Here is a 288,358-nt window from a genome sequence, read left to right as displayed (position 1 = left end):
AGCGGATAGCAACTGGACTTACACTACTAAAAAAGGGGTAAAATGGCGGAAACTTAATATTATAAAGAGAATATTTGTATTTTTGTTTGTATTGAATAAACTCAAAAACTACTGGACCGATTTTGATGAAATTTGGTCACAGAGACAGACGAAACCTTCAGGCTAAGTAAACAAAGGCTACTATTTTATTATACTTTAGTTAGTACCAAATATTTGTTTAGGAAAGGCTGGACAGAAGAAGAAGATATTAATAATAAACAGTTCAAAGAAAATCAAGCCCGTTACTTCAAATTAAACTCCTACAAAGCACCATATTTTGCCTAAGATCAGCCATCTATCTCTACAATGTAGGTATTAGTGTGATCTATGAAAGGCCATAGGTGCTTTATACCAACATAATAGGGATTTTTGTCCCCAATGATTTAGAGTATGGGCCGATTGGAATATATGGCGACAAGTAACTCGCAGACAGTGTAGGCAGTTACAATTTATTAGGGACTGCCCATTACTATATTGGAAAGATACTCATCCGAAAGTTTTATAGGATTTTTTTATTGCCGGATGCCGGAGGATGGTGGAGTTTAATCGATTTGATGTCTGGACAGATGTTCGTAGGGTTGTGAAAAACATTTTTTTTTGTGTTCATTCATATCGATTGTGTGTGTTATTGCTTCTGGTATCAGATTTTGTTTAAGTCTTTAAGTATCCCAGCGCTGGGTTATCAGCTTATTTTGCGACAAAACTTGCGGCGAACTATGTCCAGGCCTCGACTTATGAATTAAAATAAAAACTCAATTTATGAAAACACTAGATGTTGCCCGGGGCTTTTCTCCCGTAGGATTTTGAGATGAAAGATAGCATATAGCAATCTTGGATAATGTACCTTTCTAATGGTGAAAGAATTTTTGAAATCTGTTCAGTAGTTTCGGAGATTACCCGCCTCAAACATACAAACTCGAAAAGTCACAAACTCACAAACGCTCTTTATAATAATAGTATAGATTATTCAAATTTGAATTAAGAATAACCACATTAAATGTTTCAAACATATTTTGCTCATCAAAATTCTGTACCGTTAGAAAAAAAAAATATTGAAACGGTATATCCGTATGCCAGTCTCAGAGTGTGTCGGTGCATTCAAAAAGAGTAAGCGCGTTCCTTTGGCATCTCTTTGATAGATTTCAAACGGAATGGAAATGGCATTCAGAAAGTTGTACAGATGAAAAAGAAATCAATATATTTCACATTGAAGATCTTTTCTCTTTTAGAAAGTGTCAATTGCTAACACTGGCGTTAGATAATGTTCAAGTCGCTTAATGTAATTTGACATGATTTTTATGACTAACTCTTGCGAAGTGGACCCAAAAAGTAGGAAAGCGGTTCCTGGGCTCTGACGCTCGACGGCTGAATAGGAACCGGGAAAACACCCATATAATAGAGAGAAAGACAGATAAAAATGTCTAGTAGCGTGGAATTTCACAACTTTGATGTTAAACTCTGAAGAACTTTAAAGGCTGTATCAAATCAAATCATTTATTCAGAAATTAGACCTTCACCGGGCACTTTTTCACGTCATATTAAAAATTAAATGATATTTACCAAAGCTACAAACTACTAGCAATTTCGGAATGAACCCTGCTGAGAAGAAATGCCGATAAAAACTCATTCAAACAGTGCTGGTCCCTATCATGTTAGGAAGGGCTGTTAAGAGGACTTCGTCTAAAAAGCGGTTAAAAGTATTTCCAAGACTTAACACATTGAAAATCCCTATATCCGCGTCGCATATTGCGCTTGCGGGAAATGCAAAATGAGTTGCAAGTGACAGCAGCCGAGTGCCTCTAACTCTACGTCCTGGGTGAGCGACTAATGCGGCAAAGCAGTGGGACGCTACACGATGCATCAACATCGAAATATTTTTATTTAGTAATTGTTGCCAGCTCGTGATTCGACCTTAATATAAACAATTCATATCTTCCCGTGGATGTACCTATAATACGAAACTAAGGCATATAATATCATAATCGGATGATAAGCAACAATAGCATTCCTATTGATGATGAGATTTTGTCAGGTTGGCTTGTAAAATCATAGCAGATTTTTTGTAATTTAAGACTTGGTTTTCCCGTTGACCCTCGGCGTTTTACCCGTATGTAACCAGGAACACGCGACGGTATAAAATCAAGAATACCAGCTGTTACTGAAGACAAAAAGTATATATTACTATCCACCCTGTCTACTATCTCTACACAATGAACACTTTAACTAAATTACGTACTGAAGTGAAAGAAGGATAAAAAATCAAACACACTTTACTACTTGTGGGCGTAATCATACGTGCAAGCACAGCGTCGCATTTCGTCGTGTAGCGTATCACTCATCTAGGACACAGAGTAAAGATGGCTTTGCTGCAAGTCCTATGTGTTCTGGATTTTTATGAGAAGTAGTGTATAACACTGTTTGATTCATACTGACTCTAATTGGATCACATTTTCTAGCTTTATTTATTTGGCTTTGCGTTGGTGGAGTAGAATTTGGTTTGCAGATTTTTTTTGATGGGGTTTATAATTAATCGTAGACAGTAAACCATGGATTTAATAAGTACTTCACGGAGTACCTACTAATTCTATGCAGTAGACATCATTGTGTTTCATTTTATGTAAATGAACTATGAAACGGTAAACTACAAAAATTATATATTCAATTAAAATATTAATAAGTGAAAATAAATATTTTTCCACAGCGCAAGATTATGTTTTCAGTTAAGCTACAAAGGGAGACACATCACAAGGAAAGGGTAAACATGTAATAAGAACTATTGATCAAATTATTTTATAAATAGTTTCATCTCCAGATTCTACAGAAAATGCCCTGAAAAGACAGTCTTTCAATAAAATCCCTTTGTCGTCGAGACTGTTTTAAAGAATATAAACGTGTACAAGGATAATGAAACACTGAAGCTTTTTAAAAATCATTTTTATGCTTTATTCTTCTTTATCGTGGACTAATTTATTTTCGTCATTATTACGTGCTGTACGTTAAAATGTTTTATTTTTAGAACTAATTTCCGTAGTGATGGTATATTTGGTATATTTGGACTTTATAAAATTTGCAACGTCTGTATTGGTTTAGTGAATATGCAACCAATGTCTAAATATTCTATTCAATGTTAATAATTAAATTACATTAACTTGATTAAAACTTGATTAAAATTACATAAAAATTTTTTGCATTAAACAAATTATAAATGCTAATTAAAAGAACGAAATAATAAAATAGTATGACGAAATCTAGATGTTGAGAATACGCTTTTTTACACCGCTCAAGAGCAAAAGATACTGTTTGTAAATTTAGTTGCCAAATTTATAAAATTAACCTAGTTCATAATATTTTTACCCACGTGATGTGGTTTAAAACGCATTTCATTCACGCGTCAGAAAAGCCGCTCGTCTAGTATCATTACTAGATAGTAGAAAACAAAGTGATTTCCCATTGTCTCTTTGTTTAGATCTTTAAAACTATGCAACGGTAGACATTGATGTAATTTTGATCTCAAAGACACAGTTTCTTAACATCCTCATAATACAAAAATAACATTTGTTTGATTTTTGAATATTTTTGGTTTTTTTGTTCCGGCTTATTCGACAAGGAGAGCACCAAATCAAAAATGAAATTAAAAGTTTTTTGTTTTAAAAGTAATTGCATGTGAGTGATCCGTATTTGGGCGTTTCTCAGAGCGTTTGGACCGCTGTGGCCGCGCTGTCATTACAATTTGTCAAATTTTAACAAAGACAAGAATTAGTTTTAAATTTGAATTAGTTTATGTCGATTTTGGAAATGATTCCTTCATCAAGAAAATTGAGGGATGGCAATGACAGCGCGACTGCCAGCGGTCAAAATATTCTGAGAAACACCCATTGTCATGAATAACATTTTAAAACTGCTCGTTTAGTTAGACTCATACAGTATCATAAAGTGTAGCGTGAGTCTATGATGCTTACGTGTGTCAGTCTGTCCCCGAGGAGTTTTAGCAGAAACTCATTTTGCGCCTCGCGAGGTCACGTTGCGACCTACAAAAATAATATTCACTCCTCGTGTTCTTATATTAATTCACTTATATTTGCTTGCCTTATTACACTAGAGAATTCGGGCTCCATGCGAAAATGACTTCAGAAATTAAATTACATTTAAGTATTAATTTTATTGACAGTTATTTTGATGGATCTCACTCCAAGTATGAGGAAGTTCCATACTAAATTGCGTCTCATATTTTACGCTTCCATATAAGTGGACTAAGTGCCATGGCAGGGAACAACAGCATTCTCAAGAATTGACGTGAGGAAGTTGAGAATCGAGAACAGAATCATCAAAAAATTGACGGATTATTTTCAAGCATATCTCCGGCTTTAAAAATCACCGCTATGCAGTTGAAAAATACATCAAAGTATGAAAAAGTATCTAAATTAACTTTCATTTACATGTTCTACATACAACTCCATCAATTTCAATTACGACTACAGTGTTTCGCATTTCATTACAATGAGGCCCTACAAAAATGGGTCCCTTTCATCTGCGCATCCTTAGGGACACACTTCGTCAGCCTCCACTGAAGGTTACTTTACGTAAAGTAGATACGGTAAATAAGTTTTGCGAAACAAATGCAAAAAAATCTTAACATCTTACGTCTAAAATACGGATTTTGTGGTAGAAATGATCACACATCCTTTCGCTGTTTCGCTACTACGACGCCACAAACAGACATACAGATACACAGACACGTTAAACTTATAACTCGCTTCCTTCTGTAGTGTTAAAAAGTTGAGACAGAAAATATTTAAATGCATTTCGATATTATTGAGAAATAAATAAATAATAACAATAATAATAATAAATATATTAGAACAAATCACACAGATTGAGCTAGCCCCAAAGTAAGTTCGAGACTTGTGTTATGGGATACTAACTCAACGATACTATATTTTATAACAAATACTTATATAGATAAATATCCAAGACTCGGGTCAATCACAAAAAGATCATTTTCCATGACCCGACCGGGGATCGAACCCGGGACCTCTCGTTTCAGAGAAAAGCACTTTACCTTTTAAAAGAAATTTACTTATCTATAGATTACAAATAATTAGGTAACATCCACCCCGTTACATCCCTGTGAGATCTATTTTCTTAAACTGTCAATGAAAAGGGTTAAAATTAGCTTATTACAAAATAGCGGAATTAATTGAAATCCTTCAATACCTACTTTAGCTTTGATGCCGTTAATAGACATTTTCAAATTGCGGAATTAAAATTTATCTACTTTCGTTCAAAAGGTTATATTTATACTAACAAGTGAAACTACTTCAATACAGGCAAAGAAATTGAAGATCTGGTATATAACTGACGCAGACCCAAGATGTTACAGCTAAACTACAGGAAATATAGAAATTACGCCCTAATATAAGTCGTTCAGTCTGGTGACCTGTTGATGTATAAAAATCGACTATCTGGCACACCTGAAGAAGAGTCATCATAGTGGCCAGCTAAACTATATATTTCAGACGTACTAAAACTAAAAATCTTCATGAAAACGTTTATAGTCGCTGCATAATGAGAGGATACTTCTATTTTAAGGCGGGACCAAGCATCACTAAAAAAAAAACACACAGAAAATAAATAAATTATTTCACATTACTCAACATTGGCTGGTTACTCAACATGATCATTTTTTGAAAGTAAACAGATTTATCACGTATTTTTCCTATACGGGGAAGTCAGAGCCAAGGTCACGTTTTCCAGTACAATGGTTTTTAAAATTAAAAATTAAAAAAATATAAATTTCCCCTTTTGTGAAAAGTAAAGTACAACAGACAATACTAAGAAAAATGCTCCGCTTTGCTTCATCAAAGATCAAGAGGAAAGCACAAATCGAATTTCCTCTCGCCGCATTCAAGAAAGGTCAGGCAATTTTCATGTAAAATAACACTTTTGTTGGATTCAAGATATCGGGAAATGTTTGCTGTATTTATATTTTTACTAGCTTTTGTAAATCTCCCACGGGAATAGTTATTTTTTCGGGAAAGGTATCCTGTGTCCTTCTCCACAATTCAAACTACATGTGCTTGAGTGAATAGATCGCGAAGGGGTAACAAACAAACTTCCTAACGCATTTATAATATTAGTTAGTATTGTTGTTTACATACTTCATGTTTACATAAAGAACTTATCATCATTTAGAGTTGAAATTACAGTTTTTTTTATTTTATCACTATTCTAAAATTTTAGGTTGGTTTACACCGTTAACGTTGCGCAGAAAGTGCAACTCACGCTAATATTACATACATTTCAGGACAACTATCACTGATAAGAAATATTGAAAGAAACTCCTAATTTAGAAATCAATTTTGATAAATTTGACGATTGAGATTAACTCCTGCCGCCAAACTCCTTTGGTAATGTTATAATAATAAACATATTATGTAAATTGATAATCATTAAAAAAAAACCTGCCATTATGCAAATAGGTTTTTCGTTAGTCCACTTTGAATAATTGCACAATAATCCATTTTAACATCACACGTAATAAGAACTAACACAACATAGCAATATGCTAATTTGACGACAGCAGGGTGGTAAATATTGGCAGTATTACCCACAAAAAGTGCAGAGGTCCCACATTACCATAAATTAGAATGGAACGTCCCACTAGGCTATTTTCGCTTATGCCATGCAAACACAACAGGACTAGTTTTTACACGGGAATTTGCTTAAGCGGGAATACCATTTGGGAAATATTTCTATCATTCATTCATATCGAGTGTGTTATTACTAACACTGTCGATTGAGTTTAGTCAAGTCGTCTAAAAGCATCTGACATGACATATAAGATTTATGATACCTATTCGTTTTCAGAGACCATCGCTTGGTTCCGATGAAGGAAAGCATCGTGAGGAAACCTGCACACTGGTGGACAGTTTAGTTCACTAGTGTGTATGCGACTACTTGCCACTAGATGGCGGTAAGTAGTCGTAAAAGTCATGTTAGATGACTATTTCAATGAAGAATATAAATTAATAGAAGTCCAGGACTCAAAATTCCCAAATCAAAACCACAACAGCACCCAACTGAGCAGTGTTCGTAAATTAAGTTTTAATTTTTATGACTTAGGTTATATATTCGGACATGTAACTCCGGGCTTTATCCAGGTAGAGATTAAATAGGTAATCCACGTGTTTCGAACTTTGAACTCACTATATTGTACTGAAAAGTAAGCCATAGATGCTGGTAGAAAGAAAATCATGTTTTACCTGGATGTCCATTATGAACAATGACTTGAATGCTCAAACCGATGTAAGGATGACCAAAATCAAATTAATGACAGTACTTTTGGACTCCTGGCTTCCACAGTTCAGGATGATAAGATCCCTAAGGAGAAATGGTGGGATAGATGGATTAACTCCGAAGCGGTTAACAAAACTATTATCTCCAACCCCAACCTGCCAGTTCCTGGTTTTAATCTTCCGCGAAAATACTGGACGCAAATAAATAGGTGCCGAACTTCGCAAGGAAGATGCCGAATTGCTGTGCAGATGGAACTTCTCGGACAGTCCTCTGTGGGAGGTCCAAAGTATGCGGCACGTCACTGATACTTTATTTGTGTTGTATGAGAAAAAACAACATTTGCAAATAATAATAAAGTACATTACGAAGAATAACGAGGAGAGCCAACTCTAAAAAAACTAATTTCCTCTGTGCGTAGTGCGATTTTGTTATTTATCTCTCACCATCGAGTCGCTTCGCAGTGAGACGCTGCTAACCAATCACAGTGCACCATAGTGACGCGACGACAACCACACCGCAATGTGATTGATTCGCTGCGTCTAACTTCGAACCGATTCTATAGTGAGAAGTTAAATGCAAAGCCGCACGATCCAGTTACTAATCAGTAAAGGAACTATTCTTATCCTAATACTACTTCTAACTGCGCGCAGCCTTCGTCGTTTCGACAAAATGGCGTACAATGTTTTTTCTATGTAGGTTAAAATTAAAGGCAAAGTTGACTGATGCAACCAACATTTGCATTGCAAAATGTCTAAAACAGAAAATGCATCTAATGGGCAAAAAGAAGGAGCTTGGCTGGAGGATCAGCGGCTCAGACTCCGCACGTAGAAAGGGCCCAGACAAGAGACCTAACCGCGGAATATTGTCGTCGAGGGAAGTAAGTAAGAAGTAGGTCAACAATATTATTAGTCCTAATCAGCTTATTTGATCTCAGCTGTGATACATTTTATCAGCAACTAGAAAAGGTCTATGGTATCCTAATATTATAATAGATATCAAGGATCTGGCTCGAAAGGCCATATCGGCCCTGTTTTATCTTTACATAGTTTACATTAGACCCTTTTATAGCCGCTAGGGTTGTCCCGTGTATTATAAGTAACTTGGCATTTATAAAATTTACTTGAATTTATAAAAGGATCGTTGATAATTTAAATATAAATACTTTCACAGATTTATTTATTTATATCATAAGGTGTGCAAAACAGTTTACAGTCATTACATTAAACAAAACAAAGCATTATAATTAAGAACTTATAAGATTGGAATCAACACGTGAATCACACAATATAATGAAACAATTAATACGAGCTTCTGGCAAGATCCAAGGCAGAAGGAGGCCCGGGCTGAGAAGAATTTCGTGGCTGAGAAACCAACTTCAATAGTAGGTACAACAAAAGTACGCGAACATTGTTCCGAGCAGCCGTTTCAAAGTTATAGATCGCATTAGTGATTGCCGACCTTCAATGAAGATGGCATTGAAAGAAGAACGTGGATCACAAGATGCAACAGGAGTATCACACGCGTATTGCCAACACAAAATTGTTATTTTCACGCCTTTTAAAGGACATGTTGTAGGTGTCTGTGAACTTGGCATACCAAGTTTTAGAATATCAAAGTTTCATTGGAGATCAGTTCCTGACATATTTTAAGAATAGTTCTGGCGCTTTTCATAAAAAAGTAGTCTCTAGGGAAAACCATATCAAATTTAAAACATAATGTGACGCGACACGATTTTCTCGTAATATAATTATACTAGTATAGTATAATTATCGCCAGCCCTCAAATGTCGTTTACACTCACTCGATAAGCACTGCATTATACTCGTATATACGACCACAAAAGGCATCGTGCATATAATTTCTGCTTTTTACGACCTCTTGCAATGTGTCGATGGCATGTCGCCGGCGCCGGCAACAAAATGTGCAACATGAAACTCAAATATTATTAAGTAGTCTAGACTTCAATATAACACGGCGTTTGAATTTAAAATTTCATTTTTGCTATATTATTTTGAATTAGCTGTTTCGTAGAATAGTTAATTCTGACAACATGTGTTTGCCTTATGCTATATAACTAATACTAATTTTTAGGATCAATATTTTTTTGTGATAGCTAATTAAATCATCTTTGGTCTAAACAATGTGATTTTCATACAAACTTTCGCCTACTGGTGGCGCCTGTGCCTGTGCATGAGCAATTTTTGAAAAAAAAAGGAGCATATACCTATTTGAACGAGGTTCTTAAAAAATATGCATACCAAATTTAATCAAAATCAGCCCAGTTGTTTAGCCATGAAATGTGAACAGATCGACAGACTTTCGCAATTATAATATGCTTTAATATGTGTTTATACCCATCTCTATGTTAAAGTTAAAGTCAAAGTTGTCGGTGCCACGCACCCTGAGACTTCTAAAATAAATAGTATAATATCCTAAACACACGTAGAGTGTACGAAAATGTTATTTCCTTTAAATTTAAACGAAGAAATAACAAAGGGGAAGTAATTCTTAAGGTTCACATCCCGACAGAAGGCCGGTAACTTTGTACACTGCAAATACTTTGGAATCGTAATCTTAAAACAAGCAACTTACCCCGAAATAAGCTTGATTCCATAGACATAAAATGACTAGAAGAATATCTTCTTTAATTTTTTATATTGATACCTCTCTCTCATCTTCGGTTACATTTGGAGCTGTGAAGCCCAAAGCCCAGGGTTGGAGTACAAAAATTGCCATGAAATTCGTAAGGTTTGGCTATGATTTTACAACCGGCTGCCCGTATAAAGTCAACCCTCTTTGGGAATGCTACGAGGGCTGCTATTTATGTATCCGGAACTGGCCAATAATTCTAGAATATTTAAAAAGTAATTACAACATTTGAAAATAGAACTCTTCGGCTAGAGAATAAATATTTTTCATGTCCCTGTCATTTGTTTTTTTTCAATTGGCGCCAATTTTGAAAATAGCTTGTCTTCATTGCCATGGATTTAACTCGTGAACATTTTCGCGCGATGATTTATTATGATTTTCGGCGTGGATTAACTCAAAAACAGTGCATCGAACAACTGATTTTAACTTTTGGAGATGAAGCACCATCGAAAACCACTGTGTATTATTGGTTTAAGGAATTTCAACGTGGACGGTCTATGCTCACGGATGAAATTAAGGAGGGTCGTCCTAAATCGGTAGTGGTACAACAAAATATTGATGGTGTGCGACAATTAGTAATGCAAGATCGTCATGTTACATACCGCGAGATAGAGGCGTCTCTGGGCATTAGTATGACGAGTATACACGCGATATTACACGAACATTTAATTGTTAAAAAAATTTGTTCGCGTTGGATTCCGCACAACTTGAGCGTAGATCAAAAACAGGCTCGTGTCGACTGGTGTAAGAAAATGATAAAAAAATACAACCGTGGCACGTCAAAAGCTGTTTATAATATCTACACAGGTGACGAAACCTGGATCTATGCTTATGACCCTGAAACTAAACAGCAGTCAACGGTGTGGGTCTTTCAAGATGAACCGAATCCAACAAAAGTTGTTCGTGCGAGAAGCACTTTAAAGCAAATGGTCGCTTGTTTTTTTGGTATCAACGGACATGTAGCTACAGTGCCACTAGAGAATAGTAGGACGGTTAATTCTGAATGGTACACCACCATTTGTTTGCCAGAAGTCTTTGAAAAAATACGAAAGAACAACCCACAACGCAGAATCATACTTCATCACGACAATGCTAGCTGCCACAAGTCGGCTGAAACAAATAATTTTTTGGAGGGTCAAAAGATTGAATTGACGGGTCATCCGCCGTACAGCCCCGACCTGGCACCCAATGATTTTTATTTATTTCCAAACATTAAAAATAAATTACGTGGTCAACATTTTCGAGCCGCGAAGAGGCCGTTGATGCGTTCAAAACACACGTTTTGGACATACCTCAATCAGAATGGAAAAAGTGCTTTGAAAATTGGTTTCATCGTATGCAGAAGTGCATAGATCATCGCGGAGAATACTTCGAGAAACAATAAAACCATATGTAATAATATATGTTTGTTTAATTTTGTTATTCCGGATACATAAATAGCAGCCCTCGTATAACGATAGCAAAACCAGGCAACGGCTTTGTGTCCTTAATCGTCTCGTACGACATCCACGGGAGGATATTGAGTGGTCCTATTTTAGGATGTAACCACACGTCACACTTTAATATTATAGCTAAATGAAATTATTAGGTTTAATTTTAGCTATAAATAAAATAAATAAATATTTTAAATGAAGAAAATGAAGTTCATAGTTATAGAAGGTATGTTGAATATGTAGTATATAATATTGTGCATATGTACAGACGTGCAATAAATAATTGAGAAATAAATGAAATATTTGAAACAATAGACAATATTAAAATTGAACACAAATCGAAAAAGGTAAGTAGCAATAAATAATGAATTGTCAAAAAACAATATTTAATTAATTCCATTCCTTTCGAAGACACGACATCGATAAAAAAAGATGTTTCGAATCTATGTAACAAGAATACCGTTCGCGGCAATAAATTAAACAAAACGGCTTCTTGACGCAATCCTAATTTAAATTTGGAACAAAAACAAAAATTAAACAAAACGCCATCCAAATTTAAATTTGGAACAAAACAATTTGCAAGAAGTATCCGATAAACGATTGAAAATAAAGCTGTTTTGTACAACTGAAATATTGTATAATTCCGATTACTATTTTTTTAGATAAAAAACTATAGAGGAATACCTAGATTCACACGCCTAAAAACATGAATAACTAATTTTTCACACTGATATTGGCTAGTACAAGGATTATTATAACATATATATATTTAATATGTTTCTACATAACGAAACAAAAAATATCCAATACCAATCTGAGCTAAGCTACTACATACAACAGTACTATTATTCTCATAATATAAGAATATTCTCATATAGTCAATGTCATCAACCTCTCATTATTTAATCTTAATTCCATCACTAAACCCGCAGCTAACCGTGACGTTCGCTTCATAACTTTTGGCTCTGTCTACCCCGTTAGGGATAAAAACCTGATAATGTGAACGAAATCTTTATTATATTTTTCAAGCTTCGATACTTAAATATTGTTAAGAAATCCGTTTATTACAGTCTCAAAAGCGTAAGTAAAAAAGTGGCGCAGTTTTTTATTTGGGCCATCGATAAATTAAGCAACATGAAATTTTCAACCTTTGTTTTTTTCAAACTTTGAAGAGAAAATTATTTTTCTTCTGCCTTTCCATATGGCTAAACGAAACAAAAAAAAATGTTTATGGCGCAACAACCTTCACTGCTTCACTGTCGTCATATCTCCAAAGACAAAACTAGGTATAATAACAGACATATTCTCTTCTACTCCAACTAAAGTAAGTATTCACTCGGCAACACACACACCAAAATTTAAGCAAATGCAAGTTTAAACTACCTCAATCAAGATTCACTGACAATGTGTAGTGAAATACAATATTCAGGAAAAGCTATTGTAGTGGAAAATGTCTCATTGTTCGTTAGTCCATTGTCGTTCAGTACTTACTAATGGAGACTGCATTGTCTTAACACTCAGTCGGTTTGATCTACTTCGGGTTAAACGGTATTGCAGTTAAAAGCTGTTATTATTATTAAGTACGAAATCTTACGTACGATGCTTTAATACGCGGCTTCGCCAGCGTGAACTTCTCGCAGGAAAAGAGCTTTTTCGCTGTATGAAAAATAACCTATATCCTTCTCCGTACATTTGTATGAGAAATTTAAACAATATTGGTTTTACATAAAGTGTAAAGAGTTGAGATTTAATAAAATATTCGACCAGCCAGCTTGGGCGGTATTCTTAAATTTTTTCTAAAGGTCAAAATTAAGCGAACCCATAGATCGAACTTTTTCGTTTGTAAATTTGCTTAAAATCATCCCAATAAAAATTGAAGAAAATGTATGGAAGTGAACTTCAATTGTGTGAGAATCGGGCCCTTCACGTCAATACATAGGTAATAATGTGCGACCTCTTAGTGAATAATGTAGTTGCTTGTCAGCTAACCTAGCATCCGACTATCACAATATCCATAGGAGTGTATAATGTGGTTTTGTAATGAAGCAGAAAAAACACGACGCAGAATTACAATAAAGATATCACAAAGTGCTTAATTGCTTTTCCTCTCGAAATGATTTAGATAATCTAGAAACCTAGATAAACAGGATAGCCAGGCTATTGTTCATCTAAATGCAAATTTGAGGCTTGAAACACTGAATCTCGGTAGGTTTTGCTACAGATATCAATTACTACGCAAAACTGTTACAAACCAACGTTGAATATGGCGCGTTGTCTTTATACTGAGGCTAGAATATGACAAATTGCGTAAAATTAATATTTTGCCGCCAACACGAAACTCAATGATATTGTTTACTTTTCAACGAGATTAATCGAAAAATAGCACTAGTGTTTTATACGTTATCCATCACATTTGTCGACTGAATGATTATGTACATGCATGCATTTGTTAATTATACCTATAGGTACTTTGTTTTATTATCATCATAATTCCGTTACATTACAGTTATTGTATTACAGTACTATGAATAACTGTTGTTATTCATCAATATTTTCAATAAAAACTTTGTTTTCTTTGTCGAAAACGTTCCGTCCGTTCGTAAGCAATTTAGAAAGGCATAAAATTAAACGAAAACTTGTAATTAGAAGAAAGACGTACGTGCCTTGGCATCAAGAGGAATTCTCAGTCTGTAAGCGATCTGGCAAATGGACGTTAGAAGATTGCCGTCAGCCGGAACGGTTATGGTAAATTCCTCTTGTGACTTACAACCTGACCCTAACTATGCAGTTTGAGAAAGACACATTGTTCATGATTATATCTCTTTCTTGTGAGACCTTAAGTGTATACTCGTGATATCATCTTAAAAAAATAAATGTATTTTTTAATATTTGGAATACGATTATTACTATTCAACTGTCAAAGCTATGTGTAATTACGTCATATTATGCGTTGTACGATATCCATGGGAAATACGTACTCCACAGTATTCTATAATCTATGAACTCCACTAATCTAACCACTCTGGTTAAATAATTTTGGTCACGATGGTTCCATTTTAGAATATTCTAGAAAGGGACCATTGTTGCTTACAATGGTTCCATTCTAGAATATCCTAAACGTTTTCAATAAATGTATACAGAGATAGCAAAAAATTAAAAAATCATAGATTTTGTTTTTTGAAATTTATTTGTTGTTTTATATAACCTAAAAATTATGTTTAGGCAATTTCATTAATTAATCTTTCTGATACTTGGTTAAACTTGTAAATAATTTAGATGGGAGCATTTAAACTAATGAATCACTTATTTAAACACTTGTGTACAAGTTACAATTACATTAAAAATACATTGATAATTAATTTAGCATTCGTCTCTTACAAAAAATCATTAATTCAGACGACTTAAAAAGAACACAATTTACAATTAAATAAAAAATTACAAAAATTACTAAATTTGTTAAGAATTAAATTTAGCTTTCGTCTCTTACACGAGTAAATTTGAGCGCAGCATTTCTTTAAATAGAAGGTTTATTTTGAGAGTCGAAAGTGGAACATGTCACGGTTACTATATATATGTGACAGTTGCACGGAACCCTCGAGTGGCTGGAAAGTATTGCTATTGCAGTTGAGATTGGAAGGCTTTTTAGCTTACTATGGATCTAAGAGTGTGTTGTAGAAATCAATCTATTGGCATCGAAATTTAAGCCATAATGTATTATGGCATAGTATAACGTTTTTACGCATAACGGTACGGTATACGCATTAATATTTGATGCATATGTAACCTAATCTAAAAGATAATTATGCCTTAGACCTATTATGCCAAAAAATATATAGAGTATATTCAATACTGTGGACTAATAAGTCCACAGTCAATAATCACAACAAATCTGATGGACCCTGGTGATCTGGTGAACCCTGTCGGGCATTGCAATTTTAAAGAAGAATTATTTAAATCGAAACAATGACGATTTTTGTAAACGATGAATGTCATTCTCTTTAAAAAAATTACTTGACCTAAATAAAAAAGCCATCTTTAATTTCAGTCTGCAACCCGAGGGGAAACTTTATAAGTGTATTAAATTGTATCCGCTTAAGTAAAAAACTTCATTTCTTTATCCAAAAAACATCACGGAAATGGCTTTTTAATTGTACTAAAGTGTTTCAACAAATTAGATCTGGTTTAAATACTGATTCATAATGTAAATGGTTCGTTGAACATAAGATGGTTATAAAGTTAAAATAAAAGAGGTATATTTAATTGAAACACTTTTGGAGTCCATGTAAAGCCATTGCTTCACATTACCAATCACTCACTGTCACACAAATAATTACACATAATTATTTGCGAAATTCGAAAAATAAAATGAATTATTGACAACCCTATGCTCTCCCTACATGGGGCCCGATTCTCACGCAGTCGAATCAGTTTTATCCAATTATTTTCCAAAATCTAATAGTTTTTTGAATTTACAAAAAAACACCGTCAAAAAGTTCGAACGTACGTATCGATCGATTTTGCAAATATATTATTGTTTTATATATCATCCTGAAATTTTAAACTTCAATATTTTAACTATCGAAGTTTAAGATTTCAGAAAATATGTAAAATATTCCACAATGCCGACGGTAGTGTAAAATCGTATACAACCGAAGCTGAAATATTTTCGAGATAAGAATCCTTTGTGTTCGGGCTAATATTTGAAGAATTTCTTTGAGATCTAATTGTCTTGTTGGATTCTCCTCCGACAGCCACCGCAGTTTCTCCCCAGTCATCAGTTTTACATCATAATTCTGTTGATATTGCTGAATAATTTTTACTGATTTCATTAGATATTTGATACGAATACACGTGACATTTCTCTGATTTGATTTACAAAATAGGTTGATTAATTTGATCATATTAGAGCCAAGGCCTATTGCTCAGTAATGCTCCATTGCGACGACGAAGTGGCTCCGTTGTTGTCTATAGATTTTGAAACTGACGTACGTTGACGAATGACAAAATTTCATACAATTCGCGGCATGTCACTTAGTCGTATCGCATCGCGTCGCGAACTTTATCCCAATGAAAACGGGAGGTAAAGTTATCTTTTGGCGATGCTTGAATTAAAAGTTCGTTACAAACTAAAATATATCTGTAAAGCTCTACGTAGTAGCCCTTAAAAGGACTCTGTATAGGTACGCGATAAGGAAATACCTTCTTTGAAATATATGACCTCAGAAATGTCGTTGTGGTCAAAACACAAGTGTTAATGGGTTAATGGCCCCGGTAAACACTCGAGTGCACTCACTAGAAGCAGCTATTTTCTGTTAAAATATTACCCTTTTAGGATTAAACGTAAGACCCAAATGCGGTCGAGTGATGTTTTAGCTAATGCAGTCTTTGCGTTGTGTAAATAACAGATATTGGTGGTTTATGGGTGTTGAGATGCAGAAAAATAAGGGATTTTATGATGAGTCCGGGAATTGAATTACATACATGTTTAAGGTCTTGACAAAAAAAAAAGATTAGCGTCGTTTTGAGAAACCATAAATATGTTATAATTGTCTGTAAATATAATAAGTAAATAAAAAAATCTCACGACGATTCTGCTGCGATTTGTAACAAACAAATTCACACAAGTGGAGATTCGATATTAGTTAAGATTGTTTTAATCAACGATTTAACAGCTATCTATGTTAAAATCATTTTTTTAACTAATTTGACAGCTAAAATACGTTTGAGTGTGAGTTGAGCGACGTCTGAATATATTATGAACAGATTAATCATTTGAGAAGCTTTTGAGTATTCAGCCGTAAGCCTTTTCTGACAGTAGTATTTCCTTTGGACTGTTCATCCAACGGATACATCATTTCGAAGAGTGAGTTGCACCAGTCAACTTTGACGTTAACTTGAAACGCGATATAACGCCATTTTATTTTAAACGTCACCGACGCGCCGGTTAAAATCAACGTCGAAATTGACTGCTGCAACCATGGATTTGGTAAGCACTTCGAATACCTACTAATTCCATGGCTGCAACTCACTATAAGGGTGGGTTGCACCGTCAACGTGTCACCTATAAGTACCCAATCTAGTGAAATCATCTCATTTACAGTGATATTTATATCCCATTATAAGCATTTGCAACTTACTATCTACCTAGATAGGAGTAATACATTTTAAGTTTTGTTTTATATAATTGTATTGCCACCTGCACTTGTGTAGTTCTTTATGTATTTTTTTTTCTTTTTGTTTCTATTATACAGTTTTTATCTACCTTTGGCATTCTCGGAATGACGCGGAATTTTACATCCAACGTTCACGCCGCACATTATGCCAATTTGGTACAATCATTAGCGATTACTTGATGTACGTAATATGTTCTATGTAAAATGGTTATATTAAATAAACAACATATCAATATTTCTTTCTTTCTATCATTAAAGAAATAAAAAACAATCACGCTATTATTCTTACATCAAATCTCAAACCCAGAGTGGGGATGCTACAAAATCCAGATGTTGGAACAATCATTTTCGCAACAACTAAACGAAAAAATTCAATATTATCAAATCGCGTTCACAGCAACCACGCCGCCTGGTGGTCGTTTTCTCCTTTATTGGTCCGTATTGAGCCGCTGTGAAATGTGTAAAATTGCCAACAGTGGGATTTGTGCAAAATATATAAAGCGCAGAATCAACTATGCTTGTTTTATATTAGCATTATTGTTTTAAAAATTCGTATAAATTGTGTGTAAATGATTTCTACAAATTTCCAAAATACAGATTCTAGTTTGGGAATTATGGTTACAAATATTTGTTCATTTGTAACTGTTTCTTTAATTAAGTCATTTAACACTTCCTCACATGATGGTACACGCGAATCGAAATACAGGTTAGCTCCTAGTTCGATCGCGGGTCGCTGATTGTGGACCAATTTTTTTTTTGAAATGTCGCTCCTAGATTCTTCGCTGCGCGTCATGATATGTTATTAAATGTTATCAAATTAGTGATAAATTTTAAATATATATATTATGTTACGCCTTCGAAAGAGGTTATGTCGTTTTGGAGTACTTAAAAAATTGAAGAAATTACATACGAGTACTCATTTCACATTTGATTTGTCAAAATAAGTATTATTTTTTCGGAAAAAATTTAAGGTATTGCACCTTGTATTTGTGTAAAATATAATAATAATAATTTATTACTTGATTGCTAGGATACTGGTCTTGCTATGGAATAATTTGAAATTTATATTATATTCCGTCATTTGCATGATTTTTTTTAAGATAAATATATTTTTTTCTCATCATAGTTGATGACTTTTTACTGTTTTTTAAGGTTCCGTACAAAAAATAAAAAAAACGAAATCTTTTTTTGTGTAAATATTATCGAATTAACAGCAATGCTGTAGTTCAATAAAACCAACTAACATTGTGCACTAGTAAAATACCCTGAACTCCAACGCAGTAAGCCTACGGAAACAATCAGGAAGCTGCGCAGATAGGAGAGTTAGTACTTATTAAATAAATATAAGATAAATCAAAAATAATCACAATCGAATTCTGTATACAGCGTAAAATAATTTTTCTGTATTTTATGTATTTTGATCCTTACAGGAGAACTTTTGAAACGAGTTTTGTTAAGAAACGGGCGTCAAGGAAACTAAATACTACTCCTCGAAATTAAACGAAGTTTAGCGATTCTCTTTTATTTATTGTGATATGTGCAAATAAAATCGTTTTTTCTCAGCCAGTATAAATTAGAGGAGTTACAGAACCTTTAATGAGTACGACGAATCGAATCTCATTGAATTTATATATTTTTCTTTTAAGTTTCAACGATCCAGCGGGGTTGCCCGCGTCACCGTTGCGTTTTGTTTGTGTTCTTGAACTTTAGGTATCTTCAGGCAGATTTATCTAGCACTTACATAGATCAGAGATTAGACGACATTCACTGCTGGCTTATATTATGCAAAAAAAAAAAACAGAGAAATTACGTTGTAATTCAAATAAATGAAAGCTATTATAGTGACAAAGATTTGAGAAATATATTGCTATTTGATTGGGTCACTAGAGAATTAGTGTTCTTCAATAAGTCTTTGTGTTTTCTAGAAATTGCCATCGTTCGCTTAATTACAACTAATATTAGGGCCCTTATACATAACATTACACAATGGATAAGAAGAATACTGAAAAATATAGATAGAATTTTAATCACGCCACCTTACGGACCTTACGTACCTCACGCCACCTTACGTACGGCATGAGAACCTGATTAAAAACCTAACAGAAGGCAAAAAGTGAAGAGAGGAAAAGGAAACCCAAGAAGGGCTTATACGGTCCAAGTAAAGTAGACAGCATAATTGGTGTTGTACAGGCTAAAGATAGAGAGAGATGGAAATAACTCCACTGACGAATGATGTTCTTAAATGATGAAGAATGAAATGCGCATAGCGAGAGGAGTATGTAAATATTCGTTGCTAAGATAAAAATCCAAGTGGATAAATACCTTTATTGAAACTGCAAGGAGCGTCGCTCACTCCGTTGCTTTTGTTTGGGCGTTTTTATTCCCGGACGGTCTTAGAGAAAATTGCTTTTAATGATCACTTGTTTTGTTTGTCTGTTTGCAAACGCTTATCGCGTCATCTCTTTGCCTTTAAAGCCGAGAAAAGTCTTGGATTTCTGTAATTAGATGACTTTTTGTTTGCTGCTTAGCTTTTGTGGATTAAATTTTATATAGCTTCCTCTATTCGGTATAAGATTTTATTGTTTAACTTTTCGAGTTCACAGATCTACACAAGAATGTCTCTCTCTTTCTCATTTGAGTGTTTTCCCGGTTACTTCCTCAGCCGTTGAGCGTAAGAGCTCGGGGTCTTCTTTCCTTCTTTTTCATCTCCAGATCGCATGGTCGTCGGCATCCCTAGTCATGCCTAGTAGTCATCCATTGGAACGCAAGTTTGGAGCCAATCTTGGGTATCTGATACATCAGATCATACTTATCATAATAATGAATTGCCATGTGAAAAATTGAAGCAATGTGAAAAATATCATCTGAGTACTGCAAGTTAGACGAGACACTGCGCGATTTAAAGTAATTTGTTATTTTGACAAACGAATTTCTTTTTCATTATTCGAAACTTAACATCGGTTAGCATAGTACAACGTAATTTTGATCGAGTTCCAGCTTCATATTCTTTAAATTACTCATGCAAGCCCTTCATATAACATAATGGGTAAGTCACATTTGCCCCGAAGATATCACTTACCGGAATATCACTTATCGAATTTTAGAAATATATCAGTGCCATTTGGGAGCTAACGTGACATTTATACGTGTCACTGAGTTCGAAACGAAGCATTTTACGAGTGATGACAGTGACAATTTTGACCGTGAAATTGACAGGTTTAGGTTGTAGATATTTTTTTAATTATAGCTTTTATGTAGCTGGTGGAGCTCCATGGCGCAGCGCAGAAGGTTAAAAGATTCTCAGAATGGTCGGCCGTTGTATTAAAATCAGTTCCCGAGTGCATTTATGCGGGCGAAACCGCGGGTAAATAGCTTAGTATGTGAACTTCTAAAAGTTACAAAAAATGTCCTTATTCACTAAATATCCCGTTACCGTTCGCAAAAAAAAAGTACAACAGTTTTATTCGAAAGTGAAACGGCTTAAGTGAAATATAAACAGACAAAAGCTTGTTATTTATAGCTGGCATTAATTTCTTCGTAGAGTGCAGACAGAGTGTAATTATTTTGTTTGAGCATTCCGGAGTGGGGGCAGCAATGTTTAGCTTAATGTTGCAGAATTAAAAACGTATCTTTTGTTAATAGATTTCAATTGTCAATTAGTTACACCACTTTTTACAAGCGTTTATTTAACTTGCAATTTATGTAGTTGTTTGGGTGGAATCTTGTAACTCTTTTGAAGCAGTTATCTTCAACCGATTGAGCTGAAATTTTGTACACGCGTTTAGTTTGGATGACATTACATTGTTCCGATAACCATATTCTGATGGTGCACTCAGAAACGGATCCCGACTGGGGAATTCCTCAACTGAATGCAATAAGCTCTCATAACTACAAAACGGATATTAATAAAGTAGGATTTTTATTTTACAAATTTTTAGATGCTTTGTACCACTGCGGAGCTAAGGCCTCTTAAACATTTGGATAAACAATTATACATTCAATTGTTTTTGTTTTTATTTAACAAAGATCTATAAAAAATCAAACACAGATTTGTTTGATGTTTTTGTGCACTGATTTTGGTCACATTTATTTAGGGACCAAATTTTGATATTTTGTAAGTTACTCGTATAAAAGAATAAATGTGCATCATCTCTAACATCAAAAGTATATTAATTTAAACAAGTACCTAAATACGTGTCGGTAAAACGCCAACAATTATAAAACTGAAAATAAATAAGTCGTTTGTTTTACGCGTGGGCAAAATAAATGTTCAGCCAGATTAGGGCTCCATGCAGTTTGTGGCAAATATTTTCGCGTTAAAATATTAGAAAAAATATACAAAAATTTCTGGCAATATATTTCTGTTATTTCCGGATACAGGTCAAATTTTAACGAGTGTCGCCAGTTAGTACAGTCAACGGCACATTACCCTTCCCTCTCGCCCTTATTACCGCGACATAAAGATCAATGCAACATAACTTGACTTGCAGTCGACTGTACTAGGATAAGGATAATGAAGTTAAAACGGATATTACTCCAGTTATTATGCTATATTGAAAAAATAAGTTTTAAATATTTGTATTTGTTTTTATGAGGGATATTTATAATCTTTTTAATGACTCCCATATATAATCCATCATCACCAATATTCACATTGTTTAAACCCTTTTCTGTTAATAATGAAAAAAGGGTATAATAGATGCGTCGTTATCCGCAATAAATTGGTCCGGGCTGCCTCAAACTGGATTGAACCGGATCGAACTAAATAAATAAATAAATAAATATATTAGGACAAATCACACAGATTGAGCTAGCCCCAAAGTAAGTTCGAGACTTGTGTTATGGGATACTAACTCAACGATACTATATTTTATAACATATACATATATAGATAAACATCCAAGACCCGGGCCAATCAGAAAAAGATCATTTTCCATCATGACCCGACCGGGGATCGAACCCGGGACCTCTCGGTTCAGTGGCAAGAACTTTACCACTGCGCCACCGAGGTCGTCAACTGGAACGTAATTGGCAGGTGACCGGTTCGATTATTCAATCTGGGCATTGATGAATTCAATCGCACTTGCGTTGTACATTATAGATGTGGTAGGTTAGTGTGCCGCAGCCTTAGTAGCTACATCGGATTAGTAATGCTGTTCGATTATTGACTATCTTTCGCCCGTGGCTTCTACTACGTGAATTTCTCACGAAAACTATATTATGTATTATATTACGTAGTTTTGCGTAATCCTAGCTGAAATTTCAAGAAGATTTATGGTGAAACCGTGAAGATTTAAGAAACAATCTTTCGGAAGTGGTAACTTTGTGTTGATAGTCAGTATTAGGATATAATTTGGCGAGTGATAAGAGGGGTGTTAAATCCCGTGCCAGTCGCATAGAATAATGATGTCCATTATATTTTTAATCAAATTACAGCAAAAGGGACAAAGAAATAGTCTTGCCCGTTATTTATATTATTTTGCCCTATCTGTCATAAATTGACGTCAAAAAAGCCTTAATCTACATGTCCCAATATTATTTATACGTATGCAAAAGTTTAAATGAAAAATTGGAAACTCATACACGCATTAAAATTCTGTAACTCATTTGTCGATTCAGACCTGTCACGGATTATAAAACGAGCGGGACACTCGTTTACATACTCGATGATCGTATAAAACAACATTTAAAGCTGTTCACTATACAATATTTATATCAATGTCAACTTTATTGCGTTCGGTTAAGATTGCGTGTAAAAATTTCGAATGCAAATAATAATTGTCGGTGTAGTCTCTTTGGGCACAGCAATAAAAACTTCTAAAATTGTCCGGATATCGTCAGTGGCGAATACGAATACTCGATACATCGAGACAGGATCGGATTCGATAATCGTCCCCATGGGTAGATCCGTCATCAATATTTCAAAGGGTATCGAATGCGGGTTGCGATTTGTTCGTTTATTCATTTCACAAAATTTGAAATAAGACCGTAGAAGTGTCATAGACGTGTTTTTTGTCAGCGCCTGACACAATCAGGATATTTGGAACGTTAAGAGCTAAAGATTATACCTTTGATGCGTCTACTGTAGTCATACTTTACATCGACAAGAGAAGAGCTGACAGCAAGCATTCGGATATTCAATGATTAAAACTTGATTTTTAGTGTCGTATGACAACCAAAGAGGTTATCTAGGTACTTATACCTAATTAATTCATTAATTTAAGCATTGGTTCGTGAAAAGATAAATATTGGAGTAGGTATTTGTATAAAAGGATAATATTGTGTGTTTAGTGCACAGTTCTTATATCTGTGGTTTAGTGGTATTGTCGCTTTAAAACAGCCTAATATTTAAATTTAAAATATCTTCATATTTTAAAGCGACAATACCACTAAACCACAGATATAAGAACTGTGCAATAAACACACAATAATCAATCCTTTTTTACAAATAACTACTCCAATATTTATCGTTTTCAATATTGTTTTTTTTGGAGAATGTCTTTAGTACAGATCAAAGGAAATTAGACATTCTAAGATATTATCGTTGTTAAGTTTATAACAATAATTTTATTACATTATTGTCTCATATCTAACAAAGAAAATCGGTCGGATTAACTAGTGTTTAAGAAAATAAAAAGTCACTTCTATCAGCTTTATGATTCCGAATTCCATGATTCATTCCTTTTCCCAAAAGTGTCGGCCTGATTGGGATTCGGTGTCGCTCTCATTTGTATGAGAGAAAGTGTCCGGGAAATCTGTTTGGAGTTCCGTTGGCTTATTCCCGGCACAGATGGGAACGACTCTTCACTTCTGTCGTATATCTAATGAGATTGATCAAATCATTGTTCGCACACAATGGGAACGATTTTCGTGAATTTTTTCGTATGTTTTTTATAAGAGATATAAAGTTAACTCGTTTGCTTGGTTGTAAGGGGTATAATTGTTATACATTAATTTAAAATGTAATATTTTGAATAAAGAAAAATATGGTCAGACAAATAGAAATTACCTATATGTAAATAATGAGACATTAGCTAACATAAGTTCACACAAGCTGTAAATTATAAGCAAGGAAATTCCAAAATTCACTTCGTTTAACCAACAATAATATAATTACGCAAGCAAAACTGAATAGAAATTCATAACATCAAAAGTAATTTCGGCCATAAATAACTTACTACATCTGATACGATCTTAATTAAATTACCTCGGAATATATTTCGTGGTAGACTTGTAAGTTATAATGTATGCAAGGCAACGTTAACCAAAATAACAAGTTAACGCGAATTACTACGTCAGTGAAATCTGAAGCAAGGCACAGAATTTGAAATCCCAATCTCAACTAAATTTATTTATTTGTTACCTTACAACCAGTACATTCTTTCGGAAATGGACATAATTATGTAGGCTACCTTTCATCGCTAAAATGGTAAGCTCCCTGGTCTGCTCCTAGTTCGATGGTAGATGGTTGAGCGTGGGACCTGCCTAACTCTGATTGCTTTACTAATTATATTGTAATTATTGTGGCTAAGTGGCTTCGCCCGCGTCAATTTCTCACGGGGACAGTTCAGAGATCTATAATTTCTTGCTAAATTTCACGACGATGACGAACACACAAACTCACTTTAACAATTATCTAAGATATGAAATGAAATCGAAAAAGTGGAATAGGATTGAACAAATGTGAAATTTATTTTAGGACTCTGTTGTATAGAATATTGTTTGTTCTCCCAACACTACAGGCCATGGGAAAAGCATGTTTGTTCCAGATGTACTTCTGCAATCTTCTGTGTTTTTCAGTGGGGAAAATTAGTGGGGATTATTGGGCCGGAAGGATGAGTGGTCAATATAGATATATAATATAACACATGGTGATGATGAACACTAAATTACGTACTAATAAAATTGTATAATTGAATCGGCCTTTAATTCACTTATACTAGCTAGTATCAGAGCGACATGTACCTAAACTAGCGGCCCGTCCCGGATGTGCTCGGGTAAGACCATAAATATGTCGCTTATGTTACTCCTGAACATTTTATTTATCGCTGTGTTAAATTTCATCAAAATTACATTTACCTACATGAATGAATGACTTGCTGTCTTAGCTTATTGCAAAAAAAATACAGTTTTAAAAAATATTATAGCCGGACTTAATGCAAAAAGCATTATCTAATAGTCAACCTTTGAGTCATACAGAATGAGAAATGTCTTTGTGACATTTTCTAATGTGATGCTTCTGCATTACATTAGGAAATGTCACAAAATAATATTTTTTTATACCAGATCTGCTATTTTTATTTTACTTTTACTTAAATGACAAACAAATAGCCGTTCTGTTAGAGTGACTATTTCAAATTCTGTGGAAGTTATGGAAGTTAACTATTTGGCTTGCAGTAAAGGGGTAGAAATTTGTCATAAATAAAGTGAGGGCTTGGATCTAGGACGTGCCAATTAAACGGTCTATTTCGAGATTTCGAGCTGAAGCCACGCAATTTGTAGTTGGAATATTCCAAAACTGGAATATTCCAAATTTGAGAAGTTGTCAAACTTTGTTATCAATAAGAGCCATGCTTCGTTGCTCTGTTACGCTCCATTGTCCTCCGGCACGTTGACATCCGTTGAGGCATCAACGTAGAACAACGTATAGATTATGGACTTTCGACGTACGTTAACGTACGTCAGTGTCAGAACCTATAGAAAATGACGGAGTTGAAATGTGCTGCGTCGTTGCAATGAAAAACGCCTAAGCAATGACTCCAATAAAATCTATTACACGCGCCAGTTCGCGCGTTTGAATTGTTGGTTGTATGTTTTTGAGGCAAGTAAAAAGGTACACAACATATCCTATCATTGTAATTCTATTTTTAAAGTCGATTATAACTTTTTGTCACAATTCTTAGGGCGGGTTGCACTATCAACTTAGACATACGCCAAATGAACTGATGACTGTGAAATGAACGTCAAATTTTACAATGCAACTCTCCCTAAAAGTGGTTTTGTTAGTATCAATATTTAAACTACTTGTCATTATATTTTTATATAGACAATTTCATCATTATAAATACTAAAACCATCATATATTTTTGTTCCGGTAGCATTTGAGACCACGGGTGTTTGAAAAAAATGTATATGGTATTTAGCCATACAGCGTGGCAATGCAGCCAATATAATGGGAACTTTTGGGCCAGGTATGATGCGGGGTGGCCTGTTAGATTAATAAAATATTTGACCAAACATTTGGCGGAATTTCTGTACACTTTTTGACAAAGCATGTTGCGGATATTTCAAATTGTATGAAAAATTAAATTACCTTATTTTGTAATGTTAGCTCGAAATAAACTATAATATTTCATCATTATAATAATATTTCCTAGCATTTGAATTTTGATGATTTGTTCCTTAACTTTTTAACAGTTGAGTTATATTACACAGTATACTATGGTAAATATGAATTCACTTCTTAACCCCGTGTTCAACGAAGAGCATCGTGAAATAATATATATAAAAAAAATATGATATATGATGTAATAAGGCAAGCAGTGATTTCTCAATATGCTTACATATTATAAAACAAAGTCCTCTGCCGCGTCTGTCTGTCGGTCTGTTCGCGATAAACTCAAAAACTACGGCACGAATTTTCATCCGGTTTTCACCAATAGATAGTGTGGTTCCTGATGAAGGTTAAGGTGTGTAATTTATTATATTTTTACCTGAGCGAAGCCGGGACTGGCCGCTAGTAACTACTTACGAATTCATAATATCAACATTATTCATCCCACGACGCATAAATTAGTGGATACCAAAGAAAATCTATTTAAGATAATCCAAGATTATTTTAAATTGAAACATTGAACTCTATTTTAGGTACATAGATATCAGCGAATACAGACTGGGCAATTTATTAAAAACTAGATGTTGCCCGGGGCTTCGCTGCCGTGGAAATTTTGAGATAAAATGTATCCTATAACAATCTTGAACAATGTACCTTTCTAATGGTGAAAGTATTTTTGAAATCGGCTCAGTAGTTCCGGAGATTACCCGCCTCAAACATACAAACTCACATAGTCACAAACTCAGAAACACTTACTTCTTTATAATAATAGTGTTAGATGACGTCAATGTATCATTATAATTATTATGAATTCCTGATTATTTATATGCTAGATATTTATCATCGCAATTTCTGGCTTCTCTGCCCACTGATGAATATTGAGCAAAGGCTATTCGCATATAGAATCCTCCTCTGTCATGTACATCTCATCCTTATACGACTTGCGGCTTTCATTATGTACAGATGTTTGTTCATATAATCATTAGATATTTATCACTTTTTATTTTAATTTATGTACACAAAGATACAATAAAAATACAGACAGTAAAAAGGATAGTAAGTAAAAAATGTACTGCCTTAAAAAAATACAACATCAAAAATAGTATATTACACAAGCGCACAAAATCCGCCATATTGATTTTTATTATTTTTGTAAATTCTAATCCGTGCTTCTTTCCGTGTAATTTTAGTAATCGATGAACTATCTATAAATATAAATTAACAAAAAAAAGTATGATAGTTATAAACCAGCTCATATAAGCACTATATATGAATAGAAAAGTATAACGAGATGTTATATTTTATCACACCCCAAGAGATCCAAGTGACACGAGAAAAAAAAACTAAACGTTATAAAATTATTTTGTAATTCTTCTTCATAGTCGTATTCCTCATGGTTGAGGGTTGTTATTACGTGGAATGAAACACACACATCAACTTTTTTGGCATTAATAATGGAGTGATTTGCCATTGCCTTCTCCATTTCACACACAAGTTAATAAGAATTAACCAGTGTGCAGGATGTTATTCTTCACCGGAATTTTGTAATTATCTTGTCTATAAACTCATAAGTCTGTGGATGGATAAAGTATTATAAAACTATTGATTGCAAATCTTTTGAAGAAAATGGAAGTTTCTTTGCAACTAGATTGAATAATTTCATTTCAGAGTGATCTTTAGAATCGAGATAAGTTATTGAAAATCTATAAGGTGGACGAGTTCGAACGTCATGCCAATGTTGAATTTTAATATGGCTGTTGAATTTAATTAGTAATACTAGCAGAAAACTACATTATAAATTCCAACTTTTGATTAACTTGACAAAAACAATGATAACATTGTTTTTGTCAAGTTAATCAATAGTTGCTCACAATGTTCAATATTATTTGTTATTTTTGGATATAAAAAAAACTATATACTAATATCTAAAATATTTCCACTTCATGCACGCGTATTTCCGGTTACATGCGCGGTTGTGATGCTCAAAGCCCAGGATCTGTGTAAAAAATATGTTGTAACTATATTGTATTTTATTTTACACATATATTACTTACAATAACAAATTTTAGATATTCAGTAACTTGGCGCCCGAAGCAAAGACTGCCAATATAGTTATATAAAGATTTTTTTCTATCCCTCTAATAATTTTGACTCCTTATCAAAAATTGTTCGTCCACGCGAACGAATTCGTAGGCATCAGCTAGTAAATTATATAAAGTTTTCTGATTTGCCTTTGATTTTATGACCTCGACTTCACTCACGCACCGTAATTTGATTATTCCATATATAGTTATAATACAATGTTAACTAGTTGTTCGATACAATTACAGCCTAACATTAGTAACAAAGCGTTACCTGTCTCACCGCGCCGACAAATTCTGTCCGCCAATTGATTGCCGACATCCGTTATATTCATAGAATGGTTTACGCCCAGTTTCTTTCCAAAAAGTCATACAAGCAAGCCCAACTTAAAGATGGGTTTGCGACAGGCTGTTTGAGAAGAAACGAGTTAAATAACCTAACCCCATCTCTGGTTACGTTACGGCCTATACGAGAACGCCGAGTGCTGACAAAAGAATTTAATGGTACTCCACCAATCCATAGTTGAAGACAACTAGCTTTAACGGCGTATTCGCTCGCGTGAATTTCTCTGCAAAAGCGGTGCAGACATGATTTTCAACTTAAACTTCCATCCCCTATTTGTATAAATGACGGCTCGTGGTGCAGTGGACTGTTATTTATTGTAGTTTTTTCGGAGCCGGTTAAATAAATATGCCGAGATTACTTGGGAGCACTTTTTATTGGCACTGAAGACAAAAAGGAAGAGAGCATTTTTTTTAAATGTGAGCGTAAATGTTGCTATAGTAAAAAATAAAAATATAATTTAGTGTTGGGATTTCCAACACTATTTCATTTACATTGTTGATTAATGAAAAAAAATGGAATTGTATCATGTAGGATCTTTCAACAAATTTTTTTTCGCAAGATCTAAGTTCGCTGCGAACAACTAGTTTATCGGGGTTTTATCGTGGGTTGGATATTAAATAGGCACTAGGCAGTAGGTAATAAAGTAAGTTTATTATAAAACTTAAGGTAAGACCCTTATTGGGTCTGTTCTTATTATTTTATTTAATGTTTATAAATTTATCACGGCCACCCTCTTGCCTCGCTAGCTTGATAGTAATGTTTACGCTTCAAAGTGTTCGAGCGAATTTGGAATTTAAAAATGTATGACAGTAGATCCAAATGTGCCCGCGCAGGCGAAATACATCGAAAGAGATTCCAAACAAAGTGTAGCTGCGTTACAAGTTATTGGTTATTCGAAACCCAGCAACAGTCCGCCCTACTATAGTGGAGTCCCAGCTTAACGGTATAAATATAGCTCCATATAAAACAGTCAATTTACATTTCAACAATATAATACATCGGCCAACTGCCGATATTTGAGCGCAGTGGGTGCCCGATTCTATGTTTACATACAAACTTTTTGTTCAATGTAATTTTAACGAAACTCTATTTTGGGTTGAGAAGGTACAGTCAGCAACACAAATCAGAAACATTGTTCCATCAAAATTATTTACACCTAATTAATAGCAAGTTTATTCGTTACACAAATCAGAAGAACCCCGATTATTGTTTAATTTCGCTACAACTTTTGAACGGCTGAACCGATTTTGATCAAATATATCTAAGAACCACAAAATTTGCTATCAAGTAATAAAAACTGCATCCAAATCGGTACAGCCGTCGATGAGCTACAGTGTCAAGTATACAGACAGACACTTAGCAGTCAAACTTATAAACCCTCTTATTGCATCTGGGGTTAAAAATACTATTCAGCTGCATAGTACCGATTCAATTTGACGTCAAAATTTACTGGTGTTAGGTTGACATTTTGGTTGACGTTCCCTCCAAAATGAACAAAAAATGACACAATCATCGATCACAAAACTAAAACAAACTTAAATGAAAAAATAAAAAATGATGTGTCGAATTTATAATTTGGCAAATAGAGTTTCCAAAATGATTCACAACTCTCAATCAATATGACGTCGACTAGAACCTAATTCCTTAGTGGCTGTTAGTCAGCTCCGTGAAACAATTACCGAGGGACATGTCGGAACAAGTTAGAGCTTTGATTAAACTGAGACCGCAGCTTTGGCTTCAACGACAGTGCGAAACAGCGACGCTTTTATATACTTTGCTTGTTTTACCAGCTGCTAGATAGATCTCGGAGAGCGAGATAAAAAAAATGTGTTCAAGATTCTTCTACTGCGTCTCCGCTTCTTTTTTAGTTATACTAGTAAACTTTGCCATTAACCTTAACTAGTTTAAATATTGATGTTATTTTACACTTTCATTCTAGGTACAAAGCTATTGGATATTGATTAATACTGTGCGTTGGTTGCACCAGTGAAATTTGACGTTAACAAATTTAATTGGTGCAAACCAGCCACCATCAATTAAGGTTTGAATTTGTCGTTCGAACCTCAAATGAAAGTAATAAAAAAAAAAATCAACATTTTATGCCAGCAATATTTCGCTCTAAACTTGAGAAATTATTTAAAAAAAAAATACTACAATCGATTTCTTTTTTCAAATCAACCAAAAAGCGATTCTCGATTTATTCCAGCACAGAAGTCAGCAAACAACTCTAGATTGGAAACAAACGACTAAAATCGACTAAAATTCACTGGCGCAACGCAAACTAACCGATGCGGGTGTAAAGGAATGTGGTTTTGTCACTCACCGTATTTCAGGGCGAAATTGAAAACGGGGGCGAATTATAACTGCTTTTGTAAACCATTTACAGTTAACAATTCGTATATGGTTAACTAGTTTTTCCCGCGTGATATTGCCACGGGAATAGGATGTTTCCGGGATGGAAGATACCCATGTCCTCTATAAATATTTTTTAAGAAGTTTTGTTGTGTAAATAAATCCTTAAGAGGTAATAAACATACATACCTGCGACTAAAAGTAGCCTAAAACTAGTCATATACATGTAATTCAGCGTCCAGTCACACATATAACTTCAGCTGCATCGAAATTGAACCTCTTACGATCTGGCATTTTTAAAGGTACCGCACCTCAAAAGGAAAAACGGAACCCTTATAGGGTCACTGTTGTCTGTCTGTCCCAATTTGAAATTTAAGCTGTGTCCCTTGATGCCGTAAAAAAATAAAAATATATGCATAGAAACATCACATTTTATAACGTACAAATATGTACGGAAGCCTCGGTGCGCGAGTCTAACTCACTCTTGACCGTTATTTTTAACCTATTGTTTAAAAGTCTCTCTCTTCGAAACTTGTTGTTTTGATTACGATTTTGTTTACGTTACAGTTGGTCCATGAATCTGAAAATATTTTCGTATAATTATTTTCGGTATCGGAACGACAGAAAAATAGCGGAACGATCGAAATAAAATTGCAGCCTAGCAAAAAATATTATTAGGCTGCCTCTCTGCTATCTCCACACAAAAACCCTCTCGAACCTGTGCTTCGCTTGCTGTGAAAAAAGGAAAAATAAACACACTAACATTTATTATTTATGAAGCGGTTGTGGCCCAGTGGTTATGACTGTCCGCCTGTGATCAATGGTACCAGGTTCGGATCCTACTCGTGATGCATGAGTTTGTATACCAATCTGACTCATGTATAGTTCTACCAAATTATGATATTCTACCATAGATTCATGTTCTACCAAAGCTTTCATAGATCACCACTTGCTTCCGGTGAAGGAAAACATCGTGAAGAAACCTGCATAATTTGTCCTGTCGCAACCTGGATAATTTAGTTCACTAGTGTGTGTTCAAAATCAAATTCAAATCATTTATTCAGAAAATAGACCTTCACAGGCACTTTTTCTCGTCAATTTTTATATTTATAGTTATTTCTCACAAGCTACAAACCGGAATGGCATTTCGGAACGACCACTGCTGAGAAGAAATGCCGAAAGAAACTCATTTGAACAGTGTTGGTCCCTATCATGCCAGATCGGCTTACCATTATTGTTTCTTACAATGTTTTTTTTTCTAATAATATATAAAAGTACATAATGTAGGTACATAGTCAAAAGGTATATCAAAACAGGTTATGATTGTGATCCGAGTGCTGATTATAATATATATATATATATATATATATATATATATATATATATATATATATATATATATATATATATGAAAATGTATGAGAAACGAGATGACCAGTTCCCTCTGGCAGCACCGGTTCACGACTACTACTACCACCTGTAGGTGGTTATATAAAATAATATCAGATGCCTTTAGGTGACTTCAATATAAAATAAAATGTAACACCAGGATTAGCAATAACACGTTCGATATTAATGAATAAGTATTACTGTGGATTTGGTATTCGTTTTATAGTGTTAAGTTTGCCCTATCTCATAGACAAGTACAGAGTCACATCTTCAGTTTAGAAAGCCATAATTATTGCAACCTCAGTCTCCATCTCCTTGAGATGGACGCGGTAAACAAACAGTTTTTTTTCTTTTAGAGCTCAATTTTGAAGTGAAAACATCTTTAGCGGCGTTGTGCACATTTTGTGATTGATAAAAAATGTTTAACTCGCGTCACTAGGACACGTGACCCTGATCGAAAATTCGTAAGACGTCAAAAATGCACAACGTTAAAATTCAAGTTTTCACTTCTGCCGGCGCACTCCCGGAGTGTAACCCTTTTTTTTTAAGTTAGGTACAACAATATTTTTTTTTGTCACGCGAGTTAATGAAACAATTTCCAGTGAAAACAGGCGCGTCAAACTATGCGGCTTTATTAGAGCTGGTATCAAGATTAAAAGCTGTCGGGTATGGAAGGGTCAGGGCCTTAATTAAGAGACCTTGGGCTCAATGGCTGGCCGGATTTATGGTGGCTTGTTGAACCTTTACGTTTAATATGGATGTCATTTTGTAATGCGATACACTCGGGAAATATGGCTGCAAATATTTTAATAAAAAATGTTAACAATCTATTCTTTTTTTGGTCTTTTCTTTCATGTTATCGAAATAAAAATTTAAAAATAGCCCTTCTTTTTGGATTTTTTAATTTTTATTACATATTATATATTCATATAATAGAACTGTAAGTGTTAGTTGGCGCAAAACGTAAAAACTACTGGGCGGCATTTGATGCGGTTTTCTAAGATGTATAGTGGATGGTCTAACTTAAATTCTTGTATAGATTTCATTGCGATATACTTATTGCTTAGAAACAATAGTAACTTATGAGCGAACGTACGTATGAAATCGCGGGACAAAGCTAGTTTCTAATATGTTTACTAACCCCCGACGCAGAAAGAGGGGTGTTATAAGTTTAACGTGTCTGTCTGTGTATCCGTGTCGTCGTAGCTCCCAAAGGGATGGACCGATTTTCGTTTAGTTTTTTTGTGTCAAAGATAATTTTATCCCGAGTTTTCTTAGCCATGTTTTATGAAAATCAGTTCAGCCGTTCATAAGTTGTAGCGAGGTGAATATTGAAAGTCTGGGTTTTTTTTTAAATCTGTCTAAGAAACAAACTTGTGTCATTTCGGTTTCGAAATGTTTACTGGTCATTTCGCATTTTCTACCAAAGCTTAAATTTCACACGTTACTGTACCTAATTATTATTTTTTAATAGCAAATTAAAAATGGTAGCCCCCGCCCCCTCCGAATGTTGCTCGCTGCTTTGCTCTCCGAACGACAATCAATAAATATATTAGGACAAATCACACAGATTGAGCTAGTCCCAAAGTAAGTTTTAGACTTGTGTTATAAGATACTAACTCAACGATACTATATTTTAAAACATTATACATTATACAATATAGATAAAGATCCAAGACCCGGGCCAATCAGAAAAAGATAATTTTCCATCTGACCCGACTGGGGATCCAACCCGGGACCTCTCGGTTCAGGGCAAGCACTTTACCACTGCGCCACCGAGGTCGTCCACATCGACAATAATGGACATCTTCGAACCAGAAACCATCCAGAGCTGAAGCAGAATACATAAAAAATGCTAGTAAGTGATGGTATATTAAAATTGAATAAAAGTTAAGATCGCTTGTGCATCGAAAGGTCCCAGGTTCGAATCCTACTCGTGCCACATGACTTTGTGTGCCAAGCTGACTCATGTATAGTAGTTTTCATCGACCACCACTTGCTTCCGGTGAAGGAAAACATCGTGAGGAAACCTGCATACTGATTGTTTATTATTAACTCGTGTGTGAAATGGAGAAGGCAATGGTAAACAACTCCATTAATAGTGCCAAGAAAGTTGTTGTGTATGTTTCATTCCACGTAATCACCACGACCCCTTAGCCATGAGGAATACGACTATAAAGAGATGGTGACATTGAAGTTAATAAATGATTTCACGATGATAAAATAAACAAAGTCTTATTACAAAAATCATCAGTGTATACTTGAAAGGCGATTTTTTGTTCGTTGCCAATGTGATTTGAATTCAATAAGCGGTGCCCGGCTTCAGATCGCTTTCCATGGAAATGAAGGGAGTTTCTTTTTTATTTTGCCGGAGAAGGAATAATTCTATTGGCGGGTAATCGTCCCAGAGATTGGAGGTAGATATTAAAATCGGAAGGGAAGTTACTCAGTCATTTTGTTACGTTATCGCGGATCCGTGAGTGTTATGGCTAGAAGTGACGTTTTGATTGTTATCGGTGTTATTTATTAGGCCGGGTGTTAATTTCTCACTGTATTTAGGCACTTGAGGCCGAATCGGAAACGGCCGTCGGATGGTTTCTGAAAATCTTGAAATAAACTAAGAAAGAAAATAAATTTGCAATAACATGGGTACATATAAATTGGTCATAAAGACAGTCTCATACCTACTCCACTGGTAGCGATGCTGTAATTAGCGACCATCATCATACCAGATCTGAAAAGACCAAAAAGGAGTGGAGATTTTCTAAAATAAAAATAAAAACATTTGAAGAAGAAAAGAAGTCAGAAATCTCAATTATCTTATAGGTACCTCCCCAGCTTCGCACGGGGAAAATATTATATATATTATATACATATAAATATTCTTCTTAAATCACTGTATCTAAGAAAGTTTTAAATATATAAAATAAACATTAAAGAACTAAGCATACATTATGACAGCCGGAAGCGACTTTGTTTTATACTACGTATTAATGTATCTCATCAAAACATTGTTTTTTCTACACAAAATAGGTAGCTTGAGTTGTCCACTCCATATATACTATATCAATGTCACCAAACTGAAGTTTTATTTGACCATTTATAAGATTCAGTTGTATATTGAAATCATCGTCATCTGCCCGAACATTTTAATAAATTCTTCGGAACTCTTATTAAAAATTGAAAGTACCAATTCTTCTTCACAATGTGTAAAAAAAAATTTGGTTCGTTAACTTTTGTAATATTGGACTGTGAGAGTCAGGTGATCGTGTCAACTTTAAATTGGTTATGTAAACTATGTTCAAGATGAAATGGGAGGGATAATATTTTGTATTACGTATAAAGCTTCAATTAAAATTCAAATTTAATAAATTTTATTCAGAATCAAATCTAGTAGTTGCTAAAGTATTTGGGTTATACTATACTAGTTGCAGGCCGAGGCTTCGCTTCCTTGGGAATTTCAGAATGAAAAGTACCATTATTTGTATTACTTCAGGAGGTACCTTGTGACCTGTGAGATAGGTTCTTCGGACACCTAGTTCAGGCAACAGATCTCCGCAATGTACAAAATCTTCATCATTATATAATGTATATATGTAACATTGAAGTATATAATATTGAAGTGCAAGACGTGCTAGGTATCCTAACACTTACTAATCTTGACTGAACAAGGGAAGTATATAAATAAAAACTTGTATGCAACCAGTGGTGTATTTTTGACTGATTAAAACAATTAAAAAAAATATATTATATGCACAACTGTGCCGACTCCCGCTTGACACTTTTTTTGCCATCAGTGGGGTCGAAGTCAAAGATAGACAATAGACGATGCCTCTACCATATCGTAGCTATGGTAGCACGGCCTGCGGGTCATTGGCCGGCTATCACAGAGAGGGCGGAGCTTGCGTAGCATCGATGTGTGCGCGGAGCTTCTCGTAGATGCGTAGGCGCAGGCGACGGGGGTATCGTATGATCGATGACGTGGCGTGGTGGCGTGATATGATGCCTCGTTGTAGCGATGGAATTTACTTGCATGACAGTGGCCTAATCACCACACTATGTTGGAGAATGATGTATATACACAAAAACCTTCCTAAAGACTGCTTGGGTATATTCAAACGAGCAACTTTTATTCTACGACTTTTCGTGATTCGTTGTTTCTTTTTATATTAAAAAAAAAAAACAATCTAATTTGCGATTCTACACATCATAACTCTATGTAATAGCAAAGCAACACGAGATAGTACAGTAGCGTTATGTAGCGGAATTGAACATAGGGTTAAAGTTCTATAGAAATGACATGAAAACTAAAAATAGGATTTTTTTGGTATTTATTACATTTAGACCAAAGTCGTAGAATAAAAGATAGGTCCTTATGTACCTTATGCGCCGTTGGAAAGTTATGCTTTATACACCAGTAACCCTGTATATTAAATTTGTTAATTTTCTGTTATTATGTGTAATTAATGTGACTTGGTGTGTACTCCTCTATTCAACCCAACCCCTCTGTTGCTGTGCCCGTCAGGGTCCATAAATATATATTACTTTGTATTGACTACTTTATGGAACTCAATAAAATATTATGTATTGATTATTGGAGACAAAGTAAAGATTATTTTATTATGCTGACCATTAATCCTCTCCAAATATAGAAAATTGAATTCATTACAATCAAATAATATATATTTATCATGAAACACACGTAAAAAGAGATATTATTAGCAGAATCTGATTATCAGCATAATACTGCATCAATTAAAGCCATATAATTTAATCAGTGACGACTTCAAAGTGACGTTTTAAAATGATCTATAAATAGTTGGCGTTGTTTCACTGATGCTTCCCTCTCTTTCTCTCTCTGATTTGAGCCGTCAAATCCCAGGGTCCGCTCTCCTGTTTTCTTATGTCGACGGTGGCGCAGTGGTAAATTGCTTGCCTCTGAACCGACAGGTCCCGGGTTCGATCCCAGGTCGGATCATGATTGAAAATAATATTTTTCTGATTGGCTTGGGTCTTGGATGTTTATCTATATATGTACATGTTATTAAATATAGTGTCGTTGAGTTAGTATCCCATAACACAAGTCTAGAACTTAATTTGGGGCTAGCTCAATCTGTGTGGTTTATCCTAATATATTTATTTATTTTGTCCAATAGCACACATATCATCATTAATTTCATCACGCTCATGTCTTGTCACTCTCATTTGAGTGTTTTCTAGTTTCTTTTGGAGCATGGTCCGCGTTTAGTTTCCACTTTGCACAGTAATTCTGTGCGGTATTCACTTAGAAATAGTGTGATTCCCGAGGGAGTTTTACCGAAGAAAAGCCGGGACCGGCCCCTAGTAAGGTAAACAATAAATAAAAATAATTTATTAAAAAGCTAAATAAGTGAAATACATTGAATGCGTCATAATATGCCTGTGAGCAGTCACTCGTATCCGATTTCAATCAGTACAGTTTGGACAATCCATTTGTCCTTATCGTATTGGATTTATGATAATTTGCTCAATTGTTCTCTTTTGTATTTTAACGCGTTCCATTTTCAATTTGGTTTTTAAATAAAATTTAAAATAAGAACTCCTCTTTATCACGATGATACTTCAAAAGTCATTACATAACTCTCGACCTTAATTATATCCCTCAAAGTATTACTTAATATTTGATAATTTATATTTTCCTCGTGTCTGAGGGCATATAATAATGAGGAAAAGTAATAAGGAGTAAGTGGTGTCCACTCTAGAACAGAACTATTTCATATAGTCCCGTGGATGTCGTACACGTTGACTGACTAAATCATTCCCAAACAAAACAAAAAAAGAATTGATATTTAAAGACTTTGTTTTCTTATACAGGCCCTCACAGGCTTCAGGGGTCACAGTCTTGAATGAAACCGAAACGCGCGGAAGTGAGAGGGAGATGTAGAATGAATTAGTTATGTATTTTTGAAATAAGTTATAAAAGCATAGAAAACAACAAAGTTAAAACAAAACACCGAGTGCGACATTGAAGAAAAAAATCTTCCGTCTCGCTTGTGTGACAAAATATTAAATAAATAAATAAATAAATAAATATATTAGGACGAATCACACAGATTGAGCCCCAAAGTAAGTTCGAGACTTGTGTTATGGGATATTAACTCAACGATACTATATTTTATAAGAAATACATAGATCCAAGACCCGGGCCAATGAGAAAAAGATCATTTTCCATCATAACCCGACCGGGAATCGAACCCAGGACCTCTCGGTTCAGTGGCAAGAACTTTACCACTACGCCACCGAGGTCGACAATATTGTGTCGGCATAGGCAGCCCTGAAAAAAAATCACTATATTGAATTGAAATCAATAAAAACGCCAGCTTAAAAGCTGCGAACAAAACATAAAGCTGCAACGTCAAAAAAACTAGTTTTATTAAAAAATGCGAGTAACTTCTGACTGGCGTAACAATAATACATTTTTGTCACAAACAAAAAGCTCGACTAACAAAGGCGCGAATGCGTAGTACGAAACAATATTTTTTCGCACCATATCTCCTTGTATAATGACACTTGTGAACTTATAAACAAATGGAGTTAACCCGAAAACTGTAACTATGATTTCTCCACGTCTCATGTACTCATTTTGTAGCTATAGTTTTGTAGTATAGTTTATATATTTTCTGAAATGCATACGTTTTTAATATGTACATTCAACAGCACATCAAGTTACCCTGCATGAACTCTATGGTGCGGTAATAGTCGTGCTATTGCCGCGGTAGCAGGTTCAGGTGTTAATTTATTGCAACGTTCTAATTAATTATTAGCGTTATTTAATTTCATAAAAAATACAAACAATTTTTATTTCTCGAGTCGATAAGAGACTATATACCTAATTAAGGTTTACAAATAATTCTCAAAGTTTACGATCAAAGGACAATTTTTCTTCAGTACAATCTCGCTGACATTTATTAGAGTACTGTTTTAATTTTAATTTTTATTCCTCTTGCTGTTGTCTTCTGAAAATAAAATTACACTTTCTTGTAAATATTATTTTTGGAACACACACAATACAAGATAATTTAAATAATTCCGCAGCGAAAATTATTACACACCGAAAACTTCATTCAGAGTTATGCTCCTTGTATAATGACACTAATAAATGTAGCGCACTGCTATTGTTCCCGAAACACATTCGCATTGTAAAGATTATTTATGTTTCCATTACGTTAGCTCACACTGATAGTTCCAGCAATAACAACGATCGTTAATTCAAATTGAATTATTAAGTTTGCAGTTAACCGCCCAAATTGCGAAGCCCTCTATTATCACCTGCGTTACTTCCTCATTCATGTGAACTTCCAACTGAAGTGGAGTTAGGATAGGTCAATTTAAATTGGTTAGTAATTCATTATGTGGGTTCTTAGTTCGGCGATTATAGGCTAGCTCATAGCTGGATAGTAAGTCTCTTGGGTACGATTCGATGATTAACAGTTACTCAGAAGATTATGCGTGGTGTTAACTCAAAGTTACCTTAATAGATTCCCCCTAGACCCACTTGTTACAGATCCCTGTTTTCATAATTGGAACATCTGAATAAATTATTATCATTATTAATTTCTTTGATGTAACAAGGAAGGTATAAGTTTCTCGTGTAATATGTTAATAATTAAAGACGATAAATTAAATATTTGAAGCGCTTGCGGTTTAATCACGAGGAATAGATTAGGAAGGTATTGTATTGCTATAAGAGTTCGTATTACTTTAGATAATTCATGTAACTAAATATATTTAACATAAATATTCCACGCTGATTAGGAAATTTGGATAAAGTTTAGTTTTTATCTGTTTTAATGTTGAATATATGTAACATGAATATTCCACACCAGGTTTGGATGGAGCAATAGGATTTAACTGTTTTGAAATATTATTTTCGTGTATTTAATTTTTTTTTTGATAATTAATATCTATCGTCATCTATCTATCGTCATCTATCTATAATATAAGTCATTTAATATATCTCCTATGTGAAGACATAGCCCAGCTACAATTTTATTATATGTATAGATTAGTGTAACATGTATAGATTATTTATTATTCCATATTATAGAAGAAATCTTTAAATAATTCCCACTAATCTATACATATAATAAAACCGTAACTGGGCTATGTCTTTACATAGGAGATATTTAAGAAAAATATTTTTTACAATTATGGGACTAAATTGAAGCCCAAACATTTTTTTTTTTAATTTTCGTCTGTCTGTCTCTTTTGTGTCTGTCGTTGACGATGATGGAAAATGATCTTTTTCTGATTGGCCCGGGTTTTGGATGCTAATCTATACATGTATTTGTTATAAAATATAGTATCGTTGAATTAGTATCTCATAACACAAGTCTCGAATTTACTTTGGGACTGGAATATTATCTGTGTGATTTGTCCTAATGTGTTTATTTGTCAGAATGTTTGTTAGTGCATCACACAAAAACTATTAGATGGATTTGATGTTTTCACAGTTGTACAGCTGACGGTCTAACTTAAAATCTGGTATAGGTTTAATCGCGATACATTGCTTAGAACCTCAGATATTGACAATAATATGGTTAAATTGCATTTTGAGGAAACAATATAACATTTTTGTTATTAAGTGCGTTTTAAAGAATACCATAGTTTTTTAATAATTACTCCGTTTCAAGTTCGAAATGCTTAAATTACGTGTTCTTAACAACGACATATAGCGCTAGCAATGCACTGTAGTGATAATGCAATTCAAAGAAGGATCTGTGCATTCAGCCGCAGTGCGATGCACCGAATATTCTATGCTGTCTTACGTGGTTACGTTGTAGGGTGACCACGATTTCAGAATGTATAGGATATATTGTATTTGTATCTGCATTGTTTCTTCACTGAAGATTGTATGGATGTTTACGTAGAACGTTACGTAACGTGCTATGTCGACGGAACGGAGCAATGGAGCCTGGATTTACGATACCTTTACCCTAGCAATATATAGTAATACTCGTATATTATGTACCTGTTTCATTATATTTTTCTATATATTGGTATTTTTTTTCAAAATATAGACTTGTTAATATTAATAGGTTTTCACAAAAATCACTTTTTTGACGAGAGCTTTTGTTGTCAGAGAGATCTTATGCTTGATTAAAAGTAATGTCTGTCAATAAACCGCTGAGAAGTTCCCTCGTTGGGAGCCATTCCTGGGTTTCAGGTCATTCTCAGAAGAATATATTGTCATCCAAACTGAACGTGTATGAATACAAAATTTCAGCTCAATCGGTTAAACATTACTTGAGTTAAAAGCCAAATTTGAGTTGGAAAATTCCACCCGAACTCACATTGCGAGTTAATAGCTTGTAATACAGGACCGACCAAACACCAAAATATTTTGTAGGTTATGAACTAACACACAAAATCAACGACTTCTGAACTAACCTAAATAATTAAAGCATATATAGTTGTATGAAAAACATGTAAAGTAGATAGATTTTGAAAGATTTTCAGATATGTATAGCATGCAATAAATCACTGACATTTATTGACGTTTACGCTTCCCAGTGGAAAACAAGAGTGCTATAAAATTCACTGCAGTATTTTATAGTTACACGAGATCGAAGTATCTGCTTTTATGCTGAACTAAATTTTTTAGCCACCTACTATAACCTCACTACCAAATTAACTGTAAATTATATTACTGTCTTCGACATAAAGATTTTCTTCAATTCTAAATCGATCTGTAATTTCTATTTTGAAAAATTATTTTCAATGAAAAAAAATATTTTAAGTGGTTTTTCATTGTGGTTATTTACTGACACTAAATTGTATGGTATTCGATAAAGTAATATCAGAAGCCTCTAGGTGACTTGAGTATTTGATATTAGTAACACACTTGATAAGAACGTGAAATTTGTTGCGCCGCTTTTTCTTCACCTGCGCTTTGGGAAGTCGGCGGTAGACATAGTTTTAAACTTTTTGTCTTCAATAATAAAATTAATGTCAGTAAATCTTACATATCATCAAGTTGAGTAAACAATTTTGTATTTTTTAGAAAGTGTTAGTAAATAATGAATTTAAAGACTTCTGCTTGGTTGTGTCCGGAAAATATTTTCATCAGATCTTTATATGCAACAGGCAAACAATTAATTTCATTCAGAAAGTGAAAATGAGAAAGTGTTAAAAACAACGCGTATAGTTGTTATACTCATATATTCTAGATGAATATTTTTTTTGATATAATAATTTCTTTATATTTATAATAAACTATGTAAAAAAGGGATAAGAATTATATAAATATATTTACAAAAGTCCCAATCCCACTCATATTATATCGGTATATAAAATGAATGAATAATATTTCTCTCCTATTTTCATTGTTATAACTAAAAATACTTAAAAATATAGTTTTTTCCTTTGAGAATCGAATCTGCTCTCAGGACGAAGGACTAGGACGGAGGAATGACAAGTTAGGTCACCGCTACGCCACGTAGGTCGTCACAAATCTTTAATTGATGAACTTTGATCCGTGTAAAAAGTACAATTTATGTTTTGTCCAATATTACATAGACAAAGAAAAATAGCCACATCAAATCTTACACAATTTATACTCCTTATTTTCCAATGCGACGATATAAATGAAATTAATTTTATAAAGGTTCAGTTAATTTTACACCTATGTTAATTGACATGTGGTTCCGGTGGCGTGGGCTTCCGCCCTAAAACTGGACCAATCCAAATCTATCAGTGGATGTTTTAAGGGACGCATAGCTTTGGCAGCTGATAGGCAACAATAATATTACCAAGGAAGCAGGCGGTCGGTTCTAAAATCATGGCTAAATCTTAAAATTTTATGGTCTAATATTTGTGCTCACCCCGGAAACCGCGGGCCACAGCCAGGAATGCAAACGGGAACATGCAAACATGTGAGAGAGAGTTGGTCGAGGTTGGAGTAGAAACCAGTTTGAGAGGGAGAAAAGAAATAGAACTAGACAGCTTAGTGCGGGTTTGCATTTCACTATTCACCATCGAATCGATTCGAAGTGAGATGCAGCGAACCAATCACATTGCGACATTCTGACGCAACGACAACCACACCACAATGTGATTGGTTCGCTGCGTCTAACTTCTAATCGATTCGATGGTGCAACGAACGCAAACCCGCACTTCGCCCTCTATCAATGGATCAATTCAGTATTCTGATACAGAACGCGACAGAGAGAAACGTTGCGACGCCACGCTCTAAAATGACAGAGTTGCAAGATTTTGCGTCGACGCAACGTAGCAGCGAGCGCTTCGTTACGTTGCGCTCCGTCAACGCATTAACTGTATTACTGCATTACTTAGTCGATGCTGACAATTGTGTATCAAAATGACAAGGCTTCATGCCCTATTTATTATATTCAGCTATGACGCAACGTAACGCAATGGAGAAGTGAGCCAGCTCACTAAGCTGTAGTTCAAATTACATATCGTAAACTACATTCATGTCATATGAAAGTTATCGTGATGAAGCCCACAGCTATTTGTATTCATAACACACTTAGAGTGAGGATCGCTCTCTGATAGAAGTTTCGCAATTTAAGACAGACTTCGGGGAAACCTAAGCTCGTACGGAAGTAATAACATTTGCTTCAGCAATACTATATGTGCTCGGATTTACTGTAAATCTACATTTCATACTAAATTTGCAAGATGGAAGAGTGCTGTTAAAGATATGGTAAATTCTGTATTTTTCGGTGAGTGGATAAAATGAGCGAATAAATATAAGTTGAAATTTTAAGTTTTTTTTACAGAGGAAATAAATAAATAATTATATTAGGACAAATCACACAGATTGAGCTAGCCCCAAAGTATGTTCGAGACTTGTGTTTTGGGATACTAACATCCAAGACCCGGGCCAATCAGAAAAAGATCATTTTCCACCGTGACCCAACCGGGGATCGAACCCGGAACCTCTCGGTTCAGAGGCAAGCACTGTACCACTGCGCCATCGAGTTTAAATAATTTAATAAATTAAACATTTACATGTTTTAACAACATTTATTCCGTTTGTCTTAAATAGGTACATATTAAATGTATTGAATTGGTGTTACTATTTGTGAAAACCAAATGTAAATTCGAGAAGTCGTTTTTGAGTTTATCGCAAACAGACAGACGCTGCAGAGGACTTTGTTTTACTATATTTAATTTATATTTACTATTTATTTATATACTAGCAGCCCGTCCAGACATCACTCAGGTAAAATCATAATAAAATATACATCTGAATCTTCCTCAGGAAGCACATTATCTATTGGTGAACGCCGCATGAAAATCCGTGAAAAGTATTTAGCTTATATATACTTAGTAAACTGGTGTGGTGTGTCTGCACCGTAAGGGACAATGACGTGATATATAGGTAATTAATTTGGTAGGTACTTATATACGTCATAATATTTATAGAAAAAGTATTAATTTATAATCACCATGACCAAGCCATGTATACAAAAATTCGAAAAAATATTCCTTACCAAACGGAAGTCAATTTAAATATCGAACCGTTGCCGATACAGAAGTAAAAATACGATTTAAAAGTAAAATCCTGGAAGCAAATAGATGTGTGATCAAAGTCCCAACTATTCTCTAAAACATACACGGTTCTTGGCAGACTGGCGGATAAGATATTTCATGAATAATTCAAGTGTTATAACATCGAAAGTGCTGGATGAGATCCATCCGTCTCGTTGTCAACCTTAGAAAAAGTACATGAATACATTTTAGAATGTTACACTAGGTTTGTTTTGGTTCCTCTGTCGGTTTACGGTAGAATATGAAACGGTGATGGTCCAGTCGTCTTGCCGTTCTTCTGAGATCGACGGGTCCCAGGTTCGAATCCTACTCGTACCACATGAGTTTGTATACCAATCTGAATCATGTATTGTAATTTTCATCGACCACCACTTGCTTTCGGTGAAGAAAGAAAACACAATATTCCATGTTCTTCACAATCGCAGACCAAAATTAATAAAAAAAGGCAAAAATCAAAATAAAACAATCATGAATTCATCAGGCGAAACCGCAATTCGTAAGCATTTAAAAATGGCCACGTTTTTATTTGACGCCAAGCGTAAAAACGGAGTTCCCGTCAAATTGAAGGAACAATTTTGATGGAATCCAACGTTTGACAGGCGGGTCACGACTGCGCTGAATTTCCCTAAAGATAATAAACGTTTCGACCAAATTAAACAGTTGTTTCATTCGACTGTTCTCTTTGTATCTCATCCTTTGTTCCACAATTGGCTTCTGTATGATAGTAGATCATACCGGTAAATATAAAATCTTTTTTAGACTGACTTGGGTCTTGTATATTTATCTATTTATTATGCATATGTAGAGTTGAGTTGGTATATGGGATGCCAACTCTCCATATTTTATTACATACACAACACGAGACTCGAACTTATTTCATATTTATTTGGGAGGTAGCAGGTAGAAATAGCAACTTTGAAATAGTTGGTCGCAGTGAGAAGCTTCTCGATCTATTGTTCCGTGTAAAACCATATTTATAAACAAATGGCGAAATTTATGCTGAAAGCATTCTCTCCCAGCTAACCATTAGGACAAATAGATAAAAAAATGCAGTGCACGAAAACAATTTCAGGGAATTCAGGTCTGTGGAGCCCTGAAGTCATGTCGTTTGATGTCAATCTTTCTAGGAAATGCTATTGTTACCTATCAGCTCCCAAGGCCCTCTGTCTCTTGTCCATCATTCTCGAGATATATGCAGTGGTTCTATAAATTGTTATTTTTTAGCTTCCAGTAAAATAATTTTTCGACATCCATATTTCGTTTCAATATAGAATAGTAATTATTACCACATTTTTGGCATTGAAAATTACAGTATTCCTTTTTCAGTTTTTATATTCGATAAGTATATTGGCTCTTGTAGTCGTCGCTAAAACATTATTTAAGATGGTTTTTGATGGGGGTGTAAGTATGGGAGAAATAGAGAACAAAAATGGTATCATTTGGTTACATTTTGTAAAGGTGGATGTACATCCAATCCATCTAATTTTATTACCATTTCTGCCTCTAAGTACTACCGTACTTAGAGGCAGACTGGCATTATATTACAGGTCGATTTAAAAAATCAACGGATATAATTGAAAAACTTGAATTGTACGTTAAAACGTAGGTGCTTGCCAGGGGATTATACATACCCACAGGACATATTATATCCTCAGCAGGATATGGAGTTCAGTCCATACAATACAAAAACATGAAGCAAACCAGATGCCACCAGTTTCTATTCTGTTGTAGTATTTCAATACAAATGTTTCAAGTCCTATCATCAATGTAAAAATCAGTGACAGCTAAAATATCTATTTACAATTATATAATACCAGCTATACCTAGGGGCTTCGCTGCCGTGGAAATTTTTGGATAAAAAGTACCCTATGTGTTATTCCAGATTATATTCTACTCGTATACCAAATTTCATAACAATTGGTCCAGTAGATTTTGCGAGAAAGAGTAACAAAAATACATAAATTGACGACCTTTGATCTTTTTCTGATTAGCCCGGGTCTTGGATGTTTGATGTCTGTGATTTGTCGTAATATATTTATTTATTTATTTTATTTATATACACATCCTCACAAACTTTCACATTTATAATTTTAGTAGGCCTTGCTTCGAGAACCCCCTCTTTCCGAAGTCGGCTAAAAAGGCTGTAAACACCATTTGCAGCGGGCAGAAGCAGCACTCTCCCTTATTTATCGCACGATACTTGAGTTGCAATACCATAACTGGAGCAAGTAAAATACTGCCTCCACTGTACAAACTGTACATATATATACATACGCTATTTGAGGTATATTTATCTAGATGGGGCAAGGAATTAACTTCATATATTTTTATCTTTGCATGTAAGAAATAAAAATACCTAAGACTACCGAGGATGTAAGAAGATTTTGATAGATATGGTACTGTTATGGCTATGTAATTATTTCTCAGTTACACATAGTCTTCTCTACATGACCCAAAGATCAAGTCGACATTTGAGTTAAATACTTTGACCATTAAGTTGCCTTTTAAATTAAAATTTATAGAAAAATACCTGAGCTGTCAACAGTGTCCGTCCAGACACAAGACCCTTACTAGCAACACAGGTTTTTTTCTATAAATTTTGCTGAACAGTGTGATATATTGTCGTTGTTTAGAACTGCCACTTCTGATACAAGCTCTCATTATCGCCTGAGGGTTCTTGTTACAAACATTGCGTGACATAAAAATCATCTCATTATCTATCGGAAGAGCATTCTGGTTCACCATCATGTCATACTTAACACAACAATTCATTGCCATTGGAACTGAAGCCACGTGTAAAGTGTCATGATTGTGCTATTGTCCATTGATGAATTCCTTCGTCGAGAGCTAAACCTTTGAATATTTTCATGTCTTTTAATTTCGCTTGCAAGATTCCATCCGAATATAAACATAAACTTAAGCTTTAAGGTAATACTTATATTGCAAGTTAAAGTTATTATTAAGTATCGACGTGAATGCCAGTGTACATTCAAACCTAATAAGATAAATTTATGTTATGTAAAATGTTTAAGTTTAATGTATAAGTTTAAATTAATCAAATCTTGTAAAATTAATCAGATTCAGTAAACCAACGTCCATGTACCGATGCATTTTGTATACGATCCACGTAGATGCAGCGGCGCGGGCGAGGGCAAATAAATTTCGCGATTTGTGGTTGGACCCAGTCCAGGTCGGTGTCCAAGACTGGTGTTGTCTGACACTGTGGCTAGTTTTAGACATTATACTACTAATTAAGATAAGACTGTCATTTAGATAGACCGCTGGACGGTGGGTGTTGTCTGTTTAGCTAGATATTCATGCTTCGGCGTTCTAGCTAAGCGAAGAATGTCAAAAGTTTGTATAATGTATATCATCGTCCGAGATATCGAGGTATGTCTGGGTAGTCTCGGTAGATTGTGATACGCAACACTTCATATCAATCTATCAACCTTCTATATGGTTTCGTTATGGTAATCGTTTTTAGTTAGGAAAATCCTGGTTTTCTAGACTGAGATCATCAGATAATAGCGCAAATAAATTTTAATATAAAAGTAGAAGTTAAAAGGCTGTAAAAAATATATTACCTGAATATTTTTAAACCCTTTGCTAAAGTCAAAATACGCTTTCAGCATTTTACTATGATTAAAACACAAAAGTTCGTTACAAAAGCGCGCGGCTGTGTGTCCGTCCAAGTTTGTAGAAATAACCCAATTAGGTACATCGTTGAAAAAACATTTTAGTGCGCGAATTTCAAATAACAACAAGTCTATAATAAAAGTAAGTCTGTTTATACAATTAATAATTTGCCTAGATTAATAATAATTATCATAAAAATTATTAATAATCAATAATATTTTTTATGAAAATACAACCTCTAATCATAAGGACTACGATTAAAAAATATATGTATTTAAAAACGTGTCGTGGATATGACTACCGCTCCGGATGGTACTTGGTTCAAAGGCTATCAATTGCTATCCAACGAGGAAACGCAGCTAGCGTTATGGGTACTTTTGAACCGGGTACAATTCGGGGTGGCATTTTTGATTGACTTTGCAATTATTTATGTTTTATTTTGTTTTATTATTTGTATGTTTAATAAATGAATCCTTGCAAAAAAAAACTAAAATTTAAAAAAAACTAAAATTAAAATAAAATAAACTTTAAAAACTAAAATAAATAACTTCTGTTCAATTTAGGGGAATCAACATCCGAAGTTGTGGATTTTCCAAAATCCAAACTCACTAATCTCAATTTCAATTTCACCCGTGGAACAGTTTAGTTATCCGGTTAACTGGTCTGGTTAATTGAACAATGTTAAATAATAAATTTACACTGTACAATTAATCGGACTGTGGAAAAATTATTTTTTTTTCTTAGTCCAGTCGATCGGACTATGGAAGAAATTCAGAGTCACGGATTAACTTGGCCCTGTTTCCACATTTATATTTTGGCGGAAAATTCAACACTTTGTTACAATGTCTCAATATTTTATAACCACCGAGTACAAGGTGATGATATAAAATTTCCAACTTATTTTTGGCAAACACGATTACCACCGGATCTTTCCTTAATGTTTGTTTTTTTTTTTTTTTGCTTTGACTTCACAAAATTGTTAGCATATTTCAAACAAATACGTTTTACGTACATACGTTTATTTTTTTATTTTTAATTAGAAAAAAAGTTAATAATTGTAATATGTAATGACAATTACTCAATTATAGTTTTTACAAATAACATTTGAAACTATGAATCTAACAATTGACCTTCAAAATCATCTCGCCAATTTTATTACGTCACATACAATGGGAGATGTCTGGTTTCTATTAAGTATACTATGATTGCCAACATGGAAGAAGTGTTCTTGAAAATAAAACACGAAACAGCGCCTCGAACAATAACAAAACAAACGGTACAAGAAACGGCTTTGATTGCTCGTGGCAGTAGTTTTCAAACTTACAGCGTTTGGTTCAAGTGATGGCATTACGGCTTTTCACATTTACGATAGCTACTATTTTTAAAAATGTATAGTGTTTATACAACCCTAGAATTTGTACGCTAAATTGAAGAATAAGTAGAATATGGCAACACACTGCTAAAATAATAATTAACTAAATAATACAAATTTAGCAGTTCGTTTATTATTCTGACGGATAGGTTTCGTGGTCTGACAGCCCCAGATATAGAATAACTTTCGAGTATGAGAGAAATAGAAAGAAATTGGCGTAAAATAAGGAATTTTATGGTGTACTAGCTTTTGCCCGCGGCTTCGCCCGCATGAATTTCATAGTAAAATCGCGGTCATTCTTTCAGAAAAATGATGAAGAGTATGTTTACTAATATTCAGTTCTTTATCTTGAAAATTGTATTAAGTCCCATACAATATTTTCCTTGGGTTGGGTTGAACGTTAATTATCAGAAAATCTTGAAACACGCGTTCTTTAATTTGTTGTAAACAACTAAAACCCAAATTTTCAAGTCACTAATTTCAACGGTTTAGAAATTTCATATAAAAGTTTTTCACCTCTTTCACCCCCTTCGGAGTGAAATTTCCAAGAATCCTCTCTTAGTGCTCCACTCACCAGTGAAGCTACATGTCAAATTTCAGCTTCCTACGCCCAGTAGTATGTGTTGTATGTTGTCTGTCTGTTAGTTAGTCAGTCAGACACTCAGAAACGCATATAACATATGTATAAATGCGTATAAGTAAATTTAGTATATTTTTTATATGCGAGTCACATACTCGTATCTATTTAATACAACAGAAACTAGAAACCAGAAACATAAAAATTTTTCTTCTTCAAACAATTTTCTTTAGATATATTTACCAAATACCAAATCGAAATATTTAATTTGAACTATTAAATCTATGTAGTGATTTTCCATGACTGTAACTTGGACCCATACGAGCCTTTTTTATTTAATGTTGTTGACGTTTCGACGAGCTTGTAGTCGCCGGTCTTAAAACTTGGACCATCCAGCAAAGTTTGAGGAGTATCGTCCATCGGCCGCTAAGTTGACAATGCCAGCAAATATGTTACAACTTCGGGCCGCACTGTATCAAGTTTTTAATTGGCTGTAACATACTTGCGAGATAAAATTGGATAAGTTGTGTAATGAGTTTGCTCGTGAAGTCAAAACTTGGAGTGTCTTTGGGACCGCGTCGGATTTTTAGCTAGGACTGAACGTTTCATGGACACTTGGATGTTTAAGTTTGAGAGTTACGAGGATTACCGAGGATTTCCACTAAAATTATTACATACATCAACCCATTCCATGTTTTGAAACAAATTATTTTATCGTCAGTCTTTTTTAAAATCATTACTTAGATATAATAATTCTTTTCGTGATATGAATCAAAATTCTTTGATCAGTTTTTTTCTGTATAACATTCTATTAACGCGCAAGTTTTTCTGCATGTCTGTCTCGCTTTCACGACTATAATACGCTAGGCTATTATCGCTAAGTTTTTAACGAAATTTGGAATTAATAATGTTAATGACTCGTGATCAAATATGGGATATATTAACGCCGGTGGAAGTATGAGCAATAGCCAGTTGGTTAACCACAATTTTTTTTTGCATTGATAACGTATACCAAAACTTTCCCGAATTGAGATTCCTAAATTGTAGTTGATAGTTTAAATATTATGATTATAAGTTTTATTACGAATTCTATCTTACGAATCTTATTTTTTTTAATCTTCAATCAGAAATACTCACGACAATAACCTTCCCACAATCACACATCTAACATCTAAAAGCAACGTGAGTGAAACATCAGCCACAATAAAATTTGCCCTGAAAAACTTATTGAGCATTTTTGGCAGTGTTCCCCGTCGCTAAATAAAAAGTTTCGCAAGGACTTCCGCAGCGAGAAACTTTCCAAATGCTTTTCGGCCATCTTGAAGAACCATCTGCTCAGGAGTTTGTTTCGCGTAGTTATTTTTGTGTTTAGAAATTAGGACGGAATTACATTGGATATAAGAGATTTCATGTTGCCAGATTTTAATTAAGCACAATCTGTTGACTCTCATACAGTTCCATATTTAAAATAGATTAGTTTTTATAACCAATGCATGCATGTAGGTATGCACTTCATTTCTCACTATAGAGTCGCAGTGACTTCGCAGGGAGACGCAGTTGACCAATCACATTGTCGTGTCGTTGTCGTCGCGTCACAATAGCGCGCTGTGATTGGTTAACAGCGTCTCACTGCGAATTCACTCTATAGTGAGAATTGAAATGCAATCACCCTCAGAAGATAAAAAAAATCATCGATGCTCTAAAACTCAACAGCCCAGATGTTAGTCGTTTTTTAAATAATACTTTCAAGTAAATAAACAAAGCGATAGAATATTAAAAAAAAAAAACAACTAGAAAAGTAATCATACCACTGCGATATGAAAACGGAATTCATTTTGTCACTAAAAATAGGTTGTAAAAAAACCATATGAAGTAACGGAACACCAATTTCAACTTTCATCCGCTTTTCGTCATGTAAAAACTCAAATTTTATTCTGTACGTGGTTCTGGTAGTGGGAAATATCCTTTGGTTTGCTTGGTTTTTAGCCATAGATTCACGAAATATAGATGAAACAGTTGTTAATGAACTAACAGATTTTATAGAATGTGAAACTTTATGCTTTCATCAAATTACAAATAATGATACAGATTGCGGTTCTTTGAGAATACGTCTACTGAAGTGGTTATATGTTAGATATAGATTATTGTGCTTTATAGCGTGTGTTTCCGCCCTAGAATAACACCACTCTATATCCTCCCGGGGATATCGTACGAGAATAGCAGACGGGCACATAGCCTAAGCAGCTTCTTCATAGTCGTATTCCTCAATCATGAGGAATATGACTATGACACATAACAACTTTCTTGGCATTATTAATGGAGTGGTTTGCCATTGCCTTATCCATGCCTAGTCAGCTAATATGCAACAATTATATTCCCAGGGAGGGCTGACGTCAAGCAGGCGACTGGTGGTATATATACAATATTTGTCTACAATTCAGCATGGGGCAAAAATATTTTTTTTGTATGTATGTATGTTTGTTTGTAACTCGATAACTTTCGAAACTTTCGTTGGTCTGATTTTGATGAAATAAAAGGTATGTACGAACTGTCAATACAATCTTCAAATTCGTGGGTCATCAAAATCGGTTAAGTAGTTTTTGAAATATTTACAATCATGTAAAAACTCATCAAAAATTTAATGTTTTCGCGAGTTCTAAGTTCGCGGCGAACAACTAGTTATTCGCTGATCCCGAGTTTCGTGACGTCACAGACAGAAACCAGAGGGAGATGTGTGTGAACGGCGCCAAGTATGAATGTCTCCTCGATATCTTATCTGTTGGATCCTAAATTTAGTGCCGGTTCATCTATATCTAATTCCGCGGTCGTAGCTAGCAAGCACCAGACAATGTTGTGCAAATACGCCGGCCGCAGCTCTCGGTTCGTTAGCTGGCGCGCAGAATCACACCGTTGTGGAATAAAGTTGCCAGTATTGCCACACTAAAAATAAACGAGCATATTTTTATGTTTTTTTTTTTTTCGTTTGCTTCCTTGTTCAGCGCTGATTTTTTGTTTTTATCGCACTGGCCGCAATATTTTGTCCTATGATTTGGCGAAACGTGGAGCTATTTCTTTTTCATGTCACGATTTTGATTTTGGAATACTGTTTATATTCTTATTCCTTGTATACTCCTATCAAAACCATAAATATATCATTAAAAAAATGCAAAAAGTTTTTGAGGTACTTTTGAATTTTTCAAATCTGAAAATTCTCACGGGAATAAATTGTGGGGTTCAAATGAAAGTTCCGGTATTGCAAATATGAAAGTTGGGATGCAATTGAGTGAATATGTAATGATGAAATTTACTAAACGGGTAGAATATATCATGGAAAATAATATAGAGCATTATTATTTATCTTAAATTTCTGTAGGAGCGAAATGTAAACACAAAGTATGTATAGATTGTTTGGTTTCTCATAAGTCTGTTTAGCTTCAATGTATCTGCTTTGATAATAAGGGATCACTATAATCCTGCTGTCACTGCTTTGTACGTAAACTGCATTTTAATTAAAACTAAATACGCTTAAAAATTACAAAAATTATCTGTAAAGCTATATTTGTATTTCTACATAAAAATCTGTAACAGTTAAAAAATTAAAATTACGGATTATTTGTGGCCAGCATTTGTGTTACTTATTTTTTATTACCTAAAATTTTAAATGACTTTTTGACGTAGCCAAAAAATCTTTCTTTATACGAAATAATTATTTCTTGAAAATGTTTTCTAGTTGATCTCAAATTAAACATTTTTTTGTCTGTTATATTTTGAGGCAATATTACATTCTTGTCAGTTTGGTATTTAGTAAAAAAATAATAAAAAAATTTTGTTTAAATCCTTAAATGTTATAAAATAAGTCCCTCTGTCGCATCTGTGTGTTCATATGAACGCAATAAACTCAAAAAATTACGGATTATGTACGGTTTTCATCAATAGTTTGATTTCTGTTGAAGCTTTAGTTATATAATTTATTATGGTTTTACTCGAGGAAAGCCAGGACAGAGCGCTAGTTATTAAATAAATACAAAATTTAAAAATGATGACCGGTAGTGTCTCTCAGTACCCATTAGTCTGCCGTCAGCAGCTTGGAGAGCAATTCTCTAAAACGGTACAAAGCTGGGACACAAAATATAGAAACTATAGATATATAAAGATAAAACTGTATTTAAACAAATCGAAAAATGAATTTCTTCCATACAACGTTATATACAACTGCTAAGCTATAACCAAGCCTAATTAGTTAGTCTAGACAGTGTTAACCCCCGACGATAGAAGGAGGAGTTTTAAGTTTAATGTATCTATCTGTATGTGTATAAGTGGCATAGCAGAAGCCAAACGGCTGAAGATTAGAATCGTGTCTTTTATTCCAAAGAGAATTTAATCGAGAGTATTCTTAGCTATATTTGTAAAATATGTGTACAGTTTGGATACCGTTAGCTCTTTTCTAGCAGACGATAGAATGCAAGCAACTTCGAAGTTGGGGGTTTCTTAAAATTGTAATTTATTTTTTATTATATCAGTGACTAAATGTTGCCCGGGGCTTCGCACAAACATACAAACTCACAAACGCTTGCCTCTTTATAATAATAGTATAGATATAGCAGAAGCCCGCCAGCGCTTGTACTGCCAAGTCTTCCATAAAGAAGAAATGTCTGGCCATGCAGTTTCTTCACGGCAAGGTAGACCCAAATATAACGGCTTGATGTCGTCAAGAAGATTATGCATGCCAAGGCTTACAAGTAATTATACTTACTCGTAGTGATTTGTCTATTTAGGGCACTATGTACGCAGTACACAGTAGCAAAGAGAATGGCGCCACCATCACATTTTTATCGATTTCTTTTATAATTCCAAAGTGTGGTATTGGCGCTAGTGTATCAAACGATTTACATATAATTTTTCCCGCGATATCGACTTATTTATCAATTCTAGTGGTGTATATTATTTCTTAAGTTAGGCTTTGTAGGGTATATAGGTATTTTCTGTGACTTTTATATTTTTCACTTGCGTATCGCAAGCTAGGAAACCATTAGCTGGCAAACACCGACGTTCCATATTCTACGTGACGATGATAAGTGTCACGCGGGCGATAGCGCGGGAAAAATTATATCTCAAAAGTTTGCCTTTTAGAGAAGCTGAGGTCGTCGAATTATGTCCATTTTCGTTATAGAATAGAAATTAAAAAATATAAAAATGTTGTTCTTTTATTTGATCTACGCATAACGAAAGGAACGGGCAACGCGCAGCTTCGTTTCTATGCTATCTCATTATGTCATTTCGGTCGGTAGTTCAAGTAATTTAGCATTGCTTGCAAGTCAAGTTATCAGTCTCAAAGTGTATGTGTATATGATATGATTCAATATCTTATATTTACTAGTTTGTAGCTGGCTGTACAGTTTTTGTATATTCAGGCGAGTTGATTGATTATTTTATTTTCATTTAGGTTATAGGTATTTTTTGTGAGTGACCTCTGCAGAGTGACAATCTGCTTCTGAGCCACAGGCGCCAGTAATAAGTGTATATTTCCATTTGAAAATTATTCTTAAACTTCGTAATTTTATCAGCGGTTAGTACAATTGTTTTCAAAACATTCACATCAGTTCCTCTTCTTTCAAGTTTTCAAAACATTCACATCAGTTCCTCAAACGCGGGGAAACTCCAGGTGGATCGCAATTGAACCTCGATATATTATTTTTTACCATTTTGCAAATGAAAAAATGGACAGATATTTGAATCAAAACTGAATCGTAAACCAACGTTACCGTTTTCAAAACAATTCCCATTCACAATTTTTTGTCATGATTAAAGTCAGCGTCTTTAAATGAAATATATGTTGTTTGATAAATTTTCTTTTTCTAGATCTTAATGCTAAAAGAATCATAGACATACGACTTCTGGATTATCCTGTTTGAAGTTTTGTTAAGAACTCGTAACAAAAACTGGCATAAAACCCGAAACAATTGCGGTTCAATTAAGATTCAGCTAATATTATTACAGCGTGATTGAGTGACTGATAATATGAGTCGGTATCAACATAAAATCACTTAAAAGGAAAATCTATAATAAACCAATTAATTTTCTGGTCATACTTTTGACGAAATACTTCGATCAGAAATAATTTAATTAAAGGTAATTAATAAGTATTCAAGTAAAAAGCGGCTAAACAACAATCACAGGTACAAAACAGTCGAACTGTGAATGGGCTCTGTGGAGCGCAAAATTGATTGAATTTTAAACTTTGGAGAACTCTGGGCTATGGAGTTAATTACGTAACTTCCGCGTTAGAATGATGCTCTCCTAGTGATGTTCAGAGCTTTCGGTAATAGGTACATCGATAAGTTCTTGGTATTCGCTTTTATCGATCTTGTGTAGTGCGACTTTGCTATTTATACTGACCCATGAATTTAGTAATATATTACGCATTTATACATTGGATAAATTTATTTTATTTTAATTCGTTATTACCTAGGTATATAACAATGTTATCTTGGCATTTAACGTAATCTATGGCTAATTTGAAATCAATAAATATACGATAGTTTTTTAAATCAAATAAACTATCTTTATTTAAAAACAAAAATTAAAAAACTCATTGGTTGATTGATATCTCACTTCAAGCATAAAAATACCTGTACCAGGAGTACAAAGCTCTTTTATCACATCAAAAAATGTTTAATACTATGTTAGAACAATTAGAAATATAAGAAAGTTTTAACTTATACCTTTGCCTACTGACAGATAGTCGGTTACCGAATAATAATTGCTTATACATTTTGTTTCGATTTATTTCTATTTATTCTATATATTCTACATTTATATTTTATTTATTCTATTTATTATACATTTATTTATTCTACAATTTATACCTTGATAAATTTTAATATTATCGACATTTATAGACCCCATCACTATCTAATGCCGAGAAATGGATGTTCCTTAAATCTTTCATGTTCATGAGTTCATCTTTCTAAGTTGCCAACTTTAGAACTTAGATCGGAGGTAATGTAACTATGCGATAATATGTTAGTGCGATAACGTATGTTTTAAGTTAGAAGCATTGGTTGGTAAGTTGGTAACTTAGCTGTCAGCTCTAATATAGTTGGTGAGTTTACTCAAGTATCATAATCTTTGTATTATTTGGTGTTTAATTCAACCATCTTTATGCACGAAAATCATATCTATAGTAGGTATGATAAGGATGAATGATGGAAGTATTCAGAATTGTATAATAAAAGTAACTAGTTACTACATTGATGCTGCCTTACTGTACTTATATAAAAGCTTAGATTAAAATTGAGGTCGTGACGAGGCATTACAATTTTTAAACTAATTTTAAAATTCACAAATGGTTTTTCATTTATCATATCCGAAACTAAATGCTTAAATAGCATTAGCAGTAATATCAAGTATACCTCTACTCACTCTCTCATCTCCGCATGTAGGTACTCGGATGCTTTTGGGGATGCAAAGCCGCGAAGCCCGAGGTCAATTTAAAAATAACTTTGAAAATTTGGAAATTCGGTGGTGATTTTAAAATCGGTTGCCTGTTTTACGCCATACCACCTTGGGAATACTATTGTTGTTACCTAAACTAAGCGTCTCTTAATCGCCTCATAAGACATTCACGGGAGTATATAGACTGGTTCTATTCTAAGGCGGAACCACACGCCAACCACACACAAATAACTAATAAAATATAAAGCCGATTGGATTTGGTTTTGATAGTCTGGATTTAAATGTCACTCCTATTAAAATGTATCCATCTCTTTGATAAAATGATGCTGGCTTATGCTCCATAACCTACTGGTTCAAAAGTAGCTTGAAATCAAATAGTTTATCTGTAAATACAAGACTAATACTCTAGTGGCAGTACAAAACCACGGAACAGTGTGGAGTAATTAAAAGTTGTTACCATTTGTCTCCCCAGCCGATATCGTGCGTTCGGTTTTTGTCAAAATGTGTGTTCCGTACAAGTTTTAATTGCAAAGTGGCTGGAGCCACCTGGAAGCGTTTACTTTGAGGTTTTGCTCGTGATTAGTTTAGTATTAATTTAATATATGTTGTGTGATACTAGAATTAGATTTTATTTGTTTATTTTCTGGGGCCTTATCACGATATATATAATACAAAATCTGTACAAAAGGAAACGGTAAGCACCAGATAATTTTAACATTATATTTAACCTGCGCAGCGCCGACTTTTAGATAAAATTACGTACATCATAAGTCGAATGGTGTAACCCACTTTTACTTATTTATCAATATATAGAATATTTTTGAACATTATGAAAAATATCAATGCTGTGTATATTTGACCGCGATGAATTAATTCAAAATCAATTTTGTAATATTTTTTTTTGAGGATGAAAGAAACCCGGATATTTTTACTCAATCGAGACCTCTGAGCGTTTTTCACAAAAAGGTAGACAGACTTAACTAACTCGTATGGAAAGATTCCATTTTTAACTTTCACGGTTTGAAACTCTAAAAAACACAAAAATTAAGCTATGAATTATTACTGGTATTACTTGTAAAGATCGTCTCATTTATCGCAATTTATAAATAAATAAATATAAGTGTACGTCACGTCCTCACCCTTTCACAATTCATGTAAGTCAGGAATGTCCCGACGTGAACCCCTCACGGTTCGTTAGGACATCGAACGTGATGTCAAATGTCCGAATGGGAAATAAGAGTTTTATACTCGTGCTTTTGCCCGCGCCTTCGCCCGCGCTTTTTACGTGCTCGATTTTCAGCTTTTATCTTGAAAATTGTGTCCAAATATTTCACCCTCTTTTGAAGGGGTTGAGGGATCATTTTTAGAAAAATCTGAAACAAGTATTCATTAATTTGTTGTAAACAACTGAAATCCAAATTTTCAACTCACTAACTTCAACGGTGTAGAAATTTCATACAAAAGTTTTTCACCCCTTTCACCCCCTTCGGGGTTGAATTTACAAAAATCCTCTCTTAGTGCTTACCTACAGTCCCCATGGAACCTACATGCCAAATTTCAATAGGTATAATAAAAATATAGTATAGTTTGGTAACTCAACACATTACCTAGTGACTCTCATTGGTTGCTCTTGTCCGTTAACCTGTGGTGTTTTCCAACTAATTGTACAAATATACTTGTATATATCACGATTTAGACGCCACATAAATGCTCCGTAGACTACAATAACAAAGGTATATATAAAAAAATACTTAGTTTTTTTATCTCAAAATATCAAAGGCAAAGATACAACTCCCAACGGCCATGAAAGAGCGATTTAACTAAAGAAAGGTCAACAAAGCCCTTCTAATGTAAAAAGTTGACTACTTTGAGCTGTGGAACATGATCCCATGGTATCGATCGGGATAACACTCGCAAATTCAATACAAAAGTAAAGACTTGATATATTTTCAGATGCCATTGAAAATTTATTTTTGTACTTACTTTTGCCAGCGTGAATTTCCAACGGGAACATTTATTTTTCCGGGATGAAAAGTGGTAGTCCTTCTCAATACTCCAAACTACACGTGTGCAAAATTTCAAGATGATTGGTTGAGCAAATGAAGCGTGAAGAGACAAACAAACAACACTCGCTCATTTATAATATTAGATAAAAATTGGGACAATTTTACGTACCTGTAATAATATTGTTAAGTAGAATACGTAAGGTCCTCGTTAGTGATTTTTTCAAATTCGAACTATAGTATATATATATATATACACACATGAGTTTGTATTTGTATTGTTATCTTACTCGAGTATATTAGTTTGACGACCGCCGTGGCCTAATGGTCATCATGCCGGACTGCTAGACTGGAGGTCCCGGGTTCGAAACCAGGTCAGGTCAACATGAAAAATGACCTTTTTCAGACTAACCTGGGTTTTGGATGTTGGATGTGGATGGATGTTTATCTATATATGTATATGTTATTGAATATAGTATCGTTCAGTTAATATCCCATAACACAAGTTTCGAAATTACTTTGGGGCTAACTCAATCTGTGTCATTTGTCCCTATATAGGTATTTATATATATGTATTATATCAATTTTCGTAGAGTCAAGGAAAATATCGTGAGAAAATCTACATACTGACTGAAAATTCTTTATGCTTATACCTAATTGTACTACCTACTAGTTTAGTTGTAAAAATCACGTCGGATATCTATAGACCACAGACCAATGAGTGTGACAACATAGAAAAACACAATAGTCATAACTTGGAACATCAAAATGAATGTAAAAATTAGTAATGTGAGGTAAATCCGCTTTTGTATGCGCCTTTTTTTCCTTACTTTCTCTGTTAATTATTTATTCAACTTATGATGTTAAATATCATTAATTTACTTAATCTACAGTCGATTCCCAAAGCGCGTGTGAAGACCAAGCGGCGCTACCGTACGAGTACGGTAGCGTGTATAAGAAAAAAAAAACAAATTAAAAATCAATGACGATGAATTTAATGCCATATTTCTAGGCGTCTTTACTTTTCCCCGGATCCATTAAAGTGCGGGACACCACGGAACTCCGATCAAACTCCAACATCGTTGGTTGTTAAAGTTGAACCGTTGGTTAAGAATGCTCGAGGAAGGCCATAGTCTTGGACGCTTTGAGTACAAGCTGTAGATTAATCGGTCTTAATTTGTTAATTTTTAATCAACTTGGTTTTGCTTTGGTATTAATTTTGACATAATTATGTTAGAAACTTTTATATTCAATTTCACAAGTCTCGTTCTGTTTATCTGTAAATCAAATCTCGCAAGTATTTCAGCTTATCCTACAAAGTCAAAAATTTTCCAAATCGTATTCCATTATTTCCAGTAATAAAATGTTGGTATATTAGTCTTAATACTGCAGCAGACGAAAGTGTCATGCGAAAATGACACTTTTCGAGAATGAATGAATTTTTGGTTCAAAGCCTGGCCTAGTATAAGCCAACGCGCTACGGTCAAGGAATCTAATTCCATCTGAAATCCTTATTATCGAGAGTTTGCATCGATTCGGCCTTCCTCGGCTATTCACGATGTGTACCCGCCCGAACGAGTTGGAGTTTTATTACAAAGGCGCTATTTAAAGGTGTCCTGAACCTTCGACGTGGAAACTCAATTATCTCTCATCTCGGGTTTGTTTGAAGAGTTTGGTGTATTGTATAGCCCTATTATACATAAAAAGTTGCGACCTATTTTATTGATATCTACAAATCGACTTGGGGCAAAAATCCATTTTTTCAATGTTTGTAATGCGATAACTTTCGAACCGTTGGTTTGATTTTTATGAAATTTAATATGTATGTAGATGTTCTGTCAAGAGATTGTTTTAGAAATATTCGCAATTTTGTAAAAACTTATCAAAATTTTATTGTGTGTGCGAGTGTCTAAGTTCGCGGCGAACAACTAGTATTTTAAAATATTATAATATTGACTTATCAAATATTGTGTTATTAGCTTTTATTACGTGCGCACATAACTTATTTCTGTCATTATCTCGGATTTTAACCAACGTATCGCAATGAACAGCAACAGACAGACGAAAATTAAAAAAAGAATGTTTTGGCTTCTATTAATATAATTATTTTTCTTTAATATCTCCTTTGTACATACATAGCCCGCTTACAGTTTTATTATATATTTATCTATATGTGTGTGAATTATCTACATATATCTATATAGATAATTCATACACAGCCTAAATTACAACGGATGCAAATTTAAAATTAGAATCAGAAATTGATTGGATATTGCACAAAAAAACGCAGTACTCTAACAGAATGTGATAAAGATAAAACGAGTACCTTTCTTAGTAGGATAAAAAAAAAAACTAATATTGCGCCGATTGCAACGCGGTGAAGCATTGAGATGATTCATAGCCCATTTAAAATTCGTTTTTGATAAAATGCCGATTCACGTACCCACTCTGCGAGATCATGCTGTGAAATGTGAATCAAATAGGAAAAATGTTAAGACGGGTTTTATTATATGGCAAGCTTATGGAAAATACATCTCTGAAAAAGTTATTAGAAAGTTATTATTAAGTGTATTTATTTTTATTTTTGTGTTTTTCCCGCTTTCGCATTGTCTGCTCAATGTGAAAGGTACAATTTTATTCTAAAAGTTTAATGGAGAACATTTCGATCAATAGTTATGTTATTATTTTAATTTTTGACTCACTCTATCCACGTCTTCTTTGGTCTCCTTCCGTATGTGTATTGTTAGTTAAAAAATATATAAATAATTGGATAGTTATGCAGCCCGGTCGTATATAATTTAACGCACATGTAAACGCACGTTTACATAACATGCGTTATAATTCCAAATATCTGTGCAAACTAATTATTCTCACTCGATGTATTGGTCATTCTATAAGTCTTAATGTGCAAGACTAATACTTACATAGGACAGTTTTTTCAGTATAACAATGTAAACTCAGTACATAAATAGCGACAAGCGGCCATAGTTGTAAAATCACAACTGAATCTGGCTTTCATGTCATAATCAAGAATACCATCACACACACGGATAACGCAGAGTTAGTTTTATTTAGGTGAACTATTTTTATAGCAAAAAATTAAAGGAAAAGAAGGAAAGGTCACCACTGGCCATTTAAAATACCAAAATAAGGTAAAAAATAAATAAATATATATGGACAAATCACACTGATTGGGTTGGCCCCAAAGTAAGTTCGAGACTTGTGTTATGGGTTATTAACTCATCAACACTATATCTAATAACACATATACATATTTTATATATACACATCCAAGATCCAGGTCATTTACCATCTTGACCTGACTGGGGATCGAACACGGGACCTCCAGTGATGACCGTTAAGCCACAGGGGGTCGTCACTTTACACAATATCGAAAACAACACTAATGTAACAGCTCCTTAACTGTGGTCATCAAGATGCAACCCACGTACTTGTTACAACGTATTGCACTTCGATGCTAGGAAGCAATTTTATTCCCAATAGATTTGAACTATTGAGATATGAGCTGTATTTCCAATTTCATATTTTCAAAGTTTTTCATAAGGCTCTATTACTAGCTTTTATTTAGTTGAAGGCACTAAATATACTTGTATAAACTGCCTTACTGAAATAGGGTAGTAAAACGTCTGATAGTTATAAAAAATATTTATAATTTAATTAAAATATAGATATAGGTATTTAGGATAATTATGATAATTCATATACTGTAACAATGCAGTTTATATAAAGTAACAAACTCGACCATCTTAAAAAACTAAAATTTTGTAACAACTTTTGTTAAGAAGTCATCACTATATTCAAGGGTAAATTATATTATACTCAGCAGTCGGTCAAGAAGGGCAAAAAATGAGGAAGATTACTTGACTACTGCTGCAGTGATTGGTCAATTTGTACGGAAAAGAAAATACCTACCTTATGTGTGTATAGATGCAGTTGAGATTTTTATAGTTGATAAGTGATTTTTTTATTGAATTGGACCACGGAACTCTCCATAGGTGCTATGGTCTAACCATTTTAAAGTTGGACAATATCCCCTAGTAAAAACCCATGGTTCAACTAGTCGGACGGAGCAGTTGGACCATTGCTCCGGACTGAAAAAATATTTTGCTACAGATTTCATTGTAAAGGTATCTATCTGCTCTACTTCCCCATTCCCAAAGGTGTTGTGAAGTTTTCTTTGTATTTGAGAAATGACCTAATATAGATTTAAAAATATATTTTGATGTGTCGACGACCACGGTAGTATAGTTTCCAACACGTCCGCAATCTGGAGGTCCTGGATTCAATTCTAGCAATTGAGAGTGAACATTTTTATTTATCATCACAGATATTTTGTCTGGCTGTGTTGTGCTCGTTACTGTGTTTGTTTGTCCATCGAAATCTTGGCCGTTGAGTGTTGTCCATTTTATTTATTTGTCCATTGAATTCTGAATAAATACTGGCTGTAAATAAATAATTTCAGAAATTCGTTCAACATTGCCCGAGGACACCTCAATTAGTCAATTCCAAACTTTAAGTAAACTTTGCCGATCAATCACTGTTAAGCTCACGTTATTTATTCATTCATTATTAAAGTTTCAGTTGAAAAAAAAACGTGGGATATTTTAATTTCATTGTTACTCCCATAACTTTATTGACGGATAGTGATTAAAATTTTATTCAAAATAAACCGCAACAGTTTTGATACTTTTGAATATATAGTACTATTTTTTATATCACACGTGCACCAAACTAGCACCAAAATATTTGTCTTTTTAATAATTTGTGAGGATGAATATTGTGTTTGTTATTCTTTTACGCAAAATCTACTGGACGGGTTGTTATGAAATTCGGTACACGGGTAGAATACAACATGGAATAACATAGGGTACTTTTTATCCCGAAACTCCCAAGGGAGCGAAGCCCCAGGGTGCAGCTAGTGATTAATAAAAATGCATACATAGAATATGTAGAATATCGCAGAAAACATTCCGTCTCTAATTTATTTATAGAGTTTGAAGTCGTACCAGGAATAAACGTTAGATATAAATATATCGATAAAGTATCACGTCTTTTCTCCTTTCGGGGTAGACAGAGCCAAGAGTTGCAATACAAAATTATATAAAAAGAAACATAATTTTCCATAAAACAACAATGAACAAACAATATATCATTTCCATAAACGTAAATTGGCGTCTCGCTTCTTTTAACCACAATAACATGTGAACTCGTAAACGAGAATCACACACGATTTTACAACCGAGAGTTTCTTCCCAACTCGTTATAAATTCAAATGATCATTCATATCCGTATAATTTGTAAATCGCACACTTCAAACAGCTTAAACCAACCCCGTCACTCAAAAGTACAGTCACCGTTCTTAATCTACACTAGGTACATGAGTCGCTATGACGAAGTAACGTAACAGCGGTGATTCTGATTTATGTTCTTGTTGATTGACTGTACAGGAAATTCTTAGATGCGAGATGTTAAGTTCTTCAAATGTAAAATAAGCACAAAAGTTACTTAGAATCTCCGAAACAAGGACATATAACGCTCTCAGACAGTAAACAGAAGATAAAATGATAAAACACTCGTATACGGGTGGAAGTTGACACAATTCAAGTTTTAGCTCGAGGTACTACGTATCTTTATATTTTATGATCGGTTTTGTAACACAAAGAGTTTTACGAACTGGTTTGCAAGCTTACTGTGTCTTTATTGTTTTTGAATAGCAGTCAGAGAGAAAATTTACATCTGACCGTACATCATACTCACAAATCTACGCGTGTTCCTGGTTCCATTCGGAGCAAAGATACCGCGGAGCTCAGGGTAAAATAAACCTTCAAACTGCCTGACGTTGACTCCTCTTGGAAATACTATTGTTGTCAGTTGCCAAGGCTTTATGTCCCTTAGTCGCCTCGTACGACATTCACGGGTGAATATGGAATGGTCCTATTCTTGGGCGAAACCACACGCCACAAATGGCCATTTGGTTTGTTTTTCTACAAATCGAATTGTGGACTTTTTTTATAAACATCAAAAACAATAGTATTTGTTTTCAGTAATTTCTATGTAGATCGATCCATTGTCTTGATCTGTAATAAGATTTTTTAGCGGATACTCAGGTGTAAATATTGTGGATATAATCTCACTATTCATCATGGATCTGGGGAGAATAATCCATTTATATGAAACTTGTATTGTCGAGTCTCAATTGATCAAATGGAACCACGGGTTCGAAAAGTGGCATAAAATTATTAATTTCAGTTATTTAAATACACAATTACTTTATTTATGGCTTGAAGTACGCTATAATTGAAGCCATGATGAAAAGTATTTTCTGTAGATCTTTCTTGTATTCAAATAGTAACTAATATTATAAATGCAAAAGCAAGTTTGTTTGTTACCTTTACGTTACGTTCTTCTAAACCAATCTTCTTGAAATTTTGCATACATGTAGTTTGAAGTACGGAGAAGGACATAGGGTACCTTTCACCCCGGAAAATTAACGCGGGCAAAGACGCGGGCAAAGCCGCGGGCAAAAGGTAGTAATGTTATATTGTTAAATTTTTACCACCGAAAAGTCATTATTTTATACGCACATAAAAATTGGACACGTTCAATAAATGTTCATTAAATTGACGAAAAAGTTCTGACATCTTGGATATACGACCGTGAAGTTTCATAACCTATAATCCAATTGTGTTCCCCAATATTACTTATGAAAGAATCACTTTATGAGAGGTTGCAAACATTATTGGCAAAGTTTGGAAGTACATCGTGTCTTTATAGAGCATCACAGCCGTAATATGCTGCTCATATGTGTTTTTGTATTAAGAGTTTATTTATTTATTTAAGACCTTTTTTAAACAAAAAAAATATCTACAAATAGTGTACTTAACACTATATGGCGTGGTCTACCAGTCAACCAATAGACCAAACAGAGATTAGATAGTGACATAATATGCAACTAAACAAAGGGAAAAAAAATTAAAAGAAAATTTACTCAATATAAAATAATAAAAAAAATATGTTTTTAATAAATACATATTTAATTCGTGTTAAGTTTAAGTTTTTATTTTGACTATGTACACTATGTACTATGTCTTTATTAGAAAAAAAAAATTGTAAGAAACCCTTCTGGGACCAACACTGTTCAAATGAGTCTCTTTCGGCATTTCTTCTGCGCAGTGGTGTGCAATTATTTGGGCAATGTGCTAATTTTAACAATTATTATGAGCGATGTTTCGATGCCCATACTAAGATACCAACAGGACAACTACTGTCAAGCGTTTTGATACGTCGCATTTAGTGACGATGGTATCTCGTTAGGCGAGTCTAAAGGGTAAGAGCGAATATTTGGTAAAACGATTTACAAGAAACGCATTGGCACAGCTCAACAAATTACAAATTTCATTGAGTCGCGTTATTTCTTAGAATCAAATATAGTTGTTGTTCTGAGAACTGACCTGATCAAAATCAATGAACATAGCATTGGTTTTGATACGGAAGCAGTGCCGCTTCCGTCAGTTAGACTTAATTTTTTGAATGACGGTATTAAAATTAACCCATTTATATGCGAAAAGGACGATGAAAACGACAATTATATTAATAAGATGGCCGACCTAAAATCAGACAAAGAAAATAATGGAAATAATTCACCTACTACAGGGAAATTATATATAGATCAATCATCAGATGAAGACAATATAAATGACCGTTATGATGTTGACCACAAATCTCAATCGACACTAGCATTTTTAGCGACACAAGACAAGTTGGGTAAAATGTAAATAAGTAATTAAAGAAAAATTAAATAATAAATTAGACTTAGTACAAAAACTTCTAAAAACTAAAGGTAGTACTTATATATATAACTCAAAAAAAAATAGGCTATACATTTTTTACGATATGCTTTGCAATCAATTATTAGGCAATTCCATTATTATGGGCCGTCAAGTACTTTGACGTAAAGTAAAAAGGGAATAGAAGTACATACGTAACATTTTTTCTCTGAAAATGTTAAACAACCCACAATTAAAGTAAAAAAAATAAGTCTGTATACCTATATCACTGACAAGCAGTAACAATCATATGAAATAATTAAATAAAAATGATCACCAAAAAAGTATAGCAATGTAATAATATAGCAATGATATAGCATCATATTAAACAAGAATATTTGGTGAAATTCCGAAATAACAACAAGATACCTATTAAAATATTTCTGATCATCAACAACTGTCATTTCAAAAGTACTAAAAGTTGAAAAATACAATCGACATTTTTCCCAGAATTTTTGGAAAAAAATATCAGCATATCACACTTGAATTTTGGAAAGTGACCGAAACAAAAAAGAAATGGAGAGCACATTTATTTAAAATTGAGACATTGTGACTGTTTTTGTATTAAAAATCAACATCATTTAGACCAGTGCGGTCGCTAAATTCTATTTAAAAAATCACGGATCCAGCCGTGAATGCGAAGGCAAAAATTGTGGTACATTGTTAAAGGAGCCACTAAAGGCTATCGATATACATTTTGAGGTGACAGTGGAAGACTTGATGCCTTCCTCAAATTTACTTTCCGGAATTAAAAGACTACAGTTACGAGGTAGCCATCGTCAAGAAGTGGCGGATTTTCTAATCGTACAAATCCACCTAATTTCCCAACAATTATTGTAGTGCGAAAAGCAAAAGAACAGATATACTTTTGGACAGATACGGCCTGGTATTTGACCAGGCCTTTAAATTTGCTGAAAAGCGCTGAATATGAGAAGTTGGTTGTTTATGTAAAATCGGTAGGTTTATACAAATTTCATTGCATGTATTGGCTCACAGAACAGTTCCAAATGTATGATTCTCGTGTAAAAAAAGATCCTAATATAATGCTGGCATTAGATGCTACCGATGGTATCGCAAAGCGTTATAAACCTAATCAACTACATATATGTTTATATCAGTGCGTATTTGTAACGCGCTAAGAGAGCCTTGGTATGCTACCTTCCAAATGGTTTCAGCTGATCAGCGGTCTATCATCGTTTAATATTTTTAAGCCAAATACTTGCTGCAAACGCGCCTATTCCGCCAATTGTTGATTGGCCATTATCGATTGCCGTTGCGCAATTATTTGGGCAATGTGCTAATTTTAATAATTATTATGAGCGATGTTTCGATGCCAATACTAAAAAACCAACAAGACCTTCGACTTACAATGGTATCTCGTTGGGCGAGCCTAAAAGGTAACAATAAATATTTGGTAAAACGATTTACAAGAAACGCATTGGCACAGCTCAACAAATTACAAATTTCATTGAGTCGCGTTATTTCTTAGAATCAAATATAGTTGTTGTTCTGAGAACCGATCTGATCAAAATCAATGAACATAGCATTGGTTTTGATACGGAAGCAGTACCGCGTCCGTCAGTTAGACTTAATTTGTTGAATGAATAAGCGAAAAGGACGATGAAAGCGATAATGATATTAATAAGATGGCAGACCTAAAATCAGACAAAGAAAATAATGGAAATAATTCAGATAGAGACACTATAAATGCCCGTTATGATGTTGACCACAAATCTCAATCGACACTAGCATTTTTAGCGACACAACACAAGTTGGGTAAAATGTAAATAAGTAATTAAAGAAAAAATAATTAAAGGCTGTACACCTTTTGTTTTTAGATAAGTCTAATTTATTATATATATAACTCAAGTCTAATTTATTATACATATAACTCAAAAAAATAGGCTATACATTTTTTACGATATGCTTTGCAATCAATTGTTAGGCAATTTCATTATTATGGGCTGTCAAATACTTTGACGTAAAGTAAAAAGGGAATAGAAGTACATACGTAACATTTATTCTCTGAAAATGTTAAACAACCCACAATTAAAGTAAAAAAAATAAGTCTGTATAACTATATCACTGACTAGCATTAACAATCATATGAAATAATTAAATAAAAATGATCACCAAGAAAGAAGACCCCGTGTAATAATATAGCAATGATATAGCATCATATTAAACAAGAATATTTGGTGAAATTCCGAAATAACAACAAGATACCTATTAAAATATTTCTGATCATCAACAACTGTTATTTCAAAAGTAATAAAATGTTGAAAAACACAATCGACATTTTTCCCAGAATTTTTGGAAAAAATATCAGCATATCACACTTGAATATTGGAAAGTGACCGATACAAAAAGAAATGGAGAGCACATTTATTTAAAATTGAGACATTGTGACTGTTTTTGTATTAAAAATTAACATCATTTAGACCAGTGCGGTCGCTAAATTCTATTAAAAAAATCACGGATCCAGCCGTGAATGCGAAGGCAAAAATTGTGGTATATTGTTAAAGGAGCCACTAAAGGCTATCGATATACATTTTGAGGTGACAGTGGAAGGCTTGATGCCTTCCTCAAATTTACATTCCGGAATTAAAAGACTACAGTTACGAGGTAACCATCGTCAAGAAGTGGCGGATTTTCTAATCGTATAAATCCACCTAATTTCCTAAAAATTATTGTAGTGAGAAAAGCAAAAGAACAGATATACTTTTGGACAGATACGGCTTGGTATTTGACCAGGCCTTTAAATTTTGTAAGTATTGGCTCCCAGAACAGTTCCAAATGTACGATTCTCGTGTAAAAAAAGATCCTGATACAATGCTGGCATTAGATGCTACCGCATTGGTACAACTCAACAAATTAGAAATTTCATTGAGTCGCGTTATTTCTTAGAATCAAATATAGTTGTTGTTCTGAGAACTGACCTGATCAAAATCAATGAACATAGCATTGGTTTTGATACGGAAGCAGTGCCGCTTCCGTCAGTTAGACTTAATTTATGGCCGACCTAAAATCAGACAAAGAAAATAATGGAAATAATTCAGCTACTACAGGGAAATTATATATAGATCAATCATCAGATGAAGACATTATAAATGCCCGTTATGATGTTGACCACAAATCTCAATCGTCACTAGCATTTTTAGCGACACAACACAAGTTGGGTAAAATGTAAATAAGTAATTAAAGAAAAATTAAATAATAAATTAGACTTAGTACAAAAACTTCTAAAAACTAAAGGTAGTACTTATATATATAACTCAAAAAAAATAAGCTATACATTTTTTACTATATGCTTTGCAATCAATTGTTAGGCAATTCCATTCTTATGGGGCGTCAAATACTTTGACGTAAAGTAAAAAGGGAATAGAAGTACATACGTAACATTTTTTCTCTGAAAATGTTAAACAACCCACAATTAAAGTAAAAAAAATAAGTCTGTATACCTATATCACTGACAAGCAGTAACAATCATATGAAATAATTAAATAAAAATGATCACCAAGAAAGAAGACCCCATGTAATAATATAGTAATGATATAGCAGCATATCAAACAAGAATATTTGGTGAAATTACGAAATAACAACAAGATATTAAAATATTTCGGATCATCAATAACTGTCATTTCAAAAGTACTAAAAGTTGAAAAACACAATCAACATTTTTCCCAGAATTTTTGGATAAAAATATCAGCATATCACACTTGAATATTGGATAGTGACCGAAACAAAAAAATTATTTAAAATTGAGACACTGTGACTGTTTTTGTATTAAAAATTAACATCATTTAGACCAGTGCGGTCGCTAAATTCTATTTAAAAAATCACGAATCCCGTCGTGAATGCGAAGGCAAATATTGTGGTACTTTGTTAAAGGAGCCACTAAAGGCTATCGATATACATTTTGAGGTGACAGTGGAAGGCTTGATGCCTTCCTCAAATTTACATTCCGGAATTAAAAGACTACAGTTACGAGGTAGCCATCGTCAAGAAGTGGCGGATTTTCTAATCGTACAAATCCACCTAATTTCCTAACAATTATTGTAGTGAGAAAAGCAAAAGAACAGATATACTTTTGGACAGATACGGCCTGGTATTTGACCAGGCCTTTAAATTTGCTGAAAAGCGCTGAATATGAGAAGTTGGTTGTTCATGTAAAATCGGTAGGTTTATATAAATTTCATTGCGTGTATTGGCTCCCAGAACAGTTCCAAACGATTCTCGTGTAAAAAAAGATCCTAATACAATGCTTAGCAAACCACTTGTTTTTGACAAATAGAAATGATTTTTGATGTGATAGCAAGAACAACTTCCTCTCCTAGCAACTCTGAAACATAGCGATCAAGAACCTGCTCTAATACTTCCCCACATTCAATGCGGTGGGTATAAATTGCTTTAACATGCATATTAACGTATTAGCCTCCATATAGTATAATCTTTCGTTTTGGTGAGAATAGTTTTATGCCATCCATCAAGAAGTGTTAAGTTGAAATATACATCACCTTTATAGGGTTTGTGAATTTCTGTTATGATAAATTCTGAGATTAGATCATACTCCAAAAAAAGATGCGCTATTTGTGCTCCACCAATCATGAAGACTTTAGAATTACTTTGGATTGACAAAAACTCTTGCATAGAAGAAATAATTGTGCATTTTACTCCTCTGTTAAAACAAGAATTTAATTTGTCACGAGAAAAAACAACAGGGATACGATTCCCTAATATGTCTTGAGGCATAGTTTCAAATATCTTTCTCCCCATAAAGTAGTACTTATATATTAACTGCAATCATTGACTGCAGCTTTGGAATCCACCACACGGCAGAATAGGTGAGTTTTGGTATAGATACAATTGGCTTAGAGAAAAAACGCCAAGCAATCAATGGAAAAACATAAATTATTCCACATGTTGTTATATTATATAATCTTGTTTAAAATTCACTATATTCTTTCAATTTGAACAATAAAACAAAACATAAAAGATACATTTATATTGAAATATGCATAGAATAAACGTTAATTTTAATTTCTTAACAACAATGTTTTTTATTATTAAGTATTTGATTGTCAAATAAGCTGATATCATTATTTTGTTAAGAGTTCTAACAAAGTGCCAACTGAATAATATTAATGTTATGTATATAATAGTAATGCCAATTGACCGCAATCATTGGTCAATTGGCAGACCTCCGCCGAACAGAAGATTGTGGCGTACTCTCGTTTCGGAGGCCAAGATCCACTTTGGGGTCACTTAGCCAGCGTAGTAAGTAAGTATATAATAATAATGTTTCAAAATCAGTAGAATTTCAGGTTTTTATCAAGTACATATTTCTATAAATCACGTAAGTAGTAAATTTGCATAATACCTTATATTCAAATGTGATATGCTGATATTTTTTTAAGAATTCTGGGAAAAAATGTTGATTGTGTTTTTCAACATTTTGCTAACTTAAAATAAACTTTTTTTTTACTTTAAAAATCCAGAAATATTTATAATATATATGAGAAACTATTTATATATCCCATTCATGTCTATTATTATTGTTTAATATTAATTAAAAATATATAATTTAAAAAAATATATGAAAAACGACAGAACTTTCCTTGGAATGTTACATAGAAACTACAAAACTCATGTGAATGTATAATAGAACTCCAATTAAACTTTGATATTCTGAAACTTGTTATGCTAAGTTCACAGACACGTTTTGGTTGGCAAAAAATGCCTTTATTAAGTTGAGCAGTAGGTAGGTTATGTTTTAAATAAAATTTTCTGACATTCCAAATTTTAAAACTGAATTGTATTCTGTATTTTCTTTATTTTGTGTTTCGGGACAAAGTAATTTATGCATGTTTTATATTCGAAAGGGAAGGGAAAGTAGCTGTTTAAAAGCAATTTATACTAACGCGTCTTTGTGAAATTATAGAAGTCATCGTAACTGAGTCCTTTTATAGCTAAAGTAAGTCAATTAGAAATTGAATTCATAATTCTAATCTTGGCTAATTAATTGAAGCGAATTTAGTTATTTTTGTTTTTTTTTGTGAATTTCACTTAGCGAGAGCATAGCATACAAAGTCATAATATAATAGACTTATTATATTATAATTTTGTATACAATGTTCAATTTTTATACATCATTTTGCATAAGCCAACTACTAATAATGCCTTTGTTACTTATAGGGAATCACTACTAAGTAGATGGAATTTGCAGTTTTCATAGTTGCACTTATTTTGAATGTTCTAGTTTAAAATCCGGTATAGTGTTAATCGCGATACGTTTCTTAGAACCTAAGACATTGACAATAATAAGAAAACGCAGGTGAAGCCGCGAGCAAAAGCTAGTAATGTGCATACATGGGCAAGCCCATCGTCATCATATCGAGTGTGTTATTGCCAACACTGGTGTCAGATTTTATTCAAGTCGCCTAAAGGCATCTGTCATGACTTTTATCAACCGCGCCAAAAGGTTCGCTATGAAGGAAATTGTACATTGGAAATAATGATGCTCAATAAGAAAAATAAAAAGGGTTATCAAACAAATAGGTACGTACAAAACCACGTTACTATGTAAAGAACGGGCCACATAGTGATCTATCATTTTTATGATCCACCCATAAAACCGCTCCCGCCGAGTGTACGTAACAGCTTATATAAAACTGTTCTAGCACGAAATTCACTAAGTTTACCTTGTAATATCCACTATATGTAGGGTTACCATACGTCTTCAATATCCCAATCCCGCTTACATTTTTTAACACCGCAATAACTCAGTGATAGTTTAAAAAATAAACCTTAAAATTTTGTAGACTTGGTGGAACTGTGGTTTTTCAATCGGCCACCTGTAAAATCTAATAAAAATATGAAGTGGTTTCTGAGATACAGATTTTTGAGACATCGTATGCCCGTATATTATTGAAACCATATTGCGCCTGCTTGGCGGTAAACCTGAATTCTATTGGCACGAGGTAAGCACACGTCCACTGTGTTATTTGTTCATAATTATTCTGTTTCACAATACGATTGCGACCTAAAAAAGGATGTTTCGCAAAAACCTGGTTAACTGTAGTCTTGTACATTTAAAGTTACAATGTGACCTAAAAATGTCGTACGAAAAAGCTCCGTCCATTTTTTATGTTCCGTATCGAAAACTAGAAGTTGTGGCAGCCCTAACTGTAATGTTGAAATGTATGGCTGTTTTCATAGAAATATTGCGCTGTGTTTGACTCTTTGATGAAAAAATGATGGGTTACAGCACTTTAATAAAAAATGGATGCGATTGAATTGTTTATGTCCTATTCAGAGGTTATGTGACCTTACAACTGAAAAGCCATGGGGTTTAAATGTTAAAACTGATAGCATACTGATAACAACAACGTAGATCCTACATACAAGATATTGTATTAAATATAAAGATTTTTATTGATCTCAAGAATCATCTATCGAGTTGGTTGATCACTAGTCGTAGTATACAATAAAACAATAGCAAGAGTTTTATTTATTGTAAAAAAAAATCTTCCAGTAAACTTGTGCATCTTTCACTATTCATAATTAAAATATTCTCGTCTTTTAAAAAGCGTTTGCAAAGTCTGTTTGTTTCCATTTTTCTTACCGGGCTGGTGCCCCAGTGTAACATTTTATTTCTTTTTACCTGTTCCGTCTGCTTCTCGTTCTGTCTCTTTCGTATATCTAAACGTGTTCTCGGTATCTTCCTCACCATTGAACGTCGGAGCCCAGGGTTCGCTTTCCTATTTTTTCGTCTCCACTTCACATGGAGGTCGGCATTTCCAGTTGTCAGATTGACACGCATATAATTCTTGCCGATATCAAGCCAACGTTTCTTCTTGCTCTGCTAACTTCAGCTGGCTAGGGCTAACTAGAGCGGCCTGTCATTATATCTGTCTATTTCTAATCAAATATGACCAGCTGAATTTCATCTACATCCGCTCGTCCTACAAAGTTGACATTTTCTATCCGCTTCAGTTTCCATAACAATGTATTAATATGATAAGCTTGATCTGATGGATCGGCTGCCAATGAATAAAATCCTGGATGACTTACTGCACGGATGTTTTTTTTTTGGTAATTCAATTCAATTTATTCATAAAAACAATTTACATTGCATTCGAATATTGTAACTTAAAACTAGTAATTATAATTTAGTATAATAAAATCAATTTAACACTTAAATGCCAACAAATAGAATTACAAAATACAATTTATAATAACAATTTCTTTTTTTTTTTTTTTTTTTTTAATTTTTAATACATATCAGTTACAGATAGATAGACAATAAATTACCTAAAAGTCATCTACATTATAACAGCACTTGTTTAGCAGCAATGTTCTGAGTTGATTTTTGAATCTAGAAAGCTTTCTCTCTGACTTGAGTTCAATTGGCAACTTATTAAATAAACCTATGGTCTGATGACGCGCACAGTGCTTTACAATTTGCAGAGCAGGTATAACTTTTAGAGTTAAGTCCTTTCGCCTAGTACTTTCGCGTAATAATATTTCTTCTTCCGTCTCAAAAATAGCTCTGTTTTTAATAAAGTCTGTTAAAATCACAAAAATATATAAGGAGGGAACGGTTAATATTTGAAGTCTTTTGAAATGTTCCACGCATGACTCCCATGGTGGTATACGGACCATGGTGCGTATGGCTCTCTTTTGCGCTACAAAAGCTTTATTAATGTTGTAATCGTAGCTTCTACCCCAATATTTTATACTATAGCGCAGCCTAGATTCAACTAGAGCAAAGTATAGCGATTTCAGTTGATCCACCGTGAGTTCATCCCGTAAGGTTCTCAGTGCACAGCAAGCACTGTTGATGCTATTTTCCACGGCCTTTAACTCAGGCTTCCAGTTCAACAAATTGTCAATTTGAATACCGAGGAATTTCACTGCTGTCACTGGTTCAATAACTACATTTTCTAACTTTACAACAAGGGTATCTCTATTGTTAGCCGTCGTTTTAAATAACATTACATTGGTTTTGGATGCATTTAGTTTTAGGTTATTAGCTGTAAACCAATTTTGAAATAATGTTAGAATATTATTTATCTTTCTATTAAGAGCGTCAATATCACTACCCCAAACTACTGCATTAGTGTCATCGGCAAAAATTACTAGTTTAATGTCAGATTGTAAAGTTGTCATGTAATTTATTAAATCATTGATAAAAATTATAAACAATATTGGTCCCAAAATTGAGCCCTGTGGGACTCCCCTAGTCACTTTATGCATTTTTGAATTTTTTATGGAATTCAAAAACTCTCCCTTAGAGTCTCCTACCTCAACATACTGTTGCCGGTTGCTGAGGTAGGACTTAAGAAGGTTTAAAGTTTTGCCCTGAATACCACAAAAATCCAATTTTCTTACAAGGATTTCGTGGTCCACTGAATCGAAAGCAGAACTAAGGTCCAAAAAGATGCCAGCAACTTTCAATTTCTCGTTTAATTTAGAAGTTACGTCATGTACAATGGTGTCCATAGCATTAGCTGTACCAATACCTTCCTGATAGCCGTATTGCCTTTCATTCAAAATATTGTTAGCTTTCAAGTGTCTAAGTAGTCTCGATTTAATGATGTTCTCAAATATTTTAGAAAGTATAGGCAGCAAAGCAATCGCTCTATAGTTTAGTGGGTCTAACTTAGAGCCTTTTTTAAGTATGGGAATTATTTTTGCTATTTTCAATTGCTCGGGGAATATTTCATCTTCAAAACAATTGTTTATAAAATTTGCTATAGGCCACGCTAAGATGTCAATATTGTTTTTGATTATTGATATTGGAATGTCGTCGTACCCCGAAGATTTTTTATTTTCCATTTTCCTAACTACATCGATAATTTCAGCTTCGGTTACGGCTGGAAAATCGCATGTGTGTAAAATTTTATTACCATAATTATTTAGAAGTACATCCGATATGTTTACATCTCCAATAGACTGTTGTTTTCCACTATCAAATATATATGAAAAGGTATCAGCTATACTTTGTGAGTCCATGATTAATTTGTCGTCAATTTTGAGGGTCATTGGGTTCTGGTTTTCAGATTTCTTTCTATTTAAACGCTCATTAACAATTCCCCAAACACGTTTATTCGAGTTAATGTGTTTTGTTACCACCGATTGCACACTAAGTCTTTTTGCAGATCTTATAACCCTTTTGTATATATTAAGATAACGACGTCTATATTCATAAATGCTAGAATGATTACTGTTTTTGTCTAGTATGCATAAGACTCGTTTCATTTTACTAGATATTCGTATACCTCTTGTGATCCAATTTACCTTGCCATGTTTATTCCGATTGATTTTCCTTTTCTTTTTTCTAAAACATTTCTTAAAAGTGTTAACTAGCGTTTGAATGAAAGTGTTAATTCCTAATTTCGTCCAGTCTACACGCAATAGTTCTTGTCTGAAATACGCCTCATTTACCTTATTAAAACACCTTTTTTCAACGAATGCTACGTTTTCGCGCCATTTCTCAGTATTCCCACTATCACTTATATTAGCAACTATACACGCATGTCCATCTGAGAGTCCATTATGGTCAACTTCAGTCGAAATAGGAGTAACTTCAGGCAGATTAGTCAAAATATTGTCTATGCAAGATTCTGATCCATTTCTAGTGAATGTTATTTCGTCAACTAAATACCTAAAATTATAAGAAGTCAGCAAGTTCAAAAATTCTGTCCTGTTAGCACTATCTGCCAGTAAGTCTACATTAAAATCTCCTGTTATTAAACATTTCTTACTGAAGAAGCGCTGTAAAAATAGTTCAAATCTTACAATAAACTCATTGAAATTGGTATTATTATTATAAACACAAAATATATACAAATTAGTATCCTTGTCTCTAATACCACATAGTTCGAAGTGTTCAGTTTTGCTTAGTTGTTTACATATGTTTACCTCCTCTACACTTCTCCCTTTACTAGCTAAAATCAGTGATCCTCCCCTAGTCTTATTCGTTCTTACAAAAAGTGTTACTAAGTCATAATTTGTGAAACTTAGCATTGGAGCAGAGTGAATGTCTAAGAAGTGTTCACAAATACACACAAAACTGGGCTTATCCACTAAGTTTTCTATATAAAGTTCAATTTGATCTTTTTTTGAATTTAAGCCACACACATTCTGATAAAAAACAGTAGTTAACTGGAAGTGCGCCGAGTCTTGTTTTTTATATAATGTATCAAATTTACTGCTCTCGAAAAAACTTTCCTGTGTGAAATGTGTTGTTTTGGGATTGTGTAATTATTGATGACTTGTTGACATTATCATTTACTGTACTAAAATAGTCAAGGATGTTTTTTTGTTTGAATTTTTTCTTTATTGTACAGAGAGCATTTTTTTCTGTAAAATAATCAGTGATTTTTTTTTGGACTTGGAACTTATGATAACCCTTATTTACTGAGTTTGTGATATTTGCACCATGTTTATAATTTTTGTACAACGTTGATATATTTGTGATAAAATTGCAAACATATTGTGGATAGTCAATTTCGACATTAATTTTAGTAGCAATAAATTCTAGGAGGCGAGATGATTTATAGTTGTAGTCAATATGTAAAAATTTACAGTTAGGATAGTTCATTGCAATTAATTCTAATTCATAATTAAGTTTTTTTATATTAAGATATTCATTATATGGTGTACTCATTAAAATAATTTTGTTGTCCTTAAATCTAGACAAGATATTACATAGATCAGATTTCAATATGTATGGATTTTTGTCCATTGTGCCTATAGATAAAACAATAATGTCCGTGTTAGAGATAGAGGATAAATTATTACAGCTGCTTAAAATTTGTTTCGAAGTTGCGTTGGGTTTGATGAATCCGTGTACATCATATATGTCGTTCCACTTTCCGTTCCTGGTCTTCATAATTCTTTTTGTTAAACCACAAGCTTGTTCTCCGCCAAAGATGTATATTTTAGGTCTTTGGTTCGAAAATGGTAATTCAAGATTGGTACTGGTGGCGCCATCTATGATTTCTAGTTGTGATGACTGATCTAGTTTAGATGTAGTTTGCGACTGAAGTAAATTTTGTGGGTCCAAAGTGAAATCTAGTTGGTTTTGTTTTAATCTCTGTCTTTTCCCCCTCAAAGAAGTATTAATTATCCTCTTTGAACACGGCGAGTCACTACATATGTGGGTAAGCTTTTTTATTTTTAGCTCGTAATTTTTTATTATGTTTTTTAGAGAGGCATTTTCCTGTACAATGTTACATATTTCGTTGTCGGCAATATCTAATTTTTCTTGAAGCAATTTATTTTCCTTTTCTAGTAGTTCAAGTCTGTTTACATCTGTCAATAGTTTTTCCGGACAGCTTCTGTTCAGGTTTTGTAAAGATTCTTGGATGTGACTTTCCAGATCTTCCTCGGCCTCATCTGATAACGACTCAAAGGAATTAGTAGTTTCCAGGTTAATCCTGCAATTTTGATTATTTCGTACCGTGACATATTCTTTCATCAGGCTGCGATTTATGGATGTTGTAGGTGTTGAAGATGTTGTTGGAATGGGCGATTTAATTGAAGTCGAGGATTCTCTTTTACGCAACTTGTTAATGCATACAGTACACTTCCAATTAGATTTGTTCTCTTGCGTCATAATGCGGAATCGACCAAAAGAAACATTCGCACAATCTATGTGAAAGATTTTTTTACAACAGGAACACATCAATTTTTGTTTGTTCGTTATTTTGTTTTTGCATTTAGCGCATTCAAACTCCATATTTGGCCTTAAAATTACAAAAGAAAGAAAAAAAACAAAATTAAAGGTATTAATGCAACATTATGTTGAAAATTAGATTTTAAAGCCTAAACAATTTTAGGAAATATTATTTGCAATAAAGTGGTTGCCTGTAAATAAAACTAGAGATCATTTAACGCCTGACAAAAAACCCGTGTCCGTGCTGTAAACCGTTGAGAGGTTCCTTTGTAGGTGAATCATCAAGTCATGCTAATCTTTGATTTATATTCTCATTAAAGTTAAATTAAAACAACTTTGACGCCAACTGACTTGACTTGTGCCCACTCTGTCCCATATATTTTTTTTCTTTTTGACACATGGAAAAAAAATCTGATTTGACTTGATGGCAACTACCATATTCGGTTATAGCTATTTAACGGAATAATATGATTTCTATATTAAGATATAAATAAGCATATTCCATACATATCTAATATTTGTCGAAGAAATAACATTTTTAGTACCAGATGTCTCATATTCCAGTACATCGACTGGAGTCCGTCAGAAATCGGAGAAATCAAATTTCCGCTCCTCATATTGAGTGGTCAGAGAAGCTATTGATCAAACAAATATGTTGAATATAGAAATCTCTCGAGCAGTTATGCGTCGCGGTATACGATATGAAATTCCCCTTTTATATATTTAAAGTAGTTTTTACAAGCTTATTTATTTACTTATTTAACTTGCAATGTATGTTCAGGTGGAATCTTGTAACTCAATTTTGAAGCAACCGATTAAGCTGAAATCGGAACATTGTCATCCAAACTAAACGTGTGTACAAACCCACGTTTAGTTTGGATGACAATGTACTATTAGAATAAGCATGACCTGGTGTTGCATCCAGGAACGGCTCCTGACGGGGGAACATCTCAACGGCTTACTGCACGGACATGTTTGTGCTTGTGTCAAAAATGTATTTTTTGTAGTAAAGACTTATTAGGGTTACCTATAAGGGTTATTTAATCCATTAAGAGTCATTTCATTGTTTGTCTGTCTCTATCAAGACCCTTAACCCTTCGATTCTGGAGATAATAAACATAATTGAACAACAACAGAATAGGGCCGCGGGGAATTCAAGGTTAATTTAAGGAATGTAAGTACTCGGGTCTATTTTTGTAAATCAAAGTGATTAATAGACAATGATATATAATTGAGTAATAGTACGATCATACGTCAAAAGTATTGGTAGTTAATATTGTCACGTTGCTTCACGCTGTCTCGCTGTTTTGTCACTTTCTCAGGACACAGAGTAAGCAATAAATAAAAAATTGGACTGCTGAAGCTGTCAGCAAATGAGAATATAAATTACTAAATCATTCCCTCTTAGCAAATCGCATACAAATAAGTGAGTTTGTACATAAAATGAACGAAATACAATTTTGAAAGTTTTATTTACGTTTAACGTGTGTCCCATTTTACGTGTTCTTTGAACGTCAGTTTTAACACTAAAACATTTTGTAACAGTTGGAATACGAATACGTTTGTGAAAAACAAATACGAAAATTACAATATAAATTTATTTCATTTGAAAATGATTTCATTGAAGTATCGTGTTAAATGGATTTATTGCTGTTTCATGACTTTTTAATAAAGTCAATTTATATTTTGTTTTTGTTTCCAGGTGGAAAGCCATCAATTACCTAAAGACAGAAATCGGCTTGGGCTCTAACTTTTGATGGCAGCAGAAGTAACCGGGAAAAAATACACTAAGATAAAATAAGTATTAACATAAATATGGACCTTATTATCTGAGTAAATTGCGAAGCGGTGGTGGTGTAATGGTTAAGACGCTTAGAAGAAGGTTCGTATTCTACTCGTGCCACATGAGTTTATATACCAATCTGATACATATATAGTAGTTTTCATAGACCATCACTTGCTTCCGGTGAAGGAAAACATCGTGAGGAAACCTGCGCACTGGTGGACAGTTTAGTTCACTAGTGTGTATGCGACTACCTGTCACTAGATGGCTGGGTAGGTAGCTGTAAAAGTCATGTCAGATGCCTTTAAGCGAATAAAATCTGATACTACTGTAGAACTTTCATATTTACAGTTTTTCACCTTGTTCACCTCCTTCGGAGTAGAATTTCCAAAAATCCTCTTTTAGTGTTCAGCTACACTCACCTACATGCCAAATTTCAGCTTCTCGCCCAGCAGTTTCGGGTGTACGTTGTCTGTCAGTCAGTCACTCAGTAACGGAAGAGTTTTATTCTGATATATTGATGATACATACGCATTATATCTATAACAGACTTTAATGATTTCGGACGGACGGACGGACGGACGGACGGATGGACAGACAGACAGACAGACAGACATTCCAAAACTATATTTTAGTCATCAATATCAGTAACTAAGTATATTCCATGAAGAATTAAAAAAAACATCCAAAGTACAAATTTGGCTTGTCTTCAATTTTATTATATGTATTGACGATGTAGTTCTATCCCTGTTCACGCTTCGAAGTCTTGTTTTCGCCTGAAATGAGAGCATGTTACGAGTTGGGTAGATATATTGCCTCATTTGTTTTTACTCTCCTTACTCTATCGTTGTGCAATGTGTTGGATAATCTTGATAAACAAGTCTATCGTGAAATTCGTGTAACAATTGCTATGTTTTCTAAAAGAGACGTGTTGATTCTTACAATTAATGTTGTGACGTTGTGTCCTTATGAATTTGATGTTGTTTATGTAATTTCGACGGGCTGGCCCAATAAACGATTGAAATTGTGTTTATCGTTATCATCCTAAAATTATATTTTTATGTAATAATTCCGTTATTAAGACTGGTATATTAAACAAGTTCAATGTTTGCTCCGAAATTAAATACTTCACTATTTGTTACCGGATTTTTTTTTTTAGTTTTTATAAATATATTATAAATAGAGCTAAATATCTATTTCATTTCATTTATTTCTTGACCAACTTTTAGATCATTTATTGTTAGTAACACAGAAAACTTAAAACCTAATGTTAGTAAAATACAAAACAGGACATTACATTACACTTGTACATTTTTCAGCATGTGAATCATCGAGCAATGATTCACATACTGAAAATCGACACGTGTCGCGAACAAGTTCAGGATACTGTTGGAGCTGGCCCGAAGTCTGTTAGCCAGGGATGTGCACCGTTTGCGCATAGTGGTGTAGAAACAATCCACTCGTGCCTCGGCGAACATCCCCGACGCACTACAACGTCGGGACAACCCCAAAAGCACCCTGAAGAAATATCTATTATGTATGTGTTCACTAAATGTATTTATCCCGATAATTAATGTTATAAAGGGAAAAGTTTGTTGTTATGTTTGTTACTTCTTCATGCTTAAACAGCTCAGTAATTTTTATTAAATTTGGAGTCAAGAAGTCTGATTGTCAATGGCGCTTTAAATTAGATGGCGCTTCTATATTTAAAAACTTAAGTATTTTATTAATTATGCGGAGTGTAGCAAATATATGAATGATTTCAACAATATTATATTACATTGATCTCATTTCCAAATGGATAGCTCACCGCATACAAAAGACGGAACAACTTGAAAACTGGTGCAATTCTCGCCTTATTCGTGTCACACTGATTCTCCTCTCTTATTCAGGGTAATCCGGTTTGAATTGAATTTCTTTTTGGGTACCGTAAACCGGAACCCTGGATGTCTGTATCCTTTCATCCATGCGAGGGATTTAGCTAAGCTACTGAACAGATTCGCAGGATATTCCGTACATGTAGGCATTTATTTGGTAGATTTGTTTTAAGCACCATTCAAGTGCGCGTTTTTCGACGTGCAAAATTTTTTGTTCGCAGTAAGCGGTGAAAACTAAGCAAAAACTCGTGCAACCCACTTAGGTATCCACCTGAGTGGGTTGCACAAGTCAACTTTGACGTTAACTTTAACCTGCGCAGAAAAACCCAAAGTACGCCATTCTGTCTAAACGCCAGTGGCGCTTATATGGAAGATAAGGCTATTTTTATTATTATATATATAATAACTTTTATTAGATTATACATTTACCTACTAAATTTCAGTGAAATCCCTTCGAAACATTTTCTTAATTAAGTAAATAATATCCTCAAATCAAAATGCGTGCTCGTATTACCTCAAGGCTGCGAATTGCCGCAGGACTGGCATTTTTGTAAATGTTAAGCATTTTAATTTGTTAAGCATTTAGTATAAGTTTAGTTTTGTTAGTTTTAATTTCATTTATTTTTATAGTTAAAATATAAATTCAAATAAATAAATTTACGTATATTGGATGTTAGGAATGCAGTCGATTCTTGTATTTCTATATATAGTATTATTATAATGAGGTACCTAAGCGTTTGTGAGTATGTATGTTTATTGTTTTAGACGGCCAATTTCCGAAACTACCGCACCGATTTCAAAAAATCTTTCACCATTAGAAAGTTACATTATCCAAGATTGCTATAGGCTATATCTTATCTCAAAATTCCCACGGGAGCGAAATCTATCTATTCCTTTATAAATTAGTAATAACAAAAAATATTTCAATCTATCACCGGTACATGGGATATATTCCAACGTTGTATATTTCTTATTTATGCACATATTTCCGTACATTAACGTTATTATAAACAAACTGTTTCCATTCAGTTATTACTTTACACCAAATCGATTTTCATGATAATAATGAAATCTTCCAGGAATTGATAGACGAGGGGCACATTGTTTCTTTGATCCTGGATCAAAGGATATGAATGTATTTCTGTTCTAAATACCAACAGTGAAAACTTTGTTTATTTATTTATTTATATTTAGGAAGACTTACAGCTAAAGAACAAATAACTACGTCAGTCTTAAACCAGAAATCGTTTATTTCCTCTATTGGCTTGTCGTCGTACTGCAGACCGCATCTCACGCCGTGCTACATCGAATGACGTCATCCGTCGCGCTCTTACGATGCGACGTGCGTGGATACAATAGCTCCATCCCACGTAGCAGCGACTGCCTGTAAAGCTGGTGCGGCTGCGTTGGCGGCAGAGTCCGGCAAAAGGCGTAAATATGCATCTCTGGGAGAGTCATACATATTTACGCCTTTTGCTGTAGAGACCCTGGGACCTTACGGTGCGGATGCAAAAACCCTTTACAAAGAAATTTCCGCACGCCTGGTCGATATCTCTGGGGACCCAAGGGCTGGTGACTATTTTGGCCAACGTTTGAGTTTGGCCATAGGCAAGAGGAAATGTCGCCAGCCTTCTGGGAACAGGACGCACCACGACGACGGCGATTTAGTGTCAAATTTTTATTCAAATTAATTTAGTAATTTTTATTTTAGTTTTAATTTTTAATTTTAGCTTATTGTAATTATATTGTTAATACTTGTAATATTCCCTCTAAGCTTATTTTAATCATAATAATTACAATTTATTTTCCTTGTGACTTACTTTACAATTATTCTACTTGGGGCAAAAATACATTTCTTTTATGTATGTATGTTTGTAACGCGATAATTTTCTAACCGTTGGCGTACCAACGGTTTTGATGCAATTTAAAAGGTGCGTAGGATCTGCCAATAGAATTTTTAAATCGTCATACAGCAAATAAAACAAAGGAAATCACTATTAACAACGGAATAAAATCCCAAGCAGCAATCTGTAATACCGTATCCTCTATAAAAGTTTAAATAAACGTAATTGCACGCTTTTCTCCCATGGGGACTATAAACGCTCTGTGAGCTGAAAGCGTCATAACGTTACTGCGGACTTTCACAGGCGCAGTATGGTAGTTTATGTTAGCTTACTAGTTTATAAATAAGGTAAAAATAATATCGTCGGGAGGCAATTCGGTTAGATATTCGGACCACGGACCACCCAGTCGCCCAAGCATTACATGAATTAGTCGAGTTGATACCTAAGAGGTTGGGAGTGATATTGTTTTTGGAATTACAAAAATATGTCGGAGGGCGGAGAAAAACAAATGTATTTAATACAAGTTTATTTGTTAGGCAAATTAAAAAAATCCCCGAATTTTAATATTCATTTCGCTACAACTTTTGAACCGATTTTGATCAAATCAAATCAAATCAAATCAAATCATTTATTGCGTCCTTAATGTAATACAGGTGTTTTCATAGAATTAGAACCAATTAAGGGCCCTGACGGGCGCTGCAATGAGAGAAGGGCCATTATGTTATAAAAACTAATCATATATATGCGTGCTTTATTAATTTTATTGATAGATTTCTGTTTTTTTATTATAGGGGTATTAGTTTTATGTCAAATATTTAAATTATAATTATTAAGATATTGAATATATTTTGATATATTAAATTATATTATTAATAATTAACTAATTAATTTATTATGCATAATAGATTTTTTTTAAATGTGTGTGTGTTCAATTAAGTAATAGGTCTTATTTTTTAAAATATTTATCATTATCATCTAAGTATTCCTTTATAGAATAGTAGCACTTGTTGTTCAAAAATTCTTTAACATGTTTTAAAAAAACTGCATAGCTTTCTATGTCTCTTATGGTTTCTGGAAGTTTATTATATAATTTTATAGACATTACTAGAGGGCTCGTCGAATGAAGTCGAAGGCGTGATATGGGAAGTTGTAATCTGTTTTGATGTCGAGATGTGTATTTTGTGGGTATATCTTTTCTTTTTACAAAAAGGTATGGATGTTTTCGGATGAATTTACATATTTCTAAAATGTATATACACGGTAAGGTTAGGATTTTTAGTTTTTGGAAGTGAGGTTTACAACTATCCTTTTGTTTAATATTAGCTATATTTCGAACCAGTCTTTTTTGTAGCGTAAAAGCACTAGCCCAGTCGGTACTGTTTCCCCATAGAATCGTGCCATAGCTAAGCCATGAGTAGGCGTAAGCATAGTAGGTGGTAAGTGCTGTTTCTATGTCTGTAGTTTTTTTTATCTCTCTGAGAGCATATGCAAACTTGGATAATTTCGCACACAGTTTTTGAATGTGTTGTTTCCAGTTTACGTGCCTGTCTATCTCCATTCCCAACAGAGTGAATGTGTTTACTACTTCCAAGTCTATCCCATTGAACTTAAATTCTAAGTTTAATGGTGTTTTTTGGTGTGGGTGGAAGACCATTAATTTGGTTTTGGAGTAGTTAACTTCCAGATTGTGATCACTCAACCAGTCTGTCGTCTTTGTAAGGATTTCTGTTAGGTGTTTATGAAGGTTCCCATTATTTCTAGTTGTTGATGTTAGGATTGAGATGTCGTCGGCGAACAAGACACAATGCTCTTTTATTATTTTTGGGAGGTCGTTGATGTATAAAAGAAATAGAAGACATCCGAGCACGCTTCCTTGGGGGATCGAGGAGTTCATCGGCACACAGTCAGAACGGACGTTTTCGATTATGTTTGTGTTGTAATTATAATGTTCAATTTCAACAAATTGTTTCCTGTTTGTTAGATATGAAGTAAACCACTTGTGCGCCGTTCCTCTAATACCAACTCCGTACAATTTATCCAGTAAAATGTTGTACAGAACCCGGTCATATGCTTTTGTCATATCTAGTAGCATGCCGATACCATACCTGCCGTTATTCAATGTTCGTAATATTTCCTGGATGTATTTGTAGACCGCCAATATGGTTGATCGGTTTTTTCTGAAACCATTTTGACATTCGTCAAGTACTTTATACTTTTCACAAAAGCTGTATACGCGGTTGGCCATAGCTCTTTCAAAAATTTTTGAGGCAGTCGGTAGTAGTGCTATCGGACGGTAATTGTTAAGGTCAGTTTTTTCGTTCTTCTTATATACAGGCTTTATTATAGTAATTTTAAGTAAATCGGGAAATACACCCTCGTTGAACGATTGATTTATTAATAAAGTAAAAGGTATAGTTAGTTCGTCTGCACATTCCCTAAATAAGTTTGGAGGCAATTCGTCTATACCATGACTTTTTTTATTTTTTAGATTTTTAATAATTTTATTTATCTCCTCGGTATCCACAGGACTGAGGAAAATACTATTTTCAGTGGGGCAAACAACTGGTTTTCCTACATTATTTGTTTTTCCTTTTTCAGCTATAGATGCAAAAAAGTTATTAAATTTATCGGCTATTTGTTTTGGGTCAGATACTAAAGATTCGTTAATACGTAATGTTATGTTATTTTTTTCTTTGGTAGATCTTTTATTCGTACATTCGTTTACTATGTTCCACATGGCTTTTATTTTATTATGCGATTTTTTTATGCGATCTTTGTAGTGTAGTTTTTTTGCAGTATCCACTACTTTTTTTAATATTTTTTCATATTTTTCGTAGTAGTTATTGAGTATTTCGTTGTTCGTTCTCAAATTAAGTAGTTTTAATAGCCGTTTATTTTTGCAAGATCTTTTTATTCCTATTGTTAGCCAGTGTTTTTTAAATGTTTTATTTATTTTTATTTTTTGTTTAGGTATAAGTTGATCCAAAATTTCTATTATTTTATTATGGAATAATGCATAGTTTTCTGTAACGTTTTTATTTTCTAAAAGGATTTCATGCCACTGTATTTCTTTAAGTTTTAATTTAAATGAATTTATATTTTTTGTGTTGAATATTCTTTTTTTAGTGTACCAAGTATTTTTGTTTATTTTATGGGTTGGTTTAATGCTTAGTATTGTGGCGGAATGAGCTGAAAATCCTAGTTTGTCGAATCTAGTTCGTATGTTCTCAGTAAAGTTTGTGAAGATTAGATCTATACAAGTAGCTGATGTTTTTGTAAAGTGCGTGGGTTCATTTATGTGTTGAGTGAATCTATGCTCTGACATTTTACCGAGGAACTCTTTAATTTTTGATTCATTTCTTTTTCCTATCATATTTATATTGAAATCTCCGCCAATAATTATTTTATGTGTTGAGAATTTTTTATTTATGTAAACTAATACTTTTTCTAATTGAAAATTAAAAATATCGGCCCCTCTTCCATTCCAGTATAGCGAAATTAATATAATATTTTCTTTCGGTAATTCAACGGCACACAATTCTAAATTGAACTCAAGTGACATGTTTTTAATATGTATTATTTCTACTGCATCTATGTATTCTTTTAATAATATGCAAACTCCGCCTCCATCACGTTCCTTACGGCAATAGGACGCCGCTAGTTTATATCCACTAAAATGTATTATACTGGCTTTCTCTTCAGTGAGCCATGTTTCCGAGATGCAAATGGCTGCGTAATCTGGATTTTGGTCTATGTATGTCTCCAGTAGATGTCTTTTGTTGTATATACTTTGAAAGTTTTGGAATATGACTTTAAATTGCGGTTCTCCGGCGAAAGGAATGATTCTTGTGATTTGTTGTTTGGCTGTTTATGATTGGTTGATTATTTTGCTCACTCTGACTTATTTCTATCTTCTTTCCTTCTATGTATAATTTATTATTTCTGATAACAGCATAAAGACCCTTGTTTCTTGCCTTAAGCATTTCTTCTCTCAAACATTTAATTTCTTTTAGTGTTTTTCCATCCATAAATTGGCATACCGAAAGACCTGTGCCTCGGAAACGATGTATATTGTTAATAACATATTTGGCCATTTTCTTGCTTATAAGCTCTATCATAAGCGGCCTATTTTTATTCTCGTGGAATCTTCCTATTCTGTGTGTCTCTTCTATGTATCCAAGTATATCTATGTTTAGGATGTCGCGAAAAACTGCGGCTGCTCTACCATGTAGGTCGTATTCCGATTCCCTGCTGCATTCTGGGAGGCCATACAGCACAATTTTTTTGCTAGTATTGCTGTCATGTACTGATTGGTGGTTAGAACTCAATACGTTTCTGTCTATTTTTTTAATTTCCTCAATTAATTTTTCATTTTCCTTTTGTAATTTTTCTATTTGGACAGTGAGGTCATCTATTTCTTTTTTTCTTTCGTTATTTTCTTTATATAATGTGGTAGTATCTTGCTTAAGTTCTTCTCTAAGTTTGGAAATAGCTTTGCTTACTTCAGTTGCTATTGTGTTCTTCAAGTCGGCTATTATTCTCTTATTATTATCCTTTAATTGAGAGGTTATGAGATCCCTTAAGCTTTCTAGGGTTAGTTCAGTCCTCATGTTGGGATTTTCTTTGTTTATAGTATCTCCTAGGATGCTTATGTCTTCCGAGCATACTGAGTCATTAATCGCTAAGGTGTTTTTTTTCCGCATCGTCACATTACTGCCACTAGGTGTAGGGAAGGTAGGATTTGTATCATGGTAGTCACGATGTCGTATGGGGGTGTTGGTGTTATCTCCCTTAGGCATTTTACAAATACATGATTGACAGTGCCAGTCTTTTTTGTGCTCTTTTGTCATTACATTGTAAAATCTGGTGGTTGATACATTCGCACAGTCTAAGTCATAGCGTTCTTTACACAAGCTGCAGTCCAGGAACTCACTGCTTAAAACTTCTTGTCGGCATCCCGCACATTTCTTTAGGATTGTTGTCATTTTGATACCAGTCACGCCCTCCAGCGGCGTATATGCCCAACCATTAAATAAATCCAATAAAGTTTTTATATTGATATATTGCAATCGTTGCTGTTATTAGTGTTCGTTATGCTTTTGGTTCTAGAGTTTATGGATAGATGGCGCTAGTTTCTATTGGTTAATTAGTATATGGTTTCTGGTCTCACCCGTAGATGGCGCTGGCTGGTATGGATATCGAATTAGTTAAAGTCTTTGTTTACAAATTTAAAATTGTAACTGACACAAATTTGCTTATTTTGCGTTACACTTATTTTCACTGATTAATTATATTTTTGAATTTTGTCGATTAAAGTACAAAATCAAAATTATATCCGAAAAACACATAACTATATTGTTTCTTAAAGTAATATACGTTTTTGATGTCCACTATTTCATTCAAGTTTAATGTTCACAATTGTTTATATTTTCTCACACTAACACTTGTACTTGAAGTCCAGCGAAAATTACACGAATTTATATAGATCAAACATATCTAAGAACCACCGTATAAAAATTTGTTAACAGACAGACAGGCGAAAACAGTTAGTGGTCAAGCTAACCCCCCACGCAAAAAAAGGGGTGTTATAACACCCCTCTTTTTGCGTCGGGGGTTAAAAACTACATGTCTTCTCGTATGATGTCCCAATTTATTGGCAGATTGAAACTGCGGTCCCAGATTGTTGTGGCCTAATTGCTTAACAACCCAAAAATAAGTCATTTTGTATTGTCGGTTCATTTATTTCTAATTTTAAAAAGTATTACTTAATATTCTCTTTCATTAGAACATTCTTCTCGACTCATTACTTCCTCAGCCACAGTATCAGAGCCCAAGGTCTGCGAAACTTATTAAATATCAATATGAATTGAAAAAAGCCAAGTGCAAGTCGGGATTGCATTCTAGAGTTCCGTAGCATATATTATTTTATAATAATTCGTTAATTTTTGGTTTATTCTTTGAAGCAAAATTGAATAGATTTACGCAAATTAATTTGATATAATTAATAATATATGTAATTTAATATATTTCATAATATATGTCCAGAATAATCAAAGAGCATGCATAGTTGTTTAACATTAAATTAGTAAAGTTGGGTTATTAACCTTATAGCTTTCCTTCTGCGTTATGGCAGTTGTATGGGCAAACTTTCCACATTATGGTTCGCAAGGTATTCCAACACTAAAATGTGTTCAACTTGCAATTTAGGCTATGTAATGCGGCATACCAAACCGTAATATAAACCATTTTTTTTTATTTCTAGTGTTCCGTATGCAAAGGTTAAAAAAAACGGGAACGCAGATTCGACAACATCGTCCCTGTGAAATGCGATTTCATATTGAGGAATGCTGCTGTCAGAGGCAGCATTAGTGTTTTATTTATTCAATAACTTGAATCTATGGCTACAGAAATCAACGTTAAAGATAAGCATTACAGTACAATTTTAATTCATCGACAATAAGCAATTATTAACATGTAAATAATGATATTAAGCTATACAGAACCTTGAAACAGCCCTAGTAACCGAAAGTGATTGTAAAGGAACAGAAATAATAATACATCAATAATATTTTGTCATCAATAATAAATCACAATCACGTTCGTGCTGTTCCAAGGCAACGCCTCAGAATATTTCACTATATAAGATGTCACTTCACAAAATAAAGATTTTAATTGAATTATTCTACAGAGGCGCTCTGGTATTACCAATATCAACCAAGTATTTGCTCACAGTGCGGAAGCGGTGGTGGTGTAATGGTTAAGACGCCCGCCTGTGGATCGAAAGGTTCCAGGTTCGAATCCTACTCGTGCCACATGAGTTTGTATATCTGTCTTATGTATAGTAGTTTTCAACGTCCACCACTTGCTTCCGGCGAGGGAATACATTGTGAGGAAACCTGCACACAGGTTGATACTTATTAACTTGTGTGTGAGAAGGCAATGGCAAACCACTCCATTAATAATGCCAAGAAAGTTGTAGTGTGTGTTTCATTCCACGTAATAACCACGACCCTCAGCCATGGATATATACGGATATATATGTATGAATGAATTCAAAAGGGGCGCCCGCTTTGGTATCATTTACCAATATCACCCAAGTATTTACTCCACAGTGGTGACACCCACATAGGTGCTCCCATTTGACGTCAATAAGCGATGTATAATCATACTAAATTGAATAAAGATTTTTGAAGGTCTATTCTTCTGACAATTTAGTTGAGATTCAATAAAGATATTCCGAATGAGAGTTGACGTCAAGCAGACGGGCGGTTATGAAATCACAAATTTTACCTTCATAAATTTAAAGGTTGACTTTTTACGTTGAACACGGTCTTCGCGGCGTCACATCTCTGAATGAAGCCGGGAGCAATCGAAAACGAAATTTCTGAATGTTACGTTTTGAGTTTTTGATTTAAGCATAATATTGTCAATGTATAAATATAATCATTTATCGTACTAACGCATTCGTAAATACCTATTTGTCGCCAAAGGGTCGGCAAAAGTCCGCATAATATTATGTCATACATACCTACGTCATTCAATACATAATATTCCGCCGTTTTCATATAAAAAAGGACATTCGGCATGCAAAAACAAATTCGTACACAAGACGTGACCCGAATGAAACAAATGAAGCGAAACGACACTTGAGAAAACTTACTAGTTTATTTACAAAAATGTAATGCGTGTCTCGCATATGAAAAGGAATGATAAATAATGATGGATTCAGTCGAAATTACCCTTTTTTAATTTGGCCGCTTATTACAAGCTTTTATTTAACTTGCAGTATATGACTATATGAGGGTTATGTTTGGAAATAGCAACATTTTAGCATTGTCTATGACATTTGTCTATATGTCTATGTCGTTTGGTAATATTTCCCGCCAGCCCTCTCTCTCTCTCTCTCTCTCTCTCTCTCTCTCTCTCTCTCTCTCTCTCTCTCGCTCTCTCTTCCCCTCTTTTTCTGGACGAAAACACGCATTTCATCACCTCCGGACCTTTTTTTTACATCAGCCCTATTAAATTACACTGCTATTAATATTTTTATCCATTAACATTACCAATTTGCTTGAAATCTTGCAACTCAATTTTGAAACCTTTAGCCGATTGAGCTGTCAATTTGTATACACAATTGATTTGGGTGGCATTATGTGTTATTTATTACCTAAAAGTGCACCCAAGATTGGCTTCCGTCGAGGGAATTCCTCAACGGTAAATAAAAGTTTCACCCCTCATTATTGTCATTTGGGGGTTAAATTTTGAAAACAATAATGCCTAGCCTATGTTTGAAAGTCAGACTTTAACTATATGTGTACCAAATTTCATCAAAATCGGTCCAGTGGTTAAGCCGTGATAGCGGAAGAAATATTTTATTTTTATAATATAAGACTTACAATAACTTCTTTTGATAGTCTTATGAAAAAAAAAAACCTCAAGACTAGCGTTAAAATCAGCCAAAAAACAAATCACCCAAAAATTCATATTTGTTTTCGCCTGAACAGCTTTTTCTTGACATTATACCTTTATTAATATCTTCTTTCACAATATAGATAATCTTGTAATACTTTCTCTGTAACATTTGCAATAAACGTCCAAATTCATATCACGCACGGGTCCAGTTCATACACGCAGGGTTGTCAAATTACACCAGTATTAAGAGGGTGACAGCCCTCGTTCCTGACCACAAAATTTATAATAATAAATTAATAGAATTGACAAAGACAATTTATCTCTTATAGAGTTAACATCCTCCACCGTAGTGTCGCCAATCGATTGTAAACTATCTGATAGTTTTACATATCGGATAGTATCGATTGACCTATCGATAGTTTGGCAACTCTAGTCCACAGCCATTGACTGGGTTATTTGTTCGAAGTGAAATATATCTCACTCATCATTCATTCCGCCGGTTGCATTCGAGGCTAAAACACTGTGGAGTCAGTCTAAAAAATCACCTTAGAATTGTAAAGTTACGGCTGTGATTTTACCACCAACCGCCTGCCTGACGTCAACCCTCATTCGAAATACCATTGTTGCCAAGTACTGCATCCGCTATCTGGAGATCCTGGGTTTTATTCCCATCTTTGAGAATATTATTATTGCCTGTCAGCTACCAAATAAAAATACAAAGACAAAAGACGGAGCAAGCACATTGCAATTCTATTAGCTCTAATATTTCAAATTGGGTGGTGACAGCCTTCGTCCTGACTCGATATTAAAAGTCCCCGCTCAAGTGTGGTCTCTTATTGCGTGACTACGTCAGCTGTCCTCTGACCCTCGTTAGAAGCGTACCTTTCATACCCGGGATCCTAGCTAAGCTACAATTGCGGCTACGCTATGCTACGCGGCGCTGCATATGACATCACTCCATATCCTACCGCGTATTTCGACTAGGCGACAAATAGTCTTGACTGTTTAGAGGCAACAATATCAACACGAGTCCGATGATGTCCGAAGTCCTACCACGAAATGTACAAAAATGTAGCACCTTACACACATTTTGTCATTTTTCCCAAATTGAGTACGTATCGTGTAAAAAAAAGGTGACACGTGTGGATTTGCTACGTGTTTTATGTTTACAGATTTACAGGTAAATATTCAAAATTTAAAAGTGGTATATAAAATGATAGAAAAACGATGTATGTAATCAACATAATATGGCCAATGGTTATAGTCGTTAACTTTACACACACGCATAGCGTCGTGCAGCGTTCAATCGCTTAGTGTGGACGCCGGGTTCGATGCGTACCTTTCTTAGGGATCAACAAGTGGTAATTTGATATAGTAATTTCGAGATCGTCGCCTTGGATTTTTACGGCACATTAACGTTTAATTGTGTTATGGCACTTTCCCCTTCATCGGTAAAGAGGTTCTGTTGCAAAAAAAGCATTGTAATATTTCCCTTTTCATTTAGAAGATAACAAAATAAATCATTTTAATTATTACCATGCGTTTAGAAATTTTTGTAGATCATATTGTAATTTTCTAGTAGGTAATAAATTCAAAACTTTCCGTAAAAATATCTTTTTACAGGTCTTTCTTTGTTAAATTATAAAGACATGATACCTTGTGTAGTAGTTAACTAAAATATGTCGTATCTTTAGTTGTACATTTAAATATATTATATTAATACTAAAATATGATATTTTGTATAAAGATACATATTTTCATAATAAGATCTATATTTTCAAAATGATTAGTATGACACATTCTCATTTGCTTGATCAATAGCATATAAACAAAATTAATTGTTTGCTTAAAATTGTGTAATTAATGTATACACGATTTTCTGCTATGCTATTATGTTAATAATATCATGGCAGAAAATCGTGTATACATTAATTACACAATTTTAAGCAAACAATTAATTTTGTTTAAATACTATCGATCAAGCAAATAAGAATGTGGGAAGGGACACCTGATGGAACATGGTTAGCGCAATCCATCATAATAGATTAACTTTAACTTAATTTAATTAGAAATGTATTTGAGATAGAATTATAGTTAAACATCCAAAAATATCACACAAAATACGAAAACTGTGACAAGATTATAGTGTACTAACAATATACTATATTTTTTACATATACGGCCATTCAATTCCAGCACAACTTAAAATAAACATATTACGGAACCTATGATTAGCGAAACCGATTTGCGATTGACTGATTTCCTTCAAACGTTATCACAGATTATGTAAATGGTGCGTGAAACGTATGTATTTGAATAGGTAACAATTCCAATAATTTCTATTGGACTGTCAGAATGACGGACGAACAATTTGACAGATAAATATAGACTATTTGAGAGTATATTTATTGAATTCTGAATAAAATAGGAATATTTGCCATTTCTGGAATCAGTCATTTTCGGAATTAGTACTTTTCGGAAATTAGGTACTTTGTAATAGACGTTTTAGGAAGTTGTCGTTTTAAGTTGTTGCTCTGCAAATTAGGTACTTTGTAATAGACGTTTTAGGAACTTGTCGTTTTAAGTTGTTGCTCTCAGCCTGAGGGGAATATACATTTTGTGATACAAAATACAATATAGTAATTTTACACCATATAAAAAAAAACGGGTTGCACTCCGGGAGTGCCGGCAGAAGTGAAAACTTGAATATTAACGTTGTGCATTTTTGACGTCTTACGAATTTTCGATCAGGGTCACGTGTCCTGACGCGAGTTTAACATCACAATTTTACCCATCACAAAAAGTGCACAACGCCGCTAAAGAAGTTTTCACTTCAAAAATCTGAAATTAACACATCCACTGAATCCAATAATTTGTGATGTTTCACGTGTGTTTTAATTTTTGACCTAAATATTATTTAAATAGTACATTACATAAATTTGTATAACTAAAAACTAAAAGTTCCTATTCGTAGAACGCAACATTAATATTACAAAAATATACCCGAGAAAAGTGTCACAAATAACTGTACATGGAATAAAATATATGGCAAAATGGATGTATATTTCAAGTTCAAACGATCACAATTAGTTTCATAAAATTAAAACGGAACTTTCAAAGATTGCCGCCACACAAAACGGTCTTTTTAACCCGGCGAATGCGATTTAAAACACTAGGCGAAAAAAGTCCCTTCAGTTTTGCTTTGACAACGCTAGGAGCGTTAGTCGCCTCTAGCCTTTGACTCAAACGATATAGACATGTATTTTGCACTGCAATTTATGCAGGGACAGACCTATTTGATAGCACTTTTATAAAACGAAAAGCATTTCGTTTATTACGTCTAGAATTAAATTTTTAGGTAGGTTTTAAGGTTTTTATAAGCACGACGGTGTTTTAATGAACAGAAGTATGAACTCTCTCTAAACGTGAAACGTTTAAATGTGAAAGTTTTCCCCGGTCTCTTTCGCAGCTATTGAATATCGGAGCCAAGGTTGCGTAATTTCCATAATTAGATTTTCACATTTCGAATAATTTATTGCTAACTATCGCCATTATTTGTCGCATGGAACATGTTATGACAAAAACCACCACTTTTTTCACATCATATTCTAAAGTAAATAATATTTACCAATGCTACAAACTACTAGCATTTCGGAAAGACCGCACTACTGAGAAGAAATGCTGAAAGAAATTGTTGTAACAGAAGCTGTCTTTGCACTTGATAGGTACATAGTTATATTCATAAATCATACGCCTATTCAGAAATGATTTTAGTCTAATAAATTAATAGCAAATCTTACTTGCACATAACCTCAGTAGTTATAGTCTAAATCAAATCAAATCATTTATTCAGAAATTAGGCCTTCACAGGCAATTTTGCACGTCCTATTCTAAATTAAAGTATATTTACCAAAGCTACAAACGACTTGCAATTCGGAACGACCATTGCTGAAGAAGAAATGCCGAAAGAAACTCATTCAAACAGTGTCGGTCGCTATCATGCCAACTTACACCAGGGCTTACAATTTTTTAAATATAAATTTATTTAAAATGTTAAATATTCTCGATCAGTTTATTCTGAGCCCAAACTTTGTACTTGCACATAACCTCACTTGTTTTACTTAAATATTTCCGATCAGTTTATTTTGAACCCAAACTTCCTTACCAGAAACTTATTTGAACAGTGTTGACGACATTTTAAAATTTAAAAAACAAAATTCTGGAACGTATAATTTACATAACATTAAAACCCCCAAAAATAGACCCATCAAACAGCTGCTGTTGCGAACAAAAATCATAAAACTAGTGAAAGTCAAATAGACGCGTGTTGGGGCCCGTTTCCAAAAGTTGCCTCCGTAATATTCACTTTCTCATATAAAATGATGAGTTGCCAATTTTTACACAGCGGAAAGTTTCGCGGGTTGTTGTTGCCGCTAAGGCCCGAAACACACTAAAAATCGTTCAAATTTAGACATAATTTTTCAAATCACTCCTAAAAAAGAAATAGAAGATATTATCTTTTCCATAAAAACTGATCTTTCTTATGAATGGCGTGTCACGCGATCTATAATGTGTTAAAACAAAAAACACATACCTAACCTACTACACTACACACAAATAAAAGTATTACCTAGACACTATAGCGAATTGTTAGCTAAATAAACACGTTTCTTGTATTGGTTCTTATAAACGCAAAATTATAATCTATATCCGCATGCAAGCCATCGCCAAGCATCGCTTTCCGCTGTCTGTCTGTCTCCCTATGTAGGTATGCTAATCGATCTTTAAAACTACGTAACGGGTTTTGATGGGTGTTATTTTAGTAGATATCGTCGACGATGTAAAGGAAATTGCTGACAACAACTGGATAGGAATGGCCCAGGACAGAGATGGTTAACGGAAACGGAAGAAGGCCTATGCCCAGCAGTGGGTTACGGAGGGCTGCAGATGATGATGAGTGACTCAAGAGGAAGGTTTAGTTATTTAATTTGCTATGATTTTACAGGAGAAAAAGCAGAGACCAGTCAACTAGTAATATTATAAATGTAAAAGTGTGTTTGTCTTTATCTCAAGTCAAAACGGAGCATCAGATTGAGAATATTTTTGGTGTGGAGTGTACATACGGACAGAGCCGTGAGTATGAGCTAGTTATCGATGAAAATAAAGATTGAGTGATGTACAATATCATATTAAAACACAACGATCTTCATAAAAAAATAATAATTTGTTAAACAAAATTCGAAATTTAAACTTGAAACGTCTGTATAAGATAATATTAATTGAAGTGCACAGTAAAGCGGAAAGCGAGACATAATATAATGATAGCAATAAAATAACAATAAAAACATGATCTAGTGTCAATTCGAAATGCTCTAATAGAGATAATTGCACTGTTTGCAGTTATTGTGCAGCCAGAACTGCATCGCTAATCTGCAAACGAGCCATAACATAAAATGAAACGGTCCAGTCTGAATCTGGACAGATTCAGAATGTTTACTAAAATTATATTTTTAATAGCTTTTGAATTTGAAACAAATATGATTTTCACACAAACTTTCACCTCCCATTATACATTTAGACATTTGGGGGTTGATTTAAAAATAAAGTAGCCGGGTGAATTTCTCGAGGGTTTTGAACTCCGCCGAGGATTGTCATTAGTGTTTATTAAATGGTACCATACACAGTAATCAATTTAATTATCCTATTTTATAAATAAGTAAAGTACTGGTACAATGTTAATTTTATAAATGTTTAATTAAAAAGAAAAAGATTATTTATTAAAAAAAAATGTGTGACTCTAATGAAACGCTACACGCCGCATTCAAACGGGCATAAACTCACCCAGCCTATCTTTGAACAGGTGTCTTTGACTATCCACAGCAAATTTCAACAAAATCGGCCCAGCGGTTTGTATCTCTCATCTTAATGGTTATTTTTTGTTACTCCTCTTAAGACTTGGCTATGCTTTTACAACCGACTGCGTGACGTCAATGCTCTTTGGGAATGCTATTGTTGCCTGTCAGCTGTTAGGGCATGTATCCCTTAGTCGCCTTCTACGACATCCCCAATAGGATTTGAAGTGGTCCTACAGTGGGTACCACACGCCACGAACATATAATATTGGACATTTTGGTCTGAATCCTTTATCGAAACCTTACTGCTCAATGATTTAATTATAATACCATACAAATTGCTTCCGATGGTTTCCAATAGAATGTTTGGATTCATTTTGATTATACAAATAACCAAACTCACTAATAAATGGTAGGTATAGTTAATGGTACCCTAGCACATACTAAGTTTGAGTTAAGGTCAAAGTTTATTAGTGTAAATGAGGTTTATTGCACCAGTCAACTTTGACGATAATTTTAGGCGAACTTGTCGTTTTTGTACGCAGATCAAAGTCAACGTCAAAATTGTACGGTGCAACTTAACCTTAGGATAGGTTTACAAATTCAAAATATGGTAAAAATTACAGTAACTAATCATTAACTAATTTTATTAATAATATTTTTTCTCTTTATTTAACAAACCAACAAACCATTATAAAAAGTAGCCCGTGTTATTTATTCCTGAAGATTTCGTCTTTATCTGTGCCAAATTTCATCAAAATCAGTCCACTAATTTTTATGTTTATACATAACAAAAATAATTTATGAGCGGACGCGTATAATAAATGCGGGTGAAGCCGAGGACAAAAGCTAGTTAAATAATATTTGGACTGATGAGTCTAGTGGAAATTTCAATTATATTTCAACGAAGCATTGGCAGTATTCAGAATCTACTGTTTTTTTTTACTTTAATAAGCAGAATCTACACGCTAAGAAAGCTAATTACAATTTGAAAAGAACATCTAAAACTTACCATTCAAAAAGCACAAAGCAACCAAAAAATTATGAGATTCAAATTGAGATCATTAGATATTATCAAGTGAAAGGGTTCAAGTTTAGTAATTCATCATTCAAAAGTTCGAATTCTTGATGATTGATGATGTCATAATTTTCATCAAGTTTTTTCAAAATTCAAATCATTTATTCAGAAATTAGACCTTCACAGGCACTTTTTCTCGTCAATCTTTAAATTTATAGTTATTTCTCACAAGCTAGAAACTACTGGCATTTCGGAACGACCACTGCTGAGAAGAAATGCCGAAAGAAACTCATTTGAACAGTGTTGGTCCCTATCATGCCAGATCGGCTTACCATTATTGTTTCTTACAATGTTTTTTTTTTTTTTTTTCTTTCTAATAATATATAAAAGTACATAATGTACATAGTCAAAAGGTATATCAAAACAGGTTATGATTGTGATCAGAGTGCTGATTATAATATATATATATATATATATATATATATATCGATGTGAAACACAATTAACTTACATGAAAATATATGAGAAACGAGATGACCAGTTCCCTCTGGCAGCACCCGTTCACGAGTTGACGCATGGGACAGCCATCGCGTAGCTCAACCATAATAGAGGGAACCTCACGACCCGGCCCACGACGCCACCACCAGATTGACCATTTGAGTGAGCATGACACACTCGATTCCCACGACTTCATAATTACAATTCTTATTCTAGTTTAATCTAGTTTCATGTCTAGTCCTAGCGAAAGTAAGTTTTTTTACCTCTTCACACTCTATCTACTCAACCAATCTTCTTGAAATTTTGCAAACATGTGTGAAGTATGAAAACGGACATAAAGTACCTTTCATACTGGAAAAAATACTGTTCCTTTAGGAAATTCACGCAGGCGAACCCGCGAGCAATTTCCTATATTTTTTCAGCATAATATTTGACAAGTTTTATCAAATAATTTTTAAAAGGCAATCCACACACTACAGTCAACAAAAAGTTAGATATTTCTGGTAAAAAATGGTAAAATGGTAGACCTATTGAAAGATTGCATTTGGTTAGCTCAAATAGCTTTTTTCTATTGTCATAAACTAATTGTATGGTATGATTACCATTGTGCTACAGATCATCAATTGACAGTTGTTAAAAAAGTGTTAAATGAGTTTTTTTTTATATTTATTTGTCTCAGCAGTCATATGTAGCTTTGAGAAATCGCTGTGGAAAAATGCTTTTACATCTACTTTCTATAACTTACTTTGACTTTGAGTGTTAGAAGAGATAAATATAATTTTAAAATTTAATATTTTAAACTATCTATTTAAAGTGTATAACCTCTTCAATAGCAAATATATATTAATTAATTAATTGTATACTTGATAGGAAGAGCAAACCGTGATCATACTTAGCAAATATTGATACATTTTAACTCGAAACATAACATAATATTGAAATACAAAATTGTATAACATTTTTGATTAAAGCTGGCTTCAAAAATCCCCGCTCAAGTGTTCAGCCTTCACCATTTATCACACAAATGTTGGAACTCGATGATCGATGGAGCGCCCCCGACTTTTTGACGAATCTTCTCCGAATTAACAATGATGTATGAATCGCGACGTCTATTGATTTTATTTGAATTTATCTGGCTTATTTTAAATGAGCTTCATTCTTAGATTACATTCTTAGATATAAACTCAAAAACTACCGGACAGATTTTTGTAAACAGTTTATATTGACATATATTATGATTCCTGATGAAGGTTTTGGTTTGTAATATATTATACTATGACACGATAGAAGCCGAGACGGAGCGCTAATAAAATATATCAATATGAGCAAAAAGTTCGAGTATATAAGAACCTCACGCTCAACATTTCCTGCTTCCAAACAGTACTTTCGTAGTGCACAACAAAACAAGATAGAAAGCCTATAACGAATATTTACTATAAATAATAATAAAAGTTTATTTTTTCTCTTCACAAAATAATGTAAGTTTATAACTAAAAAGTTACAATGATGTGTATTTACTGAAGCCAGCATTATTGCTTTCTATTTTTATATATAAATGTTTTGAAGATTGTGCCCCTTCGGTGGAGGTGCTAGGAAAACTTAAGTATTAAAACTGTCAGCTCTCTTCGTAGTTCCAAAGGAACTAACAGAATTAAGCATAACGATGATATTTTTTTTGAAAATCTTTCGTCTATCTTAAGGTGCAAAAGCGCCAGTCAAACAATTGTCAATTGTGTCTTGATTCTCCGCGATCGACTAGTTAAGTGATTTGTAGGAACAAAACTGAAGTAAAATTTATCTTACCTTTACCATTAAGATATAAAAATCCGTTAAAATCCGCCCTTGAATTATAAAAACAAGCTGGGTGCCGGCTTTACTATCGCGGAGCGGTGAGGCCCTTGGCAGATAAAAACGAGAATTAGCCGAAACTCAACGTGTATACCGATGACGTGATTAGAAATTTAAGTAGCCTGTTTTGCCTGTAGGGCGACCATTCATTTCTTTTTTTTTTACTTACTACATCCCACTTCTGGACAATTGTAAAAGAAATATATTTTTTAAATATTACATCCCACTTCTGAGCAATGGTTTTCTCTAAATGCTAGGCTGTTCAATTCAGCGTGATATCTACACATTCTTTAAAGTCTTATGAATTGAAAAATTCTGAGTAAAACATTGTAATTTAGTAATTTTTAGAAGCAGGTATAAGTAAAATAGTATAATCTATGTTGTTCCTATACTAGGTGTTTTAAAATCACCTATTCATAGAAAAAAATCGACCAATTCTTGAAAATAAAGAATTTTTTGTATTACAAGTTATTACCTATTTACTTAGTTTTTATTATAAAATCCCGGCACAAACATGAGCTGTACAAAAATTTGAATCAAGTTCCCTTCTTCTACCAATATAATAATCACACTGAACAGCGTGCTATCGTTTTGGTTGTAAACTGTTTACTTTTGTCAGTATGACCCAACAGAGATTGAGTCAATAAAATGTCTTTCATTATGAATGAATCATGATCGTGATGATAAGGAGATAGTTGGCGGAAACGGAAGGAGGCCTATGCCCAGCAGTTGTTCACGGAGGGCTGCAGATGATGATGATGAAAGGGGATAATAAGGGCTGTTATTTATTTCCTAGACAGTCACCATGCATCTTAAAGTTGGTGACCCTACTCAGGGGACTGGGAAGTCACGATTCTTTCCGCACTTTTAAATATTCAACACCTGCGACTTGCCGACTTAATTTAGGAGACAGTATAATCAACCGCTTCGAGTCGGTTTTTAATGATTTTTTAACGCGGTCGTATTTTTTTGGCTTGATTCTTTGCAGAAACGTTTTTCAAGATTTCGGAATCGCGTTGCGAATTTAAAAAAAAAACTTCCAATTCCATTTTCTAATTCAATTGTATATCGTTCACAGATAGCGTTACACGTTGCGCGTCAGGGTTGTCTATCGCAAGGTAATCTTTCTCTTCTTAAGGTGGCACCATTCACCTTTGACGTTGACGTATAGACCAAATGAGGTACTTTATGTTTTTCTGCGCAGATTAAAAATAACTCTTAGTGTGCGTATTAGATTAGTGGAAACCAATAAGATAGATACCGCCAATACAGCACTAACTGTGGCTATATACAAGTGCAGATGGTAGGACACGCAGGGCAAGTGATGATGTGTACCATATATACCTTTGCTGTAGTTGTATTTTAACAAGAAATATAAATATATTAGGACAAATCACACAGATTCAGCTAGCTCCAAAGTAAACAAAGTATGTTCAAGACTTGTGTTATGGAATACTAACTCAACGATACTATATTTTATAACAAATACATATATAGATAAACATCCGAGACCCGGGCCAAACAGAAAAAAATCATTTTCCATCATGACCCGACCGGGAATCGAACCCGGGACCTCTCGGTTCAGTGGAAAGAACCTTACCACTGCGCCACTGAGGTCGTCTGAAGAATCCCCAATTAGCATCATCATAAAAATCTGTGCAGTGGATTTTTTGGAATTGATAAATATGCAAACTTCTAGCAACAAGGCAACATAGTTCATAAAACACCACATTATGTCTAAGTTAATAAATTATGCATACTTACTCAAAAAGCAATTTTAAAATACGATTAATGACCTATTAAAATTCGTTACGTATTAAAATAGACTAGAAATATTTTACAAAGCAACAATACCTATATAGATACAAAATGAATATAATGAAATTTAACCGCAAAATATGCGAATTTTGGTAATATACATTTTAAGCTGCCGAGTGAAATAATGAGAATGTCCGTGAACATTAAATATTAATCAAAAGTGGTCAAGAGCGTGACGTGTTTTTAATTCATGCATCGATTACATGGTTCTGTATAGATTTAGAAGCATTATAGTAAAAAATAATGTCTCGACTGTTTCTGCATTGGTGGCTATGAGGTGTGACCTTTGTCCAGGAGTAGAATACTTTTTTTTCATCCCGGTTCCATTCTGGGCTGCGGCATCGCAATGCTCTGGTTTAGCATAACAATTAAACACAAATTCTTTGAAGATTCTTCTATTCTTTACGACCTATCTGACGTCAATTTTCTTTAATAGTACGTTTAGCAGTCCTTCTTAATATTGTACAAATATTTTAGTAGAAGATGGTGAAGTGAATAAACACCTGTCTTACAAAATTGCTCTTCTTATATTATTAGTCATATTCTTCATGGTTGAGATTGGCCATTGCTGTGGTCGTGCCATCGCGCAACGACTTTGTGGGCAATAGTTTCCCATTTAATTTATCATTTCTCACACTAGTTGATTAATGTGCAATAAAAATTCAGATTTCCTCATAATCTTTCTTTTTATCGGAAGATAGTAATCTATTAAAATTAATATATCTTAAGTCGTATTTGTATATATATGTAGAAATTGATCCTTGGACCTTTGGTTTGCAAGCAAGCATCTTAACTACTGCACCATAATAGCTTCGCATAGAAAAATATTGTGTTTGATATTATTTTTAATGTTAGTTTCGTGAATGAGGATCCCTAAAACTGAACCTAGAAGTTTCCATGCTATTTTAATATACTGACTAAAAGCTGGAGTCCTAGGGGAGGCGAAACTTCGGCTCGAATAGGTAATGACAGCGGAATACAATGCTAGGAATGAAAATACATTTCGCTTGCACTTGAATACATGGAGATCAGAGACGTATTACTTGTGGTTCCGCCCTAGAATACTACCACTCCATCCACTCGTAGATGTCTGAGTCTGTCTGACTAAGCCTACATTCCCATTGGTTAGTCGTGCTCCGTTGCGTCGACGCAGCACGTTTCAACTCCGTCGTGCTATGTTATTTTCTATAAGTTGATGTACGTCGGAACACCATTCAATTTCTGCATTGTCTGTGGTCAAAATGTTGTAGCGCGACTGAACAATGAGCAATGGCTCTAAAAGACATACCTAGCATAGACAGCTGATAGTAGATATTTATTTATTACATTGATATTTTTTTTTATATCTCAAAAGAATCCCACTATTATTGTAAAGGCGAAAGTTTGTGAGTATGTTTGTTACTTTTTCACGCCCAAACGACTGGTACTAACTTTTATGAAATTCAATATTGAGATAGCTTATACCTTGAATTAACACATAGGGTACCTACCTACTTTTTATCCCGAAAGTAAACGATTCAAAAATTCTAACAGCCAATGGCGCTTCATTAGGTGTAGATGACGTGAGTAAAAACGTAAATTTTAATAATTACACAGGAATCACCGTGGGGAGTGGCTTGTTAGCAAATAAGTATACAACGATGCAAAGAAAATATACTATATTTCAGTTCTATTACACCGAGGTGAGATGAAAAATTTCCGAACAAACTACGCGGGTGCAGTTTTAAGTTTTTAACTCACTTATGCATAAAATCTGAGTGAGAATTTTCACAAATCGACTGTTCCGAAACTCCGTCCCGCAGGTTTCACCCGCTCGAGTTTTTGGAATTCAGTTCAAAATTGCAAGCTTTCTCACGGAATTGGCTCAGTGTAAATAAAATACGATTACATTGTACAGAACTCCCTTCTTTTATTTTTCTCTCTCTTTCTCGCGTTTGTGAGTGGTTACATTCATGAACACGATGCCCCAAAGCCAATGGGTTCGTGTAATAGCATTTGTCTTTTAATTTTGAAGATTTGCCTGTGTAATCTGTGATTTAGCATTTTACGACTGCTTGACGTTAATCCTCTTTGTGAAATCTGTTGTTTTTTTTTATACATATAGACATTTTTCTAGGCGGGTTAAAGTTAACGTCAAAGTTAACTGGCGAAGTTGAATGCTGTCGATTTTGACTTTAATCTGCGCCGAAAAACGCAAATAACGGCATTTCGTGCTAACGTGATTTTTTTGATTTTTTATTGTACATAACCTCTGGCGACACATTGTTAGCTTAAATTTTTCATTAGCTTTCTGTTTCTTATTTCTTTATTCTATCAATACTTGTTTAGCCGAAAGTCTTCCTAAGATTAAATAAATAAATATATACATGCGGTGTCTCGATGTCGAAAAAGAAACTTGCGCATTCGCGGCAGTCTTCATGTCTGTGACATAGCACACAAACTCCAGGAGTGCCTGCCGCCTGCGCCTGCGGTATGGCCACGTCTCGCGTAGACCGATAAATTAAATTAAATAATGAAATGAATTAAATTCCCACGGGAAAAAGTCCCTAGGCGCAGCTGCAGCAGTATATGTACCTACGTAAAAATTAAACAACTGAAACACTAAAACAAAACAAGAAAAATCGAGTCCGTGATATGAAGTAGCAAAAACATCCATTTGTGTTAACACTAACGAGCATGCTTTATGATGAATTCAACCCACGGCAAGCACGTTTATTACGCCGCGGCGTGACAAAGCGCGCGTCACGGGACGTGACAAAATTGCCACACCGATATCCGGCCCAAATAAATCGATTCAATTCGAACTGTTCAGATTTCGGATACAATTAGCGAGTGTTGATGTATTATTTCTAGATGGTGTACTATTTTATTTATATTTTCTATATTTTGTACACGTTTAATAAAGTGATACATAGGTAGATTTTTGATCATTTGGTATTACTGTTCTGAAATAAAATTAAAAACTAATTTTTGTGAAAACTTTTTCTAGACAACATTTTTTTATTAATCGAAATGTGTGTGTTAGCTATATGCGTTTTTATTCGTAGTTACAAAACAATTTATATTTAAGTGATTTTTAATAACACGCATATATTAGGTAGGTAAGTACTTAAACTTTTGCATTTATATAAAAGTAACATTAAAATTCTCAATCCTAATCCTAACCAATATTGTAAATGCGTTAGGTTTGTTTGTTTGTTACCTCTTTACGTTCTGTCTCTTCAACCAATCTTCTTGAAATGTTGCATACATGTACCTAGTTTGTAGTATGGAGGAGGATATAGAATATCTTTCATCCCAGATAAATAACTGCTCCTATGAAAGGTTATACGGGCGAAACCGCGATCTAAATCATTCATAAATGCTTGGAATCCCACAAGAGATAAAATCCGAAAATCTTTCCCATAATCACATTTCTTTTTCAAACAAAATAATTTTTTACTTTGTCATTTTGTACTAATACAAATACGTATAAAAAATATAATTGAATCCTAAACTAGCCCTAACAGCAACTTAGACCAGAGTAATCTCGTACATTTCCTTAATGAATTTGCAACATTAATTCTCCGACTACATTTAGTGCTCTTAATAGCACATTTTGCTTATTAAGCCAAAATTGCCTCCCTAATTAAATTACCTGCTCTACAAAATGCGCTTCATTATTAATAATATTTGTCTTAATACGGATTAGTAGTTTGTGGTGTTATTTTCTAATCAAATTCCCCAAGAATGAGGAAGAAGATTCTTTTAAGGGATTAATTCGTCGTTGCATGAATTTTTCCGGGATGAAAGGAAATGTAAGGTCCTTCTCTATACTCTTATTTCGGTATATGCGAAATTTCATGAAGATTGGTTGAGTAGATAACGCGTGAAGAGGTAACAAATAAACAAATTTACATTCGCTTTTATAATATTATTTGGTATTGGGATATCGCATGATTTTCGGTGTCCATAATACATCATGCCGATCATGAGCTTGAAATGACTACGCTAAAGTTAAATAATTGATTGAAAATATATACTTGGTCTGCAATTGAGCACATTTATTGAATCATTTTATTTTCACTCACAATCTTAAGCCAATAAATGCATACGTCAAATGGAAAAGGCGAGATATAAAGCACAGAACTCAATACAGTCGTAGAAGTGTCAAGGACACGATATTTCATCGGCGAATTGACGTTGCTACAGGTACAGTAGATTTCGAAAGGTGCCCCAGGAGCATTTCATAGTCGTATTCCTCATGGCTAAGGGTCGTGGTCATTACATAGAATGAAATACAAGTCACAACTTTTTTGACATTATTAATGGAGCAGTTTGCCATTGCTTTCTCCATTTCACACACAAGTTAATAATCAACAAGTGTGCAGCTTTCCTCACGATGTTTTTTCTTCACCGGAAGCAAGTGGTGGTCGATGAAAACTACTATACATGAGTCAGATTAGTATACAAACTCATGTGGCACGAGTAGGATTCGAACCTGGGACCTTTCGATTCACAGGCGGGGTTCTTAACCATTACACCACCACCGCTTCTTGTTGTTCTTGTCTTTACATTTACAATGTAAATGGAATTTTTGGCAATTAAACTCATCTTTTATTCTGTGCCTATAAGCGTATAATAAAATGCAAAAAAATAATTAATTGACGAAGATTTTACATTGGGCTCTGTTTTACGTGTGACTGAATCAGGCTTTAAATCTGGTATCTTTCTGAACTTTCATACATATTATATAACAAAGACCTCTACCGGGTCTGTCTTCGCGATAAATTCAAAAACTATTACACGGATAGTCATGCGGTTTTCACCAATAGATAGTGTGATTCCTGAGGAAGGTTAAGGTGTAATTTATTATGTTCATACCAGAGCGAAGTCGGGACGGGCCGCTAGTAATATTATATAGTTATTGAGGGGCATGATTATTATGTCCTGTGCCATTATAACCCCTGTCCCAGTCTCTCAGTCAGTACCCGTGACTAAAAATGTGTTATTTAATAAAGAAACGAATATACAACTTAAAACAAGAGCAGGTAACTTTGTTATTCATAAAAAAGTTTGAGTAGTTTCAACTAAACTAAGTTTTATCATTATCGCACTTCCCAAGGTTTGGTATTGACAGAAAGAAACATATTAGGCTAGTCTTCCTCGCCGTAATATAATATGATTCCGATTTCTGGGATCTGTCCAAACAAAATCCGTTCAAATCTGGTAAAGAGACTTCTCGTGTCATCTTTGAGAAGCCAGACATGATCTAAGCCAGCTTCCCATTCAATAATTTGAATTAAGTTTTAAAAGTCAAAGCGAATGGATCCCGCGAAAATGTTTGGAAATATCAACTGCCTATATTATATAAAGTATTATGTTACTTATGTGCGTGTGGTCTGAGGGCCCACTTCTTGAAATTCTATTGACTTTTCAAAAATATGTATTGAATTTTCAAATATATGTACTCGTATAATATTTTTTTTTCTATATCTTTGTTATAGACAAATTATTAGACCTAATACTTAATGTTTTTTTTTGACGTGAAATCATCCAACAAACATCTAAGACGAACAGCCATATTGGCGCTATATGTTGCAAATAAATACTTATACTCGTACTTATCACACTTACAAGCTTAGTTACACTTCGAAGTTCATCTCCTAACTACTCTCTACTTCTAACAATATGTATTTGAAGTGTACTAAAAATTACAACACTTAATTGTTAAATTTTATGTTTGAAGAGATATCCGTGCTAATATTATAAATGCGAAAATCTGTCTATCTTTTTGTTTGTCACGCTTTCATATTCCGTGTAATCGACTCGATAGTGAGATGTGTATAGTGCGAGATTTTTATTCACGTCTCGCTAACGAGTCGATTCGCAGTGAGACGCAGCTAACTAATCACATTGCGTGTGGTTGTTGTTGCGTCACAATGGCGCATTTTGTTTGTTTAGCTGTGTGTCGCTGCGAATCGACTGGATAGTGAGATCTCAATAGCAAAGTCGCACTATACTTATTGGAATAGTTTAGACCCAGGGTCAAATATAGCGGCGCATGAAATAGCTAGTTACAAATAGATGTACAACAATATACATTTAGTTACAAGGAAATTCAGTGAATGGTATATTCGTATTATACAAATGATATTTTCATTTCACATCTGGTACGGTATAATTGAGAAAATTTCAAAAGAATCAAGTGATGGAACATTCAGTAGGCCCATTACGTACATTTTAAAGGAATTGTTGGATTTGTTCTTCAAAATTCTTTCAAAATAATTCTTTTCTACATCGAAGATCGACGTAATAATATGACGTAATAATATTAATCCTTATATAAATAAATAACTTGTGTTATTATTTTAGTTGTTAAAGGTTTTTAAAATTTTACTAACTTAGTATAATAAATGCTACAATCCTTCTATGTATTTTGTTGTCTGATAAGAAAAGGTTTTTATTTTATTTTTTAATATTTTGTTTACGTGTGACAGAATCAGATTAATTAAAGAAGCGTTGCTAATCAACGTATTTGTTTTAATGTTCAAGGAGGATGGCATAACGTAGAAAAATATTATCTAATTTTCTCATAATTATTTCATTAAAAGATCACAAGCTTGGCGACCCAGTTCTTGGAGAGGTTCGTGAGTGGAAGCACTAAAAAATTATGGTTTTAGATAATTAGGATATTATTATTGAAGACATTTATTTGTATGTGTATATTTACTTTGCTAAATTGTTTTAAATTTTAAATAATTATTGTATTCAATTTAGTGGTATTTCCAGTAGATTTTGATAAAACATGTGAGTCGAAACCACGCCATATCGTCCCGCGGATATCTCACTATGCGACAAAGAAAAATATCTATTGTTTTTATTTACACAGACCCCATGCTTTCGGACATCACAGACAAAGATGCAACATAAACGAGCGAGGATGAAAAAGAGAAACGTCTCAAGTTTAATTTTTACTTCCTGACATTCTTAATGAAACTGTGAACAGACTAAGGTAAGTTTTCAAATGCAATATCTACAAATTTTACATTCATACCATTAAAATTGTTGAATTATACAAAAAAAAAAGTACATTTTTTAAAAAATATTTTAAAATTGATCTTTCTGTATCCATAATCTTTGATAAAATGTGTCTCCTACCGCGGCCTGTCAAATAAAGAAATGGAAAACGGCGAAATGGAATGGATATGCTTGGCATGTGTCAGTCCGTCAATTCTCTATGAGTGCTTTTATCTTGGTAGATATTCCTACGCCTTTTATTTTCAGGCTAACTAGATAGGTAGTGCTATAATAGAAAATAACTAACGGAAAAATTAAATGTTTATGACAATGACAATTATTTCTTATGATGAAATTGCGGTCAAATATTTTGAGCCCACTATATGCTGCTGTGTTTTTTATATCCTAGTTTCAATAATAATGATGAAACGATCATAGAATCGCTATTCGTTGTCGTAGTTATAGAAGAATGAAATTAGGTAAGAAGACAGAATGAGAAGCAATACAGATTTAAAATAATGTAATATCGTAAAATCTGTTTGTAGTTACATAACAAAAAGGAATGCTATTTTTATGGAACCTTAGGTGAGTGAGTCCGCGTCGCACTTGACCGATCACCATCGCACACCTGTGTGCGTAGTGCGACTTTGCTATTCACATCTCACTATCGAGTCGATTCGCAGTGACGCAGGTAACCAATCACAGTGCACCGTTGTGACGCAACTACAACCACACCGCGGTATGATTGGTTTGTTGCGTTTCACTTCGAATCGACTCGATAGTGAGAAATGAAATGCAAACCCGTACTTCGCCCTTTGGTATCAATATCGGCTGCGATGATCCGACACCCAGAGACAGATTAGAAAACCGCTTTGAAAAGTCAATAGTAATTTGAATCAAAACTGGATTCAACTATGTAACATGAAGAAACACTGTAAATCTCGATTCTCCAGGCGTTTTAGGCTGCGCAGTAACTTACTTTCCATCAGGTTGTTCGTATGTTTATTTGATTACTAAGTAATATAAAAAAGGAAACACAAGCGCACAGATCGATTGACCATGCATTGCCAACAAGGCAGCAGTAGTAAAAGATAGAAAATGAACTACATCCTGTAGCCTCCATCCAAACTGTTATTTTGGTAAATATTGTAGGTATATTTTACAAGAAAAGTGATAACAATCGACAGTACGTAAATTGCAATAAGGTTTTTGCCTGTTCAACATATTTATACGGCTATTAAGCGAACAACAAATTCGTTGTTATATGCAAATCGCGGAATTGAGATCGCGGCTTCGCAGGCTTACAGTAATATTGCTCAATATTGGTTTATTGGATTGCGTTTGATAAGCTTTGTGTCGTGTAGCAAACTGCCTTGTAAACGGAGCTTATGGATATTAGTCTTATTTACTTTTTTTATAATAAACTCACTTAATTATATAGAACGAGCGGCCCGTACCGGCTATGCTGAGGTAAAATTATAAATAATTATACATTTAAAGCTCCCATCACTAATCACACCTATCTATTGAAGAAAACCGTATAAATCTGTCGGTTCGTTTTTGAGTTAACGCGTACAGACTGACAAATTTATTTTTACAATATGATTAAGTTACAGTCACATGAGTAATTATATACAAAAGAGAATGTACGCTTTCGAAATTAATTTCTAAGTATAACTTTTGACTAAATACAATGCGACAGACTAATGCAGCTTTGCTCGGATACCGTTAGTCCTCAAGAGGTACATCGTCATTATATAGACACTGAATATTGCAGCTTTATATATTCAGATTTTTCGAAACACTTTTTTAGGCGATCCAGGTGAATTTTTAGGCGATTGATTATGTGATCCAAAGTTACTAGTGCAACAAAGATTTTTATGTGTGCTTTTATCTTCAATTGGTTCCGTAATTTTGGAGCAAACTAGTTTTGAGGGTCGGTCAGACGCACGAGTGATTTTACAAGGTTTTTCCTCAATTTCGAGATAAATAATCCAAGAATATGGTGTAATTGAAATATCAAGCTATGGTTGCTACAAGATATTCCCAATATATGGATCTATAGAGTATGGGCGAAATGGTAATGTTGGCTCAATGTCTTTAGCTTAAGCAAACAGCTACTAAATCTGTAAACACTCTTATTCATTTCCGTAACACGTCTAAAAGCCCTTATTCTTGTCTTAAGGAGCATGAAAGCGTAAACAATTTGAGATTGTACCTTCCACCAAAGCGGAACATCTTCCCGAGTGGACTTTTCAATTTTGCCGAGTGGCAAGGAATTTATGCTAGGTAGGTACGCAGTAGTGTTTTCTTTTCATTTCTAAAAGAGCATTCGTTTTGATGCCTGGAAATCGGAATGAAAATCTCTTTTCATTCGTTTTGCAGTACGATAATTGCAAGTTAGCTTATGACCATAGATAAATAACTATTGTCTAATGTGAGTTGTATATTATTTCAATCAATACTAGCAAAACGGGCTTTGAACGGGTGCAATATTATTATTGAATCACTTCATCTTTTCTTAAAAACTCGCATCAAATCCGTTGCGTAATTTTATAGATCTAAGCATACATAGGGAGAAACAGACAGCGGGAAGCGACTTTATTTTATGGTAATGATTGGTCAATCAGTTCATCAAGTTTTTGATTATATTTTTAAATACTGAGACCAGGCTGGAAGCTTAGGTCAGAGTCTTATCATTACTTTATAAATTAGTAATGATGCTGGCCTTTTGGATACATTGCGGCCGAGTGACGCCCTTGATGGCCTGTAGAATTAATTTGTAATGTGTTTTAATTTATTCCCATTTAATACTTCATTTACTGATTATTAGTTAATCAGCTGAGTTTAATTAATGAGCTGAAAAAAGTTCAGTACAGTCAATAGCACATCAAGTTACACTACATGAACCTCTATGGCGCGGTAATAGCGGCGAGTTTGCAATTAATTTGTGTAGATTGATGTGATGTTGACTGTACTAGAAAGATAATCTTACGAAATTGATGTTTGTGCTTCTTATAGCCGCAAAGTGAAAATAATTGGTTCTGTTTCCATAAAGTATTCCCGTTATTCGACAGTGTAAATAAGCCACAATAGCAAAACAGATAAACTACAAAGCTAAAGTTTCATGTAGCGGAAAATTCATTACTTGTCTTATTTATTAAGTACTTAGCTGCATCCTGTGGCTTCGCTCCGACAACTTGTGACGACTGTATTCCTTAGTTGCCTTGTACGTTAACTTCGGGAGGATTTGGAGTGGTCCTATATTAGGGTGAAATTAAATGCTTTAAGCAAATGGCAGAAATTGTTGACATTCACTAAAAAAGTCGTGACTTGATGACGTCTGGAAAGATTGCGTATCTACGATCGTTCTGACAGCTATAATATGTTGGCAACATGGAATTAGTAGGTACTGTTGTATGAAGTACTTATTAAATCCATGGTTGGCTATAACTGAAAATTTTTGGTTGCCAGTATTTCTGTATTAAGATGTAGAAAGTTTCCCTGAGTTGTGGCCTTTTTTCCTTGCTGAAGCGCACCTGAAATTTGTTTAATTTTATGATTTTATTATAATTAAGACTGATATTTCTTTGGTGTCTGTATCTTAATCAGATAAATTATCTATCTATAAATATAAACAGAACCCTGAGCTACTTCTTATTGGCTAAGGATGTTACGTGGAAAGCGCTCAGATAACTCGAAACGATTTATTTCTGCGCTATCGTTTTGTTGTAAGATCACAGTATATTTTTGTCGTCTCCATTTCACGGAGCCGGCTCGGGGATTGACGTCAAATCGCTCAAACCTCAACTCTTTTATATGTTCGCTCTACGGATCAGTTCTTGTTTTAGTATTATATGTCTGTATATAAAGCATTGTTAGAAAAATCTTTGTTTTTTTACTTAAAAATCGATAAAAATGTATCATGTGTCAATGTTTCATATTTATTATAGTTTATTATTGTTAAAAATTTCAGCCATTTCATTTCAGAGAAATGTATAATACGCTACAAATTTCATCCAGTAGTCTTTGCGTGATGCGCGAACAAAAATACAAACAGACAAAATTCTAAAAAAAAATTTTTTTGGCATCTGTTAATCCCATAAAGATCACCCGTGACTTTTTCTTTAATAAATAGCCCACTTCAGTTTTATATACTCATCAAACTTCAAGGAATCCAGTAGTCTGTTTAAATGCATAGTTTTATGCAATTCAGGCCGATACATTCTCGTGTTATGGCTTCGCTATTCCAGACGTGCTGTTATTACTTGCCAAGTATGTTGATTGGCAGCGTATTAAGGAAGCTACTATATAATATTTATACAGAGAAAATATCACATCCTTGTCTCTTAGAGAGTAGACGGCAGGAAGATTTTGAAATAGCGGCAAGTTGCTGGCCCATTGCATAAAGGAAGAAATGAAAGGAAAATTTGACGGTGCAATTCACCCTTAGATAACAATCAATAACCTTAACTCATTATGAGATGTGTTTTAAATATTGACGCTAGTGGAATTGAAAGCAATTATGTTATTAAAAATATGGGTAAACGCGAAGGACTGCCGCTTTGTTTTGTCACGAAAACCCCGTAATAGTAATAAAACGCCATTTTATCGAAACGACGGCAGATTGATGTTGAAAGTTGACTGGTGTTACACAAAACAACGTGATAAAATATCGTGTGACGAAAATAAATCGTACTCAGTAGAGAGTCTAGTTTTTTTTTTTATCTAGTCTGTAGGTGTTGTGTCCCACTGCTGGGCCAAGGGCCCCCCCTTATTTTTCCACTCATCTCTCTCCATAGAAAGTTCTGGCCATCCAGGTAAATTTGTCGATGTCGTCCCGCCTTCTCGTTCTGGGTCTGCCTCTTTCTCTGCGGCCATCTTGTGTCCAGAAGGTGGTCAGTTTAGCCCACCTCTCTGGCCGCATACGACAAACGTGTCCCGCTTCAGTCTAGCAGTTTTTGCACCTACATCCGCTTTAATTAGGGAGCGCAGTTTGGTGTTCCTTTCTTTGTCTATTAGACGTAAGGCCAATATACTGTGCTCCATGGCTCTTTGATAGACCTTGAGTCTGGACTTTTGAGCCTGTGTGAAAGACCAAGTCTGCGCGCCATGTAGGGACGTCTAGTTACGAAAATATTTTTTTTATTTAAAGTGTCTTTTTTTCGATAGAATGCTTCAGCATTTTACATTGTAATCCACCATCACCTTAAGCCCAAATAGAACCTTAAAAGAATGTTCAATATCTCACAAATCTCACACAATGGTGTCAGAAACATCATTTGTTACGCATTCAAAGGCTGGCTAGCTATTTATCTCACCGTTGACTGGTCGATCATTGCCGGCATCGTGTCCGCTATATATCAATGTAGTGGTGGTGGCTGAAACGCCTGCTTGTGATCGCAGTCTCATGTTCACAGACCACATAAGAATCAAAGTAACTCATAACTATTTTTGTGAAAACTTAACGAAATACTATATTTTTTCGTACCATCCATTACGTACCTACTATGAAGATTTTAAATTTAATTTGGCAAATGTACTGGAGTCCCTGTCTGTCTTAATGTTGTTCAGGTTGTTTATAGTTTTAAGCCGTGAAAGTCATTCTCTTGTTTTTTTACACTTTTCACACTACTTGTGATGTGTGAACAGAACCAGTGTGCATGTTAACTCGATGTTTTCCTTCACAAGGAAGGAAAACATCGAGTTAACATGCACACTGGTTAATTATTTTGTATACTAGTGTTTATGCGATTTTTTGCACTAGGAAGTAGAAGTAGAAGTCATGTTAGATGCCTTTAGGCATCTTAAATATAATCTGACATAAGTAGTGTTACCAATTTCTTCAATGATAGAAAAAAAGACCCGGTCTAACATACACAAGCGCTTTTTCCACGAGCGTTGAAAAAGTATTATATTTTATTATACATTGTTTACGTATTGTTACGTACCGTTTCTGCCCTAGAATAGGCCATTAGGATAATGAGAATCAGTGAATCTTGGCATACATCTGAGGTTTTATAACGGGAAGTTTTGAAACGAATAGTTTTAACAAATTTAAAAGGTGAATTAGACGATATATTTTATAACAAATTGCCAGATGCAGACCTCACAAAAAACCCGAATGACCAATACAATGAGGTGTTCAATATAGTAGAAAAAGAATTCAATAAATCTTTTCCGTTCAAAACTTTCATCAAGAAAGATAAACTTAACTTTTGTGATTGGGCCTCAAACGGTATCTATATTCGTAGAAATAGACTTTATGAACTTTATGGCCAAAAACAGTACAATTTTAATGCGGAATTCATATCATATGTTAAACGGTATTGTAAAACTTTTAAAAAAGTATGTTCTGTCGCGAAATCTTTGTATTTAACTAATAAAATAAAACATTCGAGTGATGAAATAAAGACGGCTTGGTCCATCATAATTAAAGAGACTGGTAAAACTAACACGCGCGACGTTAATTTTATATTAGAACTTGACGGTAAAACCATAAGGACAGATGACGAAGTTGCCAAGGAATTTAATAATTTATTTTCCAACATTTCTAAGAATATCACAGGATCCCTCTTGCTCCAATGCAGCAGATGACCTATTAAAAAGAAATGCTCCGGACCCTAAGTCCACTTTTACATTTAGACATATTACATCAGATGAAATTATATCTACTTTTAAAGCCCCAAATGTTAAAAACACTGTGGACCTGTGGAGGATTTCCATCCCAGTATTGAGCAGCATTATTGACCTGATTGCTCCTTACCTAACCATAATATTCAATAAATGTATATCGGAAGGCGTGTTCCTAGACTTAATAGTAAAGTGATTCCTCTATTTAAACAAGGCGTTAAACATGGTCCCACAAACTATAGTCCTATTTCTATATTACCTATTCTAAGTAAAATATTTTAAAAAAATATTTTGAGTCTGTCCTATTTTAATATAAATAAAATTTTACATAATCGTCAATACGGTTTTACCAAAGGTCGTTCAACTACTGATGCAGCAGCCACTTTAGTCGAAATAATTAATGAAGCTTGGGAATCTAAGCAAGATGTCGTAGGTATTTTTTGTGACTTATCGAAAGCTTTTGACTGTGTAGATCATAGTATACTCAAAAATAAACTTCAACATTATGGTGCCACTGGCGCGGCTCTTAGTGTTCTTTCGTCTTACCTAGATAATAGAACACAGAAAGTAGAAATTAACAAAACAACTTCCGATAGTGCACCTGTTCACATAGGCGTACCTCAAGGCTCCATTAGCGGTCCCTTTTTATTTTTGGTTTATATTAACGACCTCCCATGCCTTGCCCAACATTTATGCGAAGTAGTTCTATTTGCAGACGATACATCCTTATTATTTAAAGTCGATAGAAAAAGTGAAAACTATAACTTTATAAGTAATAGCATGTCGGTAGTGCTTAACTGGTTTACAACCAACAACTTAGCTCTAAATACAGAGAAGACAAAATGTATTAAATCCTCTCTCTTAAATAACTCGCACAATGTTATACCTTTAACAGTAAATGGTAAAGCTCTAGAATGGGTACATAGTACTAAATTCCTGGGGACTGGACTGTGATCACTGTGGACGACAAATTAAAGTGGGATAAACATATTGAAATCACGGCCAAAAAACTTAGTACGGCAGCTTTTGCAGTGAGAAGGATCAGACAGTGTACGAACATAGATACAGCTAGACTTGTGTAATTCAGCTACTTTCATAGCATTATGTCCTACGGACTATTAGTTTGGGATAATGCAGCTGAGATAGGAAAAATTTTTGTATTACAGAAAAGAGCTATTCGTTTTATTTATGGATTAAAACCTCGAGATTCTCTTCAAGAACTCTTCAAATTAATCATTAACATCCTCACTGTTGTATGTCAGTATACCTATGATGTGCTTATTTTTGTCAAATCAAATTTAAATTTATATAAAAAATTAAACGAAGTAAATAGTGTAAACACTCGAAATAAGCACAAACTTTGTATGAACAGATTCAGGCTTAAAAAGGTTCGGCGGTCTTTCGTGGGTCAAAGTGTAAAATTATTCAATAAACTCCCTGCAGAGGCTATTAATCTGCCAATGAAAAAATTTAAAACTTATGTTAAGAAAAAATTAATGGATAAAGCGTATTACACAATAAACTGCCACTCCACACATGATAAATAAATAAATAAATAAAAAATGATCTCCTAATTTTTATTTTACTACTGTTTTTTATTATTTTATTCATAATTTTTATTTTTGTTATAATAATTCATATATTGTGACATTTAAATTTTATTTGTAAAACATGTACGTGATTTGTGATCTTCAAGTGTCTGAATTATACTTCTATTTCGACGAATAAGATTTGTAATTATGAAGTCATGGGAATCGAGTGTGTCATGCTCACTCAAATGGTCAATCTGGTAGTGGCGTCGTGGGCCGGGTCGAGAGGTTCCCTCTATTATGGTTGAGCTTCGCGATGGCTGTCCCATGCGTCAACTCGTGAACGGGTGCTGCCAGAGGGAACTGGTCATCTCGTTTCTCATCTATTTTCATGTAAGTTAATTGTGTTTCACATCGGTATATATATATATATATTATAATCAGCACTCGGATCACAATCTTAACCTGTTATGATATACCTTTTGACTATACTACTACTTTTATATATTATTAAAAAAAAAACATTGTAAGAAACAATAATGGTAAGCCGATCTGGCATGATAGGAACTAACACTGTTCAAATGAGTTACTTTCGGCATTTCTTCTCAGCAGTGGTCGTTCCGAAATGCCGTTTGTAGCTTGTGAGAAATAACTATGAATATAAAAATTGACGAGAAAAAGTGCCTGTGAAGGTCTAATTTCTGAATAAATGATTTGAATTTGAATTCGAAAGTTGATAGTAGATTTATTTTAGCCCCAATTTCGCGCGATGAAAAAACATATTATAATAATTATATCATGAATTTGGGCTATGTTGTGTCAAATTTTATTAATATTGTTGGAATTTCATAACATTTTCCATTATATAAGATGTAAAATAAAAGACAACAAAATTTTCATATTTTATTGAATCACATGTAATAAAAAATGATTTTTTTATTCATTTTGTTACATTAATCATGTAATTCTGTGCAATAGTAGGTAAATTCATGAGCAATTGTTAAAATTCCTTAACTGTAGTCCGTGCCATCGAATGAATTTAGTGTTCAGGTTACTTTTTTAATTTTTCATGGGCAAAATTTTTTGTTTTTGTTACAATAAATCACGGACCATGAAAACAAATTGATATTATTTAATAATCGAAAATATTTTCTGAACAATCGTTTTTTATTTATTTTTAACAAAAATGTACGTATTTTTTTTATCAATAAAATAATACGCTTTAATATTTTATTAAAAATTTAACATTTTTCAGAATGATGAAAAAATGTTAATTGATGAACATTAACAGTTATTCTAAAATTTGGGAATATTTTTTTTTACAATTACATACACATTTTTACAATAACATTTTTACATACACGTTGTGCGATACAAACATAAATGAAAATAATTTCACGTTAGATTTTTAACATAGTTTATACAGATTTATTAAAGTTATTTGGGAAACTTATGTTAGCTTAGAGCCAGTTTTAAAATTTTACGTTTTTATTTACTTACCCTCTCTTAGAGTTATCTACCTATTCTTATGTCTAACGTTATTATGCTAACAATATCTGCTAAAGAATATCCATAGATATTTACAATTTGATCATTATCAGTCATTGTCTCAAATTTTCCTAATAGCCCTTATGAAACGCCTAGTGGACTTAGAATTAATACAAAATTTGTTGATTTTAAATTCAAAAGATTCCTATAAACAATTCAGTTTTTCAAACACGCAGTTAATTCGAAAATCTATTTTAAAATTGATAAAACTAATAGACTCTATATAATATAATTAACAAATTCTATAAACTGGGAAACAGCTACGGATTTTAAACATAAATAAATGCACGATACACTAAAACTCTAAAATAAATTACAATTATGCTAAATATTTGGCTTCGTTTTTAATTCTTTGTACTTTTAAAAAATAATGGTTTTTTTTTTCATAATCTTCTAAAACCTATTTTTAGCAAAATTACAAAATTAAAATAATAAAATTGTTTTTCCAGCCAGTTTCTAATAAAATGGAATGTATTTTTTTCTATTAACGTTAGACACAGCTTTCTTGATGCGCGGCCAGTAATGGTGTTCTAGTGGTCACCACCTCTCTGTGTGACCTCAACGCCCCATTCGTCACACTGTGTCCGGAATCACTCTGTGAATAAAGGTAAATAATTTAAAAACTCAAATTCATAATTTAAAAGCATCATTCTGTGGTTTTAAATTTGGCGTTACGCATAGGAAATGAAAAAAAAAAGTCTGGTTTAAAATACGACCAGCATTTACACCCACACTTATGACGAAATTTTTAAATTGGACCTCAGTGGGTGGCTGAAGAGCGATTTGGCATATTAAAAAAAGACTAAAAGGGCAAGTAATAATAAAGCATAAAAGAATAAAGGCATTCAAGCCTAAAAATAAATATTTATATTAGAAATAACTCTCGAAATAAATTTTAAAGGGACCTTTTTATACGAGTGCCAAAAAAGGCTTATACAGGGTTACTGGTATCTAACGCATAACCTTCCAAAGGCGCATAAGGTACATATAGACTAACATCTTTTGTTCTACGACTTTTGTCTAAACGTAATAAATACAAAAATTTTCCTTTTTTTTTAGTTTTAATGTCGTTTCTATAAAATGTTAACTCTGTATTCGATTCCACTACATAACGCTACTGTATTGTCTCGTGTTGCTTGGCTATTTACATAGAGTTAAGATGTGTAGAATCGCAAAGTAGATTGTATTTTTTTATATGAAAAAAAAACCAAAGTCACGAAAAGTCGTAGAATAAAAGTTTTTTTTTTTTATGTACCTAAGTAGTCTTTAGGAGGTTTTGCGTTTGATACAAGTAAACCTGTATACGCGTGTATTCCTAAGTTAAAAAAAAGTCTAACAAATAACTGTCTCTGATATACGAGTAGATAGAAGCATATTTCCGCAGGGCAACTTTCATAGTTTGGACACTATATTAAAATGTTATCTAGTAGCTTCACTTTCATGGATATTAAAACAATAATTTTGTTCGTAACTCGATCATGTTAGTACCTAAATCTATTCAATGGGTGTTTCTCAGAGCATTTCGACCGCTGCAGCGCTATCATTATTCAATTCTAACTGAAAATTTTAACTGAGCTTATCACAGTTATCTCAATTAGTTGTACAGTCTGACTTCAAAAAAAACCATCTGTACTATAGTTATGTCAATTTTATGAATTACTTATTTGCTTTGGAAATGATCCTCAAGAAAATTGACGGATCGTAATGACAGCGCAGACGCAGCGGTCGAAACGCTCTGAGGACCACCTAATATATTTTTATGATAAGTAGCTACATACCTATTCTCATTGCCAATTTTAGAAGCAAGCATAAAGTACATTATTCATAATTAGATTAACCCTATCAATTTCACACTATGAATGTTAAATTGATGTAGTCAAGGTTTAATTGATCTCATTAACCTGCGAGATTAGTTGTTTGCTAGAACCAACTAATAAGGGGCGTTATATTTAAGTGCAAAATAGATATATATATAGAGACTAAGCACTTTGGGATTAGTACTTATGTAGCGAGCCGTGTGGGTGGCTTAAATTTAAAGGTCTTTTCAAGTACATTGTGTCTTCAAGAGGAATTTTACATATGAATTGGGCTACAATTTTAGAATTTATTATTAGTTTAAAGAAAATTAACGTGAGTCGAAATTGATAATATGTTTAGTGACTTCGTTTCACCCAAAGTATTTTAATATTCAGAATTAGTTTATTTCAAAACCAAAAAATACGTAACTCTGGATTTTTTATTTATTTAAGCTTTATGTCACGGAAATACAAACTATATAAGTATAATAGGCGGACTTAATAATAAAAGCATTATCTAAAAGCCAAACTTTTTGATCATACAAATGATATGTGGGTGCAAAATATATATTTATATAAATAATACGGTGATCTAGTGTTATTTGATTTTAAATCAACATTATTGTCTTCACTTATAATAAACAATAATTTCAAAAATTTTTTTTTTGTTTCAATTACTTGTCTGATGACCCCTAGAAGTATTTTTTTATTTATATTCAATGTACACAAGTGACCCCTCTTATATACAGTTTTATTATTATATATAGATATAAATCCTTTTACTACGTAACAATTACATTATTTTTTTATATATTCATTAATTTGACTTAAGATTAAGTGGTTTACGGTTATTTTGTATCATAAATACATTTTAAACCCATCGTAAATATATTTTTTATCCTAAAAAAATATTAAGTTTTCGACAAACATTATACCAACGAAACAGAATAATTTTAGCTAGCTTGAAGCGAAGGGCCCAGTAAAATAATAAAAGTAATTGAAATCCCCTGAAAATCACTTCAAATGAATTAGCTTTGACTTCATTAATGTTTCCTCTGTCTTTGGTTTGTGAGGGCATAACTCTTGCCAAGTAGAGCGTGTGAATGCTGAGTTAATTCAAGTTAGCTTAAATGATAAATCGCCTGTGAGACGTGGCTGAATACATCCTGTGTAGGTATATCATGAACTAAGGAGGCTCCACTAACACTATTAGCATTATTACGGTAATAAATTAGTTTATTACTTGCAAAATTGTTACTTGCCGTCTTCACTTGTGTATGTATCTGTTACCTCATCACGCTTTATGTACTCAAAATTTTGTTGCCGCTCGATAGTCAACTATCAATAGCCTTTCGATAGACTATCGATAATATCGTTGTCTTCCCGGTTTGATACTGTTGATAGGCCTATCGATAATATGGACTTTTCGATTGAAGTTATCGATTATTTATCCATCAATAGTTCGTAGTATCTTTTAAAAATTTTACATATATGTAGTAAAAAGTACGGAGAAGGATATAATGGTATCTACCATTTAAACTAATGGTTCCTGAATTATTAAGTAAGTCATTTTTATATCACAGTTCGCAACATTATGGAAGACTGAGGTATATTATATTTCTTTTAACTATACAAAAAGCTAAATTTCATTGCTTGATTTGAAATAACAAAGGAAAAGAATATTACATTTTGTTATTAAAAATAGCACGTCGCTTAAATCATCGACTCGAAAAAGATACGCATGATTGAGTGAAGGAAATAATCGTAAAGAATGAGGTTATACAAAGCCGTTCTCACTGAACTAGAATTCATACTTCTCTTCAAATACCAGGTAATATTTATTTCCAAGGCTGTCACAATTTAATTTTAACATATCGTATAATGAAGTTGTGTAGCAACTAATCGATTCAACATTCCCAAAAAGGGTCGACTTTAGATTTAAAGACGTTAAGTTTTGTTTTAAGTGATTTTTTTACTCTTTTTTCTGAGCGAGTTTTTGCTTAAATTAACGCTTCGAAATCCGAAATGCACTTGTAAATCAACCTTAAAATTTTGAAGATTCGACTTGGGTTTCACGACTGGCCACCAACCAGACGTCTATTTGGAAATGCTGTTATGCTGATTGTAGATACAAATCTTTTCTCTTTGTAAAATTAGTATGGAAATGTGCCAGATTGTTGTACTTAATTTATTCAAACAATTAGTCGTTAATCAATTATATTTATCTCAAATCTAAACAATTGACTTATGATGAATATGTCATTTATCACTTTGACAATACTTTAATGTACGTAAATAAATCACTAAAATATAAAGAAGCTTCTCGCTGTCTGTCCATGCTTATATGTTTAAAACTTTACATGTTTCACCCGATCGAAGATGGGACGGGCCGCTTGATAAAGTAAAGAAATCAATAAAAAAAAACTCTTGGTAAAGATGCAATAAAAAAAAAATAAAAAAAATTGAACCGATTTCCATTAAACTCAAAATCATGAAAAGCAATTGCTTTTCATGCTACCTACTTTTGAAGTTGTCAGTGTGAGCGTGCATGCGGAATGTTTGGCGGAGCTAATAGCTAATAGGGAAAGCTGTAGCTGAGTACCGAAAACTGATGTATTTCAAGTATATGTCTATGTAAAAGCAACGTTAGTCGAAAGAAAGCATAAGAAATGTTCGGCGTGCTCGGCTACTAAGTGCGAGGCGAACTGTTGAGTTCTTTAGTTGTGAAACTTCGTATTATTTCAAACAATACTATTAATGCCAACCTCCGCATGTCAGTGAGCATGCGGCGTGTTCAGCATGCTCGGCGTGCTCGGTGACTTGGGGTGGCGCAAGCTGTATGCGCCGTTTGAATTCTTTAGCTGTGAAACTGTTTTATTTCAAGCAACATTAATAATGCCAACCTGGTTGTCAGTGTGAGCTTGCGGCGTGTTCAGCATGCGCGGCGTGCTCGGTGACTCAATGCAGGGCTAGCTGTGTGCGCTGTTTGATTTCTAAAGCCAACATTAGTAATGCCAACCTGGTTGTCAGTGAGCATGTGGCGTGTTCGGCATACTCGGTGACTCAGTGCGGGGTTAGCTTTGTGCGCTGTTTTAATTATTTAGCTGTGAAACTGTTGTATTTCAAGCAACATTAGTAATGCCAACCTGGTTGTCAGTGTGGGCATGCGGCGTGTTCGGCGTGCGCGGCGTGCTCGGCGACTGAGTGCGGGGCAAGCTGTGTGCGCTGTTTGAGTTCTTTGGCCCGGTCGCTATCGCGCAGTATTGCGGCGGCTCGGGCTGGCAGTCCATGATGCCTGAGCATTAAAAAGTAAATAATAATTCATTCATTTAAATGAATCAGATTCTACCACAGCCTATATATAGTTATAGTCAATTATTGATCATAGATATGTTGAAGGGAATTCGCGAGAGGTCCAATAGATGTGTTAGATTTAGTTGAAATAGTTCATTGTGTTTTGTTACTTAATGTTTGGCGACTAAGTGACACTTACCCCTAACAACTGATAGGTAACAATAGCATATCCCAATAAGGTTGACGTCAGATTTTTTTTTTTGTTTAATTTTAGGCGAACGAGTTTTTTTTTTGGCTTCGTGGCGTCACTATTAGAGTAAAGAATTTTAATCTCTAGAACATGACAACTAAAACAACACTTTATGATAGTTTATCTACAGTCCTCAACAGTCACAGCCGCAAGTTAATCAGGGAAGCGAAAATGGGAGATAAAGTAGTATATAGTATCAATTTTGTTAAGCTCGAACGTTACAAGCATACAATCAGAACTAATAGTTTCTATTCAATTCTAACATAAAATTAGATACGATTCTAGTCAATTTTCTACCGATTAAAATGAAAAATTAATTAAACTATTACCGCGACCATTATGCACGAGTTGTTTTGGGGAACAACAAACACAATTAGGTTATATTTTGTGTTTTATATTTAGAAGTTATTTTGTATGTATAAATTGCCTAAAACGCTGAAATTTACAAATTAATTTTGTATTAGATAAATAGTAGAAATAGCATTGTGTTTTGGTAGAACGGGAAAACCATAATAGCTCGATATCGGAAATAATATTCGTGCCAATGGTTCGACAACTAAAGCCGCGTCCCATTGCTCAGTCGCGTTGTACGTTGTAGCTCCGTCATACTCCAATAGTTTCTGTAGGATTTGACACTGACATGAGATGACGTACGTCGAAACTTCATACAATTTCTACGTTATTCTGTGTTGATCCTTCGACGGATAGAGGATGTCAAAGTGTTATTAAGTGAGCTATGGGTATGCGCTCGAATAATGCACAAGAACCTACGAAATGGATGAGAAAAAATGGAAAAGTGAACCCTGTTCAGTGACCTACTAATATTTGACGTAGCATAAGTGTGAAAAACCTTTGGCAAAATATCTATACTTTACTTAAAAAGCCATAACAAATGTGTACCTTAACGTCACCGTGTACGTACAGGCAATCAAGTTGTGTTGTAGCGCAAATATAAACAGAGATGTCGTAGAGCCTCTACGAGGTAGCACTTACATGTCGTAGCACAAGCTCTACGATGTTAGAACACTGACTTATATAGATCTGAAATCCTTTGAGTTCCTATGGTACACTTTCTTGTACAGGGTAAAAAGAGGGGTGTTATAAGTTTGACCGTTTAGTATGTATCGTGTTTATTTTCGACTAAACCTAAGTGCAGCCTTCGGTTACAGATACAGACCTTTTTTCGTTTTGCATTATATTTCTAATGTATTTTTTGCCAAATAATTAATTATAACAATTTAAATTAAAAGCGTATATCGTATTTATCATACTTAAATGGAACTGTTGTTTTTTTATAGAAATTCGAACGTTTTCGATAAGATTACGTTCTCGCAAACATTCGTGCTAGCCCCGCTGCTTGCAATCAGAATGGTTCAGCTAAGAAGATAAGCGGGTCAAGTTAGCGGAGCTCGCTGTTTATTTCTCCGTTTATTTGTTCGCATCGACAGCCCTGAATAATTAGTTCAGTCACAAAATAATGTAAGTCGTAGTATTAATAGTTTTAAATGTATATTCGATAATACTTCTTTATAGTCGTATTCCTCATGGCAGAGGGTCGTGGACATTACTTGAAATGAAACATATACAACAACTTTCTTGGCATTTTTAATGGAGTGGTTTGCCATTGCCTTCTCCATTTCACACACAAGTTAATAAACAATCAGTGTGCAGGTTTCATCACGATGTTTTTCTGAATGAAGCAAGGTGATCTATGAAAATTATTATATGTGAGTCAGATTAGTTTCCAAACACATATAAGCACAAGCACGTGTAGTATTTGACCTAGAACCTTTCACAGAAACGCTTCTATACATTTTTAATTTTAGATTCAGTGCAGTGACAGGCAAGCTTGCCTAACGAAGTTCAGTGAAAGGTTTTTATGACAGCATTATTTTTATTATTTTCATTCAGGTCATAGCCTGTGGCTAATTTTGTTTCTATGTAAATTGAGAGTTTAGAAATTGTTACTTGTTGGTTTTATTCTGAGAAGTTTATTTTGTATTTTTTTTCGGGAATATTCCATTTGCTGGTAATTAAAGTGATACAATTTAAAAAAATGTGAAATAACAGCAGGCAATATAAATTGCCATGATAATAGATGGCGGTTTTTGTAAAAGTCATTGTAGATACCTTGAAATGATTTTAATAAAACAAAATATATTTAATAAAAAATAAATAAGTTTTTTTTTTAAGTAAATTACCTACTAACCTTGGTAAGTTTGATTAAAAATGGACTACATTCAACAGTCCACGTTAATAACTAAGTTCGATGTACACAAACACAGAGACGGGCACAGCACACCCAGGACCTCACACATATATTTGCCCGCTAAGGGACTCGAACCCAGGATCTCCGGCTAGCGGATGGGCTTGGTGACCGTTACACGGAGGACGTCAAAGTCAAACTCACGACAGAATCATCATCATATGATTTAATAGCGAGGCTTTTGTTAGTGGAGTTCCTTTCATAGTTTTCTCTCAAAGCCAGTCGAAACTCCTTCACTTCATGACACATAAAGTCACAACACGACAGAATAAAGATCCAAATACCCCATACAATCAAACTATCGCACTTAACATAAAATTACCCTGAAGGGAGCAAAACGTTCTTTCCAGCTAATATCGAAAGTTTCCAAGTAAGAAGCAAGTCTCGACGCGTAGCAAAACAGGGAATCTCAAGTTTTAAGATGCCATTACATCGGCTGGGGCAACATCTGCAGCTAATTCTCATATGCGATGCTACAGGGACACACTTGCGAACACCAACTAAAATGTCTACAGCATTTAGAAGTATCATCAAGTCAAGGATTTCCATTATGGTTGACACCAGACAAGCCGCCGCCGGTTTTAAAAATCACAGGCGAATTTCAAAAATTTAGTTTATGTTTAGAACGAGCTATAGAGCGCAACATATTAGGTGCAAGTCGTTTAGACCAAATTAGAAACTCGAAGTGCACTCCCAAAACTCGAATTGTTGACGTAGACGCCAATACAGCCAAGCTAAAGTGGGATTGGGCTGGACATTATTGCCAGAATGGAGGCCGCGAAAGAAATTTCCTTGTGGGGCTGGCAACAGGCTGCTCTCGATAGAGATTTGTGGAAAAGGGAAGGCCTTTGCCCAGCAGTGGACCACATCAATAGGCTAACAAAAAGTTTGTTTAATTTACACTGACCCCAAACTTCGCTGATACTCCAGAACGCTTCTAATAAACTTGGAGGTCGACGTGAAAAATCTGAGAGATAAAAATTTAAGAAATTAAAATTTTCCGAATGAAATATTTTTAATTTTAAAGTGTAGAGCACGACATTTTTTTATTTCTGTTTCAGCAGTCGTGCTCATCACAAACTGCACTTAATGTAATTAACTTTGCCTGATTAATATAATTTAATACTGTTTGACAGAAAACTTCATATTATGTCCCGTTCAATTTATCGGGTTTTATAAGCGAAATTCAATCAAATTAATGGAATCATATTGGTAATTCAATTACTTTCACTAAATGAAATGAGGCAGACATATTTTTAGAAAATATATTGCGTATCTGTTCGCCGTGACGGGGACATTATTATTAAACTTATAATTATTGCAGATTCACTCGTAGCAAGTTATCGTGCAAGTCGTCTGGTCTAGTCGCGTCAGTGCAGTAAACTCCCGCCTTTATATTACGTGTACTCAAAAAACACGATTAAAAGTAGATCCTTAGATCTATTAAAAGGAAATAAAAGCGAAATTAATACCATGGCTGCCTTAAAAACAATCGATTTCTATGAATCGACTATGTTTTTACCGTATCCGACAAAATAATGAATGAAACTCCCACAGTCTCTTTACAATATCAAAATTTTCTTAATTTCCTCTTCTTCTCAACTACATATTTGGCATCTTTATTTATCAGGCTACTAGCAGACATAATCATTGATGATGTCAAGCACTTCTTGGGTTTGCCTGAGCAGAACCAGATGAAAGAGTTAAGAGTTTGTTTCTTTTCCTACATCACATTTGTTTCCTATATTATTTGTTGGTTAACGAAAGACATGCGCAGGCGGCACCCACTTCCGCACAATTTGTACAAGATCTCAAGAGCATAGATATTTTTTTTTTAAATCGCTTTTATTTCAGCACGTTAGTTCAGTAATTTGCGAGAAAAGACACCTTTAACAATTCTGTTAAATGCTTAATGGGGCGAAATTGACACATGAAAGAATTATTAAAACACGTTAGCTTTTCGAAACAGACTATTTATTTTTTTTTTTTTTAATACATGACATAGTTGCCAGTAACGAAACATTTTGTTACCAACAAACCAACATCCCCACTTAACAAAATAAATGTGAATTACAAAAAAAAATGTTTAGTTATTTAGCTTTAATCCCCAGCATATGCATAAATTTATAATGCTTAGTTGACACAAGACCTTTGGTTAACAAGTCAGCAGGCATTTCCTGAGTTGAAATGTATTCAATATGAATAAATTTATTTTTTACCGCATCTCTAACATAATGAAATCGAACATCAATATGTTTTGATCGAGTGTGTGCCTGATGGCTTGTTGCTAATCTTAATGCACTTTGATTATCACACTTTAATTTAATTACACATTCTTTTCCAGTAAGCTCATACAAAAGATTTTTTAAATAAACAGCTTCCCTGGACGCCTCTGATAGAGCAACATATTCTGCCTCCGTACTGGATAAGGAGACAGTCTTTTGTTTCCTACTTTGCCATGAAATCACTGAACCATTCATAACAAAACAGAATCCTGTGTATGATTTTCGATCCAGACTGTCACTAGCCCAGTCTGCATCCACAAAACCAGTTAATTCCATAGATACATTATTCATATGGTATGATAAACAATAATGTTTTGTTTTCTGTAGATATTTTAATACCCGTTTAGCATATTTGAAATGAACTTCACTATAACAATTGTTAAACTGACTAAGGTAACTAAGACAATATGACAAGTCAGGCCTAGTCAAAACTGCCAAATACATTAGACTTCCTATCAGTCTTTGGTATGGAATATTTGCTGCACAATTTTCTGCCTTTTCTATATTCAATTTACTTTCAATAGGAGTATCTACTGTTCTGCAATCTGACATTCCATACTTTGATAACAGTTGCTCTATGTATTCCTGTTGGTCTACTGTTACAGTTTTACATTCTCTATCAACATTAACACGCATGCCTAAATAGCGTCTAACACGTCCTAAATCTTTTAATTTGAATTCAGAACTTAGAACCAATTTTAATTTTTCAGTTTCTATGGAACTATTCGAAAAAATCAAAAAATCATCCACATAAATAGTTACAAAAAGTTTAATATTCCCAGAAAATCTTGTAAACAAGCAAGGTTCAAACTTACTCATTTTAAAACCAGTTTTAAGCAAACAATCTTTCACCTTTTTGTACCAAACTAATGCTGACTGTTTCAGCCCATAAATAGCTCTTTTGAGTTTCAAAACTTTACCACTGCTTTTGTTTACAAGTCCTTCCGGGATACACATGTAAATGTTTTCTTCTAAATGTCCATTTAGAAATGCTGTGGTAACATCCAAGTGTGTTATGTCCATATCATACTGTACACTTAAAGCAAACAACATCCTAAGAGTAGAATGTTTTACCACTGGAGAGAACGTATCCTGGTAATCAACACCACGTTTTTGTGTAAAGCCTTTGGCAACGAGCCTTGCACGATAACGCACTTTGTCATTCACATCTAGCTTTTTATTTAGCACCCACTTACACTGCACAATAGAGCCATCACTTGGTTTTTCGATCATCTCCCACGCATTGTTGTCCTCAAAGGATTGAAGTTCCTCTTGCATAGCTTTTCTCCATTGATCAGCTTCAGGACCATTTAGTGCTTCTGAGAAATCTATCTGTTCAATTTCTGGACTTGAGGTATGTATACAGATGTTACCCATCCCGAAGCGTTCAGGGGGTCTCCGAATTCTTTTGCTTTGTGCTAGTTCTGGAAGTGGTACTAACTCACTGCTTGAAATATCTGTCTCTATATTTGAGGTGATTAGAGTGTCATCATCATTTTCACTGGATGGATCGGTATATATAGATGTATTAACATCTGAATCATGGAGAGATTCATTCACTGAAGACTCCCCCACTGAATCTCTGCCACCTTCCATTATCACTGGTGACTCAATTGCTTCACTTTCAATATCTTGTATCCAAGTTCCAGTGTTTTCAGTAACAATGTCTGATAGTTTGTTGTTTTCTTCCATCACTATCACATCTCTCTTCACAGTTAAAATATTTTTTTTAGGATCATATACACGATACCCTTTCACTGTTTCTGAATATCCTACAAGTATATGCATCTCAGCCTTTCTATCCCATTTTAATCTTCTTTCTTTTGGTATGTGTACCATTACTAAACTTCCAAAAAGACGTATATGACTTAAGTCTGGTTTCTTTTTATGCCACACTTCATAGGGTGTTTTATCTCCTAAACTTGAAGTTACAGAACGGTTCTTTAAATATACTGCTGTATTTGCTGCTTCAGCCCAAAACTTCTTTTCAAGCTTGGCATCAAAAAGTAAGCATCGAGCTTTTTCAACAACTGTTTTATTAGCTCGTTCACAGACACCGTTTTGTTCTGGTGTATATGCATTAGTTTTTTGATGAATAATTCCTTCCTTAACTAAGTAATTTTCCATTTGTCCATTACAAAACTCACCACCGTTGTCTGTACGCAGTATTTTCATTTTTTTATTCTGCTGGTTTTCAATCATTGCTTTGAAATTCCTGAATATCTGAAACACTTCACTCTTTTGTTTAAGGAAGTAAATGAAAGTCATACGACTATAATCATCGACAAACAGTACAAAATACTGAGAGCCAGCAATGGATCTTGTTTCCATTGGACCACATACATCAGCATGTATAACATCCAATGTTTCCATACTTCTTTGTCCAACATGGGGAAATGGTAGCCTCATTTGTTTGCCTTCGCAACAGGTCACACATTTAGACTTTGTCATGTCACAAGTATCTGGATAAAACAATCCATTCACAATGCCATTCCTCATTTTGTTCAGATCTTTGCTATTAATGTGTGCTAACCGCCTGTGCCAAAGCTCTGCACTTGTTACTACAGGTGCTGCCAGCATACAATCTGCTATTTTGATATTTAGCTTGTATACACCATTTATTGACACTGCCGTGGCCACCAACTCATTTTTCTTGTTGCGAATATAACATTGACTAGCTTCAAAAACAACTTTGTTTCCATTTTTGATTAGCTGACTTACTGACAATAAGTTAGTTGTTAGGCTGGGTACGCATAGCACATCTTTAACCGTGATATCATAATTACAGTTAGTTGATATGTGTACGTCTCCGGAACATACAACAGGTATTTTCATATTGTTGGCAACGGTTATCTCTGATAAACACGGCGTAAAGTTAGCATGTTCAATCCACTCTTTATTTGCCGTCATATGTGCACTTGCGCCACTATCAACGTACCATTCATTTCTACTATATTCTCCGCTTAAAAATACCACGCTAAAAGCATTTGATTGCTTATTTTTAAGCAATTGTGGACATTGGTTTCTATAATGACCCATCTGTTTACATTTGTAGCATGTTATATTCCCGGCCTTTTCACCTGTCACTGTCAGTTTTGAATTTGACGATGACGTTCCGGCATTTTTACTTTTGTTAAATTTGTTTCTTTTGTTGCCACTATTTGCAGCGAATGCAGCGCCACTGGTATCCATGTCACTATTTGAAACCTCCATGTCAATCAACTTCGACTTTATTGCATCTGTGGTAATTGTTATTCCAGAATGCTCTATGGCCATAATCATGGGTGAAAATTTTTCTGGCAAACCCGCTAGTAATAACGATCCAACCCACTCTTCGGTAATTGTAAATCCTGTGCCTCTTAATCTCTGTGCTGTTTCGACCACTTGCGTGACATATGAAGTCATAGAACTGCAATTTTCTTGTCGTAACGAGATTAAATGTCGTAATAAGGTTATCTTTCTAGAAAAACCCGAATCATCGAACATTGCTTTAAGTTTAATCCACAACTCCAATGTTGTTTTTGATTCCTTTATATGCACGTACAATCCGGGGTCAATAGTTAATACTATTTTCGCCTTGGCTTTGGCATCCTCCAATGGTTTTGACTCAAAACCATTCTCTGGTACCGATTTGATGTAGTTCACCAGATTGTCAAGCACCAACAAATTTTCCACACCGAAACTCCACTCATCATAATTATCGCGCCCTTTCAACTTCGGAATACTTTGAATATAGTTCACAGCCATGTTTACACGAAAAGTCAATAACTTTCGACTGTTTTTTACTAAAATATCACTGTAAAAAAACCGAAATTATGGATATCGCCCATAACCTATTAAAACACGTTAGCTTTTCGAAACAGACTATTTATTTTTTTTTTTTTTTAATACATGACATAGTTGCCAGTAACGAAACATTTTGTTACCAACAAACCAACAAGAATGAGCCAAGAATACTCTTATTAAAATGTTGGCTTAACAGACACATCGAAGTCTTTAAATTAAAAAGCCCTAATGGCCACGATTTCGGAGACAAAGGCAAATATGATAATGAGAGGGATTTTTAATTTTTGAGTTTAGTTTTCAGGTATATTGACATTAAATTAAGTGAATTTTAGGTATTAACTAATAAAATACTTTAACAAATTAGAATAAGATATTTAAGAAAACAATATTAATACTATTGTAGCTATATATAATAAAAGCTTTTTTTGCTAAAAGTATTTTCTAAAAGTATTTCTATCTAGTTCCTACTGTAATGCAATAACCAAATCCGATACTTAATTTGATATCATGTTAATTTATCGATGGTATTATGTAGATATGTGGAGACTAAACTAGATTAAAGTGAAATATATCACAATTTTCTTAAAATTAAAAGGAATATTGTAGAAACTCTTTAAAAATATTTTAACTGCTTCGGTCTACTAGAAACCACGCAGCCACATTTATGAGTGGGTTGCACCAGTCAACTTTGACTTTAACTTTAACCTGCGCAAAACTATGACAAGTACACCGCGCCATTTTACCTAACCGGCGACGACGCGCAGATTAAAGTCAACATCAAAGTGGACTGGTGAAACCTACTCTAAATAATTAAAAACAAATTTAAAAAGTTAAATGTTTACCTTTGCTTAATGGTATTAAGTCTGGGTTCCGCTCATCGGGGCCGTGGGGCGAGATCCGTTTGGGCAAAGTTGTTTTTTGGTTCTTACTCGCCGGCATTGTTACTGTGAAATTTAATTACATGTAATTACAGACGAAAGGACCGAACCCAAAGGGTTAATGAGTTGAACGGAATTAGAATTTTTGCTTTCCTATCCGAATTTTTAGCAAATAAACATCAGTAAAATTCTAACGGGTAGGTATGCTGGACTAAGAGTGGGTTGCACTAGTCAACTTTAACCTTGACTTTAACTTGAACAGAGAAACGTATAGTACGCCATTTTATCTAAACGCGTCGCGTCGCGAGTCGGCGGCGCGCAGGTCAAATTTAACGTCAAAATTGACTGGTGCAACTCACCCCAAGATTTTATTCGTGGTCAAATTTAACGTGAGCTACCTAGCAATGAAATTTAGCGAAAAATTTAAGGAATACTAAATAAACTTTGTTTCGAAAAATCTGTATTAACATATTTTTCTCGAGATATTAAATGTTGATATTTTTTTTCTATAAAGATTACAGCGAATTCTTATGGCGTTTTTGTATGGAATTGTTAACACATCTCTTGAAATTCTTATAAACACACAGACATTTGTACTCAAAAATTACTTCAATACAGCATTTTGTTTATAGAAAAACAATTACATTGAGAAATGATCGCAATCAATCATTACGTTAGACTTTAATTAATTAACTCAAACTTAAACAGAAAAGTTTAAAAATATTATTTACCAACCTTCGTAATCCCTCGCTCTGTGCCTTATCCTCGTAGCAATAAGGGCTAGACATAAAATGAATGCGACTGTGACAGCTGCTCCCATGACTCCGCCAATAGCCCAGTTCACCTCCCAAGCCTCTTGCGCTTCTGTGATAGAAGAATTTTAACCAATGAAGAAATGGACGGTAAAGGAATACCTTTTTACTTCTCATAAAAGTGGAAAATAAACTGATGGGGATAATAGACAGATTGTTCTGGGTCGAATTTTTATGTTCTTTTTCATAAGTGCAATATGTTAATATTATAACAAAAATATTTCGGAAATCTTTTTGGAAACTCAATCGCGTTAATCAAATAAAAAAATTGCATTATAAACGATTAACCTGTAAAGCGTGAACGAATGAAAAGTAATCAATATCACATTAGATTCGAAAATGATCTCGAAAATAGATTCAAATTAATGTAAATATTCCAAGTTGTGTGGTGTTCCACAGCCGATATAAAATGACTAAATTAAAAATCAACTTTACATCATGATGATACATACCAGGTCTAGGAGGTACACTGGGCTTAGTTTCCACAGAAAACGACACGTGTTGCGAACGCCCTCTAGCGTTAGCCGCGTAAACTTTTAACTGCAACTGCCGCTTAGCACCCAACCTTCGAAGATTCCACAAGGCAGCTCCATTACTCGCGTTAACTACGAGTCCATCGCTCCCAAAAACTTCCACTATGTAAACGCTCTGCAAACCCCCTTCGTATCCTAAAAAAATACTGTCCGGTTAGAATCGAGTTGTTGATTTAAATTATAAACGAAACAGATTCCATTTTCAATTATGAGATATTTTTTTTGCGAAAAATAATCTATTCCAATAGATTTTCGCCAGATCATAACTTTTTCGAATAAAAATATAAATTTATACTTATGTTCTATAAAGATAAGATTTTTATTTTTAAATTCGCAGATATATTAATAAAACGGACATTTAATTGTGGATTAAAAAGTGTAATTTGAGTTATAACGGCTAATATCTCTCTTATCCAAGATTAATTTCATTAGTAAGGCTCCACTACCGGTTCGTACCTCTCAACTTAACATAATAGATTCGCCTCGCTTCCTCAAGAACTATTAATACTCAAATGAATTTTTTCTACCGATCAATTTAAAACTTTTTAAAATAACATGTCTGGATAGATATCCAGACATGTTATTTTAAAAAGCTTTCCAGATGGAAAGCCCCAGACATCGACATGTTATCACAATCGCTGCAGACTATAAAAAGTAATTTATTTAAAGCACTGTCATCAGCTTCGTAAAATTAATAACAAATAAACTAGTATGTATTTAATGTATTAAACTATTTACGTACCTAATGTATTGTAATGCGTGAATCAGTTACATCTTCTTATTTGTAATATCTATTATTGTTTTGTATACAACTAAATAGTACCTGTGTTGTCAACAGACTAAACAATATTATGTTCTTCTGTTAAGTTTTCGCCACTGTTTTGTCTGTATCTAATATGTTATTTTTATTGTAATTTTTTTCTTATAATGACGACTGTTTGTGCCAAAATAAATTGAAAAAAAAAACTTTATGCGAGGTCTCGAGTAAGGTACATCTAACGTCATATTCAAACTTTAAAATATGTTTACATGGTTTCATAATAATAAAAATACGCATATAAAATAAACGGTCCTAAACAAACGATGTTATTCTATTGAGAATAACAAACAAAACTGGCGATTTTAAAATTAAAATTAACAATCCAGTATGGAATACTGTTTGACGTCTTGTGTAATTAAGAGCGACACGAATTGGATTGGGAGTGAAAGAGACAGAGCACCCTGGGGACGTCGCCTGATCTGTCACTGGGCGATAATACCAGTCAATTGGCTTTCTATAGAGATCGTATATACTAACATTCATGTATAAGGACTGACCTATTCTTAACTAAGCTTTAGTAGCTGGTCCGTTGGCTGAATAAATAAAATAATGAATAAAATATATTAGGACAAATCACACAGATTGAGCTAGCACCAAATAAAGTTCTAGACTTGTGTTAAGGGATACTAACTCAACGATACTATATTTTATAACATTATACATATATAGATAAACATTCAAGACCCGGGCCAATCAGAAAAAGATCATTTTCCATCATGACCCGACCGGGGATCGAACCCGGGACCTCTCGGCTCAGAGGCAAGCACTTTACCACTTCGCCACCAAGGTTGTCATAAAGAAGTACAAATTAATAAAGAAGTACAACGACCAAAGCCATGGTAAAACTGCAATTGTCATGAAGGGCCCGGCCCCATTGGTCCGTCCTTATACGTTGCGACGACGCAGTGCATTGCTGCTCCTTTATTTTACATAAGTTTTGTCGTTTACGCATCATATAATCTCTACATTGTTTGTTTGTTTTGTAATTTCCTTATGGTATGAAAATAAGTAGGTACATTCAAATTAATATAAAAAAAGATATAATTATATCTTTGTTCTACGTATAGCGACGGAGCACAATGGAGCAATGGGGCCGCGACGACCTGTTATTTCTCGAAGGCAAGCTGAAATTGACCAAAATTTTAACTCCATTAAAGTTTAATCTATCACCTAAGAAGTAGGGGTAATTTGTCACGATCCTATTGAAGAGAACCATTACCATGGATTCGGTAACGTACTTACTGAAACCGTTTGAAAGTTCTATTTCTATTGGTTAATTCCAAGAAACGACCCGACACAAATTCTCATGATTTTAGTTGAGGCAAAATTTAAACGCAAATATTTTTAGGTCATAAGTTCGAATTATTTATTATTTTATTGGGAATTCTGATTACGGTTTTTGATCTAAATTGATATATCTGATTGTTTAATCTAGACAGATAAAAATATATAGGTATTTTGATAAAAAACCTGTTTATGAAATTGAATTGATCTGTGTGATTTGTCCCAATATATATATTTATGAAAGTTCCGCGCAAGCGATTGTAATTGATTGCCAGTCGCCCACGTAATATTCTTCTCTCGCTACCTACCATTCGACACCGTAACAACCTTCTTTCGGCGGTGAAGGGCTATAACAAGGCTAATCCGGGCAACACGTTAAGTTCCGTACACCTAGGAATACAGGGTGTAAAATGTCCTATTTATGTGTCCGAGCACCTTTCTCCGGAATGCAAAGAGCTGTACGCTTTAACCCGAGCGGCTGTCCCTAATAAATACAAATATGTATGGGTCAAATTTGGTAATATATATATTAGAAAAAAAGATAATTCCCCGGCTGTGCATATTAAAAATAAAGATTGTCTTTCCAAAATTAATTAATAAATTGATTATTTATAACCAATTTCAATTTACTATAATTTTATTTATCTATTTTTTTCAATATATATAAATTATTCTCTTTTTTTGTATATGTAATTTGATATAAATAAAAACCTTCAATATGCTTATGTATTATCAGAACGTTAATCGTATGCGTACCAAAACACGTGAACTATATACTAATGTCCTTAATAATGATTATGATATTATCTGTTTAACTGAGACTAATTTAGACATAAGTATTTTTAACGAAGAATTATTTGATATACTTATTATATTATATTTGAAGTCTTACTGTATGCTGATGATGTGAAACTATTCCGTATTATCAACGATATTGATGACTGTCTTAAATTGCAAAAAAATCTAGATAATATCAATGAGTGGTGCTCTCGCAACAATATGCATTTAAATGTAGACAAATGTTTTTATATAACCTTCACAACAAAAAAACTCGCTTTCAGTACGTCTATCATATCAATAATCACTTTTTGACAGAGAAGAGTGTTGCTAAGGATCTGGGTGTATACTTTGACTCAAAATTAGATGTTCGACATCATTTTAATCAAATATCAAAACGTGGATATAAACTTGTCGGTTTTATTTTACGTAGTATGAAATATTTCAAAAAGCCTTTTACTCTGATCTATTTATTTAATGCCTTGGTTAGATCCATACTTGAATATGCCTCTGTCATTTGGTCGCCTTATTACGATGTGCATTCTTTAAATATTGAAAGAGTTCAGAGATGTTTCCTGCTTGTTGGGTTGTTGTCATAAATTTGGATTGAGCCGTATGTTATCATCATATAATGAAAGAGTGGAATACTTTGGGATCACTAAAATGGATAAGCGCAGGCAATTCTTTGCGCTAACATACCTGCACAAAATCATTCACTCCTCCATCGATTGTCCTAAATTATTAAGTTTAATTAACTTCAATGGTCGATCTCGCGTACGTAATCCGCGTATTTTCCGTGTTGAGGTTTACAAAAATAACACCTCGTTTTTCAATCCCATTGTCAGGATGTGTCGAGATTTCGATGAGCTGAGACATGATAACGCTGATCTTGATATTTTTAACCCTAGTCTATCTCAGTTTAAAAAATCTTTAAACATATAGCATTGAATATGTGATTGTCATGATCTTTCTGTTTTTGTATTATATATTTATAGATATTTAAGTATATTTATATTGTTTATGCGTCTTTACTTATATAATATCAATTTATTCTACTGTATAAATTTGAGCTTGCTTACACGAAATTTATTTTGTTCTTCTGTGTATTGAATTATATATAAGTTTGATAATTATTGTTAAGTCAATATTCTATACTATATATTGTCTGTAATCTGTTTGTGTGCCTTTTAAATAAAATAAAAATAAATAAAATAAAATCAGAATATTCTAAGATATTCTAGACTTAAAAACATAGCGAGAAATATTTCGCAAACAGTTCCACGAAAAAGTTTTCTTAGTTTATCAAAATATTTTTAACTACTAGTAACTTTTTTTTCATAATCTAGATAAGTATTTACTTATGTAACAGATACATAGCATAAATATAAATAAATGAATGACTATGTTAAAAAATCAAACAAGTATTTTACAAAAATGTAACTTTTGCCTAAAGCTTTTTATTGTCGTCAGAGATTTCTTAAAACCCATGTCCGTGTTGTAAACGGACGAGGAGTTCCCTCGTTTGTAGCCGATTCGTGCAACACAATTAGGTCATGCTTCTCATAATAATGCATTGTCGTGGAAACTGAAGCGACGTGGGAAATTTAAACTCTGTAGGTCAACTGGAACTTAAAGAAATCTAACTTGCAAGATTTGATTACAGACATAGGCAGGTGAAACTAAATAAAAGCTTTCATTTGATTTTCGTATGATTAATTTGTTTAAGGGTGGGTTTAAAAAGCGCCGGCGTCAGCGGCGCACTGGTTAAAATCAATGTCAAATTTGACGCTGCATATCACCCTAAAACAGACGCCATGATATTTCGTATTTATAATAAGACTTCACCTGGCAGGCACATCAAATCCATGGAGTCATCAGTGAGATTATACACAGTACAATTGGTCGGAGGGTCTGGTCTCGTCGCGGGCAGCAGCGTGTAAATACACGGGATGGTCTGCTGTCCCGCCAAATTTGTCGCGCGACATGACAAAGTCCCGTAATCGACTTCTGACACGGGTGTGTATGTCAGGACCGATTTCCCTTCCTTGGCGTTGACGGTGAACCGAATCTGTAAGGGATTATTGGATTAATAATATATTACACTAGAAAATAAATCTATTTTAATGTATTACACTAGAAAATAACTATGTGAGCATACAAAATCCTGTATGCTCACAGAGTTGGAAACTTTATGCGAAACCCTTCATTATTTACTTAAATTATTTACATCTACTTAACACAGTGATCCGATACATCTAGGTAATGATATTGCCACGGCAAAACAGCAGTTTATACCTATTTTAATTGACCGATTGATGACGTAAAAATGTTCTACAAATATTATTCGTTCCTTTTTTCATAAACCTGTCACACAAAAATCAGAGACGGGTATAAAGGCGTGCGATTTTTTTTCATTTGACATAACATAAATTTATCTGCTAGCACTGCTAACAAAAACTTTATGTATAGGTTTGAACGTACACTGGCATTCACGTACAACATCCGTAAAATATATGATAGACTAGATACGTAGCAGTTGCAGTTGTATAATCACCAGAATATATTCTCTTCGCCTTCGATAATTGTATGTGGTGGTATTTAATAGAACATTCCATTATAACTGGGGTAAAAAAGACAGTGAAATGCAAATAAGTTACCGGGTCGACTTTAATCGAACCAGCTGAGTTGTTAAGGGTCCATTCGAACGTATCCGGTGGGGGGAAGGCATCCACCTCACAGACCACGCTACATGGCTCCTGTAGTGCTGCTCCTATCATCTTTATTTCTTTACTACGGCACAGCGGTTTATCTGCAATCAAATTTAAACTTTAACATCTTTCAAATTGAGTTGTTTATTAATCAGCTATCGGAAAAGTCCTTTTAATTATGAAGGGTGGTGTTAAACGCTTCGGTGCGATCGCTCAGAATAATTACTGGTATTAGTAGAGGGAATTAAGAAAAGTTCGGTGTTAATCGGATTTCTGTAATTTTCAACGCCAAGCACTTGAATACTAAATAATCCGAGCTCCGACGAAAATTAAGCCTATTCAGACAAAAATGGTAATTTTAACATTTACAATATCCCGACTTTTATTGTGAATACGTAATTTGAAGATTTCGGTTACACAATTTGGGGATTTTCTTAAAATACATTTATAATATATTAAAAAAAAACAGAAGTGTTTCTAAGATATTAGAAAATAAATACTTATTTACTTATTATATGAACAAATCACACAGATTGAGCTAGCCCCGAAGTAAGTTCGAAACTTGTGGATAACACAACGATACTATATTCTATAATATATATAGATAAACATCCAAGACTCAGGTCAATCTGAAAAAGATCATTTCCCATGTTGACCTGACCGGGGATCGAACCTGGGACCTCCAATGTAGCAGTCCGGAATGATGACCATTAGGCCACGGAAGTCGTCAATAATTTGCGTAAATACGCCATTGATTTCTAAAATTCGTTCATTAGTAGAACTAGGTACATCAATAAAATTTTAAAACAGATGATACTATATCTGTTTTAATCTGTTTTATTTATTCCAAAAGTTATTGCCGTTTAGCGGGTCTCTCTGTAAGTAAATGTGAAAAAGTGTTTATTTGTTTGTTCTTCTTTCGTCAAAAGGACGCAATAAAATTGATTTTATGTCGTAGAGATTGTTGAACGGTTGGAGAGCGACGTAAGTTTTGCTTCGCGGTCCACCCGCGAGGCAATAGCTAATTCATAATATTAGTGCGAAAATTTGTCTTTCTGTCCGCCATGCTTCCACAACTAGTTCGCTATACTGATTTTAATGAAATTTGGAATTATATATTTATTATATGTATTTTCTAGGTGAGTTAACGTCTGTTTGAAATAATTTTATAGTATTAGAAAAAAACAAATATTTGTATATTTGTTTTTTCTAATGCAATAAAGTTACTTCTTGTGAAATAGAAAGAAAAAAGAAGTACTAACAACGGCGGACTTATCCCATGGAGGGATCTCTTACAATTAACAGTAACAGTCAACAATGTTGTATTAATATATTATTAGTTATAAGTTTGTATCGTTTTTATTTATAGTAATCGTGTAACAGGGTCTATTGTAGGTGCACGTTACTTTTGGATGTTTAATTATTTCTCTATAAATCTTGTGCAATCGTGTAATGCAAGTATTTAAAAAAAGTAAAGGTACACCAGCCAGACTGGCCAGTAAGAGTGCAAAAAAGTATGATGATAAAAGAGCGCGAATTTATAAAATACTAAAAAAATTATGACGCAATAAATATGTCAGTTCAACGACAACAATTTAGATCAAATCAAATAGTATTTGTTAGGAATGTTTTACGTTACTTTGAATCTAAGTTAATTTTAAGTTGTTAAGTTAAGTGAAACCCTTTAAGTATTTGTAACAGTGCAATATACTGTAATCCATTTATGGAACGAAATAAGTATTTCGATTTTATCAGTAAAATTCCTTCCCACTTCTCCCATTTTCTATAATTTTCCCAAAGAAACAACTAACTAGCTCAAATAATCGTACAAGGCTGAAAATAAATAAATAACTTATCACCATAAAACTAACTCTGCTTAAATCGAACTTTGCAAAACCATACTCAATGCCTTTGAAGTTGTGGCAAGCCGTATTTAAAGCTCTTTAGAATTTGCTTAGTACCTTTCTTTGAGGAAAAGATAGTCCGGATTAAGTCGGAGCGCTTCATTCAAGTTTTTCCTTTTAATGTCAATAAATTCTTTTAGTTGGAAGACAATATAAGTAAATTAGCATAAGATTTTTGTGTACCGCACTTAAAAGGTAAAACCGAAAAATCGTTTACTTCTCTAACAAAATTGGTACATAAGTTTCATGCTATTTATGACCTTATAAGTGTTATGTGAGTTATAGTGTGCTCCCGCTTAGACTATTTCAATGAAACAGCGATGCGAGTACATTTGTATCCTATTACTATGATTCTGCTGTCTGTACGTCTGTCATTAGATATCATTAACTGTGACCTGTAGATGCCGTATTTCTGTTGCCGCTTTAACAACAAATACCGAATATAATCAATATCTTAAGAGGCTTTTTAGATGTCCGTACTTTTTGAGAAAGCTATAGACTCTTTCCCTAAAATTTCGTATGTCTAAACTATTAGGGAATCCGCATGTTGGCGATGGCCATATTGACTTAAAACCTCAATAGGTTTTGACGTTTTCTTAAAGAAAAAACTGTATTGACTGTGTCATTCAAAATAAACTATTGGAAAAATAAAGGTTGCTAAAAACTGCTGCATCGTTTAACTCACACAATTGTAATATCATTTGAACCAGCTGACGCCGTCGTCTACACCGCAGGAATCGAGAAAAAAAGAACCTAATAATATTAAAAATTCCAAAGTATGTGAGGATGTATGTGTGTGCGTATGTTTGTTACTCTTTCGTGAAAGCGTTTTTGCGTGCAAAACTCTACTGAATTTTGTTATGAAATTTGGTACACGGGTAGAATGCAATCTGAAATAACAGATAGGGTTTTTCCGAAATTCCCACGGGAGTGAAGCCCAAGGGCACAGCTAGTAGATTATAAATTTCGAAATAAGTAAAAGTTTTTAAATAGATTTGTGAAACATGTCACAGATGCTTTTTAACTTATTATGTCATTTTCAAAAGTAAAAGTTTGTCAAATAAAGTGACCACCCAAAGGGACTTTATTGACCTTACAGGAAATTGGTATTAGTATCTACCTACCTGTCGTACAAATTGATCAATTTGCCGTTATTACGTGGACATTTTTACAGGCGAAGCCAATTAAAATTCAATTTTCGTTGTATACGGTTCTTCACGTGAACAATTTCCTCATAATATTTTGATAATTATATAAAGTTTAGGGCGATTTTTTTTATTACAGTAGCTATTATTGGAAAGTTTGTTTAATTGATTTGATTTGTTAGAAAATTATAGTACCTAAAGTATTTTCGTATATTGAATACTACTTCAGACAGAAATGGAGAAGCGACTTTGTTTTATACTATGTAATAATTTAAGCTTAACATTCCATAGATAGGCGCCAATACATAGTACAGACGGGGTTACGACATACACCTTGCACTAATCGCCACTATAATAGATCTAGGCTTAATAGTAGTGGTTAAACGGCACCATTGGCACCCGTTACAACTACATTAGTGGCATTGGAAACCAATTGCCGGGTCGTTATCTTTCAATCGAATTGATCTTGGGTCGATTAAGATTGAGTTTCAGTTGTAATTGTCACGTTCGCAAAATTTTTCGTCTGTAAGAATCACATTTATAACCAAGGCGATAAATTGGTATTATTTAAGACATTTATTTGGCCAATTTTATTGAAAACGTGAAATTCAAATCAAAATCGTGTGCAAAATTTCATATTTTACGTTGTCTTCTGTACAAATTATTGTAAATTAAATTTCATTCATACAAGAAAATAATTTAATTATCTTTGTTTGTAAAACATGATACACACTAGTATGTTTTATCTCGATTAAATTTAGCACATGAAAATTCTATATTTAGCAAATAATATGTTATCATTATATTTTTAAACTTCCATTGTTTTAAATTTTCAAAGGTTCTTGAAATAAATTCTTAAAGAAATAATTAACTTCGATCTCGATTTGATTTTTTGTGACGATTGTAATGATTACATAAAACAAACACATATGTATCTTTTTATTATTTAATAATTTACTTACAGAAAACTTGTAGATGTAAAGGTTTCGACTGCCCATCGCCTTCCACGTTCGACGCTGTACACGTGTACAATCCGGCCTGATGCCTCGATATGTTTCTTATTGCGAGGTTAGTGTTGCCAGTGAGAATAATCCCTTTCGCTGTGCTGTGCGTGAGCAGCGCCCCCTGCCAAAAAGTAACTAACTAAACATTTGATGAAGCATGTTGCGGATAGTAACGATTATAGTATTTTTTTAATTAATTGAATTTAAATAAAGTAAAAAATGCTGAAGCTGACGTTTACACAAAATGGCGTACTATGCGTTTTTCTGCGCAGGTTAAAGTTAACGGTAAAATCGACGGTGCAACCCACCTTAATACTAATTTTAATTGATTGTCAAGCCTGTGACTGCTACCAATTCATCAGAGTGTTGATTCTGCTAATGTTAAGTAAAATATCCTCTCAATAACTACCATTCAAACGAGATTTTGATTTCTTTTTTGTGTACCTATAGGAAAGGTACTATTCAGGCACCATACTGATTAGTTTGCAGAACAACAACTAGTTTTTCATGTCTGTAATTTTACTTACCACCGGGCAAAGTAAAATTACATATGATTTGTTCGTAAGTAGTTGTTCGCCGCGAACTTAGACCTCGCGAACACAATATTTTTTTTACAAAACTGTGAATATTTCAGAAACAACATAACCGATTTTGTTGCCCAACGACTTTGAAAATTCTATTGACAGATCCTACATACGTCTTAAATTTCATCAAAATCAGACCAACGGTTCGAAATTTGTCGCGTTACAAATAAACAAACAAACATACATACAATACATACATCAGTTGCCGATCACATTGAGACTCACTCTCGCATCTAAGTGATTTCTTGGTTCCCTCTTTAGTTAATAAGCATCAAGGCCCAAAATCGACTTTCCTACTTTTTCTTCTTTTCCACCTCGCACGGTATTCGGAGTCCCTAGTGACGAAGAGGGAGTGACTAGACGGAGAATATAGGTTCAAAATTAAAACACATAATACAAATTTCTAGATTGAAATCGGTCTAAAACCAAAGCCGTAAACTGGTCGTTTTAAACAGCCCGTGTAGCTTAACTATAACTATACTTGCGGTGTGCCACGTGCGGATTCCCACGGCACTCGTATGTAACATTTAGGGTTAAACAATTGTGAATTCATAATGCATTCATTCTTTTGGTCGAGGCGATTAAGGGCTAGGCTTTGGCAGTTGATAGACAATGACAATGAAAGCATTCCAAAGAAACGTAAAGGCCTGTCGTAAAATCACAGAGAAATTTCAAAACACGTGAAGCCGAGAAAGAGAGATCGAATGACCGATGAATTTGAAATAGAAAATGGTCGACTGGGCCAATTTATTGCTACTATTCAAAAAATAAATATCATTACTTTTTTATACACATTACATGCTCTCTATCACATGACAGGGTCAAGACAAAGACAGTTGTCTTTCCTAAAGAGCCGTTTGCACCAGTCAACTTTGACGTCACCTTTAACCTGCGCGGTAAAATGCAAAATGCACCATTTTGTCTAAACGTCAGCAGTCACGTCTTATCCTGTAACCTCAAACAGTTTAACCCTATAACAGTTCTTATTTAGATTGGGATAGTGTTTCTTAGTATATTTGTGCAAGAGATTTCAACAAAGTCATGTGTGGTTTATAATATGCCCCTTGATCTCTTTTTCAATACTGTTTAAATTCATCTTTATTTATAAACACACAGTACTAATTGTCGCTACTATATATTTTGCATTCACATTCTAATTTAATTTTCTATTGCTAGAACCGAACATTCAATCGAACATTTTCTGAGATATATTTTTACAACACAATAGTCACAGTATTTCCATTTCTGACGTTTGATATTTTTCTTTATTTTTTGTGTCAAATGCCGCAGTTGGAAGCATAGTTTGTCTAACGGATTAAAGATTGACGTTGTCCATTGTTACGAAAGGGTTTCATATCTCTCTTTAGAATTTTGATGTTTATAAAGTAAATGTTATAATTGTCTTATGAAGCTTCGTAGATGGGAGAATTTCTATATTCTATTACTCAACATTTAAAAACTGAATTTTGTACCTATTTGGATAAAAAGTGATTTTTCACTAATGTTATTATATTTGCTAGTTGTATGAAAGAGCATCAATTAACATATAATATTAAGTCCGGTTGCTGATTACGAAACGAAGTTGTCCAAACAAACAAAAATGAAATACCAAAACATATCTACTAAATTTTTATTTAAATTTTAATATTATGCCAATATCGAATACAAACTTACTACACATACACACTTAAGCTATTTGTTAAAATTAAAAATTAAAACTAAAATAATAAATATTAAATTAATTATTTTTTAAATAATTAATTAACTATAAATATTACATTTATTATTATTATTAATTAAGTTAATATTTATAGTTATTACTAATTATTATTGTACCTATTTTAAAGTCGAACAAAAAGGCGTTATTCCATTAGAAATAATATAAATTATAACCCAGGAAATATATTTAAATTTTGATGCTTTCAAACGTCATGTAACCAAGGTCCAAATATAATTCCGTCGTGTTATATTAATATTTATTACGCATTATATTTTGTTATAATTAGTATTTTTAAAGCAGATTGGCTGAAAACATATATTATTAAAAATGAAAAATAGTGCGAATGTGAATATTGTTGTAGTAATTATGCATTAAAAATACCCGTAGATAGGGTGTCGTATAAAGCAGCAGCGTATCACTAAAAATAATGTACGATTTAAAATTCGTGTGTCCCAGCCCTCAACTCATGTCTCAGGCCTTAACGTAAACCCTCGTTAGAATCGGTCACATTCATTTCTTGGTGTACAATGTATTTATTGCTACTGCAATATTTCTATTGCATGTTATACATTAATAAAATCAATTCATTGCTGTGTAAACTAGATTTGTATTACTTACGTTGTGTTCCCATGTAACTTTGTAAGCGGGTGGGTTAGCGTCGACTTCGCAAAAAAAGTAAACGTCATCCCTTTCTTCGATGTCGTTCGGGTTCATCTTAGCGCCCAGATGAATCGTAGCCACTGGTACATCTGTAAATATGGTGAAATATTAAACATAAACATATTTAGTTATTTGCATCAGTCAATTTTAACTTGAACCTGCGTAGAAAAACATAAAGAACTACATTTTGTCTAAACAACGGCGGCATATAGATTATAGTTAACTTCAAAGTTGATTGGTGCAACCCAACCTTACTCCTCTTTACTAAGTACAACCATCTATCATAATATACCTGGGGTCCAATTATCGTAAATTTTTAAAAGTATTATAAGAGTTACTGCGTTCATAGAAAATCACACTCTAAAAAGTTCAACTATTTTAATTCTAAATTAACCGTCTCGTAGCGGAAATCGCAGCGGGAAACGGGGAATATAAAGATGACAAAAAATACGCGATAAAAGAATAACTGAAATTTTGCTTCAATTACTTTTAAGAACTGAAATTCACGCGTGCGAAGCCGCGAGCAAAAGATAATAAAATATATTACTCAAAATGTTCTATAAAGAATTTCCAGAAAGGTAACTAATAAAAAGAGCGGTCGTTTTGAAGCCTAAATATTTTCACACATTACCTCGTGAAAATTACAGATTAATAAATAAATATATAAATACATTAGGACAAATCACACACATTGAGCTAGCCCCAAAGTAAGTTCGAGACTTGTGTTATGGGATACTAACTCAACGATACTATATTTTATAACCAATACATATATAGATAAACATCCAAGACCCGGGACAATCAGAAAAAGATCATTTTCCATCATGACCCGACCGGGGATCGAACCCGGGACCTCTCTGTTCAGAGGCAAGCACTTTACCATTGCGCCACCGAGGTCGTCTTTGAAAGTTAATTGAAAATACATAAACCGCCACAGATTGATCTTTTGATTTTCGATTGACTTATATATTTGTATAATTGTTTCCCAAAGTTACACAGAAACTTTGTATCGTTTGACATCCAACGAGAAAACTTTAATTTCATGAATATAAATGTATTGTTTCCAATACAGTTTTATTATTTTTCAATTAGCTATCCTCCAACTAGTCAAATCGGACAATTTTTTGTAATGTCAAAAACTAAATTTCATGATTTTGGAGTCATTAAGCATTCAAGAAAAAATATTAAATCTCGTAATTAACCAAACTGAATATTATTATGCATTTATTTAATACAATTTGAAATATCCACAACATGCTTCATCAGAAAGTGTACAGAAATGCATCCGCCAAACGCTTGGTCAAATATTTTATTAATTTAACAGGCCACCCCGCATCATACCTAGCCCAAAAGTTCCCATTATACTGATCAATCAATGTGACATTTAATTAATATATTTTGTATTACGAATTTAAATTAATTTGATTTTATACCCAAGTAATCAAGTACCCAATTACAGTTGTTAATTTCGTTCTTTTTGGTTACAAAAATACCTCTATTATAACAAATTTCAAGAAGTAAATATCTGCTCATATTCCAGTTGAAAAATATACTTGGTAGAAAGAGAAATAAAACTAAAGTTATTTTGAGTATACTTTGCGTAATTAAGTAAACTCTAGGATCAACAAACTTTCCGTTTAGATAACCTCGGCTTCGTTTTAAAGAGAAAATGATAGTATATTTTAAATTTAACTTAATTTTATTAATGCATTTTCGTGGTTTTATTTTTTATGTAACCGGAACGTTGGAAAGGATTTCTAATATTCTTATTATAGAAAAACTAAGGTTTCAAAGCGATACGTTGCTTTGATTCCCGGATATTGATAATAATAAGTTATGAACGCAAAAGCTAATCCTTAATATTATAAATGCGAAAGTTTGTGAGCATGTGTGTATGTATGTTTGTTTACTCTTTCACGCAAAATTACTGAACCGATTGTTATGAAATTTGGTACACGGGTAGAGTGTAACCTGGAATAACACATATGATACTTTTTATCCCGAAATTCCCACGGGAGCGAAACTAAATACAAGCTTAAAAAATATATTTACAGTAAATATTCAAAGGTAGTTTGCTCTCTATAGTACACTTGTTGAACTTGGAATGCTCAGCTCTGCAAGCGAGGATTTGTCCGTTGTACTCCTTCATCGGCGTCCATTGCAGTAATGACTGTGTTTCATTGCCTTCTTCCATTTCCTAATAAAAAGACAAATTGCTTTTTCATAAAACACATTTCATGCCTGCTCCATATATTACGAACGTTACTGTTATAGGTAATTGCGATTTAGAATAAAGTAATAATGACTTTCGTTATCATTATTATCATGATTTAAGAACGTCGTTCTTGTCGGTGAAGTTCCTTCTATCTCTTTCTATCCTCAGCCATTGATTTGACCTCCCTGTACGACATCAATCTTGCTGTCTCCTTCTATATTGACCAAATAACTTTCATATTCAGTCATAAACAAATTAATCAATCCAAAGGAAATAAAAACAAAATCTTTCAACAATTCATGTTATTTAAACTATAGTGCGGTCAACACGCCAGGATTTTTGGAAACAACAAAATTTTCACACGAACCTCCGTCGACGACGAAACAAATTATCGTTGGAGTTTTATAGACCACTTTCGTGTAGATGAACTATTTGCGGCATTACGACGTTGCAATGTAAGGCTTAAACGACACCTACCTCACTCAGTCAGCCAATATACTTAAAATGGGTTAAAACCCGCTTTTAGTATTAACCTGGATAGACTTTGAAGTGAAATAGTTTCATCTTTCACGTCTTATGTTTGAAAATACTTTTAATACATGTAACTTTATTATTATTAAAATATTTACGAATGCTAGATTCACAATTCTTCCTTTGAGTTCTTATATACGGCATATTACACACCAAGTAATCCATACTAATATTATAAATGCGAAAGTCTGTCTGTTCCACTTTCACGGCTAAACCGCTGTACCGATATTGATGAAATTTGGTATGCATATAGTTAAAGCGGGGGTCTTTAAACATAGGCTATATTTGTTTTGCAAATTTAACCCCCCAAATTACCACAATGGGGGTGAAAATTTGTATGAAAATCGTGTCTGTTTCGCTTTCACAAAGAACCGTAGGACCATAACTTATCAAGTAAATTTAAGGATAGCAATTCAGGGCATTACCCTATGATTAGTAATAGACTCCAGCTTCTTTCCACCAAGCCACCAGCTTACTGTCGCTGGCGGCCGCGCCCCAGTGGATCTGCACCATAATTCAGTCTTCCTTCCATGTGATAACGGCTGTTCTCTTGAAAGTATTTCCACCAATAGCGGCCTCACTGTTAAAAAAATATATATTTTTGAATAAATCTTGAAGATTCGACATTGTATTCATTCAGATCATAATTTTTACTTTATGTGCATATTATATCTGTAAATCTATATATAAATATAAATAAATCTCCTCGGGAATGCTATTGTTGTCTATCAGCTGATAGTGCTGTGTGTTAATATGATAATACAAAAAAGATCACTGACAAACAATTTATGAATCCAAATTAATAATCTACGATCCCGTGCCGTAAGATATATATTTTTCTAGGGAAAAACAGACAAATATTTGTCGTGTTCACAAGGAAAGCAGAATGAAATCGTCAGTAGTATTTTGCTACATATAACGTAGAATATAAATATTGTTATTATCAAACCGAATCAAGATCTCTGTGTTCATAAAACTTTAAATTTTATTTTTAATCCAACTAATACTATAAATGCGAAAATTTGTGAGGACGTTATGCTTGATACTCTTTCACGCAAAATCTACTGGGCTGATTGTTATGAAATTTGGCACACTAGTAGAATATAACCTGGAATAACACATAAGATACTTTTTATCCTGAAATTCTTACTTACGGGTGCGAAGCCCCGGGTAGCGGACACTAGTTTGTTTATATTTCTATAAAAACACGATTTATATACGTCAAAAATTTTACATTAAATACTACCGAATATATCTCTTTTTGAGACTTATATTATTTAGGTTAATAGCTCAATTTTCTTCACTGTCATCAACATTTCCAAATTTAAATAATATAGGAAAGAAAAGTATTTCTAAAACTGTTTCTGAATTAAGTATAAGGTACAAATGATTGATGGTATTGCCTACACTCTCACATGTTTAAAACCTGTAATAAAAACTGTATTATGGCGACAAAACTTAAAAATAGAGGTGTCCATATTATTTTTTTATAGAAAATTGTATTTTAAAAGCAATTTACATCTAATAAGGTGTAGTGATAACAACGATCAAAACAGATACAAAAAATGGGAATAGAACCAGGTATCGGACATACCTGGTTCTATTCCCATTTTTTGTATCTGTTTTTCCTTAGAATATAGAAATCTGTAATAGAAAATATAGCGCGTGTGTGTTTTTAGATTTAATATAAGTGTGTCAGTCCTTATTCTGGATTAACACTGCATACAAATATTTGTGAACACAGGTACAAGTATTTGGCTGTGCTGGGAATAGAACCCGGAATCTGCAGACTGTTAATGGGCGTGGTGACCACTACGCCACGGACGTCGTCTAAATTGTAACAAGACACTGAAAAAGACAAGACTCTTAAAGTAGAACTCCATAGGGACGTCTGTTACTGTAAGTAACATGTCATGTTACACTCAACTTTATCCAATAACACGCTGCTGCCTTGAAAATTTACTGATGAAGGAAAACATTTCAAGAAAGACATACTGAGCGGTGAATTCGCACTGCACGGGAGTCAGTTTACAAAATTGTCATTTTTTACACACGCTTTTATTGTTGCCAGAGAGATTTTATTATATTCATTGTGTGACAAAAAAATCATATCCGTGCAGTAAACCGCTGAAGTGTTTCCTGAGTACACCGTTTATCATATAAATGCATTGTCATCCAAACTAAACGTGTGTACAAAATTTCAGCTCAATCGGTTGAAGATATCTGCTTCAAATTTGAGTTGCAAGATTTCACCTGAGACATAGCGACATAGTGACATTCATGCAATAAATATGCAAGTTAAATAAAAACTTGTAAAAATAAAAATTATGAAGACTCTGCTTCATTTTACGACCAGTGATCAATTATATCTTTGCGCAGATAGAATTCACATATAAGTCTTTTATTCTTATAAAAGTAACAAAAGTTATATTGTATTACCTACGACCTTTTGTCTGATAATACAACAAAAGGTTAAATGTTTGTGATTAGTATTGATAGATAATATTTGTCCACAGACAAACGGATGTGATATTACTTCCTTATTGTTAATGTACCAATACAGTAGGTACGTTATAGTAACACTAGCGGTCCGTCCCGGCTTCGCTCTGGTAAAACCATTAAAACGTAGTACCCTATTTTACTCCTGAATGTTTTGTTCAACTATGAGCCAAATTTCTTGAAATTCTTTGATGTAGTTGAATAAACTACATATGAATGAACTCAAAGTTTATTACAAAGGAAAAAACAAAAATACAAACCTGTTTTGAATTTGATTAAAAAGCATCTTCATCACTACAATCCTATTCGTGCCTTTTTTAAAAGTGAAAAAAAAAGTCACATTTTTATAAACATAAACACGAAAGTGAAACGGTCGCCACTAATTTCGTTTACGAAGACGTCACTCATAATATATTTTCCTCTTATTTTTTGTAACAATATGAAATGAATTCCCCGGTTTAATTTTTCGAAAAGAAAATAAGGAAAACGAGAACTTTTTGATGGTTTGTTCTTTTGCAAAAACCAAAAATAAATTTCGTATATCTTCTTTTAATTATGTAACGTGTAGGTGAGTATGTCTCGTCTGAGGAAATAGTTATCAATTTTATTTTTCTTATTTTAAAAACGAAAGTAATAATTTACAACGATCGCGTGTGGTTTCCGCCCTAGAATAGGAAACTCCATCTTTCCATATATGATAAGAGACGATTAAGGTATATAAAGTTTAGACTACTATAATGACTTCAGGGTCGACTTGGTTCTGGTCTTAAAGCACAGCTGCATTTCAAAATTTTTGGGAAATTTTTGCGAACCTCTGACTACAAAGACAGACAGACTAAAAAGAGATAGAAAATATTAGATGATAGAGAAGGCAATTAGTACTTACAATAAAGTTCAACTCTGATGGACGTTTTTTGAATCTGTTGGGCTGAGGTTGGTGTATTTTCAGCTATACACGTGTACACTGATGATTGGTGCGCCCTGGTAGCGTTCCTGACTACTAAGGTCAGTGACCTTGTGTTTCCTGACGGTTGAAGGTCGCCAGGGTTCAATGTGGTGAGTATCTGGTCTCCTTGCAGCCATTGGACTTTTGGTGTGGGGTTACCTGTAGGAAATAGCACATTTCAGATGCTCAATCGAGCTAGAAGGTAATGCGTCGTTTGATTTTCTTAACGATTATTTTTCGATTGCTCTGTGCTAACATGAAACGTTTATCAATAACTAATTTACATTTTTACTCTAAGAATTGCAAATGTACCAAATTCTTGGATTTAAAGACTCGAAACTTTTTGTGTGCGACTTGTTTAATATCATATTAAGCGAAGGGCTTTTATGATAAAACATACAGCGTAAAGGGCATAACCATTTTGTCTGTTTTACGCTCGGAACAAAAGAAATTAAGAGAATAAAAGAACGATTACACGAAAGTAAATTTACCCAGAAATTACTTTTTCCAATTTGGAAACGTTTCCTCCATTTTTGTGAAACGGAATGTAACGTAGACAGAGCTTAAATTGAGTTGCAACAAAATTGCATTGATGTTGAAGAAAACTGCGGATCGTAAAGAAAAATATCGTAAATGACACACTCTCATCAAGTTGATTGTAGTAGGTACGCGTCTGGCAAAAACAAGAGTGGGATCTCATCATTTATTCTATGTCCCTTCCTGTGCTTCAATCAAATTATTCTCCTTGTGAAGACAAAGTGGCAAAAGTTGTATTACAGTAAGATGTCTAGCCCCTGAGCTATTTGTTTGTGTAAATACCTACTATACTTATTAGTAATAAAATTAATTTATTATGGTTTTTTTTTGTCGCAATGACATTTTGCTAACTTCTATAGCTTTAATATTTTGAAAATCATATTTTTAATACTTACTTACTAAGAACTATGCACCTAATGGTAGTTATTTTAATTTTTTTTAAAGCTATATAATGGTTCTGAATAATACTTATTGCAGTACAATCCTTAACATTTATTATGACATGGTTAAGCTATGGTATTTTTAGAATAAAATAAACCTTTATCGTTCGGCCATTTAACAATAAAACAAACAAAAAATTAGCTACAACAACTATGTTAGTTATTGTAGCTAATTTTTGTTAGTTGTTGTAGCTTAAAGTTTGTATAAATAAAAAAGAAATACAGCTTAACTCAAATTAATCATTATTCTAAAAACACTACGGTCAAAAATATAAGGCCTAACTCTTCATATATTATATGTATTATTTATTATGTAAGTCAGTAGTCATATAATAAAGATATGAATATGAAAAGATATATACTAATGTAAGAAAAATAAACAATATTTGTTAACAACAGTGAATAGCCATCTTAAGATCGTTCAACAATGAAAGTAAATTGTACGCACTGAACGTAAACATAGACTTACCTCCCTTGACAAGGCAAGTGAGCTTGAAATCCCCCCCCTCATTGTAAGGGCCTGCGATTCCAGATATCTCTTTGCCGAATTCGTCAAATATCACCGGCTTACTTGGAAGCTCTGTGGGCAAATAAATAGATTTATTACCGAGATCAGTGCGTAAGTCAAGGTCAATTTATGGATAAACAAGGTGACATATGTATGCAAACAGTTAGGTACGATTTCAAAATGGATTCAGAACAAGTATTTTTTTATTCATTACAGCTACAACAGGAGTAAAGTCATAATAGGTACTCTGTTACCTAGAAATGATTGTCTAATAGGTAACTTAAGTATATTATTTATTGGACGTCATAAATAATACCAAACCAAAAAAATATTACCTATTTATCTCAATCATAAAAAATATGAGAGACAGACCGGTGTAAGAATTTGACTTTAAAGCCATAATCCGACGTCACAAAAGTTCTAAATTTTTAATATACTCATTACTTTAACAGATAACTTAAATAGAATAGACGTATTTCCTTCTGCCTACACAAATATGACCAAAATCATAGGCAAATACACAGAATTTGGAATGATACAAATTGAAGAAAAGGCAAAGACTTTTTGTCACGACACGTAACACATTCAGGCATAATCTATCTAATATAATTCTTTTCAACTCATCCTCACGTGTCCCCGAAGCATTCTAGGATGTGATGCCCGAAGTAAAAAAAAATCGTGGCTAATGAAGTCAATCATCTTTGGAAATACTTTAGTCGCTTTTCAGCTATCAATGCATTTTATTGCTTAGACGCCGTACCACATATCATATACTAGAGCAAGAACCACGTGTTTATACAATTAAAAATATGTCGTTCCAATTTTTGTTTTGTATACATATATTATTACCTACCTGCTCACAACATTTGAGTTAATTAATTGTGGAAACTTTACTGATTTATGTGTTATTGTATTATTGATATTTGTATGTGTAAGGCGATTGTATGTTTCCTAAATAAAAAAAAGTAAATTGTTATTTTATTTTAAAAAGAATACGATCGATGCTACTTCTAGGTAGTTGTATTTTATGTTAATTTTATACCGATTTCTCTGGGCAAATATTACGTTGGGAATTCGTATTCAAACAGATACCTACGTTCCTTGGTGTTTATGTAAATAACAGTGTTTACTCCTGTTTCCCTCCAAAATTTATTCACAATCAAAATGAAATCAGTTCGCGGGGGAGCACAAAAGGCATCGAATGCGCGCCAAATATCCTCAAATTGCGGATAAACAAACTAGACGTACGTATAAAATAAAGAAACAACGCATATGAGGCTAAATTACTATAGAAAAGATTTAAAATTGCTTTTGAAGTACCTATTTTTCTTATAATACAAACTAAAATTTGGATTCCCACTTACAATCCTCACGTATTAATTTATGAGTTGATAGGAAGACGCCAAAAATGGTTTTATATTATCAAATAAGATATTCTAAAAGTCTGATTACTAAGAATAGAGAAATATATAAATAGAGAGAAAGTCTGACAATAGTGAAGTGAAGGGATGTGGACCTCATACTCCTTATCTATCCATACAAGCGGTGGTGGTGTAATGGTTTAGACGCCCGCCTGTGGATCGAAAGGTCTCAGGTTCTTATCCTACTCGTGCCATATGAGTTTGTATCCAATCTGTTAGTATCTGTTAGAAATAGTAGTTTCCATAGACCACCACTTGCTTCCGGTGTAGGAAAACATTGCACTCTGGTAGACAGTTTAATTGACTAGTGTGTTTGCGACTACATGCCACTAGATGACGGTAAGTAGTCGGAGTCATGTGAGATGCATTTAACCGACTTGAATAAAATCTGACACTAGTGATAGCAATAACACACTCGATATGATGATCTATCCATAAGGAAGGTCTGTAGGGACAGCTTCGTTCCAGATGGTGTCTCCAGCAATGTGGTTGTTTAAATGGCTGTTGATGACGATGAACAAATAAATGTATATCGATTCTGTTCTTTAGATATTTTTCAATAACGTTTGCATGGTGGAGGAAATGAAAATGTTTCCCTGAACTCTAAACAAAAGGTGCGGTAGTATTGAGGGCGGGATTGCGGCTATCATGTGCAATCGTTCGAACCCATTTTGTCGAAGTTATCGTTTTTTTTTTTTCTTTTTAGCGTGTGTTATAATAAACGCTGTTGTCTGTATCACAGGCTGGCATCTGAGTTTAACGACTACTTACCTAGTCTAGTCATAACATGCTCATTAGTAAGTTTAAACTGTCAACCAGTTTGCAAGTTTCCCCACAATGCAATCGTGGTCTTGATCCACTCAAAGAGCTATTTAAAGCAGACTTTTGTATGGTTTCTTGTAAAGTTTTTTTTCTTTAATTTATTTTCGTGTTTGTTATGTTCAAAGATCTCTTTGCTATTGAAATAGCTATAATACCTTGATAGGTATTATAGCTATTTCAATAGCATTATATACTGAATCGTTATTTACATTTTTACTTAGTAACTGTTTCTTTTGGGTTTATATTTAATTTGATTTAGTTGTTCTAATGTTGTTTTGTTAATTTTTATGTTTTTATTTTTTAGGTACTGAATTTGAGCCCCATTTTTTTAAAGATGGTCGAAGCTGGCAACGTTTGCCTTAGTCTCATTGCAAGGGACATTACTATCTGAACCAGGGTCCAATTATAGGTTGGAAATCACACTAATTTAATATAGTTCCCATATCATATTTTGATAATCCAAAATGACACGTGCTATGTGTTACCGATACATAAGTCGTTCCCTGCATTAATTTATACTGTGGGCTGGCGGCAATGCGTATGCTTTTACTATACTGGGACACGCGCAAATAACGCGCCTTATTTGGTAATGTTCGCGGTCCTCGATCGTGATTGGCGCTCGCAGTCGCTATAGTCCGTTGATAGCATCACGCGTTCCCGCTTCCCGCGCCCGCTCTCAAGTCAGTCTGTGTCGTCGTTCGTCTTGTAACAGTCGTGTGTGATAAGATAAATGTTCCGTGATTGTAAAGTGTTAAGGCTCCTCATTGTACGATAATAAACGCTGTTGTACCTACCTAAGTCCACTAATCTTTCATTTCTAACATCTGGTCCATTCGAGTCGGACAGTTAATATTAAAGTGCAACCGCGTCGCGTTCCGCGTGCCTCAGTCAGGACACCTACCAGTGAACTCGTTTCATCACAATGGTGGGAACAAGAAGCACGGCGAGGGAACCACTCGAGGAGCCATCGTCCATCACGGAGTCACCCCGACCTATAGTCACTAGCGGCGGCACTCAAGATGAAACGCTGCACGACACGGCCGCAGCACTGCCGCCCGGTGGCACTTCGGCACCCGTCGCTCCCGTCACAACTGCGTCCAATGGGTCGCACGCCACCACGACGGCGGGAGTACCACAGCCAAACGACACCAGCCAGCCGTTGAGAGACCTAACGGCGGCTTTATTAGAGGTAGTTCGCGGGGTTCGCCCCGCACCCGCGACTCACAGATGCCTTGGCAAACGGACATGGAATCACAGATGCAAAGGGAAGAAGTGCGAAGCGCAAGGCTGCGAGTACTACCACCACAAGCTGCTGCACGACGACGCAGCGCAGCCAATGAAGAGTGACAACGGCGTGGCGGCACCACGACAGCGAACGCAAAGCAACAGAGCCGGAGGTCAAGCGACTGTCTTCGAGTCGTGTAGCAACGCGACTACAGCAGCGGCGGGAGCACTGCGTTCGGTGCAAACCTACCTCAAAGTTTTACCAGTTCAATTATCGGGACCACATGGTGAGATAGATACTTATGCCTTATTAGATGACGGGTCCACCATTACATTGCTGACATCAAGTCTGGCAGACAAGATTGGTGTCGCTGGGCCAGCAGCACCTTTTGTCATAGAGGCCATAGCAGGAGCGCACATCGACGCTGTTAGCTCCCAGCGAGTAAAGTTCTCCATTAAAGGTAAGTACACAAATAATAAAATTAATATCGAGGCACGTACCATAGATAGTTTGAACATTTCCCCCCAGTCTGTGCCAACCGAAGCCCTAGCTCATTGTGAACATCTACAAGACATTAGTGACCAACTTGTCTATGCAACAGCGGAACCACTTATACTAATAGGACAAGACAATTGGTCCCTGCTCATTGCATCTGAGGTACGACGTGGTAAGCTAGAACAGCCAGTGGCGTCGCACACACCTCTCGGCTGGGTATTACATGGACAAAAAAGAGTATGTGGCTACATGCTACAAGAGCGTTTTCATTGCAGCCATGCACATACGAAAGACGAAGCCCTTGAACAATTAATAAAGAAGCACTACGATTTGGAGTCATTGGGAGTAGAGCCGCGCCGACCTCAAGCTGACCCTGAACATCAAGAAGAATTTCCCGAAGCTGTAGATCCTATAATAAACAATCACTATATGGATGACTATTTACAGAGTTTTGACACCGCGGCTGAGGCGAACCGTGTGGCTCAGGCAGTGGATGCTGTACACCGTCGAGGCAACTTCGTGCTGCAGAAGTGGGCATCGAATGACAGCAACGCCATCGCCGGTCTCGCAGTAGAGCCCATGACTCCTAATGTCAACATCAACGAAGAAGAAAAAATATTGGGGCTCGTTTGGCGAATAGCCGACGACACCCTGGGTTTTAATTTATCTAAATTTTCCTTCAACAATAGTATTACTAAACGTCAATTGTTGAAAGAAGTTATGTCTCTCTATGATCCTTTAGGCCTTGTAACGCCAATTACCATCCAAGGTAAACAAATATTACAAGAGGCTTGGCGCAGTAATGTTGGATGGGATGACCCCTTACCATTTAAATTAGAACAAGTTTGGCAGACTTGGTTAATTTCTTTACAAGGTTTAAAGGATGTAGCACTACCCCGATGTTACCCATTATTTAGTTCAGCAGAGACACTTGAGCTGCACGTTTTTGTTGACGCGAGCGAAGTCGCCTACGCCGCTGCGGCTTATTGGCGGTCAGTAAACGACAAAGGCGAGGTACAGGTCTCGCTCGCGGCAGCAAAGGCACGTGTGGCCCCCATTAAGATTGTTTCTATACCTAGACTTGAATTACAGGCGGCTGTTCTGGGTGGTCGGCTGGCGCACGCCGTCGAGCTTCATCACTCGCGTCGCCCGGATCGTCGCGTGCTGTGGACTGACTCGCGCACCGTGTTGTCGTGGCTGCGCGCGGGCTCGCGTTCATTCAAACCCTTCGTAGCGCACCGCGTGGCCGAACTGGAAGAGACCACAACGACCTCGGAGTGGAGATGGGTGCCCACAGCTGACAACGTCGCCGACGACGCTACTCGTCGCGTACAGACCGACTTCACAGCTGCACATCGTTGGTTTCGAGGCCCGGAATTTCTATACAAAGAAGAAAAACTCTGGCCGCACGACAAGGACCCGCTCCATTCCACAGAAACTGGCGAAGAACGTGTGGCTGCGACCACCATTCGCCCGCAACTCAAAGATGCCCTACCCGATGTGTCGAGATTCTCATCCTGGATCCATCTAATCAGATCAACCGCACGCATACTGCAATTCATCGATCGCTGCAAAACCCACACCGTCACCGCCATGCGTAGAAAACGCACTCGCTGCACTCCATCTGAGGACCCTGACTGGACAGGCGTCCAGCCCCGGTCATCCCGCGCTAGCGCAAGAACGACTCCACAGCGCAACCACAGCAATGCTAGCGCCTCCCGCACCTACGTGCCCCTCGCAGCCTTTTACACGCGCCGCGCTGAACTCATATGGACACGCGCCCTTCAGGAAGACTGCTTTTCGTCGGAGCTACGTGACATCACCGGCGGGAGGAGACTATCTACTGACAGTCGCCTTCGACATCTATCCTTGACTACGGACCAAAATGGCGTAATGAGGTTACGCTCTCGAACTGCCGCCGCGACTGATATCAACGAGGAAACTCTGTCCCCAGCAGTGTTAGACGGAGACCACGCCTACAGTCGACTGTATATAAACTGGATCCACCGAAAGTTACATCATAGCGGCGTCGAATGCGTTACAAATGAGATACGCCAAAGATTTTGGATGCTACGCATTAGACCCACAGTAAGAGCAGTCATCAGACGATGCCAGCCCTGCAGACTGCGCCGTGCCACGCCTCCTGAACCGCTGACGGGGAACCTGCCACCGTGTCGCCTCACCCATCATCAGCGTCCTTTCACACAAACAGGATTGGATTATTTCGGGCCGCTTTCAGTCACTATAGCGAGACACCATGAGAAGCGCTACGTTGCCTTATTTACCTGCTTGACGACAAGGGCAGTTCATTTAGAAATAGCGTCGTCACTCTCTGCTGATGTTTCTGTGCTCGCACTACGTCGTATGATGGCTAGACGTGGTTGCCCCGATACTGTATGGAGTGACAATGGTTCTAACTTCCACGGAGCTGATGCTGAACTACGAAAGGCAGCCCTAACCTCTATGAAACAAGAAGCGGACATTCGACAAATAAACTGGCACTACATTCCTCCAGGTGCACCGTTCATGGGCGGAGCTTGGGAACGGTTAGTGCGTTCAGTTAAAACCGCACTGACGGCTACATTGCACGAACGTCACCCTCACGAAGACGTCCTCCACACTCTACTTACGGAAGTCGAACATACAATTAATTCTCGACCACTGTCACACGTGTCGGTCGCACCGGAAGACGACACCGCCTTAACCCCTAACCACTTCCTATTAGGGGGTCCTTCAAAGGTTCCATTACCGGGCGCATTTACCAAGGTAGACGAGCTTGGACGGTCGCATTGGAAAGCTGCTCAACGATTGGCTGATCTATTCTGGCAGCGCTGGGTGCGGGAAGTCCTACCTCTCCTTCATCATCGGCGGGAGCCGCATGGTCACGGCGAGGCGGTAAAAGTAGGCGATGTGGTCGTCATAGTGGACTCCACGTTACCACGAAACGTATGGCCGAAGGGAAGGGTGGAGCAGGTCTATCCAGGCGCGGACGGAGTAATACGAGTCGTAGACGTCAAAACTAAGAATGGCCTAATGCGTCGCCCGACTAAGCGTTTAGTTATATTGCCAGTAGAATGTTAAGCTGAGTTGTTTGTATAATTCTCCAAAAGTCAGATTTGTAATTCATTTAGTCTATAACTTCAATGTAATAATTCAAGTTATCATTGAACTTTATTAGTTATATTCATAATTTGTTTAATCTGCCTATAACTATACTAGTTGTTGAACTGTAATAGTTGTATACATGACGCGTTTTGTCGTGGGCTTGTCACGACATAGTAACTCAAATTATTCCTTACAATCGATAAGCTTATATTACGGTACAGCGCGTCATTGTATTCATTGGAATTATGTTCCTGTGTAAGTCATTGTATTCATTGGAATTATGTTCCTGTGTAAGTCATTGTATTCATTGGAATTATGTTCCTGTGTAAGTCATTGTATTCATTGGAATTATGTTCCTGTGTAAGTCGTTGTATTCATTGGAATTATGTTCCTGTGTAAGTCATTGTATTCATTGGAATTATGTTCCTGTGTAAGTCATTGTATTCATTGGAATTATGTTCCTGTGTAAATAATTTTATTCATTGAAATTATGTTCATGTGTAAATCATTGTGTTCGTTAGAATACTTATATGTTTTGTGTACGTCATTGTAAATGTTAGCATTTATTGTATATTTCCTTGTACACCGAGCTATAAATTGTACCAGTTAGCTAAGTAAGGACCACTTAAGTATTAACTTGTCATCAACGGGATTACATGTATCGGTAGCTGAATACTGCCTATATGTTTACTGCGTTCACACGGCGGGAGAGATGTTACCGATACATAAGTCGTTCCCTGCATTAATTTATACTGTGGGCTGGCGGCAATGCGTATGCTTTTACTATACTGGGACACGCGCAAATAACGCGCCTTATTTGGTAATGTTCGCGGTCCTCGATCGTGATTGGCGCTCGCAGTCGCTATAGTCCGTTGATAGCATCACGCGTTCCCGCTTCCCGCGCCCGCTCTCAAGTCAGTCTGTGTCGTCGTTCGTCTTGTAACAGTCGTGTGTGATAAGATAAATGTTCCGTGATTGTAAAGTGTTAAGGCTCCTCATTGTACGATAATAAACGCTGTTGTACCTACCTAAGTCCACTAATCTTTCATTTCTAACACTATGTAGGGGACGGATCATTAGATCAAGATATGAATGATGAAGTTTAACCAATTAATCATGATTACGTAATGCTTCCCGACATTAACTGCTTAACGATGCCAGATAAGTTGTTCAATTCAAGGTCAACTAGTGATTTATAGTGTAAATTAACTAGTAGGTGCGACTCTGAAATCGATTCTAATTAGATCTATTTCTTAAATTTGTTAGCGATGAACACAACTATATCCATACTAATCCTACTAATATTATAAAAGCAAAAGTTTGTGAAGATGTAGGTACCTATATTGTATGTGTATGTTTGTTACACTTTCACGCAAACTCTACACTTTCTACTGGACCGATTGTTATAAAATTTGGTACACGGGTTGAACATAACCTGAAATAACACATAGGTACTTTTAAGCCAAAATTCCCACGGGAGCGAAGTCCCGGGACGCATCTAATATTATAATGCGAAAATCTGTCTGCCTGTCTGTTCCGCTTCGAATTCGATGTTGCTTCGCATCATCGTAAAATTATACAAATCTGGTCACCCATCCTATGATCAACTACAGCGAAAGTGTCTTGACCGCCCGACCACCGACCGATATCATTGGCCAAGCGGGCGAATCACTTCAATTCATTTACTTTCAACTCGGATCACAATGAAGTAAATTCTATCCGTATTCCAAAATAGATATCTATATAAAGTTTTCCCTTGTCAAATGAATGTTTTACAAGGAACTGTGTACTAATGCAGTAACCGTTGAGACCCGTATTCCAAAATAGATATCTATATAAAGTTTTCCCGTGTCAAATGAATGTTTTACAAGGAACTGTAATGCAGTAACCGTTGAGACCCAGGATCAACCCAGGATCAATTTTACAGTCCTAAAAACAAAGACAAGAGTACGTCACACGACGGTTCCTTCACCTATATCATGTCCACGTCAGCTTAAATTCACTTCCTTTACTTGAAGCATCCTATATCAATCATTATCACTTGGTCATTTAAGGCGATTACTATCCGCACACTGGCGCCACCTCATCAATTTTTATGAATTTCTTTTATTTCTTAGATAAATGTAAATAAAATTAAATAAATGTTTTGACTGATTGTGCCACAATTGATAAAGAATTTTAGTAGAATGTACGTGTATTATAGTTTTCCATTGTATAATGTAGTCACAGCCATTGCAAAATGTTGACTAAATCGAAAACGGTGGCCACTAAACTTCTTTAACTCTACTACAATTTATTATAGAAAACTGTTATTCATTGATATCGAAATAATACATAAATAGACATACTTTTAATTTGTATACACACTAGCGCCACTAGTTAAAATACTAATATTCTAATTTATTAATAACTTCTATTGTTTCCGTGGTCTTGTCTCTGTTTCTCTCTCGAGTGAATAAAATGGCTGCGTGTTCGTAAAAAAATATTGTTTTAATTATTAATTATAAAAACTGTAATACTTTCTACTAAAAATCTTTTTATATATCAAAGTGTGGCATACATCGGCACAATTTGTTAAAATATTTTTTTTTCGCTAAGAAATAAAAGAAATCAGTCAAAAATATGACGTGGCGCTCGTGTGCGGGGAGTAATCGCCTTAAGGTTCTCGCCTATACAATGCTGTCTTTATTCACACATGCGTGATTGAGAAGGAAATATCAAACAGTGGACACCTCGCCTTAACGGTTGACAGAACGAAGTTGAAACTTGCGAATGGGAAAACTAAATAGTGTCTAGTTTACTTCCTCGTAAATAAATTGAATTGTTAATAAATACTATTAAATTATATGGAATATGGAAGGTCACAGAATTAACTTTTTATGTTTTCAAGTGAAGAAACATTTAATTTTCAAAAAAATTATTAACACGCAAAAGTTTATCATAGACATTTTGTTTAGTATGTAAAGCATATTATAATGATTGATTAATTCTAAACCATCCCGGATTTTGAATTAATCAATCATTGTGATATGATTTATTACATTTCCACATTATTTATTTATCAGCATTCCATACCTCAAAATGAAATAAAAATTAAATTAAAAAATTATTCCGAAAAAAGGCTGAACACACGTTTTCTAAAAATAGCTAACAACACTCCCGATTAAATTATCTTTCAAACCAAAAAAAACTAAATCAAAACCGGTTCAGCCGTTTGGCTGCTACGATGCCACGGACAGACATCTGTAAAACTTAAAACAGCCCTCCTTCTATGGTCGGGGGTTAGAAATAAAAGCCTTTACGAATTACTTCGATCGTTGGCAGACTGTCTATCAAAAGCCTTTTCTTATGAAGGCTTAAAAGTATCAAATAGTAGTAAGTACACAATGAATATTTAAGTATTTTAACCACCTTATTGTGGCTTTATCTTAGCATAACATATTTATGACAAAATTCGTAAGCCATGACTTATTTTTAGCTTTACCTTTTCAAAAGGTACGTGCCGGGGGATAAAGTTATCACTCGGTTTTGTGGTTGGCTATCATGGCTCGATCACCTGCGCCCGTATCATATTGGTGTGACATTATCAAGAGATTAGGCTTCCAAGCTGAATTAGGCTTTATGTTATCGTCTATAAAGTGTATTTCAGCTTTATCGCTGTTTCTGGTGATGTCACATTTAGGTAAATTAAACTAGTTTAGTCTCCGATGACTGATTTCAATTATCATATAGTTTTGTGACGATATTTGATTTTGTCACACATTTCAAAGAGAAATTATTTTAATTGCGAAAATACTCGTAGGTATGGTGAGACGAATTTTTTTCATACTGACAGATTAAAATGAAAATTTACTTGCCTAGTAAACAAATAAATAACTAACAAATACAATTATACCACTAAATATAGAACGTTCAAATCTAAAATGGTTGGGTTTAAGAGGCAAATCGACCTCGGCAATGTCCTATCGAAATCCAAGCCATTTACATTTTCATCAATGTCCAACTTTTATCGAGATTAATTGGAATTCTAATTCATTCGGTCCTAAAGCTGTACGATGCGGTCTTGCGATTATTATTTATGTTTTATTAATATTAATATGCTGAAAATCAAATCTTATTTACGAATACCCCGAAAGATGTTCTAAAGTATACGCGTGTGTTATTTTTTTTCTGCTATTTTGTGGTAGATATGTTTCACTCACTTATTTTTATAGGGAATGTAGGAATGTATATCCTTGATCAAGAGTCAAGACTTTTCGACTAATTCTTCATACTGATTTGAATAAAAATAAAACTATACCTATTCCGTTCTGTACTTTAGTGATGATAGTAATTTCACTGAGTATAACTCTGCTATAGCGAACTCATAAGAAAAAGTAATAAAATCTCAACTCCATATCGGCTTATCTAAATTTGGTCTAAGATAAGTCACAATAAAATTTTAATTCGCGTCGCGACCTATACTTTTACTGTCACCGTTTGAACGTAAATCATTCGAAGGCACGCCTGGACTTACTTTTCATGTTGATTCTTTGGATAACAGGGGGTCTTTTACGATCCTGCCGGGTTTTTATCGAGATTGTCGGACGGTACGACTTTTCATAGCCTTTGTTACCCTACTGTTTTGGCTTGAGTTATTTTATTAAAACACAAAAAAGGGGAGAGATACGCTACGAGATTGGGTGAGAATTTAAAGTTCCGACCTTCTATTTGAGATTTTGCGATATGCTTCTAAGTTCGCGTTAAGGAGATGATCTTGGATGGAGACTTGCAATAGGTATTGTTGTTCTCTTATGAAAGAGTTAAAACCTTATAATAGGCAATGTTCTCGATATTTTAGGGTGAATAATAAATGGCTTCATTGTTTACCAGCGTTTTAGTTGTTCGTGACAAAATCAATTAGCCTTGAAAAGGAATATACCATTTATCATCATTTTTTTTTAATGTGCTTACAACGTCGCTGGTCATTTTTCTTTGGGTGCATTTATAGGTCTAATTACACATATAGACCCCTATTTGTATTACTTAAGTCTGTGACATTTAGCTGCTTAATTGATTTTGATATAGTTTTATTTTTTTGCTTGAAATGTGACTTCATCAAATTATTCTAGCAATACAATCATCATCTTTTATTCATACTAAAGATTTTACATTACTTTTCTGATTGGATGTCTGTCCGATGTTTACCCTATAGCTATTGGGAATGCTATTGACGGCGTAGCAACCGACACCTTTCAGTACGAGGTATAGATGTAAGTAGTAGAGTCCTCATTTTCCCTTATTGGCCTTTTACGACACCCAGAGAAGGAAGTGTATTTTTAAGCCGAAAGAACAGACATAGGTAGAATTTTAAAATGTTTATTTTATATCTAAAACTATTTAATATACATTATCCAAGATTGCTATAGGCTATTTTTCATCTCAAAATTCCAACGGGAGCGAGGCCCCGGATAACATCTAGTACATTATAAAGTAGATAATAATAATAATGCAAGTGGATTGTATCTGCTCTTGCGTATAATTCTGAAGGTCTGACCCAAAAACCTACTCAAGTTGAAGGAATGTACGTGCCCATACAAGTTATATGTTTACATATAGGTATATATTTCACCCTTAAACAGGGTTACTGGTATCTAACACATAACCTTCCAACGGCGCACAAGGTACACATAGACTAACATCTTGTTCTACGAATTTTATCTAAACGTAATAAACACAAAAAAAAATCCTTTTTTCAGTCGTTATCTCGAATCTATAAAACGTTAACTCTATGCTCGATTCCGCTACATAACGCTACTGTACTGTCTCGTGTTGCTTGGCTATTTACATAGAGTTAAGATGTGTAGAATCACAAATTAGATTGTTTATTTTTTTTATATGAAAAAAAGTTGCTTGTTTTAATGTACCAAGTAGTCTTTAGGAGATTTTGCGTTTGATACCAGTAACCCTGTATAGTGTTATATTTAAGGCCATATGTAAATGAGAGTGAGTGTGAAAAGGAAAGAAGATGTGAAAGTCTATAGATATATATGCAATTCCATGAAAATATCCAGGCGAGCATTGCGTTATCGTGCGCTTGTTAAAGTTAACGCCAAGTTTATTTGTGCAACGCATTCTTAGACTATAATAAAAATATTAAAATCTAGTTATTAAGTACTTTATAACAATTCAGTCTTTATGGGACTAATAGAAGCCAAAACCAGTTTTTAATTTAGATTTTTTATCTGTCTATATGTTTGTTGCACATCACGCAAAAACTACAGAATAGAATTTGACTCGGTTTTCACAGCTGTATGACACAAAGCCTAAATTAAAATCTGATATAAGTTTAATCGCCGAGACAGAAATGAGCGGATGCACTTAATAAAAAGTAAAAACAAAAGCATATTAAATTAAAATCGAGAATCATTGTGTGAAATTATCTCATTAACATAGTAATAAAATTTACATGAGTAAAAATAAGAGTATTTATTTAATTTCTTAAGCCGTATCCACTTACAGTAAAAGGTGACAGTGCATCAGTCAACTTTGACGTTCACTTGTACCTGTGCAGAACAACGCAGAACGCCGTTTTGTCTAAATGTCTATCTGGAGCGCAGGTTAAAGTCAACATCAAAACTGAGTGGTGTAACTCACCCTAAGTAATTTAGTTCTGCTGTAATCTACGTTACTACGTATTACGTCTAGATTAATAAAGGTATAGCTTTTATTGCGTAAAGTGCTCTTCAATATTAATTTTACGCAGACTTTTAATATCATCTAGTAGAGGTATTTTCTAACTTAGATTAATTTTCGAGATTTTCATATAGAATTTCTGTATTGTGGGTAAATAATTTGAAATTGAAAGTTGTCTGAGGGCATAAATTTATTATAGAGACGTTTTCGGTATTCGCATAATTTATATTATTGGGTACTTGACAATAAAAATAATATAAGTATGTGTTTATTTAAAACTAGCTGATGCCTGCGACACTTCGTTCGCGTGGTCGAAAAATTTTTGGTAAGAAGTCGAAATTATTAGAGAAATTTTAATTGTACAGTCAAATCAGACTGAAAAAGTATATTTTTTATAGTTTAGCTGAACTATTATGACTCTTCTTCAGGTGTTCCAGATGTTCTATATTTATATATCATCAGAAAATGCTCATCAGACTGAACAATTTTTGTTAAGTCATCAGTTCTATATTCCGTATAGTTTAGCTGCACCATCATAGGTCTACATCAGGTGTTCCATATCTTCGATTTTTATATCTCAACAGAAAATGCTCATCAGGCTGAATAACTTTTCTTAAGGCGGCATTTCAATATTTCCCATAGTTTAGCTGCACCATCATTGTTCTCCATTCAGGTGTTCCAGTTTTCAAAATAATTTATACCCTATATGTTGCCCAGGCTTAATATAACAAAAAAAGTTTCATTCAAATCCGGAAAAGTTCGGAAGATTAGCGTGTTCAAACCGACAGACATACAGACATTTTTTTTTCAAATTCTTACTCTGTTGCTGTGCTTCTATCGCCTTGTTATATTTTATTATGTAAATTTATTCAACGTACAGGAATTTTCTTTTCTACTATTTTATTATATATAAAAATCTACAATTTCTACAAATTTCTTCGTTGTCAGAGATATCTACTGCATTCAATGTGTGATCTGCTCGTTGGGAGCCGATCCTGATTACACCATTAGGTCATCAAAGTAATTTGTACAAAATTTCAGTTCAATTGGTTGAAGATATCTGCTTCAAACTTGATTTACATGATTCCATCAGAGACATAGGGACATAGCGAAAAACATTGCAAGTTAAATGAAAGCTTTAAAAAATAAATACACGTACCTATAACATCAAGCGCCACTCTAGAATTCCTAGTCGGCGAGATTTGGAAGTCGACGCGACATCTGTAAGTCGCTCGATCGCGTGATTGAATCCCGCGAATCTGCAGCGCGGAGTTGACCGAACCGAGCCAGCGAGCGCGCCCAGCAAACGGCTCGTCCGTCCAGTGCGCCGACGGGCCTTCCACTCTTGTGTCGTAACTGTGAAAGAAAATATGTTTATAATTAAAGATATATAAATTTGACGACCTCGGTTGCGCAGTGGTAAAGTTCTTGCCACTGATGGAAAATCATCTTTTTCTTATTGATCCGGGTCTTGGATGTTTATCTATATATGTATTTGTTATAAAATATAGTATCGTTGAGTTAGTATCCCAAGTCTTGAACTTACTTTGGGGCTAGCTCAATATGTGTGATTTGTCCTAATATATTTATTTATTTATTTATTATTATTATATAAGGTATCTTTACATATTATAAAACAAAGTCTTCTGACGTTCGCAACTCAAAAACTACTGCACGGATTTTCATGCGGTTTTCACAATAGACAGAGTGATTCCTGAGGAAGGTTTAGTTTAGGTATAATTTATTAAGATTTTACCCGAGCGAAGCCGAGACGGGTCGCTAGTACCTAATAAAACAAAGAAAATAATTATGTTCATCATAAATTCATAAGTCCTTTTTGTTACTAGCAATGAGATCTCATACTAGATATCTGCCTGCGAATTCGTCCGCGATTAATAAATTGTTACTCCTAAGGGTCTGTTCTAAATCTGTACCAAACCACCAGAGAAACATAAATTGGAGTCACTGGCGATTTCTCGTTTCCGATCTACGTCGGTTGGCTGCACCCACGGAGTTTCGATTTGATTGCATTTTTTTTATTATTATCATTTTTTGGTCTGTTTATACCTTCACCGGACGTAAATTGATTTCAATCTCATTTCGATATTTATTGAATCCTTGTTAAATAATATAATGTTTGTTTACTTACATAAAGATTTTATTATTTAGGTAAGTAATTACTTTTGTTGGCATTATATTTGGAGTGGGTTTTGATGTTTTAATATTACTGCTTTTATATAAGCACTATATAAATAATTGTTTATGACATTTTGACAAAAGTATCTAAGATTTCACTTATTTTACATTAGAATAAGTAAATGGATTCCACTGGGTTTTGATCAGGAAGATTCAATCCACATTTTTCTTTCCAGTTTTTTTTCGTTTGTTCACAGAAAAATTATACGTATAAGGTAAATATTATATTTTTAGCTTTTTTTTTTAATAAGAAACAAAAATATTGTTAATTTATTTGCCATAATGTTGCACCTGTCAACTTTGACGTTAGCTTTGACGTGCGCGCCGCTGAGGTTTAGACAAAATGGCGTCTGGCGATTTTCAGGATAAAGTTACGTAATAGTTACGCTAGTTATGTATAAGTCAATGGTAATCGTAGCAGTAGTATTAAGTCACGTAATGTCTAACCAAATATCGTCAACTCTGAAACATCCTAAAGCAAATCGAATTCGCGTTGTTTGGTCGCATCTATTTGTATTCAGTTTATTGTCAACCGGTTCATTATACAAAGGGCCAAATCAAACAAAATTTACTATTGTACGACCCTGCTGCAATCAATCGTATTATTTACCCTAAACCCGTTCCATTGCTGTTATCAACTTGTACAGATATAAACAAAAGTTTATCTGCATCAAAACTGCAGTTCTCCCTCGTATATTCATAACTCCGGCTTTGAATCTGCTGGGGCTATTCGGTGTATGAAATATTTCTGCTACAAACTTTTTGCTTACGTTGATATGTTAGAGTACAGATTTACGATTAGTGCAAACGATGACGGTAAAACTATATTAACGAATGGTACATTGTAGCGGTAATAAATTTTGTTATATCAACGCTAGTTAAAAATTATTGATATTGGTTGTCACATACTAAATTTTGTGTAAATATTTTCCACATAGACTGCGTAAATTATTATCTATTTCATAAATAACTAGATATGTTTTTTGTGATGGGTAAAACATGTTAAACTTTAACATATATGCCGGTTAAAATATTATGGCGGTTAATATTTTAACCGGCATATATGAAGAGAATGATGAGTACAGGAAGCAAGTGAGATTTATCAGGATCGTGCTATTGTATTACAAGTATGTCGTTTTTATTTGTTTAGACAAAACATATAGGTTTACATATAATACTGGTTACGTAGTACCTGCAACCACATTTGTGTGCGGTGTAACATTTAACTTTAAATTATTTTAACTATCATTTAACTATAAATTAAGGTAACTTAAGATATTGCATCTGGCACTACTACGAAGAAATCAAAACATATTTGAGTCTGAGTGTACCCAAAATCAATAAACCGAGCTGTGAGCTTATCTGCTATGTAGGTATGTTAGCTTTGCCCTGACCACAACACGAGCCAGTGTCGGCATCAATTTGCAGCGATTCCACGTGTTGTCTTACTCAATTTGGTACTACTGCACTGTCTGTTGAATCGTTGTATCGTTGTATTACTCAATTTGGTACTACTAGACTGTATGTTCGATCGCCTAGTACGTTTAGGGTCTAGAAGGTACGTAGACACATTGGTATAACTATGGTATAACATCATATTTCTGCGTATCGATCGGAGCTTAAATGGCTTCCTATCCGACAACGTAGACTGCTCTGCACTCTATTCTCAGTTATTTTGAACCCTCAAACTCCTAATTATCTTAAATGCTGGTTCGAATATCTTTCTGACTCCCATGAACGGCAACTTCGTTCTTCCAACTCGCGCCTTCTTTATATCCCCCTTTTCCGGACCTGTTTCATGGCCAATTCCTTCGCCCTCCAATCTTCACGACTCTGGAATGCTTTTCCCGCTGACATTACCATCTTAGACAGCATATTTTCTTTCAAGAAAAGAGTTCATGCTCATCTTTTGGACTCCTTTTCCTCGTGATTTTCTCTTTTCTGTTTAGCTTTTATCTGTATTTCTTGGATATAATTTTTATTATTCAGGTTTGTATGTATCTATATATTGATATATATGTAGTATTATGTATATATGCTTTGCTATTTATATTTATATTTTATATATGTAGTTATTATTGTATTTTAGTATGGTGGTAGTACTAATTTGTGTTTAAGATATTTTTTGCGCCGCACAACTTTTCTCTGTTTCTCCTAATGGTTAGCTGGGAGAGAATGCTTATAACATTAAGTTCGCCATTTGTTTATAAGTATGTTTTTACTTGGAACAATAAAGTTTTTATAAATAAATAAATATAACTGATGGAAAGAAAGAACAATTATATAAGAAAAATGCGTACAAGTATATCCCGTCACAAATGCGGTTGGCGTTGGCATCGTGTGGTTTTAGTGGGTTCAAGTCCCACACACCTGTCCGGCTTCCCGTGGCCGGATGGACGGGACGAGGGTCTTTCCACACGTTAAACAAAAAGGGTAACTTGATGTGCTGTTGACTGTACCCAGTCCCAGATTAATAAATATATTTTAATGCCTCTGTGTGACTGTGGAGCGGTTCAATCCATGGCTCATCTGTTGTTTTGCCCAAATAATTGTCCCTCCTGTTTCTTTATAGAGGATCAGAATGAGGGCGATAACAAGGTACATGCTGTGGCAATGTACTGGAAGCTTACAATCATATCTTAATGGATAAATTTCACGAGGGTTTTGAACTTAACCGCGGATTGTTATTAGTGTTTATTATAATACACAACTATTTAATTATCCTATTTTATAAATAAGTTGAATCGTTCCGTTCTTTGATGACATTTAAATAAGTATAATTTGACTCGAAAAGAAGTGAATAATAAATATATATATATATATGCAACAGGAAAATTACAAGTTAAGAGATATATAAAAGAAAATTACAGGTCAGAGAAATGAGGGGAAAATGGAAGGCAGCACATCATAGAGACTCAAAGGAATAGTAGTTATGAGGTTCTATTACCTTCCGGAGTGTGGTTCCGCCCTAGTATAGGACTACTCCGTGAAGGCAACTAAGTGACACAAAGCCTTCACAGCTGATAGGCAACGATAATATTCCCAAAGAGGGGTCCTGTTCCCTGTCATGCGGTCGGTTGTAAAGTGATAGCCAAATCTTTCAAATTGCACTTTTATTTACGCTAACCCTGAGTTTTGGGGCGTCACATCTCCGAATGTTAGACACGCAAAGATGAGAGTGGTTCTTATTACCTACCTATTTTAATTGAGATTTGTCATCAAGCTGGTTATGTCACTGGTTTTATTAATATTCCTTAGATTCAAATTATACTACGTAATAAATTGTACCCTATTTCGATGATTGTTGATATTACATCAAAATAACCGAATTTCATATTTAGGTGGCACGCGAATCTATGTCATTCAACGTCTTCATTGCTCAATGTCTATTTCTAGAACAACTTTAAATATTTTATACGTGTTATGAGTATACTATTTGTTAATGTGTATCTTTGGTTCACTACGCGCCTTGGGCGTGAGTGAGTTTAGAACAATACTAGTAAAAAAATACCGCCTACTGTACTCATTGGGACAAAGCGGTACGATGTAATTCGATACGAATCGACGATTGTGTGGACGAATTTGATTAAGTAATTAATAATACGCCCAGATATAAATACGAGTACGTCCATATATTCCAAATTTTGCGTCGCGTCGAATTCCGCCGCTTTGTCCCAACGTAGACAACAAGAAAATCCCTATAACAATAGACGATTATAAAAACAAACAAATGATAAACAGGCATTCGGTCGTTGACATTCCGGATGAATTTATACAAATGAGAGTGCTTAGTGTCACAGTGCCAGGGGGTAGGCAAGACAGATCCCTTTTTATTGGATTAAAACATAAGTCGGGGCTCGGCAGACTGAATATACTGACGTAATGACATATTCGTTTACTGTTTTCATTTCGTTTTAAATAAGGAATAGTTAAGTGATTGAAATATTTTTTTTTTTTATGATCGCAAATATAGATACAGATTTTGTAAAAATATAATTAGGTATACATTAAAGATATTATATATAGTGACATTTGTAGATTCTCATATAATATACTTCTAACGTTATTTAAGAGCTTTGTAGGTGGATTATATTCCAACGACAAGAGCATTTTTTATTATTTCTTTTACTAACTCGATTGTTAACGTTCGAAGTCGTTTCAATAAGAACCTTTAAGAAAAGTCACGATGAGACAAATGAACTGAAGATGAGATGAATGAACTAAAATTAGCCCTAATTCTTCTTCTTCTTCTAATTTTTCTGTCCAGCTTTAACGCAAGTATTGTGCATGTATAATAATTTGTTAGTTTTCGTCTAAAATTTTAGCAGTTTATTATTTTTTTAATCATAATTTGTTTTGTACTGAATGACTAAAAGGTTTTAGAGTGCGCAACGAACTTTATATCTTAAAACTCATTTACAAACTCCGTTATTCTGTACATCTGTTTAATTAAACATTACGCAGGAAGCAAGTAATATTCGTGTACATTTTGTTTATTGCATGATTTATAATTTAAAAAAAATGAAATTATTATGTAATAATTTATTATCTATGTTTTAATCCGAGCGAAGCCGGGGCGGGCCGCAAGTATAAAATATTTCATAACTACTATTTAATAATAATACTATTTGAATGAAAATATTTTTATTATAAATTTTCTGTACATATAAGTAACAATACAAGTTATAGCATACCTACTATTTTATGAAATATTTTTATATTTATGACGTGGGTTTTGTGGGTGAACGGTGACTGCGGTAAAGTCTGTTGCTTCTTCACCTGCGCTATGAAACTCTAGTCTGCGCTATGCTATTATATAAAGAGGTAAGCGTTTGTGAGTTTGTATGTTTAAGGCGGGTAATCTCCGAAACTACCAAACCGATTTCAAAAATTCTTTCACCATTAGAAAGGTACATTATCCAAGATTGTTAAAGGCTATATTTTATCTCAAAACTTCTGCGGGAGCAAAGCCCCGGGCAACATCTAGTCACTTATATTATTCTGCAATGTCTATGTAAAGTACTAGAGGTACTATTTAGGTTACAATTAGTTAGTTATTTATAAACTACCGAACTATGGCGCAATGGTTAGCGCGCTCGGCCTGTAATGGTTGCAGTTAAGACACTCTCACAATGGTCGGTCATTGGATGGGTGATCAAAATTATCGTGAGCTCCTCCGTGCTTCGGAAGGAACATATAGCCGTTGATGCCGGTTGTATTTGCAGTCGTTAAAACCCGACAGTCCGCTAAGGGCCCACGTGGTGGGTCATGGCCCAAACTCCTTATCCATCCTTAAGGAAGACCAGTTCCCCAGCAGTGGGGACGTTTGAATAGCTGTTAAAGATTGTGATTTATTGAATTTGAATTGATTAATTGAAATTCTATGAAGTTGCGTAACTTTATTACATCATTCTGTGGGCAATTTTTGGTTCGAATTTATATTATCATACAAATTTACATTGCGAAATTTCAACTCAATCGGTAACCGAAAAGTGGGTCGTATTTAACTGGTACGATTTGATTACGGACATATAGGTAGGTTGTAAAAGCTTGCATTTAATATGATAAAATAAATAATAAAAATAAATATAACCGATTTTCTGTAAATATAAATCGAAGTTCCAAATAATATTATAACGTAAAATATAGTGAGGTCAATGAAATATGAATTTTCGACTTGAAATAAATAAAATAAAAATATTTTGTTGTTTGTACTACTTATTATCATCACGGTGTACACAAGTAATACCTATATACAACACTAGCTTAGCTATTGCCCGCGGCTTCGCCCGCGTGAATTTCATAGTACAAAATCTCGGTCGTTCTTTTATCGCGTATTCTGTAAGACTGGTAAATATACATGATTAAAATTCATATTTTTTCTCATCTTTAGTTCAATTTCCTATTTCCCGCTACGTGTCTCGTCCCACAACTTGTCCAATCCCGCTTCTCTCCGTCCTCTCTTAGTGCTCACCTACACACTCCCCATGGAAACTAAATGCCAAATTTCAGCTTCCTACGCTCAGTAGTTTCGGCTGTGATGGTCAGTCAGTCAGTTAGTCACTAAGTAACGTATACGATTACATATAATGATTACAGGATAATGAGTTCCTTAGCTCTGCAGTACTTTAAAGTTCAGTCACTCTCAAAATTCAGACACTCAGTTCACTCAGTTAAAAAATTTTTAAAAAAATTTTATATCGAGCATGTAACAACCAAAAACCATGTACACATTAACTTCGTAATAAAATTACATGAGTGTTCATTGCTACGCTGGAAATTCAAGAAGCGTATAACTCTAGGCCAAATTATGCAAACAAGCCCTCCTTTTCAACTTGAAACTTTACAACGAGTCTGTCAAATTTGTGGACGAGTCCCGACGTGATTAAAATAAAATTATGCTGTTAACATAAATTGTGATAGTAAAACTTATAGATGGTTCTTGCACTATTTTTTTAAATATGTAAACATATAGATAAAGTTTTTATAACTTGGAAAGAGCATATTATTATTCAATATTTGCTATATATTGCACGAAAATAAGTACGTATCCTTACATTATTATAAAACAAAGTTCACTGCCGCGTCTGTCTGTTCTCGATAAAATTAAAAAAGACGGCACAGATTTTCATGCGGTTTTCACCAAAAGAATGTGTGATTCCCGAGGAAGGTTTGGGTGTATAATTTATTATGGTTTTACCCGAGCGAAGCCGGGACGGGCCGCTAGTATGAATTAAAATTAATACAATAAAGATACAATGGAAAACGGCGGACTTATCCCATGTAGGGATATCTCACAGCCAACCAGCGATTAATATAAACTGCACCATACATGTAATTGAAATTGTTGGTGAGATAGGACGGCGTTTAAGGAGTCGTGGATATGACTACCGCTGATGGTGCCTGGTTCAAAGGCTATCAATTTCTATCCAACGAGGAAACGCAGCTAGCGTTATGGGTACTTTTGAACCGGGTACAATTCGGGGTGGCATTTTTGATTGACATTGCAATTGTTTATATGTTTTTTTTTTTTAAATGTTAGTACAATAATGTTGATTTTTAATATTAATAAATCGTTGTAATTAAAAAAACAGTTGCAAAGTTACAATTTGGTCGTTGTCCAATGCTTAGTTATAATATAGTACTATAATAGACCTGACTTCACTCAGGTAATACCATAAAGAATTATACATTCTCAACCTTATTCGTGAATAACACTATTTATTTAAAAAAAACTACATAATTATACATAGTGACAGATAGGCAGAGAGCGGGATGCGACTTTATTTTATATTATGTACATAGTGAAGTTTTTCGTAGATCCAAGAAAAAACGATGAAATGTATCTCGAATCGCCGCAACGTTGTGGCTTTACATAAGTTCTATTTAATTGTACTAGATTTTGCTATGTTTAGTTTGCGTAAAGTTTCGATTGGGGTCTTCGTTAACTCAAATATTGGGCTCCGAAAGGCCGGTCGCGATATTTGACAAGGCACACCGCAGACCTGTGCACTGCTTGGAATGGAGTTTCTGATCTTTCTCGTCCTTTGTTATCTCCATTTGTTTTCTAACTCACTGGTTCCCACTTTGTTGTTCTGTTTAATTGGAAACGTCTCGAATTCCATGCAAATTAATTGACAGTACGGAATCAAAAGGATGTTAAAATATTTATAATGGAATCCTTATTAATAATGGTTTATTTAGTTGAGTCTGGAAGATAACATTTCAAATTATGTTTTTTTTTTTTAATTTTCAAAATAAAGCTTTGTAAAAATAAATATTGCTCGCAAGGTTAAAATTTATTTATCGACTTTTATTAGTCAGTTTGAAATTTAAGTCACTTTATTTTTGTCAATGCAAAACAAAAAAGAAAACAGAAAAAGAAAACAAAAAAAATATAAATCTCTAATCTCATTTTAAATGTTTAAGATTTGATAAAAAAAAATTTAGATCTATTTTTGGTCCGAAGTTTTATGCCGAAGTGGCTTTCATTCTACCATTAAATATGAAAAAATAAAGCTGTAATGTTAAGATATTCACCTTAATTTTCCTGTTCGTAAAAGTTGTTTTGTTAAATAGGCTATAGGATAAAAATATTTTTTTATAAATCCGATAATGACCAGTTTAAAAAGTACCTATTTTGAAATAAAGAAATATTTTTTTAATAACTACAACAGATCCCACTGCTAGGCCTATGAATTCAACTTTGTTACCATGCATCCCTGACTCTGGTTAAAAAAAAAATTAAACCTGTTTTACGTCCATTCCATTGGAGAAAGCCCTCTTCACGTGAAAACAGAAAGAGTAATTAATTATCTTAAAAAAACGTCCGAAATCCTTTTTAGGGAGAAAATATTATATTATATTATGTGCTATTTTCGAAAACAAATAAATTTTTAGATTATTATCCTCTAATCCAATTTTTAAACTATTGTTTTTTTAAATATTGTTTCAAAACAGGTGAGAAAATCCTATGCATTTTTACAAGCTTTTTTTTAATTTCACCTATTCCGATGTTTGCTTGTCTGTTTGCAATCAAATCTTGCAAGTGAGATTTCTCCTAATTCCAGTTGTCCAAACATAGTTGAAATTTCTCACGTCGCTTCAGTTTGTCTAAACGTCTGAGGGACGCAGGTTAAAGTCAACGTCAAATCAAAGCCATTGTTGCAACTCAGTCTTAGTTACAGTTAATTGTTTCGTTTATTCATATCAACTACAAGACAACAATATTTCATCCTATTATGCATTAATATAAAAGTAGCAAGGCAGAAAGATAATTGTAATTTAATATGTGCCAACGGAATATACGTTCCGTACCACACATCCATTCGTTAGAATATTCCATTTATATCTCCCGGGGCTCGAACCCTAATAATGATACTGATTGTGTTCCGTACATTGCGTACATCAGAACGATCGTATGCAGTAAACATTTCGCTATTTTATTGTTCGCAACGTCGATAAATTGTTGCTTGTGAGTGAATTATTTCCAGTTCATATTTACTGCAAACCACTGCGTGTGCGTTGATATAAGCCAGATATTTTGGCGTTTCATAATTATATTTTTCCAATGAATCATCATCTTCATATCGAAGTGTGTTTCTGCTAACACTGGTGTCAGATTTTATTCAAGTCGCCTAAAGGCATCTGACATGACTTTTACGACTACTTACAGCCACCTAGTGGCAGGTAGTCGCATACACACTAGGGAACTACACTGTCCACCAGTGTACAAGTTTCCTCACGAAGTTTTCCTTCACCGGAAGCAAGTGGTGGTCGATGAAAACTACCATATATGATTTAGATTGGTATACAAACTCATATGGCACGAGTAGAGATACGAACCTGAGACCTTTCGATCCACAGGCGGGCGTCTTAACCATTACACCACCACCGCTTCAATTGCAATTGTCAAATAAGTGAGTTAGTTTGGATACATGAGGAAAAGAGAAGATTAACATTTACTGAAGAAGGTGTAGACTATGAAAGTTAATGGTTATAAAGGGAGAGGGCGGCCTAAAAAGAGATGGATTGTGTTACGGAAGACATTAGGATGTTGGAGGTGGATTTAAGTACAACGAGAAATAGGGAATTATGGATAGAACAGTAGGCCTACCATCGAGTTTTCCGGAACGATTTCAATACAACCGAGATAAATTTAGGAACTAAAAATGAATCGCATTCATACTAAAAATTAACTCGATGGTACGAATTTGCGATGCAGATCAGTTTAGGTCGCAATGATGGTAAGTCTCCAGACGTATTGCGCCGAACGCAAATACGAAAAGGTAATGAAGATGATAATGATATTTCTCTAATTAACATTTTGAATAAATCAATTTATCGTGCCTATTATGTATGCACTACACTGACCATTTTATAAATTAATTGTACTATTTACATTTAGATACATATGCGGTATTTAATTTAGCGGAAATTATATAATTCACGTTTACTTCAGTACATTAATTTGCAATTATTTTTTTTATAAATATGAAGCTTTTATTGCTTGAAACACATAATCTTTAACAGATTGATCTGAAATGTTGGATACACGTTAAGTTTGGATGAAAATGTATTGTCATGACCTAATGGTGGACCAAGGTTGGCTTCCGACGAGGAAAATTTTCAAGTTTTCATAGTACAATTAAATAAATATATAAGGACAAATCACACAGATTGAGCTAGCCCCAAAGTAAGTTCGAGACTTATGTTATGGGATACTAACACAACGATACTATATTTTATAACAAATACATATATAGATAATCATCCAAGACCCGAGTCAATCAGAAAAAGATCATTTTCCATCATGACCCGACCGGGGATCGAACCCGGGACCTCTCGGTTCAGTGGCAAGAACTTTAACACTGCGCCACCGAGATCGTGAAATGTCTTCAATTAATGTCAATGGAAAGTCGTGTCAGATGCTTTTAGAATTGAATAGAATGTGACACCAGTATTTTAGAAATTAACATTCTCAACAAGGAAAAAGAATGCACAATATTTTCCCTTCAAACATTTATAAAATAAACCATGCTTAGAATGTTTTTCTCTTCCAATTAACGACATATTCAAGACTAGGTTTACAAGTAGAAAATTCTCTTGAAAATTGATTTTTCTGTGGGAAAGAAACTTATACAAATTAATTGGTTAGTGCGCGCTGTTTCGCGCCGATTAATTGAGTGCCCGTAATAATGTAATTCTGCGAAACGTTACCACCGCTTGATTACTTTTTGATGAGTTGGGTTTTTAAATAATTGCTCGTATATTTTTCCTATAGTTGGTATACACAACCACAGTTCTAGGTATTTTCTGTTTGAATTCATTTGTCGTAGTTGCATTACTGTAAATTTATTTATTTAACCAAAATGTACTATTAAATTGGTAGTTTATTGGTAGAGTTTTCAGTTATATTTTATATTAACCCTTTTTATTTTTTTCTAAAAATGAATTAAATAAATAATAAATAAACAATAATAATAATTTATTCGCGCGTCCGCTCATAATTTCTCATTGTCAATATCTCGGGTTCTAAGCAACGTATCGCGAAGAAACCTCTACTAGATTTTAAGTTAGACTATACACTATATGACTATGAAAACCGCATCAAATTCTATTCAGTAGTTTTTTCGTGATGCGCGAACAAACAGACAGACACACACACAAAAATTCTAAAACAAATTGTTTTGGCTTCTATTAGTCTCTTATGCGCAAACATAACCCGTAAAGTTTCCGTTTTTTCTACAACTTATGACATTTTGAAAACTAAGCAACTGAACAAAATATATATTCTTATATAAGTTTTAGAAATAAATAGAAAGGACGGAGGGAGGTCTCAGCTTATGCCCAGCAGGGTTTTATATTTCTAAACAAATTTGTTTTGTTTTTGAAAATAATAATGAGATGAAAAATTTCTGGCATCGAGCGGGTGATGAACCTGCGCCCCTGTCTATCCGGGACAGTACTGGGCCACTGAGCTATCGAATCCATTTAAATTTGTTTTGTGTACAACTGTTCGGTTTACAATAAAAATAGTTAATAATTTCAACAAAGTTCCAAATTCAGTGTGGCGTATATTCAAAAGGTAATCGCAAACCGATCTTTTGGCTCTAAAATCGAGCTAGACCACTCTTCGTGTAGCAAGTTCAGAAATTCCGGCATCGCCGCGGCTCGTATGCGGGCCCTATCTAAATTTTACATAAAGCCACGAAAAATTCCAGTGTGACACGAGCGGCGCATTGCGGCACTGGTAAATATTGTGACAGACCACCCGACGAGCATTCGGAATTGAGCATTATGTTTCAAAGTTTCCTCGTACGGAGACGAAACTTGGACAATTTACAGTAAGTTACACACGTGGAATTTCCATTCTTAACTCGAGCAGTTTGGATTTTTTTTTGTAGTCTAGTAACGTTTTGTTTCTTTTCTGTGATGATAATATTTGAACAAAGGATGATTTATTAAACAAAAAAAAAATATTTTGATAAACAGTAGATCCTAAATAGCCATCGTCTTGTGTGTTTTAACAAATAAAATATATTTATTTTTAATCAAACTTATTTTTACTATATCCTAGCAGTCTTGCCGGCGCGTGATCTGCCCTAAAATAGTACCACTCCACATCTCCACTTCCGTGGACGTTGTACGATGCGAAGGTACAGCCTGGGCAGCTGATAGACAACAATAGCATTCCCAAGGAGGGTTGAAGACAGGCAGGCGGCCGGTTGTAAAATCACAGCCGAATCTGTTGAAGTTGCCGAATGTTAAGGATTATTTCTACGCTAACCCCGGACTTCGGGGCTTCACAACCTCGAACGCGACCGGGAACATGCAGAGATGTCTTGAAATATTGGGGCTTTTCTGATCTGTGACATTTGGATTAACATTTTAAATTATCCTTTTTATTAAGATTGGCTGTTCACATAAATATACGGTGTCTTATGTAAAACTATCATCACCTGTCTTCGTTACAAATTTCGAAATAAAATTCTATCAAATACATTGTAGAGCAACGCAAAACATTTTGGATTAAAAATTGTTTGCTGTTTCAGTTTTAACTCCCCTCAAAACGTCTATCAAATATTGTTGAATTTTATTGACCTTTTACGAGTATTTCTTGAAGCAGCGCATCCATTTTTCTTGCAAGTATTTTTTTTTTCAACAAAATCATAAAGGATTATAAGATAAGGTATATAAAGAGTGCTAATTAAAAGTGGAGTGTCATCCGCCAATAACTCGGCAAGACCGTTTCTTGCCACGGAAACTTTTAATTTCGTTAATTTCCAAAATTTCCGTTTCCTGGCAGGGTGCCAAAATTCCAGCTTTTTGTTAGTTAGATTCCTTAACTAGCATACGGTAGAAACTTAAAGCATTAATTGCTATTAAGCTTAATTTTAGTGCCTCTGAGAGTGGAGATTTCGCTATCCTTAGAGTAATAATCACACGCTTTCGCAAGTACGATAATTATGTGTAAAACTGTTATTATACAAAGATGCCTAACTGTGTAACCGGAGACATAATCTTGAATTTTATGATTATAACTATTTGCTTACTACAATAATTAGGTAATTAAGGCGATTATGGTCTACTATTATATGGCTTTTGATGTACAAACTTTACATAATATAGTTCCAAAAAATAAATGCTTCCTTCTATATATATATATATAAATTATGGCCTTTGAAATTTAAACTTTTAAATATTCGAGAATCGTAAAAAATATAAAACTTTGTCTCAAGCTGTAAAAGACAAAGAATCTTCACGCTCTCGATTCTGTTTAAAGACAAGTTCTTTTCCCATGTGACGTGTATAATATTTCGTAATAAAATATTTTCATTGTGAAGTTTTGTATGTAAAATATTTTTTTATTTTTATATCTCCTGTTTCGTGCCTGAATTTCAAAGAATCCTACAATACTAATATCTGTTACTAGGATAAAATTCGACCATGTTCTCCGTTTTAATTTGTATACTATAGTAAGAAGTATGAGGTACCTATTATACCACAAAAATATGCGGCTTAAGATATAGGTATATAGTATAGGTAACAGTTCAATGGAGAAGGAGTTCAATGACGCAGTGGTTAGCGCGCTCGGTCCATGATATTAGCGGTTAAGACACTCTCACAATGGTCGGTCATTGGATGGATGACAAAAAATATCTTGAACTCCTCCGTGCTTCGAAAGGCATGTAAAGCCGTTGGTCCCGGTTGTATTTGCAGTCGTTGAAACCCGCCAACCCGCAATGGGGCCGCGTGGTGGGTCCAGACCAAAACTCCTTATCCATCCGTAAGGAAGGCCAGGGCCCCAGCAGTGGGAACGTTTAAAGGTCTGTTGAAGATGATAATAGGTAATCTCAATATTCTCAACCTACTATTACAATGTTTGATGTTTCAATGACAGGTAATGTTGAAATATTTTTTAAAAACAAAGTAATTAAGCATCCAGATGTTGTATTATTTTTTGCAAAACAAAATCGGAAACAAATAAAAGTACAAAAAATATATTATAATATCCTTTTTTGAAATACAACTCAAAGCTGTAAAGACCTTATCACCAGTCACCTACACTAAAGGCACAAATAAGATTTTTTTTAATAAGTACTGTTTTTTGAGCAAGCGCATTCTCTTTCATGTTTTTTTTTTCGGAAACCAGTAGTATTGGCCGCTCATAAAATATTTCTGTTGCTGTCAGGACAGGATTCAGAGGTATTAGGAGAGCCTTTAATGTTAAAAATTTGATGGCCCTTGTAATAACCAAGTGGGAGTAAAAATATAAACAGCATAAATACTTTAAAATGCTTCTTTTTTCCCCAAAATTTGACTAGTTAAAGATTTTACGATATAATTACTTTGTATTTATTTAGTTTTTGCTCACAACTTTGTATGTAAAAATTTAATTATTTATTAAATATTAAATATTTATTAAATGCTTTTCTTCACAAGATACCAACACTCCAAATATGAATTTTCTATACCCAGTAGTTTAGACGGTTAATTGTTACATAATTATAGGTACTACTTTTTGCCGCTCCTTTTTGCGCGTTGTTGTGAATTTCCCGGAATAAAAAGTAGCTTTGTCCTTCTTTGTACATTTAACTGCATGTATGAAAAATTTCAAGAAGATTGGTTCAGTAGATATCTAGCTTGGATTGTAGATTTCACAAACTTACTGTCGCATTTGTAATATTAGTTGGGAAATTGGGACATTTTAAAAGCAATTCCCTTACCCGGGTCCTCATTCAATAGTTCACGGTGCGATGCGACGCGACACGACTTACAGGACAAACGTGTACGTCCGTGCATTTGCTATTTATTTTCATATCGCGTCGCGTCGCATCGCTTCGTTTAGTTTCAATAAGGACAACGGCTTTAACGTTAACTTTCCACAATTCCATACTAACACAGCTATAGTAAAAAGGAACTTTGGCACTCACATCGATAACCACGGAACTTCCAATAAATAACACTCCTTTCTCGCCGTTTGCTGGTTATTTAACGAAACCAAAAACTAAGCAAACTTTGACCGAGTGAAATATAACTTGTTTACAAATCGACAGTTTAAACACACCCTAATTTACGATCCAAAAGTTTTCCGTATCGGGTTTTTAATGTAACAAAAGAAAATCTATACGAACATTTTCTTGTTTCTTTATAGTTCGCTAGGCGATTCGGGTTTGGTCTATACACGATCTCTTCATAGTCGTGTTTCGTCTTGGCTGAGGGTCATCACTACATGGAATGAAATACACACAACTTTCCTGGCACTATTGATGGAGTGGTTTGCCTTCTTCAGTTCACATACAAGTTAATGATCAACCAGTGTGCAGGTTTCCTCACGATGTTTTCCTTCACCGAAAGCAAGTGGTGATCGATGAAAACTACTATATATAAGTCAGATTAGTAGACAAACTCATGTGGCACGAGTAGGATTAGAACATGGGACCTATCTACAGGCGGGGGTCTTAACCATTACACCACCGCCGCTTCAATATATGCTCGATAATAGCCAGCAAAGACGTGAGCACTAATATATCGAAAATTTACAACAAAAAAAAAACAAATACTAACTCGTGTTCCCGTCCCAGTTTCATAGTTGGCAACTTCTCAGAACTGAAATACCAACTAGAATGACAGAAGTTCAAAAAGTAAGGACTTGGCTACAAAGATATTGTTCTTGAAACTTGGGAATTTCTAGGGAGATGACCTCTAAGTTTATGCTACGGAAAATTGAGCTGAATTAAATAGTTATAGAGGTCCCTATACTTAACATGTTAACATGTCTTGGAGTGTCTAAAGAGTATAACGTTATTTAGCTTTCATCGTCTAGTTAGTTGTGCAGTTTTGTATCCCTTTCTAAGTCTAGTCAAGATTCTTTGTTGAAATACAAATAAGTGCACAGTGAGCAATCATTTATGTGTTAAGTATTCTGTTGCTAGAGTATTTTTCAAAGTAAGATAAATCACGTTTAGTCAGTACTGCTTTTTTAACGATGACAAGGCGAAATTGATCTACCTAATTATTTTGTGGGTTACCCAATACCCGAATAAATGATTTGAAAAATAGCCGTTAGCCAACATATACCATGTTCAATTTTATTATTTGTATGATTAATTCAACGTACTTTACCAATTATGAACGCAAAAATTTAAAGCTTAATAAATAAAACAAAGCAATTATAGATGTGGCATATGAAAAATAAATAAATAATGAAAAATAATTAAGAACAAAGCATTTTATTATTAGAATGCAGTTTCAAGTACGTTTTAGGAAACGGACTGCGTTGAAAGTTGAGAATTTTCTGTAAGTACACGGAATTAGCGAGAATACTGCTTTCAGGGAAGAAATATTGGCCTTTCTTTCCTTTAATTTATGTTCTGTTGAGGTGTTAAAAGGTTTAAATTTTTCATTATAATTATTTTACTAATTTTCTTTCATATATCTGACCTAGTCACTTTAAAATATACTTAAGTTCACAGAGCAAATTACCTATCGAATATTTGAAATAATTAAACCAATGATTTCGTTTATTTTTATCATCATTTAATACACTACGTCACGAAACATATTAGTACACTAACCGTATGAAGCTAAATTCCTAACATTAGGATACTTTTTATTCGATATAAAAAAGCTTGGAACGGAGCTAATAATAATATAGCATATTTTGTGTCATAAAACGTAAATAAATTAATATCACATTAAAGTGTCAATTTTCAAAGAGCATATTGTCAAATTAGGTACAATTTACGGCAAAGCGCTATAGAAATGTAACAGCCATTGTAATAACGACTCAAATGAATATTGTCAGTAAATCGTGAATGAAGACTGCGATGCTTTGTAAATGCAGTTTCAAATTACGCACAGAATTTGTAGGACATCATTATGTAATTTCTGTCTGCATGTAGTAATAAATTTCATGAGTAAAATATGAATTTGAGAAGTCAAATTAATAGGTATTTGTTTCTAATTAAGTCTTGAGTTAGCAATCAAATGCTACAATTTATATTACAGACGAAAACAATAGCAAGCGAAAGGAAAATCTTGTCTTGTAAAAGTTTATGTAATGTTAGTAAATAGACGAGAGCTATTTGTGTACCTACCATACAGTTTATTACGATAACATATTTTTAGTACTTGGTTCACATCCCTTTCTTCCTTATATATTATAAAACCAAAGTCCTCCGTCGCGTCTGTCTGTCTGTTCGCTATAAACTCAAAAACGCTGCACGCATTTTCAATCGGTTTTCACCTATTGATAGTGTGATTCCTGAGGTTGAAGGTTTAGGTCTATAATTTATTATGTTTTACCCAAGTGAAGACCGGATGGGCCGCTAGTCAATAAATACTATGCTTGAATCAAACCATATCGTTTGTTTGTTTACCATAAAAAAATGTTTAAATTATTAACCATTTATAAAATCCACCCTAATGATATTTCCTTGTATACAAATGATACCAAACTGGACATTTATTCAATCATTGTCACGACATAAATAAAAAAATAAGGGCGTGCGATCCACAGAACGGGGTTTATAGCGCGTTTACATGATGTATGTTCTGACCCTCTAAGACTAGGTCCATCCGTCAAAACGTGGGCCGGCTGTCACCGCGGAGGGTGTGGGTTGGATATATTGCATTATTTTGACACCAATGGGGTTAAAATATGTTGCGAATTGAAACGAAGCGTTGGTTTTTTGATTCTTTCTTTCATTTGAGCTTTAAAGTGGTTTCTTCCTCAGCCAAAGCCAGAGTCCGCTTTCATACTTTTGCTCTTGTAATCAATCATACTTCGCACGGTATTTGGTATCCATAATTGACAGAGTTGTCTTGTTCTAAGTTCTAACGGTCCGTCCTGGCTTCGCAGTAGTTTTTATGTTTATCGCTAATTAACAGAGAGTCGCGGTAGATGATTTTGTTTTATATAATGTTAGTAATGATGACCCCGGTCCTCACAGCCCTGAATGCAACAGAGAACACGCAAAAAAAGGGCCAGAATTCCATTAAAAGCTAGTTAAACAAACCAAGTTACTATTCCGTACAGAAGTAACGTAAACTAATTGCAGTTGATTAATCAAACAACGGAGTGAACATTAAAAAATGTATGTTCTAGGTCACCTAAATTGTCGGTGTTTCGCGATTCGAACTTTCCCGTGAAGTTTGGTTTGCAAGTTTAATTAAATTCTGAAAGTCGATTTATTCACTGGTATACCTTAACAAAAATGATTTTGCATTTACCGTTTTGTTTTGAAGATTGAATGCAAATTACAAAATAGTGTAGTTTGTATTTTCCTACATCAGAGGCATCTATAAAAATTACTTTGGAAGTAAAAGTCAAACAGGTATACACACTCATGTGTTGGCAGAGTAGAATTTAAACCTAGGTCCTTTCGATCTCACGGTATTAACTACTGGGCTACCAATATTTTCTGGAAATCCTGGCTTGGTAGAAATCGACTTGAATCTAAACAGAGAGGACTTTATCCGTTCTGAAAAACTTCAAAAGAGACTGTGGGTGATCAAAAAACCTTTTGTTTTTGATCGGCTTCAATGGACTGTATCTCGGAGACCATTACTTCATGAAATATCCTTTTGAGTGATTTGAATACATTTGGTGAAAAAAAGATTGTAAAAAAAATACGTATAAATAAAAAAAATATTTTTAGGGAATATACATAATTAGTTAATATTTAATAAAAACCACAATTTTACATTATAAAAACCGTTATAAGACCATCGAAAAAGAAATCAATAATTTCAAACATCATTCATATTTCTTGGAAATACCAATACCACTAAATTAAACTGTCGACTACAGCGTTACTCAAGTGTGGCTAAGTTGCTAACATTATAGGCCCAATTCCCACAGAGGCAGTTGTTAATTTACTCCAGCCTACTTAGCAACTTGAGCTAAATAAAATGTGAAATAAAACCCATTTCGTTTCTGATAAACCGACAGAATTCAGCTGAGGAAGTGGGCTTAAAAATTGCTGACGACAGCTTAATATGTAATTTGACGACTTTGTGTTTCAGTATTACCGGAATAATTTGTGTTATATCTTTATCAAAGTGCCTTTCAAGCTTTTGTTGCTCGAAGCACATATCTTCAACAAATTGAGCGGGAATGTTGGATACACATTAAGTTTGGACGAAAATGCATTATCATGACCTAATGGTGGCTTCCGACAAGGAAAATTTTCAAGTTTTAATAGTACAATTATATAAATAAATAAAAATAAGCTGATTTTTTTTTATATTTTAAATTAAAAACAGAAAAGAACACGGGTTTATTTTTGTACCACGGGCTTCACAGCATAACAGCCCCAAATACAACCAAGAACACGCAAAGACAAGAAAGAGAGGTAAATCTACCAAGTGATGTTTAATATTCAAGCAATAATATGACATATGAGATAGAATTAAATCTCGTACGTATACGCTCTTGAAACTTAACATAACATAACATATGAAATATGTTAAGGATGGGACCACGCGAGTTATGTGGAAGGGTTGTTATGTTAACTTGTACCCTACACGTGTTGTAGATTATGTGCGCCCTGTGTATGCAAATTTGGGGAGAGGATTTTAGAAGGCAATATTTTTCTAGTTTATAATATATTATAATATATATTTTTTTATAGTTTATGCACTAGTTTTAGGAAGAAACAAAACCTTGTGAAATAAACATTCGTCATTGAAAACTCACTGTAACAGCATCTTATTATTCTTCTCTAAGTTTCAATTAAAAATCTTATTTTCGTAATTCATTCTTTACTTTTGCACTTGATTTGTTTTACATACCGTATGAAAATTAAACCATCGTTTCTGGTTTGAATTCTTGTCAAATTGCTACAAAAAACGCCTAGTTTATTTATGTCATGTTAACAGTAACTTTATTGTTTTTATATCATAACTAAGGCATAGAAAACCTCCTGTTAGAGCTAAGTGGTTGTGATATTTGTATCAATGTAAACTTTTCAAACCGAAACAGTATGCGTGTCAACATTGTCAAAGTTATACCAAACATCATTTTCAGGTGGTTTTCCAACTTCGCTGTGCCATTCATATACGAAGTGTCAAGCTTATGTTCATAATTTAGCTCCAACTATGATGTTCGAATGGAAAGTCATATTAATATTATTTGAATCAACTTTGTTTTCATTTTATTATTTGATAGTTTAATACCAATTTTATTATGGCAAATAAGTTTTTGAAACGGTGGTGATCCAATGCAGATAGTCCATCTGCAATCGAAAGGTCCAAATATAGAATCCTACTCGTGCGATATAAGTTTGTATACTAATCTGACTAATGTGTGGTAGTTTTCATAGACCACCACTTGCTTCCGTTGAAGGAAAACAACGTTAGGAAACCTGCGCACTGGATCACAGTACAAATTCAATAATGTGTATGTGATTTCAAATGTCTTTAGTTGAAAATAACTCAATCGATAAAAAATATTGTCAATTTTTTTATTACCATGTAAAAACGCATTTACAAAAAGTATTCTAATGCAAGTTTTCATACATTAAAAAGCCAACTATAAAGAAAAATAATAAAAATATATATAATAAAAAAGTGACATCACAAGCTGAAAACAGCGAATACCTTATCATCAGAAAAAAAAAACGCGTAAATATATCTAAAGCTAGCTGCGCCCGGGGTTTCGCTTCCGTGGGAATTTCTGGATAAAAAGTACCATATGTGTTATTCCAGATAATATTCTACTTGTGTACCAAATTTAATAACAATCCGTTCAGTAAATTTTGCGTGAATGAGTAACAAGTAGGACTATGTAAACAGGAATGTAATTCGCTCCCGTAGGAGTTTTGTGCTATTCCTAGATTCTGTTATGATACGTTTTGTGATATAAAGGGAACGTCAATTAAGCACCAGCTCGTGGGATAGACTGACTTTATTCAATCTCGAAACTACCCACATTCCTACAATCCCCTTGTTTAAAACAATAATTATTATTCTACATGCATTTATACTATTTCACATATTCTGTGTTTGAAAAAAAAATCAAATTCACAATTTGCCGCCATCTTGTTAAGTTCAAAGACATACTGTTCGATTGATACCAACTCTTTTTGTTCACGCTTAAAAAAGTTGTGCCTTTCTACTGCCAATTTTTTCTTCGGTATAAAATATTTATCAAACTGTTTTAATAATTCCTGTATTGTCTTGCTTTCCTCTTTGAACTGCTCATATACTTCACGAAATTTCTCACCTATTACGTGTAACAAAATATTCACTAGCACTTTACTATCGTTTTTCGACAGCTCACGCGCTTCATAATAAATTTGAAAAGCTTTTTTCCAACTTGTCCATTATCTGCTTAAATTTCCTGAAGATATATTGTCCACGTCATTTTCAAAATTGAAAGGTTGCGGCGGTTGTAGAACTGACTCCATACTTAACAAATTTTAAGAATTTATTTTATTTTGCCGCACACTTCACTTCACCAATTCTATTCGAAAATCTTCTATCTTCTATTTTCGTAATCCAACAACTATTTTTATTTATTTAATAACCGGCTGCGCCATGTTATGTTTTGTTTTGTGATATAAAGGGAACGTCAATAAAACACTAGCTCGTGGGATAGACTGACTTTATTCAATCTCGAAACTACCCACATTCCTACAGATTCTGTCTGTGTACCAAATTTCAGCGAAATCCATGTGGTAGATTTAGCTAGATTGAGTGAGTAACAAACATTTTATTATTAGAGTAACAGACACACATCCAAACTTTCGCATTAAGTATTAGTGGGATGCACCGCTATTGTTATGGCATAGACTTCCATACAAAGTAACTCATATGCTTAATACAATACAATAAATGATGGTGAATAAAATTTGTCATCTAATGTCACAGACAATATTGATCAATATTTGTACAATCGAGTGTACAATTGTAAAAAAATCTTCTGTTTTTACAATTCTCTCGCACATCTTAGCGATTAATCCTCGGCTGAGGCCGAGCGTCGAAGCATACATTCCCGACTAAGATACCGATGACCTTTTACAAAAGGTCAAACATCCCTTTCAAACAAAATATGAAATTTAAAGAATTCAGGTCATATGTGACCTAACGGCCGAGAAGATGCGTTGAAGGATCCCGATGAATTTTATGCTATACCCGACGTAAAAAAGGTCCGTCCCTTCGGACGAGATTCATAATAATCAGACGAATATTTTTTTGGTTTTCGTTATCTGTCAAGTGGACTTCAACCTTTTTGAAGGTGGATTTAAAATACCTGTGTTTTTTCGGTTATTTTTAGGATAGAAATTTATGATTTACTCGTAATGTTGACTTTAAACAGACATCTTTGTCGTATTAATACTTATTGGCAAGTGTCAAAGTATAATTTCACAAATCATCTCATCTCATCTCATCATCAATCATCAAAAATTGAAAGTTCGTATTCTTGCTTTGCTTGATAATACTAATAAATGTTGACCAAATTTGCACAAGATTGAACTTAATACATATGTGCATAACCATGCCAAGCTAGGATGGTGCAAACTTAAAACAATTATGATATCAAAAACTTATAATGATAATTTTACAGGGTAATACACTTCGGTTCCTATTTCTTTTCCTACATAAAACATCTTAGCTGTGTCTCGACTTACGGCATTGCGACCAGTGTGAACAAATAAAACCACCTCTCTACATTAGATTAGGTTGTACGTTGTCTGTAATTAACAGGACTTTTGTGTAATTGAAATGCTCGTTTCTCACCTTATTTTGACTCGGACTGTGTGTAATTACAATCCCACAATTCATCAGTTAAGTAATTACGGCTGTTTAATTGTTACAATCTAATTATAATGGAAGTTTGAATACGATTGTTCAGAGTTTCGTTTCACTAGTGTACATTTTCTGAATAAGATCATATATTTTTTTTATTGTATAAATCTTTGATTTTGATGATAAGGCTCAGTGTCTACATCACTACAAGTATAAAAGATATTTCATTTAAGGGTCTAAGTTACGATCATCACAGTGTTGTTTTTTTTTTCAAAAGCTTTTGATTATATTTCACATAAAAGTACTTATATGTACGATACGGTAATTCAGTGGATTTACGAGTATTCGAAAAAAATGTTATAACGCTGCCACGGTTATTTTAATTGCAGTTGCATTATCCTATTAATATATAACTTCATGGTGTACCTCAAGGAAGTGACCTAGGTCACTTACTCTTTTTAATAATTGTATAAAATTAAATGATTCAAATTTTACTTAACGTTAGATTGAATTATTTATAGGGAAATTCAATAGAGCTGTCATAAGTCATTTCAATTTCTTCCTTCATCATAACCTTGAAGCCAACAATACGTCATACGACAAAGTACAACTGGCGATTCTCATTATTATAATTATGAATATAAGTAGCTAAGAAAAAAAAAAAAAATAAAGACACACACTCACCTATAGACAGGATTGTCGTCCCGGTACCACACAACCAACAGCATGCTGTCATTTTTAGGAGGTTTCGAGTCACAAGGCAACTCCGCTTCCCCATTCACTACAGCGGACACTCTGGCAACTGTACCAGTCATGGACATTGGACTCGCTGTTGACAAAGAAAATGTAGTTAAGTACCACTTTATCACACCAAATTAAGATACAAAACACAATTAAAACAACGGAACAACTACAAAATTATATGTAATTATGTAGTGAGTAATGGCCTATATTCTCCTTATCCATCTATAAGAAAGGCCAGTGCCCCAATAGTGGGGACGATTAAATGGCTTATGATGATGATAGTGCATTAATGATAATTTATATCGATGCGCTAGTGAATAATATTTATTTAGTTTTTTTTTTCTTGTTGAAATATAGAACATGTCTGACAATAGACAATCAAACGTCAAGTCGTGTGTTTTCCCGCCTTCTGCGTCTCTCTTCTCGCGCTGCTCTGTCTGTATCGTGCTACTTTAATATTAGAAAAATCACTAATAAACTAAACTTAATTAATTATCAGTTTTTCATTAAAACTAACACACACAACACGTAACATTAGGCATGCTGGACAAATCAAAATTCTGATTTCTAAACATTAACTGGAAAGATACAATTGAACTATTAATAATAATAATAAATTATTTGAAGAAAAATAAACCCACTTGTCTTCTACATATTATTTAGTCTATAGATAAGCGATGAAAACGTTATCGTATCAATATTGATCTGTTTCACGTAGAAAAAATAACAATACTTATTTTAAAAACAGAACAGTTGTGTGAATTGGTAATTTTATGCTAGAGAAAGTATAAATGTGGTATTTTTTTATGCGTTCGAATGAAATGAACCGTCCGAGGAAAAACATGGACGCAGTATTTTTGTTTGCTTTCGTGTAGCAGTGAGCATGTACTTGTTAGTAGCTAAAATATAATCCTTTGAAATCTCGAGCTTTCACTATTGTATGATTTTATGTGTGAATAAAGAGTGTTTCATTAAAAAACCATGATGATCTATTTTTGCTCAGAGAATAGAACGCTCTGTATCAATACTCAATTTAAATTGGTAGATTATTTCGCCCGATGTTGAAATTTTATTTTTTAAAAGCGACTAAAATATACTACTTGTAAATAGGTCAACATTATTTAGAAGTACAGTGATTTCATTCCGCTATTTTCAGAACTGCGATACGTCAATTTGCAATCCCCTATTAGGAAGTAAGCATTATGCTTATAATGAGCTTGTTAAACTTAGTAAAAGCTATTTCTAGATGTTTACTTTCTTGGCGGTCATAGAAGACTAATACAAAATATTATGTAAATGATAAAATTAATGCCATATAGAATTCTTTACCAAGCAACTATAAGACCAAATAGATACATCTAACACTTAATTATTTTTCATCTAATAAATTTTAATAGAAAATGTATTCACATAAAACAAATTTAAACTAAATATATAAATGAGGAAATCATAATTACGAACTAACATGTGATAATATTTAATACTAACTTTTATCTGCAGCTTCGCCCGCGTTTATTTCGTGCGTCCGATCATAAAGTACTATTGTCGATGCCTGGAGGATGCAACGTATTGCTTTGTAACGTATTTTAAGTTAGACTAACCTGTATTAAAATGAGAAAACTGCATCAAATTGTATCGAGTAGTTTCGTGATGTGCGAACAAACATACAGACAGACTAAGAAAAATGTTTTGGCTTTTTTTAGTCCCACAAAGAAAATCTCTCATGTACAGAATAGGCTATGAATACAGACATATAGTTTTATGAAACAAAATATTCCAAAACAAAAATAAGACAGGATGATTCTTGTAATGAAAAAAGTTTAAATATGGCAAAAGAATATGAAACCAGCCAGCAACATTTTACCGTATCCCCATTCCTAAATGAAGAAATATCGCGCTGGCTTCCAATATTTCAAAGCACGATAACACCCAGGAGAACGTGGGTACTATATATTACACATGTAGCTTCTATCACGTATATTAGTTTTTAGAGTTCCGTAGTACTTCAGACAAGGAACACATATAGTTTCGCTTTCGCACCTAGAAAGTTCTACGTATACGTGGATCTTTCAAAGTTTCTCCTTAAATATAGACCAAAAATTAAAAAGTCCATATGCTATAGTGGTGATGATGTTATGGTTAAGACGCCCGCCTGTGGATCGAAAGGTCCCAGGTTCGAATCCTACTCGTGGAAACATGAGTATGATACCAATCTGATTCAAAATCAAAATCAAAATCAAATCATTTATTCAGAAATTAGGCCTTCACATGCACTTTTTCACGTCATATTCTAAATTAAATGATGTTTACCAAAGCTACAAACTACTAGCATTTCGGAACGACCACTGCTGAGAAGAAATGCCGAAAAAAACTCATTCAAACAGTGTTGGTCCCTATTATACCAGAAGGGCTTACCATTTTTTAAATATAAATCTATGTATAATTTTTTATCAGTAATATAACAATGTAAATACACAATAAAGTACATGGTCAAAAGGTGTACTGAAACATATTATGATTGTGATCAAGTGCTGATGAAAGGAAAATATATATACCAATATATATATATGTATAATTAACAAAAAAAAAATAATAAAAGATCGAGCTGACCAGTTCCCCCGGCAGCACCCGTTCAAGAGTTGACGCGTGAGTCAGCCATCGCGAAGCTCAACCACAATAGAGGGAACCTCCCGACCCGATCCACGACGCCGCTACCGATTTGACCATTTGAGTGTGCATGACATACTCGATCTCCATAATCTAACATAATAGATACCTATGTTACTTTCAGACACTTAAAGATCACAAATCACGTATATGTTTTACAAATAAATGTCAAAATTTATGTAATAAACATGTCAAGAAAATATATAAATAATAATAAAAAAGTAAGATCAAGTGTGAGAGGTGGAAGTTTTAGGAAGGGTTCAAGGTTTTTTATCATTTAAATAGTCGCTAATTGTGTAATAAGCATTAGCCATTAAAGCATTTTTAATATATGATTTAAATTTTGGCATTGGCAAGTTAATAACCTCTACAGGGAGCTTATTGAACAATCTTACACTTTGACCCACGAAAGACCGCCTAACCTTTTTAAGTCGGAATCTGTTCATATAAAGTTTATGCCTATTACGAGTGTTTACACTGTTAACATCGCTCAATGTTTTATACATGTACTTATGTATTCATCGACCACCACTTGCTTCCGGTGAAGGAAAACATCGTGAGGAAACCTGCGAACTGGGTGATTATTAACTTGTGTGTGAAACGGAGAAGGCAATGGCAAACCACTCCATTACTAATGCCAAGAAAGTTTTGTGTGTGTTTAATTCCACGTAATGACCACGATCATCAGCTATGAGGAATACGACTATGAAGAAGATACGATAGAACGAGAACGTTATGAGGCGCATTGAAAGCCAGCCCTCAATCCCCCTAAAAAACCGACTCAATCCCGAAGATTTATATCACATAGACAGACTCAATCCTCATACAACCCGGGCACCTCTAGCGCAAATGAAGGAGACGCGACCCCAAATATAGTGAAATAAATGGTGGACGAAAAAGAATTGTACTAGTATTTTTTTTTAATTTTCCGCTTTGAACACATAATATGTAGTGTAATAAAGTCGCACGATCCTAATCCGACTTTACAAAAACTAGTGCATGTGTGATTGCTTAGGAACTGCATCTACCATAACATATTCAAACCGCAAATACACCAGTTTGGCTGCGACCACGGTGACAGCAAGGTCGTTGGAACGACAGCATCATTAAATAAAAAAGGTTTTTGTTTCACGTTTATATTTGTAACTTCATGGAACTAATTTTGGATTCTATTGACAGTTTACCTCAACTCTGTCAATATTTGATCATAGACAAAAATGGCATGAACGAACCTTCCAGAAACTCGCGACTTTTATATAGTAAGCCTCCCAAGGGAGATTCTAAAAGGAATGAGATATTACGTAAACTCTTATGTTATTTTGAGTACACATTTAAGTTACCTTTGATCTTCAGAACTTGAATCGCTTGTATCCCTAGAGGTTTTTGCACGTGGTTTATTCATTACTACTCCTAAAAATATATTTTTTTTGTACAATCAGTTCTCTTGAATTGTTCATTAAACAATCTAGAGCAGAAATCTGAGTATGCTATGGCATTTTACAAACTTTTATTTAAGCACTAATTAACACTGACGCTGACTCTAACCGAGGGGCGACCGACGCGCGATCACAACATACGAGAAACGCGAGAGCGAGAACAAAATGGCGTACTTTGCTTTTTCCTGCGCTGGTTAATGTTGACTAGTGCAACCCACTTTTAGTTTCATCTGTCCCGATGTTTCTTTGATGGTCTGTTACTTATAAAATATAGCAGGATAGATTGTCTCCACTTTTGAAAATTTCCACGACAATGCTATTATGATAAGCATGATCTGGTGTTCCACCCAGGATCGGCTTTCAATGAGGGAAATCTTCAATGTTTCACTGCGTGAACATGATTTTTGTCACGCTTACTGAAATAAAAGTGACAAAATTGACATTTTTGTAAAAAAATTGTTTGTGTTTTACATCAGACATGAAAATTAACTAACGTTAGCGCCGCCGTGCCCTGCGACCCAACGGTCACTGACCCCAAACGTAAGGCTGAATAGCCGGTCGATTCTCACCTTACGCACATCTTACAAGTATATTATAAACTACCTATGAAGAACTCAAAATATCCTATGAGTATCATTACATAATACAAAACAAAGTTGGTTCCCGCTGTCGGCCTGTCTCTACGTATGCTTATAGATCTTTAAAACTATGAAACGAATTTAAATGCAGGATTTTTAAATATATAATATAATTCAACGTTTATACGTACACAATATGCATTATGCATAATATTGCACTCCTGTGAAGAAGTCATATCGTTTTTTCAAATAATAAAAAAGTTAAGAATATTTATATGTACTCGTACTATATACTAACTTTTGAAATATTACTAAAAAAAAAATTTTTATTATTTTTAAGTAACAGAACAGCATGTTTTTATAAAGAGTTCCAGAGTAGCGCCACAGTAAATGAGAATTAACTACTGTCGGCACCTGGGTCTCGGTGCGTACGAGATAGATGTCAGCACTTAATCTGGCTAAAGCCCGCTTACTCCCCTGAAAGTAAAACCTGATATTTTTCATTGTTTTTTATGCTCGAAAGATTTATTGAAATAAAAGACGGAATTATATGTTCTGGCGTGTGGTTATCGACGGAAAGGTCGACTATAATTTCGGCCTAATGATTAGATAAGAGGCTTTAATACAAGCAGAAGTTATAATAAAAATTACTGTTAAATTACTGCTTGTAAAAATAACGAAAATACTAAAATATATATTTTGTTTAAGGCAATTATGAGTAAATTGTAATTTTTTACTTTATAAAATAGATTATAATTTATTTTATAAAGTATTTATCCTTATTTATTTTTCAATAAATAACTTCTAAATTCTCCGCACAGTTTTTGAGTTGAAAGAGATTACTTAAGTTTTTTATTTCAATGATTCTACTTTATTTAAATTATCCTGTTGTGATAAAGAAAATCCAACACTTGACACAAGTTCCATGTTAACTTCTAAGGAACAAAGCAAGGCATTTTTTGTTTTTAAAGAGCACGATAGCTTTACAACCTTCTCGGGTGTCAAACGGTTCTGTACTGTACAGGGTCGTTAAGGAATATACTGGAAAACTAAAATTAATCTTGTCTATTTTGGTTGTGAATCAATTTGAAATAAAAAAGAATTCGAAATTATTTTTCTCTGTCGCTCTCATTTCGAATGCATCGGTTCATCCTGCTTTCATATGGCTCAAGTTATATTTTACAAAGTTTTGTTTGTGAATATTATAATGAATATATAAAGTTAGCGGCCTATCCTGGCTTATGTCGGGTAAAACCATAATACTAGGTCATCTTCCTCAGAAATGAGAGATTCTATAAATTATGTAAGTACTTCGCGTATTTAAAAAACCTTTTTCGTCGAATGTATACAGAAGTTTATTAATAAAAAAGACTAAATGTTTTAAAATTTACAAGCAGCGCGTCCCGGCATCACTCAAGTTAAACAATAAAATACTTTTTTTAAGCCTAAGCTACTCTACCAAATTTCACCATAATCGGAACATGTAATTTTAAGTTTCATTGCAAATAACAATATAAATATTTCATTTATATACTAACATTAGTATGGTATTTGGGTTTTTATGTACCTACGTAGGCACTACAACATCCTGTATATTTTTTATTAAAAAAAAATATCTTAAAAAAAACATTCAAATCACCCCGTTAATAACCAATATTACTGACATGATTACACAGAGGTTGTAAGCAACAGTTTTTTTGTCATCAATATTTAAATAACATGTCTAATAATATGCTACAAGGGTTTTTGTGTCCATAAATGTATAGTTTACCCTACTAATGACCTTCCAGTTGTGAGTTATGCATAAAACTTCAGTAATAAATTATGAGTTATTGCTTATCAAACATTATCGCTGTTTTGTTTGTATAGTTCAGTTTGCGTTTAAAACATAAATTAATTCATATCATCGATTTCGATCTATAAACGAAATTTCAAGGCCAACTAAAATAACCTTTATTTACGAGTGACAACTTTATATAAGCGATGTCATTATGAAATGTACAGTTAGTAAATTATATTCGAAAAAATAACCATCGAACTCAAATCTTGTGTGGTACAGTCAGCATCACATCAACCTAACCAAATTCATTCCAAATTCATCCGTATTATTGCGACATAAAGATCCACGCACGGTAACTTGATGCGCTGTCGACTGTACGTAATTAAGTAATGATCGTTTTACTACATTTTAAAATTTTTGTGACACATACAGGCAGTATAATATCACCTTGTATATAATATTATCTCACGGATTATATATAATAAATAAATAATAAATATATTAGGACAAATCACACAGATTGAGCTAGCCCCAAAGTAAGTTCGAGACTTGTGTTACGGGATACTAACTCAACGATACTATATTTTATAACAAATACATATATAGATAAACATCCAAGACCCGGGCCAATCAGAAAAAGATCATTTTCCATCATGACCCGACCGGGGATCGAACCCGGGACCTCTCGGTTCAGAGGGAAGCACTTTACCACTTCGCCACCGAGGTCGTCAAATTATAAAATATATATTATTAAACTATTGTTTTTAAAATGTAGGCATCCATTTGAAAACTTTCTGTAAGCTGCATATTGTTAATTGTATTTCGGGTAGAACCGCATAAACCACCTGTATGAATGAGATCATCATCATCATCATATTTTCAGCTCTTTTCCGCTCACTGAGCCGCCGATACTTCTTCACCTGTCGTTGGCGATAATAATAGATTGATTTCGCCCCAAAGTAAGTTCGAGACTATATTACGGGTTACTGACTTATACAGTACTATTATTTTATAATATACATACAGATAAACATCCAAGACCCAGATAGATCAATCGGAAAAGTTCATTTCAATGTAGCAGTTCGGCGTGATGATTATTAGGCTACGGAGGTCGTCAAAATAAGAGCGAAGAATTATAAATTACTTTTACAGTACTAAGCTTGTATGTAAATGGTACCATTTACATAGTAAATCATTTAATAATGATTTAATAAATAAGCCTTTGAAGTGTTCTTCATCTTTTTTACTTTTCTACGCATAAATAAATCAACATTTTTGTGGAACTAATATTAAAATAACCTAACCATTTAACCATGTATATTTCAAGGCATATAAAATATTCACAATTGATGACGCCACAAAAAGTCACGTTTGTCGTTTCCCACCCATTTGTTCATTCACACGCGTTTTATCAGATATTAGGCTCATTAGAGACGTTTGCTTTGTGTCTTCTATATACATAACTCCGGGATGCATATATATTTATATATATATATATATACAGATGTACTCTTTTTGCTGCGCCATTTACAGAGGAATCATTATTATTATTCAAATATAAATATGTGTAAAAGCGGAGTTATCATAAATGCAATTTCTTTCAGCTATTATATTTCTTTCAATTTAACTTAGCCTTAATAGCTGATAGGCAACAATAGTATTCCCGAAGAGGGTTAACACCAGGCAGACGGCCGGTTCTAATAGCATAGCCAAATCTTCAAAATTTTACTTATATTTTTTCCGCGAAACCTGGGCGTTGGGCGTCACAGCTCCGGGACTAGGTCCGGGAAGAAACTAAAAACTAAGCTAAGCGAGATCAACATATATTTCTTTCAATTTTATTTATACACATATCATTCACTCATACAAGATTTTTTTATCAGACATGACGAGAGTTACTATTTCCAAACAGCAGTTATATATAAATAACAAGTGCTATCGAAAAATGTTTAAACACGTTTTCGACTTAAAGTTCTAAATATCTGACTATTGGTCTGCGACAACTTCTATATACATTGTCTTCTATATACATAACTCCGGGATGCATATATATTTATATATATATATATATACAGATGTACTCTTTTTGCTGCGCCATTTACAGAGGAATCATTATTATTATTCAAATATAAATATGTGTAAAAGCGGAGTTATCATAAATGCAATTTCTTTCAGCTATTATATTTCTTTCAATTTAACTTAGCCTTAATAGCTGATAGGCAACAATAGTATTCCCGAAGAGGGTTAACACCAGGCAGACGGCCGGTTCTAATAGCATAGCCAAATCTTCAAAATTTTACTTATATTTTTTCCGCGAAACCTGGGCGTTGGGCGTCACAGCTCCGGGACTAGGTCCGGGAAGAAACTAAAAACTAAGCTAAGCGAGATCAACATATATTTCTTTCAATTTTATTTATACACATATCATTCACTCATACAAGATTTTTTTATCAGACATGACGAGAGTTACTATTTCCAAACAGCAGTTATATATAAATAACAAGTGCTATCGAAAAATGTTTAAACACGTTTTCGACTTAAAGTTCTAAATATCTGACTATTGGTCTGCGACAACTTGCAACTTCTTTTTTAAGATTGTAGGTAGCCGTAAAGGTCATGCTAAATACCTTTAAATTGAATAAATTCTGGCGATAAAAAGGAAAAAAATAATGAAGCAGAACAGTTACAGAAATCGCTGTTTTGTATGCGTCGTTTTCGTTTTAAATGGAAAGAACTCTTAACACAACATATAATATAATGTCAGCAAGACATATATTACTAAATGTCTCATATTTCACACACAAACAGCTCGAAACAAATCGAAATACGTTTATGACTAATGTCACATAAAGTCGCATATCGCATGACGCTTTAAATTAATGAGGAGCGTTTTATACGCAGTCTAAACACACCCTAGATCCATTTACAAGTATTATTGATGGTATGACGCAAGGCAATTTAGCCTTTAATAAAAAAAAGGAAATTACTTTCATGAAATTGTCGTGTAAGCGTACGGTACAAGTTCCGTTGGACTCAAAATCAAAAAAATCAAAAATCAAAATCATTTATTCTATAACAAAGATTTACAATACAGAGGTTGCAGGGGCTCACCAATTAAGTTTGTAAAACCTGTATCTGGCGAGTCCCGCTCTTTCGGTACAATGACATAAGAGAACAAAACTAAAGTATGATCATAATATTTAAGTTAATCTTATATTAATTTATCTTAATTAAGTACATTTGTGAATTATGTAGGTATATAATAGATATTTCCTCACAGATGTGTATGCATTTAGCTTATTTTAAATAACTTTAACAAGTAGCGCTTCAGTATCATCATACGTAAGCTTCTGTAACCAGGATGATACTTCTCGTTTACAGTCATAATAGGTTTTAGAATAGATTTTCATTTTGTTATTAAGTGTCTTATACAGATATTCAGTTAATTTACGGCTTTGTTTAGATTCAAAAATAGTTTTAGAAGGTTGTATGTTGATTACGTTCATTCTTCTCTGAGTTAAAATGGTTTTGTCATATTTTAAGGTTTTATGTAGTCTAAGAACAGAGTGTAAAATGTAAAGTTGCCTAATAGTAAGAACATTAGTTTCCGCGTACAGCATATGGGTAGGGTATCGATATGGTTTAAAATGCATAAGTTTTAACAAGGAGCGTTGGGCACGTTCAAGTTCAATAAGTTTCGTTTTAGCAACGCAGCCCCAAACCGAAATACAATAAATAAGCACTGATTGAATAAGAGATACATAGATATTATGAAGGAGTTTAGGGTTGGCTATATGCCTTAAATATTTAAAAATCCATGAAAGTTTTCTTATCCTAGCTGCAACCATATCAACATGAGAGAACCAATTTAAGTTTTGGTCAATGATAACTCCCAAGTATTTCGTAGATGTCACTTTAGCAACAGCAAGGCAATCACAGTCCTCGAGGGAGCCCCCGCAAGTGTGGATTTTTAATGATAGATTTAGGGGTGGTTGCGTATTATTTCTAATAGAAAAGGCAATATAGTTTGTCTTAGTAAGGTTGAGTGTAAGTAAATTACATTTCAGCCAATCTTGAGCAGCTATAAGTCCACGCTCCGCTAGATCATATACATTCCTCCAGGAGTTACCCGAAAAGACGATGGCAGTGTCGTCCGCATAGCAAAATACCTGACCTCCCTCAAGATTCAGCTCACATAAACTATTAATATAAATTAAGAAAAGAGTCGGGCCAAGCACGCTGCCCTGGGGAACACCGTAGCTTATAGACGTGTCGCGACTAGTGAAGTCACCCACTTTAACTCTTTGCTTTCGCTCATTTAGGTAGTCAGACAAGAGCCTCAGCGGAACGCCTCGTACACCAATCCTCTCGAGTTTTTGCACAAGAGCTGGAACAGAGACCGTATCAAAAGCATTTTTTAAATCAAGGAATAGCGTTAAACATTTTTTGCCAGAATCGAGTTGGGATACTATCAAGTTAGTCAAATCAGCCACAGCATCTTCGGTACTCCTGCCTGACCTAAACCCATATTGACGTGAGGATAGTAATTTGAATTTATTAAGATAATTTATTAACCTCGAGTTAATTAATTTTTCGATTATTTTGGAAATAGCAGAGAGTACCGAGATTGGTCTAAAGTTGTTAATGTCGTCTCTGTTCCCACTCTTGTGCACTGGATGAATGATTGCACGTTTCAAGGCTCTTGGAAAAATACCGAGTTCAAAACACCGGTTGAACAAATGGGCGAGTATAGGAGTCAAAATATGACTACTTAATTGGAGAAACTTGGTACTTATGCAGTCCCAGCCAGGAGCACTAGTTGCTCTCAGTCCCATCAGCACCTGGTAGACTTCTTGACAATCCGTGTCAAAAAGCACAAACGAATGTGTTTGAGATTCTGCACCGGGGTCACCAGTGCTCCCGTCTGAACCACTTTTGAATTTCTCTGCAAGTTTACACCCAACATTAGCAAAATGATTATTTACGTATTCAACAGATTCAGATGGAGTTTGTAAAATATTTAAAAGTTCGGAATTATTAGAAGTAGCTTTTTTTAAATTAGCGATTGTTTTTATTGTATTCCATAAGGATTTAGGATTTTTTGAAGCAATATTAAGTTGGTTTCTTTCATAGGTGCGTTTGAGTTTTTTCAACAAATTATTAAGAAAGTTGCGGTATCTGCGATAAGTTACATTTAATATTAAGTTATGCTGGTCATTTCTAGCTTTTTGTTGTAACCTATTTCTATTTTTAATACATTTAATCAAGCCAGGAGTGATCCATGGCTTGATGTTTCTTTTACTTTTGGAAACGATTACTGTTTTGGTATTTTCAGTTACAGTTTGAGTAATTTTTTGAATGAGAAGGTCTGTTATATCGTTTGGATCGGAAAGCAACAGAAGGGAATCTACATTTTTATTTTCTAGCGATGATACAGCGTTAAGGAGGTCTATTTTGGTATTAAATGTTGATTTTTTAAAACAGTTTGTAGGAGTTTGGAGATCGATATAGACCATATTGTGATCCGTAATAGTAGAATCCAACACAGCTATACAAGCATTGACGTTATTATTTTCAGTTTTTAATATTGCATGGTCTAAACAATTATCATATCGTGTTGGAAAGTAATGCCCAGGTAAAAGCCCGTACACAGAAAGCATATTTAAATATTTGGACCTGTTTGCAATAGTATTTGCTAGATCTGTCGGATAACTGATCAAATTAATATTTATGTCTCCTGTAATGATTATATTTTTAAAGTCACTTAGTTGATTAAGATAACAGCCAAGGGAATTTACAAAAGGTTCAGCATTTTTAAAAGATGGCGATCGATAGATACCAAAAATTATACAGTTACCAATATCAACCTGAAGACATGAAGCATCAGTTATATTTATTTATTTTACAGTTGATTTAAATTCCTTTCTGATATATATCACTACACCGTCATTTTGGTTTATATATTTAGTGGAGTGATATGCATTATAACCGTCAAGCTGAGGTATCGGCTTGTCAATATTCAGTCTACATTCTGTTAAGATCAAAACATCTATGGAGTTCCTAATTGAAGAGAGTACAGCTAACAGGTCATCAATATTGGAGTAAACACTACAGATGTTCTGAGTAATAATAGAGCAGTCAACGCGCCTATCTTTATTATGGTTATTTAGTTCCTCTATTGTACAAGCCATAGAAAAAGCTACTTCAGTGTTGTCTATTTCTTTTGTAATAAAATATGTATTATCCATATTCATAAATTTTCATTCTACGGGACATTATGTATGTGCATGTATAACAAAAAATGACGAAATACGAGAAATATGGGTTTGTTACATTGTAAACTATGAATACTGATACTGACTGTGTGAGGTTGTTTAATACTAAAAACATGTAATAGCAAGACACTGTTAGGACACTTATAGATCTATATATATAGTAGGTAGCTTCAGAAACCATTAAGCACTTACAATAAATACGATTGTTTAATACTAAAAACATGTAATAGCAAGATACTGTTAGGACACTTATAGATCTATATATATAGTAGGTAGCTTTAGAGACCATTAAGCACTTATAATAATTACAAGTAATACGTTTTAGAAACCAAAATACTATTTGCTGATAATTTAACCAAAGTTTACAAGGCAGAACTAGTCATGCCTCTGATTTGGAAAGCACCTGAAGCTGGGCTTCATTAACAACCGTGACGATCGGCGATGTATCGTTCTTCCTTAAATATACTTTACCGAAGGCCGTCCAACAGTATTTAAAGAGTTGTCTTCTATGCAAGTCCCTGGCCAAGAAGTAAAGCCGCGCAGCTTTTGCAGTGAGTAGTTCTGAGACAAATATAGGCGAATCACCGTCAGTCTTAAATCCCAAGTGTTTCAAACTTAACTTAGAAGATTTATTCCTATAATTAAAAGATTTACAGGATTTTAGAACATCAGTTTTAGTTAGCACAGACGTAAGTTCCAGAACTATAGTTTTATTATCGTTATTTTTATTTTTCTTAACACGATAAATGTCTTTAATGTCGGTCTTAGTAATCTTCTGGCAGCCAACACTTTCCGACAATGTAGAAGCCATAGAGACAAGATCTTCTTTGGTCTCATTTTGTTTGGTTGGGACATTGCGGATTTCTATGCAAGTTTTACGGTTTATTCTTTGCACATCTTCAAGTTGATTCTCCAGGAGAGATATATATTCTAAGTCCTTTTTTCTTTGGATCTCCATAGACTCCAGTTTTTTCTGAAGATTTTCATTTTGAGTAGTAACAAAAGAAACACTACTTTCTATATTTACAATAGAGCGTTTCATTTCATTTATAGTATGCGTCAGGGAGACAGTGTTCTTCTCCAACTTGTCACTCAAATTCAGCATCATATTTCTCATCTCTTCCTGGAACCTTTCAAGGTCGCTTGAACAGAGATCGTTACTTCTCTTTCTCTTTATACGAGTGCCAACATAATTTGGTGGAGTAGTGTCTTGTGACAACAAATTTAGATTTGAGTCAGAGAGAGATTTGTTAAGAGAATCCATAGTTTGTAAGCTCATTCTATAATTTATATTTTGATAGACTACGCAGACAAAAGTTCCGTAAACAAATAACTCGTATTGTGTAACAATGCAGCACTGCAAGTGTCATTCAAATTTTACCCGTGTATCAAATGACAAGGTGATTCGTCCTATTAACCCGTTCTCACATATACGTAGCAGTCGTACGAAGCGTAGCACATTCAATTTCTTGTTTGTATAATTCCACTCACATTATTTCGATTCGGCGTAGTAAATCAAGCTAAATATTGCTGTTTGTGGGCCCTCGTAGCTGCTCGTAGCACACACTTTAGTTGTAGTATAGATGACGCACGTCACGGTAGGCAATCTCGTAGCACACAGCACAAATCGTAGCACTCTCGTAGCGCAGGCGCAGGTCCCTACCACCACCACCGCGATATGATTTGAGAAGCGAGACAAAAATACTCGTAGTAATTGTCTTTTTCCTGCGGAGGTGAGGTTGCGGTAACCGCGCTCGCTACAACTTGCCGTGACCTTGGTGGCAGTGACACGTTAAAGGAACTAATATTAATGCGACGTAAGTGCACGGATTGTTTGGATAGGACAAACACGCGTATGTTGACACTAATAAGAGCGTAATCAGCGCGAAAGTCTTTAATTGATTTTAATATCAACGAGTAACACGTCTACACTGTAAGGAGTCTCGGGCGAAAGAGGATTACAGGATGGACTACTGGATTACAATTTTTTATATTGTGCTATTGGAGTCGCAGCAACCTGGGGATCTGTTTTAGAGTAATTTTCAATCATAATCAGTAACCTTTTATTAACAAGTTTATTTGTTAGACAAATTAAAAAACTTCAGACTTTCAATACTTCTACTACTAATTCGTTACAACTTTTGAACGGCTGAACCGATTTTCATGAAATATGGCTAAGAACTCTCGGGATAAAATTATTTATGACATAAAAAAAATCTTTACGAAAATCGGTTCATCATCACAGACAGATACACAGACAGACACATTAACTTATAACACCCCTCTTTTTGCGTCGGGCGTTAAAAATTAGTTTAATGATGAGTCGTAAGAGATTGAGAAACTTCACATTATATAGGTATCTATTATATTTTAAATAACCTTAATTATATTGCAAGTGATAAAAACGTAATACAGTCTCTCTCTCATTTGGGCGTTGTATCCCAGTTCCTTCCCCAACCTTAAAGTGTCGAAGCATAAAGATGTGATACTTTTTTTCTTTTCGAGTGTCGTAATTGCTTACACTGGTATCAAAAACTCATTTTATTCAAGTCGCCTACAGGAATCTATGCTTACAAATTTTAGTGGCAAGTAATCGCATACACACTATTGAACTTAAATTGTCAACCAGTGTACGTGCAGGTCTGTTAAAACAGCTATACATGAGATAGATAGATTTGCATAAAAACTCTTGTAGGATTCGAACCTAGAACCTGTCGAACACAGGCGGACATGACAATTTATCTGTATTACTAAAATTACCTATATATACCGTATAACGAAAGGACAACTTAATAAATCCAATAAGCAATATTACCCTGATAAACCCAATTTAGCCTCCTGACTATCGCCGAACTCGAGACAGTTCGTATGAGTGCTTTTATATAGCGCAATGAAAAAAATAGCAATTTATATCGAATACGTCAAAGTTTAGCAAAATGTAGGCCGTATCGTTCCGTAAAAGTTGATGGTATCAGTTCAATTTAGCAATCTAAAATGAATCGCATTCATACTATGAACTTGATGGTACGAATTTGCGATGCAGATCAGTTTAGGTCGCAAAGTGATTCGCGTTAAGAGATGATGGTAAGCCCCCTGTTCGCGGATAGTGTGGAGTCATGTAACCAGCACAAGACAGACCGGCAGATGTGAGGTGAAAGCATTAGTTGTTACTTTGACGAGCACACTCAAGTACTGTTTCTTGTTATTAACTAAACAGCTAAGGGATCCGCTTGGGGCAAGGACTAAACAAATAAACTGGGTACAGACAGAAAATAAATAATATGTCTTAAAAAATTTGTATGGTAAATAGACGTTACTTGTGTATCTTCAACTTGCTTTATCTTTGAATGTTAATACTTGACTACTCCTAAATATTTATAATAATGTATCTTTCAGTTTATTGTCTAAAGTTGATTGGTTGTGAATGCTTTTGGCATGAAATATGTCCATAACCTAGAAAATAAAGTTTGAATAAATAAAATCAATATTTAACTATCAAAATCAATATCGAATATTTAACTCATAAGCCAAGTAAAGAATGTCATTTGAAAATTAATATACTTAATTGAAAGATTACGTCACAATTTACATTGTTTCGTCAAGATGATAAAGTTACCATAATAATAAATTAAATAAAAACAAATTATTACATTATGATATAAAATAAAAACAAAATTATTGTATTTTTATGTAATTTAATTAATCAATCTAATAATTACGCATTTTTTATTATTTTTAGGACTCATCAAACCTCGAACCATCGAAGCTTTTTAAGGATGTTTTTGTATTCGAAATTAAAATACACTTTGATATCATTGTAATATAAACCGCTCTACAAGGTAATTTTAAACCTATTCTACTTTTTTAAGTAACTTAATAACGTTTCGACTATCTTTTGAGTGTAATCTATACCAAAATCTCTATTTAATTGACAAATGAAAAATAAATGTCATGGTTATGCTGACCGTACCAACACAACGACATTCTATTATCTGTAACTGTCGAGAACAAGAAGATAAAAAAAGTTCAAAAAGGGACAGACTTGATCGGCGACGCGAATATAACCTGGACACACCTGGGCGCGACGACCTTTTAGGGTAGGTACTCGTATCTATGGTAATAAAATAAATTGCATTTAAAATTTCATATAGACGAAATATAAAAATATTTTTCCATTAGTTTAATTGCAATATTATATGATTGAATGTACATAGATAAGAGGCGTATATAGGGTATATAGGACATAGAAGTTTATAGGGTATATGCTCAACAGTAGTGAGCAGAAATAGGCTGTAATGATAAAAATATTAGGTAGTTATTTGCCGCGAACTTAGACCTCGCGAACACAATACATTTTTGATGAGTTTTCACAAAATTGAAAATATTTCAAAAAACTACTTAAATCGTGGAAATTTTGAATTAAAGTCCATTCTTGGTATCAAATTCCATAATAAATTAAAAAGCACTAAGCAAGTGAAAAATACACTTTTTTGCTGATGAAATAATTCAACAATTTTGTTCGCGTTAAGGAACACCATTTCCTACTCGATTGCAGAAATTCAATGAACAGTAAAATTCTTTAATAAAACTATATAATGTGTATTCAATTATGGATAGTTTCTTCCGCTCAAGTAAATTTCTAAGCATTTTATAGTGTATGAGAGCATTTCATAGAACAGCGTAGGGATTTTAAAAAGCTCCAACGATTTTACAGGAATATGTTTAATACTTGGTCCATCATTAGCAAAGCACAGAAATATTCGATATTTAATTGTATTACTATACGCTTTATAATACTTATTTTACGTTAAAATGGGGTTAAAAGAGTTACACCAGTCAATTTTGGCGTTAACATTAACATGCACAGAAAAATGCGAATTACTCTGTCGAACCTAGATTTCTGTTGAATCATCGTTTCCAAAATTATCAATTTCTATAATTTTAGTTTCATTTCTTAATACGAAATAAAAACTTCTACAGATATATCTGTAATAATTTACTATTTCTATAGCAATGCTAAAATACTATTATAGTATAAAATAGTTTTGATAAATATATTTCTCCTTCTACAGACGGGTTTTATTTACCTTCCGATATTAAAAGACAAAAGGTATATGAACAGAAAATCTGAACAAACGTTGGCGGATTGCCAGCTGTATGGCTTGCACAGAGTATATATAGCCCTAATATTTTTACTACATAAATAAAACTTCTTCTTCCATATTCCGCACAGTGGGTTGTTTTTGAACCGAAAACGTGACACAACAATTTGCAAATTTAATGGCAATATAAATTTTTTAAAATAATAATGTGATGAAAAAATTCTGGAATCGAGCGGGATTGAACACGCGCCCCCGTCTATCTGGCTCCAATTCCCGCTCGATTCCAGAACTTCATCATCTCATTATTATTTTCAAAAATATGTTAAGTAGTATAAATGGATTTGTTATACATGTGACATGTATAACAAATCCATTTAAAATATTTTTTTTTATTGTGACAATCGGTATAGTAAGAGTTAGCGTTTAATTGGATACTATTATTCTGTCATCATCAAAAAAAAAGGTCCAGGAATGGAAATGACCAGGACCGTGTGTCGAACTCGGCTGTGGCTGTGACGTCTCAAAGCCTGAGGTCAGCTGAAAAAACGTACATAACTTTGAAAGCTCAGCTGCAGTTTTACAACTTACTCATTCCTGAGGTCCACCCTATTTAGGAATGCTGTTTTTGCCACTTAGCTGTCAAAACTTTATATCAATTAGTCTCCTCAAATGACTTCCACGGAAGTATATTAATCCTACTTTAGGTTAGGAACTATACTGTTTTTGGATACACTCTCATCTTTGCGTGATCACGGCTTTATTCGAGGTTATGACGCGGCGTGACCTTGGCTCAGTGTATATAAGTTTTTTTTTTTTTTACAAAAATGACATTTCTGACACAAGCTTTTATTGTTGTCCGAGAGGTCTTATTGCATTCAATGTGAGACGAAAAAATCACATCCGTGGAGAAAATCGTTGAGGAGTTCACATGTCTGCAGCCATTCTTGGTGCACCATCTGGTCATGCTAATAATAACAATCCACTGTCATCCAAACTAAACGCTTCAGCTCAATCGGTTGAATATATCTACTTAAAATTAATTTGCAAGATTCCACCCGAGACACAGAGACATAGTTACATTGCAAGTTAAAAAAAAGCTTCTAAAAACAATCGAGGTTGTAAACGGTGAAGACCAGATTCAGTATATAATGGTCTTAGACGGCTTTTATTAGAAACTACATTCAATAGATTTCCATACTAAGACCCTTGTAAAGCTACTTTCAATGATATTTATCAATATCAGTAAAATATTGCAGCCCGGGGCACAGTATGACTCAACTTTAAGAATAAAATATAAAATTGTATACTATTACATATTTCTTCGAAATCCGATTACCATCAGATAAAGTTTAAGAAATTTAAAAAGAACTTATTTAATATATTTATCGTCTGATTTAGACGCATGAAAACAAAATTTGTTTAGGTCTTTATTTATTTTTTTTAGAATTGAATCATTTGAATGAATCTCGAACTTACATTAGGGCTAAATTATTCTGCATGATTTGTCCAAATTGTATATTTATTTGACAGTCAATGACAAGTTGGTCACTTGATAAGACACGACGCCTTATTTAAAACTATTTAGAGGGAAAGGTGAAAGGAAGAAGAGGTCCAGGGAGACCGAGGAAGAGTTATACTAGCCAATTGAAAGAGAAGGCAGGTGATGTGTCGTAACGAGACCTTAAAAGCAAAGCCGAGGATAGAGAGTCGTGGCGTATACTCCACCGACAAGAGCATAGCTCTTAAATAAGAAGAAGAATAATCAGGCATCGTGTAAAATGAAATAGTCATAATCGTGTGTAATATATCATACAAGAGTAAGAAGAAAATTAAGCCATAAACCCGATTCAATTCCATCTTCAAAGATCGGTTAGAATCGAGACACAAAAATACCTACATTGTTGAGATTCAGAGACAAATTATATAATACTGGAAATATTTCGTGTGAAGAGAAGAAGAAAGAAGAGAAGAGATTGGTTGACATTGACGTTATTTTACAGTCTGGTGTCAGTAGGGTTACTTGGAATAAAAAATATATTATACTTAACCAACAACACGATCAAACAGTCAAGTTAAAATTATCTCATTCATAGTAACAAGGCATTCAAGTCGCACAATTTCCCAGAAAAGTAATCATAAAGCAACTACTACGTCTGTCCGTCTAATAATGCTATGTCATAATAATAGGCTGGTAGTAATATTTTGCACATAATCCCTACAAACTTCTACGAAGTCTTTAATTAGATTTTCTATGCGGCGTATGAGGTAGACTTCTAGGATAGTTTACAGATTTATTATTCACAACCGTCTGAAGCCGAGACACGTTGAAGTAGAATTAAAATATGAGTTTAGGAACAGTTGTATTTCCATAAATATTATTTCAGTTGCCAAGTTTATGTAAGAATTTCATGGAAATAATTACCCAGGTATCTAAAGAAAATCTAATCTCAAATTATGAGCCCTATGTTTTTTCTTTGAAATTCAATATTATAATCAATCAAGCTCAAAATTAGAAGTAGTTTTAATTTGACTTTTCTGAAGTTCATACAAGAATACTTTTTTATTCTTCTTCGTCTTTTTTATTTAATAGATATTATTCAGAATGTGTGAAAGGAAGTTCCTTTTGGATCACTAGAGACTTTGAGCTCCGAGCCATGACGACGAAATTTTATCTACTAAGTTAATTGATAAATTTTAGACTTTACAAGTATTGACAAGCAAATACTCGAAGTTTCAAAATTTTGCTAGACTCAAGGCAAGTATATAGTTGCTAAGCAACATGGCTTCTAGTTCTGAATAGGATATTCGATACAGGTGCTCTGTAATAATGGATGGTCCAAGTTTATCTGTCTAAGTGCTATAGTTAGTCACAGTTAGTCATACTTTGGACGTAGTTGTGCATACTTTGATGATTAGCTTTGTCGTTCCTTAGCCAATTCAATACCAACTGCTAAAGTGAATATTTAATGGGTTTCTAATCTGCTATTGTCTTGTGCCATTTTGGTAGAAAGAATAGAGAATAGGCGTTAATCGCTATTGTTTTTAAGAAATCTAGACCTAATAATGTTTTGAACGTTTGAGGTGATTTTTGGTGTGGAGATTGATGGAGGGCGGATGAAGCCATGAACAACAGGTAGTATTGCATGTTTTTAACAATTATAAACTTACCATACCTACCTACCATAGCCTACCTACTTATAATACCTTGACCAGTATCCGGTTCCCTGTTGAGGTCAGAGTTGCAGTATGCAGTATTGCAGTTGCATATTATCTCACACACAATTTATTTAGCTACCTACCTACTTGTGTAAATAGGCCGTATTCTAAACTAGAACTCCCTCTATAGTCTACGTAAAGTTTTGACTACGTGTTCAAGATAGTCCAGTAAACTTCAATGTTTGAAACTGTCGTTCTAATATTTTGAGAGCCATCTTTGGAGCTAAAGTGTCATTTGTAAGTTTGACGCTAAGAAAGTGAAGAAGAATAATAAAGTAATGTATTAAGATCAAAACTTTGTATATAGATCAGAAATTTGTATATAGATCAAAAGTCAATGTCCGTGCAATGGGGAAATTGATGAAAATAGGTACCTATCGTAATTAATTGGTGACGTAAAGGCAGTAAAAATACTGATATATTTTCGATAACATGAGATATAAGAAAAACTCCATATTTGCAGTCTCAAGGAAACAATGCCTTTATACCACCCACATAAGCCACACGGTATGCACCTTAAGACTACAACATGCAGTATTTAAAAAAAGCGTGAAAATATTAATACAGGATTAGCAACACACATTGTGACATCCCTGGTGTTACAGACATATATTGGCTACGGTGACGACTAGATGCTGCTACCTGGGCCGTATGCTTATTTACCTGCTTGGTGGTTCGCGGACGGGAAAGTCAAGTAATACCCAAAAAAAGAGTTTTATACCAATGATAGATCTAATATGTAAAGAATAGTTACACAAGTTTTAAACGAAGAAGCTACCTTAAACTACGAATACGTAGAAAATATACAAACAACCCTTTTTAGCCGTCTAATAAAAAAAAATCTCCAAGCGCCTGACTCGGTTAATGACCCAAAAAAGCCCGTCTGACAGCTAGTTACGGGCCTATCCGTGCACAAACACAATTTACCGTGTTCCTCTCTACGCGATGCTCGCGTGTTTTGTTTTGACATAAATTTGTCACATTTCCTCACTGAGGCTCGTCGACGTAGGTATTAATGACGACTTGCAGCTGTTTTAATGTTTACGGTTTTTCGAGTGACTTTGATTGGTTTTCTATACCAAGTGTTTATTCTTGTTTGAAATAATTGTTTATGGCAGAAATTTCAATATTGATTCATTTTCTTTACATATGCGTATACCTATCATGCCATTGATTAATACGGTGGGATTTTGCGAAGCACATGGATGTGACTTACAGCTACCAGCTTGATAAATAAATTAAGCAAGTTACGCATTGGCAACACAATGTATTGAGGTAATGTCAACATACATGTGTTTGTGAAATACAAAGACATAGCGCTTTAATAATACATTATTTATTTCCGGTCACTTTATATAATACTAATGCCATATGAAACTAGTTCTTGCCCTCGTCTTCACCCGCGTGAGTTTATGACGCGGAACAGACATTATTTTCATAGTAACTTTTACACCCCGTTATAGTAATTTCGGGGTTGCAGCCTATGTATGAACGAGGGTCTTTATCTTATTGTATACCGAATTTCCGAGCGGTTTAACCGTGAAAGCGGAACAGACAGACAGACTACATTTTAAATATCATTACGGATTCTATTCTACAAACATAGACACAGAATATAAAATAAATATGTATAAAATTGCGGCCAAATAGCTGGTTTGTTTATTAACCGAAAACACTTCCAAAGTGACCTCATACATTCCGTGTGCACACAGGAATACTAAAGCCATAAAACTTGCACGTATGTTGCCATGTGATAAAACCGACAGATGTCGTAAATATTTTAGAGGTAATATAATATTTCACCCGTTTTGAACTAATGTCGATTGCGTTCGTAAATTTGCATTTTGAAAATGGGTGTTTCGGTAGGTATATAGAAATGAATGCATAAAATTAGTGATGATGTTACGTATGAAAGTATGCTTCTTTGTGGAATTTTAAGAACATAGATTTTTATGTTTAAGTCCACAAATAACTCAGGAACATGTTCATAAAATAACATTTAAAAAATTAATATCCCTTGTGATTAACAAAATTTTAACTAGTATCAAGAAAATGTAATGAATATAAACTCTTATATAAGTATATTGTTCTATATCTAGTATCAAGAAAATGTAATGAATATAAACTATTATCTAAGTATATAGTTTATTTACACAATAAAATATATTAGGTAGGTACTGCATTACCTATTTCATGGTACGAATGAATAATACATTCAAATTCATTCATTCAGAAATTGAACCTTCACAGGCACTTATTAAATCAAATTTTATGTTATATAGTAGTTGCTCAAATATCTACAAACTACTGCTTAGAAGAAATGCCGGGATATACTGATGTCGACCTCGTGGTGGCGCAGTGGTAAAGTGCTTGCCTCTGACCGAGAGGTCCTGGGTTCGTTCCCCGGTCGGGTCATGATCTTTTTCTGATTGATCCGGGTCTTGGATGTTTATCTATATATGTATTTGTTATTAAATATAGTATCGTTGAGTTAGTATCCCATAACACAAGTATCGAACTTACTTTGGGGCTAGCTCAATCTTTGTGATTTGTTCTAATATATTTATTTATTTATTCAAACAGTTGATGTAACAACTTTAACTCATGCCTTATTACAGCTAACTTTTATAGATTATTCACAGAATAATATGTGTTTATAAAAAAGATTAACTGAAAGAAAACAGTGAGGGTGGAAACAATAATTAATTACACGATTCATGTCATAATTACATTTTTGAATATTTTAGTTTCGTATTATTGGTTAATCGCTTTTGTTCACGAAATTTCAAAAATGCGGGTATAAGAAATAAATTACATATTAAAGTAATAATATTTCTTTCAAAATATAAATTAACTTTCGTAAGCCCCACTTAACGTTTTCACGACCACTGTCATTATTTGCCGTCACAATTACTGATGGAAACGAATAAGCGCTATTACAATAAGTTTTGTTTAGCTTTCATTTGTATTTGCTTAGTTTAAAGTATATAATTTCAGGAGTCTCCTTTGTTTTTAGGAATTTTAATCGTATTTCCATGTGGCTAAGGGTTGCGGTCATAATGTGGTGGCCTTCTCCGTTTCACTTACAATCAACCAGTGTGCAGGTTACCTTCCGATGTTTTCCTTCGCCGGAAATAGGTGATTGTCTATGAGAACTACTATGCATGAGTCAGATTGATACCTATACAAACACAAGTGGCATGAGTAGGATTCGAACCTGGGACCTTTTAATCCACAGGCGACAGGTTCGCTTTAATATTTACACCACGTTGAATATTTAATTTAATTTAGAATATGACAATACGGTGCCAGTGAAAGTATTATTTCCGAATAAATGTTTTAACTTTAATTTTAGTAGGTACTCCTAATTGAAGTGGTGGTACAAACTACTAGAATTTCGTACGTACTATGCTGAGATGACGTATAAAACGGGAACCAATGAGAAATTATATTCTCAGGAGTAACAAACGTATTATCAGAATCACATAAACAAAATATTAATATAAGCACACTCTCTTTTTCGCAGTCGCGTAACAGATTTCCCTAACTATTTTCTTTCCCAAGAAAATTCTTGATCTGTTACTTTGCGAGAAATTCCAAGATTTCCCTGACTCAGCACTTCGGAGAACCTCAGAAAATGCAGTTAACGAGCGTTTGTTTCGTTCTGGGGGTTATTAATTGTGTTGGTACAGTCAACAGCACATGGACTTCAATAATATATCAAACTCGCCTTTATTACAGCTACATAAAGATAGGTGGATTGTACGATCAACAATATCTACATATTCCAACGAATTTACTTGCTATCACAATCTCAAAGAGGTTTTGATTTTCGACAAGTATATAAGCAAGTATATAAGAGTAATTTTAAACGCTACAACAAACAAAACAAATACAATGATCCACACTGAACTTATGCAGAATCGTAGATATCATATGTAAAAACAAACATGAGTTTGTCTGGTGACTAAAGTGAATTTGATCGTAAAAAGTACTGATTTCATTGGGAAATCACGCGTGTGAAGTTGCTGGCAAAAGATAATCATTAGTATAATGTAGTGGACTGTGCAATCAACAACACTCTTTTTTTTTTCAATTTTGCTAGACAGAAAAAATCTATAGAAATCGATATATCGTTTTTGGTACATAGACAACTAAATTATATCATGTATACGAAAATAATAAATATAAAACACTTCAGTTTTAGCAAATTCATTGCGAATTCACCCCTCTTACCATCACCTAAGGTCGTATATAGTGTTTAGTTCATAAATATTGTTGCAGAGAGTGCGATAGGCATGCCACCTGCCAAGTTGAGCACATAAATCAGATGACAGTGGACGTAGATGGTAGTCCATGTTCGGATATGCCAAACAGCTCAGCGAGATAATACTGTAATAAACGTACAACGTAACCTACACATTGTTTTGAGTTTGTCCATTGGGATCGTTAGTCGACTGGGACTGCAATAAACTGGGCCGGTCCCAGTTGCTTAAGCTCTGATTTGACTGGGTTTATTTGTTGATGTGATTCGAATTTATAATTGTACTAGCGTACTACTACTTATGCACATATAAACCTCATTGAAACACACTATTAAAAAACTCACACCTAAATTCGTTGCGTAGTTTTAAAGATCTGACAGCGAACGAACAGATAGCGCGAAGCGACTTCGTTTTATACTTTTTAATGATGTTTTGGAATTAAAATAATATTATTTATTACGATTAAAAATAAATAATATAGCGGATGAGTACCTCGTAAAATGTTTTCTTTAAAAATCTTAGTCTCGATTGGCCGACTCCGAGAAGTGAATGGGACCTTTTTGGCCGACACCGAAAAGTCATCGGGTTAATGGGACCATTTTTAATCGAAGTCTACTTGCAGTTGGTCGCCACGTAGACCTCTACTGCTGAACCAGAGGAAATATGGCGACAATCTAAAGGACTCGTAGTAAGTGAATGGGACCGCGGTCCCTATTTATTTCAGTCCCAATCGCCCAGTGACCGGTCTATAATACTTGTGTGTTGGGACACAGACGTCTAGTGTCCTGTCAAGGGTTTGACGGCTTTATGCACGAGTGAATCTGATTTATTAGATTTTAACGAGCTATTCATTAGTAATTCTCAAGATGTCAAAGTCAAATCGAAGGTCAGGAGTTACAGCGCTGTACTGACCTAGGTATCAGACACAACATTTTACATTGTCATTATTTAACTTTTTCTTCATAGTCGTATTCCTCATGGCTGAGCGGTCGTGGTCATTACGTGGAATGAAACACACACAAAAACTTTCTTGGCATTATTAATGGGGTGGTTTGTCATTGCCTTCTGCATTTCACACACAAGTTAATAATAATCAACCAGTCTGCAGGTTTCCTCACGATGTTTTTCACCGGAAGCAAGTGGTGGTGGTTGAAAACTACTATACAAGACTCAGATTTGTTTAACTCATGTGGCACGTGTAGGATTCGAACCTGGGACCTGGGACCGATCCACAAGCGGGCGTCATAACCATTACACCACTACCGCTTATTTAACTTACCCTGTCTAAAATAGCCCATGATGGCTTTCGTAATATAATATTTTTAGCATTATCCCATTCTATCGATGAAATGATACAGAGTATTAAAATTATTATAAAAAAAAATTGAAACATCGTATTTCGAATGCTTCCAAAAGTTTATTAGCGAAAAATAATCTCTGGGCTAAAATGTAATTCTATCACAAGATCTATCAATTTTTAAAAAATACTATCAAACTATATGTTTTTTAACGTTAAATCTTATTTTAATGTTAATAAATTGTCATAAATAAAAATATTCAGCACAAGAATACAGCTTAAGAATCATAAGAACAAGCAGGAGAATGTTTTACATATTTTATTTAGTAACAGTATATTCAAAACGCTCAAAGATCATAAACATGAGCAAAATATCTGCGCAGATAAAAAAATATGGCTACAGTACATAAAGACTAACGTAAACATTTTTCCGGTGGGTTTATTAAGGTACAATGTTGAGAGCTCCGGCAATATAGTACCTAAGGGTCAAATATAAAAGTATTTAAACCGAAAGATGAGCGCTCTTTGTTTTATGATACTAGAGAAAATGTTGAGAGCATAGACTGAGTAATATATAGACCCCTGAAGATGTCTTATACGACGTTTATGTCATAAATGTGTAGTTAAATAATGAATATTACAGGATTTATATCTTCAAGGCTAACGATAACAATGTATATTTTGTATCTATTTCGGGTACAATAGACTAGAATCTGTTAGCTCTTTATGCTTATTATATAGAGCATTGTTATTAAAATTGTAGTGACGATGAAAATTCCAATTCTGTAAGACCAAAAGGAGGTAGGTGTTTAAAAAGTCTAGCAAGATAGGAATAAGTACACAAAGACATTCGAGATAGGTGAAACTGAATAACATAAAGCAAAAATAGAGAAGACAAGAACACATACTTAAAAATAATAACGATTGGTCAAGATACGATTATCAAGGCCCAAGTTAACAGAGATAGAACTATATTTCTATCGCCAAACAGCAGTTTTGTGTGTGCAATGTGTTTCGATACATTCGCTCGTGTCGGTGTCCAGTACTCTGTAATTACAATGTTCGTAATTTCATCTTGAAGGGTGAAAGAAGCTGTGCAATAATAGGGAACATGTATATACATATCAGACAGGTAAACAGTCACGCGACCCACCTGATGTGGGCACAGCCTATCACACGTGCCTTGCCTACATCTTTTGTCACAGCACTTGAAAATATCTTGACATCGTGACGTACGTTAATATTTTTAAATATGTGTTTTTGTTGTCTTCTCAATGCACAGCTCAATGGTTTTAAGTAATAATCTAGATGTATCGTCCAAGGTAAAGTTGGGAGATAGTACTGAAACTAGGTAATGCCGTAAAAGCCTGGAATCATGCTTACGAGTATTTATGTCTGACAGGTCAAGGCATGCGATATTTCGAGCGAAGTCTCGCGAAATAGATTTTATTTCTAGCCCCGTATAATTCTTCGGAACTTTTCCGCTTTGTTTTGTTATGTACTTATTCAATTTGAGTTTTAGAAAGTATACCCCTGAGATTTATGTTGCTTTTATGATAACTGTTTAAGAAAAAGTAATGTAGATCGTAGTGTTGTGATTTATAGGTAAATAAATACTTAAAATATGACAAAATCAATTTGCTCATATTTTAAGCGACTGTTTTTAGCAACAAAAATGTAAATAGGCTTGCTACTTCCATGTGTTTACGATCGCATTTTAATGCAAATAAAAAAGAACTGCCAAAATGAAAGAAAAAAAACACTAAAATTTCTTGTACTTATTATGTTAGGTTTTTTGTTCCCACGATTTTAATCCATTTTTGTAATTATTCAAATTGTATTTTACTGTGAAAATTGATCAATTTAAGAGTGTCATCTACATTAAATCTTTTTCGCATGTAAATGTTTTGTTTTTTGTATTTTGTTTTTCTTAAACAAAACTGACATCAACATCGAATGAATTAGTGTTAGCACATGCAAATGATTATACTGCATTGATAAATTTAATTTTTTATTGAGAGCTACAACCAAGCAGAGCAAATTTTAGATTATGTACACCATGGCTGAAACCTTTATTTTCAGCATTATGCCCGGGTGCAAACTAATTTTTGCCTTCTTCATAATATGAAATTCGTTGCACCTTATTGCGCGTTGTTCATTAATTAAAGTTTCATTATATTCTCCAAAATGAGTGGCACACTCACTTTTCACGTGAAATTAAACGTATTTTCTCACACTTCGCGAGTATTTTCATCTCACGTTTGGAAGTAATTTCTGAATTTTATTAACTCTCTCGTCACGAAAATCCGCAACAGTTTTCAATTTAAAATAATCCGAAGACTAAAATCTTGATTAGTTTTGAATTTTCGTTTTCACAAATTTGTTGACTGATGTCTTATTTTTTAACAACATTTAATTTTTTTACTAGATCTCTTTTTAAGCAAAGGCCATTGACCTACATGAATTATTGTGCTAAATCAAACAAATCAAACGCACAGTAAAAAAAATCATTTGTCATTAATTGAAACCATATTTTTCAATATTCAAAATTTGAAAACAAAAGAAGACATAATAAAGAATTCTTTATTTTATATTAATCTATACAATAGTATAGATTAATATAAAATAAAGAATTCTTTATTATAATTATAATTATAAAGAGGTAAGCGTTTGTGAGTTTCTATGTTTGAGGCGGGTAATCTCCGAAACTACCATAAACACCGATACCGAAACTACATAACTATCCGATTTCAAAAGTTCTTTCACCATTTAGAAAGGTACATTATCCAAGATTGCTATAGGCTATATTTTATCTCAAAATTCCGACGGGAACGAAGCCCCGGGCAATATTTATTATATAATATAGAAGTAGAAGACTTCACGCGTACATTTAATCAATCTACCGTAGTAAATAACACAAATATAATTTAGAACTGGTAACACTGTATATACGAAACCCAGTGGGATTTCGCTGAACAAATATGGGTTTAAGGCAACATAATGCAATTGTATATTCTATGTACGATCCAATGAATGAAAACATACTAGGTATTATACATAGGTATTTGTTTGCGCGAGTATCTTATACAATGCGGTTAACCAATCACAATCCCTGACGCTTACACACACACACACACACATCTACAAGAAGACATACGTCACGTCTAATAATCCAGACTTATTGCAAGGTGCACGAACCTTAAATTAATAGCAATATGGTTGAACATATAAAGTCGTTTTTCGACGCTGCCAAGCTTATTACCTTGGTGATGCGTTTTCCCAACAATCTAATAAATAATTTAGCTTTACATATATTTTGTCTGGTGTTTGGTAAAAACAAGTGTTAGGTAAACGTAGCTAACGTGGTTTTATATGAGAATAATATTTTTGGAATCAGGAGTATTCTTGCTATTTTTTAAATATTATTTGAACAAATTTTAAACTTTCGCATTTCGTTTATTAATTTGTGAAAACGTCCCACGTATAAAAAGGTACGTGCGCATTAAATACCAGTTTAAGAAATTAATTATTTGAAAAGTTACAATAATATTTAATTATCATTATATAAAAAAACTATGCAAGCCATTTATTTCATGTTATCCTATTAGATAGATAGATAATACATTTATTTGTAAAACAACAACACAATACACAACCAGACTAAAACACAAAATAAAACACAGTATTCACAAAGCACAATTGAAAAGTAAGTGTACTGTGTTGCAGCAATACAAAAAGGCCCATCTCAGTACACATATCACCCAGAGGGGCGATACACAGATTTTCAGATGAGACCTGAATCAGTGTGCGAACGGTGTGTGTGTATATTAACAATGAAGAAGGAAATATGTAACTACGATTGATATATTACTTATACAAAAAACATTGACTATAGCTACATACACGTACCCAACGTAATAAATAAAGAAAAATAATATACTGCATAGGTAAATTAGTAAAGGATGCTGAAGTACAGTGATAATACTTTACAATACATTTACACTTTACTAAAAATAAAATAAACAATTAAAAAATAAAGTTTACTCTAGTGGCAACACCCGCTACCGGCAGCGAAGTGTACAGTTAATTTTTTTGCGAATTTAGAAGGTAGGCTGGAAATTTATTTATAAGTTACAAATAGAAGAAAGAAGTCTAATTGGAGGTGGTATATTGTTCCAACACTTCGTCGCCTGGTATTCCGATACCAGTTCTGCAATTCAACCGAGCTTGACAGTTGAAACTCTCTCTCCGTTCTGGGTACCAGCAAAGGAGGACGACAGGATCTGGCATTGGGATTACGGTTGAATTGCAGTTTCTTATATAAAGATTCAGGAGTGTGAAGTTTATTATTATTAAATGAAAAGTGGTCGCGATTAAATAATTATAGTGATGAAATATTCTCAAGAACATGCCCACTTATATCCCAGTTTCATCCGGGACTGAGAATCCCTTGAATATTGCATATACGAGTACCTATTTAGGTATGTAATAAAACGTAAACGTCAATACTGAAGCATAATATTTTATAGGAATGGATGCGTAACTGTAAATACCTATTACACAAAAAATGTTCAGAAATTAATAAGTCGCAGGAATTTTTTCACGTTATATTCATGGCAATTCGTAACGACCATTGCTGAGAAGAAATGCCGAAAGAAACTTTATATAACCATAGAAGAGTATAATTATCTCAACAACTAAATTGACAATTTCATAAATAGGTACAAGAACTAACCATTAATACTTGTACCCTGCTTAATTACTACACCAATTGATAAGGGAACTATTCAAAGGTTTAATATGTCTCAACTGAATTTATTCCATCGTAAAATAAGTTAAAGTGAGTGTTAAAACCGCGACCAAGTTCACCATATCGATTACTAAAAATAAGTAATTCAACTTATGTAGTATGACCTCACACGCGCATATTTCCATTCAGAGCACATATTTTTATTGCACCAGTTTCAAAAGCACTATCAGCGTTCTAAAAATGGCAGTTTTGAGATTCTCACGAAAATAGCTATTACCAGTTTTCAGTCCAGTAAAAATATTACGTAAATTTAACACATATCTATCTGTTTATTCTTACTGGAAAAGAGAAATATCAAAGACTTTAAGGACAGATAAATACACATAATACATTTAAGGATAGAAAAGTTGTATTATTACTAACAGACCTACCTACATATAAAATTCTACATATGATACGGTATAAAAAAATTTAGATGACGGATTAACTGTTGAAAAAAAAACGATTTTATCTGTTTCCAGGCGAATATTTATGAAATTCTAAAAATACACGATAACAGTCATATCGATTAATGCTATATTTGAAATTGTAATATAGTGCTGCTGGGAAAGGTGCGATTCAAATCAGTGCTCTGAATGAAATACGTCCACACGCGTACTGACGCGGTGTTGGCACGCGATACAACACAATATTATACGATATTACTCGGTTTTGCGTGAGGAAATCGGGGTAAATATGAATGAAGTATCACTTTCAGTCTTTCTGAAAAACTACTATCACGCAAAGGTTACGATTTCGAAGTGAATATCGTAAAATTACTAAAATTCCATACCAATTACATCAAAACAAAAATTGTTGAAATAAGTTACATATATTAGTTAGTTATATGTACGAATTGTGAAAATTTATACAACTAAATTCATTTTTTTTTTTTGAATTCCGTATGATCGTAGTTGCAGCGTGTAACTCCCGCCTTAAAATAGGATTAGAATAAGATACCATTTAAGAAGACTTGTCACAGCTGAATCTTTATTTCAAGGTTATTTTTTTAAGTATATATATATATAATTATTTTTAAGTATATCTCATAAAATATTTATAAATCCTATAACAATATTTTCAGTTTGTTATAGCATCAATTTATCCACTACACCAAAACTCAGTTACAATTTTCCCTTACTTGTAAACTCCTGACACAAGAGACATTCCTTACGAAATCGAAAGGCCTTACGCCCATTACAGAATTCCTCGAAATGAAAGTTACACTGGAGTTAGTACATGAAAAACAAGAAATTCAACAGACAAACGCTTATACACAGGACATTATAATTACAACAGAAAGCCAACTTTTTCTTAAATTTCATTATTTGACTATTTTCAACGAGTTGGTAGGTTCAAAATAGATGTCATATTTAATTTGAATTTATAATCAATTACAAATTGGTAGAACAAAAATAAAGTAAATATACAATTAATAATCTTTTGCATAATTAGATATCTAAGGGTATGATATACGCTGTTTCCGTGTCAAATTCGCGCGGGCGCTGCCATGGGCTAAAACTGGTATTTTATACAAAGCATCTATTTAAAAGGCTGCATCATACATTTGTTTACGTATTGCTTTCTTTCACTTAATAAAAATTCTAAAACTAAGCGCTATTTCACTTGATTCAAGCGGGTTGAGCGAAATAGCACAATACATTATGTTGCATAATTCAAGACAATCACCGTAGTTAACATTCTGTTTCATTATATTTACTGTGCCTTATTCCGCGCTAAACTCCGAATTATTTATTTACAAGGCAGCTCTAAGCAGCAACAGACATGTTGCTAACCAGAAGTATAGAATGTAAGTAATTGAATTCTCACAAATTCAACCGTGGTAGTCGGCCTAAATTTCCATGGATCTAAATTGTAGATAAGAATTCAATTTGTGGAATTGAAAAGTTTCTGTTCCTTTACTTATTTATTGAGCGTTAGAGCTGTCCAGTGTATTTCAGGTTCCGAGACTCATATAGTATGTTTATTTTATGGAACTACTAGCTTTTGCTCGCGGCTTCGCTTGAGGGATTTCTCAGGTGAGCAGTTATTTTTCCGGGATGAGAGATAGCCTATGTCCTTCTCCATACTTCAAACTACATGTATGCAAAATTTTCAGAAGAATGGTTGAGTAGATAGAGCGTAAAGTGATAACTAACAAACAAACTTCATTCGCATTTATAACATAAGTTGAAATGTTAAAATGCTGCAACAGACATTTTTAAAGAAATCTCCTCCTGCAGACATAATAGAGGAAAAAGGAAGAAAGGTAAATATAAATGAAAAAGTAATAAACCTACTCAAAATGCTTACTATTTCATCCCGGAAAAAATACGTTTGCCGTGTGAAATTATATATATTCTTCAAGAAGATATTCTTCAAGAAGATAAAACAATAGAGTTAATTCCGATTTGTTCCTTTATAGTTAATAAATAGGTGAAACCGAAATCCCGAAATAGTGAAGATCTTAATAAAAGAATCTGGAAAAATATTATACTTATAAGCAGTAAAAATATATTTTCCGAGATAGCGTAAAAATGTATTGTGTGTGAAGACATTCTTATTATTCGAGCACGGAAAGGCTAAAGATGAAATAAAAGGAGAGAAGTGTGGCACAATGCTATTGTGTTTTATTGGAGAAATATAACGTTGTATTTATTATTATATTGTTTAAGTGTGAAATACAATCAGTAATAAACATTTTCTTTTATGTTTAGTACTATAATGCCAACGCATTTTACGTTTCGCCCAAAAACTTTAATATATATGTACTAATTTTGATGATTTAACGTGTGGAATGAAATCAACAAAACTAGTAGCTATATATTAAAGTTATTGGATAATATACTGTGTAATCAGACTTTATTAAAAATTGTGTCTAAAGTTTTTTTAAAAACTTACGTATAAAATGTTAACGTTTGTATGTATGGGTTTTAAATTAAATGATTAATGTGAACATCTCGATTCAGAGACTTTACCACTGCGCCACCGAGGTCGTTAAACTATAAATAATTATATTTTGATTTTCGAAGACTTTCATTTGTTCGTACAAGATTCAAATTGTCAACACAGACTCCCCGATATATTATTAAATCCTACATTTCGATATTTATGTAACTTCCTGTCATTTCCAATTACATGTGATAACGAATACTTCACGTTTAATCAAGAAAAATATAATAAAGTGAGCCTAAGAAACGAATAATAGCCAAAAATACAATATGAGGAAGCAGCGATCATAAGTATTAATAGAGCTCTTCCTTTTGTTGCCGAAAAAGATGAGTGAATAACCAAATTATATTGAATGAGGAAACATAAAAGCCTACATAACATAGACTTTCGAATAATATGACAAATAGAAGTGCTAACTTCTGATCTTTATATAAAAACTAGCACTCCTTTGTGATTTAGTTTTCGTGAGATTGTTAAAGTGTGAGTTACTTTTACACATTAGCTTTGGCCCGCGGCTACGCTCGCGTGAATTTCACACGGCAAACGTATTTTTTCCGGGATGAAATAGTAAGCATTTTGAGTAGGTTTATTACTTTTTCATTTATATTTACCTTTCTTTCTTTTTCCTCTATTATATCTGCAGGAGGAGATTTCTTTAAAAATGAACAGTGCTTTTCATTTCTAAAGAAATCTCCTCCTGCAGACAATAGAGGATACTCCATATGTAATTATCCTGTGTCATATTTCGTGTAAATGAATTGATAAATGAACCGGAAAATCGCTGAAAATGAGAGTCACTCTTAACACAATGTAACATGCTCAGCAAAAGCATAAATTAATTATTCAAAATTGAAATAAAATATTCGATTCATTTGATTGTTTGCGATTTAGGTAGCTCCAAACGTCGCAGCTTATGTCAGTCGTCACTTCTATTGTTTTATTAATCTAAATTCTATAATATAGATCTACATATAGCTAGACTTACTTCCATTAGCCATTGTAACGCGACCACGTAATTCGCAAGAAACTCGTAAATGGTTCCGTACAACTTTTTATATTGCTCTTTCAAAATGTGTGTTGTTTTGTTTCTCCTGAAATCTTGTTCGTATTGGTCTTTTGATATTGAAATTGTGATCATACTATGTTACTTACTTGCTTCAGGTAGGACTTCATTTGTGATATACATATTGCTTGTGTTAGTTGATAGTCGTAAACAGTTTATGTCATTAAAATTAATCTATTTTTCAAACAAACCAAATCTGTTTATAAATAGAGTGCCTTTTTCGATATCTGAACCAAAGGTTGCAGCACTGCATTTAATGGCCAGGAAAATTTTATGTTTTAAGGTTTAACCAACCACATTGTGGTGTGGCTGTCGTCGCGTCACAATGCCGCACTGTGATTGGTTGACTGCGTCTCACTGCTATCCTGCAAGACCGCAGGGACCGCAAGGTCTCCATAGTAAAATGTGAACCGCAAACTCAGGCTACGCTCTCAGATATTAAGCAGAACAACGTCATAGCCACTTATAATAAATCATCTATAATCATTATAATATAAATATTCGATTCCTTAAACCAAACCTACGCGGCCTTATTTGAATGTTGTGTTATACATTATTTTTTAATAAATTTAATTCTTATTCATAAAAGAGTTGAAGTATTGTAGTGTATGCCTATATTCACTTCCCCTCCACTACTGTGATATAGGTCATAGCGCTACGAGCAAGCGCTCAGTTGTTTACGAGACGGCGAGACGCACAGACGTTGGAGCATCAGTCATGTGGCTGTGATGTACATTTACGTGCGAGGACGGGGCACGTAATCTCGCAAGTATAGGTAGTGTAATAAACTAAAAAAAATGTTTTGTCACTATAATATAGCGATTTACGATATTTTTGACATAACGAGACAAAACACACTAGCCTGAAGTAGGTTAACTGTTTTATGATTGAAATACAAATTGTACTCGTGTCCCAAAGTTCTAAAACAAAGCCAAAATATCAAATCGAGGCATTGGCCTCTTATCTATTACTTTCAAAGTTCTTAGTCAGCGTCTTTTGAGTTGGCAAGTTGATTAAACGACAAACACCTTTGAAACTCTGTAATCGAGTTAACCGGTTCCCAAAATTTATTTTAGACATTTATTTGTTTGTCAAACAAGAGATAATGAGATTTCAAAGGTCAATGTGTCTTTTGACTTATTTTCTCTGCCATCTAAGAGATTTCCTGATTTCTTCTTCAGCCATTAAACGTTGGAGTATAGGGTTTACTTTTATACTTTTTCATCTCACTCCGAACAGCTAAGCTTTTTACCTTGTCATTTCAAATGTCCATCCGCGTCCATTTTCAAATGGGAAAATAAATCAAGATCTGTGGGTCTGTTGTTTTCACTCTGCCAAACAGATTGATCCCGCTAACTGAACTAGAAATTATTGGCAACCAGTGTGTGAAAAGGACAGCCGATATATTTTACTCGTACTTTTTATTTTTACCTCGGTTTGACGTGATATAAAAATATCAGATTGAAAATTTTATTAATTTTAAATGATATAAAAAAGAAATAAAGAGTCAACATAACCTGCTTCCATCCTGTTAAAATGGAATATTAAAATATATATAATTTATGTTAAATTTTCAAAAATATTGTTATTCCGATGTTTTGATCATAATTATTCACGAATCAAAATTCTTGAAAATTCGTGTATATTTATACAGTAATAAGGAATACAGTAATGAGAACTTATGAAAACCATTTGGCAAAAAATACTATTTCAACGAAAAATTCCTACTGGCAAAATTACGGAAGAAGCTTGTAAAAACATAGTATATTTTTTCGCACAACTGTATAACCTTGACTTTGTTCATAAACATAGTGACCCGTCCCGACTTCGCTCGGGTAAAAACATAATAAATGACACACCTAAACCTTCCCCAGGAATCACACTATCTATTGGTGCAAATCGCATGAAAATCCGTGCAGCAATATTTTAGTTTATCGCGAACAGATATGTAAGGAAAATATAAAGCACAGAACAGTCGAATATCATTCATATATTAATTAACAGCCATTCCAATTAGGCATCCTCGTGTTTGCGTACTGAAACGTACTGAAACGCTAATCCGGTTCCGGCGGCTCGGCCCCTAATTATTTATAGTTAATCCAATTAAATTTACACCCGAAATCTCTTAGCAAACAATTGAAATTGCTGTATTTGTACGTTGTGAATTTTCTTTCTGCAAAATAGATTTAGTATTAGAGGATGTATTTTTAAAGCATTTATTCCGTTTTTTCAAATATTTTTTGTAAGGGAAATCTACTGATTCCTTGATGTGATGATACATGGGTCAAATCATATAATTTATTCAGAAATTAGACTTTCATAGGCACTTTTTATCGAAAAGTTTCTCTCTCAAATTTTATATTATACAGGGTTACTGGTATCTAACGCGTAAACTTCCAAAGGCGCATAAGGTACATAGAGACTAACATCTTTTATTCTACGACTTTTGTCTAAACGTAATAAATTAAAAAAAATCATTTTTTTGGTTTTAATGTCGTTTGTATAAAACGTTACCTCTATGTTTGATTCCGCTACATAACGCTACTGTACTGTCTCGTGTTGCTTGGCTATTACATAGAGTTAAGATGTGTAGAATCGCAAATTAGAATGTATTTTTTTATATAAAAAAAAAACGAGAAGTCGTAGAATAAGTTATTAGAGTTGCTTGTTTTGATGTACCCAAGTAGTCTTTAGGAGCTTTTGCGTTTGATACCAGTAACCCTGAATAATAATTTCTCACAACTACTGCCATTCCGGAACACTTCGCGCTGGTGCTGAGAAGAAATGCCGAAAGAAACTCATTTAACCAGCGTTAAGTGTTAAGGGAAACATTGCCTTAGCAAATTGATAGGCAACAATAGCCTTTCCAAAGAGGTTGAGATCTGGCTTTTGACGGGTATTTTAAATCATCAACCGAATCATAAACAGATATCTTGAATCAATTCATCATAAAGCTAAATATTTTTTTCAGCTGACTAAAAGAAATAATAATTTTAAGGTTATTTCTTATTGTGATAAGCTTTCGGGTTTCGTGGCATCGCAGCCCTAAAACGTGTGGAGATGAGAGAGAGAAGAATTAACAAATAACAAATAATTTAAAACAAAATCACAGTATTAAAAGCTGATCCACGTTGGAATCTCAATTCCGCTGATAGAGACATAAACCTTGACTGAGATTAAGATAAACCGCGCTAACGCCTTGGTTATAAATCTTTCGGAGATAGATAAAGCACTGGTCACGTGGACTACTTGATTATTTAAAGGGATTGAAACTCTTAAGGTGCATTGTGCACTGATCATGTTTGTAAAAAGTTATATGTTTAGATTGTTTCTTCTTACTTATATAATAAATTACTGAATAAAAATGTAAAGTATTGTATAGCGGACTGTAGAATTTAGACTGGTAAAATAAAAATACAAGAGCTATGAAGAAACGTGACTGTTCATTAGAGAGAGCGAACCAGAGAGAAAAAAGTTGGATACAGACTACAATGTTGCCGTATCCAAATCAACACAAACACAAAACAAAAGAAAAAATAATATATATGTATATATATATATGTATATATATATATATATATATAGATATGATAATAATTTCTAAAATTGGTGTAAGTGATGTTACGTCACCTAAAGACTTCTGACGTGATTATTTACTACTGACATCTAGTGGAAAGTATCAGTATGCAGTGTGAAGGTAAACAGGTTATATTACGATATTTTCCTTCATTAGAATCACATAACATCTGTGTCTATGTCTGATTCTATTTGAAATAAAATAAAAGTATTTGAAGTATTTGTTCATTTAAAACCTATTAGAATATATGTGTCAGAATATATTTCTTTTTTGAAATAACTCAATAAATATACTTCTAATTTACTGTATTCTTTCACTATTTGAACGAACAGTTTATTTTTACGTTTTATACTATACTATACTATACTATACTTTCAGCTGTTGAATGATAACTTAAACAGAATTTCTATCACACTCTTGTGTGTGCACCCCGCCTTAAGGGATATCAGACCAACCCTCCACAATCTCAGCGGGTTGTAATAATGACACCGAAAATGTTATTCTGATAAACGACTCGAAACTTTATCAGCTCAACCCTAAATCCTTTAAAAGTGAATAAACGCAATTAAGTCCACAAATTACCCCAGAATTAAATCCTGTGATCAACCCTGCAACATTCTAGAATGTTAAAAAGGCGGTTTTTTTAGGTCAAGTTTGTTTCGTGTACTGCGCTCGTTTCGGTCATAACGTTTAATTTGAAGGCTTCGTGTTTCGTTTTTGTTATGTAATTTCAGAGCGACTAATTAATTTTCAAGTACCAAAGCTACTTTTTTAAGTCTGTTTTTGTGTGAAACCTTTGAGTTAAATTCATCTTTCAGCTTCAACTTCAAGCTCACAATTTTAACTTGTATCTAATTAGCTATCACCTAAATGAAAGATCTGTTTTAATCTACATTCACACTTCCATATTCCTTATTCCACAATTTATACTATTATTGTAAATAGATTTCTCTGTTTTATATATCTCAATTCATAAAAAGAAATTCAAAATCTATTAAATCAAATTAGATGAAATTTGTCTCAATAGACTAGCATGTAAAACCTAAAGATATCGCGGGCGGCCGACTGTGGAATACTTAATGGTATGTTAGATTGATTTATTGCACCACTGATTTAAAGACTTATTTTAATTACTTCCTTTTTTCGGAAGGATTACGTCGGAGCCAACTCTCCCTGTTTTTCTACTCTCTTTTCTACTAACAATTTGAAAATACCTGAATGCTATATTAAAATTTACAAAATACAAATAAATGCAGGTTTCGTTTTATTTATCTTCAGTGCTCAGCGTAAGATACTTTATACGTTAAGTCGGCAAAGAGCGCGGACATTTATTTGAGGGTTAAAGAGAAACATGCGAGTATCCGATAAGCCGCTGGATCCATTTTATTCATAGCTATGCCCGTTGCCGCGTAGACATTTAAAAAATAGACTGCTTATGTTAAAATGTATCAAGTCTGTCGGAGCTTACTAGAGGTCTATGTCTAAATTCAAATTTCTTTATTTGCATAAAATGTAGTATATTTAAAATTTTGCTATTTGTACAACGTCGTTAAAGTGTAAAAATATTAAAACAATGGAATTAACAAATACTATATCAATGTAAAGCCACAGTGGAATATAATCTTTTAGTATAGTGGAATACCCATCAATAGAAGTTATAATTTTGATGTTTTTAAATATATATTTATTTTGTATACGATGCTCAGAGCGTACCCTTTAAAAATCTGATTGTGGCCAAAGGGTCTACTTAAGTAAATTATTAAGGGGCTCTTCTACATAGTCACATATAAGTTTGTTCCTCATGCTCTATAAAAACAATGTTTCTTATCAAAAAATACATAATATTAATTTAATAAATATCTATTCTAAAAATCCAGTCATTATGTAATGCATCTGCATTAGGTTCTTACAAAAAAAATGATAATTTAACTTAACAAATATGTAACGAATTATTAACCTTCCTAATAACTAACCCCAAAATAACTGTACGATTTTATTTAACAAACACCATTATTTTCACCTGCTTCATTTCCTTCACGTCTGGTGGTTGTTAAAAGATTACTCGACAATCGAGAGGTTTGTGTTTTCAAATAAATTTGTGCCCTTTTTTACTTGTGAAAATCCATCGAACGCCATTTAGTCCTGTGTTTGACATAAGGTGCGATTTATACCCACAGGGCGTCTATTCTGATAACTTTAGGCAAAAACTGCTTTTCACTATTAGCTCTTATGGACTCGCAATAAGAGCTATTATTGAGACACGATAACGATTTATCGTTAGTAGAATCGGCACCCTAAAAGTTTGGTAGATAATACGCGAAGCGTAAAGTCGTCGCTGTGTGAAATATTTGTTACAATTTTGCTTGTTTTGTATTTTCGTTCAAATGCTATGCTGTTTTTTGAGTTTGGATATTTATTATCAAACTGCGAAACAGAGTATGAAAACCCTATTTATGAACTCCTCAACAAAACTAAAAAGTTGCCACATTAATCAATTGATAGTCTTTTTATATAAATATTACTAGTTCATACTTTAATTAACTTTAATATTATGAATTCTTTGATAAGAAACAATATTTTTATAGAGCATATATTTACCTCGCTTTCGCATGGATGCAATCTGTGTAATGATAAACTTGCACACTCAATCCGGGTCCATGTAATAACACCTACTAACAAACATTATTGTGATAACCAATGTGAATCTGTACATGAAAGCAAAGGAATAAACGAATTGAATTGAATTGCAGTGTTAACATGCATACCTACATAATGAAGTGTCAAACGAGTGGAGCACTCACACAAGACTATTTTACAAATTAAAACATCAGATTTTCCAATTCATAAAATGCTCGCCGCTTAGAAACGAAAAGCGAAATTCGAAATTACGTTTTTACATTCCATTCCGTGGGGGCTCGCAAAAAGTCGATTCCCGAAACTCCACCTTGACATACAAACAACAATGGATTCAGATCATTAACATAAAAAAATATTAAAGTGGGGTTCCGACGAGTTTTTGTAAAAAAAAAAAAAATGGAAAAATAACCGTCGTTTTAATTAAAACAGAAGGCTTGAAAATTCTCGTAGAGCGGTAATTGTTTTTTTTTTTTGTCTTAGTTGATAATCACAGCGCCGGAGGGCGGGAGAGTCTTGAAGGATTTCCTCATTAATTTAAAAGCGAGTTTGTTGCTAAAAAGCCTGTAAATGCTATAGAAGATTCCTTTACAGTGTCATTGGGCATTATTACCCTAGGGGTGATCGAAGGGTGCAATTGTGAGCAATTAACACCCTTACAATCAAGTTTAACAACTGCCCATAAAAACATTGCCGGAAGAGATATTGTATAAAAGTAATGGTTATGGTTTTCGTTTTTCATATTTTTCAGAATTTCATAATGAATTTCAGTTTAACTTTACTTTCACACTAATTATTAATTTTTTATGGGATAAACTCGGGATACAATAATATAACGATAGTTTTTTATCACGTCATACAATATGAATTTTGTATGACCCATGTGCGATTGGATGGGTTTGCAATCTGCAGTTTGAAAGAAAAAGGAAATTGACCTTTGAATCGATTAGAAAAGTAATTATTTTATTCAACAGTAGCGATGGACTTCACTGGATCAAATTAGTGTTTTCTCGTAACTTGATCAGACATGGCCAAAGTATTGATTTAACATATTATTACTTTTGTGAAAAATAGGCTATCAAAAATACTAGTGTTAATTTTTTTTTTATTTGATAAAACGACATTAATAATGAATGTTAAGATAGATTATATATTCATTGCGCCATTTACAGAAAACGCCTGTTATAACTATGTACTCGAACGTAAAAGAGTGCAAAGGTGGACTTATCGCAGATGCAATTTATTTCACTGAGGACCAGTGACTTCGTCTTCGTCAGACTGACTGACGTCACTTCTTCATAGTCGTATTTCTCATGGCTGAGGGTCGTGGTCATTACTTGGAATGAAACACACACAACAACTTTCTTGGCACTATTAATGGAGTGGTTTGCCATTGCCTTCTCCATTTCACACACAAGTTAATAATAATCAACCAGTGTGCAGGTTTCCTCACGATGTTTTCCGTCATCGGAAGCAAGTGGTGGTAGATGAAAACTACTATATATATATAAGTCAGATTTATATACATACTCATGTAGCACGAGTAGGATACGAACCTGAGACCTTTCGATCCACAGGCGGGCGTCTTAACCATTACACCACCACCACTTCCTTTGGATGGAAAGAAAAAGTAAACTAAATAGGTGCAGTAATCTTCAGATATTTTATATTCAGAACTGATAAACAATAATATATTTGACGACCTCAGTGGCGCAGTGGTAAAGTGCTTGCCTCTGAACCGAGAGGTCCCGGGTTCGATCCCCGGTCGGGTCATGATAGAAAATGATCTTTTTCTGATTGGCCCGGGTCTTGGATGTTTATCTATATGTGTATATGTTATAAAATATAGTATCGTTGAGTTAGTATCCCATGACACAAGTCTCGAACTTACTTTGAGGCTAGCTCAATCTGTGTAATTTGTCCTAATATATTTATTTATTTATATAGCTATTAATTTTATTTATATAGCTATTAATATTATATATATAATATATTCAGCACTGTTAAAGATAAATGCGAAAGTGAGTTTTTTTATTTGTTACTTCTTCACATGCTCTATATATTTGACCAATCATCTTGCAATTTTGTACACATGTACAACAAGGTACTTTTCATCCTGGAAAAATAACTGTTACTGTGGGAAATTTACGCGGTCGAAGCCGCGGGCTATTTAGGTAATTAATAATGCTAGTTATTCTCTCTCTCTCTCTCTCATCACTGTATGTTCACAGTTGCGTTCGGGGTTGTGAAGCCGCGAAGCCCGGGGTCGGCGACAAAAAAACCTCAACATTTTGAAGACCCGGCTGTGATTTTACAACCGGCCGTCTGCCTGACGTCAACCCTCCTTGGGAATATGCCTATTCTGCCTATCAGTTTCCTAGGCTGTGTGTCCCTTAGTGGCCTTGTACGACATCCATGACATGAGGATATGGTCCTAGGGCGGAACCACACACCATAATAATTCTAGTCACTATAAAGTGATATAATATTATGACACTCATGTGCCTAAAATACTAGTATTAGGAACAGGTAACCGCGTAAACCCCAAATGACGGCACGCAGGCTATTAGATCACAGAGCATAACTTTTCATTTCCGTTTTACCCTACTGCAGATGAAAGGGTAATGAGATTAGCAGTCTGTGGCACCGTCGAAAGGAAAATACATAGGTACATACAAAATCTACATATAGTAAAATCTAAACAGCATATCACTACATAGTATAAAATAAAGTCGTTTCCCGCTGTCTGTCCCTATGTATGCTTAGATCTTTAAAACTACGCAACGGATTTAGATGCAGGTTTCTTGAATTGATAGAGTTATTCTAGAGGAAGGTTTGAATGTATAATTTATTATGGTTTTATTTAAGCTAAGTCGTGACGGGGCGCTAGTAAAGATTATTTTCGATTTGAAAATTATGTTTTTAATCATTAAATTGTATGACCAAATTTATGAATAAATTATTTTGGTAAATGTATATGAATTTGAAGTCGTTATTAAGATAAACCATAATTAGACATTAAAGGATTTTGTTTTAATACTTTTATTTACGGGATGACATGTCCTTCTCCATAATTCAAACTATATGTATGCAAAATTTCATGAAGATTAATTGAGTAGATCGAGCATGAAGAGGTAACAAACATACTTATATTTATTAGTCAGGATTAAGATTCAGATCAGAGCGAGAAAACTAGTTCAAATAAAAAATATCCGTGTTTTTTCTTTACTGCGAAACAAAAAAAAATGTGTGGTGTTCTTCATGCATAATCCTAACTAATATTATAAATGCGAATGTTAGTTTGTTTATTTGTTTGTTACCTCTTCACGCTGTACCTACTTATCTACCCAACCAAACTGTTCCCGTGGAAAATTTACGCGGGCGAAGCCGCGGGCAACAGCTAGCCGTTAATATCACAGACAATCATTGGTCACTGGAATGTACCTCACTAATAAAACAAATGTAAGCTCAATTACTTTAATAACAATCAGACAAGTGCATGCGGGAAGGTCATTCAATTTGGGTCTCTTGGTGCGTGGATAACATTCGTTCTATTTATATGACTACAATATTCTCTTTAGGCGTAGGAGAATTACTTAAAAATATATTGTTTAGATTTTTTCTTTGATTATCTCTACTTGATTATTAGCGGTATATTTTTACCAAATTACAATTTTCTATTACTAATAATATATAATAATAATGATAGTTATTTATTGTAGGTAAAAACCCATAAATTTGTACATTTACATAATATGTAAAATAAATACAATGTAATTATTTAAATCAAATAAAGCCACAAGGTGTATTTTAAGTCTAATGTCTCTAATAGTAAATGGATAGGCGTGATGAAACTATAACATTTCGGAATTGAAATCTTTATATATACTTAAATAAAAGCGAATCTTTATAAAATACCTATAAATAAATAAATAAAATAAATAAATATATTGGGACAAATCACACAGATTGAGCTAGTCCCAAAGTAAGTTCGAGACTTGTGTTATGGGATACTAACTCAACGATACTATATTTTATAATAAATACATATATAAATAAACATCCAAGACCCGGGCCAATCAGAAAAAGATCATTTTCCATCATGACCCGACCGGGGATCGAACCCGGGACCTCTCGGTTCAGTGGCAAGAATCTTACCACTGCGCCACCGAGGTTGTCAATTCAATCACTCAATCACTCATCAACACCTATTCAATCACTCATCACAAAATCTTGAAAATTTCGGTCAGTTAACGTGAAACTCGCACGTACCCTTTTTTATTTCCCAGACGTTTCGGACCTTGTTACAAAGGTCTGTTTGAACGTTAAATTTAACGTCAAAATTGATGCAACCCACTCAAAGTCATCATTTCAGTAGTTGAAATCGGTTAGATTAAATCATTTGACCTGGGTTTAAAGCTGCAAGCTGTACGTGTCATCGAACCCTTTTAAAGTGTAATGTTTATTGATTGATTTATCATTACTGTGCGATATACTGATTTTAACTATTTGGAATTTTGTACTGACATTTAATGGACTTCATTAACGTACAGTTTATTATAATAAGTTAGTTTTTGGGCCGCACAATTTTTTCTATTTGTCCTAATGGTGAGCTGGGAGAGAATGCATTTTAGCATTAACTTTGCCATTTGTTTACAATGTATGTTTTTACTTGGAACAAAAAGTTTAATAAACAAATAATAATAATAATAGTAATAAATGAACTTTATTGCCCATAAACACATTAGGTACACAAAGAATAGAGTTTAGGTACATACGGAGCAAAGGCGGGCTTATTGCTCAGCAATCTCTTCCAGCCAACCTTTGGGTCGAGAAGAGGAACAAATTAGCAGAGAGTGGGCACAGCAACCGGCAAATACAATAAACATTATGATAAATATATATATATATACATTTACTTACATAAATAGATACATAAACAAATAAATACAATATAAATAAACATACATAAACATAAACAAATAAACTGTTACACACAACCAAATAAACTGTTACAAACACAGAAGTTTGGGTTTTATATCGTCCAAGATGATGCAGCCTTTGGTATCCTTCACTATATTAACAGTTAAAAATGCCAAAGCTTTATACGGTGTATAAACCAAGTGGAGTGGAACAAGTCAAAGGACAGCGCGGACCAGAAATGCGCTCACATCAAAGAAAAAATTCAAAAATGTTTTCCAAAAGAAGTTGTGAATATAGGAACTGACTTTTTACAAGTTCTTGTTTAACTTGCGGTGGTGGTGTAATGGTTAAGACATCTCGTCTGTGGATCGAAAGGTCCCAGGTTCGAATTCTACTCGAGCTATGGCTCGAGTAGAATTCGAACCTGGGACCTTTCGAGTTTTTTTTTGAGTTTGTTTCTTTTGAGTTTGTTTATCAATCTAACTCATGCATAGTAGTTTTCATAGACTTTCAATTGCTCCCGGTGAAGGAAGAACATCGTGAGGAAACCTGCACACTGGTTGATTATTAACTTGAGTGTGAAATAGAGAATGCAATGTCAAACCTCTTCATTAATAGTGCCAAGAAAGTTGTTGTGTGTGTTACATTCCACGTGATGACCACAACCCTCAGTGATGAGGAAATACGACTATAAAGCAGATATCTTCAACTGATTGAGCTAAAATTTTGTACACACGTTTAGTTTAATGATAATGCATTATTGTGTTAAGCTGAGGTTCCACCCAGGAACGGTTCCCGACGAGGGAACTCCTCAACGGTTTACTAAAAAAAAAACATATTCGTGCGTAAGTATTGAACGAAATGAGAACTCTCTGACAATAATAAAAGCTGTTGTCAAAAAATACATTTTTGTTAATAATCCATTCTTCTTTAGTTTGAGGGTATTGAGTACAAGAACTAAAGGACCAGATTATGACTTTCATTTCCCAGAAGATTGTATGCTTGATGCAAATAATAAGCAATACGTAATAACTTTCTGTCGATGCTCATTAACAATCTTATAGAATTTCAATAGAAAAATTGTGTATTTTTAAACTTAGTCGAGATGAAAAATGATATTATAGCAAGTGATCACTCTTAGTGAGCATTCTTCTTCGAAAAACCTTTTGAAAACTTAACGTCTAATAACTTTATAACTTTTAACTCTTTACCGTTGAAACGAAAATTGTTATACTTCATAAAAATCTTTGTGAGCATTAAATAGTTAATGATTTGAGAAGAAATCCGATGTCAACTCATAATTTTAAATTTTCATCTCACTGAAGTTTAAAATTTGATATACTTATGATAACATTTAAAAAAATCGTTGGAATAATAAATCCATACTTAATATTATAAATGCGAAAGTCTGTCTGTAGCTTTCTCCGCTAAACCGTTGGTCCGATTTTGATGAAATTTGGTAAGCATGCACGTACCTAAAGACGCCCGTTCAAACATAGGCTAAACACATAACATACAACAATCAAGTCCAAAATTACTATAATGAGAAGAAAGAAAGAAAATCACACGGGCGAAACCGCGGGCATTTGCTAAGTATATGTGAGTTTATTGTGTTACTTTTTTGCGCCGCACTTTTTTTCTATTTGTCCTAATAGTTAGAATGTATTTAACATTAAGTTTGTAAGTATTGCTTGGAATAATATAGTAAAATAATAAATAATAATAAATAAATAATATAAATATTATATATTAGTAACTAACCTCAAAAAAAAAATCACTTATATTGTACATTTGTGTATTAAACATTACCGATTTAGATGAAATTGCCTTTGAGAACAGGCAATTTGTGTCGTATTTTTTCCATTGCTATTTGATGGCTCAAGACAGTATTGGTTTTCTCGGAGTTAGCCAATATCTTGGAAACAAGACGTGAGTGCTTCTAAACTTTAAGTGCAAACTATTGCAAATAATAGAAAAGAAAATACAAAAAATACAATACTTTTTGACGAGTAACAAATTCGAGGTATCTCGTAATTTTCGTTCGAACTCGTTGAATAAAACCACTTAAAAAATAAATAAATTATGAGATGATAAAGTTCTGAAATCGAGATTCGACCGCTCGATTCCAGAGCACTTTAATTTCATTATCGTTTTCAAAATTAGTTAAAAAACACGTATGACATGTATAATAAAACCAACATCACAACATAAGTAAATCTTATGACCGATATGAATCATATGAAACATTAGATGTAGCCCGGAGCTTCGCTCCCGTGGGAATTTCGAGATGAAATATAGCCTATAGCAATCTTGGATAATGTACCTTTCAAAAGGTGAAAGAATTCTTGAAATCGCTTCGGTAGTTTCGGAGTTTACCTGCCTCAAACATACAAACTGACAAACGCTTACCTCTTTATAATAATACTAGCTAGATGTAGCTAATTGAACATAAAATACTCAAGTGTGAAAATTGGAGAGGACTGTTTCATTCGGAAAATAATAGAGATAAATAGGCAGTAATATTGGAACCCTCTCGCTTCGACCCTCCGGAAAGAGTGAATCAATCAATCAGCAGTTAATCTCTGATTTTAGCACGACATTTATTATTTGATACTGGGCTATTAATTGTGTTTTATTGAGAAAAATCTCTTTTTGTTGAGTTGTGAAGCCGCGAAGCCCAAGGTCAGCGTAAAAAACCCTTAACATTTTGATGATTCAGTTGTGATTTTTCATGTAGAATTCGACAAATATAGTGTTGTGGCGAATGGGACCGAGGTACCAGTTTATTGCGGTCCCAGTGTCCCGACGACCCCATATACGCGTGAACCCCATATGCGAGTGAACAAACTCAATCTAAATATTTTATGCAAAACCAATCCTAAAATCATAACTGAAGTTAGTTCATGTAGGATGAACTAACTAATTTATACGCAAAACAAACTCTTTCTTACTCAGCTGGTTACTATGGCAACACTGTGCGCGGCGTTGAATGACTATTGGCATCGAATTTTGCAGACTTACGCCACCGCGTCATATCAAGTCTTGCAGCGTTATGTCGCTAACCCATGACACCGAGTAATTCACGGATAAACTTTGAGTGGTTGGATCTCTCCCGATATGTTAGGTTACGTTATATTATTGTGTGTTTGGGGGGAAATATAGACTCGTGATTGCGCAGGTCTTTTTCGTGGCTGATGCTGACGAGTAGGACTTTGGTATTGAAACTCCGAAAATAGCTTGATAAATTTACTGGCTTTAGAAAATACAGTATCAAATAGATGTGAACAGGACAAAGCTTCAACACGCAGTGAAATTAGATGACCGTTGCCCGGCGATCTAAAGTTGTGACATTGCTTCTTTATTTCATCAGGCGAATGGCTTGGACACTCGTAGTACTTTTGTGAGTATTATATACAGGTTCTAGTTTCATCATCAACAGCCAATTAAACGTCCTTATTCATACCACATTTTACCCACAAAGATGGCCACAAAGGCCATCTTTGTGGGTAAATAAGGAGTAAGGGCTATGACCCAACACGCGGGCCCATTGCGGATTGGGAGATTTCAACAACTGCAAATACAACCGGGACCAACGGAACGTGCCTTCCAAAGAACGAAGGAGCTCAAGATAATATATTTTTGGTCACCCATCTAATTACTGACGCGAGTAACTACTTTTAAACTTCACGTTTAATGTATGTGCGCGTTTAATACCTGTCGTTTTATATATTACTATCTCTTGCCCACAACTTCGTATATGAGTATAAATTCGTTTCCCATGGGCATTTCAGGAAATCCCTTCTTAGTGCTCCCTTACACTGTTCTAGAAACCTACACACCAAATTTCAGCTTTCTACGCCCAGTAGTTTCGGCTGTGCATTGTCTGTCAGTCAGTCAGTCACTCGTAACAGTTTCATATTATATTGATTGTGCGAGTGCCTAATCAAGACTATCACAGGCCGAACGCTCTAAACACTGCGCCATAAAATTGTAATTTATTCTTAGCTAATTTAAATACAAAATTTGACATCGTAACATTCCTAATCTAGCTCCTTAAAGGAAACACTGTCGTATAACGGCTGAGCCCTACAAAAAGTCACTTCTTAGAATAACAAAGGGAGGAAAATAATGACCATTTCGAGTATTTTTTCCTCCCCCGTTCTGTCTTACCCGTTTTGTTGTACACTAAGAGGGACCATTCCTCGGACCCTTATCTGTCGTTAGGAGATTTATATTAGAACCGCCCCGAACTTCTACGACGCATGGTTTTTCCAAGTTTGCAAGTATCAAAGCTTTAAATTTAACTCTCAGTGTGATTCTTCTTCTTCATAGTCGTATTCCTCATGGCTGAGGGTCGTAGTCATTACGTGGAATGAAACACACACAACAACTTTCTTGGCATTATTAATGGAGTGGTTTGCCATTGCCTTCTCCAGTTCACACACAAGTTCAACAAGTGTGCAGGTTTCCTCACGATGTTTTTCTTGTTTGATGTTGATGATGATATATGAGTCAGAAATTGTTTATAAACTCATGTGGCACCAGTAGGATTCGTACCTGGATCCTTTCGATCCACAGGCGGACGTCTTAACCATTATACCACCACCGCTTCAATGTGATAATGTCTTACTATTCCGTGTACAGTCAACCTACCCAAATTCATTGCAAAGTCGCCGCTATTACCACGCCATAAAGGTTCATGCAGGATAGCTTGATGTGCTGTTGACAGTACGAGAATTTGTATGTAAACCATTGATATAATATAATATATCAAAGATCTAAACGTAGAATAATACTAGTAGCTCGCCCCGGCTTCGCTCGGGTAAAATCATAATAAAAAGTAGCCTATGTCAATCCTGAAGGTTTTGCCTATCTCTGTATCAAATTTCATCAAAAGTGTCCTAGTAGTTTTTGAGTTCATTAATTGCAAATAAAAATACAAATTTTGCCTCTATAATATTAGTATGGATATGCCTCGCCGTTTCGCTGCTGACATATTGCGTATAATTTGTGATAATTCATAGCATAATTTAAAAAATTCTCTTTTTGATTGATCATTCATTAGATTAACTCGTTACAGAGATTCAATAAGAAATAAATTAAAAATTAATGAAACCCCATTCCGAAGTTGCTGGCATCATCTTATCATTTAAAAAATGCAGACTTAAATTGCAACTCAATACGCTTGTAAATAGAATATATAAAAATAAGAATTACCATTCTTATTTTTATGTATTAGCCGTAAAAACACGAAAGCCACATTTCAATGCCACATAAAATGTATTCGTATAAATGCAGACTTACATTCACAAAGTGATCATGTTCATACAGATGCTCCGACCATATTAATATAACCTAGCCGACGTGACGTCACACATTTTTCACTTCATTCCGTATTCCAGAGTCAACCATCCGCTACTTTCATAGTAATGTATGAATGCTGTCACAAAATATTAAGATTCTTAATATTGTCAAAAGCTTCTTTTTTGTCTCTTTTATTTGGTAACCGACACAGAATTCGGAATAACATAAGTCTAATAGAAATGGCACAATGGCGCGTTATTGTATTACTATTTGTGGGCTTTATATTTCCGAGACAGTGATTTACACAACTCAATAAATTTGATTAGGTTGACAGGGTCAGAGAATTATAAAAAGTATGTATAATCTAGGTAACATAGATATATTTTCATTATGATAATTCATAGACTGTAGAACAATGCAGCTGGATCATTATATGAAGATTTAAACTAGGTTGGAAAGTCAAATTTCAAAAAGTATGTAATTAACATTTTAGTACGTTGTGACGTCACTTGTTCGTGTTATTGACTATGGAGCATTTGGACGAGTCCAAAAATGTGTGATTTTATTTTTGTCATATCTTTGAAAGTATTGTCATTATTACAGTCATTTTTTCATTGGTGTTTCTAATATTATAAGGGCCTTCGGATAGTTTTCAAAAGAAAATTTTGTCAACTAGCCTATTCTCGTTAGAATTTTTATTCTCAATTATCTATTATTATGTATTAGGTTTTTCAAATTAATTTAAGAAATTTCAATTTCAGATTAATTTAAGAGATTTAAAAAAGAAAAGATGGTATTTCTATTTCCCTTTTGATTCCAAATTCTTTGGAGACGGACGACGGAGATTTCAGTAAGCCATATTTAATCTCAACCCTCGGGATTTTGTCTTTGAAACCGACATTTTCTTTTCGATTCACAACTTGAACGTCGAGTCTCTAAAGTTTATTTTCATATTAATTTGCATACATTATGGCTTTTGAAAACAGCGCGTTCACTGAAGAATTCTCGAAGGAATAAAATTTAATACATATGGAATATTGAGATGTTTACATTGGATGTTCATATGGTATCAGCTCATTTTATTGGATGATATTTGTATTTATACTTTTGAGAAAATGTGTAAGAATTTCTCTGCATACGAACCAATATAATCTTGCTTTCATCTAGGAGTTGTAGTAAAATACAAATATATTTTGAGCTAATAATATAACCTTATTTAGGTTAGGTTTAAAGAACTTTATTCTCATAAAGAAATTACATTCCACTTAAAATGAGATGATATTTATGAAATCTCATATGGAAAATATTTACGACATTAAATATTAACGACCACCACTTGCTCCCGGTGAAGGAAAACATCGTGAGGAAACCTGCACACTGGTTGATTATTAACTTGTGTGTGAAATGGAGAAGGCAATGGCAAACTACTTCATTACTAATGCCAAGAAAGTTGTGTGTGTTTCATTCCATGTAATGACCACGACCATCAGCCATTAGGAATACGACTATGATGATAAATAAATATATAAATATATTAGGACAAATCACACAGATTGAGCTAGCCCCAAAGTAAGTTCGAGACTTGTTTATGGGATACTAACTCAACAATACTATATTTTATAACATATACATATTATAGATAAACATCCAGGACCCGGGCCAATCAGAAAAAGATCATTTTCCATCATGACCCGACCGGGGATCGAACCCGTGACCACTCGGTTCAGTGGCAAGAACTTTACCACTGCGCCACCGAGGTAACGAAAATGTATTAGAACGCGGTTTAGCCCGCGTTTATTTCGTGCTGGAATGACAATATGAAAGTCGTAGCACATTGCGCATGCCAGCAACTTTCACGTTTTAGTAACAGTAAAATTTTTTTTTTACAAAAATTACAGTTTTGACACAAGCTATAGCTATTGATGCCAGAGTGATCTTCTTTAATTCAATGCGTGACACAAAGTCATGTTCGTAGTTCGTAGTAGTAAACCGTTGAAAAGTTCCCTCGTTGGAAGCCCGTTCTCGAGTGCGTGATCAGGTCATGCTATCATAATAATGTATTGTCATCCAAACTTAACGTGTGTACAAAATTTCAGCTTTCAGGTTGAAAATATATACTTCAAAATGAAACTGCAAAATTCCATACATACACACATACAATGTAAGTTAAATAGAAAAACTTCTAAAAACAAAATTGGAACTCCATTTTGTTCAAAAATATTTATTCAGAACCGGCAAACGCGCGTGTGACGCCCCTGGTAATGAAGGCATCCACAGGATGCGGTGACCACTTATCACAGGTAAGCCGCATGTCAGTTTAGTTACTAGTATAAAAAAAACCTACCTGATATGATACTGTTCTGCATCGAAGGGGACGTGGTGACGGCAAGCAGCAGGAAAGCTAGCACTGTCCTCTCTACAACACACCCGACATACATTATGTTTTATATCTAGCTAATCATTGATAATTATTAAATATTTACAGTCGGACATTGATACTTTGCTGTATTGATTGGCCTAATTACCGACACTGCACTGAAACTCGTCCAAATCTGGAAAAAAAAGAGAAAATATTTTAGACAAGGTCCGTTGTTCAGATTTTCTAATTCTAAAATTACGTAAAACAATATTAATTTTAAGAATTATCAAAAGATATATTTAAGATCCTTATGTAAAAAAAAATATATTATTTAAGAAAATATCTATCAATTTTAATTCGATATGTCATAGAATAGAACATTTTGCGAATCTTTGATTTACATTTTCTTCCCCCTAAAACTACATAAAAAAGTTATTTAAGTTATTTGACCGTCTTTAGCTCAATTATTTATATGCATAATAAATTTCCAATCAATTGGTCTGGACCAATTGATATATAAAAAAATGACGCTTATAAAATAATTCGTTAACTGTCTGTCCAACGTTCCCAGCTTGTTTGCACCGAAACTACTGCAAGTTGCGAAGGTTGGACAGACAGTTAACGAATTATTATATAAGCGTCCTTTTTTTTGCTTTTGAGATACAAGCTCCAAAAAAAAATACTATCAATATTAACTATCAATTTCTTGTATTTTCACAACCAATGCTTTTGGTTTCAAATGCTAAATTCTCTACACTATTCAAAATCGCCAAATGGTTCGTCAAATTTTCGCAGATTCGATATATATTTCTATTTTTTCATTGCGGTAATTAAAAACTCTATACCAAATACGTAATGAGCTGTATATAATAACCGTATATATTAATTATATAAATGCAAATCTGTCATACCAGCTTATACATAGATGCTACTCCGTCAGAATTTGATCCATAACTTTTCTGCAATATTGATGACGTAACACTTCCAGGCTACCGAGTACAGTCCAGAATACAAACAGCATTTGCTGAAATACTTTCATATACAGAAGACAGACAAAACAAAACGCGATTAGCATCAGTTCACTGGTTCGCGAGTTAACAGACAGACATCTAGATATTGTATTTTACGCATACTGGCGAACATTCTGAGAAAAGGACGGAAACCGAATAAGTAAATAAAATTTACGGTAAATCCGAGGATTTTGTTCCGATTTACAATTTTTTTTTTCCTATAACGTAATAGCCTTGATTTGCATGACAAATATGTGCATATGTACTTGATATATTATATGTTTGTTGTGCGTTAAATATAACTTTAAAGTTTTATTGTGTAATTGGTGATAACGATGTAAATTTGTAATGATTTTATGTTCAATTTATAAATATTAGTATGTATGTAGGGTTTTTTATAAGCCCTTTTGCAAAACATGGCCTTTGGGCTTAGTAATATTCGGCTCTGTTTACCCTGTAAGCAGTCAATACGTCTTTAAGAGGCGAAATGATTTACTTTTGCGATTAGAATACGCGATACGAATGACGCATATTATATCTATCCATGTTAATATTTATTATGGATAGATATATGAAGCGTCATCGCCATTTACAAAATATAATTACCATCTCGCAGTAATAGATGGAGTTGACGCCAATGGCGATGATAACAAAACGTATTTCTTTCGAAAATTCTAAAATAAAAGAATTTTTTATTTTCTAATTGTATTAGGAATTGGAAATTCTAGTTTATAACTTTTGTGAATTTACTGAACTAGATTTTATTCGACACGATGGTTAGGTATTAGACTTCGTAGAAAAACTAAAAGTTTTTATTACACTCATTTTATAGAAACTTAAAGCGATGCATGCATGAAATCTTCTGGTTTTAGCAAAGTTTTTGGTTTAACAAACCTTTAGTTTAGTAAAACTCTTTGTACAAAGGAAAAAATATGACACCTATATTCCTAGTACCTAGTACAAATAGGAAGTAGCAATATTTCTAGTAGTAAAATCCTTATTTATTAAGTGCGCAGGCTTGTAACTTATTTTTGTCACTATCCCGGGTTCTAAGCAACGTATCACGATGTATTTTAATTTAGACCATCCGCTATACAACTGTCAAAATCGCATCAAAAATCCATTCCAAGGGTAGTTTTTACGTGATGCGCGAACAAACATGCAAACATTCTAAATTCTATTCTAAAAAAATTGGTTTGTCTTCTATAAGCCCCATAATTATTTTTCTTTATTATCTGCTATGTCTGTTCATAGCAGATTTATGCAGAAATCAGAAATATATAACATATCAAGCAGTCTTAAAAGATTAAAAAGAATAAAATACAAGAATTAAAAGTAAAATAGTAAAATCTATACATGTAATAAAACTGTAAATGGGCTATATGTACAGACATATAGTCCATTTACAGTATAAAAAATAAAATGGCACTGACAAAAAAAAATAATTGAGAAAATTTATAACAAAACTTTTTATACGACGTCTACTCGTAGGTATTACTAATTTGAAAGTGCGTAATTGAAGTCGAACAAAAAGGTGTTCGGAAAAATTGTTTGAATATTCATTATTTCCATAGAATTAATGTAAGATAAATACTCAGCGTTATAAATGTGAACTTTCTATAATTTTCACAGTCTCCAAATGTCATTTAGACGTGTCACATCAAGATTTAAATAACAGCGATGGGTTTTTTTTAATAAGAATTATCTAAAATACAGGCTGGCAAAAATCTTGATTCTATTTTAAAAAATGAAATACTTCGTTTGTGAATAATTGGACGTTATAATTAAGCATTAGAAATTGTATTTTATATATTGTTTTTAATATTCTCGCCGTAAACACTACGTCTCACTCGAAAAAAGTACGATTCCCAACTCATGTGTTTGCCAAAAACTTACAGCTTTGTTAGAATCTATTTACTTTCATTTCTAGATTAACAATATACTTATAGTACTACAACTCTTGTCTTTATTTGTTATACAAAAATCATTTCTTTTATCACTCAATCTTTTATCGCGACATATGCGACATATGCGACATATTATCACAGATGATATAATGTCAGTAATACACTAGGCTATTTAATATGGATCTTTTCCTTGTACGTTTATTAAACATCAATTCATTCAGATCTACAATCCAATAATTGGGTTCGTAGAATGTCTTTTTATAGCTCCAGATGAATTAATAGAAAACATTGACTGTATTATTATAGGCTTAAAAGTTACAATTTTTTTTTTATTTCGAGCGAGCTGTGTAGTTTCAAAAATAATTTCGGAAAGTTTCGAATTAATTGAAAACAACAGAAGTCATTGAATTTGAAGTAATTTATTAACTCATCCAAAACTAGACTCAGTAGCAGTAGGTATTCCGAACTCATAACATTGCGTTTTCTTAATTCCTCCTAGATATATTGATTGCATATCATTTACAAAATAAATTATTTGCTCATCTGACAACATTTTTTTTTGCAGATCTATCAGGGTGGGTTAACTTTGACGTTAAGTTTGACCCGCACCGCCGCCGAAAAGATAAAAATTGACTGGTGCAACCGAACTTCCCTCGTCGTCGTTCTGACGTCGATATAGCAACCTTTTTACAAAATCATCTAAAAACGGTAATAATATTGAAAATTTGTCACGCACTAAAAAGTCTGGTGTCACTTGCCGTCCACCTGTGAAATGACCTTCGTTCCATTACGTGGTTAATATGGCGGAATCAAGGCTCTTTGAAGGGACGACGGGTAAAAATATCTCAGTGAATGTACGACAGATTTTGTCATTTATTTCTTTATTCAAATTTTATTTACCAAGCCTAGCTTTGCCCGCGGCGTCGGCGACGTTTATTAGAAGATAATTATTATAAACTGAAATAGCGCTTGTTTAAAATATTTGCAAGATAAACAAGAAACAGCGTCACTAGATTGCTGTGCAAATTTCTCGGGTATATTTAACTTATTTCAGCTTTTGCAGTTGTAATGTCTGAGAGCATTCGCTGGTATGCACAAAATGCAATATATTTCCTTTTGGTTACTTACGAACCTTTATTTAAAGGCTCCAGTTCAAAGTATCCGATTAAATTTGATAAGTATTTTAATCATACTATATATTGTGCTGTTACTTTGATTACATTTGGAGGATTAAAGTCAATGTTTGTTGATTAAATATCGGATTATTTTACGCATCTTCTATATACCATTATACAGAGGTAAGGGTTTTGTGAGTTTGTATGTTTGAAGCGGGTAATCTCCGAAAGTACTGGACCGATTTAAAAATTCTTTCACCATTAGAAAGTTACATTATCCACGATTGCTATAAGCTATATTTATCTCAAAATTCCCACGGGAGCAAAGCCCCGGGCAACATCTATATAAATAGCGCATTGCGCGTATAAAATATTTTTAAAGGCACAAAAATATTTGGAATAGCGTTAATAATTGAAAAATGTTGAGTTTAGTAACTTTTTTATTTCTTGGACGCTATACTTCACGTTTGCAACGATCTGTGCATGATCACCGAGTGACTGAGGTCACTCAGCGGACTTTTGAATTTTAACGCTGTATACTCTGCAGATGGTTTGTTGCATCGCGCAAAATATACGTCAAATAGTTTGTAAATAGACGTTTGTATAGAGAGAGAGATATAACGTGAGGAAACAGAGGCGTACTTCATATAATATTATGACTAATGCTACTGAATTATCTACAATTCTGCGCTGGTATTAGCAACGCGATGAAGTAGGCAACGCGACAATTGCAGCACACGTCTCCAACGGAGTGGGGAATCGTCGGGAGCGACGTGCGCGGAATTGATCAGGTTTGTAAAATGAAATTTATTTGTAAAATTTAACGTCTGATTTAAGAGATTAAATTATTATTCTTCTTTAATTGCGTGAAATGAGAATTTTAAAGAATTTAAGGTGCAGTTGAGAGACAAATAATAGGAAAGCGGGCTATCAGCTCCGAAGCCAACTTAACTCAACGGCCGAGGAAGCACTCGGGAAAACGCTTAAATGAAATACAGAGAGCTTAAGTTGCAGTTGAGTGATATACGTGTTTCTGCAACATGTTTCGGATTTCGGTCCTCGAACACTTAACAATAACATCCACAGGAAAATTATATAGTATTTGCAGTGTAATAAAAAAGTAATGAACCCCAAAAAGGCAAGTAAGTTCTCTCATGTCCCCAATTTTTCGCCGCTGTCGCTAATGGAGGTATCCCGTCCGTATGTAACACGTTCCCGGATTTACTGCTCGCCTTGATTCTAACGTTTTTTACTGTGTCCTTATAATGTTTATAGGCTGGTTAATGTGACTCCTGACGGGAAAGATAAACGTGATGTTTTCTGCTAAGTACCAAATGTTTATGGAGGAAAATTAAAAGCTATGTAATCCCGTCCCACTAATATTATGACTGTCGGACCAGCTCGTTCTTGTATAACTCTGGCTTTCAACAAATAATTACATTTTATACTAGCTTTTGCTCGTGGCTTCACCCGCGTTAATTTCGTGCATCCGCTAATAACTTATTATTGTCCATATCTCGAGTTCTAAGCAAACATAACGCGACGAAACCTATACCAGATTTTAAGTTAGATTATTCCCTATACCTTCAGCTGTGAAAAGCGCATCAAAAGCAAATGGTTATGCTTTCAAAAATGGCCGCGTTCGCTCATCCATTACATTATAATTTATTTAATTCTATACTCGCTATAGTTTATATTTCAGGTTTCTTGCAATGGTAGACTGGTTAAGAATACTTTTAGAAAAATAACGTACGTAAGATGTAAAAACTATTGTTATAAATAAAGTATATTTTAGCATGATCTGTCATCATCATCATCATATATTAAATCGTAATAAATAAATAAAAGCGAGGCTCTTGTTGATGGAGTTTCTTCCATTGTTATCTGTCCATAACTAATTGCTTCACTAAAGAATGATCTGTATTAAACCTAAATTGATAAAACTAGATGTGACCTTGATGTCTGAAACGACGCGCACATTCATGTTTCATGACCCAGACTCGAAGCAGACAAATAAAACAATATGGTAGATGGCGATCTGTTTTTCACGACCTACTTGCTAAATGGCGCATCTGATAATACTGAATGACGCCATTTTACGTGTATGTGGACATTAAAATTTAGATACTAAATATTAGATTTTTTTTTCTATATCTATTTTTATTATTTTACTAATTGCGTTCTGGCTTCGCTCGAGTAAAATCGAATATAGCTCGATTAAATATTACACCTTCTGATACATTTTCTTTTATCTATGGATACGCCCAAATCTTCCTCAGGAAACTATAGGTATATAATAAAAACCCCCATCAAAATCGGTTGCGTAGTAATAACACACATACCTTAAACAATATGGCGAAGGGCGTGTTTGACATTTGAACAATACATTAAAAAAATATCACATTTGAAATGGAAATATAAAATCAACACTTCATTTTTATGAATAGTTATCGACATTTCCCGTTTACTGTTTACAAAATCTAACATAAACATTCATTTTTATATGGTGGCAAAAAGTATATTGTGCCCTTTTGTTAATTCAAAGCAGTCATATAAAAACAATAAACTCATTCATACGTCAATACTGTTTCAAGACTCAATTCGAAATTGTTGTTTTTCTTGTAATTCCTTTATTCTTTTGAATTCTGTTTGAAACTTTGTGTGTGCATGACAAGCCTTATAATTTCGCTTTTTGAGGTCGAGACCAAGTGTTTGCCTGCAAATAAATTTATATATCGTGTTTAGTTTTCTCAAAAAAAAAAAAACATTTTTTTTTATTTTTTTTTTCTGAACAATAAACCATTTTTCGTACCTAACAGTTATTATCAAAATTATTGTCAAGTAAAAAGAAATGAATCTACTTTAATATGATTGTAATCTATAGTAAAATGAGCATATTCTAGGCATATAATGCACTGTGATTCGATTTGCATATGCATGGTTTAATCCGATAAAGGAAATGTATCATACATAAGTGATACTGAATTTGAACCATTTCTGAGTTTCAATATTTTCAGATTAAATACTGGCCAATTCCAAACGTGGATGTCGTATGAGGCGATTAAGGGACAGCTGATATAAAACAAATGCATTATTGAGAGAGTTATGTTATGAGAGTTATTGTTAGGTGGTCGTAAAAACACTACTGTGGCAATAAATCCTAGACCACAAAATAGGTAATGCACGTAGCGTGATTGATACTCTTGATGTTGCAAGCGTTGATAGGATCCGGTGACCACTTACCATCAGATAGGACGCATACCTGCCTACTTGGTAGTATAAAAAATAAAAGCCTAAATTCAGAGAAAGGAAAACTTGATTTTAAACTATCCTTAATTTAAAAAATAGATAGGTGACGATGATTTCAGAAAGGTCGAAAATGTCGTTGAACAGCACGAGAAAAGGCGAATGGCATAAATTGCGAGAGAGAGAGATGCGGTTATAGGTTTATAAACCTGTCTCAATTAATATTCATAAAGAGCTATCAATAATAACGATAAATAATCACTGTCAAAGTAAAACCAACACGTATGTTAAGAGTAAGCATTTGAACTTAATTGGAAGTCAACATGAGTGATTGTGTATCCTAAGTTATTGACTTAGTCGAAATTAAAGTCGGAAGTTCAACCGCGAAGCCGCAACTGCGTGGGGTTAAGGTCATTTATTATAGGAATTAACTTGCGAGTTTCGGAAGGTAAATCTCCTGAAGAATATTGCGAAGTGAGCAGATTTAAATTAATTTTACCGTTGTACATGATAAATGAGTTTCTCCAGTTGCAGTAATTCGAAGACGTCATAATTTATTTGTTCGAGTTCGCTGTATATTATTTGTTTTTGTTTTTCATGTAACTTAAAATTTTAAAATTATTTAGATTCCTTCTGCTTTTAGTAAATCTATATATTTATCATTAGATTTATCAACAGTTTTTGGTACACATCTACAGTTCTGCACATGCGCAAACTTTTTGCATCTACGCTAAATAAGTTTTGCTTTTTTAACATATGCACCTGTAACACTTCTTCTAGTATGTACAATCAATCAGTACTTACAAGCTTTTATTTAGTTTCACCTGTTCGATGTATGTATGTCTGTTCATTTTTGCATGTTGAATTTCGCCTACTCCCGCTATATAGTACAGAATTATCCATGTCACTTCAGTTTCCATAGAAATGCTTAAATATGCGTGGCCTGATTATGCCCTTGGGATTGCCTCCCGACGACGGAACTCCTCAAGGGTTTACTTCATAGGCATTATTTTTTTTTGTCACGCGCTAAATGAATAAGATCTCTCCGACCACATAAAAGCTTATGGCAAAAATTACATTTAAAATAAACCACCACCTTGACTGGTACACTTGGAGCAAGCCGATGGACGTGTTTCACATGCAATCCTCACGAACTCTGCTTAAGCCACATACCGAGAACAGATACGGCTGCTGCGGAGATTTGTTTTCTTTTTTGTCGGTCTATGCACTCTATGCACAGTTAGTAGGCCGTGGTGGTGTAATGGTTAAGACGCCTGTGGATAGAAAGGTCCCAGTTTCGAATCCTACTCGTGCCACATGAGTTTGTATACTAATTTGACTCATGTATGTAGTTTTCATCGACCACCACTTGCTTTTGGTGAAGGAAAAACATAATGAGGAAACCTGCACACTTGTTGATTATTAACTTGCGTGTGAAATGGAGAAGGCAAACCACTCCATTAATAATGCCAAGAAAGTTGTTACGTGTGTTTCATTCTATGTAATGACCACGATCCTCAGCCATGAGGACCAATCTTGATGAAATTGGATACCCAAAAAATGTAGTTAAAGACCCTTGTTTAAATATAGGGTACTTTATTCCCCAAAATCAACCCCCAAATGACGATAATGGAGGGTGAAAGTTTGCATGAAAATCGTGTATGTTCCGCTTTCACTGATAAATTCACGCGGGTGAAATTACGGGCAAAAGATAGTAACTAATAATACTATTTAAAGGAATGTAAAAGAATAATTCCGCTGCCATATTCTTGGTACTGAATGATCCGGTACAATACAACAAGCACTTGCAACTTGCAAACTAACTAATGCCAGAGCGCGTTAAGCGGCAGTGAACAATGAGAGCGAACCCAACTAGCGAAGGACTGGCTGAACATGACACGGTTCTTCTGATGCAAGCCCGAACTTTGTCAACAAATACTTCAGCATATTTCAGTATACAAACTAATTCATTATTGTATAATCATTGTAATATAAGAACAAACTTCAAGGTCTATATGTTACTAGCTGTATCTTTCCGGAATAAAAGGTACCCTATATCATACTTGAAACTCTACAGACATGTGTGCAAAATTTCAAGAAGTAGATAGAGCGTGATGAGGTAACAAATAAACTTATTTTCCCATTTATAATATTAACTAGCTTTTGCCCACGATGAAAAGTACCCTATGCTCTTTTTCATACTAAAACTACATGTAATCTAAATTTCTAGATGATTGGTTCAGTAGATAGAGTGTCTCTTCACGCTCTATCTACTCAACCAATCTTCTAGAAATTTAGATCCTATATACCTCTGTAACAAACACACTTACATACTTTCGCATTCATAATATTAGGATTAAGATAGCAATTATAATAGTGTTGTGTAAAAAAAAGATTCCGCCGCCGCATTCTAGGACTACATCTGAATTAACCGGGCAATATGCAGTTGCAACTTGCAAACTAGCTAATGCCCGAGCGCATGAGTGGGAGTGAACAATGACAACAATCTCAGACAGCTAAGGACTGGTTGAACATGACACAGTTCTTCTGATCACAGCCGGAGCATTGTAAACGAAACACTTCAACATGCTACAAACAGTACACTGGAAATTTTCAGTGAAACTTAAAGATAACAGATGCAAAGGCAAAAGCGTTATGTGATTGCGCGCTCTAAAATAAGAGAACTTAATAATATTCCATTAATAATAATAATCATTATTTCAGATTTCAATCCATATGCGAGTTATAAATAAAATAAGATAAATAACAAGTCAAATTAAAATTAATTGCATCTATTCTATGCTGAGACACAGATATACGCCTACAATACTGTATGCAAGCGGATCCAGTGCGTCAGCATTGGGGAGTCTCATCGAACAACCATGTGTTGTGGCAACTTAAACGTAGCTGATAAGCAAAATAGCAATCCCAATAAGCGTTAAGTTTAGGCAAGTGGCTTTTCATGAAATTACAGGTGAATCTTCGAGATCAATATGATAGTTTAGGCACCTCGCGATTTTATAAAATATCCTACTTGTATTTCCATTGAATATAGTAGAAGCCAGAAGCACATTTAATCTCACAACAATATAATTAATGACAATCTACATACCACGACTTTAGAAGCTATAAATAACGTTTAAATACATATATCATTAATAACAAAAAATCTGCAAACTCATAAGGCAAGTGTCACATAACAAACTCGTCACTTCATATTAATCTCTGGTCCTGACGTGTACGTTTCTTATTTTCTCATTTTTTTTTACCTTGACATGACATTTTATATAAAAAGAACATTATGGAACGGGACAATGTAACTTTATATTCTAATTTAGAATGTGTTGAGATGAAAAATTATAATAACAGCTAATATGTGTATATTATATTATCATTGATATAAATTAGAGACAAGTGATGCAATACTGTTATGAAACTGATCAATATTATCCTTGGACACTGAACGGTCATACAATAGGTAACACGATATTATATAATTACATCTAACAATCTTGACACATCTGTAGCAGTCACTGTTTCGATATAAACACGATAGTTTCGATATGATTTGATGTGATAATATGTAATACGTCATATAAAATTAAAATCATTACTCTTAAAACACTTATTCTCAGAACCCTTTCAATCATAATATTCCGTGCAATATTGCCAAGTTACAAATAACTATTTCGACTACGATAAAACAAAATTTTAATGTCGACGCGTTTAAAATCCAAATTTTAAAAAATCTAATATAAATCTAAAATTATGTCACTGGGTTTTTAAGTGAGATATAATTTTAATTTAAATCGATACAGTATTGATTTCGGTTAGATTTGGCACTAAGAAAAACCTCAGGAGTCCGATTCTCACGCAATCGAAGTTCACTTCATCAGTTATCTCCTTCATCAGTTGTCTCCAGAAGGCCTAGCATTATTTCTGCATTTACAAAAAATCAACATCACAAAGATCAAGCTAACGCATCAATCGATTTTTTTTATTGTTTGTAGATTATATTTTTGTTGTAAAACTGTTTTGTGTGCCAAATAAATAAATAAAAATAAAATATCAAAGTTTTTCGTTGGTAAATTTGCATTCAACAACCCAAAAAAATTGGGGAAAATTTATGAAGTAAATTTCTATTGTGTGAGAATCGAGCCCCAGGGCGCAACTAGTTTTATCAATTAATGGTTTCGATTACGACCAAATAAATATAAGCATGGAAATTATTCACAAAATAATGTGACTTTCATTCTAATATTATTTAAGTTCCCAAAATTCTCACGACAAAAATCAAATATTATGTAGAAATAAGTTATTACACAATTACAACTAACAATCAAAATTCTCAGAAATAGTTAATGCTATTAATACAAGATTGTATGGCACATTATCATGAACGCAATTTGCATACGGCATAGCAATTTGGTGGTCGTGTTGATTTCAAAGTAATCACTACATGGTACAGTAGAAAACAAAATAGTTATCTATACTATTATTATAAAGATATAAGCGATTGTGAGTTTGTATATATGAGGCGGGTAATCACCGAAACTACTGAACCGATTTCAAAAATTCACCATTAGTAAGGGACATTATGCAAGATTGCTATAGGCTATACTTTATCTCAAAAGGAGCGAAGCCCCGGGCAACATCAACTTTTGAAATAAATTAGCACATTAATAAACTTAAAACTTATAGTAGGCGCCAAAATCTAACAGTTCACACACACTTATATTGAGATTCAAAATTTTAATAAGCATTTACGTTATTACTATAAATGGAATAAAAATTATCATTTAGTTTTTTTTTGCATTCGATCTTTTCGAAAAATATTGTATTCCGATAAATTAACAGTAAATGAGAATATATGAAAAAATATTACGCCCTTGAAGCTCGGTAATTTGTATGTTTGAAGCGGGTAATCTCCGAAACTACCGAACCGATTTCAAAAATTATTTCACCATTAAAAAGGTACATTAATATGTAGTAAAAACCCAGGGCAATATCTAATTGGCAATAAATTTATAAACTCTTTATTTTTTCTTCATCATAAGTCTGACCACTTGAGTAATTTAAGAGCTGCCAGGATTATGCTGGGTATTCATTAAATTAAATATGTTGTGTATTTTTAATATATTATTTTTTATTATATGTACTTTACTAATGAATGTCTATGACCTTTTCACAAAGTTTATACGTAGATACTAATTTGTTGAAGATTTTGTTGTAACTTAACTAAACTTTAAAAAATGAATATGTTTCACACAGTGGGAGGTTACATAGAAAATTGTATATAACAGTGAACAGCAGCGGTTGAAACAACTTATGTCGCTGACTGTACTAATTGGAGCTGATACCAATCTCAAGATTAATTGTACCGATCTGTCCCAAATTCAGGGAACTTAATTGTGTGAAATTACTCTGCAAAATAATAGTTTGATACTATAGTTTACGACCTATTTCAATCCAATTAAATGCGATATAAATAGTACGCAATGCGCGACCAAATTAATTAGATACATTTTACTTTACGTACTTATTTGCATAATTTATCTGCATTGGTTATGTTACATATAATGTAATAATATTGTTTGTAACTAATTATTCACTGAAGACGCCGAAATAGAAGATCCGAACCAAAGCAGAGATGGGATAAGGAAGAATATTGACTTTTTAATTGATAAAATTTAAGAATTTTATTTATTCAGAATTCTCAGGTTTACGGAGTATAATACATGATACTACAGATAATTAATTCACTGCGATTTATCAGTTCGTAGCGATCCAAGAACTAATTCCCTAGAGCGCTTATTGATCACCTACAAGCCCCATTTGGGGGTAATAAGGACCTACTTACCGAATACGAGATATGTACAATTTGTTAAAATAAAAATCGACACAGGTCGACGTCGTAACTGGAAAATAAATCCAGCGATAATCATACAGTCAGAAGAAATTTTTCACAACGCGGCGATATTTAAGTGCTGCAAAACATTATTTTTTTATTTTATTATACAACCGAATTGCAATCGATCAATACATACAATTTGAATGTAATACATTTATTTTATTATTTTTTTAATAGATTTTATCTATTACTGTACTAGTTAAAGTACATAGTATGTAACTACATAATAAACAAAGAAACAGTGAAATTAGAATGACAAGAAACACAGGCCGCTATATATCATGTTATATAACTTTTAACATAAAATATTTAAATTTGTAACACTTAAATGTCTTAGTATCATATTCTGTGGGTGCAATAGGATGACACGTATTCTTATAAAAAACAATAGTAAATGACATAACGATATGATTTTAATTTATTAATCGATAAATACTTAAGTAATTGTAAAATTATTATTAGTAATTTCTTATTCCATTAGCCATTGCACATACGTCATCTATCTTATCGAGTGAGATGTTACTAACACCAATATCAATAATCCAAGTAGCCTAAAGGCATATGATTGTTATTACTACTGTAGATGGCAGATGTGTATACAAACTGTTTAACTCAATAACCTCTGATAAAATAGCTGGAGCTGAAAACGACATGGCTAGTATTTTCCTAGAACAAGATATTCTGGAAATCTGTATTGTGTTATTATGCTCATTCATATAGGTACTCAAACTCGTTTTATAACCTGGCTTTATAACTGGTTTTTTACACAAAGCCTTCAAACAACACATGTTTGAAGGCTTTGTGCCTAGCCACCATTATCAAGTCCAGAGTTTGAGTTTTCTAAGCCCTAACGTAGGTACTAACACAGTTAGTACTGCGTGAGGCATCCGAAACCCTCACAGTATGCTCAGTATGCAGTTGCATAATTCACCTTCACCTTCATATAACGACAAATTTTCACGTTTGTCATACTATCAAGCATTGTGTAACGGTGTGAATTTCGATCTCGACAGTGGATCGATATTGGCTTTACACGGTTCTATGTCAACGTCACTGTCACTTGACAGGTGTCAAGGGCGGTGTTGATATCATACAAAATTTGCATCTGTTTATGGAAATTAATGGGTAAATATCAACAAGGATAATTATTTATGTATGATAAAGTCATGCTGAAGGACTGAAAGAAGCAGTTTTCGTTAAACTAAATTTATTTACAGTGATTTTACATTTGTTACAAAATATGGTTTCTGTTTCGAGAGCAATAAAGGTCCTTTAGTCGTCGTTTATGTCGGGAGTTTGCTGTTGTAACATCAGGGCACATAGGATCGAAGTTTGGCGTGCATTTCCTGTTCATCGGAGCCCTTTAAGGCTGGACATGATGAGCAGGAGAATTTGGTTGATAGCTTGGAGGGCCGCATGTGTGCCAGTTGCCTATTATTAATATTGTTTGGTATCATCTGGTAAGTTTGATAGAATGAGATGTCTTCAGCTTGCGTTGCGCTTGGGAATGTATTCTGATGAGGCTGATTTCTTTCAGAAGTGATGTTCCCAGTGAGAGGCAACGTGGCATCCATATTATATTGAGGGTGGCGGGTTCTCAGCACATTGTGGTAAGCCCTACTATTCTTAAAGATGCCCAGGTATCTGTTTCTTAATTGTGTGAATGGGTTGTAATGAAATTCTTTTTTATTTCAGTTGCGGATTGAGATTTTGATTATTTTGAAGATTTTGGTATTGTGGAGTTACATTAATTTATTCCTGTTAATTATTGTATTAAATACAACGTGGTTGTACTTTTGTTGGTTCACTGGAGGTGAACTGTTGGTCGCCGTAATGACTGCCAGTTTTAAGAATTACTTCAGGACATAAGTCTTCTCACACAATTAGGTATCCAGCAAGCTTTCTTCATGGGACAAGTACCTTCTTTCTTTATTAATTCTATGCCGGATTTCATAAATTAATTTACAAGTTAAGATTTAAACTTAAATTTAAATATTAAATATTAATGGTGGCGTTAACTTATTAGGATACATAGAACTCACAGTTTATACCACTGAGCTAGATTAAATATAGGGACATGTATGTAATGAGATTATAATTTGCATTATAAAGTGAAAGTTTAAAGGTAAATATATTATATATAAATAAACATTTGTATTCTGGATACCTTAGTTTAATTTAATTCCTATTTGTAGTTTCCCCAACGAATCAGCAGGTAATTTATTTGGTTTTATTATTTTTCTCAGTACTTGAACACTAGTGCAGAGACTTTTATTATTTTCATTTCATTTACGTTTATAAATTTATTAAGTATTGAGGTTTCCCACCTGACAATTGTTATACTCGTAGCATGCGTCGCAATATCCATGGCTCCTTATGCGACTAAGTAACTATTATAATTAATAATATTATACATCGTTTCAACTTTCTGATATAACAAAAACATATATATAACCAGTTTAGGATGGGATGAGTTACACGGTAAAATTTTACGTTGGTTTGATTGAACCGGCGCACCGATTAAGTTTAGACAAAATGGCGTACTTTGAGTTTCGTTGCGAATATTAGAGTTAAAGTTAACGTCATAGTTATCGGTGCAGCCCGCCCTTAAACGTTTAACTTTGAACATCCTGGTGTCTCCAACATTAATTCTAGGACAAACCCTGGCCATGACACGCAATTTTCAGAGAATCGTACTCATAACTTCGGAGGGCTCAATGGTCGGATTTGCGGCCCCCATTTACCCGGCATGACACTCCAGACATCCCTTCTCAAATAGAAACAACGACAAAATGTATTTGACGGCTCCTCAGTTTTTCCGCGACACTTGCGGATAATAAAGCATAGGATAGTATGAGTGTAACTTCTGTGAAAGCTTTTTCGTTTTTAAGTGTCCACACCTGAAAAAAATGGATCACTTTATTATTGGTGATAATTTTCAAATTATTGAAATTGGGCGTTCGATTTCATCCTAAAAAGGGCAGGCACAAATCTAAGGCGTTTAACTTATTATGTCAATATTTTTTTTATTTTATTGAAGTAGTACTTTTATATCGACATTAACGATAATGTACAACAATTTAATCGATCACTATTCTTCCTTTGTGCGAAAACTTGCTCACTGCTTGACTTTCGTTCTAATTCAAATGAGTGTTTGGTTACTTCTACAGCTACAAGGAGCTCGAGCCCACGGTCACTTTTTCCCTTTTTTTCTTCTTCAAAAATATCTGGAACTAAAACATCTGACAAATCTACACTATTACTATTAAAGAGATAACCGTTTGTGAGTTTGTATGTTTGAGGCGGGTAATCTCCGAATTTTCCGAACTGAATTCAAAAATTCTTTCACCATTAGAAAGGCATATTATCCAAGATTGGTATAGGCTATATTTTATCACAAAATTTCCATAGAAGCGAAGCCACGGGCAACATTTAATATACTATATACAACAGTCTACAACCTCTCGACTTTCAATATTCGTTTCGCTACAACTTTTGAACGGCTGAACCGATTTTGATCAAACATATCTAAAAACCTCCGTATAAAAATTTGCTATCAAATAAAAGAAACCGCATCCAAATAGGTTCACCCGTTGATGATCTACGGTCTACGTATACCCCTCTTTTTGCGTTAGCTTAAAAATAAGATAAGCTTCACAACTTAGCTACAAATATCTTCCCACGCCAGAAAGCAGTCTAAGAAAGTCGGTGTAGTCCTTCAACTATCTTACTGGACCATTAATAATAATCCCATGTTGCGTCACTGTCAGGTCTTTGCGAGTACTTACTTAGATGATCCGTTAATCTCACAACCCAACTTTGCAATTCTGAACGAGTACTTCACCTTGATACGCCTCGGGTTTTCAACTAAACTCTACGTCAGGATGTAACATTTTTTTAAAACTAGAAATTTTGTGTATTCTTTTTTCAGAATCACAATCCAAGATTGTTTATTTTACAGCTTGTATTCCAATTTTAATAGTTATTAAAATTGTAACATCATTTCTTACTTTTTTATTATGTGCGATTTTGGTGGCCAGTACATTTGTTTTACTACATTATAAATTCTGCACACCAACACATTACGATTGCTAATATTATACAGCCAATGAGATTTCAGCATTGCGTAGTGTATATTATTATTAACGATGTAATTTCATCTCCTTAGTTTGAAGCGGGTTCCGTGTGGGTTTGTCTAATTAATTGTACATCAGTAATATAACGTCTAATAGTATGCAGTATAAGCAATTAATCAGACTAAACTTGTTGAAGTTCAAATAATGATCTAGTTTTGATTTCTTTTTAAATTAATATATTTTCAATTTACAATGTAATACAACCAGAACTTTTTCGAAACAGTTATTTTCAACCTGGTTAAACACTAGCTAACCAAGTATTCGTAATTATATACAATGACTAGGTTAACGTGGTTGCTTTTTAAATCTTCTAAGCAAGGCTCTTACTCTTTTGTCAAGGGTCGTTTGGCGCGGTTTTTAGAGGGAAATGAGAATAATCGTCTTAGAACTGATAATTTGAAAAAAAAGAACATCGGGTGCCTAAAAATATGATTTCTACGAGTTGAATCGTAATGTAAACGCTATTTACAAAACGTATGGAGATGCGCACGACCTGGTATAAAACATTTGAATTTTTAGATAACCTGCAGTCTCACAATACAGGATAATTTTTCTTTTAGCTTGCAACATATTACTACTTCCGTCACAATTCCACGAATTTCACACTAGAAATAGTTGCACTTCAAATATTTACATTTCAGTACACGTTCGTCGAACTAATGTTATTTGAACATGCGGAGCGTCAAGCGGCGCGTCGGGCGTCTCGTCGACTCAACAAACATACAGCTATATATCGAAATGTGCGAGTTAACGCGGCGCGTGTCCATAAGGTCATAGGTAGAATAGGTATAGGTAGAATTTTAATCTGCGCGCCGCTGACGTTTAAGCAAAATAACGTATTCTGCGCACATTCAAGTTAATGTCAAAGTTGACGGTGTAACCCACCCTTAGTTTCGACATGAGATATATATTTTTTATATTATACAGCAGGTAAACAGGCATGCTGCCCAATGGACGGTAAGTGGTCACCCAGCCTATAAACTCTTGCTACTGCAGGGATGTCACACGCGCGTTGTCTACTTTATGGCCTAAAGTCTATTTTCGCAGTACCCTGTAATGACCCTGCCTCTCGTATCCTTCAACCCGGAACATAACATTGCAAGCAATGCTGTTTGGCAGCAGAAACCAGAAATAGATGGGAGTAAGAGTACACATGCAGACGACCTTACTAAGGTTTGTGATGATCTCGTCAGAGTTGACGGTACATGCGACGTAAAGACAAGTTTTTGAAACGAGATTTCAGAAAAAATACCAATGCTAACTTTGCCTATTGGCTAAGTTAGGTTTGGCCACCATGGCTGGGAAAATGTCGTCCAACTTTGAAATACGGCTAAATACTTGGAAGAATTCGAAACTTTCCTTGCGTTTATAATTTTTATTTTCTTCCCCCTTTTTCTGTTTTATTTGCGCACTTTTTCGTCGTGATTCGTTATCGAAATCGTTAATTAAAAGCTAAAGAATGTTTGATCGGAAAAAGTTAGACAATTTATAGAAACAATACTTCGGACGGTGAAACGTGGGCGGTCGATAGCATCTGTTGAATTCTCTACCGACTTTGAATAGGTGGTGGTCTAGTGGTTAATACTGTCAGCCTGTGAACGAAAGATCCCAGGTTCGAATGCCATCGAGTTACGCGAGTTTGTATACACCATTTTAACTTGTGTATAGAAGTTTTCATAGACTACCACTTGCTTCTTGTTAAGGAAACCTGCATCATGAGGAAACCTGCTCACTGGTTTACAGTTTACGTTCACTAGTGTGTATGCAAATAATTGCCACTAGACATCGGTAAGTAGTCGAAAAATTCAGTTGCCTTTACGCGACTTGAATAAAATCTGACACCAATGTTAGCAATACTCGAAGAAAGCTAGATTACGACGTTCATAACAGACAAATCAGACTTATTGATCATAAAATTATCATAATTATTTCAAAGACACCGTTGTTCGTTCTATTTTTAAACTTTCTCTAATGATAAATTAAAATTAATATAAAATGTGATTTTATGAGGATTTTAATTACAAGTTATGCATACTAAAGATTGGAATTTTCTGAATAGAATTAAGACATCGATTTTTTTATACAACGCAAAATTATTTTACAAAATTATTTTGATGGAATAATGCTGGAATTTTTTGTTAACGGTTTTATAGTTTTGAAAAATTCAGAACTAAAATTTGATTAAATAAAATAAACATTCCATTTAAAATATTTGATAAAATGTAACATTATTTAAACGGTGTCATTCGTTTTTCTTTTTAAATTGATACCATACTGTATGTATATAAATACATACAGTATGGTATATGGTATATTCATTACAAACAACTGAATACCTTATAATGTTGTATACTATGTGTGTGACTATGTGTATCATAGTCATTTACATACTACGGATAACTGAGAGGATGTGTTATATGGTAAACTTTTCATGAATTATATATCACTAGTCAAGCATTCACTAGTCAAGTTAAACTCTTTCCGAATGTTTTAAGAAAATATTCAATATAAATTGAAAAATCTATTATAGAATAAAAATAATACTAGTTAACTACTAAATTATATTAAGTTAATTTATTTTAACAGTCATTGAAACCAAATTAAATTAAAATTTACTTAACGATTGTATTTACGATACTACAATTTGTTTTGTATAATGACAACATAAACAAAGCCGTAAAGGCAATAATAATCTAAATAGTCATAAATATTTTATCGACAATTTGGCTCATCGTAACCACATTTTTATTTCGCCTCAACATTAAACACTTAACAGAAAAAATGCCACTCTGAAAACTCACCAAAAACTCAGCGAAACTTTGCGCATTCATATCAAAACACATTATACACACAACCACACTTAAAAGTCTAAGTCGCGTTCCACATTACCCATTCATGGTTAGCGTAAACGTTACGATTCGCTTTTCAATGTCGTGTATTTTTTAGGTTAACCGTGCGCGTTTCGGCAGTCCGTGCGCTCTCTACGAGACCTGCGTTCGCACTACATAAGGGCGTAACTTTGCCCTCATCCATTGCGCTTGCGCGAAACAAAGTGACTCTTTCGCTTTAGCAACTTACTCGTCGGTTAATTAATATATCAACTTTTCTCCCCCCGCATTACTGTCTCCTTTAATAAAATATTTGTAGAAGTATACGCAAAGTTATTGACGATCAAGTAATAATGAATTAATCATTTGATAGCACCTTTACCTTAGGGTGAGCACCAGTCTACTTTGACGTTAACTTTAACCCGAGCGCAGATGACGTTTAGACAAAATGGCGTACTTTGCTTTTATCTACGCAAGTTAAGTTCATGTCAAAGTTGACTGTTGCAACCCACGCTTAGCTGAGTAATAGCCCTGCTAATGACTTCCGAAATTGAATTCATTTAATAGTAACATTAAGCGTATAAAATATGAAGTAAAGATGCTCAGCGTAACATAATATTAATTGTCTCAGGCAGACGATTCAATTTTCTCAGAGCGTCATATAATATTTGCTTATTATGAATAAATATTAAGTCCCACTGGAAATCAAGTAATTTCGCTGAATGTTACGAATTATTTGTTGATGCTTTTACTCTTTGCTATGCAATAGTTAATTATAACATGTTTAGGTTAATTGTTTTGTTTCATTAATAAATGATAAACAATACATAACCTTTAAATATTTGCTTTAAATAATATTAATAAATGAAACAAAGTTATATACGTGTTTGGAATCATCTTATTTCCCTTGATCCGAAAATATTCTCTAAAAAAATAATATCAGATGCGTATTTTATGCATATGGTGGCAGTATAGTTCATCAACAGATCGTGTGATACCTCTGGTGTTGCAGGCTCCGGTAACCACTTGCCATCAGGGCCGCATGCCTGTTAAATAGTATGTAAAAAAAACTCATTTTATGATTGGCAATCTAATAACAATACCTATACCAAGCGTTGATCTTTCAAAGCTTCCAATTTTTTTAATGTCATTTCTGTAGCTGTTGTTGTCTCTATACAACACGTCAGGACAGGAAAAAGTTCATTGGTAAAAATAAATAGTAAGAAATTAAGATTAACAGGATGATTCATAGTCTGAGCATAGCTACCAGCTGACTGCAGAGTCAAGAGTTCAATTGACAACGATGATGCATGATGCGACCATCGCCCCAGTTAACCGAAGGAATTTGTTACGTATGAATGCAACTTTTTTTGAAGTGAAAACTTGTTTAGAGGCGTTGTGCACTTTTTGTAATGGTTAAAAAATGTTTAACTCACGTCAGGACATATAACCCAGATCGAAAATTCGTAAGACGTCAAAAGTACACAACGTTAATATTCAAGTTTTCACTTCTGCCGCCACTCCCAGAGTGCAAAACATTTTTTTTTTTTTTTGTGTTTATTCGACACACCGTCATCATGAAATGTCGTAAACTTTACATACTTTATTTATTATTAAACTATCGATTCCCCCGCGGCTCGATCTGACGCGATCCTATTGTTATTCAATTGTTTTTATTATATCCATGATGGAAGGGTTACAAGTTTATTTGTTAGACAAATTAAAAAAACTTCGACTTTCAATATTAATTTCGCTACAACTTTTGAACGGCTGATCCGGTTCTTATGAATAACATTCGGGATAAAATTATCTATGACACAGAAAAAAAACTAAATGAAAATTGATTCAGACGGACACGTTAAACTTATAACACCCCTCTTTTTACGTCGAGGTTTAAAAAGCAATATTATATGTTACTAAAATCTGTATTTGTTTGGATTGGTTGCACAAATTTGATAACATGGGTAACGTAGTAGCGAAACAGACGTGAATTAAACCGGTTAAGTACAAATAGGTTTGTAAAAATCTAGCTCAGGGTGTCTAATAGATTTTACTTTAATGATAAGCGGAGATAACTGAAAGCCAAATAGTAAATCTACTTACTATTGAATAAGATGTAAATTAAGTTACTCTTGGAGCTAGGCAAGGAGCCAAGATTGTAATTCAATTAAAACATGTCCCTTGTGTTAGTAATAGATTCCATAAGCCTATTAGGGAAATGCAATTAGGGATAAGGAAAGTGAATAAAATGCAAATAAGTAGGCTAGAGAGAAAGATCTGTGGGCTCAGACGATTAATGCCTGAGGAAGAAACTAGATTAGAGAGAGAGAGAGAGATCACTATAAAACTATTTAATCTTTATTTAAAATGGTTATCACGATGCTTCTGTTTGCTTTCCTCTGATCTGTTTCTAACAGAAGGAGAAGTTAATAAGGTTTTGTTGCTACTCGATTGTTATTGTTTGTTGTTTTTTTTTCATATCAGGGCGTTAGTATTATGTAAAATTTCAATGTAAAATTGGAACAGATATGTGATATGTATGTAATATTTCATTAATGATTTGATTTAATATATTTCACTCTAATACTCCAGTGAGTATTAGAGTGAAATATATTAAATCAAATATTTTATCCAAAAACATAAAGATTTTATCCAAATACAGTTATTTGGATTAGAACCGGCTTGATACCATCAGAGAGAATATGTATCAAATTGCGTGCCAATATACCGTCAAACAAGAAGTGTAAAAATAAATTTAGGAGTCTGAGTGTAAATTATGTTTATAAAGAACACAAATTAAGAAATTTAACATATAATGTACTCGGAAAGAAATTTGTAGATTTGAAATAATACACAGCATGCTTTACTTTAAATGTTGTGCACATTTGTAAAGCTGTGATCGTGTTTAATATTAGCAAAGGGACGAGTGAAACAAAAGTCTGTTTGCTGAGTGTCTTGTGCTGCTTGCTGAGTGTCTTGTGCTGCTTGCTGAGTGTCTTGTGCTGCTTGCTGAGTGTCTTGTGCTGCTTGCTGAGTGTCTTGTGCTGCTTGCTGAGTGTCTTGTGCTGCTTGCTGAGTGTCTTGTGCTGCTTGCTGAGTGTCTTGTGCTGCTTGCTGAGTGTCTTGTGCTGCTTGCTGAGTGTCTTGTGCTGCTTGCTGAGTGTCTTGTGCTGCTTGCTGAGTGTCTTGTGCTGCTTGCTGAGTGTCTTGTGCTACTTGCTTACTGAGTGGCACAGCACTTACACCTATATAGGTAAGAGATTATATCCCAACTAATATTATAAATGCGAAAGTAAGTTTATTTGTTACCTACCTCTTCACGGGTTATCTACTCAACCATCTTGAAATTTCACATAATAATGAAGAATATGGAGAAGGACATAGCGTATCTTTCATTCCGGAAAAAGCTATTGTTCCCGTGGGATTTGCGAAAAACCTGTATTCTATTATAGGTGGCGCTAATTAATAGATGGCGCTGAATGCTAATAAAATAAACTTTGCAATAAAAACACTAGATGGCGCTGTGCGTATTTTAAATGCGCTATGGATATTATATTTCAACTATCCCCATCCCATTTTAATAACAAAAAAAAACTGTTCCCAAGAGAATTTAAACGGGCGAAGCCGCGGGTAAATAGCTAGTTTTATGGCTCTTAAATACGAAGACTGCTAAAGAATGTTGTGTCGTTCACTTCTAGTTCCTATTACATATTGACTACGCTGATGTCACACACTCAGACCCTTCTCAAAAACTTTTAAATAAATTAGAAGGTTTACAAAATGTTTGCAGCATGTATATTTTCGACCACCGCAAATTTGATCAAACAACTGAGTTTCGGGATCAATTAAATTGGCTTACTATTAGAGCCAGGCGTAATTTTGTGTAGGTATTCTATATGTTCTCTTTGTATTTCTATATCTTTTATTTGTATTTGTATTCTTTTTAATCCTTCGCATCGTAATTAACTTCGTGATTTTTTTACTTTTCGCGACACTGAATTCCGTTTTCGCTCCTAATTATAATTTTCTTCTTTCCATACCTGCTCACTCTTCCCATTCTTCCTCTAAATCCTTTTCTGTCAAAGCATCTCTTCTCTGAAACGCTATTCACTTCTGTTGACGCTTTTAAAAATCGTATTACGAAATCTTTTTCCGTATCCTGATTTTCAATTTCTGTCTTCCTTTCTGTCAGAACAGATATAAATAGCTGTTCTGTCGGGCTTTATATTCAGTTTCATATACATTTATATAATATGTTATCATGTTATTTGCAAATATTAAATATTTCTAATTTATTTCTGTTATTGTGTCTGTCTTTTAACTGTTTACACCGCCGCCGCTACCCTCTGTTTTAAGCATAATTTTTTTCGCTCACCGGTTGACTGGAAGAGATCCCTATATGTTCGTCGTTGCCTTTAACTTAATCTTCAATTTCTGTACTGTTTTCAAATGAACAAATGTTTATTGATGATGTGCCTAATAATAAACGAAGAGGACTTAGCCGCAGTGACTATAAAAATTGAGAAAAATTTTACAAGAAATTGTATACACTAAAGAACAATGGCTTCTTCAGAATGGGTATTATATATTAATGCGCTTTGGCGCCGGCTGGCTGCTCGGCCGTGCGTGGTTGTGTCAATAGTGTTATGCAATTAGGTCAGTGATAATGACATCAAACGGGGTTACTGCGGGGCTAAAACTTTTTAGAGAGTGTCATTGGGGTATAATTACTGTCGCGGCTGCCTTTGAGAACCTTTTTGAATTAAGAATCGCATTTAATTTTAGAATTTTTTGTCGGAATCCTGGAATAGAACGCGTAACTACAAATTAACGTTTTTACGTATTTATTTTAAGCCATGGAATTAGTAGGCACTTCGTTCTAAGCTATACTATTATGCTAATTACTGTGTCATGTCAGTTTTGTGAATGTTAAATAAAAAAAAATTAAAAAAGAGACAAAATTAATGAATCGAGTCGCATTCCTGTCATCGAAGGACTGGATGTGTTGTTTAACAACGGGACAAAAATAATTTATATAATCTGTATGATAAAACAGAATCTGAATCTGTATGATAATTTATATAATCGAAATGATTAAAAACTAGGAAGCTAGCTTATCACCATTATTATGTAATTTAAGAGCGAGGCTCTCTCTATAGCTAATTGCTTCATTCTTGATACGACACGACGCTCACTTTTAATTCTATTTAGCTGAAACTCAATAATATGAAAATAAAATATCTGTAACTTTATATGAAGCAAAAGTATACTTTCCTGGATTAATAAATCGGACATTTAAATAATATTTATTTATTCACACGCACAATACGAATATTACAAGATATTATTTTTTATACAATATAAATATAATCTTTTCTGAGTTTTACCGTGCATCGAAATATCCCACATCGGTTTCAACATTAGATACAACTAAAAGCTGGCTGGGTCGCAGCCAGTAGCACCAATCAACTTTGACGCCGTTTTGTCTTAACGTCGTTGGCGTGCACGTTAAAGTCACGTCAAAGTGACTGGTGCACTCGTTCTACATTATTATAAAAGCATAAACTATAGTTCTAAAAAAAATGTACTAGCATATCATTTTATTTCCGAATCATTATATACCTAGCTGTCATGTAGACAGCGCTTCTCGCGTCAAAACTTTTTCTGTCATATTTTATACAACAAACAAACTCAAATTATCATAAGTATGTTTAAACAAGTACCTGGTTAAAATTGAGTATCTTCATACAATCTCGTCATTAATAAACCAAATATTTAATTACCTAATTGCGTACGTTCCGTTCCGTAATTCACATGAGAATAAGTCACATAATTATTTAATTAATCAAATTTAAAGTTAACAACGAATCACAGAATCATTTAAAATTGAAGCTTTTGGAGAGAATATGCTAAATATTTTATATATAGATTTATTGCGCAAAATTATAGAAATATATAAGTATACAATTATTTCTTTACCATTCAACCTCTTAAATAAATAGTATGACAGATTACACATATTTTGTGAATACACATATTTTGGGATAAAAATATATGTGCTAGAATAATTTATTCACATAAAATACCTACAACACTAAATTACATACAAACTGTAGACAACATTTCATCAAAACCCAGTAGTTTTTACGATTTTACGAGATCGAGAAACTACTGCAAAGTCTTTTTTACCTGATCGTGCTAACGTTTCATTCTTGTCTGTGACGCCCCGAAACGCAGAATTCGATAGTTGAGGATTTTGTACGACTAACTTGCATAAAGACGTTACAATCATTCCTCACATTTCAATAAATTTCGCATTCATATATACAGTAACGGAATATACCAGCCGTAGGTAAACTCTTGTACGTAGAATAATTCAATATTCACAATGCCTAATGTGAAATCAATAATTTTACACACCGAACTGTGTATTGATATAATGCCATAGCTACATACTGGCCCATTGCCACAGATTATGTATAAGTAACACATCTAGATGTGTCATTTGGTTGTCATAATTTAAATCGGCTTGAATCAGTTGCAGCCAGTCAGAAAAAAAACTATCTATCAATGGAATAAGGGTATTGTTAGACTATTCACACTAAATTGCGTATATAGAGGAGGTAAAATTCGAATGTTGCTCAATAGAACTTTTTGGACTGAGAAAAAAAAAAAAATTAACAAATCAATTGATCGAATGACAGTGAAAATTATATTTGAAAAGTTTCTAATAACATTACCAAAAATATTATAGTACCTAGGTATGTCGCCATTTTTATCATGATTGTCATTAAGTGAAATGATTGTGAAAAACATTTTGAAAGTTTATACTTAATGACATAACAAAGCAATATAGAATGTCACCAAAACGCCGAGTCACGGCATCCCCAAGGCACCGCACCCGTATGGTGACAAATTACGAATAATTAATTTTTATTAGCCATAATACACTAATGCAGTTACTGACGTGTATTATAAATTAGTATAGGAAATAATGATTATGTTCTAAAGACCACAAAAATAATTTACAATTTAAATCTATTCTATTTTATTTTTTTATGGATGGCAAAGTAGATAACTAGCTTTGGGACACCATAAGCTAATAAAAAAAAACTTTTTTAATTTCATACGTATATTTATCCCACTGCTGGGTCTTCTTTTATAAAAATACTACCAGCATCTCGGGGCTTCGCTCCCGTGGGAATTTCGGGGTAAAAAGTGCTCTATGAGTCATTCCAGGATATATTCTACTTGTGTACCAAATTTCATATCAACGACTGGTGCATATTTCCAAGCCCAAACAAAGAGCAACAAATTTTAATGTATCTTTTTTCTATAGTTAACTAGCTTTTGCTTGCGACTTCGCCCGCGTGAAAAGTTCCTTGGAATATTTCACACCCCTTTTGAATGGGTTGAGGGTTAATTTTTAGAAAAATATGAAACATATATTCATTAATTTGTTGTAAACAACTAAAATCCAAATTTTCTAGTCACTAACTTCAACGGTGTAGAACTTTCATATAAAAGTTTTTCACCCCTTTAACCCCCTTCGGGTGGAATTTCCAAAAATCCTGTCTTTGAGCTCACTTATACTCCCCAGGGAACCTACATACCAAATTTCAGTCTGTCTGTCTGTCAGTCAGTCAGTTACTCAGTAATGCAAGAGTTTTATATATATATAGATTATGCCGGCTGCACTGCACTCTATCGGTGAACTCGGATAGACGCCGACGTACGTACAGTGCGTAATTTGTCACCGAAAGGAAAAAACCAGCAACGTTGAAACCGCCAAGTTCAGAAAAAATTTTGCCGATAGTGAATATTCGACAGTAGAAGTAAACAGCAATGATACACGGCAAGAAGAAGAAGAAGAAAATTAGAACTATCCATTTTTTTTTCGTCGGGAGTTACTAGGACGTCTAAAAACAAAAATTTCTTTATTACTAATCTGAAAGTTGAATGAATTCTATTTTTTAGTCATCTAAATAATTTATGTCTAAACGCACATAGCGAAAAATATCTAAAATAATTGATAAATTTTCTCTTTCAATTTTTTTTTAAACTTAGTTACAAAAAAGGTAATTCTTATTTAAGAAAGTAATCTAATGTTTAAGTTATCCCCTGTCTAACTTATCAAATGGTCAAAGTCGTCTGATAGCTTCAGGGGAATAAAGTTACACTAATTTACATATATTAGATACCTTTCTCTTTCAAGAAAGTTTACGAAAGATGTATTCCTTTTGCAACCGTGAATGCGCGCTCTAGAGGAAATGAAAATTTAATTTAATTAAATTTCAACTTGTATCCTTTAGCTGCGAACTAAGAGCGCCGTTTCTGGTAATATTCTCTAATGAATTTGGATCTCGTGATGTGAAAAGACTGCAATTTTAAATGGCGTATCTGGATTCGCAATTAGGCATTTCTTAAGTTCCCATTTTGAAGAGAAATATTTGATTTATTATTTTAAGCGAGAGCTATATAACCAAAAGTATTTTTTTAATTTAGTCTGTGGTGTCCCACTGCTGAACAAAGGCCTACTGTTTACTTCGCCATCCATTCCTGTCTGTTGTGTAACTCCTTTAGTTCTTATCCATCGCATCTTCGTTCTTCCTTCTTCGTCGTCATAAATTACAACATTGAATTCATAAAGATTCTTGTCGATGCAAATTGTTGTCGAAAGCATAATTTATGTCTATAACTCCTATTGAAGTAGAAATAAATTGTAAATATGTACCACATTGATAATGAAATTCTCTGAATGTGATTAAAAGTTTAATAGAATATAAATTTATTCTGTAAATCTTTATTTATCTGAGAGAATAGTGGTAACGTCCGGTCGTCGGGTCGTTTTTTATGCACTTTCAAATGTCAGGTATGTAATACCTGTAATGTTAGCTACAAATAGAAGCCACCAAACAAACAGCGCAGCTACTAACACAAGGAGAATAAATTCAACAAAGTTCCAATGTTCGCACCGTAGGGTGATTACAGTGTTACAGTGGCATAAAGTTGGATCGGCTCATTCGGCGAAACATTGCTCTTTAAGTAAAATTTAACGAAGTACTTGTGCGGAGCGGTAATTTTAAATTAAACTGTTAGATCAACTCGCGGTTTGTAGTGATAAATGAGGCCTTGCTTCGCTGTTATTCTTGGTGGTATAGTCGTCTGGCGCTGAGTATATAAGAACCGAGCCAAATATACTGTATAATATATATTTTGTGTTAACTATGAGTGAAAAGCGAGAAGCAATGTTTGAAATTTTTTATATTTAATTTTTCCTTCCAAATCTCAATCGCAAATTACAAATTTAAACATCACATTTGTGTTGTTTAAGTTTTATTATGATATTTAATTTCCTTACGATGAGATGCGAAACTCTATCTTTCTTGCTGTTTGTCTGTCAAACTTTTACAGCTAAACCGCTGGGCTGATTTTGATGAAATTTGGTAAAGAATCTTGGGCTGTACTGTGGGCACTACAGCTAATTATTATATTATAATATGAATTACATACGAATTTAGTTTTTGCCTACTGGCCTTTTTCTGAATAATCGAGACACAATCTCGATTATTCGCAATCGAGTAATTAAACATTTAGGGTGAGTTGCATCAATCAACTTTGACGTTGACTATAAGCTGTTTACTTCGTGTTTATCTGCTTAAAGTTAAAGTCAAAATTGACAGCCGCACCTCAATATTCTTTAATATTCCATTCAAAAACTCAAAGTACTCGTAACCAACTGGGTATTCTCAATAATTTTTGAAATCTAGAAAATTCCAACATTTTTATAACTTTCAGCTGGCTCGAAGTTTGTGACATTTCTTACAAAAGTTCCCGAGCTAGATTACTAGTTACGACTCCGGCCACCGTAAGTTGTAGTTCGTTTGACTTCTACAAACATGCTTTTTGAAATTGGGTTAACTTACTTTGTGCAACTCATTGCATCCTTCAAGAGACAAACGTTATTATGCCCTGCCTTGTTCAACAACTACTTTCTACTTGAATATTTTCCCTTTTTTTTTCTGAGTAATATACCTTTTTAGAAATATTATACTTTATATGGCAGGCAAGGAAAGTTGTACACATTTATATAATACTTATAATAAATGCGAAGGTTCGTGAGGATGTATGTGTGTATGTTTGTTACTCTCTCACGCCAAATTTACTGGACTGATTGTTTAGAAGAAACCTGAATAACCCTAATACACGGGTAGAATATAACCTGGAATAACATAGGGCACTTTTTGTTCTGAATTTCCCACGGGAGCGAAGTCCCGGGGCGCAGCTAGATCATAATAACATTTGTAATTTCTTTGCATGTATTTTTTACATGAAATTCCTCTGAGTAATATCGTTGAAAAGGAATAACTTTTAATCAAAATAAGCAATTGAGCTAAATTTTAATAAAAATAAATAAGAGAATGGGTAAACACCGTACTTAATTCAAAATTTAACTGATATTGCTCCACGAGGAAATATCCTAATGATTACTAATTTTTTATGCAAATGTTTTTGTAGCCAAACGTACAGTTCTACGTTTACCTTTTTTGCTTAATTTATTGAGGAAAAGGAAAAATTTGATACACAAGAAACCTTTTAATAATTCCGTTTACATTCAAATTTTCTTTTTACGTATAAAATTATTAATTAGAAAGAAAACAACACAAAACGCCGAAACGTGTTTATGGAATCCAAACTTTTTGTCTGAAAATTTTAATTTTATAGGTAGTTACATTTTTATAGTAGGTATATCACATATATTCTGTAGTACCTACAATATGATAGTACGTATGCATACTCTACATTGATATAAGGATATTCAAGTGGAAACCCTTAATTTTCTATTTAATAAAATAATTTATAACAGTAATATATTAGGAAACGATGCAGTAATAAAAAATTATAATATACTTAATTATTTATTTACTTCTCACACTTCAGTTTAACTTTAGGATTGGATGGAAGCCATCTAAAATTAGACTTTATTCTCTTGAGCATAAAATAAAATCTCCATCTTCGAATCTTTTTTGCTCAGGCTCTCGACATCTCTTGTTGATGTCAAATGTTTTAGATGAGAAAGGTAAAATCCGTCCTTATCTTAATAAATTTAATCTACAGTTCCATTAGTACTACAAGACTTTTTATTATGTTAGCAATATAACATATTTGTATTCAGATATATGCTTAAAGTTTCGCCATCACGATCTATAAGGTAAATTTTCTTAACAAATTACGTTTCCTTCAAACTTCTCACCGTGAAACATTAAGGAATTGATTTCTATACTTTTGTGAGAAAGAGACAAAGAACCTCAAAACATTAAAGAAATTAATTTGGGCGATTACTAAACTCTGATTGATGTGACCGAACTTTGTAATTTTCTTCTCATAGATTTATAAATGTCTAGATATCGCATGTGCACAAAATTTTATGACAACAAGCAAATATAATGGCGAAATAGGAAAAGTAAGAGCTTACAATACGTAGATAGGTAGTATAAGTATTACGTAATATAGTTAACTAGCTTTTGCCCACAACTTCGTATGAGAGTAACAATCCGTTTCCCGTGGGAATTTCAGAAAATCCTTATCTTGGTGCACCACCTATGCTGTATATAAATAGAAAAGTTAAAATTTGGTGTGTAGGTTCCTAAACCTACACACCAAATTTCAACTTTTCTACTTTCTACTTTTCAGTCACTCAGTAACGCAAGAGTTTTATATATGTTGATTGATTGATCGATAAGTACATTTCGTAATCATTCGCTACTTTAACTAATTAGTCGTATCAAGACGTGAAGGAGATGGCTTTGGAGAAAGAACAATGGAAGGAACTCCACCGACAAGAACCTCGCTCTTAAATTACATGATGATTTTATTTCGCGTCTTTAATTAATTATTAAGGTATCTATATTGAAATTGCTAAACAAAAATGATAAAGTATCAAACGCGCACATTCCTTTTCATACGTTTCGTTACGATAGACGTGATATTAGAGATATAAAAATATGTGTTTCCATTTAAAACCTACATTGTTTACGTTTTGTAATAAAACGCGAAATTTTAAAATGAATTAACAAGCCATCGAAGTGGCGCGGTTCTGGCAATATATTTAGCAACCAATAGAACGTTGATTTGCCATCGACACGCAAAGAAGAAGAAGAAGAAAATTAATGCGAGCGAAGCGAGCGAGATCTAACATTCTACTTGGGGCAAAATTACATTTTTTGTATGTATGTATGTTGTTTGTAACGCTATAACTTTAGAACTGTGACTCCGACTTTGATGAAATTTCAAATGTATGTAGGATTTGTCAATACAATTTTAAATTCGTGGGGCAATAAAATCGATGGAGCCATTTTTGAAATATTAACAATTTTGTAATAAAAATATTGTGTCTACGTTCGCGGCGAACGACTTGAAAACGAAAACTGATGAATGCTGACTTTATAAAAATTTACCTTCACTCTGATTACATGTTTAATGGTATTTTTCTATCATCATAAGTCTATGTAGCCCCTGATTCGATTTCTACGAGCGAATTATGTAAACACGTGAATGAATATAGAATATTAATCCAAAATTAATCAAATAAGTAGCTAAATCTTCTTCTCTCTTGACTTATGGAACGGTATATTAACTGCTTTCATTGAACTCTGTCACTTGCCACTATTATGATGTTTTAATAAATGCATAAATAATAAAACGGCTTTAAATCGCATCTTTTATTTTACTGAGCGACAAAAGCACGTATTAGACTGTCAACATTTTCAAAATAAAAAGAAATATATAATTGGCGTCCCGACAAAAATTCTAAAAAAAATGTTTTGGCTTCTATTAGTCCCATAAAGACACACATAATTATTTGTCTTTAATATCTCGTATGTACGTAAAAATGCCACGTAAGTGGCCCACTTATAGATTTATTATTATGTAAAGATTAAAATTAAACAGATGTTTAAATTCTACAAATTTTTCGTCTCATTAATATTTTTTTATATTAAACAGTTTGAAACACTCACCTGCTTACTAAACACTTGCACATGAACTCACTCACTACACCATTAACATAAGACCAAGCACTGACTATTGTTGCATTACGGTAGAAAACTTAATACCCCTCTCGACCAATTAGGGATAATTGCGTTGACCTAAGCTAACCCCGGCTGATCTAATTCGGGATGTGATGTGACTGGTTACGAGTATGGAATGAAGTGAGACTTTAGAAAATATAATTAGTTCTATTAATATATTCCTTTCTTTCCTATCGAGTGTGTTTGCTAAAGCTGGTATCAGATTTTAAAGACGTCTAGGTACCTGACATAACTTTTAGGATTACCGACATCTTGTACAAGTAGTCGCTAACACACTAGTGAACTAAAGAGTGGTTCTCACGAGCGTTTCGACCGCTGCGGCCGCGGTTCGTTACAATTTTTCAAGAATTAGTTTTACTACATATCTGACTTTAAAATAATTAATCTGCACTAATAGTAATATCAATTTTGTAAATGACTAGCTTCGCTGTCGTGGGAATATCGGAATAAAAAGTACTCTATATTATATACGCGTGATTAAGTATTGTAAAAACAAATAAAAATGCGCGTTACTGTATCTCCGGTCTTCGGCTTTGTCACTTAAGTAAACTATTAATATATAATTTGACAAACCACACGTTTATATATACACTTATTTATTTATATTGATACACCTACTACTATATTTATCTTTCAATCCATCCAGAAGGTTTGTCAACAACCAACAAGTTACTAATAAAATATAAAAGTTAATTACCAGTCTGTACATAATGCTGTATATTTATACCAGTTTGATAAGTAAATTTTGAATAAATTAATCAAAATTAACCGTCAATAGCACTCGGTCCGCAATACAATCAACACTAAACTCCAATTATCTATTACAAAACAGATTGTTAGCTGTAGAAAATGAAATCACCTTTGGCGGTAAGTATTTGCTGTTTGTGGCATGGCGTGATCACACCAACGTCAATTAAAGTCGGCAAAACACTCATTAAGGGTTTAATTGCTTCCCTCATATTGTTTTCCTGCGTAAGCAAATGATATATAGTTCCTTGAATATGGTATCATGTTTTAAGCTTGAAATGTGGCTTTTGTAGGCTCCGAGGGTAAATAGATAATCAATGACATTTACAAAAAAAAATCTTAATTTTGTACACTGTACTGATTTTCCGTTGAATAAAATAGAAACAGTTCAGACTTGTCATATTTTCCTGGTTCCAACTTGGCTGTGACGCCACAAAGCCGCTTAAGTCCGTTAAAAAATAATTCTAAAAATTTTAAAGATTCGGTTGTGGTATTACGCCCAGTCATCTGCCTGTTGTTGCCTCTTAGCGCCTAGTTTTAGTTAGTAGCTTTCCCACACGTCGCCTCTTTCGATTTCTACGGGGTAGGATGTAGAGTGGAACAATTCCGGCGGGAAATACACGTCACACGTATTTTGCATAACCTTAAGTAGGTTATTTAGAAATTTAGGGTGGTAATTTAGAACAAAAAAGTAATTTAAAAACATTTTGAAATATTTTTACTTAATTTGTTTCGCGTGGCATAGATTCTTCAGAACACGCGACGTTACGAAAACAATTCAAATAGCTGAAACACTATTGAAAATAATTAGTTTTCAGTAGTTGATCACGTAATAAAAGTTATGTTTGAGTTAGACTGCTCTCAATCGAGAATCACCTTCCAGAATATTCCAGATTAACAGACGTGTCTGTAAAGTTTGCTTATTAAAATTTGTTATAGGTATAATAATTCGCATCAGCAACAAAATTTATTTTAAGTTTAATAGAGATACAAAAAAGACTTCAAATATTTCTTTAAAAAAATATATATATAGTATCAAAATTATGCACAATAAAGCACATAAAATACGCAACAACAAAATTTAATATGAAAACTTTTCAGACAGATTTAGCAGCGAGTTCATAAATATATATAACGTTCGATATGTGTGTCTGTGTGTATGTGTTATAAAGAGAAAAGATTTGAATTTTTAAACTCCAAAACTACTGGGCCGATTTTTATGAAATTAGGCACAGAGATAGACGAAAACTTCAGGTGTGACATAGGCTACTTTTTTATTTTGGTTTTACCAAGCGAAGCCGGGACGGGCTTCGCTCGCTAAAAGTGTGAAATAAAGCAATTTATTAATTTATTTTCAATATTTTTTAATGAAAAGCCAAAGCGTCTAAGGATAAAGTGTTCCTTCTTTGCTCAACGGAGCGGAATATCGTAAAGAAAAGAGTGTAAATAAAATTTAATCAGTGGAAGTACACATCGACAATGACCGACGATGGCGATGCAGCAAAACAATTCCAATTTATCCGAGAAAGCAGCTAATTGCACAAATTCTCTAATTAAAATTAACTGCTACAGGCTTATTGGGGCTACAGTCATAGTTATCTGAATCGAATTCACTCTATTTTTTAATTATACAAGAAAATAGTGAAA

At 33.9% G+C, this 288,358-nt stretch overlaps 1 protein-coding gene and 1 long non-coding RNA gene across 5 annotated transcripts; one reads left to right on the top strand and one right to left on the bottom strand.

Moving 5' to 3' along the window:
• Positions 1 to 123,238: 123,238 nt before the first annotated feature.
• LOC128669198 (hemicentin-1-like) lies at positions 123,239 to 285,953 on the bottom strand. 4 transcript variants are annotated; one of them, XM_053743820.2, is made up of 17 exons: positions 285,893 to 285,953; positions 252,706 to 252,913; positions 198,444 to 198,588; positions 173,965 to 174,161; positions 159,024 to 159,134; positions 157,518 to 157,736; positions 154,558 to 154,712; positions 153,439 to 153,583; positions 151,345 to 151,475; positions 148,381 to 148,543; positions 144,319 to 144,470; positions 143,507 to 143,729; positions 138,700 to 138,915; positions 138,171 to 138,299; positions 137,400 to 137,501; positions 127,823 to 127,971; positions 123,239 to 123,475 (listed from the first exon to the last, which is right to left on the bottom strand). In XM_053743820.2, exons 2-17 carry the CDS (start codon positions 252,797 to 252,799, stop codon positions 123,371 to 123,373), a joined length of 2,436 nt encoding a protein of 811 aa, XP_053599795.1. In that variant the 5' UTR covers positions 252,800 to 252,913; positions 285,893 to 285,953; the 3' UTR covers positions 123,239 to 123,370. The 4 variants fall into 4 exon arrangements, with proteins under 4 accessions (XP_053599795.1, XP_053599794.1, XP_053599796.1 ...); XM_053743819.2 differs by lacking the exon at positions 285,893 to 285,953 and adding an exon at positions 272,847 to 273,048; XM_053743821.2 differs by lacking the exon at positions 127,823 to 127,971.
• Positions 267,281 to 267,694, top strand: LOC128669200 (uncharacterized). The gene is made up of 3 exons (XR_008404617.1): positions 267,281 to 267,369; positions 267,447 to 267,519; positions 267,605 to 267,694. It is a non-coding gene; the product is annotated as an uncharacterized LOC128669200 (long non-coding RNA).
• Positions 285,954 to 288,358: the final 2,405 nt, after the last annotated feature.

The sequence above is a fragment of the Plodia interpunctella genome, chromosome 4, assembly GCF_027563975.2.
Source record: "Plodia interpunctella isolate USDA-ARS_2022_Savannah chromosome 4, ilPloInte3.2, whole genome shotgun sequence".
NCBI classification, from domain to species: Eukaryota; Metazoa; Arthropoda; class Insecta; order Lepidoptera; family Pyralidae; genus Plodia; species Plodia interpunctella.
Note: the sequence above shows the minus strand (reverse complement) of the source record. Positions and strands in the feature narration are given on the sequence as shown.

What these genes read in the sequence shown, in the direction of transcription:
- LOC128669198 (XM_053743820.2), bottom strand. Translation starts at nt 252,799, where the DNA reads ATGTATGTCGGGTGTGTTGTAGAGAGGACAGTGCTAGCTTTCCTGCTG. An exon ending in GCAGAACAGTATCATATCAG is followed by an intron (nt 198,589 to 252,705) that starts GTAGGTTTTTTT and finishes CTTTGTCAACAG; the next exon opens with CGAGTCCAATGTCCATGACT. An exon ending in AGTGGCGCTTGATGTTATAG is followed by an intron (nt 159,135 to 173,964) that starts GTACGTGTATTT and finishes ATTTGCCCACAG; the next exon opens with AGCTTCCAAGTAAGCCGGTG.